The sequence below is a fragment of the Antechinus flavipes genome, chromosome 1, assembly GCF_016432865.1.
Source record: "Antechinus flavipes isolate AdamAnt ecotype Samford, QLD, Australia chromosome 1, AdamAnt_v2, whole genome shotgun sequence".
NCBI lineage: Eukaryota > Metazoa > Chordata > Mammalia > Dasyuromorphia > Dasyuridae > Antechinus > Antechinus flavipes.
This window is the reverse complement of record NC_067398.1, coordinates 320989882-321278239: the sequence shown is the minus strand read 5'-3', so window position 1 is coordinate 321278239 and position 288358 is coordinate 320989882. Positions and strand designations below refer to the sequence as shown.

At 34.6% G+C, this 288358-nt stretch overlaps 1 protein-coding gene across 7 annotated transcripts; it reads left to right on the top strand.

The window, feature by feature from the left end:
* The first annotated feature begins 124977 nt into the window (after positions 1-124977).
* On the top strand, positions 124978-281047 carry LOC127541280 (transducin-like enhancer protein 4). 7 transcript variants are annotated; one of them, XR_007948421.1, is made up of 21 exons: positions 124978-125318; positions 126401-126498; positions 127565-127628; positions 128794-128838; positions 164602-164664; positions 180163-180237; positions 198954-199155; positions 200721-200737; positions 262112-262231; positions 262879-262932; positions 263755-263907; positions 265164-265296; positions 265578-265771; positions 266091-266167; positions 273429-273678; positions 275028-275275; positions 277199-277346; positions 277809-277959; positions 278296-278372; positions 279259-279712; positions 280166-281047. XR_007948421.1 is itself a non-coding variant. In XM_051966548.1 (20 exons), exons 1-20 carry the CDS (start codon positions 125274-125276, stop codon positions 279364-279366), a joined length of 2325 nt encoding a protein of 774 aa, XP_051822508.1. In that variant the 5' UTR covers positions 124978-125273; the 3' UTR covers positions 279367-279935. The 7 variants fall into 7 exon arrangements, 1 of the variants encoding a protein (XP_051822508.1); XR_007948420.1 differs by having other exon boundaries at positions 198951-199155; XR_007948423.1 differs by lacking the exon at positions 180163-180237.
* The last annotated feature ends 7311 nt before the right edge of the window (positions 281048-288358 follow it).

Genomic DNA, 288358 nt, shown 5'->3' with positions numbered 1-288358 from the left:
CTGATTCTATGAAAGAGAATTTGTAAAATCTATTAGTCTTTATTATAATAGCCTATGTACACATTAAGAATTTCACTGGATAAATTGGAAAATAGAACAAATAAACACTAGTAGAGAATGTGATGTTCACAATCACATAACTAACTGAGGAGTAAGGAGATACAAAATGACTATGTGCTTGTTGCTTAAATTTATTAAGCATTTGATCCAGTAAAGCAAAATGTAGCTCTAAAGAGTCTTCTCCAGTTCTGTTGCCTTTCATGAATATAATTAGTCAAGATTTTTTAATAGATAAATCCACTCTGAGATAATTTTTTTCAACAATCTGCTAATTAGCAAAATTGAGCAAGGAGGTTAAAGAGGGAAATGAGGAACTTTGTCAGAGATTGCTTCAATTTCTTAAGTGAAATGTGAGATGAGGTCTTCTGATGAATGGTTGGGCAAAGTGGACTCTGAGCAAGTAACTTGAAGAGAACTGAGTTTTGGAACACAATCTGTGGAGAATGGGATAGATTGTCAAACACAAAAGAATAAAAGTATTGATTGCAGCTATGAGGCATTATTTTGATTACATCACAGAAATTTGTGAATATTTGAATGGAGGTGAATCTTTTTTTTTCTTTTTTTTTAACAAATGTATGTGTTAATTATTTATTTACTTATTTTAGTTTGCTCTAGGGTAACTAGAAAATGATGTCAACAGTAAGAACTTTTAGTTCCCTGTGCTAATTAAGTCTCCACTGTGCTTTCAACACTTTTTAAGGAAAAACTGACCTAATTTCACTAATTCATTGTTGGTGGAATCGTGAACTGTGTCGATCATTACTGGAGAGCAACCTGGCATTATGCTCAAAGAGTTATTAAACTAAGTCCTTATGCCCTTAAACATAGTGATATCACTACTTGGGCTACTTCCAAATATGATTGGGGCAAAAGAAAAAGAGTTCATATGTTCTAAAATGTTTATAGCATCTCTCTCTGTGGTAGCAAAAAACTGGAAATTACAGGGAGACCCATCAATTTGGAAATGGATGATCAAGTTGTAGAATGTGGTTGTAATGAAATACTGTCTGATAAGAGATGAGCTCAGTGATTTTAGGAAAAAATGGGAAGACTTGCATGAAATAATAAAGAATGAAATGTACCAAGAACCAAGAGAAATTTCTTATTGTAATAGCAATATTGTTTTAAGAAAGACTTTGAACAAATAAGTCATTTAAAAATACCCAAATTGACTATAATGGACATACATAGAAAGATGGTATCTGCATCCAAAGAAAGCAACAATAAAAACATTATGGAACACTTTTACACACACACATCTATTTGTGTCTAATGATGTCCATCTCTAGGGCCAGGAGAGAATTGGGAAGAGTGTGGGAAGAAAAAAAGAAAAAATAATAATAAACCTATTGTATATTTGAAAGGAATAGCCAGTTATGCATAGAAAATCTGCAATTTTGTGAGCAACCATGGCTTTTATTGTACCATGTTATGGAAATGCTTATTATTTTATTCCATAAATTATATATATATATATATATCCCATCACAGTTTCCATTAAAACTTTCTTTTTTTAAAGTAAAGTTGTGTATTTTCTGAGATTTGGAGTACAGACACACTCTTTCCAGTTCCTGGGATTTGGCCCCCTAACAGTTTTAGAGTCTAGTAAGCTCATTAATACATTGCAGAGTAGATTTCTCATATTCCAAATACAATGTCTTACTTAATGTGGTCTTTTTAAATTGGATGTTACTCTATTGATTCATATTGAACTTCCAGTATATTAAACTTTCGAGATAATTTTTTAAAGTGTAAATTTGTGGATGAGTTCTGGGGGTGGAGCCAAGATGGCAGAGAGGACAGATGCTTCATTCTGAGATTCCTTCTACCCTCACTTACTGATTACAAATTCAGCCTCTGAAATAGTGCTTGACTAGTAGAATCCATGAATATTGGGAGTACAACAAATTACCAGACTAAGATAACTTGGAAGATTGCCAGAAAAGGTCCATCTTGATCTGGCAGGAGGAACCCAGGACAAACAGGGAAACAGAACACGTAGGCTAGCACACACTGAGCAGGCTAGTGGGGGAGTGGGGGGAGGAGGGGGAAAGTCTCTGCAGGTGCAGAATTTGCAGGGAGGACTCTATCACAGGTTGGTTGCTCTGCTTTGGTTGCAAAGCAGTAGATCAGCAGAGAAGTTATACAGACACCAAAGGTAAAGTGTACCTCAAAATGCCAGAATTTAACAGGACCTGGCCATACTCACCCAGCACTGGGAGTCACTCAGGACAACCACAGTGCAGAGAGCACCCGCAGTCCACAGCATGGGGCTCTGCCCAGGGCAGTCACACTTTTGCTGCTCAGCCACTCATCCCAAGGCATCCACTGTTCTGCACAGTGGTTCTCTTCCCAGGGCAGTGACACACTACTGCAGTATGGCCAGTCTTCACAGCCTGTTGGCAGGACAGATACTGTCCATCTATCCCTGTTCTGTAAAGGAAGCTGAGAACCTTCTTGCTCTGAAGGCAGCCCCCAAGGAATTTTTTAAAATTAGTAAAAAGCCAAGCGAACTGTAATTATAGATAGCTTCTATACAGGAAGAGAGCAGATTTCCAACCTTGAGGAAACTAATAACAGACAGTCTCCAGACAAAACCCCAAAGGGGGTACAAATTGGTTCCCATCACACAAGGCTCTCCTAGAAGAAATTATAAAATATTTTTTTAAAGAGCTAGAAGAAAAATGGGGAAAGGAAAGAGAAGCTCTGCAAGAGAGTAAGAAACAGGCATAAAACTCATTAAAAGAAAGATTTGATAAAGTGGAAAAAGAAAAGACCTTCCTGAAATGTGAAGTGGAAAAGGTAAAGAACTCTCAGGGAAACAGAATTAGTGAATTGGAAAATGTAAAGAACTCCCAGGAAAGTAGGATTTGTGAATTGGAAAAAGAAAATAACTCATTAAAAAAAAATTGGTGAAATGGGGAAAAATTCCATAAAGCAAAACAACTCATTTAAAAACTCAATTAGACAAATACAAAAAGAAGTAAAATAAAAAAAGTAAATGAAAAAATAATTCATTAAAAAAAGAGAACTGAACAATAGAAATGAATGATTCATTGAGATATCAAGAATCACTCAAGCAAAACAAACAAAAAAATAGAAAAAATGTTAAATATCTCCTTGGGAAAACAACAGATCTGGAAAATAGATCTAGGAGAGATAATCTGAGGATTATGGAACTTCCTGAAAATTATGATGGAAAAAAAGAGCTTAGACACCATTTTACAGAAAATCTTCAAAGAGAACTGCCCAGATCTAATAGAATCAGAAGGTAAAATAGGCATTGAAAGAATTCATGGAACACCTTCTGAGACTCCAAAATAAAAACTCCAAAGAATATTGTGGCTAAATTTCAGTACTATCAGACTAAGGGGGAAAAAATCACAAGCAGCCAGAAAAAAACAATTCAAATACTAAGGAGCCACAATGAGGATCACACAGGATCTAGCAGCTTCTACATTAAAGGATTGAAGGGCCTGGACTTGGAATGCAGCCAAGAATAAATTACTGAGCTAAGCTGAGCATTTTCTTCCAGGGAAGAAGATGGACATTCAGTGAAACAGGTGATTTCCATTTATTCCTAATGAAAAAGCCAGGCTAAACAAAAAAATTGACCTGCAAATATAGGACTCAAGAGAAGCATAAAAGTTAAAAAGAACTCTTGAAAACTATATTTCTGTTATGGGCATACATAAAGAGTGCATGTATAATTTGATTTTACTGTTATAATATTTTAAAAATGGAAGTAGACGTGGAAAGGGGATTGTATCAGAAAAAGGGAAAAAGGGGAGATAAAAAGAGGGAAATTACATCCCAAAGAGGCAAAGGAAACCTATCATATCTGAGGGAATCAAGGGAGGGAGAGGAACATTGTGTGAATCTTACTCTCATCAGAATTGGCTCAAAGAGAAAATATTAGACATATTTGGTTTACAAAGAAACTTCTCTCACCTCATTAAACAGTGGAAGAGGAAAAGGGAAAAGGAAAAGAGTAGGCTAAATAGAAGGGAATACAGAAAAAATAAGGGAAAGGTATAAGAAAGGGGGAGGGACTCAAAAGGAGTGGGAGAGATCTAAAGGGGGAAAGCTGCATGAGGCAAGTCACACCCATAAGTTCAATACTGGGAAGGAGGATAAGGGAGGAAAGAAAAAGAAAAGTATAATCTGGGGATAATAAGATGGCAGGAAATGCAGAATTAGTAGTTTTAACCGAAATTGTGAATGGGATGAACTCTCCTATAAAGTGAAGACAGATAGCAGACTGGATCAAAAGCCAGAATCCTATAATATGTTGTTTACATGAAATACATTTAGAGCAGGGAGATGCATACAGAGTAAAAATAAAAAGCTGAATCAGAATCTATTATGCTTCAGGTGAAGTGAAAAAAGCAGATGTAGCCATCCTTATCGCAGATCAAGCAAAAGCAAAAACTGATCTAATTGAAAGAAATAAGGAAGGAAATTATATCTTGCTAAAGGGTAGCATAGACAATGAAGCAATATCAATACTAAACATATATGCACCAAATGGTATAACATCTAAATTCCTAAAGAAGAAGTTAAGACAGTTGCAAGAAGAAATAAACAGCAAAACTATAATAGTGGGAGATCTCAATCTTGCACTCTCAGATTTAGATAAATCAAATCACAAAAAAAAAAAAAAATAAGAAAGAAATTAAAGAGGTAAATAGAATATTAGAAAAATTAGGTATGATAGAACTCTGGAGAAAACTGAATGGTGACAGAAAGGAGTATACTTTCTTCTCAGCAGTACTTAGAACCTATAGAAAAATTGACCATACATTAGGACATAAAGACCTCAAAATTAAATGCAGAAAGGCAGAAATAGTAAATGCATTCTTTTCAGATCACGATGCAATAAAAACTACATTCAAGAAAAAACTAAGAGTAAATAGTTCAAAAAGTAATTGGAAACTGAATAATCTCATACTAAAGAATGATTGGGTAAAACAGCAAATTATAGACACAATTAATAATTTCACTCAAGATAATTACAATGATGAGACATCATATCAAAATTTGTGGAATGCAGCCAAAGCAATTTAATAAGGGGAAATTTTATATCTCTAGAGGCTTACTTGAATAAAATAGAGAAAGAGAAGATCAATGGATTGGTCTTGCAACTTACAAAGCTAGAAAAAGACCAAATTAAAAACATCCAATCAAATACTAACAATTCTAAATTCTAAATTTAAAAGGAGAAATTAATAAAATTGAAAGTAAAAAAAAAAACTGTTGAATTAATAAATAAAACTAAAAGTTGGTTTTGTGATAAAACTAACAAAATAGATAAATCTTTGGTAAATTTGATTAGAAAAAGGAAAGAGGAAAATCAAATTGTTAGTTTTAAAAATGAAAAGGGAGACTTTTCCACCAATGAAGAGGAAATTTCAGCAATAATAATAAAGAAAACTTTATGCCAATAAATTTGATAACCTAAGTGAAATGGATGACTACCTTCAAAAATATAGGCTGCCCAGATTAACAAAGGAGTAAGTAAATTGCTCCCATTTTAGAAAAAAAAAAATAGAGCAAGCTATTAATCAACTCCCTAAGAAAAAAATCCCCAAGACCAGACGGATTTACATGTGAATTCTACCAAACATATAAAGAATAATTAACTCCAATGTTATATAAACTATTTGAAAAAATAGGGATTGAAGGATTCCTATTAAATTCCTTTTATGACACAGACATGGTATTGATACCTAAACCAGGTAAAATGAAAACAGAGAAAGAAAATTATAGACCAATCTCCCTAATGAATATTGATGCAAAAATCTTAAATAAAATATTAGCAAAAAGATTACAAAAAATCATCTCCAGGATAATACACCACAACCAAGTAATATTTATACCAAGAATGCAGGGCTGGTTCAATATTAGGAAAATTATTAACATAATTGACTATATCAATAATTAAATTAACAAAAACCATATGATCATCTCAATAGATGCAGAAAAAGCATTTGATAAAATCCAACATCCATTCCTATTAAAAACACTTGAGAGTATAGGAATAAATGGACTTTTCCTTAAAATAGTCAAGAGCATCTATTTAAAACTGTCAGTAAGCATCATATGTAATGGGGATAAACTGGAACCATTTCCAGTAAGATCAGGAGTGAAACAAGGTTGCTCACTATCACTATTACTATTCAATATTGTATTAGAAATGCTAGCTTTGGCAATAAGAGTTGAGAAAGAGATTAAAGGAATTAGAGTAGGTGATGAGGAAACCAAATTATCACTCTTTGCAGATGATATGATGGTATACTTAGAGAAAGCCCAGAAAATCTACTAAAAAAGCTATCAGAAATAATCCACAACTTTAAGAAAGTTGCACGATATAAAATAAACCCACATAAATCATCAGCATTCTTATATATCACTAACAAAATCCAAAAGTTAGAGTTACAAAGAGAAATTCTATTTAAAGTAATTGCTGATAGTATAAAATATTTAGGAATCTATCTACCAAGAGAAAGTCAGGAACTATATGAGCAAAACTATAAAATGCTTTCCACACAAATAAAGTCAGAGCTAACCAATTGGGAAAATATTAAGTGTTCTTGGATAAGTTGAGCAAAAATAAAAAATAAAATAAAATAAATACATAAAATAAAAATAAAAAAATAAAAAATAAACTAATATATTTATTTAGTGCTATACCAATCAGACTCCCAAAAATTATTTTAATGACCTAGAAAAAATAACAACAAAATTCATCTGGAAGAGCAAAAGGTCAAGTCTCTCAAGGGAACTAATGAAAAGAAAAATCAAATGAAGCTGGCTTAGCCATACCAGATCTAAAACTATATTATAAAGCAGCAGTCAACAAAACCATTTGATATTGGCTAAGAAAAAGACTAGTGAAATAGGTTAGGTTCACAGGACAAAATAGTCAATAACTTTAATAATCTAATGTTTGTCAAACCCAAAGACTCCAGCTTTTGGGATAAGAATTCAATGTTTGACAAAAACTGCTGGGAAAATTGGAAATTTAGTATGGCAGAAACCAGGCACTGACCCACACTTAATACTGTATATCAAGATAAGGTCAAAATGGGTTCATGATCTAGGCATAAAGAATAAGATTATGAATAAATTAGGAGAACATAGGATAGTTTACCTCTCAGACCTGTGGAAGAGGAAGGAATTTATGACCAAAGAAGAACTAGAGATCACTATTGTCCACAAAATAGAAAATTTTGATTATATCAAATTGAAAGTTTTTGTTCAAACAAAACTAATCCAAACAAGATTAGAAGGGAAGCAATAAAATGGGAAAACATTTTTACAGTCAATGGTTCTGATAAAGGCCTCATTTCCAAAATATATAGAGAATTGACTCTATAAGAAATCAAGCCATTCTCCAATTGATAAAGGGTCAAAGGATATGATAGACAATTCTCAGACGAAGAAATTGAAACTATATCTAGCCATATGAAAAGATAATCCAAATCATTATGAATCAGAGAAATACAAATTAAGACAACTCTGGATACCACTACACACCTGTCAGATTGGCTAGAATGACAGGGAAAGATAATGCAGAATATTGGAGGGGATGTGGGAAAACTGGGACACTGATACATTGTTGGTGGAATTGTGAATACATCCAGCCATTCTGGAGAGCAATTTGGAACTATGCTCAAAAAGTTATTAAACTGTGCATAACCTTTGACCCAGCAGTGTTATTACTGGGCTTATATCCCAAAGAAATTTTAAAGAAGGGAAAGAGACATGTATGTGCAAGAATGTTTATGGCAGCCTTCTTTGTAGTGGCCAGAAACTGGAGATTGAGTGGATGCCCATCAATTGGAGAATGGCTGAATAAATTGTGGCATATGAATATTATGGAATATTATTGTTCTGTAAGAAATGACCAACAGGATGATTTCAGAAAGGGCTGAAGAGACTTACACGAACTGAGGCTGAGTGAAATGAGCAGGACCAGGAGATCATACTTCAACATGATCTTCATCATATATTTCAACAACAATACTGTATGATCATCAATTCTGATGGATGTGGCCCTCTTCAACAATGAGATAAACCAAATCAGTTCCAATAGAGCAGTAATGAGTTGAACCAGCTACACCCAGTGAAAGAACTCTGGGAGATGACTATGAACCAGTGCATAGAATTCCCAATCCCTCTATTTTTATCCACCTGCACTTTTGATTTCCTTCACAGGCTAATTGTACACTATTTCAAAGTCCAATTCTTTTTGTACAATAAAATAACTGTTTGGACATGTATACGTATATGGTATTTAACTTATAGTTTAACATATATAACATGTATTGATCAACCTACCATCTGGGGGAAGGGGTGGGGAGAAGGAGGAGAAAAGTTGGAACAAAATGTTTTGCAATTATCAATGCTGAAAAATTACCCATGCATATATTTTGTAAACAAAAAGATATAATAATAAAAAAATGAGATTATAAATAAATTAGAAGAATATAGAATAGTTTACCTCTCAGACCTCTGGAGGAGGAGGGAATTTATAACCAAAGAAGAACTAGAGATCATTATTGATCACAAAATATAAAATTTTGATTATATCAAGTTAAAAAGCTTTTGTACAAACAAAATGAATGCAGACAAGATTAGAAGGAAAGCAATAAACTGGGAAAACAGTTCTTATAAGGTCCTAATAAAGGCCTCATTTCCAAAATATATAAAGAATTGACTGTAATTTATAAGAAATCAAACCATTCTCCAATTGATAAATGGTCAAAGGATATGAACAGGAAATTTTCAGATGAAGAAATTGAAACTATTTCTAGCCATATGAAAAGATGCTCCAAATCATTATGAATCAGAGAAATGCAACTTAAGACAACTCTGAGATACCAGTAAACACCTCTCAGATTGGCTAAGATGACAGGAAAAGATAATGCTGAATGATGGAGGGGATGTGGGAAAACTGGGACACTGATACATTGTTGGTGGAATTGTGAATGCATCCAATCATTCTGGAGAACAATTTGGAGCTATGCTCAAAACGTTATCAAACTATACATAGCCTTTGATCCAGCAGTGTTACTACTGGTTCTATATCCCAGAGAGATCTTAAAGAAGGGAAAGAGACATGTATGTGGCAAAATGTTTGTGGCAGCCCTTTTTGTAGTGGCTAGAAACTGGAAATTGAATGGATATCTATCAATTGGAGAATGGCTGAATAAATTGTGCTATATGAATATTATGGAATATTGTTGTTCTGTAAGAAATGACCATCAGGATGATTTCAGAAAGGCCTGGAGAGACTTACATGAACTAATACTGATCATTATATATTTCAACAATACTATATGATGATCAATTCTGATGGATGTGGCATCTCTTCAATGAGATGAATCAGATAAGTTCCATTTGTTCAATAATGAAGAGAAGCAGCTACACCCAGGGAAAGAACTATGGGAAATAAGTGTGAACCACAACATAGCATTTCCACTCCCTCTGTTTTTGTCTGCTTGCATTTTTTTATTTCTTTCTCGGGTTATTTTTACCTTATTTTTAAGTCCGATTTTTCTTGTGAAGCAAAATAACTATATGTATTTGTATACATAAATTGTATTTACTATATACCTTAATAGATTTGAAAAAACAAAATAAAACCTAAATTTGTTTAAGTTTATATGGCTGACATTTTATTTTTATATCAATGAATAAATCAGTCAATAAACATGTATTAAAAGAATGGGTCAAGTACTGTTCTCAAGGCACTTATGGTACACAACCTTCCCCTTTTCTGCTACCCAGCAAAACCTTAAAACAAAGAATAAAATGATAAAAAAACAAAAGGAGGAGGAACAATTCACCACCAACCAACACCTGACATCTGATAGTACTTGTAATAGTTCATACTCAAAAGCCCCTATTTAGAAAAAGAGAAGATATATACATTTTCTCTACTCTATTCAGGAGCCAAGCTTGACTATCATAATTACAAAGCAATGCTATTCTTTTCATTTAAATTATTATAGTTATTGTGCTTTTTCTGATTGTGCTTCCTTTATTCAGAATCAGTTCATGTAATTCTCCTGTGCTCCTTTGAATCTTCATATTTGTCATTTCTTATGGAACTATAATATTCCATAACAGTCATATACCACAATTTATCAATTCTCTTAATTAATAGATATCTAGTGTTTCCAGTTATTTGTAACCACAAGTAGTGTTTGGATATATGTACATATATACAAATAATGTGTGTGTGTGTGTGTGTGTGTGTGTGTGTGTGTGTGTATTGCTTATATATGAGACTTTTCTTTCTATGTTCAATCCCTTTAGAATATATGTTTAGTTGTAGAATCTCTACATTAAAGAACATGGATATTTTAGCTATTTTTTTTCTCTTATTTCCAAATTGAGCTCTAGAATGGTTGGGACACAACAGGATATTTCTGTGACTTTTCTACAGTCTCTCAAACACTATGTCCACTTGTGCCAATTTGCTAGTTATGAGCAAAACTTCATAGATATTTTGATTTGCATTATTTGTATTATGCTTATCTGTACTGCTTTATATTAATGATTTATATAGTTGTTAATAATTTTTATGATGTTTTTGAAAACTACCATTGAGAAATGGCTCTTGGCTTTATATAATTCATGAACTTACTATGTATCTTAGATATCAGGTCCTAATCAGAGATATTTTATTTGAATTTGTTTTTATGCCATTTGACAGCTCCCTTTTAAATCCCTACTACCTTTGTTTTGAATAAGTTTTTTTCAGTTTTATTTAATTGAAATTATTTTATAATTTGTTATTCTTTCTATCCCTGTTTGACTAAGAATTCTCTTCACAGCCAGAGCAGTGAAAGACATCTGATCTTATTCTTTTTTACTACTCTGTGGTATTCAGATCATGTATCTATTTTGTATAAGATGTTCATTTAAACTGAATTTCTCCCAAACTGCTTTCCATTTTTTCCAGAATTTTTTTTGTCAAATAGGGCATTCTTCCCCAAAGGAATTTATGTTCTGATTTTATTGAATGCTAAGCTGTTGATTTAAAATTTCTGACTCTTCCTCATCTAGACTGCCCCAATGATCGCTTTTTCTATTGCTTTTTTAGAGTAGTACAAAACACTTTTGATGATTACTGCTTTAAAAGATAAAATTTGACATTGGCAAGTGCTTCATTCCTATTTTTTTCATTATTTTGCTTAACTTTTAGAATTTTTGGAACTGCTAGGTAGCACTGGCCCTGGAGTCAGGAGGACTTGAGTTTAAATATGGCCTTTAGAAATGTATACTTACTAGATATGTGACTCTGAGTAAATCATTTAATGCCAATTGCCTTGTTAAAAAAAAAGTTTTTATTGTATATTGTATATTGTTAGTATAGCTCAAACACCAGCAATGAATATCTCTTCAATTATTTAAGTTGTTATTTATTTCTTGAAAATAATTGTAACATATTTTTGTCTTAAAGATACCTTGAGAGACTGACTCTCAGATATATTTTGTATTTTTAGTTATTTTAAGTGAGATTTCCCTTTCTATTACTTTTACCTAAACAGTATTTTATTTTTATTGAATAGAAACGTTATTGATAGATTATATTCTGTTATTTTACAGAAGTTATTACTAGTTGCTTTGTTGAGTCTCTGGGGCTAAATCATTTTCAGATGATTATTTACTTAACTATTCCATATGTCTTCTTGAAGCTCATTTTCTATCCAAAAACTTTATTTTTACCTCTATTAAATGTGTTCTTATTTAGTTCATTACTTCGGCCTTTTAATTCTTTTGGGATCCTGGCTATATCTTCCTAAAAATTAGCTCTTCCTCCTAGATTTGCATCATGTACAATTTGACATGCATGTTATTTGTGTCTTTTTCCAAATCACTGACAAAAATATTAAGTATTTCAGGACCAAGGACAGTTACCTGAGGCATGCCACTATATACCTCGTTATAAAGATTTTGAGCCTCCCACTAGTTTGTAATAATCCACCTTCAATCTATCTTATCCCTCTCAACCTTGTCTACAAGGATAGCTTATATGACTTTGTCAAATTCTGTACTAAAAATTTAAACATAACTCCATCATTCTCTTATATACTGGTTTATTATCTTTATTTAAAACAAATGCAGTAAGGTCAGTCTGGTGTGATCTGTTTTTGAAGAAGCAATTTTGAATGTTTATGATTTCTTTCCTAGTTATCCTTTAATCATATCCTTAATAATTGTACTAGAATTTTGCCAGGAATGGAATTCAAGCTCATCTGTCTAAAATCTGCAGGTTTTGCTCTCTTCACCTTTTTGAAAATTGCCACATTTGCCTTTCTTCAGTTCTCTGGCATCTCTCCCAGACTCTATTATCTTTTTAAAATCACTAAGGATAGTTCAGTAATCACAAGTACGAGTTCTTTCAGAACCCTAGGAGGTAGTTCATCCCAGCCAGGTGTCTTTGGTGACTTGAACTCATCAAGGGCAGATAGGTTCTCTCTTCTTATCTCCTTATTTCTCTTACATTTTACTAAGCTATTAACCATTTTTACTATATTCCTAAAAAACAAATATAATTGTCCTTATCTGAAAAAAAAGCAAAAATCACAATACATTATCATGATTCCTCCTACTCCAAGCAACAATCTTTTTCCTTCATTTATTCCTTTTCCTTTTTCACAAATTTCAATAAGTCTGTGTAGCATTTCCATTTTTACACTGTATTACCAATGCACAAAACATAGCACATATTTAGTAAATGTTTTTTTTTTTAATTGACTGTAGGTATTCCTACCAAAAGTTTAGATATTAACTCATTGAAACCTTGTTGTCTTCTGTGGCTTATATCAGTGTTCTTCATTAAATGTTCCATTAAAAAAAATCTATCAAATAGACTAATAGTTTCCTCTTTGGTTTTTAGATCTGGGGAGTTTCCATTGTAGCATTTTATATTTAACACCAGTCCTGAAATCAGGAGGACCTGAGTTCAAATCTGACCTCAGATACTTAACATTTCCTTGGCTATGTGAGCCTGGGCAAGTCATTTAACCCCAATTGTCTCAGGGGAAAAAAAAAGATTATGTTGTGACATATTTTGTTTTTATTTGGCATGACTAGAAAAGGATTAGTATTAGAAATCTGAATTTCACTGAAAGAAGCTGCTTACAAGCTGAAAGTACTACACAATTTCCAAAAACAATTTAGCCACTTTCATCTTCCTATTCATTTCTTGGTGGAGCTCATTATCTATCTGTAGTGCATTCAAAATTTTTAAAATATATGTTACTATAGGGCCAACTAAATAATATTTTTTCATCCATTTGGTTTCTCCTCTGTAGATTGTTAGACTGACCTTTATTTAGTACTTGTGGATCAGATTATGAAAACTATATTTTACATGTAGTCAGAATAATGTCACATTCATTAAAGATCATATTGATCAACACATTCTATGTTCACTTCTTTTCTTCTGTTTTTTTTTTTTGTCTCTCCCAAGGTTTTTCCCTTTTTCTCTGATTTTTCTCTCCCAACATGATTCATAAAGTAAAGTGTATTAAAAATAAATTTACTAGGAAAAATGGATGACATATAGCAAAAAAAAAAAAAAAAAGGATAATATTGATAGTCTTAACCTCTATAGACATCCTTCTATTTGGATTCAACACTAGACATGCTTCAAAATAGTGTTGAACACCTTCAACAAGCACACCTGTTTTAGTACTTGGTATCAATAATCAGATATCAGATGTTGATAATCATTGAACAAATTATTTTCAGTTGTATCTATTAAGGAATAGTACATGATCTTAAAATGTGCATAAAAGTACATTTTAGGAGGATAATCTTTAAAGTTTTTTATATTATCTCTAATATGCATCGCCAATATAGCAATATGAGCTTTAGCCCTACTAACACCATTTTAACATATTTTTTACACTCATCTTTCATTATCTGCCTTACCTCCATTGTCTAAATATGCTTTTATACATTTTTACCAGACTTTGCATTCACATTGGTTTCCTTAGGCATCTCCCCTTTCTCTTCCTCAGTAGAATTCTTTCTGTTTGTGACTGTCTTCTTGAGAACTTCGTCCTGCACTGATTTGTACCTGGCATAATAGATCTGTGACTTGGAAATCAGGAAGATGAGTTCAAATCCTTTTCTAAACACTTATTTTTTGTATGACCCTGGGCAAGTTACTTGTATCTATAAAATGGGAATAAAAATAATAATAACTCTTACATCACAGAGTTGTTGTGAGGATGAAAGGAGATAATGTGTAAAATGCTTTACAAACTGAAAAGGTTATATTAAATTCTAGCTTTTGTAATTATTATCTATCTTTTCCCAGTGATATTAAATTTGCTCTCTGTAAATTTAAGATGCATTAAAATTAAATCCAACTTTCTTCTCCTCTACCATGAATTCTGAGACTGAGTGGTAACTTTGTCCCATAGTTCCCATCCTTTCCATTTAAGCTATCAGTTCCCCATTGTTGGTCCAACTCCATTCCAGAATAATTCTCCTCCTCAATTTTATCACTAGCATTATACTTTCCTCTCAAAAAATTTAGGATGCTTTGTGTACTTTTTTCTCAATTCATTTCCTTCTTTCAATTTGATTCAACAGATATGCATTAAGAATAATACTATGCCAGGCACTATCTACTTCCCCATCTGATCTTCATTTTGGCCAGCACATTATAGCAGTGCCTTTCTTTATGGATGCAAAAGAAAAATAAATAAATAGATAAATAGATAGAGAGATAGATAAATTAACTAATTAATGAATCAATCAATTAATAAAAATATCTTGAACGCAAATGCTTCTTTTCCATTCCCCTTTATATTTTAGATCATTCAGAGACAGCACCATTGCCTTAAACACTTTCCTTAGAAAATGGACAATCTTGAGGGTTTTCCCCCCCAAGACTGAGTTAAGATTGACTCAGCCTGTGTCGGCTTTGGAGTCTGCTGCTGACCAGTCTGTTTCTTTAAGGGAAAAGGACTAGGGAAGTGGAGCCTTTTCTACTTGTCAGTTAATCCCAATCATATGAATTACACTGTTACCTTATTGCTGAAGCTGTCTGACAGATGGGAAGACATTGATAGGCACTAGTTTCCTACTGCTGAATGAAATGAAGGTGCTTATGTTCTCTTCATTCCAGTTCAGGCCTACCATAACTTAGAATTTATTTTTTGATGGATGTCACTTTTTTATTCTGAATTTTTTATTTTTTATTTTTATTTATCTATTTATTGTTTTTACTTATTTTGAAGATCACTGGTAAAGGGACTAACATGTAAATCTAAAATGTCATTGTCAACAAGCATTTACGTAATACCCATCATGTACCAGACATTGTGCTGAGTGCTTAGCACAGTATCTGCCACAAAACAAGCATTTTGTAAATGCATGTTCTCTTATTCTCTTCATAAGTATTGGGAATGAAAATAGATGTCATAATAAAGGTAACTGGAATTTAGAAGTTATAAAGTCCAATTCATTTATTTTACAGTTGAAGAAACTAAAACCCAAGATAACCAAAATTCACACAGTAGTCAGTAGAAAAAGCAGGATATGAACTTGGGTCTTACAGATCCACTTTCTACTGTACCACATTACTTCTCTGTAAGCTAGCAGCAATATCATGCCCTAAACACTGTTGTAGCTCAGACGCCCATTCTTTTGCTGTATTGTCTAATTGGAGAAGATTATCTACACTAAGCTCTTACTAGATTAGAATTTTTACCCTTTCTATCAAGAATATTTAACCTGGAGTCCATAAACTTGTGGGGATTTTCAAATATATATATTGATAATTGTATTTCAGCAAATGGTTTCATTTGTAATCCAAGTATTTTGTGCATTTCAAAACATTGTTCTGAGAATGAGTCTATAGGATTCACCGGATTAATAAAGAGGTCTAGGATACAACAAAAGTTTAGAAACTCCACTTTAAATTAAAATAGATATTTTAAAGCCAATGTTTCTGATAAAGGCCCCATTTCTAAGATAAAGAACTGTGTCAAATTTATTAGAATTCATGTCATTTCCCAAATGATAAATGGCCAAAGAATACAAAAAGAATTTTCAGATGATGAAATTAGTCATCTATAGTTAAATGGAAAAAAAATGCTCTAAATCACTATTGATTAGATTATGCAAATTATAACAACTTTGAGGTATAACATCACATCTCTCAGATTGGCTAAGATGACAGAAAAAGATAATGATAAATTTTGAAAGGGATATGGGAAAAGTGGGATACTAATGCATTGTTGGTAGAATTGTGAAATGATCTACCATTCTGGAGAGCAATCTGGAACTATGCCCAAAAGGCTATCAAATGTGCATATTCTTTGACCTTGGGATTCTGGGTCTATATCCCAAGGAAATCATAAAGGAGGTAAACTCTTTTTTGTGATGGCAAAGAATTGGAAACTGAGTATATAGCCATCAATTGGGGAATGGCTGAATAAGTTATGGTATATGAAGGTTATGGAATATTAATGTTGTATAAAAAATGAAGCTGATATTAGAAAGGCCTGGAAAGACTTACACAAACTGGGATGCCAAGCGAAACAAGCAGAACCAGGAATACATTGTACACAGTAACAGAAAGATTGTGTGAGATCAACTATGAAAGACTTGGTTTTTCTCAGCAATTTAGTGATCTAAGGTAATCCCAATAAACTGTAGATAGAAAATGTCTTCTGCATCCAAAAAGAGAGCTATGGAGATCGAATGTAAATCAACACATTCAATCTTCAATTTTTTCTCTTTTTTTTCCTCTTGTAGCTTTTCCCTTGTGTTCTAATTTTTCTCTCTCAACATGATTCACAAGAAATGTATATTTAAAAAGTTAATATACATATATAATCAAAAAAGTAAAACAATTTAAATTAATCCCCCCAAATTAAAATTGGTACATAGCAATTAGGGATCCAGAAAATGCTTTACAATTTGATCCTCCATTTAATAACAATGTACTTTTTCCCCCAGGATTCCACTTTTAGCCTTTTAAGCTACTCTTCTCTTATTTTATCTATTTCAAAATTTTTGGTGTTTGCATAAAAAATAAATATAGCTTTAGAAGTTTTGATCTGTGTCTATATATACTCCCTGGTAAGATAACTTTTGCTGAATCATTTAGTTCAGATAAAAATAATCCAGAAGACCACTTTACCTCTCTGGACTTCAATTTCCTCTTCTGTAAAAATGAAGGACTTGATTTTCTAGTTAAGATAACATGAAAGTGCCTAGAGAGCCCAGGTCTCTTACAAACATGCCCTCAGAGTTTTACAATGTGCTAAAAGGAACAATGGAAAGCACAAACAAACAAATAAGGACAGAAAGAGTGAGAATGATCTATAAACTACCCCATCCAGTCCAAGACCTCATAAGAAAAGTGAAAGAAGCTTGCTGATGCTCTAACGGGAGATACTCCAGAGGAGATGGACACCACAGTGCCTGGGTATACTGCTCTAAAATCACAGCAAGAGACAGGGCCTGCATAATAAATAAAATAGGATCTTATAGTAGGCCTGATAGTCATGCAATCAATAATATCCATATAGGATTATCAAGACCATAGAAAGGAATGGATCCAATTTTTGGTTGTATACTCATTATCACATCCATAACAGAAAAGTAACATTGATACTAGAGAGAAAATACCACCACCCACAACCTGACTACCCCATTCAAGTGTCCAGAGGAAGAGGAGTCTGGCCCAAGCACAAAGTTTAATTTCTGAAACTGAATCTAGAGATATAAGTAAATAAATACTATTGGTTGAAAAAAGCCCATGAGGTAAACCCATAAGTAGAGAGTAATTCCACAACAAATTCAAGTAAAGCCTCAGAGAAAAAAAAAAAAAAGCTTGGCTATAATGATTACAAGAACTGTGAAGAAAAAAAATGAAGCAAAATTTTTAAAAATAGATTTAGAATTTAGTTAACAGCTTTCAAGGATTAAGTAACATGTAATAAAGAGTAGGAAACATTAGCCAAGTAGTAATGAAAACAGAATCAGAAGTCATTAGTGGTACAAGATAATATTAAAAGATAGTATGAGGGATCTGCAAATACAACAGATGTGACAAACAAAATTTTAAACTAATTGAAATTCATGATACCACAAAAAATCTGGATAACATATTTTGAGAAGTAAAACTGCCCAGATCAATTAGAACCAGAGGGCAAAGTAAAAATATAAGATATCAACCAGTTACCTGAAAGAAACTCTAAATTAAAAACGCCCAGGAGTGCTGTAGCAAAAAAATCCAGAGCTCCTAGATCAAAGAAAAAAATATTGCATGTAATTAGGGGCAAAAAGAGTTTAGGTATCAAGGAACTACAATCAGGCACACAAAAGATTATGCTGCAAGTTCTTGGAATAAGATGTTCTAAAAGGCAAAAGACAAAGTCTTCCATCAGAAATGATTTAACCTACAAGTCTTAAATATAATTCTATAGGATCAAAATGGACCTTTTGCAGAATAAAGAATATTTGAATAGCCTTGAAAAAAGGCTACAGTTGGGTAGATTCTTTGAAATAAAAACAATTGAGACAAGGAAATTTTTAAAAGGTAAATACATTTGAGCAATGGGAAAAAACTAAATGATATTGATGTTCTTGCATGGTAATGGAGGGAGTGTAGGGGGATCATGGAAGAAATGGAGAAGACAAATTTCTCTTTGGAATCTAACTGGTTTCTAGCAATAGAGAGGACTTATAGAAAGACAAACACAAAGCCTTGGTTTAGTTCTAGATATTGCTTCTAAAAGAGGAAAAATGAGGAAGTAAAAAGGGAAGAAATGAGAAAGAAGGAACAACTTTTTAATTCTCATAGAGTAATTGAGAAGTAAAAGATATAAATAAAGAGAAGGTTAAAAGGGGAGAGTTCATGAAACTCATTCTATTAGCCTTGGACCAAGAAGGGTTAAATACACAAACAAATAGTTTGTAGTGAAAATATTTTAAATTTGGCATAAAAACAGGGAAAAGCAAGAGATGAGAAGTAGAAGTGGGGAGAAGATAGTAATATGCAAAATAAACTTTAACTTTGGATCATGAAGGGGAGGGGTGATCAAAATGGAAAAAAATAAAAGAACCCAGCAATCAAAATCTGTATTATATAAAGAAAAAAAGTGCTTCAATTCTAGATTACTAAGGCTGATCAGTCCCTCTTCCTACATTACCTTCTTCATTGCAAAGAGAAGGTATTGGGAACAAAGAAGAAGAAAACCTAAAAAGGTTATAATGGATGGAGAAATTATAATTATCAATCATTGGTTTCAGTTAATAAGCATTTATTGACTATCTACTATATACCAAGCACTGGGTCAAGCAACAAGCAAATAAATATGTGAAAAATATATAAAAGGTAAATAGGAACTAATTAATAGAGGAAAGCTCCCAAAATTAAGAGGGTTTGGGAAAAATCTTTTTATAGAAAGTGGGATTTGGACTGTAACTTGAAGGAAGCTAGGGAAGTTAAGAGGTAGAGGTGTAGAAAAAAGGAATTAAAAGTATGAGGGAATATCAGAAAAAATTGACTGGAACTGAGGGATGAATACTTTGTTCATGAAACAGCAATGAGGCAGTGGTATTTAGGATAGAGAGGCACAAGGTATAAAAAGACTAGAAAGTTTTTGGGGGGAGCATTAAATTATGAAAGATTTTTAACACCAAACAGATTTTTTTATTTGATCCTAGAGATAATAGGGAGACAACAAATTTTATAAAATATAGAGGTGACATAGAAAGAATAGCACTTTAGAAAAATCATTTTGGTAGCTAAGCTGGTGATGAACTGGAGGAGAGTTCATCAGTAAATTTGTGGCAGAAGTTTATTTCAGTAGTCAAAGTAATAAAGTGATAAGGGTCTGTACCAAGATGGTGGCAATATCCAAAAAATAAAGAGTATATTTGAGAGATGTTGCTATGGTGAAATCAATAAATCTGGCAATACATTGGATATGTAGGATAGGATTTGAGGGGGTGAACAGACGGGAGGGGTATGGGGCTAATGTGAAACACTGAGGAGTAGAAGATAATACTTAGGGTGTGAGCCTAGAAGATTAAGAAAATAGCAATACTTTTAATGGTGAAAAAGAAAGTTGGAAGATGAGCATGTTAAAGGAGAAAGATAAGTAGGCAGCTAGATGATGCAGTAGAGAGAGCACCAGCCCTGAAGTCAGGAGAACCTGAGTTCAAATCTGGTCTCAGACACCTAACACTTCCTAGTTGTGTGACCCTGGCCAAGTCACTTGACCCCAATTGCCTCTATGAGAAAGAGAGAGACAGAGAGAGAGAGAGAGAGAGAGAGAGAGAGAGAGAGAGAGAGAGAGAGAGAGAGAGAGAAAGAGAATGAGCTTAGTTTTGGACATGCTGAATTTAAGATACATATTAGGAATCTAGTTTGAGATATATAAAAACCATTTGGAGATGTAAGACTGGAGATCATCAAAGAGTTTAAGACTAAAAAATTAAATATGAGAAATGGGGAAAGAAGAGACAAACTCATTTAAACTCACTTTCAAAAGTGAAGTTTTTTTCAGGTAGGTACATTTCTAATATATAGAGAGAGGACTGACTCAAATATATAAGTATACAAGCAATTCCCCAATTGATAAATGGTCAAACAATATGAATAGACAATTTTCAGACAAAGAAAGTCATTTCAAGTCATATGAAAAAATTCTCTAACTCACTATTTTTTCAAGAAATGCAAATTAAGACAACCTTGAGATAGCACTTCAGATTAGCCCTCTGATTGGCTAAGATGAAAGAAAAAGATATGTTGGAGGGGCTGTGGGAAAACTGGGACACTAATACAGTGTGGGGTAGTTGTGAACTGATCCAACCGTTCTGGAGAGCAATTTGGAACTATGCCCAAAGGGCTATCAAGCTGTACGTGTCCTCTGGTCCAGCAGTGACTCTACTGGGCCTGTATTCCAAAGAGATCATAAAAAAGGAAAAAGAACCCACATGTGTAAAAATGTTGGTGGCAGCCTTTTTTGTAGTGGCAAGGTATTGGAAAGTAAGTGAATGTCCATTCAGTTGAGGAATGGCTGATTAAATTATGGTATAGGAATATTATTGGAATATTATTATAGAATATTACTGTTCTATAAGAAACAATCAGCAGGATGATTTCAGAAAGGCCTGGAGAGACTTACATGAATTGATGTTAAGTGAAGTGAGTAGAACCAAGAAAACATTGTATACAACACCAAAAAGATTATGTTATAATCCACTATGATGAACTTGGCTCTATTCAAAAATGAGGTGATTCGGGGCAATTTCGATAGACTTGCAATAGAGACATCTGCATCCAGAAAGAGGACTATGAGGACTGAATATGAATCACAACATATTATTTTCATTTTGTTATTGTTGTTTGCTTGGTTGTTTTTTTATTTCTCATTTTTTCCTTTTGATCTGATTTTTCTTGTACAGCATGATAATTGTGGAAATACATTTAGAAGAATTGCATGTGTTTAACCTATATTGGATTACTTGCTGTCTAGGGAATGGGAAAGGAAGGAAAGGAGGGAGAAAAATTTGGAGCACAAGGTTTTGCAAGGATGAATGTTGAAAACTATCTTTGCTTGTATTTTGAAAAATAAAAAACTAATATTATTTTAAAAATCTTTGCATAAACAAAAATAATGGAGGCAGATAGCAAAACAGATTAGAAAGCAGAATCCAACAATATGCTATTTGTAGGAAACACTTTTATCATAAAGATTTGAAATGTGGTATCAGAGCAGAATTTTTTGTGCATCAAGGGAATTCAAAAAAAGCAGATGTGGCAATCATAGTATTGGCAAGGCAATGATAAAAATAGAATTGATTAAAAGAAATGATCAGAGAAGCTACATTATGTTTAAAGGCAACATAGCTAATTAAATGGCATCAATATCTAACCTATATGCCCTGAGGAGTTTGGCATTAAAGTACATAAAAGGAAAATAAATGAAATCACAGTTAAGAAATAGTAAAATTGTATCACTGATTGAGCCCTTTTTTAGACTTACATAAAATTAACAAAAAAGATAAACAATAATGAATTTTAGGATAGCTTTTTAAAAGAAAAAAACATTTAGGTATGACAGCTATCTGGAAATTGTTGAATATGACAAAAAGGAGTGTACATATTCCTCATTTATGTAGGACACTTTTATTATAATTGACTATGTGCTAGGGCAGAAAATCCTAATGAATAATCCAGAAAAACAGAAATATTAGCAAAAGTTTGAAAAAATTAACAGAAAATTAATCCTTTACTGACTACAATACATTGTTGTTGTTGTTTGTCTTTCATTCTTGAAGAGGATCATGACATCAGGGAGGTGACACCATGACATGCAAGTTTATTGAATTTAAATGAAAGAGGGCTATGCAAGGTCACCTGTCTAACTTTCTCCTCCAGAACTATCTAGATCCAGTGGCAAGACATAGATTGACAATTGGACATGAACAAGATGATCATACAGAAATGTATATCTTTAGATGTATGTAAAAAAACTTGGAATAAAAAATTTGAAACAAATGTAATCTAAATAATTCAGTCCAAGGAACTGATGGGTCAAAAAAGTCATTGAAATAAAACTAGGAATAGCTTTTAAAAATGAAATAGAAAAAACAAAGATAAAAAGCCAAATTAAAAATCAAAAAGAAATAAGAAAAATGCAGAATGAAGACAATTATTACATACAATTTCAACTTATTGTGTACTAACAATACTGATAATTTAGAGAAAGTAGGTAAATATTTACAAAAATCTTAAATACCCAGATTAACAAAATAAAAATGGACAATTCTGATTACATAAAGCCTAAAAGATTTTACACAAACAAGATTAATACAAATAGAATTAGAAGAGAAAAGAAGGTTTGGTTTAATTTGATTTTGCTTTTACAAAAAACACTAGTTCTAGAGAATTATAGCAACTAAAATAAACAATTTTGATTACTTAAAATCTAAAAGATTTTACATAAATGAGATTAATACAAATGAAAGTAGAAGGGAAATAGAAATCACTGAGAAAAGTCTTTGTTGCAAATTACCTGATAAAGAACTGATATACAAGATATATAAGAAATTGACACAAATATATTAAAGCAAGAACATTCCCCCACAGATAATGATCAAAGAATATGCATAGGCAATTCCCGAAAGAAGTAAAAGGCATCAAAAAATGAAAAAAAAATTCAAAATAGCTAAAATAACACCATGTTTCTAGTTCGTATCCATCAGATTGGTATAGATGAACAAAAAAGGAAAATAATAATTGTGGGAGAGACTGTGAGAGGACGTATAACTATGAAGCAGTGCAATCATTTAGAGAACAAATTGAAATTATGTCCCCAAAGTCACTAAATCATGCATACTCTTTGATCCAAATAATATTATGTGAGAGTCAAGTTGCTATTGTGTAATCAATTTTTGTTGAACCCAGTTATCAGGGTTTTGTAGTTTTCTCCAGCTTTATTCAGCAACATGTGAATAGAAGCAAAGGTAGCTTAGGGTGCCAGTCAGGGTTGAGGCTTGGCAGGGCAAATTTTGCAATAGGATAAGTGAGGGAAAGATTCAATAAAAAAAGATGGTATAGAGTAAAATTAAGTCACCTACAGGTCAAGTAAGGACAGAAATCAGTCTAGGGTTGATGGCCTGGGGAAAAATTGATGTGCTGATGAATTAGAGGTCATGCTAGAATGAAGAACAGAAAGATGGAGCCAAGATAGTGGAATAAAGGCAGCATCTTTAACTCTCCCCCAAACTCCTCCATATATCCTTAAATAATGACGCTAAACAAATTTTAGAAATCAGAGCCCACAAAAAGACAAAGTGGAACAATTTTTCAGCTGAAGACAACTTTGAAGGTTGGCAATAAATGTCTATTGCACCATGGTGTGACTGGAGAGCAATTATATCACAGGTCATGTCAGCACAATTCTCAGCAAAGCAGAAATAGACCTTGGGGCCTCTGAATGAGTGATAGCAGCAGAAGTTTCCAGGTCTCTTAGCCCATGGATAAAGGAGCTGAACAGCTGGTCAGAAGGAGATTGCAAGAGTCTCTTTGCTAGCACTAAGGCAGGACTCTGTGGTTTTGCCCATAATCAGGAAAGGGACATCATGAGGGACTTAATAGAAATTATTCTGTTTACATTCCTACAAGGGAGAAACTTCATAAGAAATTTTTCATTATTAGAGCAGTTAGGAGTATATAAAGGCATAAAATAAGTTGTGAGTTGAACATGAAGGGATAATATTTTTTAAAATTAAATTAAGGGGTGAGAAAAGAATATAATGGGAGAAAGAGAAAGAGAGAGGTAGAATGGCAAAAATAATCTGCTACAAAAGAGGCAAGAAAAATTTTTACAGTGGAGGAATGGAAGGGGCTTGATAGATCTACTCTCATCAGAATTGGCTCACAGGAAATAACAAATACTCAGTATGGATATAGAAATTTACCTTACTCTTCAGGAAAGAAGGAGGAGAAGGGAGTAAGAGAAGAGTATAATAGAAGAGAGAACACACTGGGAGAGGGAATGCTTTTGAGAAGTGACAGTAAAAGGAAAGAGAACATAGAATAAATTGGCAGGAAATAGTTAGCAATAATAAATGTGAAAATAATTTTGAAACAAGTTTCTCAGATGAAGACATCATTTCTCAAATTATAGGGAACAAAATATAGGAATCAAAATATAGGGAAAAATTCAAAAAATTTTTAAAAGAGCTATTCCCCAATTGATAAATGATCAGAGATATGAATTAACATTGTTGGTGGAGTTGTGAACAGATCCAGCCATTCTGGAGAGCAGTATGGAACTATATTCAAAAAGTTATCAAACTATGCATACCCTTTGACCTAGCAGTGATTCTATTGGGCCTATATCCCAAAAAGATCTTAAAAGAAAGAAAGGAACTCACATGTGCAAAAATGTTTATGGCAGCCCTTTTTGTAGTGGCTAGAAATTGAAAACAGAGTGGATGCCCATCAGTTGAAGAATGGCTGAATAAATTGTGGTATATGAATGTTATAGATTATTATTGTTCTATAAGAAATGATCAGGAGGATAATTTTAGAGAGGTCTGGAGAGACTTACATGAACTGATGCTGAGTAAAATGAGCAGAACCAGGAGATCATTGTTCATGACAACATCAATATTATACGACTATCAATTCTGATTAACATGACTCTTTCCAACAATGAGATGACTGATGCCAGTTCCAATGATCTTGTGTTGAAGAGAACCATCTATACCCAGAGAAAGGACTGTAGGAACTGAATGTGGATCACAACATAACATTCTCACTCTTTTTGCTGTTGTTCGCTTGCATTTTGTTTTCTTATGCATTTACTTTCTTTTTTTGATCTGATTTCTTTTATGCAGAGAATTGTATAAATATGTTTTACATATTGGATTTAACATATATTTTAACATGTTTAACATATATTGAATTGCTTGCCATCTAGGGAAGGGGTGAGGGAAGGAAGAGAAAATCTGAAACACAAGGCTATGCAAGGGTCAATGTTGTCAAATTATCTGTGCATGTTTTGAAAATAAAAAACTTTATAAATAAATAAAAATAAAAATGTGAAATGGTTGATCAGGATGACCTCTAAACTGCCTTCCAGCTTTCATGTTTTGTGTTACTGGAGAGTATATGATCTCTAGAGTTTTTCTCAAGAGCTCTATGATACCATGGTTATTAATGAGGTGTGATGAGTTAACTCTGATCTAACTCAGACAGCTTCGGTTCCCTCTTATCTTAGATCTTACATCTTCTTTAGTCATTCTTGTTAGCCCTGAGTTGCATCATATAGCTCTGCTAATAGTTCTTAGAATGGGTGTCAAATAACAAGAAAGAAACAAAAAGAAAGAAGGGGGAGAGGGAGAGGGAGAGAGAGAGAAGGAGAGAGAGAGGAAAGAAGAAGAAGAAGGAGGAGAAGGAGGAGGAGGAACAGGAGGAGGAGGAGGAGGAAGAGGAGAAGGAGGAGGAGAAAGGAAGGAAGGAAGGAAGGAAGGAAGGAAGGAAGGAAGGAAGGAAGGAAGGAAGGAAGGAAGGAAGGAAGGAAGGAAGCAACAAAGGAAGGAGAAAAAATATGCTTAATATGAGAAGTTATTGTATGTATTCTTTATCTATTAGGTGTTTTCCCTCTTGTTCTTTCCTTCCCCCAAAAAATAATGTTGTTTACCTAAAGAGTATATTGATAAATATTTAACAACTAGATCCCCAGGAAAAAAATAACAACTATATATATATATATATATATATATATATATATATATATATATATATATATATATATATATATATATTGCTTAATTTGCATTTCTCTAATCAATAGTGATTTAAAGCATTTTTTTCATATGACTAGAAATGGTTTTAACTTCTTCATCTGAAAATTATCTGATATCCTTTGACCATTTATTGATTGGAGAACGACTTGTATTTTCATAAATTTGAGTCACTTCTCTATATATTTTAGAAATGAGACCTTTATCAAAACCCTCGGATGTAAATTTTTTTCCAGTTTTCTGCTTCCCTTCTAATCTTGTCTGCATTGGTTTTGTTTGTACAAAAACTTTTAAACTAATATAGTCAAAATTATTCATTTTGCATTTCATTGTACTTTAGTTCCTCTTTGGCCACAAATTCCTTCCTTCTCCACAGATCTGAGAGGTAGACTATACTTTGTTCTTCTAATTTGATTAGAGTATACACTCTTGAGTAATTACTCATTTTGACCTTATCTTGGTATAGGGTGTGAAGTGTTGGTCAGTGTCTAGTTTCTGCCAAATTATTTTCCAGATTCCCCAATAACTTTTATCAATTCATGAGTTCTTATCCCAGAAGCTGGGATCTCTGGGTTTATCAAACACATATGACACATTTTTAAACTTAATCTGCATTATTACCAATAAACAAAACAACAAATTAAGTGATGGTTTATAGAATCTGTCAGTTCTAAGGTACAACTGCTTGCCCTGAAAATCTAATCATTGGCACAATTTGGCTTATAAATTGGTATAAAACACACCTCTGTATCTTCCCCAATAGAACAACTAGATAAAGTTTCTATTTTTAATGTTGTTTGTTCTAGAAGTACATTAAGTATTAATGAGGATTGTTTTCATATTTTAATTAATGGTCTATTTTATTCTCTGAACATAATCTGAGCATACTGAGTTTAAATGGATGATAGTATTTTTTAAATGTTTTTAATCAAATATAAATAAATGGACTAGTAGAATCAATGAAACAAATGTTCTTGGGTGAGGGGTAGAGGTGAGAGAACACTTTTGTATTGCCAGTGGTTCAATTTTCTGCCAGATATTTAAAATTTAATTTTCAAATCTGCATAAAATTCAGCTTTGTAATAAGAGAGATGAAAGATATGTTTGTCAATATATAAATAAATAAATGACAGAATGAGTAGGATTATGGATATATATATATATGTTATATGTATATATTATAGCAATTAAGTCATTTGCTTTTTACTAAGAAAACTAAACCTCCCAGAATAGAGACATTATATAAATTGTACTGTTTAGTAATAGCAATGTTCATTATGAGAGGCTTAATTATGGCTATCATTTACTTAAAAAAAAAATCAAAGCCTTGTCACACAAAACATAATAACGAATGTGTCTTGTTTAAAAATTAATGAACCATTTTTTCTGATGGTATACTCTTCTAGTCTGTAGGGTGTCATCATTTTATTCTTTTATTTAAAAGAATTAATATTCATGCACGTTATAATACAATCACTGTATGGGGCATACTATTCAGAATTATAGTTTATGAATAGCATCCTTTTATTTACATAAAGAGCAATATAAAAGCCAAAAGGAAGACACTTGGGGAAGAAACTATGCTAATTTCAGCTGTACTAGGGCTATCTGGTTAATGTTAAGGGAAGGGCATAATATTCTGGAATAAAAGCAAAATGAACTATTCATCTGTAAATTTGTTTGTTTTTAAAAGTAGCTCCTAGTTCTCTTTTTATTTATAAGTATGACTCTTTTGATATTAGAATAATTGCCTGCTATTAAAAAAATACTTTTAAACTCCAGCAAATAAGACATTTGGTAAGACCTATATCTCTAAGGAAACAGAGGAAATCATTTCTTCTTGAAAAAAACATTTTTGATAATTAAATTTCTATATACTCGGTCCCTTTTGTAATCTTATATATCTTAATTTTATGCATTAAAAAAAAAAAAAAAAACATGATTCTGAGAAAAGTTGTATGGGCTTCACCAGATCCAAATAGGTCCAGAATACAAAGGTTTAAAAAAAAAAAAAAAAAAAGATAAAAAGCTTGGATCTAGTGTGAGAAAAAGATAAAACAACATTCATCAGATTGATACCTTGTTTTGTTAAAGTCAAAAGCAAAAGCCTCTCCCAATCAGGTTTAACCAGGCTCTAAGGGAGAGCTGGGGGGTTCTGATGTCTTGTTTGAGAGCACACATAAACCTGCTTGCAAATTCCTCCTCATTTCCATTATAAAATAGCAAATAACTGAAGGACTAAGTTAATTAAATGCATATTTTAACAGCATTTATCTGGCATTGATTGGCTGAGGCCACTTACAGTGAAGGGTTGAATAGTTAATTCAAGTGTTAGCCATCTCCTGATGGAGATGACCTGAAGGTCATATAATTGTAGCCGTAATTTATTTAGTTAAAAATGAATGTGTTCTCAATTAGCTTGGCAGGCTTTATAATAACACAAGTGGGATTTATATTTGCTTATGTCTCAGCTGTAAGGGTATAGTTATTGGATTTGTTTGCCTATATTTAGTCCTCCAATCCATGATTCCTTGCAATAAAGGTCTGAAGGTTTGTTCATTCTGATTAATAGGGGTCTAGTCCAAATGTTGTAGATATTGGAATAATCACACCAATGGGACCAGGAGGACACACACACACACACACACACACACACACACACACACACACTGCACACAGCAAAAGGCAATATTGCCTATTTGATCTTACTCATGATTTTTTCTCTTATTTTACAAGATTCCCAGACATCTTTAAGTTTGCCCCATAAATTGATGCCTGATGTGAGAATATACCACTACTGATGTACTTGAAGATTTATCACCAATACTATTCAGCAAAAATTTGCATTTTTCACACACACACACACACATTCACATCCCCTTTATAATCTGCTGTCATTATAAAACAAAGAGGCAACAATTTGTTATATTCTGCTGTGGCCCAGCATGGGGGCGAATCTCTGATTTTTTTTTTAAATCCATGTCTCTAACAATGCCCCTATATCTGTAGACACACAGTATTTGTTTTTTAGCCTAGGCTTAATCACTGCTTAAGCGTTAGGAAACCCATGAAAGACCTTAGTTTAGAAAGACCAAGACCTCTCACTGTATCCAGGGCCACCTTCAGTAATCTTGATCTATATGTTGCCGCTGGACCCAGAAAGTTCTGGAGGAGAGTGTGAGGTTGGTGACTTTGCACAGCCCTCCCTCACTTAAACCAATTAATTTGTAAACCATAGCATCACTTCCCAGATTTCATACTCCTCTTCCAGAATGAAGGGCAAACAGAAATCTTTTTTTTTTTTTTTTTTTTGCCATTCATTGGTCAGATGTTCTCTCTCCCAGAATGTAATGGTTGAACCCTATTAACCACCTAGAACTATGATTTACTCAAACCACTCAAGAATTATTTTAGAACTAAAGATGAAAGGAACCTAGGAAATCATCTAGCCCAAACTCCTCATTAGAAGTATCAGAGGCAGCCTTAGTATAATGGACAGAGTGCTGGGCCTGAGATCAGGAAAACATGACTTCAAACCCAGTCACAGATATTTATACTCTGTATGACTAGGTAAAAAGGGATAACAACAGCATCTATCTCAGGATCAAATAAGATAATATTTGTAAAAAGTTCTTAGCACAGTAGGTACTATATAAATCCTTATCTTCTTCCCTTCCCTTTATTTTACAGATGAGAAAAATGGCTCAGGGAAGACAAATGACTTGCTTCAAATAATAGCAAAGATAGGATTCGAATGCTTGTTCTTTGATTTTGGAACCATTACTTTTTATACTGTTTGACACTGTCCCCAAACAATTTTGCTCTGAATTAAGGAGGGAAGTTATGGGAAAGAGGGATTTCCTGAGTCATTATTTATTTATTAGGAAGTGATATCTTTCCACAGATTTTTTTTTTCCCCAGCATGGAATTTGCTTAAGATCTGGACAAGATCAGAAAGGTCTGGAGAGATGTACATGAACTAATGCTAAGTGAAGTGAGTAGAAGTGAGTAGAACCAAGACAACATTGTGCCCAGGAACAACAAGATTATGTGATGATCGACTCTGATGGACTTGGATCTTTTCAATAATGAGGTGATTCAGGCTAATTCCAATAGACTTGTGATGGAGAGAACCATCTGCATCCAGAGAGAAGACAATAGGGCCTGGATGTGGATCAAAGCATAGTATTTTCACCTTTTTGTTGTTGTTTGCTTGTTTTTTTTCTTTCTCATTTTTTTTTTCTTTTTTGATCTGATTTTTCTTGTATAGCAAGATAATTATGGACATATGTATAGAAAAATTGCACATTTAACATATTTTGGATTATTTGTCTAGGAGAGGGGGTAGGGGTAAAGTAGGAAGAAAAATTTGGAACACAAAGTTTTGCAGGGGTGAATGTTGAAAACTATCTTTGTATATATTTTGAAAATAAAAAGCTATTATTTAAAAAAAAAAAAAAAAAAAAAAGTCTGGGCAGGGTAGGAAGAGCCTATCACTGCTGACTTGGAGAATTAGATTGGAAGCACAGATTTCAGCCAGTAGATGTCTCTGTTACATTCACGACAGTGAGGTGCTCTCACCCCTTGGGAAGGAGCCAAAGCTTTGAGTCTTCAGTCTGTTGGATGCTTGCTAGAAATGATGCATATTCCTGGCATTTAAGAAAATCTGGCACTAGTTAGTTCATGTGCTCCAATTTATGCAGTCAGCCTCACAGCATTCAGGTGACAACATTTAATGGGAACACTGATTCTTATGGTGAAGGGATATTGTTGTGCTATGGATTTGTTTTATTTTAAATCTTTACATAGACTGTGACAGCACCCCAACATGCATTAGTTTTCCTCCAGGGAAAGAGAAGCTAACACAGATTCATTGTTTTCTCTTAGGCCATCTGCTTTGCTATACAGCCTTTCACTAGCACAAATTTATGTTCCTCTAATAATAAGAAGGCTCTTTTTTTTTCCTTTATTCAGTTAGATCAAGAAGTCATCCAATCTACATAACATGCTGTCAATGGGAATAGCCATCAGAACAAGTAAGAAACTGTGTAGATTTTTTTTTTTTACTCATGATTATGGAGCATGTCTTTTTACAGTAAGGTAGCTTTTCTTTCTATCTTGACAAAAACTATTAGGCTTTGCAGTAAAGATTAAACAGTTCTTTTTTGTTTTATATATATATATATATATATATCTTTTGAGGGTAAGTCACTACATTTATCCAAGACAGAATACTCTAAAATCTCAAGAGCTAGAATAATATTTATGCTTTCTTCCAGCTCTGACCCACAAGGATTATATCTAGATTATGGATTGGCTAGAACATTTTTTCTTCTTTTTTCCCTTTGTCAGCATATGTTTTGATTATTTCTATATGAACCACAAGAAGAACTAAAAATGGCTTTTAAAAAGAAGGAAAGTTGAGAGCGAAAAATTCAGAATCAGTTATGAAATTAAAATTTTAAAATAAAGCTTAGATATTGGTAAATTTCTATGATTTCCATCATTACTACTTCCACTCCTCAGTTCCAAAGACATGTGGAAAATGATGGAAGTCAACTGAATAGAATTCATACTTTCTTTATGTGAAATAGTTTGGATGCTACTCTTTCATTAACAGTATTGATAGGGAGGTTTTCAGATTCCTTTCTCTCTTCTCTAATTCATCCTCCATACAGCCGCTGCAGTATTTTCCTTAAAGTTCAGGGCTAACAGTATCTTGTCTCTTCTCAATAAATTCTAATACCTCTTTATTATATCTGGGATGAAGCATAAACTCCTTGGCTTGGTTTTTAAAATCTTTCACAACCTAGTCTCAACCGAGCTTTTTAGGTTATAATACATTAGTCCCCTTCTTATTATCTACAATCCTACTCATATGATCTTCTTATTGTTATTTATATATGACACTTTATATCCTGTTTCTTTTGCTTTCCTATTTTCCATGCCCAGAATGTAACCTATCATCACTTGTGCCTCTTAGAATCTTTGGTTTCTTTCAAGATTCAGCTCAAACACAGCCATCTATATGAAACTTTTTCTGATCATCTAGTGCTATTACTTTATTCCCCCCATTGGCACATATTTTGTATGGATGCTATGCAAGTGTCAATATATATATATATATATAACTTGTGTATCTATCTTATATTGACCTATATTGACATATATATATACTATATATATACTATATATATATATACTATTTGTGTATATATCTATAATAAAAAGTATATGTATACATGCATAATATATGTATATGTCCACAATATATTATATACATGTTATTGTATGTAGAAATATGTAATAGATATAAATGTTTCTTATGTGTATATATACACACATTCTATAGGGAGACATATATGTATTTGTATGTGTGTAGACATATACATGTCTTTTCCCATAGAATTTAAGCTCTTTGAAAGCAGGTTCTATTTCATTTTTGTATTTCTATCACCAGAATTTAGTACAATTCCTGGTGCATAAAGAGCACTTATTAAATTCTTGTTGTCTTGATACAACTTTCTGGTTCTCAAATGCAAACGGTGGGAAGGAAAGATGAATATTGTATTGCAACTGTATTGTCATACCAAGTATCTATGACAAGTACAGATAACTTTTTAACAATTCCCATATCTTGCTTTAGGAAAGTATCTGTAACCTAAAAGCTTGCTCTGACACTTGGATAGATATGCGAAGTTACTAATGTGTATATTTCCCTCTGTGTTACCTGTGTATTCCTGCCCATCTCATGTGACCCCTGATCCAAGTCTAAAAGCAATTTTTAAAAAATCACTCATTTCAAGATTTTAATATGAGATTATTTCAAGTCACTGTCTATATATCTCATTGCTCCGAGTAAAATTCTCTTGTTGTCATTTTATCAAGACTCCAAGATTATTAATTGGTAAATTTTAAAATATCTTTATCCTTTGACATCCATAATAATTCTGTGTGACATTTGCATCTCATATAATTAAAATGGCACTAAATATTTTCATTTTTTTGAAGCTGCTTTCTAATATACAATTTTTAGCACTTTCAAAATAACTGAAATAGAAACGTTGTCTATGAGACTACAGCTGTAATCTTGAAAGTTCCTTGGAAAGTATATTTCTTGGAAGGGGGAGAGGGGGGAATTAAATTGGATCAAATACTGCCTCTCAAATATTTGTACCATTACCCTGCAATCACTACAATTCTATGGGTCAATTTCGAGAATTTCACTCCACAAAAGGCAGGTGGAGTAGTAATTTGGTCTTTGAAAAGCTGAGGGCAGAGTAGTTATATTATGAGAGCCTAAGATGAATTTCAATTACAATTTTAATAACGTTATTGGCATGACAAGGTAGCTGTGTTTTGGGAAAGTCAATATTAACAGTGTTTGTATCTAGGGACTGGCCCCCTATCATACCTTTCCTTTTGCCATTATTTTCCACGGTGTAATATCCTCTTCCTCCATTCTCTCTTACCTTGCAACCAATTCTAATATTTCCAGGTTTGGGTTTGGGTTTTCATTTGACTGAGAGACAGAAGACACTACTAAGGAAATGCCCAATTTTCAATTTTGGGCGTTTGCTAAATATATTTTCCAGTCTGCCATCAGTAATTCTATAAATTTTCCTTTGAAAATTGATCTGTCACAAAGCAAATCATCTTTGATTGTGAAGCATATCTTTTCAAGTGAGTGCAACATGAAATACTTTTACAAAGGCAGATTTGGTGGTGCTCTAAGAATGGCTCTGAAAAGACATTGCTAGAAGGTTAGTACTGGCTGTAACAATAAGAATTTAATCAAGAAGTATTTATTGTCATGAAATCACAGGATCATAAATTTAAAGCTGGTATCTACCTAAAATCTAGTCTAACCCCCTCATTTTTATGGAGGAGATAATTGAAGTGCAGGAATTCATACCTGCCCAAAATGACATAGTTTGTAAGTACTAAGGGAGAATTCAAAGCCCAAAGTCGGGGTTTGTTTTTTATTTTGTTTTGTTTTTTTCACTTCAGCATGGTGGGCTCTGTACCATGTGTAGTGCCAAAGATGCATTCTGGGTCTAAGTCTGCTTTATTAGACCATTTGATTTAACCAAGAGATTTACACATCAGGAGTGAATGGCTCACTCCTTTATTTCACTTGTGAAAGAAGTGCAACCTATGGACTGATAATAAAGAACGAGCCATTAAAAAAAAAAAAAAAGTCCAGTGCTCTTTGGTATTTTGAGGCATATTCTGCTCAATTGTCGTCTCTTCATAGGACAGCTAGAAGGTGTCTGCCAAAAAAACATCCCTTACTTTGTATATTTCTTGACATTAAAGGCACAAATATTTCCATTTCTTTTGCTTGTTCCAAGAATATCTCTTGAAATAAAAGCAATTCCAACTCATATGGATATGTTTTAGAGCTTTATAAAAGCTCTTTAAAGCTTATAAAGTCCTTTTTTTTTTTCAATAATTCAGTAAAATGATTTCATCAATAGAAGAAATCCCCATTGTAAAAACTTCTTATATCAATACAGATTAGGAACCTCTCCTTTATAGTCTTACAGTATTGCTTGGAGTGGCTGAGAGATGAGGAAACTTGTGGCCCACAGTCAAACAAGTTATTTGTCAATGACAAGACTTGAATCTAGGGCTTCCAGACTCCAAGGCTGGCTCTCTGGTTATATCACAACTGCCTTGGTCTTTTTGTGGTGGCAAGGAATTGGAATTTTAAGGGATGTCCATTAATTAGGAAATAGCTGGATAAGTTATAGTATATGAATGTGATAGAATACTATTGTTCTATAAAAAAAAAAAAAATGATGAACAGACTCATTTAAGAAAAGACTGAAAAGACTTAAATGAACCAATGTGGATAGAAGTGAGCAGAACCAGAATATTGTACACATAACAGCAAGACTGTGTGATGATCAGCTATGATAGACTTAGCTACTAACTCTTCTCAGCAATGTGATGATCCAAGATAATCCCAATAGACTTGGAATGGAAAATGCCATCTGCATCCAGAGAGAGAACTATGGAGAATGAATGTGGATTGAAGCATACTATTGAATGTGGATATTTTTGCTTTTTCTTTCTCATGGTCTTCCTCTTTTTTCTGATTTTTTTATTTCACAACATGACTAATAGGGAAATACATTTAAAATGATTGTTCATGTATAACCTATATCAGATTGTTTGCTGTCTTGAAGAGGGTGGTGATAAAGATGGAAAAGAGAAAAAAATTGAAACTCAAAATCTTACAAAAATGAATGTTGAAAACTATCTTTTCATGTAATTGGAAAAATTGAAAAATAAAAACAAACAAATAAATAAATAAACAATTGCCTCCCATAGGTTTTGACTTACCCTGACCCTATGTATAACATTAAAAATAGCAATAACAACAAACCCTCTGGGGTAACCAGTGAAAGTTTTATAGAAATAGAAACTGAGACTTCCCCATTGTCAAACATCCAAGAAAAAAGAAAGACTAAATTGAATCCAGCTTTCCTTACTCAAAATTAAACACTATTTCTACTACATCATGCTACCCTGAATAAAGTGAAACTTAATCAGTGCTTATTAATGAACTGGCAATCTGTGGCTAGGCCTAGCATTAATGAGAAATGCACAAATGACAAAGAATTTCTCTTTCTCTCTCTCTGTCTCTATTTCTGTCTCTATCTCTTTCATTCTCTCTTTTTCTCTTTGTCTTATCTCTCTCAGGTTTTATAGAATAATTTCAATGGATTTCAGTTTTTAAATGTAGCTATTTCCTTTTAAAGAATATTAACAATTGAATTTTACCATGAAAAAGTAGCATGTGTATATTATATAATTATGTGTGTTTGTGTTTATATATAATATATACATATATGTATATAACTTTTATGCTTTGTGAGTTCTTTTAATATCCTGCAAAGGAACAAAGGGCATATGTTTTTGACTCACATGGCATCAGAAACAAACTTCTCTATATTAAGAGAGGAAAAAGTCCTAGCTCTATTCCATAACCTATTTTAGAATAGCTCCTATATCATTTTAGTGTGTGCTTGTGATGTTTCTAGTATAATCTATAGTTATTTTTGAATCCCAGATTCCCCTATGATAAAATAGATTGAATTATGCAATTGAATAACTTTAGCAATATCTTTATTGTGGTATTGAATGTGTCCAGTGGCTTTTACATGGAACAGAACTCTTGTAGATTGTTTTTCTGACACCATTTCTATCCCCTTATAAAACTGCTTATGTATTTGACCCAAAAATATGAAACTCAGATGAGATGAAAGCCCCAAGGTTGCTAAGGTGACCTTCCTTTCCCTCTAATCAAGACCTTATGTTCATATACATCTTAAAGACAAAACATAATTTTATTTTTTTACTCAGAAAATATACAAGAAATATAAGAGGTTAGCACAAAGCTAGGAAATGTATTCTAAAGGTATCCAAAAACAAAATTAAAATGTGCAGGAAACTGAATAGTTTTTAAAGTCTGGATAACATTTAGGCCACCCATTGATTTATAGTATTATTTTTTGGTCCAGATTTCATCAGTGAAAGAAAACTTCACTCATGCCTATTAATAACGTATTGGTAACTTGTAGACTTAAGAACTTGCCTGGGGCTGATCATAGTGATTCATGTATGTAATACCTGATACCGAAGAGATTGAAGCTAGTGGATTTCTTTGAGCTCAAGAATTCTGGGCTATAGCGAATTAAGTCAATCATCCATGATAACTACAGCACCAATATGATGAGTTCCCTTGAGCAATCAGCCTCCAAACTGCCTTAGGAGGAGTAAACCAGCCCAGGAGCATGTCAAAGCTGATCAAGATTGGTATTAGAAAGGTATTAGGCCTTTAAGTACGCGATATACTTCTAAAATGGAACAAGAGAGGAAAAACCAGTCTCCAAAAACAAACAAACAAAAAGTTGTCTGGGATATTGAGAGATTTGCTGATGTTCACATTGTATGTGCATCAGAGACAAAGTTTGAATCCAGCAGGCTTGACTTTAAGGTCAGCCTACTATCCACTAGCCCATGCTGCTACTTCCTACTATCGTATACTAACCTTAAAGTGTATGTCCATGAGAAAAAGTGGGCCTTATGAATCTTACAGATTAATTCAAAAGGCAGTTTTAGACTATTATGAGTAGAGTCTTTATCTTTTAAAACAACCAAGAAAAGAATGAGCATACTGTATGTACCTAGGAGGAAAAAAAAATTACTGCATATGTGTTGACAATTCACTTTTCACTGGACCTTAGTTTCCTTCTTTGTAAATTGAGGTAGTTGGATTAGATTATCTCTAAGAGTCCTTTCAGCTTTAAATCTGTGGACTGGACCCACTCTTTACTTTCAGAAGGCAAACCTTATCTGAAGGAATTCTACAAAGCAGCCTGGTTGGAATGAACGTGTCACAGATGACAGCGCCTTTTTAATAAAATTCTCCTACCTTGATCAATCCATGCCCTTCCATTTAAAGCTGAGATTAATTCTCCTAGACACACCACAGTACAGTATTAACACTCGAAATCATCTTATAAATGCTTCCTTTCGTATCTGGCATGACTATTGTAGCACTTTAGAAACTGCTTCTATTGACCTTTAGATTAAAAATATGTTGGATTATCATGATTGACACATGGAAAATGATTCATTCTTGCCAAACACAGCCTAACAACTTTTTAACATTCCCTTTTCTTTACAACTGCCTCCACTTTCATTATATGAAATATGGCTGTATTATATACCACTTCTCATTGCCTAACATGCTTTTTTTCCCCTGAGTTCAAGAAGATTTACATTTGGAGCTAAATGTTTCAGTGATTGCTCTGTTGGATTTCATTATACCAGTGTAGTTAATCAAAGCAAGTCTGGCCTTGCAACCATGATTCATTGTATGGTTTTTTGAACTTAGTCATTTACACAGAATGAATATACACATTATCACCAGAGTGCTGGATTTACTTTAATAGCTTGCATGACATGGTACTGTAATGCCTCTGTAAACTACTTGGGCCAGGGAGTTCTACAAATGCTAGATTTGCCATTAAAAGAAAAAAAAAAAGAAATACATATATAATGTGTGTGTGTATATATATATATACATATATGGGAAAATGTGCATATGTACATAGCAAATATATGTGTGTATATATACAGATATGAGTATGATAGATACATGTATACATATGTGTGTGTGAACATGTAATTCATTAATAGTCTTCTTTTTAGGAGGGCAAAAGGAAGTTACTTGGTGGTGGAGTTGAAGAAAGAGGAAGGGGTGGATATGTTTTGAAGAACAGGCTTATTGGCCTGTCACTCTAAAGGGGAGTGTTTTCAATTTTACATAATTTTTCTTTTCAGGATATGTGGTCTTCACAATAGCAATTAACAAATAACTATCACAGTCTGCTGGCCTCTGAGTGGGACTTGGTGAATTTGGATTTTAAGCATAGCTTGAGGGAAGAGTTGTTTAGGTTGAGTTTATTTTTCTTTTAAACTGGAGAAGTTAATTGCATTGATTTTAGCCATTTCTGAGTAGGAAAAACAGTGATGTTTGCTTTTATACCATTTCATTTAATCATATTAATTCAGAGTACAGAATAAGATCTGATTCCTTACTTAATCTATCCTATGTGGATGATTCTAAGGCAGTTATGGTCATTCCAGGGACATGTAACAGTAGATGAAGGTAGTGGGAAAAGCACAAGTTGTGGAAGTCAAAAAACCTGGATTCAAGTCCCACATCTTCTGTTTATTACTTATGTGACCTTGGGCAAAATACTTAAATTTCCTGGGCCTCAGTTTCTTCATGTATAAAAATATGACCGAGTTGGATAAGATAAATCCTGAGTTTTCTTACAAAACTGAATCTGGACCATCTTCCTAAATTCAAATCTAATCTCAGACACTTAGCTGTGTAACCCTGGGCAAGTCACTTAATCCTGTTTGCCTCTGCTTCCCCATCTGTAAAATTAACTGGAGAAATAAATGGCAAACAACTCCTGTATTTTTGCCAAGAAAACCCCAAACAAGGTCAGGAAGAGTCAATCATGACTGAAAAAAATATGACACAAAATGGGGACAACACTTCCTATAGAATCTTACCTCACCTGGTTTTTATAAGATTCAAGTGAGATAATATAGGTAAAGGATTTGACAAACTTAAAAGTACTATATAAATGTAAGCTGTTATACTACCATGAGAATTTTCTATCCATATTAATATTCCTATATAACATATACTGACTAACCTACTATATAGTTAACAATAGGGACTTTATTTATTTTAAACTTGCTGTAATATTAAACTATTTCTGTTCTTAGAGAGAGACTTATTAGAATTAGTATATTGATAAAATGGTCACTACTAACTTTCTATATGCTTTAATACATATTTACATACACACAGAGAGATTTTTGTCTGGCCACTGCAAAGAATATTTCAATTTGTAAGTGATGTGTTTTCTTTTTTATATCACAATCATTTCCAATTATATATTTCCTACCTCTATTACCAAGAGAACCATTTCTAATAAGAAACAAAGAGAAAATAAAGCAATTCAGTAAAACAAATCAAGTGAATCTAACAGTACATGCAATGTTCTACACCCATAGTCCCCTACTACTGTAAAGAAGAGGAAGAGGTAGATTTTTCTTACCTCTTTGAGGGAAATGAAATTTTGTCATTTTGTTATATAGTCTTCAGTTTTGTATTGTTTCACTTTTGGCCATTTGCATTGCTGTATTTGTGTATATTGTTTGGGTTTGCTCACCTCACTGCATCAGTTTATGAATGTTTTCCTAAGCTTCTCTAAATTTTCATATTCGTTCATTCTTACATTGCAATCATATTTCCATTATCTTCATGTGCCACAATCTTAACCATTAATAAATTGAATAGTGCCTACTGTTTCCAGTTCTCTGCTTCAACCAAAAAAAAAAAAAAAGTGCCCATTATGAATATTTTGTCATATCTGGAACTTTTCTTCCTGTCTTTTTTTCTCCTTTGAGTATATGCTTCACAGTAGGATCTTTGGCTTAAAAGATATGGGCATTTTACTCTTTTTTAAAGCATAATTCCAAATTGCTTGGATCAGTTCACAGCTCCACCAACTGTTTATTTCTGTGGCTCTTTCCACAGTCCCAGTAACTACTTCTTTGCCAATTTACCAGAAATGTGGTAAAAAAAAAAAAAAAATCTTAGAACTTTTTTGATTTTTATTTCTCTTATTAGAAATGTGCAACAGCAATCTTTCAATATGCTCTTGTTGTTTTCAATGAGATTACCATGAGACTGCAAAGTAAATTGTTTGAAAGAAAAAATTGGGCTTGATACAGATTCAAACCAAGGGATCCATGATCTAAATGAAACTAGAGTAAATATAAGGCAACTTAGGAACTACTGAGAAATGTAATAACCTGTCTCACACCTTTCTTTCCCATTTCTTCTTGGTCTTCATGGGAAAGATAATGTGTTTATGGTAAAATCCCGAGTCTTCCCTATTTGACCTAATAACTGTTAGAGAAAAATTCAATGGGAGTTCACTAGGCAGATTGAGTAGTTGCTGTGATAAATGAGAGAAAAAAATACAGTTATAATGTAATTTTGGTAGGTTTGTTGATATTTAAAACTCTTCAAAATTTATGGATATCATCAAACAAGGAATATTGAAGTGTTGATTATTTAAACTTATTACCATCTGCTGGGAATTCAAACTTTAGTTAGAAAGATGCAAGCATCATGTTCAATAGCTTAGTAACTTGCTTTATGTAATCCTTCCCCTTCAAACACACCACTCCTATAACCTGCACGATAATAAAAACACTTGACTTCCTGATACATTTTGACCTTTATGTCCAGTCATTGGTACCATATGTATCAATAATTGCCTTCAGATTTTATACTGACCCTGCAAGTCATAGCTTTCAAACATCTTTATCTATTATGGCATGAAGATTTTTTTCTCCTAAACCATTAGTTATAACTAATAATTTCCTAATGTGAAGCTTCAACTTTATATATATATACATATAATTTTATTTTATTTGCTAACTCCTGATAGAACAGAGAAAAACTTTCAACTGTTGAGTCTTTGGAGGGCACAGCATTTAACTTGTAGTAGAATTATCTAGTCTTTTGCTTTCAATGGACAGTCATCATATAACTTTTTTAAGGAATAGAATCAGAAAGAATTAATAAATACTCTGAGAAAGGAGTGCTCTGAGTAGTTATAACATAGCTATGCAAATGAATAACAAAGCTTCATAGGGGAAAGAAGGTAACAGAATTAATCAAACTGTAAAACCTAAAATGAGAAGCAAAAGCAGCAAATCACAGTGTTGTTTTTAATTTTTCTTTTTTATTGGTTTAAAAAAATGTAACTCTCATATATAAATACTTATCTATCTATCTATATGTGAAATAGAACATTCATATCTATATGTTTACTTGCTTATATAACAAAATCATATAGTACTGTATTTTATGGTTTGTTGTTGATATATAGTTTGCCAATCATGTTCTATTTGTAATAACCCCATTTGGGGTTTCCTTGGCAGAGATGCTAAAGTGATTTGCCATTTCTTTCTCCAGGTCATTTTACAGATGAGGCACACAGGGTTAAGTTACTTGTTTATGGTCACACAGCTAACAAGTGTCTGAAGTCAAATTTGAACTCATGAAAATGACTATTCCTGACTTCAGACTCAGTATCCTATCTATTATGCTACTAGTTGCATTTTTAGTACATATTTATATATGAACGTTTGTATAGATGTGTGTTGTTACACATATTTATTTTATATAAGTGTATATAAATACATAAATCAATATATATTTGGTAGATATACATATTAAAATATATCACATCTACATAGATTATTTTTGTTCCAAATGTGAACATATAGCTATACAGGTGATTTATATTACATTTTAATATATATCATGTAAATATTTCCTTGCATTTTCTCTCCTCCATTAGATTAGGAATAAAGTGCTTTGCAAACAGCAGGTGCCCAATAATGCATGTGATAGATTGGCTTCAGAACCTGTAAGCATCTGCAAATTAACCCATCAAACAGCTATTTCTAGCCTAAAGTCAGTCATTTCAACACTAAAATTCAAGGTTAGACCCCTTATAGGTGCAGCCATAACAATTTCACCTACTGTTTAAATTTTGTATGTCAAAGTGCCAGATGGGCAGCAGGAGACTGAGCAGAGAAGTGGTGAGGTTACTATAGATTTGACCTTCTTACCCACTTTAAGAAAAGTTTCTGGCTCACTGACCTTAGAGGTGAATTGGTGGAAAATGAGCCCTGGTTACACATAGCAGTAGAATGTTTAGGAGGGAAAATAAACAAACAACAACAAAACTAGAGGAAGCCTTTACTGTGATATAATTTGGTCCGATGAACAATTTCTCTTCTGCAGTTCATAAACTCTGTAGTGCTCTGGACCCCCTTGACCTTGGTCAAGTCACTTAAAGGTGTGAAATGAGAGAAATAATATCTATTCCAAAGGAGTTTGAAGTGGTCACTCAATCTTGAAATTCTCTCAGGTAGTTACAAAGGAGAGATTCAACTTATTGTATTCACAGAGTACCCAGAGAGCCTGGGATGGAAGGGTGCTACATGTGTTTTCAGCAGTATAATAGATAGAAGCTAAGCAGGTCAGGGCTCAGTTCGTTTGGCACAGTGGCAGGGGAACCTTGCCCACTTGCTCCTAGCAGGTCTCCTGCCCACTTCTCGCTTCTAAACAGTAACATTTACTGTATATTATAGTGGAGGAGGGAGAAATATTGATCTGCATGCTGGGGCTTAAATATGGGCCATTAAGTGCCACTTTCTTTGCACTAATCCATCTACTAGTGTGTTTTTCTGCTGTGTAAATCCTATTTTTGATATAGACAGAGGAATTTGGAAGAAAGAAAGAAAGAATGAAAGAAAAAGAAAGAAAGAATGAAAGAATGAAAGAAAAAGAAAGAAGAAAAAGAAAGAAAGAAAAAAGAAAGAAAGAAGAAAGAAAGAAAGAAAGAAAGAAAGAAAGAAAGAAAGAAAGAAAGAAAAAGAAAGAAAGAAAAGAAAGAAAGGAAGGAAGGAAGGAAGAAGGAAGGAAGGAGGAAGGAAGGAAGGAAGGAAGGAAGGAAGGAGGAAGGAAGGAAGGAAGGAAGGAAGGAAGGAAGAAAAGAAGGAAGAAAGAAAGGAAGAAAGGTGATTTTTAAGCAAGAAAAAAAATCAGTGAGACATAGTTAACGTCATCTACCCTAAGAAAGATTCCAGGTGCTATTTGTCAAATATTAGATGTGTACCTCATGGCCAAGGTGAATGTTTTCAAAGTTTATTTGTTTAAGTTTTAGAGCCAAAGAGAGGGAAAAAAAGGTAACATTTTCTTCTGATAATAGTGACTGTCATTCAACCTGTGGGGAAGGAAAATGTATCTTGTTAACTATTTGAAATCATTTCCTTTGGACTATCACTTAGCTGATTTTGATTACTTTGAGCAAGTATTTCAACCTCTCTGAGAATAAGTTTTCTCATCTTTAAAATGGGGGTTAAACTATATTAAGAGTTTTATCCTTTTTTTATATCTATACCCCTTTATGGACCACTTCTCAAAATAATATTGTGAATTTTTTTTGATTGCTAAATTTCGATTGTAGATAAGTAAAAATAAGGATAACTTTTCCCCCCTCATCTAAATTCATGTGTCTCCTGAGATCCACCACTAAAATTAAGAATTCTTGGACTGGATGATTTCTAAGGTCTCTTAAAGCTCAGCTCTTGATCTATGACTTTATGTAAAGGGCCAAATATGGGATTTGCCCTTCATCCATACTATAAATTAGGGAAAAATGATTCTCATTTTGTTTTCTTTCATCCCTACCTTTACTAGCCTACTCTCTTTCCTACATAAAACATCTGAGTTGACTTCATCTCTTTTCCCAAATCAGAATTGAACATGTGCATAGGAAAGAACAAAGGCTACACAATTCCAAGAACTGATCATTTCCTACAAAAAAAAATTCTTAAAAAAAAAAAAAAAACAGTGTTAGGGCATTCCAGAATAAATACTTCTTGACTCTGAAAGAAGAGAGAGAGAGAGAGAGAGAGAGAGAGAGAGAGAGAGAGAGAGAGAGAGAGAGAGAGAAGAGAGAGAGAGAGAGAGAGAGAGAGAGAGAGAGAGAGAGAGAGAGAGAGAGAGAGAGAGAGAGAGAGGAGAGAGAGAAAGAGAGAGAGAGAGAAAGAGAGAGAGAGACAGAGAGAGAGAGAGAGAAGAAAAAAGGGAGATAAAGACAGAAAGAGACAGACACAAAGACAGAGTAAAAGAGAAGCAGAGAATACCTTTTGTTTAGGATTGAACATGAAGTAATTCAGACAACCCAAGCTAGTCCATAAACTATGTACAAGTCTGGGAGTGCTAAAACAAACCTAACGAATTGGTTAATGTCTATCAAGGACCAGGAAATTAGTAGACTATTGCCTGTAGGGATACTTCTGTTCTCCAGCTAGTGGTTTGTTTATTTAACTTCAGGCAGAAACATTCATTAGGGACCATTAGTACATCAAAACAGCATGCCTAGAGTTTGGCAAGGTGATACCAGTGTTTCCGTTTACTTTTATTCCAAAAGCTAATTGAGGTATTTCTCTTTAGTGCTTTTAGACAAATATGTTATCTTTCTGGGTAGGCTGGGCATTGCTGCCCATGTTCTGGGGATATGACTGAAAACACCAAATCCTTCTTTCCCCCTTATTCCTGCAAGCATCTCAGGACTATTCAGTTCCTTCTACTTTTTATGACATATAATAAGTCTCTTATTTATCCTACTGCTGTTCAAAATTTGTTACCCCATTTCTTACAGCTAAAGGCTGTATATATGTAAAGTGTGTATGTTCTAATGAATACAATGTCAAAATAGCACAACACAACACAATTCAATATAACAAACATTCATTAAATTTATCGTGTTCTGAAAGCCCAGTGCCAGTCACACTGGAAAAAAAATTATGAAGTTTAAGTAAGACATCACTCTTATCCTTGAGAAGTTTACAATCCAAAAATATTTGAAAAATATTTGACTGACTACTTAAAATTTTTCCTTCTCACTATCCCAACTATAGTTGTCCCTTTTCAGCTTTAATATACATTTACAGTTTCCTCTTTGAGTTCCCTCTTATCAGATATTTTTCCAAAGTGTTAATGCCAGTGTGATAGTGCCATACCAAGAAGGTCTTCTGCATTGCTTTGATATTATTGTTGCAAGCTTTAACGTATTTTTGAACCTAACCTCTGGTAAAATACTGATTGCCATTTAAGTTTAACTGTGACAGGTTGGGGAAGGCAATCAAAAAATCTTTTCCTGGTATTAACTTCCTCTGCTTGTAAGTTGTTAATGAACGCAATACCTGCTTGTTAAATTAAAAAAAAAGAAAATAAGAAAATAAGAAACATACTTACTATCTGAGCAAATCACTTAACTCCATGGTTCTAATCTATAAACTAAGTGGGGTTAGATTACATGGACTCGGAAGGAAGGAAGGAAGGAAGGAAGGAAGGAAGGAAGGAAGGAAGGAAGGAAGGAAGGAAGGAAGGAAGGAAAGAAGGAAGGAAGGAAGGAAGAGGGGGAGGAAGGAAAGCTTATTGTAAAACTCAAATGAATTTGAAAATATTAAAAGGTTAAAAAAAACCCTGAATTAATAGGAAGATGTAACTGTTATATCTGGCAGAGGCAATTCTGCCTCTGCAGAAGCAGGCACATCTGTAATTGAAAACAGATGCAGAGAAGAAGGCTAGGAGTCAGTAGACTTGAGAATATTAGCAGCAGCCATCAGGATTTTCATGTTCCTTCAGAAGTTGGGGCTCAGAGATAATACCTAGATTTTTACTTTAAAAATGACAAAGTGGGAGGTGAGTACATACCTCTCTGCTGGTACTGCTGTAAGCTCAAAAATTGGTTTGGAGAAGAAAAAGCAGTCTTTAAATCAAATTTACAGACTTAAAAAATGTATTGATTTAACTTGTGTAGTATCTCTTTTAAATTCGACTTCCTTCTGATTTTATTTCTAATGGATTTTGGTCAGAAAGAATCTTGGGAAATTCTTTGAACCTTGATTAAAATGCATCATATATAATAATAAGGTTGAAGAAGGAACAGCAGAGATGTCAAAGTGAATAAAGAATAAACAAAAACCCAGAATAATTAAATGTAATTATAACTCAGAGAGCTGACTGGTAGAGAAAATAAAATTCTGTCAGAATGACACAAATGTCTGCTCACCTATTCAGAGAAGAGGGAGCTATGAGGTAAAATAACACAGTAGGTGGAAAGCAGATCTCCAAGTCAAGATGACCTGGGTTCAAATACAGTTATTGATATATACTGGCTGTGAAACTTTGGACAAGTCATTCAATTTCTTAATGTTTTGGGAAACTACCAAAGAGTGTAATTAATAGTTGTTGTGCCTTAGTTTCTTCGCCAAAATTTCCCTAAATCAAAGGCAAATACAAAAAAAAAAAAAAAAAAAAAAAAAAAATGGGGATAGTAATGGGAAATCTTGTTCAAAAAGAGGAAAAAAGAAGCTCAATTCTTATCTTAGGAAACTCTTTTTAGAGCAGTCCCCTCAACCCACTCCTATTTCCTCACACTAACTCCCCATAATTACCATCATGCTCTTTTCCCTATTTCAGGCTCCATTCATACACACTTCTGAGTTTTTACCTTATTGCATTTTACATTCTTTAAAAAAAAAAAAATTGGAAATACCATTTCATGGAAATCACAGCATTCTGGAAATGGAGTACTGAATTATAATAAATACATTTCAGGATGCTACTACCCTGGTTGGAACTTTAATTCTTTCATCTAGAGTTGCCTCCATGAGACTAGATCACCTTATAATTAAAAAAAAAATAGTTTACAATTCTATAGTATTTTTAAGGTTTACAAAATATTTGCCTTACAATAACTCTGTAGGATAGGAATTAGACTTATGATTTCACTAATATAGAAAACTCCCTCTACCAGATCAGTACCTTCTCTGTAACTAATACTCTTAGAGTTACCTAGAATATTAAGAAGTTATTACTTTTCCACAATTACACAGACAGTGTGTCAAAGGCACTTATCTAAAAAATATAATTATATATAGCTAAATATATGTTATATAAGCATAGAACTCTCTCTCTCTGTATATATATATATATAAAACTAAAATAATAATTAATATTTCAATAGCACTTTAATACCCTCAAAGTACTTAACTTATGTAAGTGTGTACCCCTTTCAGATGTGGACAGTTTTACTATTAGAAAGGGAAAGAAACAAAAGCAGTTTTTAGAAAAACAATAAAAAAAACAGCCTCACAGAGAAAAGGCACTTACCCAAGATAAAGATAGTAGAAATATGTCTTGTTTCCCAGCATATAATTTGCATATGATTCATTTGAGAATTTTGAAATAAATAACTAAGGAACCTGTTCCCTGGAAGTGTTTGTTGAGTATTGGACAAATATATATTATCTAATTATGGCATAAGTGGAAATTAAATGTGGATTTTGGTTTATCACCATCAGTTAAAAGTGAGACATCTCACTGAAGAGACCCTGCTTTGGTTCAGAATGCTTAGATTTCCCAACAGTTCCAAATAATTGAATATAAAAGTAGATTTGATCCCCCAAAAACCTCTAATTAGCTCTATGAAGAGATCTCAGAACTTGCATTGTCATTGGCTGCTTGGAAGACTGGAAGGCAGGAGAACAATAGGTTTAACTTGTATGGCTTACTTCTTAAGAGCAAACCTTGAAAAACTGCAGATTTCAAGTTTCATGTCTGCTTTTTTCCTAAAAAGAACTTAATACAACCTCATTAGCCCAGGAGAAGAGGCAGAGGAAAAGGAGAATAGATCAACAAGAGAGGAAAGAGGTTCAGAAAATATGGAGCATCCAGAAACAAGCAGAAGAGTACCCTTGATCAATGGGAGATTTTAGTAGTCAATAAAAATAATGGTTCCTCCCACCAGGGAATTGTTGTACAGGATGTTCCTAATGACAACAAAAGATATCCTTGCCCACAGTCTAGAGTTGTCAGTTGACTTACCTTATGTATTCCCTATGCATATTCTTCTCTGATGTGGTTCTGTAAATTTGTACTCACTACCACCCATAGACACTATGTATAGTGATGAGAATGTCCCGAGTTTAAGGGTAGAATGCCATGTTATTTTTGCTATCACTTTGCCTTATACTTAATTAATATTTCTCATTAAGAATTAATAGAAAGGGCAGCTGGATGGTACAGTGGACCTATCACTAGCCCTGAGATCAAATCAGACATTTAGCCCATTACTAGCTGTGCGATTTCCCTGCCAAAAAAAAAAAAAAAAGTTGATGGGACTAATAGAGATTTGGTTCATATATACTCCTCTACTCTGTTCTCTTTTATATGTGGAAATATTCAGTTTGGTTTTGATCAAAGTTTTAAAAATAGAATAAAATTATTTTGGCTGATTTTTGAAATGTGAAGCACAGCAAGGTGATTTCAGGATCTAGAGCCTATGCTGGTAGGAGAGTAGTCCTTTTATCAATACTGCCTCTAGAACCCTGTGACTATTAGTGACTATATACAAGTATCCTCTTTGGGGATCACCAAAGTGTTAGAATGTCAAGACTATCTAGAGAGAAAGGTGGATGTGTGCTTCGAGATCTGGGGATGCCCTTTCTGATCCCTAACGCCATCCCTTATCTCCAGTGATTAACACTCTCTTTTAATAATTACTTTGGGTTCTTTTGTGCATAATTTACATTTATTTTCCTGTGATTCTGTTGTATCTCCCATGAGAATGTTAGCTCTTTGAGGACAGGGCCTGATTTATTTGATATTGTACCTCCTATGCTTTCTACAATAAAGCTTAAAAAATGTTTACCACACGGAATTAAAACATTCAGAGTTGTAGTTGGTCACTAAAGCTGTGATATTATTATACAAAGCAAACAAGATAGCCCCATGGAAAATTAACTTCTCCTTAGGCCTCTTTATGGGGCAGCCTCATTTGCACCCAAGGGGAAAAAAAAAAACAAAAACTACACACTGGTCCCATTATTCTTGTTCTCTAGGAATAACAAATGCATTTGGTTTGACTAAGAAACAAAATGCTTGGAGCTGAACTATTGTGTGGACTACTTAACCTTTTGACAATGTTCTATTGACATGCTAACACCAAAATGAAAATAGGAGAATCAGCAGAACTTAGTTAATATGCAAAAAGTTTCCTACAATGACCTAGAAGGTCCCTATGCTACAAAGAAAACTAAAGTCCACAGTGGTAAGCCGCCCTCGGGGAAATGAAAAGGAAATTTGGAAAGGGGAAAGAGGAAAGTAAAAGAAGGGAGGAGACAAATTAATTTCCACCCCCTCATAACTAAAACAAGAACCATAAATGACTACTGGCTCCTTTAGTTTTCAAACTGGTTTCTCATCTCTCTATTTGTTTTTCTTTAAATATCCTGGGACTTGCACATCATTATCTTCTGTGAACATCTTTAGTAAACAGGGAGCTTAAGCATGTTTGAATTGTTCTGGCTTGTTGTAGTTGTTGACCTGATTGGATCACGTGCTGCTTTGATCACTTAAAAATGAAAGTAGTTTTTGTTTTGTTTTGGTTTTAAACTGCAAATTGTGTTGGAATGATTTGGAAAATAAACAAACTAGAGGGGCATGTTTTATTTTTTTCTTTATTAGATACATACTTAGAGGAACATTCAGACCTCCCTTCTTATCCACCCACCCCTTGGCCAAAAAGAAAAAAGAAATAGATTTAAATCATTCTGGTTTCAAACAAGACCCTCCTCTTTCACATCCTGGATAGTTCTAACCTTCCTGCTGCTTCTTTAAAAAAAAAAAAAAAAAAAAAGCTAGGCAGAACTTCTGGTTGGGTGTTTGGGTGTTTGGGATCTATACTAAAAGAAGAGAAAAATAAGGCAGAAATAATACAGGAAAGCTTGTAGAGACAGCTACAAAGCTGATTGTTGCCAATAGGACTTCACTCAGGTTTATATAGCAAGCAATCTTTATAGAGGATCAGACTATTGATTGATCTATTAAACAATGCTGGCAACCTTGGACTTACATGACTTTTATCTAGTATGAATAAGAACTAGACGTGAGGCCTTATGTGCAGGCATTTTATCAGGGACCCACAGATTTCATCTTCTGGTGTTTTTAACTACAATTCTAGTTCCTAATAATGCCTTCAAAATATAAGTATTTTCACTTGTTTCTGTAAAATTGCAGATGACTTTGAAAAAAAAAAAAAAAAAACTAACCTTTTCATTTTAATGTTTCTCTGTAACCTCCCCAAAATAGCTTTCCCAAAGACCTAATCAGAACCACCACTACCACCACCACCACCCCCCCCCCAAAAAAAAAAAAAAAAAAAAAGAGCAAAGAAAAGCTATGAGAAAGTGGGAATGAGAGGTCAAAAACTTCTGAGTCAATATCCTGATAGTAGACATTTCTGGATAGTATTATTTCTGGAGTCACAGAACTTTAGAAAGTCTGTTTTGGGGTCCGCTGCCCAAGTATTGTTCACCTAGGCTTGAATCCTGATTGCTGTGTGATCTCAGGCAAATCACTTAACTTTGCAAGCCATAGTTTCCTTACTTCTAATTTTAGGGCACAGGACTTCTAAGATTCCTTTCATATCTAAGCTTACAATGATCTTATAATCAAAATGGTGCTTGGTCTCTGTGGTATTTAACTAACTTAAATACAATCTAGAAGTTATCTCCAGAGGAAACAAAAGCAATATTTTTTTTCCCCTTCAATAATATTTTATTTTTCCAAATACATGTAAAGATAGTTTTCAACATTCATTTTGGTAAGATTTTGTATTCCAAATTCTTGTTTCCTCCTTTTTACCACCCCCCTCTTCAAAATAGTAAGCAATGTGGTTATATATCTATAATCCTTTTAAACATATTTCCATATTTGTCATGTTGTGCAAAAGAAATCACAACTAAAGGGGGAAAACCACAACAAAGAACAAGAACAAGAAGATATGAAGAAGATTGGAATTGTCTTGAATTACCATACTGCTGAGAAGAGCTAAATCTATCATAGCTGATCATCACATAATTTTACTGTCATTGTGTATAATGTTCTCTTGGTTCTGCTTGCTCTACTCAGCATCAATTCTTGTAAGTCTTTCCAAGTTTTCTTGAAATGAACTTGCTTATCATTTCTTATGGAATAATAATATTCCATTCCATTTATATGTCATAACTTAGCCATTCCCCAATTGATGGGCACCCACTCAATAGCCAATTCCTTGGCACTAAAAAAAGATCCTGCTACAAGCATTTTTCCATATGTGAGTCCTTTTTCCTCTTTTATGATTTCATAAAAGCAGTATCTTAAGGCAAGTAATGACATGATTTGAAAATTACAGGAAAAAGTTGAACTGTTTAGCAAGGTGTCAGGCACATAGTAGGTACATAATAAATATATGTTGATTTGACTTTCAGTCATGGCATTGACTGAATATAATTTCATCCTCGCATAGTGAATAAATTTTGTTGAAAGACATAGCAACAAATATTTGACTGATTAAGGAAAATAAACTGTGGAAAAGTGGATCTTTAGGAGAAATCCAGTGAATTTTCCCAAAATTAGATTAACTGTCTTTGCTAAAAGGCAATAGATCTGAAGAGTGAGTTTGCTGCTTTGTATAATTGTAATTATTTTTTAAGGTTGAGAAATTCTATATGATATAATACAGCTCACCAAGTTTCCATAATCTTTGGTCCTCCTTGGAAAACACAAAGCTATTGGAGACATGGTAAAGTAGGTTTCATTCACTTCTTTCCTGGAGGATCTTTAGGAATATTAACAATCACAGTCTTGCTTGAAGATGAGGAACTGGACTAGAAATTGTCAATAAGCTTTTATTTCTCTGTGATCTGGCTTCTTCTCTAAATCTTAAGTATATTTTCCTATGGGTTTTGTTTTTTTTTTATATAGAGACTTTATATAATGTTTTTGTGGTTTAAAAAATGGCTCACCCAAGATCAGAAGAGTAATTAGGAATTTTAATAGCTGAGATAAATTCATTTAGGAAGAAAATAGGGAGGGAGATAGAGGGTAGCCCACCTGAATTGGATGTTGTGACACCAGGACAATGACTCATTCATTCCCCCCACAATCTACTTAATTCTTAAAATGCAGTTGAATACTCTAATCTTGCAAAGGACATAGAAGGCAAAGCAGTTGACATGGTGCATGTATCTATGGGAAAGGTGGCCTTGGGACAATGGCAGGATCTTGGAGGATAGCACTACATTGTGCTGCTGGCAGAGGACAGCATTGTTTTCTAACATGAAATATGGCCTTTTCTCTATACATTATTACCCTAGAGACAAAGCCCCAATTGTCCTGCCTTGATTATACTTCTAATTTTAATTTTATATCATATCATTTAGAATGAAATCTTCCATACCATTTCTCCCTATATCTACCACCATTTTGTGGGTTTCTACTTACATATCACCATCTGATTTCAAAGATGTGTAGACTTTTGATAACACTACATTCTCCACACATTTTAGTATGAAATAGAACTTTATCAATCCTGACTTCAGCAATACAAAATTTTAATTCTTTTCTTAATTTATTTCTTATCTTATTTCTGAGTGTATCAGATCTACAATGCATGTGTTTTGATTATTTCCACATGTGAGAATTTTGGAAAGACCATAACAGGATAAGAAGAGATTAAATTACTTTCTATGCCTCAAAAAGAATATTTTCCTTTGTGTTAATGAAGATGGATCTTCCATGGAGGGGAGGGAGAGGAGGGAAGATTTGCCTTTACAAAAATAATATTAAGTTAGCATTAATATAATACTTTAAGATTTATAAAGTACTTTACCAGTATTATCTCATATCCTAAAGATATGAGAGAAGATATCTCATATCACAATCCTAAAAAGTAGGTACTATCCCCATTTTATAACTGAGAAACCGAGGCAGCTAAAGGTTAAGTGACTTGCCAGTTGTTACATAACTAGTAAGTAACTGAGTCCAAATTTGAACTTAGCTTTTCCTGAGTGCACCTCCAGGATGCTATCTTGTAGTACCTCCCTGCTTCCTAGAATCTCCTAAAGAAAGAAAGGAAGCTCAGAAATCTTCTAAACACAGAAGGGGAAAACTGTTACAAGACAGATTTTTTTCAGATATATTAATTATGATCTTCCAAATACAGAAATAAAAATAGTAAAAATCAAACCTAACAGAGTCTATCCAACAGATTCTGGCCTAACCCCTGAGAACAGGGGTTTCAACTGTAGCAAAGTCATTCTACTTCGAAATATCAGAAATTGTAATATTCACTATTATCCTTTGGTGTTTAGATTTACAAATCCAACTAATGGAGGCAGAGTAGTACTGTGGAAAACAGGCCAGAAACCAGGGAGATATTACTCTTGTCACTAGTCAAATGACCGTGGACAAGTGAAGCCATCTCTCTAAATTTCTGGATCAACAAGGAGGTCATACAGTGGATGAAATATTGTACTTTATGAGGTTCAGAAAGACGAGCTCAAATTCTATTTTGCAAACTTTAAAAAGGTTATTAAATGTAAGCTGTGATTTTGGCTACATCATTTTCTTCATCCATCAAGTGAAGATGAGAATATTTGAGGAGAAGACCTGAGTTCAAGTTCAGCCTCAGAAGAAATGAATTAACCCCTGAACAAGTCATTTTATTTCTGCCAGCCTTGGATACTTTTTCTGTACAATGGAGATAAGAATAACATCTACCTTGTAGAGTTGTGAGTTTCAAATTATATAATATTTGTAAAGCTTTTTGCAAACCTTAAAGTACAATGTGAATAATCATTCATTTTTTTAAGAAGAATTTTGAAAATTTTAAAGCAGGTTATAAATGTGTTTTTTTCCTCACTTCTAATATAAAACAGCAAGATGAACTTTCAACTCTCTCTCAGCTTGCTCTAGATTTAATGATTCTATGATTTAAGTGGATTTTACAGGGATTTGTATAATTAAGGTACAGTGAGAAAGCACTGTAGTAGTGCTTCTAGGATCTTGATCATGGAGTCAAACTAGCAAATCTTATGATATATATGGCATAAGTAATAGAAATAAACAATCTTGGGGTAAGGACTAGAACTGTGATTTTATTGATGTGGGTACTCCCAGATATGGAAATTCCCTCCACACAAGCAGATAAGCACATTCTTTGCAAATGATAGTCTTGGGAAATTTTCAAGAACACTGAGATGTTAAATGACTTCTTCCACAGCTATTGTATGTCAACAGTAAGGCTTCAATGAATGCTTTCTAAGTTCTGAGACTGGCTCTCTAACTATAATGCCATACTACCTCTGTATCTTCCAATAGAAAGTATAAATTAATATATTTGTAAATAAATTTTTCTCCCTTCCCTTTTAGGTAATGAACACACACACACATACAAACATATATATATATATATATAAAATGTCATAGTCAATCAATGCACAGAGTTACCATTACAGTGTACAATGTTCTCCTGGCTCTTTAAATGTACCATTTCTTAATGAAAATATATCCATTTATACCAATAATTGATACCATTTATACCAACTCTGTGTGTTGATTAACTATGATAGACTTAGCTCTTCTCAGCAACACAATGATGCAAGACAATTCTAAAAGATTCATAATGGAAAATATCCGCATCCAGAGAAACAAGAATGGAGTCTGAAGTCAAATTGAAGCATACTATTTTCACTTTTTTTTTTGTTTCTCAGTTTTTTCTTTCTTGTGGTTTTTCATTTTGTTCTGATTCTTCTCTCACAACATGACTAATGTGAAAATAGGATTAATATGATTCCATACATATAACCCATATCAGATTGCTTGCTTGTTTTGGGTAGGGGGGGAGTGGTGGGTAGAAGAGAGAAAAATTTGGAATTCAAAATAGTATGAAAGTGTTGAAAACTATCTTTACATGTGATTGGAAAAAATAAAATATTATTAAGTAGAGGGAAGTGGTACATTTAATTAAGTACTAGTTTCAAACACACACACACACACACACACACACACACACACATACACTAGGTTGCTCCCAGAAAATCTCTCAATGCTCCAGGTAATTGTTTCTTAAACTGTGCTTCAAGATAGCCTGAAATACCCTATTTATGATTATGTATGCATGCACATGTGTATACATGTATATGTACATTTAAAGGACCTATATATTATTTATGTGAATTTAAAAATAATAATGTTAAAGGATATTACTTAAAGGGTTCTGCCGCTTAAACTGAAGGGTTTCAAAACCATTGTGCTAAGCAATTTGTTTAAGACAATAAATTGCAGAGAAAATGCAACCTATCCTTATCTAGGAGTTCCCTACACTATTAAAATTGAAAGTCTAATCTCTAACTTTAAATTTTAAAAATATGCTTAGATGGCTAGAGTGCTGGACCTGAAGTGAGGAGGATCTAAGTTCAAATCTGGTCTTAGACACTTAATACTTTCTAGCTGTGTGATCCTGGGCAAGTCAATTGCCTGTGAAAACAAAAATAAATAAACTTGTAAAGACCCTTAAAAACTTTGGTAATCATTTCAATGAATTTGTTTCCTTTGTACACTTTTTTTTTTTATTTTATACTTTTAAAAGCATTATTCTGAAAAGGAACTGATAGGATTTAGTAGACTGCCCCAGAGGTTTGTGATACCAAAACAAAACAAAACAAAACAAAAAGTTAAAACCCTCCGATAAAAAGGAATGTTTTAAAGAAAGAAATGCCTAGGGAACAATTGCCTCTGGTGTGATTTGCTGGATAAGTTGAAGCCCTCATGAACCACAATAGACTGTTATAATTGCCTCTTGCTTAGTCCCTGTACCTCTTGTCTCAGTTTTCAATCCATCCTTCCCAGAGTTGTGAAAATAACTTTTCAGAGAAATGTCTGGCCATGTTTATCTTCTGCTCAAAAACCATACAAGGCTCCCTCTTCCTTTCTAGATTTAAATACAACCTCCTCACTCAATGGCCTTTGAAACCTGACTCTTATCTACTCATCAAGTCGCATTTCACATTATGCCCCTTCCTGCCATCTACATTACAGTCAGACTGAGCTAATAGGTGATTTTTAAGCTCAATACAACATCTCATATTTTGGGGCATTCACACAAATTCACTCCCCATGTCCAGAATGCGTTATCTCCTCATCTCTATCTCTTTTTCAAAGTCTTTATCTCTTCTCAAAATGCAGCTCAAGTGTCACCTATTTCATGCAATCTTCTCTCATGGTAATACCCCCTCATCCAGTTGCTAGTGACTTTGCCCTTCTCATTAATCTTGTAACCTTCCACTGACTCACTGAGTGACTTCCTAGCTTTACAGTAGAGAGGTCACAGTAGTAACTCTATCTATCACCTTCCAAATCCTGAGGAAGAGAAGAAAGGGGAAGAGGAAGAGGTGGAGTAGAAAAGAAGAAAAGATTTGAGAGGGGAAGGAAAGAGGAAGAATCCCAAGTCCTGGGTGATGGGACCTAGAGGTCCATCTATCTGGGGAAATGTTCAATGTGCCATGATTTCTCAAGGCAAATAATACTGTCCTGTGAGCAAAAAAGTATGAGAAGCACTATTTTGGATTTATAAAGAAAAGGAACAAAATATTTCAAATAGAAGAAATGACATAAAGAAAAACATAGGAAAGGGATTATCATATATATATATATATATATATACTTATATGTATGTATATGTATGTGTATGTGTGTGTGTGTGTGCATAGATATATGTATGTGTCAATTTTAGAGAAACTTACCTAAAAGTCTTATAAAAATGATTGAAAAAAAAACAGAACATGGAGTCAGGAAGACCAGTGATGGCTACATGATGAGAACTTGAATAGGATTTTCACTATGAGAAGGGAAAAGAAAGAATGAAAAAAATGGAGCAAGTTCAGAGTTTCAAAAGGGCGAAATCCCCTTGTATTTTAAATGTTTTAGCACTTTTTTTTTTTTTTTTTTTACTGAGGCAATTGGGGTTAAGTGACTTTCCCAGGGTCACACAGTTCAGAAGTGTTAAGTGTCTGAGGCCCTTCACAGTTCTTTTAACATCAAAGATTCAGAACTGGAAAATTATTTAAATTCATCCTTTTTTTTTTTTTTTTTAACATGAGGAAAATGAGACCCAGTGCCTTGACTTAGGTCATACCAGTTATAAATGATAGACTTGGGATTTGAACCTCTGTCCTCTGACTAAAATCCATCACTTTGTCTACCTAAGAGCACAGTAAAGAGACAGAATTCAGTAAGCTAACCAAAGATGAAAAGACAGATTCAAGAGTTGTATCATTTCTTAGTTATGTGAAAATGAGGACTGTCTCTCTAATCCTTCTTTATTTGTAAAATGTGTGGTCATTCAGTCATTTTTAGTCATGCCCAACTCTTCATGACCCTGTTTGGGGTTTTCTTGGCAAGGATACTGGACTGGTTTTCCCTTTTCTTTTCTGGCTCAGTTTTATGGATAAAGAAACTGAGGCAAACAGGGTTAAGTGACTTTCCTTGGGGGTCATACAGCTAAGAAATGTCTGAGACTGGATTTGAATTTAGGATGATGGGTCTTCCTAACTCCATGCCCAATTCTCTAACCACTGTTCCATTGAGCTGCCTCATCTGTAAAATAGAGATAATGAAATTTTTCAGTAATGCTATAAAATAAGTGCTTTATAAATTAAGTGCTATACAAATGTGAGTGATTATTATTCTTGGCTTTAGAAAAGCGTGACTGCCTATAGCACTAATGTCTCTTCTATCTTCCCATTCCTAATTTACAGTATGGCAGTGGTCTCTCACTTTCCTGCTCAAATAGAATAGGGTAGATTCAATCATTTTTATTCCTAGTGAAATGATTCTAAAAATGAATAACTTCTAACTATACAGAAACTAATAAAAAAATTAGACAAAATTCATCAGAAATGTCAATAAAAGTGGGGAGCATGATCCCCTTTTCCAGCAAGGGTAATGATAATAGGTTGCCAATCTTCTAGACTAGGCAGCTGGATTACCAATTGCCAGCTAGGGGAAATGAGCTCTTGAGTTCTCTCCCCTAAATTGTTTAAATTGTAAGAAGAGGATAATGTTGTAAGAGCATAATGTCTATGAATTTGGAGGATATGTGGACAAAGTTGGTTGATTTGAAAAACCAGTGGGTTGAATTGGATAGAATTCAAGGTCTCTTTTAGCTCCAACATTCTATAAAACCATATACTTGACAAGATTAGTGTTATAATCAAATAAAACTTACAACAAAACTAATCTAGCATTTTTAATAATATGTTTCACAGTTTTCATGCTATATGGCATTAAGCATAGATGATGAGTGATCCATGTAAATTATTGTAATTGTTGTTGTTGAATCATTTCAGTTGTGTCCAGTTCTTTGAGATCCCATTTAGGGTTTTCTTGGCAAAGATACTGACACATACCTGTCTGGGTCACCAGAATTATTTCTGCTCTGGAGCGCCAATCTTTTTCTGTGTGCAAAAATATTTGTCTTCTGCTTGGATGACCATACACACACAAAAAGAGAGAGAGAGAGAGAGAGAGAGAGAAGAGAGAGAGAGAGAGAGAGAGAGAGAGAGAGAAGAATGAATGAGCATTGCTTACAACAGGGAAGAGACAGAAAAAGGAAGATTTCTGAAGGAAACTGGGGAGGTAGGGTAAGATCAATCAGCCTCCTGATCTCTCTGTAATAGTCTACTCTTCTAAGTAGATGACTTAGGGCCAGTTGCTTTGACCATTGTTTTTCCTGACACACTATTCTGGTTTATATAGACTCACTTTTGTTTCTGTGAGAAGTGGCTACTACTGAAGGGAGGAAAATTCAGGAAGGTTTGCTATTTCCTTTTTCAGTTCATTTTACAAATGAGGAAACTGAGGCAAACAGGATTAAGTGACTCATCCATGGTCACATGGCAAGTGTCTGAGGTCATATTTGAACTTAAGTTCTCTTCATTTCAGGGCCAGAACTCTATCCATTGCATCACTTAGCTGCTCCTAAACAATTGTAATTAGAATTATTTGCTACAATGCCAATCTAAACTTTCTTTATTCTTTAATTTTATAGTTAAATGTAACATTTTAGATATAGAAGAGACTTTTAAAGGTCTTTTTAGTGAAACTAATTCATTTTATAGATGAGGAAACAGGATTAGTATATAGTGTTTCCTGTCCCTTATCCCTGTTCCCCCCATAGGAAATAAATGTAAGGAAAGATGATATTGGTTTTTGTCTTTGCATCTTCACTGCCTAGCACTGTGCCTGGAACATAGTAAACCCTGAATAAATGCTTATTGAATGAATGACTATCCAAAGTCAGGAAATATATTTAGTCAGTGTCAGTGTTAACAGTCTTCTCTAATCCCATGTTCAGTTTAATCTTCATCAAACATTCATATTGACATTGACACTCATTAAAAGCAAAGGTCATGGATCCAATTCTCCAACAGCAAGCATTCCCTTCATCGTCTTCCCCATTCCGTGGCAAAGGCTCTTTGTGCTCTCTGCCTTTCCACCTCCATTTCTCCAATTTAACCCTTCCCCCACCAGATGGGGGTCTGTGTCTGTGTCAGGAGCTCTGGGGTTCCAAGATTTTCTGCATCTTGTTTTCTCCATAGTATATTCTCTTCTGCTAGTAGATGATCAATTGCTTGGACCATTTGTTTTTCCTTATATACTGTACTGGTTTATCCAAACTCACTTTCATTTCTAGACCAAGTGGCCACCATTGAAGAGGAAAGAGGATGCAGAAAAAAGACAAATTTTTCCAGCTTTGCAATTTTACCCAAATTAGCCTTGTATACCTTCAATGCTAAGGTGACAGATAAAATCTGTGTGCAAAAATATTTGTCCTCTGCTTGGATGACCATACACACACAAAGAGAGAGAGAGAGAGAGAGAGAGAGAGAAAGAGTAAAATGAATGAACATTGCTTACAACAAGACAGAGACAGAGAGAGGAAGATTTCTGAAGGGAACTGGGGAGGTAGGGTAAGGTAGAACTGAGGGGAAAGGGTCTCAGGCACTTTTAAAAAAAATTGATGCCTCTTGCTTTTTCATCCAGTAATTTTCAGATAAATGTTCCCCAAAAAAACCTTCCCTTGTTTAAAAACAATCAAACAACATTAAACAAATCCAAGTAACACAATGACTATTGAAGAGTATATAAGATTTTCTATATCTCTAATTCTGTAACTCTTTACTGCAAAGAGGCAAATATTTCTTCTTGAACAGCTTAAAGACAATTGACAGTTATAAGCAGCATTTTTTTTTAATTGAGGAAATCATTCTTCAAGAATTCATTAAAGTTTTTATTCTTAGGCAGTCTGTCCTTTGTTCTTCTTGGCAAGATTGAAATTAAATGCATCAGAATACATGGTATAATTGCAAGGGAAATTCAACAATTCAAGTAAACATTTATTAAGCACCTACTATGTATGTAACATTCCGTTTGTGTTGAGAAGTAATCTATACAGCTTAGATAAAATGCAAATTTATAAATTTATTGTCTAGTAGGAAGAATAACTTACAATGATTTTTTTAAAGTTGCAAATTTGGCAGATATTCCTTTGTCCCATGAAGTACTTTCTCATCTTAAAGCCAACATGGTATGTTGGAAGAAGCACTGGACTTGAGGCTAAAACTGAGTTGAAGTTTCTGTTCTACCAATTGCTAACTATATGAATTAAGGGAATTGTCTTAATCTGTCTTAATCTCAGATATACTATAAGGGAGCTGGATAATATGCAGGGCTGTACTGCAGCCAGTTCTAATAAGATTCATTAAATTTTCAGAAGGAGCATATATATCTACAAAATCATCTTCCCTTCAATCACAGCTTGAATGACCATCTTATTGATTGTCTAGACCTAAGAAAATGTTATTAATGTAGATTAAAATTAGATGTCTATGTGTATGCATTGTTTCTTTTTTCCCAGAGAGCCTGGTTGTAAAGATTTATTAGCACACCTTTGTTTTGTTCTATAAGCATTGCTTGAAGTCAACAGGAGTTTCATAGAAGACTTAGGGAATTTAATTATCACTGAACTAGAGGCCTAGTGGCTACTGGCTAATAATAATAATAATAATAATAGGCATATATGTAGCACTATAAGATCTTCAAGATACTTTACACTCATCATTTCATTTGAGCCTTACAATGTCTCTGAGTATGTACTTTCTATGATCTCTTCCAGCTTGAAAATATAATTCTCTAATTCATTGATGCCTGAAATTAAGATGCAAACAGCCCAAGAAGTTGTATCTTGACTTAAGCTCAGAATAAGATATCATATCCTAATAACTAGTTTTGATAGAAGGAAGAGGAGACCTTATAAGAGTACTTGCTGTGTAAGGGAGAAGGGAGAAAGGAAGCCATCAGTATAAGAGAAGACACAGAAAATACAATCTAAAAATGCCAAGGATAAATTTTACCTCCTCATAATTATAAGAAGGACTTCTTTTGTCTCTATATAACAAAAGTAAGTCAAAAGATGTTGCTCCTGTTAAGTGCATAAAGGTGAGAAGAGAAGCAAGGTGTTTTGTCCGAAGGAAAAGGTGATCTTATTGTTTTAGCTGAGTTTCTTATTTCTTATTTGTTTCTTTGTGGGAAGGGGCGGTGCTGGAGGTAGGGAGGACCCAACTTGAAATTTCAAGGTCTAGGGACACTTGTACATAGAAACTCATTCATGCAGATTCAAGCATCTCCTGTTTATAGTCTTGAAGACTCTTCCCCAAAACTAAAAAGTTAAATGAGTTTCCCAGGACCCCACAGGCTCATCATACATTTAGCATTAGAAAGAATCCCAGAAGTCATGAAGTCTAATACATTAATTTTACAGATGAGAAAACTGAGGGCTAAAAAGTGAAATAGTTCAATGGGAGGTGCAATAGTTCAAAAGGAAAAGAACTGGATATATAGTCAAAGGCCACATAATATCCCTAGTTCAAATCCCAATTCTGTTATTTATTAGCTGTGTGACTTTAAGCAAGTTATTAAACCTCTCTGGGTCTTAGGTTCCTCACCTGTAAAATCAGCTGTACTCTAATTCTATGTTTTTAGAAACCTGTGAGACTGAAACCATTGTGCTAGGAGGCACAATGAGTAGAGTGTTAAGTCTGAAGTCAGGAAGACACCTTCCTGAGTTCAAATATGGCTCAGATACTCCCTGGCTGAGTGATCCTGGGCAAGTCATTTAACCTTCTTTATTTCAATTTCCTCATCTATAAAATGAACTGAAGAAGGAAATGGCAAACCACTTGAGTATCTCTGCCAAGAAAACTCCAAATGGAGATATAAGGAATCAAATATGACTGAAATAAAAACAGCTCTAACAAAATCAGTTCCAGCTCAATTCCTTTGAAATCATCAGCTCTTCAGATTTCACAGCCAATTAGAAAACTTGTTATCACAAAATACCAATACCTGAGTCATCATGGTCAAAAAACTAGGCCACCAAAGTTTCCATGAAGTCAGATTGGACATAGACAAGAGTATATGTGCATGCTCTAAAAACTGGAACCAAGCAGGCAATATCTATAAATGTTTTAGGGACTAGCACTCTCTTGCAAGCCAACCTATCCAATTATACATTGTTTAAGTGCAAGGTTTGATAATAAAGTAGAACTATAAAAATAAAACAACAAAAATCAGCATTTGCCAAGAAGGAGCTTACTTAACGGAAGATAATTGAGGTAAAAAGAAAAAATGAGCAATGAAGGAAAGTTTCACACACAAAAAAAAGGTGGCATTTTACCTGAATTTTGAAAGGAAGATAAGGATTTTAAGAAACAAAGATGAGGAGAATACAAATTCCAAGCATTGTGCATATTTTTTGGGGAATATATGAAGACAAAATAAAGCATGATGAATTTAAAGAAAAAGTAATTCCTTTGAGAAATTATTTAAAAAGAATATAAAGAAGGAAAGGAAGATATCTTAGAGTCAAACAAAAGTCCTGAAGTGCTAGACTTAGGAGCCTGTATTTTATCTTAGAGTCTATAGTGAGAGCTTAAAAGTATTTTAGTAAGAAAGTATTTTAATATAGTTAGAGCTGAGCCTTAGGAAAATTTTATTTTTAAGTAAAAGTTAAGGGCCATCTAGATGACACAATGTATAGAATACTGGCCTTGGAGTCAGAAGAACCTGAGTTTGGGCTAAGACACTTAATACTTACTAAATTGTGTGACCCTGGACAAGTCACTTAATCCTAATTGCCTAAACAATCAAAAAAACAAAAGTTCCACTGACACATAAAAGCATTCAAATATATATAAATAAGAATGGAAGAAAGATGGTTTAAGTAAAATCATAAACAAGAACAGAAGGAAGGAAGGAAGAAAAAAGGAAGGAAGGAAGAAAAAATACGAAGGGAAGGAAGGAGGGAGGGAGAAAGGGAAGAAAAGAGAGAGAGAAGGAAGAAGGGAGGGGGGGAGGAGGGAAGGAGAGAAGGAAGGAAAGAGGGAAGAGAGAAACAAATTACAAACTTGTAAACAAAGCCCTCAGAGGAAAAGAATAAAAGCAAAAGAAACAAACAAATCAAAGTAGATATACATTTAGGGCTCAAACCTATCATTATATATATCGTTCTGTTACTTAGTAATTTATGTAAGAAATAAATGCACATAAACTAATTTTCACAAACCATGTTTTCCACTGAATTTATGATCAGTTTTGTTGTTTGATGTTATCCTCAATCAGCAAGCATTTATTAAATACCTACTGTGTGCCAGGTATTGTGTTATTCTCTGGGAATATAAATATAAACGAGAAATAGTTCTCACTCGCAAGAAGGTCATCTTAGGAATGTTATTTTGGCAGATTTGTAGATTGTCAAGGAGAGGCACTAGAGGAAGAAATGCTAACTAGGAGCTTATTAATATAATTAAGATGACAAGTAATGAAAGCCTCAATTAGGGTGGTGACCCCAACAATGAAGAGAAAAGAATGAATATGAGGTATGTTATAAATGGAGAATATAAACAGGGCTTGATCAGAGAAGGAGAATGAAAGTCAAAGATGCTTTCAGAGTGATGAAGCAGGCTGCATTAGTAGATGATTTTGCAATCAAAGTAGAGAAGCTTGAAGAAATCCTGGACTTAGAAGAAAGGTCACAAGTATGTTTGTCTGTGGGATTTTTTGACATGTTGAATTTGAGATTTATGACATGTCTTAAGAATATATACAAACAGGTTGTTGGTGACCCAGAATTGGGGTTTAGAAAAGAATTTAGGGCTGGATAGTCATCTATGTGATAATAATCATTGAACTCACAGAGCCTAATGAGATAACTAAGGTAGAATATAAAGAGAGAAGAAAAAAGGTCATTGGAAAGAGCTTCTGGGGACATCAGTATTAAAAGATCAAAAAAGCAAAGAAAGATAGAGGTTAAGACAGTTTGCTCCCACAAAAAAAAAAGTCTTGTACTTTTCCAAAACCATTGTTTTGTTCATGCCAGTTCCTCTTGTGTGGATTGTCCTGATCTCCTTCTATTAAAATCCTTCTTGGCCTTCAAGCTTTCCTTTAAGTCAACTCAGAAAATACATTGTCTAGAGTCCTTCTATGGTATTAGCTATTCAGTGACTTCTCTCTTCGCCTGTTTTTTTCATATGCTTATATTTTATTTCTCCAACTAGATTGTAAACTCTTGGAAAGGAGGGACAATACACCCAGGAGCTCAATAAATATTTCCTGATTGATTGATTTATCTTTTTAATTAAAACACCGTGCTTGGGAATTACACATAACCACATATTACATTTCATGGAAGTTGATTATCAAATGTCTGGATTTAGTTCTGAAAATGAATACTGTAAGGGCTCAGATATTAACTTTGGTACCATTGCACCACCCAGGTCTCCACCTCTGCCCCTCTCCTCACCCCCCCCCCCCAATTTTCTTCTTTCCCTCTGTAGACCGGGAACTCCTTGTGGGTAGGGGATATATGTCATTTCCCATCTTTGTATCGTTGTCACCTAGTACAGTGTCCAGCACATAGTACACATGCTAATCCCTGGGTCTTGAATTTAATTCATCTAGTGATTTCTCTTCCTTATTCTGCACATGATTTAAAATTATGCATTGCCAAATTGCGAGTCAAGGCAACAGCACTACATCTTCCCATTGCATACACAGAGGGTTTTGTATGTTATCTTTAATGCTTACTAAGATAAATCTATTGTCAGGCTTATTTCATTTTGTTAAGCGGATTTTGGTTTTTAAAAATTGAGTTGGTGGGGGAGGGGTGGGGAGAACCCTTAATTGAACTGATGTGAGACCCACAAAATGTGAGATAAAAATCCTCCCCTAACCTTCTTGTGAAGGCTGTACCTCTGCATTACTAGCCATTATGGAATGACATGGTGCAGAAAGACTGTTAGTGAAGCCTAATGCCTATACAGCTGGTGTAATGAAGAAATGGGAGGTTTAGGCACGGGAAACCACAGTTCCAACAGAAGGAGCTGAAAAGATATAGATAAGATTAGTGACATATGTAAAGGCACAGATACTGTGTGACAAAGTCTACCCAGCTGAATAGGCTGAAGCCAGAAGTAATAGGAAGCCCATGTTCTCCCTAATCCTCCAAGATAAGCTGTTCCATCCAGAATTATCAGCCAACAATCTTCAGGGTATCAGGCTGAAAATGAAGTTTCAGACTGCTTTGATTCCTCATCCATAAATGAGAAAGTGCCTGAAGGATCTTTATTTATTCTCGCTCCCACCGAAACACTCTTCAAAAAGTGCCAATATACTAGCAACAGATGCATAAAGCCTCCCTCCCTTTGATTGACAGAACATGATATAAAGCAACCCTCACTTGACATTTCAGTTTCATAAGGCTTCTAGCAGGGGGAGGGGGGAAAAAACCTTAAAAAAAAAAAAAAAAACCACTAGAAAATAAAGGAGATTTATGCAAACTCACAGGAATGTTTTCAGAATCAAATTTAACAGTTTTCTCCTTTCAGGTCCTTACCTTGTGTTGCTGATGAATAATTTCAGCAGGGGCAATTTCAGTCATGCGCTTATTAATGTTTATGGCTTATTAAAAGAAAGTATTTACATGTTAATGTTTGTTGATTACTAGTTGTTTAAGTTGTTCAGTTATAAAATGATTGGTATATTCACTCTGGGGAGGAGGCATTTAATTTGAAGAAAGGAGCATTGATACAGTATGTGTATGTGTCAGATTTTTTTTCTTATATTTCAACTTCAAAATAAGTAATTGAATGAGGAAAATGTCACTCATACCAATGCATTTCAATTTTGAAAGGTCGATTCTTTGTATATTTTTGTACTCATGTTGGATCCATATACAACGGATCATATAAGAAATTAAAAAGTGCCCCACACACCTTTATTTTAACCTCTCTATATAAATACAACTTATAGGTTGCACTTACAGAATGCTTTCTAATTTACAAAGCACTCTCATATAAAATATTATTTTGATCCACATAATAACTCTGTGGGATTGGCAGAGTAAGCTTTATATTCTCTGATTTATGAATGAGAAAACAGGCCAGGAGTGGTTAAGTGATCTCCCCAAAGTCTAGAAGCTAGTAGGTATGGAGTGTGACTTCAGTCACACTTATAATCATACTCTTAGAGCAAGAAGGGACCTTAGAGCTTAAACAATTAGAGGATGAAATTTAGGTCTAGAGAGGTGAGTTTGTATGTGATGTTATACATACACAAACAATTGCATACATAGACATATAATATATATATATATATACATATATACAAATATATAAATGTTTAATGATTATGTAGATTACATTGAAATAAAGCTGACTAACATCAAAGACTCTTCAAAAATCGATGTATTCTCATATCTTCCCTTCCATACCCCTAGCTTTCTATTTATCCTGATTTCTAATCTATCTGAATTAGAAATACATATAAATACATAAATAATAATAACTAAACTTTATTTTGTACTCACTATATATGAAGCATCGTGTTAAGCATTTTACAATTATCCCATTTGATGCTCACAATGCTGCTATTGTGGCAGCTAGGTGACAAAATGGATAGAACACTAGTCCCAGAGTCCGGAGGATCTGATCAAATCCAGCTTAGACATTTGATGCATAGTAGCTATGTGATGCTGGACAAGTCATTTAACCCCAGTTGCCTCTAAAGACCTCTAACTTCCCTTCCCAACTCTGAGTTTCTGTGCTTCTTTTAATCTATGGCCAACATTCTTGTCTCTTGTTGCTGAGTACCCAGGAACCTTCCCTCTTGACATAAGAACAAATCCAATGCTGATGAGAAAACAGAGCTTAAAAAAATAGTGCAACTGGGGCAACTAGTTGGTGCAGTGGATGGAACACCAGCTCTGAAGTCAGGAGGACTTGAGTTCAAATCTGATCTCAGACACTTAACACTTCCTAGCTGTGTGACCCTGGGCAAGTCATTTAACCCCAATTGCCTCAGGCCAAAAAAAAAAAAAAGTATTTCAACTGAGACTTGAAAGCACTTGTACCTCTGCTTAATTTTACATTTACATTTCTTTTTCAATGGGTTTTTCTTGGATCAGATTACCATTGTTGGACATTGTTCCTATCATGTAAAAGATACAGCATCCTATAACTATAGCATCTCACTATCCTTTTGTTCAACATGAAATAGAATATCAATATATAGTATCACCCAGCTATTGTATTACAGAATGTGAACTAGGACAGAGTACATGATCAGATGAATTAGAAATTAGGATAAATAGAAAGTTAGAGGTATGGAAGAAGAGGTATAAGAATACATTAATTTTTAAATCTTTGTTGTTAGCTTTATTTCAATATAATCTGCTTAATATCTTTGTTTTCTACTTTTCTATAACTTGGACACAAAAAGTTTTGCTAGAGTTTATCATAGTGATTTGCAAATAGTAAGTACTTAATAGATATTTTTTCATTCATTCATAAGTATGTATAGTAGAGAGGAAAACTTTTGTTGTTCCTCCTCCCACCCCAGTTCATGTAATCACAGAAATGAAGGAGCAAATTGTAAAATATTGATGTTCACAGGATATAAATATGTGTTGATAAGTGAAGGACTATTCCCTGATAGAATTATAAGGGGAGCTATCACTAGGAAAAAAGATTGCCCACACGATTGGATGTCTTTAAAATGGCTAAGCCTGCTAAGCCCTGCAGACAATCTAACATTCAGGGAACAGCTTTGTGGAATGTGACCCCTGCACCTTTACCTAGGAACTGCACAGGGAGTGGGGGATGTCTCTTTCCACCATTAACTGCATATTGCAAAACAACTACATCTCCAATAGGAATAGAGAGAGAGACAGAGAGACAGAGAGAGGCAGAGATAGAGACAGAGACAGACAGAGACAGAGAGACAGACAGAGACAGAGGGATAGAGACAGAGACACAGAGACACAGAGAGAGAGACAAAGAGAGACAGACAGAGACAGACAGAGAGACAGAGAGAGTTTTAGGGACAGAAAGCATCTTCAAGAAATAAGATCTTTGGAAGCATAGGACAAAAATAATTATGGATTCAGGAGAGAGCTGACCCTGACAGTCAAGAGTTAAATGTTAAGCTTTGGAAAGAAGTCCCCAGATGCCTAGCTGAATAGTTAGCCAATCAGAGAAATTGTCCCCAGAGAGAAGCAGTGTGTTATTCCAAGAAGAAGGAAATGATATTAAGAATTTGCAGATTAGTGTTTCCTATAGTGAGCCTCACTGTGAATGTATATTAAGTTTGTGCTCTCTCCACTAATTCTATGGGAATTTGTAGGAAAGAATATCCCAGATTTATGGAGGTATAATTTATAACTGCTTCTTATATTACCTTACTGTTCTTACTGCCATTTTGGCAAATTTCTTTGCTTTGTGCTAATTGTGTCTAATATGACTATTAAAAGCATTATCACTAGTGGGGGCTCATGAGCTATAGTTTTGTGTATGCTACATCCCTTGTCAGTGGTCATCCTCACAAAAATTATGAATGTTTAATTGAATGAGCCAGGGTGAGAGTTCCTGGAAGAAGTGAAAGAGACAGATTTAAATGAGAGAGACAGAGACAGAGACAGAGACAGAGACACAGAGACAGAGAGAGAGACAGAGAGAGAGACAGAGACAGTCAGAGACAGAGTGAGAGAGAGAGGGGAGGGAGGGAGTCAGAGATAGAGACAGACATAGAGAGAGACAGAGAGATAAACAGAGAGAAAAAGAGAGATGAATATGGATATGGATGTATACACATATACATACTGGAATATATGTGTATATACAAACATATCAAAAGGGGAATGGTGTAATTTGAGAGGAACTAGGAAGTTCAGAAATGCCTTTTCTGGAGGAAAAGAAACATGAACTTAAAAATTTCAAGAGGTGGAAATGAAATGATAGTACATTTCAAGCACAAAAGACTACTAATACTATGCATTAAGGATGTGGATAGAATGGCCAGTTTAGATAATAGAAGGGTACCAACCTAGATGTTGTGTGGGGTATATTAAGAAGACTAATGTACATTAAGTCCAAAAAGGTAGAGAGTCAAATTATGAAGGATTTTGACAAAAACAAAAATTTATATTAAAGCAATTAGAAATTTAAGTTGTAACATATTTTTAATGATAGGTTTGCTATTATGGACTTGATTATGAGTATATAAAATGAATAGAGACTCCAATGTAGAGAATAAAGACCACAAAATCAATTTTTAAAAAAGAAATACTTTATGTTGAAAAAATGAAGTAAATTATGAAGCAATTAAAGATATTCATCCAGTCATCCTTTCAACCTTATAATTTGGCATTTGGAGGTCTTTAATCAGTTCATGGAATTATCTTATGGGTCTATAGAGTGACAAACATTTGAATAAGAGATGAAAAATTCCATTAAAACATATTTCAAATAACTAAATATTTGGTCATATATACATACAAAATGTGGATAATTGTTGGAATTAACTTAATTTTCATTTGTTGTTTAGCTGTTGTGCAGCCTGATTAGATATAATTTAAGTTGCCACCTTCTGCTTCTTGTTTATTTTAAGTCAACTGATGCAGTGCATAGAGCTCTAGGCTTGAATTCAGGAAGGTCTGAATCCAGCTTCAGATACTTATTAACTATGTGATTCTGACCAAGTCACTTAATTTTTAGTTACTCCAATTTTCTAACCTGTAAAATGGGATAGTAATAGCACAGTGCCTGGTGCATAGTAAGCACTATACATAAATTTTAGCTAGTAGGAAGAAACCAAAGACATGAAATAGAAATTGTTTCATTATATAAATAAACAAATAGAGTTTGTATTCAGATACAATTTGGAATCTTCAAGCTCCAAATAAGATTCATAAGAAGCTCAAAAATTTGAGTTGCCCTCTAATTGCTAGGTACACTCGATATTTGTATTATTTATTTATGATTTTTACATCATCATCATTATAATTATTAATATTATGCATTATTTGTGGGGATAAAGAAGATCATCAAGACTAAGAAAGCTGTTAGAGTAAGTGATTTCTTCCAATGCTTCCTTTTTATTGAATTGCCATAGATAAATAAGCAGACTCTGAATTTGTTTTTTCTGTCATTCTGAGAAATAAAATTGATGGTTCTCTTTGTGTAATATAGGCATTCCTTGTTCTAAGTCGGAAATGACCTCCTCCAATCAGTCCTCCATGCCTCAAGCTCAAGCCAAAAAAAAAGTATGAGGTAGAATAGAATAGATTATACAAATAGATATTAGCATCATGAATTATAATATCATTTTAGTTAGGATTCAGTCAGCATTTCCTATTTTCAATGGCTACTATTACAGCTTTGTGCAAAGTGTCGTGCACTAAGAAAAATTTATGTTTTCCCTGGGTTTGCAAAGGGAAACTATTTTACTACCTGTGAGTAACATGCTTTTTCCCCCCAAAAAAAATTCCTTTCTAGAGAATATCATTATGCAAGATTCCATCTTAACAGATAGTATTGCACATATTCTTAATACAGATTTAGAAAAAAAGAAAACAAAATTAAATTATTCCCTCCTCAATCCCTTAATCCTTGACATTGGTGTCCTTTTCTAATACCTTTTTTACTAATCCCATATTTGGTTTGTCTGGTTGCCTTGCCAAATTCTAAATCTTATGTTGCTTAAACAATGGTATATCAGTCTACTAATGTTTTGGAGTCTGTTAGGCATTTTCTTGTTATTTGATCAGTTCTGTGATTTAATTGGTTTAGGGAAATTGCAATGAAGAAACTCCCTCAATCCATGCAGATGGATTCCTGCTATGTGCAATTTGCAGTCTTAGAGACTTCCAAAGGACACTAAGAAGTTAAGCATATTGTCCAGGATCACAAATATGTGTCAGAACATATCTCCCTTACTCTAAAGACAGTTCTCTCATGTTGCTTCTTTGGAATATGTTGCTATACTGAACTAGTGATGATCTACTTCATTCTTTGTTGGGACTTTCTCACACCAGTGATGCTATTCCAGGACAGCTATCTCATAGCAAAAGATTTAAAACAACATTTTCAAACTGACTGACCAGAGAATTTGTGTAGTGCTTTTGAAGATTTTCACACATACACACACACACACACACACACACACACAAAACACACACACACACATACACACAACACTCTAGGATTTTATACCCTTGACAAAGATATTATCTAAATTTCACTGGTATTTGCATGGCTATTTTCATTAAGATTTTCAATTATGATTTTCTGTCAGTCAGTCAAGAAGCATTTATAAACACCTACTCTGTGCCAAACACTGTGTTAAATGCAGGAGATGCAAAGAAAGGGGAGAACAGTCCTGCTTCCAAGTAATTCACAGTATAGTGGTGATGACACAATTATACACATATAATATTTAATCAGAATAAAATACAGATGACCACAGAGGTAATTAAAATGAGGTAAAAAAATATGAGGAGGTAATGAACAGATGTTCATAGGTGACCACAATTGCTGAGAACTACAGAAACTATAAGATACTGCCATGCTAGTTTTTAAAAATGCATCTGATATGGTAGAGAAAAATACAACTTTAAGCATTTAAGGGAGACGGGAAAAGGCTTATTGTTGAAGGTAGCATTTTAGCTGGAACTTGAAGGAATCTAGAGAGGTCAGAAGAGAGAGAATCTCAATTATGAGAGACTTCCAGTGAAAATGCAAAGAGCAGCAAGGAGACCAATGTTACTAGATCATAGATATTTAGTAGGGAATAAGGTATAAAAAGACTGGGAGGGTAGGAGAGGGCCAGGTTGTGAAGAATTTTAAATACTGAATAAATAATTTTCTGCTTGTTTTGGAAGTTATAGGAAGCCATTGATGTTTATTAAATATGTGGGGTGACATAGTCAGACCTTTGCTTTAGGAAGATCAATTTGATAGCTGAGTGGAAGATAGATGCAAATGGGGGAGATTTAAGCAGAAGGCTATGAATAGTCTAGGTGTGGAATGATGAGAAATAGAATTACAATACAGAAATCCAATGGACTTTTCAATATATATATAGGAAAACACATAAAAAGTCAACTAGTATAATAATAATCTCACAACAGTTTTCACTTCTATTCTGCAGACTCAATGCATTCATAGATTTTGTTGGGGAAAAAATAGTATCCAAGGCAAGTGTATACAAACACAATTATAATAGCTTGGTGGAGGAACCCAAGTCAATAGGTCTATAAAGACCCCCAAGGTGAAAAGGAAACACTGGACCTTGTGATTCCATTGTCAAGAATAACAAAATTGGAATGGCACAAACATACAAAAATTATGAAAACATGTTCTGTAAGAAGAAATATTATGTATACCATGATGTCTATATATAGCCTTATTGTGTTGAGATACTCTACTGCAGTATGACCCTGACTTAGTAAGTCAGGAAAGTAAAGAATATTTACTACTTAGAATTGCCTGTGTACCATATAATGATTTACTTAGATAAGGTCGGTCCTTGTTTTGCTCATGATGTTCACTCTAAATCTTAAAAATAAATCAGAAATGTTATGTGTATATATTGTAGATGATATTTGCTTTAAGAAAAGCTTGAAACGGCATTAGACATAGGATTAAACATCATAAAAAATTAAATTGTATATATCATGATGAAGAGACAGTATGACATAATGACTTCACCATATTAAGAACTTGCTATGTGCCCAACTGTTAATCACTTAACCTCAATAAACCTCAGTTTCCTCATTTGTAAAATTGGATAATAAGATTTTTTTATTCTTTACCTCACAGAGTGCTTGTGAATCCCAAATGATATAGGCATGTAAAGCCTTTTGCAAATTTTAAATGTAGGAAAATTATAGAAATCTACTAGTTACTAATCTCGATATCTCCTCAGAATTAGCTTTGTCTATGTGTACAGGTTAATTTGAATAAACATCAAAACCAATATGAAATTAGAAAAAAAATAAGATATTGCCTGCAAGTACAACAGTTTCCATAGCTTATTTAAACAAGCAGTTGTTTCTGAAAATACTAAGAAATGGTTAAAAGTTAAGACATTGACTCTGATTATCAATATTTCTTATGGAAGTTTAATCATATAAAAATCACAGCTATGAAATAGCAAAAAGCAAATACTTCTCTCGTTGATTAGCAGATAGACATAGGCAGCAAATAATGGTACAAGTTCATTTATAAAAAAATTGCAAGGAAAGATAATAATGAACAATTATAAGAAATATTGCCTTGCAAGAGAATAAAATACAGTAGAAATTAACAAAACAAGCTTTTAAAGAAATTATAAGGAAGATAATAAATAGAAATAAAATTGAGAAAGAGATTTCTTTAGCAATATATTATCATCATTAATGATAGTGGAATGACTATAATTTGGACTCCATCAATATTGGAAATAGAAATGGGACTCAAGATGAAATAAACAATTGTGATTGGGTCCAACCAAGTTCATACACACGAAATATCTGATGGAAATAGCACAATATTAAAAGCGCTTAGAGGGTAATTTTAATAAATTTTAAGAATGGATGATTTTAAAAGAATGCAAATAAACATAGTACTATTGGCCACATAAAGGTAACTGAGAAAATGTCAGCAACCATTGATCCTTGTACCTAATCCCTCATTTTTATAAAATATTTATGAAAATGGTTTGCACATACATTGAAGGCATTCCTGGTGAAAATATGAGGAGGTAATGAACAGATGTTCATAGATGACCACAATTGCTGAGAACTACAGAGACCATAAGATACTGCCATGCTAATTTTTAAAAATGCATCTGATAATGGTAGAGAAAAATATAATTTTAAGGATTTTCAACAAAGCAACTACCCTATATATATTAAAATACCACTTTTTTTTTTGATGGAGTGTAACCACCAAGATAATTTTTTTGAATTTTTCTTTGATTATTAACTACATCAAAAATAGGCAGATATATATTCAACAAATTCACTATGGTCAGAGATTATGTCCTATTCAAGGTTCAAGTGAAAAAGGATTCCTTATAGATAATAATGTTCCCAGATAAATTTCTTTTCAAATAGCATTTTTATTTGCCTCAATCCTTTAATACCAAAAGGCCTCCTTGATATCAATGGTCACTCAAAAAAAAAAAAAAAAAAAAAAGGATTAATCTAACAATCTACTCTCCCTCCAGTATAAAATACTCAGATTAAATTTCATAATCTGCACCCTTACTATATTTCTAGTCTTCTTACACCTTACTTCCCTCCACATAATTTGTGAACTATGACATTGGCTTTCTTGTTGTTCTGAGCATACAACATTTTTTCTCCTTCTTCAACTCTATCTCCTGTCTTCCTCGGCTTCCTTCAGATCTCAATTAAAGTCTCACTTTCTTCGAGAAGTCTTTCCTAGACCTCCTTAACCCTAATGCCTTTCCTTTAAAATTATCTCTCATTTATTTCCCTCATTACCCTGTGAGCTCCTTGAGAACAGGACTTTACTTTCTTTCTTTTTATTTTTCCTTTCTTTGTATCTCTACTGGTTGGTATAGTAGTACCTGCCACAAAGCAGGTGCTTAATAAAAGCTTGTTGACTTGAGAGAAAAAAATGAAGTGGATGAAGAATGCACATTTCCCTATCCGTGAAAGGCAGTGCAATGGACAATCCATCAAGTTATGAATAGATGCTATGAATGAACAATGAAATGGACAAAGAATTGAACAGGAGGAAAGATGACTGGATACATTTTTTAAATTGTGCAAGGTTTTCAATTATCCTAACCAGCAACATGTTTCAAAACCCTATCATTTGAACACTAAAATTCTCCCATTGATGCTGTGCAGAAAAGTATTTGGGAAATGGGTAATAATAGTCATAAAACTCAATGTGTCACCTCTATGAATGAACTATTTAAAGACCAAGAACATCTCTCATGTATTAGGAAGAGTCTCTATGAAGAGTTTATAGAAGTTCAACCACCAACTAGCATCAATATATTATTCCAATTCTGATCAATAGGAAGAAGGGGGTTTTTGATGGTCTCACTTCTACCCAATTGTTATGTCTCCCAGGCAGGCAGACAAATTGAGGAAATGAGCAGAAAGTAAAAAACTTGCTATCCCTCAATTCCTTCTCTCCATTCCAGAGAGCATCATCTCACTATCTTGGGAAGTGTGAAATACTTTAGATTTATTGAATCAGATGTAGTTTTAAGACTCCTTCCTCCCCTAAACCTGATAAACTCTGATTCTTCTGTCTTTGTCACATGACTTTGGCAATAATGTTAGTGTCTCACAACAAAATAAAAAAAAAATTGCTTAACTGTATACATATTTTTTCTTGGCCTGAAATCAATAAAATAATTAAAGAAAATGTAGAAGATAATACAACATATAATAAAACACCTTCTGTACAACTAGATGTCTTCAGCCTGTCCCAGATTCAGGAACTTCTTAACTTCCTAACAATATATAAAGCATTTCAAACTTAAGAATTAAAAAAATGTACAATTTAATTGGGAGGTCTTCTATGACCCTACTTCCCTTAAACAGGCAAATGAGTATAAAATAGACTATATATGTAGTAAAGATCATTTTGACACTGATGTTCAACTCACACATTCAGCTGGACCATTATAGACTAATATAATAGAAATAGAAGAGATTTTAGAGATTATCTAGCCCAATTCTTTTGTATGAGGCATAAGAGGTTATATAACCTTTAGTATATTAAAAACCTGTGACTTTCTCAAAATCACATAAGTGTTAAATGACAAAGTCAAGATTCAAACCCAAGTCCTCTGGGTTTATTCTAGACCAATGTTTATTCTACAACTCCACTCTGCCCCAGTAACAATTTCAATAATCTCAAAGCCAATCGGGGCTAGAATATGCTTTCAATAACTGGTACAGATGTTCAAACAATTCTCACCTATTAATTCACAGACAACAAAAAGTCTTTGCAAGGACATGCTATCCAATCAGTCCCTTTCTGTCCTTAACCTTGAGTCTTCCAATTCCCCTTTCCACTGATTAACAACTATGTCACATCCATCTCTGCCTTAAGCTCTTTAACCTTCCAGCTTTTTGAGTAGAGAGAATTCAAATCAAAGAACTTCAGTCATTAGAGGGCCTAAAATATTTAACTCTTTCTGTAGAGGGCTGAAACTCTTGAGTCGCTGCACTGAGGTTGGTTCAAGCACTTACGGCTAATTACCAATTGGGCAATACTCTATGGGCATGTGCTTGGGGAATGGCCCTTCCCAGTATCCTGTGCTGGTTCGATAATTGGTGTATATAGAGAATTGTAGACGGGACTAGGGGGTGGATTAAGAGTAGTCAGGGTCAATCTCTGGGTGGGAGATGAAGAAGAAAGATTGCAGAGATTCTGCTTCATCCAATTTAATCCTACCCCTAAAAACCAAGAATAAAGACTAAGGACTTTTGCTTATCCTGACTCTGGCTGATTCTAAGGTAACCAGGGCGTTGACACAGGCATCACATCTTTCCACCACCACTGTGTTACAAAAGGATATGAACAAGAATTATATATAACAAAAAGGCATTGATGGATAATAATCTCTGACAATTTCTGATGGAGGGAGTGCCCACCTTGAGATCACAGATCTCTCAAAACAAGCATATACAAATACTAAAAAGTGGGAGGAGGAAAGAGGATACATGAGTATCCGCGGTCTGCTTTATAGGAATTTCAGTAAATTGCATTCATCTTTGATGTTTTCAGCCTATTTATTCAAAGTTAGGTGGTAATCAATGGCAAATTTATTTGGAATCTAAATCTTTTGACATCTCTTACATGGTTCAGCAATTCTTATGCTTGGAGTTAAAAAGTGTCTTTTGAGGAAGATAGAGATGCTTTTCAGATAACTGAAGCATGCTTTTGAATTTAGAACTTCCTTTCCTTTCAAGTTTTAGATGTGTGATAAATTTTTGGATGAAAGAAAAAAGAATAAGGCTGTTAAAATCTCAAGTGTTGGGGTGAGGTAGAGATGCACTGGGAAGAAATATCTCTATAACTATCAACATTGGGGAGCTAGAGAGAGAAATGGAATTGGAACTCAGTGAAAGAACATTGGTAAGGATAGAAAGAAAGTGTTCTTTAGTGACAACCTTCCACTTCACTCCATCTGGTAGCACAAATCTAACTTTCCTTTCCTTTATGTTAACCTGCATTTTTTCCTGACAAATACAAAATAAACTCTATTTCAAATATGAATAAAGGAGAGAAAAGAGAAAGGAAGGTGAGAACTAATCAGGGGAATTTTTTTTCACCTCCCTTGTGACCCACCCCTCTCAAAATGGGGCAGAGGAGAAAGAAATATAGAAAGGGGAAAAGATGAAGACAACTATCATAGTTGGCATGCCAAAATTTTCACAGAATTACATTTCTTGTTCTTTTTTTGTTTTCACTTTGAATTATAATTTGCTCCTGTTGAAATAAACTAATTGTTTTACTTTGTTTGCAAATAATACATATAAGTAGTGCTTCAATAATCACAAGGGTGTCCCATCATGCATGTTGACATTTTAATGCAAAGTTCTTTCAATTTATTTCTAAATTGATATATTATGACAGTTAGTTCTTAATTATTTAAAGCAAAAGAATATTCAAGCTGACCAACTGTCAATCAATTAGAACATTGAGCAGGATAATCACAGGAATATTTCCAATTTTATTGATTATGAAATGTTATGGAGAAGAAAAAGAACTTGACTTGCAATTGAAGAATTCAACTTTATTGCAGAATTCAAGTGAACTACCTGACCTTGAACAAATGACTTCACTTCTGTAATTCAATTTCTTCATCTATAAAATGAGGACAGCACTATTACAGTCTCCATGTCCCCTTATATAGAGTAAGGGAAGTGTACTTGATAACCTTCAAAATCCCTCCTAGAGATATATTTATGAAACTATAAAATTTGAACTACTAGGGCTAGATAAAGATGAGCTAATGGAATTATTATTACTCTTCAATATATATAAATAATTCAATAGGTGTATAATCTAGTCAATATTGACACTTTCTCTCCCACTGAAAAACTGTTTTCTTATTCTGTGACAGTCTTGTCTATGCCCTTTTATAAATCCTCCATGAAAGGCCTACCCAACATGCTAGAAGCCTTGTTCTAGGTCTTTAAGTATTTTGTGGATATCAGTATAGCATTCATGTTATTTCTCTATTTTCCCTTACCCTTGGGACATAAATTGTCCTCTTCATTATCTTGTCATGTATGTCCTTAGTGATATATTTTATGACATTTCATATATACAAATCACTAGCAGCAGATAGGGCCTAATTATGTCCAGCATGTATTTTCTATTGCTCTTTGGATCATCTGTAATTTTAACTCTTCTGAAAATCACGGTGGCCCATAATGTATCACTACATAACATCATTAAGAACATATTCACAAGAAAAAACTTGGCTTTTGTGTCAAGAAGTCACTTGTGGAAACACTATGAAGTTTCCCAAATAGAATTCAACTACTTCTTTCTCTTCTATAATTATTGACATAGTTCAATGAACAACTGAACCATCTCTCCAAGATATAGGTATTGATGAATTAATTCAATAAATTAATAGCATCATTGATAGATCATAGATCTGGGAGTGACCTTAGGGATCTTCTAAAATGACCTCTCATTTATCAATAAAGAAACTGAGTCCCTCCAAATGTTATGTAACTTTCCTCAGGATACAGAGGTGGTGAACATCCATCCAACTCCCTTTTATAATCCGAATAATGTACATTTCTCATCTATTAGAATTTTCCTGTTTAGATCCTAGGCTAATCTTTTTGGAACATATCTGAGTCTCACTGAGAAATTCCTGTATCAATAGTTCTGGGGCTTAATGTAACCAGCATTATATCATCTATAGAAAAGAACCTTTAAAACATCTTATCACCTTTTACCAACCATTCAGTCACTAGTGCCTTCTCCTTTCAGATGATTTCCCATCTCTTCTGTTTATATCTTATGTTACCTAGTTATTTATCTCTTGTTCCCTCCACTAGAATGTGAACACTTGAAGGCAGTGACCATCTTTGTCATTCTTTGTATTTTCAGTGCTTAACACGGTGTTTGACACATGCAGATTGGCAGATAGCACAGTGAAAAGTATCCTGAATTCAAATCCTTTCTCAGACACTCAGCAGTTGGGTGAACTTAGGAAAGAGACTCAATCATTCCTTTCTCATTTTCATCTGAAAAATCAGAATGTTAAGAGTTAGGGAGCACCATAGTGCATAGAACGCTGGGTCTGGAATCAGAAAGACATTTTCCTGAGCTCAAATCTGACTTCAGATACTTATTAATTATATGACCCTGGGCAAGTCATTTAACTCTGCCTCAGTTTCCTTATCTGTAAAATAAGCTGGAGAAGGAAATGACAAATAACTTCAATATCTTTGCCAAGAAAACCCCAAATGGGGTTATAAAGATTCAGAAGACATGACTGAAATGATCCAATACATACATACCTTATAGCATTACTGTGAGGATCAAATAAGATCTCTGATTGCTATATAAATGCGTTATTGTTATTATGTAAGCACTTAATAAACATTTGTTGATGAGTAGAATCTGAGGCCAGTCAAGTTAAATGACTTGCCTAAGATCCTACTAATTCCAGCAAAAGATGATATCTGGTTTTTGAGAATCAACCTACTTAAATCTGGAGAGGATCACCCAAACTAGGCTGGCCAATAGGTGATGCTTATATTAAACAAAGAAATAATGGGAAGTAATCTTTAATTCTGTGCATCCCCTTCTGTTTCTGCAGTGACAGTAGCATAAAAGAGATAGCGAGTGCTAAGAATAACATAGTTTTTAGGTATTAGTTTAGTTGTCCATAGCCCACATATGAGATCCTTGCCCAGTAAAGCATTCTTTACTGGAGCAACTGAATTGCATTGCTATTGCACATAGTGCAAACAAAACCAGAAGAGAAAAAGTTGTAGATAAGAGGAAGGATGGCTCATAAGTCCCTTTGGAGAGGCAAAATAAAGGAGCAGGTGGAGTTGGTTTTATCATATACACAGAAGCAATAAGTAACAATCATTTCATGGGACATTTGGTCATCTCACACTGCTGTGCTCATAAAAAAGTAGTTGCAAAAATATCACCATGAAAATAAATGCAGCTTATACACCACCAATATCTGATGCAGAGGATGAGGAGGCAGAGAAATTTTAGGTAGAACTCAATAAAACCTCCCAGCTTAAATCAAACATATACTTTGCTACTGAGGGACTTCAATACAAAGGTGAACATAGGGAAGGATGGCAAAAAATATGTTGGAAAATATACTCTGGGAGTGAGAAATGAGAGGCCAAGGGCTTATCTGCTACACAGAACAAACATACCTATAAATTATAAATACTTTCTCCAAGAAAAGAGTTACACACACACACACACACACACACACACACACACACACACACACACATACACTCTCTCTCTCTCTCTCTCTCTCTCTCTCTCTCTCTCTCTCTCTCTCTCAACAGTAATTACTTTCTAGCCAACAGGAAACTACTCATAACTAATGTGGGAGTCATTCCTGAATTAATTCCTATGTACAGTCAGTCCACTGACAATGAAATCCATGGTCATTTCAAAAAGATTGGCCTATAATCTAAACAGGAAAATTCCAATGGAAAAATGCACATTGCCCAGATAATGAAAGGCAGTTCAAGTAAAAACCAAAGTGTTCAAAATTAGAAGAAAAAATAAAAAAAGTTGGAGAGGGAGGTATTTAATTATTATTAATTAAAATGCAAATTTTATAGTATTGTATTAGAATAGAATCAAGGTATAGGCACAATAGTTGAAAACCCACACTATGTAGATGAACTACATAAAAGAAAATGTTATTTGGGGCATTTTAGGTCTGATATAAGAAGTCAGGAATCAGCACAGAAAATGATAAATTAGCATTTTGTCTATCTTCCATGTTCTTAAGAATGCTAATGAAGATGCTAATGAATAATGAAATGGTCACGAGAATGAGAGAAAGAAAAATGACAAACAAAAAAAGCAAAAAAGGTTCAGGGTACTCATAAATTAGATAGTGCCCCAAGAATAAGCAAGAGTTTATACTATATCACATTAACTTATAGAAATATGACAAACAGAAAAAAATCAATTTTTTTCATCCATTTCTGACTTCTAGGAAGAAAATCTCAAAGTTTAGTTTTCAAATAAAAGTCCATTTTTTTTCTCTTATTTATTTACTTAAAATTTCTTATAGAAATCACATGGCATTTTCCCATTCTGATATTTATCTGACAGCTTTTCAAGTATTCAGCCTAAAGTTTTCTTTCTGAATTTTGTCAATATGAGCATGCATCATCCAACTGTCTTGTAGATTAAACAGATTGATTTTTTTTCTATACTTAGACAATATATTCATTTTAGGTACTATACCTGAAATCTATCATATGGTCATTTCTTAATTGTTTCCTTGGGGAGTTGTATAAAGGAATAGAGGTTGGACTGGGGAAGAAAAAGACTTCTTTGTATGACATAATTTCAATAGCACAAATCAATCTTATTTCCTTTCTCTAATGTTCTCTTTTGAGTTAAAGCATTAAAATTTTAAAATGTATTACAGATGTGTCTTTTTAAAAGGTGAATGTTGTTGAATTTACTTCTGCTAAACATTGAAATCTTTTTTCCTTAGAGTCACTTTCTTCTAACTGATTTAACTTAATGTCAGGTAATAGTTGCTTTACTATGGGAAAGGAAAGGAAGCAGAAATTTCAATTACAAATTGATTTTGCATTTTTCTAACATTTGGATAGTTGAGCATATAAAAGGCAGAATGTTTATTGATATCTAATTTAACCCATGATCCAGAATCCCTCAAGCATTGGACTCACTCATTTATTATTTAGGAGAGACTGACCCAAAGAACAATTTTTCTCCTTACTTCATTGCCACCACACAGAGTTTTGTACATGAAAATGTTCAATTAGAGATTATAATCTAGGTTTCCATGAACATAGGCAAATCAATCACTCAATAAGTATTTAATCCCAAATAGTACTAATTATAAATGCCAGGAAGGGGATGAATTGTTCTAATTCACACTATATGTTTCCATTTTATTAAAACAGTTTACCATACTTTACATATTTATAATATTGAATTGTATGAATTTGAATACATGCAACCATATCACAGAATTCATTATTAGCATTAATTAGAATTTAGCTATATTATACCCTAGTAATTGTACAAGGAATGGAGATTCAATGATATAAATGAAATTGTCCCTGTCCTCAAAGAGTTTTATTCTGTTGGGGTAAATGACCAATTAAAAAATGTTGTTCAGTTGTTTGACTCTTTGTGACTCCATTTGGGACTTTCTTGACAAAGAAAGTGGAGTATCATTTTCTTCTCTAACTTATTTTACAGTTGAGAAACTCAGGTAAACAGAGGTTGGGTGACTTTATATCAAGTGTCTGAGGTCAGATTTGAACTCAGGAAGATGAGTTTTCTTGACTTTAAGCACAGCACTCTATCCACAGGGCCAACTAGTTGCCTAGGGACAGACTTAAGACAAGAAGCACAATTAGGAGGTTATTGAAATAGCACCCCAAACTAGGGTGGTAGCCATGTGAATAAAGGAAAGGAGAAGGATTTGAGAAAAATTGATGGGTACAAATAAAGAGATCTGAAAAATTATTGGTTTTATGAGGTGTGAGAAAGTAAGGAAATCTAAACAGGTTACAAACCTAGAAAACTAGAAGGATGGAAGTATTCTTGATAGATATAGGGAGTTTTGAAAAAGGAATTTGGGGATAAAAGATGAATTATTTTGAACATATTGAATTTAAGTTTGAAATATCCAAAAGACAGTTGAAGATATATGATTGGTGGATAAATAAGAAATATTAAGAAAGAACAATCAGGTAAAAGATGAAGCAAAAGAGAGCAGCAGCATGAAAACCCAGAAAAGTTGGAATATCCTAAAGGACAGAGTGATCAACAAGCATAAAATTTTAAAGAGTTAAAAATTAAAGACTAAGATAACCATCAACTTTGGAAATTAAGAAGTCATTGGTAACTTTGAATAACTAATTTCAGTTGAATGAAGTTAGTTACCAGATAAGAAAGAGTTAAGATATATATATATATAAAGACAATGGATATGGCCATGAGAGGAGAGGAAAAAAAACAGGGTCCCTTGATCCCCTATAAGTGCTTAAAATAGGAAATGTATATTGTGTATAGGACAGCCTTTATGTTGCCCCACAGAAAATGCAGAAGATACAAAAGGCCCACAAGAGCCATAAACCTATACAGAAAGTGCAGAGGACACAAAGGAGCTCATAAATAGATTCAGAAAACATATAAAGCACTCAGAGCAGTTATTTTCAAAAGATACTGAATTCAGAGTTGCCATTGGTACAAGAGACGTTCCATTGAGTCCCTGGCTCTCTCATGTGGTCTTAAACAATCCTTCCCAGCTTCCTCTTTGTCTTTCCCAGAAGACAAACACATTTTGGAACTGTTATATGGGCAACCTGATTTTATATCAGACTTGCACTGTCCAAATAACAACTGTGGAAAGGTCCAGTTCCTTGTTCCCCCATATTATTGTTCCTTTGACTACAGAGACCATATGTGTTATCTGCATTTCCCTCCAAGAAGCATTCTACAAGAAGCAAAAAAAAAAAAAAAAAAAATTACTTCACAAATCTTTCAAGGATTTCTGATCTTGAGCTGTGAGCTCTTCCACAATGCATGCATTTACCTCCCCCTCCCCAATCCCAGCCTTCTCTGTCTTAAGGATTTAAACTTGCCACTTCAAAGTGTGCCATGGATGATGATATTGCTGCACTTTTTGACAATGGCTCTAGAATATGCAAAGCTGGTTTTGCAGGAAATGATGGCCTTCAAGCTGCTTTCCTTTTCATTATTAAATACCCAAACATCAGGGTGTGATACTGTGATACACCAATATCATATTATCTTGCATTACCAAGCATTGCTGACAAAATACAGAAGGAGATTAAACCTTTACCACCAGCACAATGAAAATCAAGGTCTTGTTTCACCTGAGACAAAGACTCTGGATTAGAAGGCTCCATCCTGATCTTTCTCTCCACCTTCCAGCAGATGTCAATCAGCAAACAGGAGTATGATAAAACTGGGTCCTCCACTGTCCACTATAAATGGACTATTTGTGGGGTTTCTTATTTTGATTTGATTCAATGGAACAGGGATTTTTTGGGGGAAAGGGAATATTGGGGATTGAACAAGATGACTACTGAGTTCTCTTGCAGCTCTGAACTTCCAGTATTATGAAATATGCATTATATGTGAATAACATAGAATTAATGGATTATTTTGTTTTTAATAGTCATTCCAAATATCCTATAAATGCATTGCTACAGAGAGTTACTTGCCTCTATGAAGGCTGTCTTTCTTGACAAAGGGTGTTTCTTAACACAAATCCAGACTAGGGAGAGGTCAGAAGGAGAAAGGCTGTGGTATGACTTTATATGAAAATTATATAATCCTTTAAAAAAATTCAATTTTTTTTTTTTTTTTTTTTGTGGTTAGAGCATCAGCCCTGAAGCCAAATCTGGCCTCAGACACTTAACATTTCCTAGCTGTGTCACCCTGGGCAAGTCACTTAACCCCAAGCCTCAAAGAAAAAGAAAAAAATATTAATTCCTTTTTTTTTGGCAGATCCCATAATGACCTCCTCATTTACTCATTTGCTCCCTCTCGCCCCCAAAATAGATGTAAATGAAGAACATTATACAGTCTTCTTGGTTGCTCCATCAGATTTTTTTTTAATTATAATAACTTTTTATTAACAGAAACCATGCCAGGGTAATTTTTTAGAACATTATCCCTTGCACTCACTTCTGTTCCGATTTTTCCCCTCCATCCCTCCACTCCCTCCCCTAGATGGCAAGCAGTCCTATACATGTTAAATATGTCGCAGTATATCCTAGATACAATATATGTGTGCAGAACCAAACAGTTCTCTTGTTGCACAGGGAGAAGTGGATTTATAAGGTAGAAATAACCCAGGAAGAAAAACAAAAATGCAAACAGTTTACATTCATTTCCCAGTGTTCTTTCTTTGGGTGTAGCTGCTTCTGTCCATCACTGATCATTTGAAACTCAGTTAGGTCTCTTTGTCAAAGAAATCCACTTCCATCAGAATACATCCTCATACAGTATCATTGTTGAGGTATATAATCATCTCCTGGTTCTGCTCATTTCACTTAGCATCAGTTCGTGTAAGTCTCTCCAGACCTGTTTGTGATAAATTTGTTAACTTATTCATGGGTAGTATACTCAAAAGGTGCCTGGGTCTCTTTACACTAGGCTGGTGCCTTTGAAAAAGACTACAGTTCTTTCTGGGGGCTGGATGTGCAGTGGATAACATCAGGAAGACTCATTGTCCTGAGTTCAAATTTGACTTCAGACACTTTCAAGTTGTATGATCCTGGACAAGTCACTTTATCCTGTTTGACTTAATTTCCTCATCTGTAAAATGAGCTGGACAAAAAAAGTCTTTGCCAAAAAAAAAAATCCCAAATAAGGTTACAATGAGTTGAATGTAATTGGAAATCAAATAACAATAGCATTTTATCGTCTTAGCAAAGATTTTTTTTTTTTTTTAAGTTTTTATTGACAGACCATAGGCCTGGGTAATTTTTCACAACATTATCCCTTGCACTCAGTTCTGTTCTGACTTTTCCCTTCCCTCCCTCCACCCTCTCCCCTAGATGGCAAGCAGTCTTATGCATGTTAAATATGTTATAGTATATCCTAAATACAATATATGTGTGCAGAACCGTATACTTCTCTTGTTGCACAGGGAGAATTGGATTCAGAAGGTAAAAATAGCCCGGGAAGAAAAAAAAAAAAAACCAAACAGTTTACCTTCATTTCCCAGTGTTCCTTGGGGTGTAGCTGCTTCTGTCCATCATTGATCAATTGGAACTGAGTTAGATCTTCTCTTTGTCGAAGAAATCCATTTCCATCAGAATACATCCTCATACAGTATAGTTGTTGAAGTATATAATGATCTCCTAGTTCTTCTCATTTCACTCAGCATCAGTTTATGTAAGTCTCTCCAAGCCTCTCGTATTCATTCTGCTGGTCATTTCTTACAGAACAATAATATTCCATAACATTCATATACCACAATTTACCCAGCCATTCTCCAATTGATGGGTATCCATTCATTTTCCAATTTCTAGCCACTACAAACAGGGCTGCCACAAACATTTTGGCACATACATTTGGCCCTTTCTCTTCTTTAGTGTCTCTTTGGGATATAAGCCCAGTAGTAGCATTACTGGATCAAAGGATATGCACAGTTTGATAACTTTTGGGGGAGGCATAATTCCAGATTTTTCTCCAGAATGGTTGGATTCGTTCACAACTCCACGAACAATGCATTAATGTCCCACTTTTCCCGCATCCCCTCCAACATTTGTCATTATCTTTTCTTGTTATCTTAGCCAATCTGACAGGTGTGTAATAGTGGTATCTCAGAGTTTTTTTAATTTGTATTTCTCTGATCAATAGTGATTTGGAACACTCTTTCATATGAGTGGAAATAGTTTCAATTTCCATCATCTGAAAATAGTCTGTTCATATCCTTTGACCATTTATCAACTGGAGAATAGCTTGATTTCTTATAAATTAGAGTCAATTCTCTATATATTTTGGAAATGAGGCCTTTATCAGAACCTTTAACTGTGAAGATGTTTTCCCAGTTTGTTGCTTCCCTTCTAATTTTTTTTTTTTTGCATTAGTTTTGTTTATATAAAGGCTTTTTAATTTGATGTAATCAAAATTTTCTATTTTGTGATCAACAATGATCTCTAGTTTTTCTTTGGTCACAAATTCCTTCCTCCTCCACAAGTATGAGAAGTAAACTATCCTATGTTCCTCTAATTTATTTATAATTTCGTTCTTTATACCTAAATCATGGACCCATTTTGATCTTATCTTGGTATATGGTATTGTGTGGGTCCATGCCTAGTTTCTGCCATACTAATTTCCAATTTTCCCAGCAGTTTTTGTCAAATAATGAATTCTTATCCCAAAAGTTGGGATCTTTGGGTTTGTCAAACACTAGATTGCTATAGTTATTGACTACCTGTGAACCTAACCTATTCCATTGATCAACTAATCTATTTCTTAGCCAGTACCAAATGGTTTTGGTGACTGCTGCTTTATAATATAGTTTTAGATGAGGTACATCTAGGCCACTTTCATTTGATTTTTTTTTTCATTAATTCCCTTGAAATTCTCGACCTCTTGTTCTTCCATATGAATTTTGTTGTTATTTTTTCTAGGTCATTAAAATAGTTTCTTGGGAGTCTGATTGGTATGGCACTAAATAAATAGGTTAGTTTAGGGAGTATTGTCATCTTTATTTTCACTCGGCCTATCCAAGAGCACTTAATATTTTCCCAATTATTTAAATCTGACTTTATTTGTGTGGAAAGTGTTTTGTAATTTTGCTCATATAGTTCCTGACTTTCCTTTGGTAGATAGATTCCCAAATATTTTATGCTATCGACAGTTATTTTGAATGGAATTTCTCTTTGTATCTCTTGCTGTTGGATTTTGTTGGTGATGTATAAAAATGCTGAGAATTTACGTGGATTTATTTTGTATCCTGCAACTTTGCTAAAGTTATGAATTATTTCTAATAGCTTTTTAGTAGAATGTCAGGGGTTCTGTAAGTATAACATCATATCATCAGCAAAGGGTGATAGTTTGGTTTCCTCATTACCTACTCAAATTCCTTTAATCTCTTTCTCGACTCTTACTGCCAAGGCTAGTGTTTCTAATACAATATTGAATAGTAATGGTGATATTGGGCAACCTTGTTTCACTCCTGATTTTACTGGGAAAAGTTCTGTTTTTCCCCATTACATATGATGCTTACTAACGGTTTTAAATAGATGCTCCTGACTATTTTAAGGAAAAGTCCATTTATTCCTATCCTCTCAAGTGTTTTTATTAGGAATGGATATCAGATTTTATCAAATGCTTTTTCTGTATCTATTGAGATGATCACATGGTTTTTGTTAATTTGATTATTGACATAGTAAATTATGCTAATAGTTTTCCTAATATTGAACCAGCCTTGCATTCCTGGTATAAATCCTACTTGGTCATAGTGTATTATCCTGGGGATGATTTTCTGTAACTTAGCAAAGAATTTTTTAAAAAATAGTGACAGACATTAGTTCTGGGAGGGTCTGATTCAGTAAGACAAACAATCATATAGTTTTGCCTCTCAGAGATCAGAACATGCATATATATATATATATATATATATATATATATATATATGCGACTGGTGATTCATATATCATTAATAAATCCTCTATTTATAATTAAAGCAATACTTTCTGCTTCTTGAAGTCAAAAACTTTCCAAACTGAAGTAGATTTCTATGGTATCTAATATTAGAATAGATACTTGGTCAACCTGCCATCTGGGGGAGGGGGTGGGGGGAAGGAGGGGAAAAATTGGAACAAAAGGTTTGTCAATTGTCAATGCTGTAATTTTACATGCATGCATATAACTTGTAAATAAAAAGCTATAATTTAAAAAATCACAGAAAATTGCAAAAAAAAAAAAAAAGAATAGATACTCATAGTATTTTGTACATATCTAGGAAAGCTCTCTACAACTGTGCTCTTAGATCTTCAGGCTTTAAGATGTGATCAGTAGAAACTATATCATACTCTGTATTTCCTTGATAAACTTTCTAGTCATTTAAATGTTAAAATTGATTTTTTTTATGAATAGATAGGATATATTTTAAAAAAACAATCAAAAATGTTTATTCCTAGCTATATTTATAGTAGCCCATTTCTAGATTTCCAAAATGGCTCTGACAAGAAATTTTAATTTGACTCATCATTCATTTATTCATTCATACTTTCATTCAATAAATATTTGTTAAGGAGTTGCTAAGTACAAGGCAAATGTGCTCAGAGATGAGAATACAAAGATATAATAAAATAGAGTAATAATCTTGGAACAGGGCTTTTTTGGGGGAAAGGGAATATTGGGAATTGAACTAGATGACTACTGAGTTCTCTTCCAATTACGAAATTCTAGGATTATGGAATATGCATCGCATGTGAATAACATAGAATTAATGGATTATTTAAGTCACCTCAATTCAGTTCTTGATTATTTTAAAGATTGAATATTATATTTTTAACACTCACAAAATTTGAATTTCTATGTTTCTTGTGGCTAAAATCAACATCTTCATCATGCATGAACAAAAAGTTAAGTTAATCATTAACTTTTATCTCTCAAAATATATATACATACATTGCATGAGTGAAATTAATTTTTTTTCAAAATACTCAGCAATTTGAACCAAGAGAATAAGAAGTAAATGATAAAACTCAGATATGATTCAATGCTAAAAATAGAGTTTGTCAGCTCACATATTGTATTCCCCCCATATTGTATGGGGGGAAAGGGAGAAATAAGCAGAAAGGTTTCCCATATAAAATCAACTGAGAGTGCTGTGGAGAAATAATGCAAGTATCAGGGGAGGCTCTAACTCATTGGAAAAATCCTCAAAACAAGATGAACATGGTCAAATCATAGATTCCTTGGCACTATGTTATACACATGTTGAAAAGCTGGACAGTCATTTTCTCCATTAATCAGAAAAAATAAAATATATGAACCAATGTATACGTAGCATAAAAATATTGAATTGGGGCATGGCAAGAAGCCACCACCAAATAGATGACAAGTTTATTGGAAAAACAAACATTCATAAATGAATTATATACTTTAAAACTCTACTTGACTACATGTGGACAGCTGTGAATTCCAAAAGTAAGAAAATGGAAGGCAGGTTAGGTCTTAATTTTTCACAGAGGATGATCTCAAGGTCATTATGTCTCTTTTTTTCAGCTTTCATCTTACTTAACCTGTTTCTTCAAAAGCCACGTCCTACTTTGTCATTATTAGGACACTACCTGCTTTTAAGGAGGGAGGAGACCTTGGAAAGATGCTAGGTTGCAGTAATTAAGTTTGTGCCTTTAGACGTATGGACTCTCCCAAAGAGTGTTTTGTGACATTTCCTGGGGTTCCAGTAAAACTCCACACCCACACTGGGCTCCTAGATCCTTGATGATAAGGAAAAGGAAGGCAACTTTGGTCTGTTTCACAATCAGACTAGGTGTGGAGGGAAAGAAAAAGGAAGCTAATTTTAAATGAGAAGACATGCATGCAGTGAGACTGAATTGCTCAGATATGAAAGTTCAACAATAAAGATGAGAGGACTTAAAAAAAATAAATGCAATAGTAAGCTGGTTTTATTTTCATAAATACACAGCCTTACTATCTGTCCAGGCCAGACTTTCAGGAGTGACTAAACATTCTCAAATTTGTCTCTTTTCAACCTAAATTACATCATATTTCTTTTCCTAGTACATTCTTAATACAATATACCAGGTACTGACCTGAGTGGCACACATGTGCATGGGAAAGATATGTGCTTAAATTTAATTTCCAGAAAAGTAGAATCATTTGGTGATTGGTCACATATTTACAACTAAATTTTTAACAGTATTACCAACCAAATATTTTATCTCAAAATAGATCTCTTCATGTCAATATTCTTATCTCACCTATTGTTTTTTTAATTTAATTTGTAAGTTATTTTGTTTTTGTCAAAAGGGAACAATGATAAAATATTTCTAGTACTAATAGTTTTATTACAATTATAATAAGAAATAAGGGGGAAGGGGACTACCCAATATTTTAAAGCATTTGTATAAATTTTTGATAATCATATGTTACTTTACAAAATAATTCCATCCCTCAAGTTGCCTGTAGAGCAAATATTTGTGAATCAAAAGTTTTCTCATTGATTAAATATGTAGACCAAGAAATAAATAATATAAATTATGCTTATAAATACTATATACTTTGGGGGCTTACATGTTTAGAGGAATAAATGCGCGCTATTGATTAAACAATAAACATCAGGATATCACAAAACACAAATATTGTATTGAAATTGTTAATATTTATGTTGTTGTTGTTGTTCACTCATTTCAGTCCTATCTAGCACTTCATGACTCCATTAAGTTTTCTTGTCAACATACTAGAATAGTTTGCCATTTTCTTCTCTTGCTCATTTTTACAGATGAGAAAACCAAGTCAAGCAGGGTTAAGGGATTTGCCCAGGATGACACAGCTAACAAATGTCCAATGCCAGATTTGAATTCAGGAAGATGAGTCTTGACGTTAGACCTAACACTCATAAATATTTAAATTCGAGATAAAAATTCTTTGGGGGTTGGAGGTTGCTCCTATCAGCAATATCAATTAAATTTATTGATTGGCTTTAAATTGGGGGCTAAGGGATCCCATGAAAAAGTAGACAGAATTAATTTGGAGACAGAAGACCTGGATTTAAAATCAAGGTCTACTCTTATGTGATCTTCTGTAATTCATTTCACTTCTCAGTGGATTTTTCATCATCTGTCAAAAGGGGATTCTGATACATACACTTGCTACCTTACATGGTTCTTATAAGAAAAAAAGGTTTTATAAACATAAAGTATTATAAAAATCACTACTGATCAGATTCACTGAGGCCTAGTTTCTTCATCTATAGAATGGGGATAATAACACTTGCATTATCTAGCCCCCCAGAGTTGTTATAAGGAAAAAATCATATAAACATGAAGCATAATTATTTAAATTTAATCTATAACTTTAATTCTGTGCCAAGGTAAAATGATTTCCAAGGACAGAAAAGACTTGCTCCTCTGGAGCAATCCAAATCCCCTCTGGGGAATTATCATATTTCCAAATGGTTAGAGAGGTTATGTCATGCAAATGTTATATATTGTATATAAAGCTTATTGCTTAATTCATCCATATATATGGAAGTGTTTTTTTGATTTGTTTGAAACAATTCTTTTCAGTGAACCTCCTGCTCAGCTGACTTCAGATACTTATTTGAGCCTCTTTTTGTAATTAATTATTTCTTTAAGTGTATATTTTCAGGAGCTAATTTCATTACCATATCATACACTTACAAAAATATATAAAATAATAACAATGAACATTCCTCTAAGAGGCAACATTATTATGTTCTATATCTCCTGAAAGTTATCGACAAATGTCGACCCCAGAGAAACTCTAAAATGCATAGATAAACCTAAGAAATTATGTCAAGAAGAAAACTGGCCTGATTCTTTTGGGGAAATCATCCTTCAGAAATAAGTAACTAAATATAACATAAAGGAGCAAAGGGTCCCAGGCTTTAGAACTAAAATGGATGCTAGTGATCATCTAGTTTCTCTAATCTAATACAAACCAAGATAAAAGATTTCGATAAAAGATAGGAAAGGTTTTGAAAGCTAAGTTCAAAATAAAATAAATAAGATTTAAATTTTTTTTTAACATGTTCTTAGAAGGAAAACAAAATGAGGTTTACTCAAAATGAAGTTCAACATCAATATTTTTGACATTTTGGATCAAAGGCTTTTTACAGAATATTTCAATCTGTAAAAACTATATATACCTTTCAAACATAAACAACAAAATGACACAAAGATATTTTAGAAGGTATTTTAATATTGATAGTGTATTAATATATAACACAACATTATTCAATGATGATACCTGAACATATAAAATAGTTTGAATATAAAATATAGTAGGTTCCATTTAAAATCTGTCCAATTTAATTTACTGTCTCTTGAAATGGAATGTGTTTAAAATAGACTGACTTCTGTGCATGTGTTTATAAACAATGTTTTTGTGTATATGCTACTGTATATCTTTTCCATTGCATTTTCATAATACATATGTACAATATAACATAAACTGTTGTTTTTTTTTTTTTTTTTAAGAGCAAGAAGGCTTCAGTAGTTTTTCTTGAATTTTATTCTGTCATTTGACTACATTATTTTTCTGATGTTCAATTTTCACAGAACACATTATGGACTTCTCTAGGGAGCAGAAAATGTGTGCTTTTTTAAAGTAAATATAAAATGCTTTGATAAATCAAAACATTTGAATGAGTTTTCCATTTTAAAAATGTTCCATTCTGTTTTGAGTCTTGAAGTAAAGCTCTGTCTTTAACATGACAATAATAAAAACTGGTTTCCCAAAAGGAAAAAGATAATGCTCATTTGTTGAAGTAGTTTGTACATATGTTTTGTTAAAAAAAATGTAAGTCATTAAAGAAAATGTTAATAATGCTTTTCCTTAAGCTAAAGAAAAAGAACTTGAAAAGCGAGTAGGGCAAATTATTGCTTCCCCTCCTTCCCTGTCTTTGACATATCAATATGCCTATTAAGAAGTGTGGGCTGCTTGGATATCTAAAAATAAGTCCTTTCACTAAAGATAAAATAATAATGTATCCTCCATAGAAAACTCAATTGAATCTGTAATAGCCCAAGATTGTCCCGATTAGAGACAACCCAATATAAAATAATCCAAATGTACAAAAATAAAAAATTAGGGAATAATTATTTGCAATGAAAAACAAACAAAAAACAAATTCTTTAATTTGACTATCTAGCTTTCCTGAGGACATTTATGTTACTTTACTGACCTGTCTGAGAGTCTTGACTGCAGAAGCCAGAAGTCAGTCATAAAGCTAAAATAATACTATCATATGACAAAAGTTATGGAATTTTAGATGTAGGAGGGAATTTAGAAATTATTTATTTGTAATTGAGAATAGAACATACATGGAAATAGACCTGTAGGGGACATACTAAGAAGGAGGCAACAAGAAACCTGGAAAATTCTAGGAACATGCATTTCTATACTGAATGTCTCATCCTTTGGGATCGATTTGTTTTGTCAAAGTATAGTCTTCAGCACTGAGCCTGGTGGCAATTTCCAAGGACTTGGGAAGGTACTTGTTACTGGAAATACTTGATATAATAGAATGGAAAGCCCTGCCAGCCACTTCAGAGAATGCACAGGTAGTCTGTGACTATTTTCCAGTTGACTAATTATATGATGGCATTTTAATTGGCTATTGAAGTGAAATGAAGTATACATACTAGAGTAATCAACAAGCCAAGTCTCTTTATTTCCTACCTGTTGACTACAAGGTATAAGGATAATTCTCAGAGGGGTAGTGAAGGGTCCCTTTTCTTCTCCTTCTCCTACCAAGTTAATTCCTGAGCAAATGGCCTCCATGGCCCCTAGGAGGGGGCTACCTTTTATTTCTTTCTTCTTTCTTTTGGTACAGAAGCTTGGGAGATATCAAAATTTCAAAAGAACCACAACATGCTGAATCCCATTATTATATCTTTTTTAGTTTTATAGTTACTATTAATAATAGTGTTATTATTAATAGCTGGCATTTATAGAGTGATTTAAGATATATAAAACAATTTACATATATTATCTCATTTGAGCTTTACAACAATCCTTTGAAGTATAATATAGACATTATTATTCCTGTTTTGCAAAGGAGCAAATTAAGTCTTAGATTGTTTCCCATGTTTGTTGATTTGTTACCCACGGCCATATGGTTAGTAAGTGTCATATTTGAATTTCGGTTTTCCTGACTCTAAGTCCAGTAATTTGTTACTATTTCTGGAATTTGTCCTTGGATCCAACCATTCTAAAGCAAAGAATGTTTTAGTTCCCATTAAGACTAATATGTATTGGTTATATTTCAACTATAGAATATTTTTTTATTTGTATAATGATTTGAAAAACAAAAGTAATGCTTTTAGATTTTACATATCAGTGTTCAGGAAGATCTTTTTTCCCTTCTAGAAATATATAAAAAGATGGTAGAGAATTTTTTAATGTATTTTTTTCTTTGTGATATCGAAAAGCCATAATCTTTGAAGAATCAAATCAGTTACCCAAAGGACAATAGGTAAAAATTGGTTATAGCAAATTTCCAATGATGACTTATTTGCAAGAAGTGCTAGATGGAATATCATTGAACAAGATCAAGTAGGATAATCAGATAAGATCTGAAAAAAGGTAAACCAATCATATGATAAAAGCCAGGAAAATGAACAGTTTGACTGTACTGCTATTACACATTGAAAAAAAATTTAATAAGCATCTTCAGGACATTGGGCAGTCTTCTAGGGTAGAGATACAACAGAATGTGGGTTTAAATGGCTAGATATTTTTTGATTGAAACCAGATTTATTTTTTTTTTTTTTACCAATTCGAGATTTTCTTTGTTTCTTTGGGACTGAATTTGTATTTTATGCTGAATTCACTTCATACCTTGGACTATTATAAAAGTTTATTTTTCCTTATTATTATTTTCCTTATATTATTTTTTCCTTATGGTGACTTTTCTTGTGGATATTTTAATTCATAATATTTTCTTACCATATTGGAATATTTTTTAATGTTTGCTCTTTCCTTTGTTCTTTCATTTTCCCTACTGGAGAGATTGTTCTATTTTCAGACTCTTTGATTAGACCTGTTCTCTTCTCTCCTTTTTCTTGTTTATTTCTTTATATTTTTATTTATGTTAATTTGGGTTTGAGAATTGGAGAGCTATTTTTTTTTGTGATCTTTCTTCTATCTTGCATTAATAATCTCCTGAATTCATTTTGTTGAGTTTCATTTCTATATCTTCAGAGAGTATATCATGTACTATGGCAGTGTACTGTCATTTACTGTAATATTCTCTGTAAAATGTAATGTTCTCTTGTTGGGGTTTACTTGGGGTCTCTGGAGCAGCCTTCCTTTCAGTTCAGTAATCACCACACGAGTAGCCAAGGGTTAAAGTCCAAATCCTTTATTGTCTCTTTCCAAGTCTTTTCTCCTTTCCTATGCTCCCGTTAGCTTTCTTATAGTCCAGATCCTTTATTCTCTCCTTCCTGGGGTTAGGCAGCTTTCTGAAGAGCCTTTCAGTTTGGCCTTGGTTCTGAGAACTTGAGCTCCCGCCTGCCTTCTCTGGCTTCTGAATCTCCCTGACTGAATCTCTTATCAAAGGTATGAATCTTGTAGAACTATAGTAAATAATAAGTACATGTATTGAACTAGAGAACTGTTAAGCACCATGCTAAACTAGATAACCATTGTCTCTATCAATTCCACTGATTTAACACCTTGTTTCAAGTTCTGGCCCATAACATTTCCTACTTTCTTTTGTTTTTAGAACATAGGTGGTCATGACCTCCCTGACTTCTCAAGGAGATGAGAACCCCAAAAAAGGTGATCACACCTTCCCTGACTGCTCAAAAAAGGGGTGAAGACACCATAAAAAGGAGGTGGTCACGCCCTCCATGAAGTCTCAGGAAGGGAAATGAAAATACCAAAGGAAATGGGAAATCAAATCAGATCAGCGTGTTTCTGAAGGGGCTCACTCTTTAAACAGGTATACGCAAATCCACCAATATGGGAGGTATTACACATAATTACATAAATTGCATAGACATATAATAACATAACACAGGCTGGTAGTGATGTAACAAATAACATGAATCAACATGAGAACTTATACATGTCCATAAGTCCTAGAAATAGTTCAAAAGGAATCTATTGTCCATTACTTCATGTGCCAGGAATCCAATAATTCCTGTAAGTTTTCAAGTCTTGCAACAGTCTTTATCAACAATTTTTCATCTCAGGGAATCCAATGATTCCTGCAAGTTTTGAATTTCTTCAACAATCTCATTGTCAGCCATGCTCTTTCAGTGCCAGATGTTTTTTAGGTCTTCTCCTTTCTTTTGAGGTTTTTCTCTTTTTTCTGTCTCTCTTTGATGGACAAGATGAATATGGCTCATTGGCACCCAACTGATTCCTTCTCCATCTGCAAAAATACAAGCAAACCCTTTTCCCCAAGCAGTTAAACTATCTAATCCCTTCCATTCACTACTTTCTGAATCTTTCCACATCACCTGGCAATTATCTAAAGATAGTGTTGTTGCTCGCACTGGACACTGCCCTTCTATTGGGTGAAAAAACCTGTCTGCTAGAGCCAATGCATCTTTATCAAAAATTTTAAAATGTAATATTCTCTGTAAAATGTAATGTTCTCTTGTTGGGGTTTTCTTGGGTCTCTGGAGGCAGCCTTTGTTTCAGTTCAGTAATCACCACACGAGTAGCCAGGGGTTAAAGTACAAATCATTTATTGTCTCTTTCCAAGTCTTGTCTCCTTTCCTGTGGTCTGGTTAGCTTTCTTATAGTCCAGGTTCTTTATTATCTCCTTCCTGGGGCTGGGCAGCTTTCTGGAGAGCCTTTCAGCCTGGCCTTGGTTCCAAGAGCTTGAGCTCCCACCTGCCTTCTCTGGCTTCTGAATCTCCCCAATTGAATCCTGGCTGAGGCACCTAGCTTATATAGGCTCTCTTATCAAACGTGTGAATCTTGTAGAACTATAGTAAGTACTTAGTACATGTACTGAACTAGAGAACTGTTAAGCACCATGCTAAATAAGCATTGTCTCCATCAATTCCACTGACTTAGTACCTTGTTTCAAGTTCTGGCCCATAACAATTGACAATCAAATAGATCACTATTTTTAAAATGGCAAATATTTTACATTTCACATCTATTTTTTTTTTTTTTTTGCCCTTTTATTTTAATCTAAAAGTGATTTAAGTTTCATCTGGATGAGTTAGCTTCATGATGACCTTTCTGTGGACTTTTTTCTCCTCCATTACTTTTTTCTCTTTTATAAAACAATACAATTCCACATTTCCATCATTTTCTTTCATAGTCATATATCTGTGTGGCAAGAATATCAGTTGTTTATTAAACAAGGCAGTTGCTGAACTCTCTTGTTTCATGGTGCCCACTGTTTTACTGATGTAAAACTTTTCTAAGAAAGGGAACTAAGCAGATCAATGTGTTTCCTTTTGTCCATTTTCCATTTTTCAGCATCAAGATATTTAAATATATTAGGTAAAAGCTCTCACAATTTTCTTCATCTTCTAATTTTCATTCTTTCTTTTAGTTTAATGTTAATTTTTGTCATTGCTCTTACAAGTCAATAATCTAGCTGCACATAGACAGCTGATTGTGAAAATGATTTCCAGATTAATAATCAATCGTTTCCTCTCTGACAATATATAATAGGAGGCAGAGCTAAGATGGTGAAGTAACAGAAGGAATTCACCAAGTTCTCCTACAAATCCTTCCAAATTCCTTTAAATAATGACTCTAAACAAATTTTAAAGCACACAAAAAGATTAAGTGAATTATTTTCCAGCCGAAGGTAACTTAGAAGGTCAGCAGGAAAGGTATGTGGCACCAGGGTGGGAGTCAGTGTGCAGTCCTGGTGCAGGTCTCACCAGCACAGCCTTGGCCCTGGCTCCCACCTGATACAGGCCCCAGAAAAGCAGGAATTGGCTTTGGGACATTTTCTAGACCTCTCAGGCTAGAGACACCAAAGACAATTTATAAGGTCAGCAGGAAATATTTGTCAGTAGGGAGAGAGGGCCTTTGGAAACCAGAAAAACAGGAGTGGATGTGGGTGGTGGTGGCTGTGGCAGCTTCCAGAATCCTCACTCCACAGATCTCTTTATGAATGCTGAGGAAAGATTCTTTTGCTTTAGTATAGTAGAACATACAGCTATAGTGGAGCCAGGACACTCCTCACAGTTCCAAGGTAGGAAAGAGTGCTTGTGGTCAAGTCCTTAGAGAAATTTCTGAAAATTGTTGCACCATCCAAATCACTCTTGATCAGAGAAATGCAAATTAAGACAACTCTGAGATACTACTACACACCTGTCAGATTGGCTAAGAAGACAGGAAAAGATAATGATAAATGTTAGAAGGGATGTGAAAAAACTGGGACACTGATACATTGTTGGTGGAATTATGAACGTATCTGTTCTGGAGAGCAATCTGGAATTATGCCCCCAAAATTATCAATCTGTGCATACCCTTTGATCCAGCAGTGCTACTACTGGGCTTATATCCCAGAGATCTTTAAAGAGGGAAAGGGACCACATGCGTAAAAATGTTTGTGGCAGTTCTCTTTGTAGTGGCCAGAAACTGGAAACTGAGTGGATGCTCATCAGTTGGAGATTGGCTGGGTAAATTGTGGTATATGAATGTTATGGGATATTATTGTTCGGTAAGAAATGACCAGCAGGATGATTTCAGAAAGGCCTGGAGAGACTTACATGAACTGATGCTGAGTGAAATGAGCAGGACCAGGAGATTATACAAGGCAACAAGAAGACTATACGATGATCAACTCTGATGGATGTGGCCTTCTTCAGCAATGAGATGACTCAAGCCAGTTCCAATTGTTTAGTAATGAAAAGAGTCAACTACACCCAGAGAGAGGATTTTGGGGACTGAATGTGGACCACAACATAGCATTTCCACTATTTCTGTTATTGTTTGCTTGCATTTTTGTTTTCCCCTTCTCAGGTTTTTTTCTTTCTTTCTAGATCCTTTTTTTTTTGTGTGTGTATGTGTACAGCAAGGTAACTGTATAAATATGTATACATATATCAGATTTAACATATACTTTAACATATTTAACATGTATTGGACTACCCCTGCTATCTAGGGGAGGGGATGGAGGAAATGAGGGGGAAAATGGGAAAAGAAAGTTTTACAAGGGTCAATGTTGAAAAAGTACTGGTGCATGTGTTTTGTAAATAAAAGGCTATAATAATAAACAAACAAACAAATGAATGAATAAATAAATAAATAAATAATAACAAAGAAAACAGTTGCACCAAACCCTGGAAGCCTGGAACAAGGCACCCTTCACCCTAGGAATGGAACCCTATTTTTACAAAGACTTAACAGTCAAGTAATAAGTTGGGGAAATAATAATAAGTTAAGAGATCAAGAAACAATAAAACAGAACCAAAAGAATGAAAAAATAGAAAACAATGTGAAATATCTCATTGGAAAAACAACTGACCTGGATCCAGAAGTCATTCAAAAATAATTGGTCTACCTCAAAGAAATAATCAAAATAAGAGCCTACATATCATCTTTCTTTTTTTTATTATTATTATAGTTTTTTATTTACAAGTTATATGCATGGTTAATTTTATAGCATTGACAATTGTCAAACCTTTTGTTCCAATTTTCCGCCTCCTTCCTCCCACTCCCTCCCCCAGATGGCAAGTTGATCAATACATGTTAAATATGTTAAAGTATAAATTAAATACAAAATAAGTATACATGTCCAAACAGTTATTTTGCTGTACAAAAAGAATCGGACTCTGAAAGAGTGTACAATTAGGCTGTGAAGGAAATAAAAAATGCAGGCAGACAAAAATAAAGGGATTGGGAATTCTATGTAATGGTTCATAATCACTTCCCAGAGTTCTTTCCCTGGGTGTAGCTGATCCAATTCATTACTGCTCCATTGGAATTGATTTGGTTCATCTCATTGCTGAAGATGGCCAGGTCCATCAGAATTGATCATCATATAGCATTGTTGTTGAAGTATAATGATCTCCTGGCCCTGCTTGCTTCACTCAGCATCAGTTCATGTAAGTCTCTCCAGGCCTTTCTGAAATCATTCTGTTGGTCATTTCTTACTGAACAATGATATTCCATAACATTCATATACCACAATTTATTCAGCCATTCTCCATTTGATGGGTATCCATTCCGTTTCCAGTTTCTGGCCACTACAAAGAGGGCTGCCACAAACATCTAGATATCATCTTTCAAGAAATTATCACAGACACTATCCTGATATTCTTTTACCAGAGGGTAAAATAGAAATAGAAAGAATTCACTAATTACCTCCTGAAAAAGAGCCTAAAATAAAAACCTTCAGGAATATTATAGCCAAATTCTGGCACTCCCAGAAAAAGGAGTCAAGGAGAAAATTATTTGTGCATATGTTTTAAAAATAAAAAACTTCAAAAAAAACTATTCTATGTTCACCTTGAGGCAAAAATGTATTCTGTTTGTGAGGGAAATCTGGAGAGCTTGAAATTTATTGACCTACTTCACCATCTTCCCAGGATCCTCTCTAATTATTTTCCCAATTATTATTGCTAACTGTACCCCCCCCCCCATTCTTTTTTCTCTTTTCACACTGCCCCTCCCTCAAGTATTTTGCTACTGACCACCTCCTCTCCCAATGTGCCCTCTCTTCTATCACCTTCTCCCCTTCTCATTTCTTTCCTTCTTACTTTTCTGCAGGGTAAGATAGATTTCTATATCTATACTAAGTGTGTATGTTATTTTCTCTTTGAGTCAAAACAAAAATGAATATAATCCTTCAGGGAAAAAGGTGGATATTTAATGAAACAGAGGACTTTCAAGCATTCGTGATTAAAAGATCAGAATTGAATAGAAAAATTGATTTTCAAATATAAGACTCAGGAGAAGCAATAAGGAGTAATCAGGAAAGGGATATCATAAGGGACTTAATAAGGTTTATCTGTTTATATTCCTACATGGGAAAATGATACTTGTAATATATAAGAACTTTCTCATTATCATGGCAATTAGAAAGAGTATATATAGACAGAGGACACAAGTGTAAATTGAATATGAAGGGATATTATTTTAAAAATTAAAATTAAGAGGTGAAAGAGAAATGTACTGGGATAATAGGAAAAGGAGAGGTGAAATGGCATAAATTAGCTACCATTTTAAAAGAGGCAAGGAAAAGCTTTTATAATGGAAGGAAAGGAAGGGGGAAAAGTGGGAGAATGAATTAATCTTATCCTCATCAGAATTGTCTCAAAGAGGAAAATAACATGCACACTTAATATAAATATATACATCTGTCTCACCCTGTAGAATGTAGGAAGGGAAGGGATATGAGAAAGGATGAGGATGATAGAAGAGAGGACACATTGGGAAAGAAAGTGGTCAGTAGCAAAACACTTTTGAGGATTGTCAGAGTGAAAAAGAAAGAGAATAGAATAAATGGGGTGAGGGGTGTGTGTGTGGGGAAAGGATACAGTTAGTAATAGTAATTGGGTAAAGAATTAGGGAGGATTCTGGTGGAATAGATCAATAAATTTCAAGCTCTCCAGTTTTCCTTCATAAACAGAACAAATTTGTGCCTTAGGGTGAACATAGAGTAATGAAAAATCTGGAAGACTTGGGGCAAAACAGGGGTCCTCAGGGCACAACCCAAGAAGATCTGAAGAAAGCCTCCAGGCTGGAAATTAACCCAAGTGAAGTGAAAACATCTTTAGGCTATCTCTGCAGAAACAAAAAGTAGGCACCCCTGGGGCTAGTTGGGTGAAGCTGGAGCCTCAGTCCCAACGGTGGAAGCTTTCACCTCCCAGACATCTTGAGGAATCAGGGGTCTGAGTCTAGGAAGACTGAGGGAACCTCAGCTATTAGGAATGCCAGGCCTAGCTATGCTTCTGAGACACAGCCCTGGATGAGAAGGAACCAGCACACCCAGTGACTGTAGAAGCAGTGGGATGGGGACACTGTTGGCTTTGGGCACTTGCAGAAGGTGGGGAGCTTTTGGTTTGGGGTTTCAGGTTCAGAGGGTTCCAGTACCACTTAGATAATCTGTAATTTTGATTTTTTTTTTTTTTTGTGAGGGTGATAATCATGGCCTTCTATGATTTTCAACTATGTAGAATCACTAGGAAACTTGATTTCTTCAGAAGGAAGCAGTTTGTGATCACTGAAAACACTGGAATTTTAAAAATGCAATCCAACTTGTACATCATCAATTCAATTTTTATAAGGGCCAATCCAAGATATAAGTACTGATGGATTAACTTAATGGGTTGTGCATCAAAGGACATGTCATAATCTGGAAAATATGAATGCATTCTCTATCTTTTTAGTTTTTCCTATATAGATTTTTAAGATAACTTCCTTTGAATGGATATCATCGAACAGGCCTTGTAGAATTCTAAGATTTGATACAATCAGCTTGACACCTGCAGATAGGATCATTTGGTAAACTTTATCATTTATATGAAATTCTTTCATTTTGACTGTGCCTAGAAAATTCTCATGACACTGCTGAACACCAGTGGTGAGCACATATCTCTGTTTTATGTCTTGCTTGATAATGATAATCAGAGGAGCACCAAATTATCTCTGCTTGCATGCATCCAGGAATTTTATATGATCTTAACATATGCATAGAGGCTGCTTTGTTGGAGGATTGCCTTTAAGGATGCATTTTGTTCTACTGAGGCAAATGGATTTTTTAATAGTCAATGAAAAATAAACACAGCAGGGATCTTTTTTGAAAAATTTATCTCAGTCAGTTGTGAGACAGTGATGTGTTCTACCTGTGAACTTTTACCTGTGAAATTACCTATGAAAGTCTGCCTGTTCTCTTCTCATATTTGCATCAAAGATATCTTCAATACATGCATAGACCATCTCCATAAATATTTTATAGAGATGAGATAGTAGACATGTGGTTTGCTACTTGCTAATGTCCTATCTGGCATCTTGTTTATATAATATCATCTGTGATCTTTCCCACTCTCTTGGAATCTTCACTACTTTGAAAAATCTTGAACATATATAAATTGCTGTTCTTAAAATTGCATCACCTGCAACACAGATTTCTTCAATGTTTATTCATTCAAATCCAGAAGTTCTTCCTCACTTCACCTTCTTAAATGCCATTTCCAAGTTCAAAGAGCATAAAGAAAACATTTGGATTAAAGTCATAGAAATGCAGGGGACATCAGAGGCATCTAGCTACTTCCCTCATTTTATAGATAAGGAAATTGGGACCCAGAAAAGTTAAATAATTTATCCCAGATAACACAGGTAATAAATTGCAAAACTGAGGTTTCATGTTAAGTGTTATGATCAAAAGTTGGCTTCTTTAGCATAATGAGGTAAAAGAACAGTGAAGTACAAATAACCCAGTTAAATGGTCATAATAGAGATGAGAATGGATCACTGAAAGAATGCATTCAAATTAACTCTATTTCCATATCTATTTGTTGCTCTAATTTTAACCAAGTCCTCTCCAAATGTCCCATTAGCTGCATTTTATGCTAAGCTTTCTTCAGGTTTGTTCTGTTCTCTCATGCTTTTTGCTGTCTGGGGGGCAATATCTTTTACCAGCTATATGCTTGCAAGTGAGCTTGTATTAGGAAACCACGGTTGACCTTGGCTGCCATTATCTCTCCAGTTGGAATATAGATCAAATGTTCGCTGCCTCCAGTGGTTTCTGGATATTTGGAGCTTCCTTCTTGTGGTGACCATTTGACACAGAGTAAATTTTCTAAGAAATTATGATAGAGTCAATGTCTTTCCTTAGCTCTCATTTTTAAAAGTCTCTTTCAAAGACACTTAGCACAATGTCTGACAAATAGTAGGTACTTAATATATGTTTACTGATTTTTTCAAAAGGTTAAGGTACAGTTTAATTTCACATAATCTTTTTTTTTCAATTTTTTTCTTCTAATTTGATTAACTTTAACTTTGCTTTGAACTAATCTGTGATATGATTCTACACAGAGAATTTATTATAAAATAGCTATCCTGTCAGTAATCAGTTTCCTTTCTGATCAGTTATAGTCAGGGGACATAGTATAGTATAGTGAATAGAGAAATGGCAGAGAAGACAGGAAGACCTGAGTTCAAGTCTTGCCTCAGTCATATCTTAATTATAATCTGAGCAAATCACTTGATTTATAGGAGTATCAGGCAACTATATATCATTCGCAAAAAGGGGATGACCTGGGTTGATATAGGGAGTTTCCTAAATCAATGAAATCAGTTATATACTTATGTCTACACATATGTATATAACACATGAGAACAGCTAGATGGCTCAGTGGTTAGAGTGTGGACCAGTTAAGAAGATCTGAGTTCAAATTTGAGCTCAAACATTAACTAGCTGTGACCCTGAGCAGTTTACATCAGTTTCCTTATCTATAAAATGAGTTGGAGAAGGAAACAGCAAACCATTCGTATATTTTTGCCAAGAAAACCCCATGAATAATATGGTCCAGGGGTAACAAAAAGTCAAACATCACTGAACAACAAATATAACACATGTATACATATATATGCATATACATCACATAAACACACACACACACATATATATATGTATATATATATATGCTATGTCTAGCACATTTTGACTCTCTTCTTATAGAAGCCAATGAGATACAGGGACTCTCAAAAATCAGTGCAAGTTTAAGCTTTTAAGGGACTTTTGGATGCTGTACAATGCCTCAGGCTTCTGAGTAATTCACAAGCTTTGGTTGATTTTAGTTCTTAATCCATATTTTTCAACATATCTTCTGCCATTTTATCAACCCAAATAACATTTGCACTGAAATCTCTGAGAATCAAGATATATGATGATTTGGTTTGGGGCATCTTTTTCAAGTCCTTGGCAGAATTTCTCTTCTTTCTTCTCCTCCTGTGCAATTGATATTGACACATGAGCTGCCATTGCTGGATCTTCGTAATTTTTTTTTTTTCTGTATCCTTATCACAAATGCTGCAAGATAAAATGATAATGTGTACCAAAGGGTGGTGGTTCTTTTAACCTTTGAATGAATAATGAAATGAATTCTGTCAACTTCCTCATTTGCCTATCTGAGGAGGTCCAATGAGCCATCCTCCCATTTAGCTGCAACTTATTACTTTTGATTTTATTTGCTGTGGGAAATTTTAACATTGTTCTAATAGTATATCAACCCTTTGGCTATTTGGAACAAAATTTCACATTTAAAGTAACAAAAGAGTAATTGATGGTCTAAAAATACAATTCTTAGTGCTTTCTGCTCCCTTTACTATCATTTTGCACCATGTAAGCATATAGTGGCCACAAAGAACTGAATTTAATTTGCAATTAAAAAAAAATACATTGCCATGGTCAAATAATTCATGATGTGTTGGTCAATCTTTTGGTAAGCCTCTCTATATTTGACTGAGTTTCAGAGAGAAGACACAACTTATTGCCAGGACACTGGCAATATACTGGCTATATATATATATATATATATATATATATTATATATATATATATGACTTTTGAAGAAGATGCCTGGATGGCCTCATATCCATCTCTTTATTTTCTTAGACTACACATATCATGTTCATAAACAATGTCCAGGAATTATCAGAAAATTAAATAAAATTTGCCTTGGTTGATATTTTTGCTTTTAAGCATTATGGTCTGTATAAGAATTGTTATCAATAAAATATCGTTCTGTATCTTAAAAACTGTTTCTCACTTTAAGATACTAAACATTTCATTTCAGAAAAGCAAATTTTATTGTAACTTTCATTGACAAGTCCAGATATGAAAACATACTAACAATTAAAAGGAAAAATGAACAAAATGTTATTTGTGGGGAATTTGAAGGGATTGTGGGTAGAAAGAGAGAGAGAAGAGAGAGAGAGAGAGAGAGAGAGAGAGAAGAGAGAGAGAGAGAAGGAGAGAAGGAAAAGGGGAGGGAAAGAGGGAGGGAAGGAGAGAGGAAAAAAAAAGGAGAGAAGAGAGATTATATCTATAAATTGACAAATTTCCTGACTTTAAAAAAAAAAGTGCATATTGATTTTAACATGGTAGTGACCAAATCATTCTACTTGTTTCTGTTACTCAGAGTATGACCCTGAGTTTTAGGAGTTTCTACGAGCCTCTACACATTTAAAATGAATTCACTGTGGTACACTGTAGTCTTTTACTGCAGGATTGCAATCAATATTAGTATTTTTCTTTTGATTCTACTTTCTTTATTCTGTATCAATTTAATATGTATAACTCTATTTCTTTAATTCTGTACATTTCTCATTTCCTTGTTGTTACTCTTGTTGCCGTTGTTTGTTATTGTCTGTCATACAGGCTTTGTGATCTCATCAGCTGAAACAGTGAGGAAATTATCTTATTAATTTAGATTTGTACCCTCTGGGCTATTTAAAGCATAAGAGACTACAAGTCTTCCTTATTTCTAATGCAGCTCTCTATCCATTATGTCACACTGTTTCTACATCTCTTTAAAAAATGTTCCAACAACATTTAATTTGACACTATGATTTATTTAGGCTTTCCTTCATAGTTTGTTAATGAATGCTATATGTTAATGATCATATGCCAATGACCCCTAATGAAGATAGTTAGACATTGGCTAAATAAATATTAAATACTATAGTAATTTGAAATGTTTCACCACAAATATAATCTGTTTCTCAATCTCTCAAATGCAATCAACTTATAGGTAATTGATGGTCAATAGCTGGTTGATGAACTAAAGACTACTTATTACTTGAGTATTATTATTTAATATACTTATATATAATGCTTATAGTTTGTACATACAATATATTCCTACTCCACTTTTAGGGAAGTAACTCTATATCTAATTCTACTTATAAAGATTTCCTCTACCTCTAGTCCAACATCATATCTTAAAGATAGAACTCATTTCAATGGCAACTACCATCTCTGCCATTACAATACTGATGCTATCTCTCCTGCTAAAAATAATCTTGGAACAAGCGCTCTTGTTGTATTGGTCTTTTGATGAATGGTACAGCTGAGCACCTATCTCTTTATTTTGCTTTTAATATCTCTTGGGAAAAGTAGAGGCTGTCCCAGAGCATATAGGCTTTATAATCTCATTTATCTTTGATTATTTCTCTCACTCATCTCCATATGCAATCAGGATCCAAATCTTATCGATTCAGACTCATCAATATCTCTTAAATCTTTCCCTTCCCTTCTTTATTTTCACTGCAACCACTCTAGTTTAGATTCTCATCTCTTCTTGCCTGGACAATTGTGGCAGCCTTTTAATTGATATTTCTGGTTTTGGTCTATTTTTATTTCAATCCATTCCTTATATCATGATTGAGTAATCTTATTGATTACCACTTTAATCATGGCACTGCTCTCATCAAAAATTTTCAGTGATTTCCTCAATCTCTACCAGAAAAAAAAAAAAAAAAAGTTTAAGTTCCTGATATTGGAACTAAAGTTCCTCTCCTTAACAATTTATTGACTACCTCCCTTTTTACCTTTATTTTATATTATTTCTCTATGCTCTAGGTTCTCATTTCCTCTTACCTAAACTATTGCAAGAGTCTCCTATTTGAATCCTACTATATAGTTTCTGCTTTTTCTATATAACTTCTTGCATAGCTGCCAAAATAATTTCCTTGAAGTATAAATCTGACTAGGTTACTCTCATGCTCAAGAATCTTCAGAGGTTCCCTATTACCTGTAAGATAAGAGTATAAATCCTTCAGTTTGACAGTCTTCCATCTGGTTCTAACTTGCTTTTCTAGGCTTACTGTACTTGGCTCACCCTTACTTGGTCTATTTTAGTAAATTTGGCCAATTCTATTTCTGTTCTTTCTCTGTTCATCAAATTTAGCATACCATACACCACCTATATAAATTTACACATGCACATCCTTATCATCTCTATTTTTTAGTTCATGTGTTACCTCCTGTAGAAAGTTTTTTGCTGACTTCCTTATTCTAGCACTCTTTCTCTCCCCTTCAAATTATGTTATTCTTCTACATTCATGTGTTGTATAAAGAAGAGGGAAAAGGAAAATTTTGGGGTTTTTGTTGTCTTCATAAAGTCTAGTAAAGTATATTACAGAAGACAATATATTTTAAAAATCCTATAGTATTTTATTTTTCCAATTACATGTAAAGATAGTGTTCAACATTCATTTTTGTAAGATTTTTAATGCCAGGTATTTTTCTTTCTCTTCCCTCCCCAAGACAGCAAGAAATATGATATAACTTATGCATGTACAATCATTTTAAACATATTTTCCTACTAGTCATTTTGTGAAAGAAAAATCAGAACAAAAGGGAAAACCTATGAGAAAAGAAAAATCAAACAAGAAAAAAAGATGAAAATTGTATACTTTGATCAATATTGAGTCTTTATAGTTCTCTTTCTGCATGCAGATGTCATTTTCCATCTTAAGTCTATTGAAATTGTCTTGGATCTATTGTTGAGAAAAGCAGAATCTATCATAGTTGATTATCACATAATCTTGCTGTTACTGTGTGGAATGTTCTCTTAGTTTTGCTCACTTTACTCAGCATCAGTTCATGTATGTCTTTCCAGGCTTTTCTGAAATGATCCTGCTTATTATTTTTTTGTAGAACAATTACATTCCATAACATTCCAGTTCCTGGCCGCTACAAACAGGGCTGCCACAAACATTTTTTGCACATGTGGATCCCTTTCCCTTCTTTAGTATCTCTTTGGGATATAAGCCCAGTAGTAGCACTGCTGGTATACACAGTTTGATAACTTTTTGAGTACGGTTCCAAATTGCTCTCCAGAATGGTTGGATTCATTGACAACTCCACCAACAATGCATCAGTGTCCCAGTTTTCCCTGCATCCCCTCCAACATTCAGCATTATCTTTTCCTGTCATCCTAGCCAATCTGACAGGTATGTAGTGGTATCCCAGAGTTGTCTTAATTTTGTGCATACCTTTTGTTCTATTATTGTAACACTACTGGTGCTATATCCCCAAAAAATCATAAGGACCCACATGTACAAAAATGTAGGAGCCTTTTTTGTCAAGGAACTGGAAACTGAGTGGATGCCCATCAGTTGGAGAATGGCTGAATAAGTTGTGGTTTAGGAATGTAATATAGTAGTATGATTCTATAAGAAAATTCTATTTTCAGCAGGATGATCTCAGAAAGGCCTGGAGAGACTTACATGAACTGATGCTGAGTGAAGTAAGCAGAACCAGGAGAAAATTGTTCACAGAAACAACAAGATTATTTGATGATCAGTTCTAATGGATGTGGCTCTTTTAAACAGCAAGGTGATTCAGGCCAGTTTCAGTGATCTTGTGATGCAAAGAGTCATCTGCACCAGAGAGAGGACTGTGGGAAGTAAATATGCATCATAACATATTATTTTCACTTTTTTATTGTTGTTTGCTTGCATTTTAATTTCTTTCTCATTTTCTTTCCTTTTTGATTTTATTCTTCTTATGTAGCATGATAATTGTGGAAGTACATATAGAAGAATTGTACATATTTAACATATATTGGATTACTTGCCATGTAGGGGAGGAAGGGGAAAAAAACTTGTAACACAAAGTTTTCCTAGGATGAATGCTGAAAATTATGTTTTGAAAATAAAAAGCTTTAATTAAAAAAAAAAAAACAAAACAAAACAGTATGCACCATTTTATGGCTCTTTGGGCATAGTTCCAAATTGTTCTCCAAAATGGCTAGATCAGTTCAGAACTCCACCAACAATGCTTAGTAAGGCAATTTTTTTTTAATTGAAGTTGTGCTTTCAGTGTTATAGGGAACAGTCAGTGAGTTTTAACATTGCTTAGCTGATACCTCTGTGATTTATAATTTGAGAAAGTAGCCTGAGATTATTGACAAGTTAAATGATCTCCCCAAGATCACCCAGAGAGAGGCAACATTTGAACCCAGGTCTTCATGTGTTGGAGGCCAGGATTCTATCATGTCTTTCTTGAAATATATTTGCTTTTGAAGAATGGGACAGATTTCTAATCAGAGCATGTAGAATGGTTATCCTGATGAAAGATTACACAATTATTTAGTTTAACGACCTTGCTAAAATTATGGAGATTAAAATCTGAAAACTGTCAGGAATAGTCAGACACTGGAGATACATATGCAATATAAAACATTAAGGCTTGCTTTTTCTATGTAAGTTGCTTACTGTTATATCTATAGTTTATATCTATATTTCATTAATTGAAGTATAATGGTTTCAAACTTTTTCAGTTTTAATATTCTTAACCTGTGACTTTCATATTGAATATTATTATTTAGTCAGTTAATAAATATTTATTAAGTGCTTTCTGTGTGCCAGCTAGGTGGTACAGTTTTGAAAGTACCCAGCCTGGAGTCAGGAAGATCTGAATTCAAATATAGCTTCACATGCTTTCGAGCTGTGTGACTCTAGGCACATTACTTACCCCTATTTTCTTCAATTTTCTCATCTGTAAAATAAACTGGAGAAAGAAATTGCAAACCACATCAGTGTCTTAGCCAAGAAAACAACAAAGGTGTCAGGAAGAGTAAAAGGCAACTGACAATAACTACACTCTCCAGTGCTAGTCACTCTGCTAAGCCTGGGGATATAAATGCAAGCAGAAAGAAAATCCTTGTCCTCTAAAAGATTACATTCTAATGGGAAGATAACACATTAAAAAGTCACTAAATATCTAGGTAGCACAAGGGATAGGGGAGCAAGGAAGATACTCTACAAGGAGGAATGGTGGATAAAGTTTGAAAATTGATTGTTCAACCTAGAGAAAAATGAGATCTGCCTGACTTGAGTATCTTCCCTACATTGAGGTTCATCTTCTCAGGGGGAGAAGCCATGGGACAGAGGGTGTGGTAGAATACAGTCACTTAAGTCCTCTTCTAGCCTCTACTTGAAGATCCCTAAGGAGGAAGAAAGCTCCATCACTACCAAGAGTTAGGATGTTTCATTCTGGAACACCACTAATTGCTAGAAATTTTTTCATTTCCTTGCAGCAATATGCAATATGAAGACAGATTTGCTATGTTTTCATATGTGATTTTTTTCATGTCCTAGGAACAAATCATTTCTCTTCCATGATTGTTGTTCAATTGTGTCTGACTCTTGGTGACCCTATTTGAGGTTTTCTTGGCAAAGACGCTGGAGTGGTTTCCATTTCCTTCTCCTGCTAATTTTACAGATGAGGAAACCAGGGTTAAGTGACTTGCCCAGAGTCACACAGTTAATAAGTGTCTGAGGCTGGATTTGAATTCAGGAAGATGATTCTTCCAGATTACAGGACCCAAACTCTATCCACTGTACCACCTAGCTGGCAACAATATCTTATTTGCTACATACAATACTCTTCTCTCATTTATTTTTTCTCATTCTCTTGGCAGTGGTCTGCCTGTCCCTTTCTTTTAGATACTCTCTTTGCTCAGTTTTTGTCATACTTTCCTAGCATTCCCACTCCTTCTCAGTCCTAGTTCCTGTATTATTATTCACAAATCCTAAGCATGGGTGTAACTCCAGAAAGTCTTGGTGTTTCTTCTCCAAGCTCTCTCACAAAGATCTTATCAGTTCCACACTTTAATCATCTTCTCAAAGCAGAAGACACCCAAATCTACATATCTGGCTCTTCTCTCAGGAGCTCTAGGCTCCCTTCGCCAAATTTTCTTGGCATTTCTTTCTCCAGCTCATTTTATAAATGAGGAAACTGAGTTAAATAGGACTAAATAATTTGCCCAATGTGTTTGAAACAGGATTCGAATGCAAGATGAATCTTCCTGACTTCAGACCAGGCACTGTGTACTGTTCTACCTGGATATCTATATATCTGGATTTCCCTTTCCCATTTCAAATCCAACCTGTCCAAAACCCCTGCTTTGAAGGCACTCAGGATTATCTTGGGAGTCATCTTCAATTCTTCATCTTTTCTCTCTTTTTTTCAAGTCTTTTTAAAATTCTGCCTCTATATCACTTGCACCAGTCCCCCTTTCTCTGAAATGGTTCAAATGCTCTCACCTCTCAACTAGACTACCACTACAGCTTATTATCTCTTTTTCTTTGGTCTCTCCATCTTCAGTCTATCCCTCACACAGCTAACAATGCAAAATTACTCAAGTACAAAATTGACCAAGTTGCTTCTTTGCTCAATAAACTCGCTAGTGAATTCCCATTACTTCTAGGATCAAATATATATTATTCTGTTGGGCATATAAATCCCTTCATACTTTAGCTTTAAAGTACCTTTCCAGCCATGCCCTTTATTGTCCTGTTAAACTGGCCTTCTTATTACTCTTCCCACATTTTCTCATTTCCATGCCTTTGCACAGATGGTGTCTCATATCTGGAATGTATTCCCCTCTTCACCCTGTTGCTGTTTATTCTTCATTCTTTCTTTCTTTTTTTTTTAAATTTTATTAAAGGTTTTTATTTGGGGCAGCTAAGTGGCATAGCAGATAGAGTACCAGCCCTGAAGTCAGGAGGATCCTAATTCAAATTTGGCCTCAGACACTTAACACTTCCTAGCTGTGTGACTCTGGCCAAGTCACTTAACCCCAATTGTCTCAGAAAAAAAAAAAAAAAAAGCACACAAATAAAGCTTTTTATTTACAAATCATACGCAAGGGTAATTTTTCAACACTGACTCTTACAAAACTTTCTGTTCCCAATTTTTCCCTCCTTCCCCCACCGCCTCCCCTAGATGGCAGGTAGTTACATATGTTAAATCCAATATATGTATATATAGTTATGTAGTTATCTTGCTGCCCAAGAAAAATCGGATCAAGAAGGAAAAAAAAAAATTCTTCATTCTTGAAGAGAACCAAAAACATCAGGAAGGTGATGTCTTGACTTGTAAATGAAATGGATTTAAGTGAAACAGGACTGTGCAGTTACCAGCTTTACTCTGTCCTTTCAAGCCATCCAGGTCCAGTGGCAAGACATAGATCAAGATGACTGGAAATGGTTATGGATATAGTGGGAGACTTTGACCATTTTAATCTAAAATCCTCCCCACGTCTCAGTTTGTCTGGGGCAACAACCATACAGTGATTAAGGTGGGGCAAGAAAAGAAGCAAAAAAATGGCCTCTTTTACCAGGTCAAGAACAAACTAACAAAAAACCCCAAACATATACTTCTTAGAATCCTGAGTTTGTTTCAAAGTTCTGCTCAACTGTCATCTTCTACCTGAGGCTTTTCCTTTCCCCCCTTAACTTCTAGAGCTCTCCTTCTCCTTGCATCTTGCATCTATTTTATATATATTTTATGCTTTCTATTTAAATGTACATATGGTCTCTGCTGACATAATATAACCATAAGAACTTTATATATTATTTTAAGGTCTGCAAAAAGCTTCATAAATATTATTTTACTTTATCCTTACAATTCTGGTAAAGTGGCATCATTATTATTATCCCCTTTTCGCAGATGAGGAAACTGAGGCAAATGGAAGCAGTGACTTGTCCAGTATCTCAAAACTAGTAAACATCTGAGGTTAGATTTGAACTCAGATTATCTTGACTGGTCTAACACACTATCCATTGCTGTATCCAGCTATATACAAAGCAAATTCCTTGAAGTCAGAAATAATTTGTCTTTATATCCCTAGTATCTGGCCTAGGGCTTGGGACATGGTAGGACCTTAACAATAAAATTACTGCTGAATCACTACAAGTGATTTTCTGAACACAATATTTCTTTTTCTGCTTCCCTCCATGGCTTTTCAAAGGCAAACCTCATGCCTGGAATGTCTACCTCACTTCCACATGTAAAAATCTCTAAGTTTTTCCAAAATTCAATCCATGGGCAATCTACTAAACAAGGATTTCATAATCTATTCCCACTGCCCCCCAGGCCAAAGTTATGTTTGATTTATTTTGTACATATTTTCTATTTATTTATTTGGTATATGATGTTTTTTCATCAATGGAATGGAACCTCTTTGAAGATAGAGATCGTTCAAAGTTTTGTTTTTTAGTCCCAGTTTCTGGCATATATAGCAGGTACTTAATAGATATTTAATGAGTTGAATAAAATTCTCCTGAAGAATATTATTTTATTCTTTTTTTGCTTTGCACACTTTACAAAATTTATTAATATTCATTTTTAAAACTGAGTTCCAAATTTTCTTCTTCCTGCCCCTCCTGCATGCACTGAAAATGCAAGCAATATGAAAATAATTATACCTGTAAAGTCATATCACCTTATTCTTAATGAAAATAAAGGGGTGGAGAGGTAAATAGGATTCAATACAAGGAAATTCGTTTAAACAACATACTTTTTCAGAAACTCATCTCTCAGTATTGAAGGGAGCTCATGCTTCTGTTATTAGTATTATCAGAGTAAATTATAGTCTGCTGTTTAAAATCCAGAAATTAACGAGAAGATGTGATATTGAAGAGATCTTTTTGGTAATGATTAATGCTAATGTCCTGAGAGTTTTCTCTGGCTTAGTTTAATATTTAGAATAACTTATGTGCCTCCATTACCTAAAGAGAATTTCCCACAGTTCAGTTAATCAGATGCAGAATCCAAAAAGGGCCAGTGAATCTGTTTGTTACACTCTACTTAGAGGAGCTGTGGCTACAATACTCCAATGCTGAAGTCAGTGAAAAGGCACCATCAAATACAATCCAAGGAAAATGCAAGCTGATACAGCACAAAGATGCTTTGTTTAAGAAGGGCAGAAATTTCCAGCAAGTATCTGGAAAAAAAAATGCAGGATGGGAGGGAATGTAATCAAATAACAAAACAAACCTCCATCTAAAAGAGAATCATTATAAACCAGTACAAGGACACTTTGTTTTTAAGTACACACAATGAATTTTAAAGATCTTTGTTCAGAAGGGAAATAAAGCATTATGAAGGACTGACACTTTTGATGGATGGGTGGTTTCTGAAAAACCACATTATCAATTACTTTTTCCTTGTTTGGCTCCAGTCCAGTAATTTTTATTTGAACAAGCCACATGCTAGCATGGTTTTGATTGCAGGAAGTGACTGGTTGTTAAAGGATACTATTTCACTGATGGGCTTATCTCTTCCTCTACCCCTCCTCTTTCTGATGGGAGGCTGATAGGAAAAGACCCAGTTTCAAGTTGTTACAAATAGAGTAAGAGGTTGTTTGGTAAACTGCCCCATGTTTTGCTTTGGCACAATCCATACCCTATGTTCCTTGTTGTTTCAGACAACAAACCCTTAGATGTGGCTTTTTCTAGCCCTTACTTTGTTAATCACATTTTAATCAGTTTCCTCATGTGTAAAGTGAAGGGACCCAACTTGATCCCTTTCTTTTATCACATGCAAGTGTACAAGAATATTTATAGATAGGCCATTACAAATAGCATACATGATGTCTTTCCCTTAAAATAGCAGCTCAAAAAGCGTTATGGAGAAAAGTAACTGAATAGGAATTATCATGAAATACCCAAACTGAAATGTGGCAAGAAAGATTGCAGTTTCTTTTTCTGGCTTCACTTACATGTCTCTCAGGAAAGGTAAAGTTGGAATAAAGTTTAAAAAATATAGCAAATTAATTGCTAGCTAAGAGACGTTTTGTCTGTAATTGGGGATAGCTGTCACCACGGATGTTATGTGATCAAAAGCCTGATACTCAGAAGAGATCTGTAACAGCCATGTTGTTTTTCTCACTACCAGCTGAATTCAGATATTCATTCTTGTTTAGGTTTTTGAATGCAGAGATATAACAGTTCTAAAATGTTACATATTCCTAGGGTAGTAGGTTAACATTTTGCTTTTAGATATCAAACTAGAAAAGCTTTTTCATTTCTACCTTTTTTAAAGAAAAAGAAAAGGTGATTATTCTACTGAAGATAAAAAAAAATGCTTTGAGAGAATAGGCCATTTATTGTTCATTTAAAAAATGAAAATAATTTGAGTGAATTAGAATTATATTTTTTTCAATGAAGGAAAAATAAATTCAACCTCCATTTGTTGAATCATTTTTTCATATTTAAATTCTTTTAAAGAAAATTTTGCTAATATGCTAAATCTATGTTAAATGTTAATCTCTGCAATTTATTCCTTGAGAATAAGATTTTTAAAAAAGGTACTCTTATTTTTTTGAACTATATATAAGTGATATGTCTAGATTTTCTCTTCCTTTCCAACTGATGGGCTTGTTATCTTGTAACAGATTAAATGTAATGTAAATTATTCTCTTAATGACTGTGAGATATGATTTCTATTTGGTTGGAAATCCAGAAATTCTTCAGCATCCTAAATCTTTATTGTTAAAACAACAAATGTTGAAATTATTACTATTTAAGTGGATAACTTAATGGAATATTGTATGTTATGGTAAATTATTAACTAACTTGTAATGTTTATAAACACAACTTTAATAATTAGTAAAATTCTACTTATTCATAGTCTCACAGATACTCAAAGTTTAACTAAAATAGGATATGTTGCTTGATTATGCATTCTTTTAGGCATAACATAAATAATTTTTTAAAATGTGACTAAAATAACTTATTTATCAAAATTTAAAATCCAATGCCACAAACAATGTCTAAGAACAGACAAAATGATTCCTGCCTTCAAGGAGCTTACAAATATAAACAATATATTTGTCTGTTTGTTCTAGAAAACAGCTGTAGGAATAACAGGAACAATGCAATTGACAGAAATCCTGTCTTAATCACTGGTGAGATTATTTTGTTTGTGTGTACCATCACTCCCCCTGGAACCTAAGGCAGCTTTTGAATTTGACTAATTTTCACAACATCTTTGTAAAGAGGAAAATCATTTATTCTCCATTCTCTTTCTCCCATGTTCCCAAAGTAGAACATCTTTTGTATTGCATCTAGACAGAATTTAAAGAAAAATTATGGTCTGGAGGAGGGAAATTGTGCTAGAAATAATATTATAATCATGAATATATTCTATCTATCAAGTATACAAACAAAGCAGACTTTTTTCCCTTTTGCAGGCACTAGAGACTTGTTTATATGCTTTTTTTTTTTTTTTAAAGGAAATGTTTTATCTTTAAACTGCTGGTGGACTTTAATCATTCCTTATAATTTACAAGGTAAGAACAAGGCCATTTGCAAATGGTGGGAAATGGTCTTTATTGAAGAAATGCTTAACTTGAAAAGTTAAAATAAAGAACTGCTGAATATTTGTGCTGTATTTTGAAACAGATTAATAACATCTAAATTATAATTAAGGATTATTTGTTCACATGGTCACAACGGTATCAAAATCAATTTTTCCACCTTAGCACTAAATGCCAAACTTTCTCATGATTATAGTAACTTAATTTATGAAGTTACTACTTCAATTTTTTTTTTTTTTGGTTGCTGTCACTGTAGTTTATAGAAAGTCTAACTTCAGGAATAGGAGATATCTCATACAAGTCACCAAAAGATGAATCCGGGTATAAGTCCAACATATCAGATTGTCAAATTCTTTCATTAAGAAAATCGATAAGTTTCAATAATGATACAGTAAACTCTCAATAATGTTTGTTAAACTGAATAGCTATTAATTCAGGAAGTTTAGGATATACCTAAGTTGGTTTTAAATCTGGAAGAATGGTGTGAAATTTATCTTAAGACCTTCTTCACTGATGAAAAGTTGCTACTTTTATGCTTTATATTACTAGACTAAGAAATAGGTGTCTTTCTTTAAAAAAAATGCATTAATTCCCATATAATATTATAGTGAAGGATCTAATTAAAAATTCTTATTCACTTGCCTAAGTTACCCCTTTCACATAAAATACATTTAATGATGAATATAAGTCCTGATTTTAAAAGTCTATCAAAATAAAATGATCAAAATAACTTTTGTCTATTTTAAGCTAATCTTGAAAAAAATTATTCCTAGTAAGTGAAAATCTTTCAGAATTTTCTGTTTATCTTGGTGGAAATTTGACAAGTACTATAATTGTTGAATAATAAGTTTGAATCCCTTTTAGTGTTTTCTAAAATTAGTGTAGTGGACAAGATGTTACATGATGGCTCATTCACAATGTCTTAAAAGAAATTTTAAGAGAATTATGTGATAGAGCCAGTTTTTTCTATAAGAAACTATAAAATATTGTAGACAAGTCTTGATATGAAATATAGTTATGAGAATTGTACATACTTATTAAGATTATAGGTCTTTGAAATTTGAGTCACACTTAATGATACTAGAAGAACCAGACATGCCAATTGAAACAAAAATTTGCTTGGTCCTTTGAGGTATTCTTAAACTTCACATGTTTTCACAAATCATATAGGATTTTGCTCCATGCTCCCCCTCACCCCAATGTATTAAGTATTTAAGTGACAGTGAAAAAGGAAAGGAACCTATATGTGCTAAAATATTTGTAGCAGCTCTCTTTGTGATGGCAAAGAATAGGAAACTGTTCCCATCAATGCAGGGAATGGAGGAATAAGCTGCAGTATACAGTTGTGATGGAATACTACTAAGCTGTAAGATGTGATGAGGTTGATTTTAGAAAAAAAACAAAACAAACTAGGACTTGAATATCTATATCAAATGTTGGTCTTCTGTAATGTGAGGTCAGTAGGGAGACAACACAGAATTCAAAATATAACAAAAATACTTAGGTATTTAACCCATTAAAATCATTGGAACACGATTTCAGAATTAGAATTCAAAAATAAATAGAAGTTTCTTTTGCTTAATTTTTGTCTGGGCAAGATTGTTACTTAAGGAGAACCTATTTGAGGGCTTGCCAAGGGCAGCTGAAGAAACAACTCTATTAGTAAAATGTATAATTGTCTAAGCACTATGCATACTTCTTTAGTTGCCCTTATCAAGTTTTAAGAGTCTCCAAAGAGTTTAAGTACAAGGGAGTAGAGAAGATGGGGAAAGTACAAGGGATTCTAGAAATCATTCTTTTTTGCAGTCAGCCACAATATACTACTATAATTCCCTCTATCTTTCCTGTCCTTAAGAATAATTGCTAAATAAGGAATGAATTTTTAAGTAAATATAGTTGGAAACATTTTGATTGGCTGAAACCAATTTTAGGAGAATAGAAAACATGACCTCGGTAGAAAGGGCCAGGAAACACAGATTTTCTTTCCTACCTCACTACTTACAGTTGTGAGATTGGGCAAATCACTTAATCATTTTGAGTGCTGGTGGCTTTTCTGCCAGAATAGCAGCTAGTGAGATTTGTAAAGCACTTTAAATGCTCATTAGAGCTTCCTAATTAACTTGTGACATAATATCATATGTATTATCCCCATTTTACTGAAGAGGAAACTGAATCTCAGAAAGGTTAAAAGGGATGTTGCCTAGGGTCATAGGACTAACAACTGAAATAGTCTTTGAATCTAGATTTCTTCTGATGACAGACTTTCATTCTGTTTATTGCACCCCAGGTGTCAGGACCAGTAACAAATTCCAGGCCCCTTCTGATTCTAGCCTGTATAATTCTTCAAAAATCAAATAATCTGGGGTAACTAGGGAAAATGATTTGGGGATAGATGTTGTCATTTTTCAAATAACTTATTATCCATTATCATCATTACAATTCTGTTAATGTTATAAGCCAAATATATATATATGTGTGTGTGTGTGTGTGTGTATTGCAATGAGATGAATACAACAATTAGATGAATAAATAACAATAGCTAGCATTTATAGGCTTTGCAAAGCACTTTATAAATATCTCATTTTATTCTTACATCAAACTTGTTCATAGATTATCTGGGGAACACTAAAGTCTGCCCTGACTGAAGAGCCCTGTTGATTTTATACAATAGTTTATTAAATTTTAATATTGATCAATATAGTATATATATATCCACTTTACTGAAATTTGACAAATTGTAATGATTATGACTGTAGATCAATGACGAAGCCATAATTATACCCTCAAATCAACTTGATTGTTTAGTTTAATGATAATTTTTCTACACTAAAAATCTTCTCTTATTTGAAGCACTTATATGATTATCACCAAGTGTGATATACATTCTTGCTCAGGGACAGTATTCAGGTCAGGTGATGGTTCACAGTATCTTGATTATATTTGAATACTCTTTCTTTCTCTTACAGTTACTTGCTGTAATGCTATTTCACAACTCAGAGATGAAACATTCCTAAGTACCTGGGCTTTTTCCTGTTTTTTTTTTTTTCCCCTAAAAAAAAAACACCCCACATTTTGATCCCTCTCTACCTAATCTCCTGTTGACACACTGTCAGGAGATATGAAAAAGTTTCCTATTACAAGCTATTTGATATTTCCTAATAGAGCAAAGGACACTCTTTGCTCATTGACCCTCTCAATACTCTTCAGGTTCTGATATTATAAGTCTCATTAAGTTTCCTGTGCTGGGGAAAGTGAGAGTGCTACAAAGAATTTCAATAAATATGGCCCATTTGATTTAGAGGTTTTCCATGATAATGTAGAAAACATATTGACACTGACTGAACATGAGCAAATCATTTCACTAAACTTGGATACTTATTGGTAAAATGACATACCTGAGACTGGCTTGTGACAATCACAAGAGATAATGTATATAAAGTGCCTTTAGAATCATGAATGATTCTGAAAATATAGCATACATATATACATCAGTCTTTCTCACTGCTGAGAAGACATTAATACTAACAGTCACTTGATTTTTAGTTTTGGGAGAGGTTCAAGATATGGCTATGAAGTACACCTCTCATTTTTTTCGGGGTGGTTGTGGTAGTGTAAAGAACAGTATGAGAGCTAGGCAGTCTCCAAGGAATCTACAATTTGCTTTTGTTCTCCATCATCATCAATATCACCATAATTATATACATCTCTGCAGTCCCTCTTCATAGTGGGTGCTCCATGTACAATGTAAAAAGGGAAAGCTGACTGCATCAAACAAGGCAGATTTTTGAAGATTCCTTAAACAATATTACCAACAATATTCTTATCTTCAAGTAATATTTATTAAACACTAACATGCATAGCTCCAATTAAGCTCAACTCTCAGGAAGCTTCCACTCTAAAATCTGGGCAGGCTCTCGAGGGCAGGATTTGCAAGTCCATCATTCCATTAACCCAGCTCCGCACCTCCCTTAGTTTGGATCCAGGCCACTGGCTTAACAGGGTAGCCCTTTTGAGCCCCAGGCTCTCCAAAAGCCCGGGGCCAGGCTGCATTTGCCAGCTTGCTTTCAAATCTTTTTTTTCCTCTTCCGGGAGGCTGGCGCTAATGGGGTCGGATTGAAGAGAGGGCAGGCTCCCTGGTGCTTGGCACACTTCATCATAGACACAGCGAGTCCTGCTGCTACTAGGTGACACGAAAGTCGGAAGAACCGGGCATTTGGGATGCAATCTCATCCCGGTGGGCATGCAACTGCCCCACAGTCCTAAGTTTTCCCTTCGGGAAGCCCAGAGAGCCCACTGTCTCCTGAGCTAAAATGGGGCGAGACATACGTATCCCTAGAGACCTTTCTCCACTCTTCAAACCCCACTCTTTTTGGCCTATATTTCTTGCTCAACAAAGGGATTCGAGAAGGAAAAGGCGTGCTTTTTTTTAAGTGTATAGAGCTAGAAATAAAGTTTGAAGATTTTGAGCACATGGGCAGCTCACTCTTTTTGTTTCTCGGGCTCAGGCCTGGAAAGAAGTTGGTTAAGTGGTTGGGGTTGGGGGAGGGAAGTGGGAGCCTTCCTTGGGTTCCCTCCATTCAAACCTCCACCCCACGCCCCTCATTCCCCGGGGAAAAGAAAAACCAAGCCAGAGCTCTAGGGTTAAATAGCAATCACATCTTATACCCTTTAAGAGGAGGTGCCTTCTCTCAATGTTTCTCCCTCTTCTCCTAACTCCCCTCTCCCTACTCTGTTGCAACGCTTTACAACACCTCCCTTCCATCCCCCAAGTAACTGGGCGGTGTTTTGTGTCTCTAAACAAGGGCAGGGGGACTCAGTCCCCGTTCACACGGAAAATTATGCCGGCTCCAGCGGTGCGTAAAATTGATGTGAACTGAAAGAAGTGGGATCAGCGTGATCCTCCCTCTCTTGTCTCAACAGGGGTTTCGGCACGTTACACAAGGCCGAGCTTGTCTCTTTAAGGAGACATTGGACCCTAATTAGTCCGCATTCCTGGCGCGGCTAATTCGGCCGTCGTTGAGGGCAGTGTCGTGTGCACGTTTGGGTTTGGAGTTGAGGGTTTTGTAGGGGAGAGAATGAGGAAGAGAAGTTGAAACCATTTACCGCCACCAAGCCTCCCTCCTTTAAATCCCCTCATACCTAACCTCCCTATTCACCCCACCTCTTTCCACTCTTCATATTTTGCCACTATCACCCAGTTCTGAAGGTGCAGGCTTGGAGGAGGCGGCGGCGGTGGCGACGGCGGTGGCAGCGGCAGCGGTGGCGGCAGCGGCAGCAGAGGAGGCGGCGGCAGCGGCAGCAGCAGCGGCAGCAGCAGCAGCAACAGCAACAGAGGTAGCAGCTCCAGCAAGCCCCACGTTACTTTGATTGACAGCTGAACAAATGTTTCCCCTGTTCGAACGCTCGCGCTAAGGAACGTCAGCAACCACGAAGCTCCACCTCGGGCGGGCCGCCTCTGCCCCGCCCCCGCTCACCTCATCCCATACTGTTCATTGGCTCAAGCCTCGGGCGACGCCCGGCCCCCACGTGGGAACTAGACTGTCCGGCTCCTCCCCACTGGCTTCCCATTTGTCAAAAATGAAATGATGGGCAGTAACACAGAACGGCGATTAATGTTCAGTAATTTCTGATTGGTTGCCTGTGTCGCCCGCTGCGCCGGGAGTAGGCGGGGCGTTGAAGGGGGACTTAGGAGTCGCCGTTTGGCCTGGCGGTGATTGTAGTTTGTCTGGTTAAATCCTGCAATTTGGAGTAGGGAAAGCGTCACCAGATCGGACTACATCTCCCGGGATGCTCCGCTTCATCTTCTTCTCTGATTGTGAATATGTATCAGAATGTTAATGATTTGCTGCTGCTAAATTTGGTCAAAGAAGTCACCTAGACAGAGCGTGTTGTTAGAGCTGTTCAGAGCGGTTGTTTAGGCTGCTTGCTGCTTTCTTCCCCCTCTCTCACACACTTGTATGTTATTTTGTGGCCGTGTTCGCGGAGTTTGAAAAGACAGAGAAATAAAGCCGCAAAGCATTTTTTTTTTTTAAACACCCCTACTCTTCAAAAAAAATTTTTTTTGGGGGGTGAAGTACAAGAAAAAGCAGGAAGGAAGAAAAATAAGGAAATGAGATGAGGTAAAAAGAAGCTAAAAGGTGTATGTTAAAAGATCGTTGGTGTGAACCGAATAATCTCCAGAGAATCACAGAAAGCATCGGGCAAGAACCACTTCCGAATCCAAGGAGTTTGCTTTTTTTTTTTTTTTTTTTTTTTAATGCAAGAGGAGAGGCATTGCATACGGAGGAATAATAACCAATTAAAAGACAAATAAAAGTTTGGAGTGGGGTGGCGAGAAAGAGAGAGAGATAAGAGAGAGACTGTGTACGGGTACACGGGGTGTTTCGTGGTTTCTACCACCACCATCACCACATTTGGAGGGCAGTGACTGGTGCGATCCGAGGAATATTACCCGCCAAAGGAACGTTCCAGGGGCTCCCGGGCAGCCGCTCCCTCGAAAGGAACGGACTCTCCGGAACGTGGGGACAGCAGCCTTCGAACGTTGCCGGGGAAGACGTTCCATTCTCCACAATGACCGCCTGCCAGTGACAAGCCCCCCGTGGAATGTTGGAGCGGTTCCGTTCTGCCGGGGACAGAGACGCCGCCGCCGCCGAGGGTTCCTCCTCTTGTGTCACGCGAGACCCGGGGGCGGGGAGGGGGGCGCTGGGACCGCCGCCGCCGCCGCCGCCGCTGCCTCTGCCGCCGCCGCCGGAGAGACGCTCCTCCGAGAGCCAGCCAACCCCGCCGCCCGCCCGCCGGGTGCCTTCTCCTCCTCCTCGTTGCCATTAAAACAAATGATCCGAGCTCCTCTGCCCAGCGCCGCCAACTAAATCGGTTTGGATGATTCGTGATCTGAGCAAGATGTACCCACAAACCAGACACCCGGTGAGTGCAAGCAAAGCCCGGCCCTCGGGGAGGGGGCACAGGGATACTACTACGCTGGGATTCCCCGCTCTCCCCTCAGTCACGCTCCCCCCCCCCCTTTCAATTTTATGAGGGCTTCTTGAAAAAAGGAGGAAAAAAAGCACAAACAAATAAATACGTGCCCCTACTCCCAGTCAACCCCTTTGCTACTGTTAGTTATTGGCAAGGAGGGAAGGGATGGGGGGGGGGGTCGCTTCGGGAAGGCAATTGAGTTGTAGCCATTTTCTTATTGTTGTCTTCTGGAAACCTTGAAAACCCGAAGATAACGATTTGCGATCTTGGCTCCTTCAGTTTTTCTAGAGATGTGAAGATGGGGGGGAGGGGGGGAGAAGGAAGTGTAGGGACGCGAAGAGAGACCGGGAGACTTGGGAGTAGGAGGGCTTTCTCTGAGCTCCCTCCATCCCTGCATTGATGGGGGTTCAAAGTGAGTGAGTGAGTAAGAGAGAGATAGAAAGAGGTGTGCGTGCTGGGAGGGGGTGATGTCTCCCCTTCTTCTCCCACTTGTCCCTGGAGAATGAAACGTGTCGTTTTCAGCTCCTTCTCCTCCCCCCCATCCCCTCATCCCGGTTTCACAATATGGCCAAAGTGTCCCTGACACAGACCGTGGCAGTTTGGCGGTTTCGATTCCGGGCTGGGAGAGTGCGTGTGTTCGAGACGCTGCCCCTTCTCACCCTTAATGAGAAAAGAGCTTTCGAACCTTGATGTTCGTGAGAAAGGCTTGGATGAGGAAAAAAACTGGTGTGTGTAATTTATACGTATGTCTGCGTCTGGGGGGTGGGGGAGAGAGAGGGAGGGTAGAGTACCGGGAAAGAAGGGAATGCTTATCTAGAGGGGAGAGACTTTTCTCTGAATTTGGTTATAAAGAGGAAAAGTGGGGAGTGGAGGGTGGGAAGGGGAGGAAGAAGGGAGAGAGTTTTAACAGCTCTGTGCCTTCATGTGCTGTACCCCTCCACCCCCCCTTTTAGCCCTGCGTGGTATGTTTTCTCAATCTCTTCTCTCGCCTGTGATCTGGGATAATTAAATATTTTATTGTTGTTCTTTAGGCACCGCATCAGCCTGCTCAACCCTTTAAATTTACAATTTCCGAGTCCTGCGATAGGATTAAGGAAGAGTTTCAGTTTTTACAGGCTCAATACCACAGGTAATGATGTTTACTTTCCTTGATCCTCCTATTTGTTTAGCTCTTGTCAGTTTTCCCCCCTATTACCCAGCCCCCCCCCCTTTTTTTTTTCATTTTTGACAAGGTGAATGTAAAGGTTTGGGGTGGCTTTTTTTTTTTTTTTTTTTCCGTTTCATAGAAAGGCTAACAGCACCATTCTGGGCAGGTGTAAAGAAAGTGTGAGCCTTTCTCCCCCCCAAAAAAATAAAAAAAGAAGGCAGAATATTTTGAGACTGTAGGAAATTTGAAAGATGGTTGCAAACTTTCAGTAATTATTTATTGGGAGAGAAGGAAAGAGAGATAAGATTTAGAGGACTTTTAGTTTTCATGCTTATTTGTTGCTTCGGATTTTCTTCCCCTTTCGTCTGACCATTTCACATTTCTGCTCAGCATTTCAAGGGGAGAATCTTGGCTTGCAAGTGAGCTATCTCATTGCATTTTTGCTGATAGATGTTTTATTCTCAGGGTGATAATTGACTCAATGTTGACATTTTAAAATAGTCTTACCATAATTCTCATTAATTCTCTCCTAATTTTCTTTGTATATGACTTTTTTTTTTAAACAAACTCCAATTTGAACAAAATCAACAATTTGCTTCCTGGGTAGTGGTATTAAACTTGTTTCTGCTTTTGGAGGGAAAGAGAGATGTCATTCATTAAAATATGCTTGATTCATATTTTCATTCATTTCTTAGTGGACCATTAAGAAAAACTCAAATGTAATATTTTGTGAAATTGGGCTTTATCTTTTGTGACCATATAGTTATCTCATTGATTTTTTTTTTTTTTGGTGAATATTCATTTCTGTGAAATTTAAAGAGAGATTCTCCATCTTCCCATCTTAAACTTTAAATAACACATTCTGTTAAAAAAGAAGAAATGAGACAATCTCTTTCATTTTGTGTATGTTTGTGTATGTTGGTATTTTAATTATTAATTTGAAATTTATGGATACTCAGTCTTGAGAGAGGTAATGAGTATACTTAGATTATAAAAGAATATAAATCAAATATTATGGAATACTTATGCTTCATTATGTCTTGAACAGTTTGAAACTGGAATGTGAAAAACTGGCCAGTGAGAAGACCGAGATGCAGCGGCATTATGTCATGGTAAGAAAACAGAATAACACATTCAAAATGTCTATTAGTTTGATCTGCCAAAAGCAGGAATTCATTCAGGTAGCTTAAGGCTACAAAAGAGATCACTACTGTGTTGCCATTGTAGTTGAGATTGTGGCATAATTTCTAGGATGTTAGAACTTACCTCTGAAAACCGGTTTTGATCTGAAATTTTCCTCAAAGTTTAACTGCTATGTCATTTTCTCTGTGTCTTGTTTTTTAAGAATTTTGAAAATCAACAGCCACAAAAAATAAAACAAAACAAAACAATTTCCGCTTTGCTTGCTTATAGTCATGATCAAAATAATAAGTGGGGTTTTTTCTTGTTTGCTTTGTTGTATTTTACTATAATTCCAAATAATATTAATGAATGATTTTTATATGATTTAGTTTTTAATGCTTTGTTTCTTTTTTTTAAGAGTGAGAAATTAAGATAAAGAACATCTCTCTTTTTAAAAAAATTCCATCTCACCTAAGTGTTAAATAAAAGAGCCTTTTTAAATTTCTGAGGGTCTATTCCATCAGGATTCACAAAGTACCAGTTATCAAGACATATAATCATACATGTTTGTATGATGGCTTTGAAAGTGTCTGAAGAATTATATCCTGGGCTTGCATCTAAGGCAATTTCCCTTTGAATTTGTGGTTATAAACACACTGTGCTTTAAAAAATGAGAAAGTTAATGCCAGAGATTATTTCTAAGTAACATTGCTTTTATGATCAATTCAGTCAAAGCACGAAAGATTAATTTGAGATGTATTTTTCCTTTTTATATGTTGGTCTTCCTTAGGATTGATATACTTTATCACTGAGTTCACCCACCAGGATTTTTCTTTCCTTATGATAAATACTAAGAACAGAACATGTTAAGATGCTATATTGTTGAATTTTGAATTTTCTTACTTTTGCACTGAGCATCTTTCTCTTCCTTTTTGACCCTTCCTCCCATCCTTGTAATTCAAAATGATTTTTTTGCATTTTATTAACTTAAATTAGTGGATACATATCTGAGTTTATCATATAGTTTATGGGAATGGGTATTATGGGTTGTGGGTATTTTGAAATTCTTGTTGGGGACATTTGGAATTTTAAACAGAAAATAGAAATATTGCTTGATAGTAGACATGAATTTAATTGATTTTCCTTCTTTGACAGTACTATGAAATGTCCTACGGGTTGAATATAGAAATGCATAAGCAGGTAAGGCCTGACTGATTTCCTATAATTATGAAATCATTCACTAATATATAATGCTTTTTAAAAACATAATTCTGTAGTCTCTTAATTTATTCTTTTGTACAATTGTGTGGCTGGATTCTAGAAATGATTTATGATGGATAAAATGCTATGATTTTTCTTTGTGTTTTCCCTTTTTTTAATTGTGTATTATTTTAAATTGCAGTTACAAAAACGATTTAAAAACTTGCATAAACCTACCAGATATATATAGTTTTGAATAACATATTTAAAAATCAAGCTCTTAAGTTCAACATACTACTGTTTTGTTTTTTGGAAAGATGTATGTTATATTGGGGATATAAGCAAGAATTTACACAGTGAGAAATACAGATTTTCATAGAAAATATTAAAAAGTAAAACTTTAAATTGCATGGGTTCTTGCTGTATGGAGAGGTAAGGGTTAGCTGCAAAGGACCAAAATGGACTCTGTAGCCCTACCAAATAAATTGCTATAAAATCCTCAAACTGGTCCCTTGAGGCTATTTAGTTGGGCCTTACTAGGAAACTGTCAGTTACTTTCAAAATTTGTGAAAAGTAAATGAGCCTGATAGCAGTATGTGATGGGGTTCATCACTGTGCCTTGAAGTCTAGCAATTAGTTCAGCCAAAGAAAAGTAGTGATTAGTAGGAAAGGTGAGTGGTGTGACTCACTGAGCAATGTATGGTTTTTTAACCTTTTTTGCTGGAGGATAAATTAAGTGGTTGGATTTGGGTTTCCTAGAGAGAAAAACAGCACTTTAAAAAAAATTGAATTGTTTGCCAATTCATTTTATGGGGTAGTTTTGGTTTTTTTTTTTTTAAATGCCCTTCTAGTAGTGTTGCTTGATATCTCACCAAGCAATAATGGAATGGGTGTCTTCTTGTCCCTCTGTGCAGAGGTTAGGGAGTGGCTTAATATGCTCTTTCTTTCTTATTCATATTAAAAGTATGTATCATTACTTTCTGAGTTTGGAGAAGATAATTTGCCTCCAAATTGTTAATTTTTTGCCATTTCATGGGCCTCTTATTTGGCATAGTTTTTAGCCCCACTAAGTACATTTGATTACATTAAACTTGTGAATTAGATAGTAAAAGACAGCAAATCGATGGTATCTGAAAGCATGAAAATTGGACAAAAACTTGCAAAGCTCTAAAGTCATCACTTATTTTGAGGGCTGAGAAAATTGGAATTTTTAATTCCAAATACTTTATTAGTTCCATGGTTTTGTTGAATGTAGCACTGAGAGTATATTGTGGATACTGTGCATTTAGATTAGTTAGAATATCATTTTGGCGTTACTGCCATTTCTGTTTAAATTAGGAACATAAATACTGCCTGCTTACAGAGCACTCATTCAAGCTTATGGCCTTTCATTCATTCCGCTTTACTTGAACAAATTACAGTAGAGATGTTGTTTGGTAATTATCATCGCTGTTAAATTTCATCTTAGGTCTGTGTCTTGTAAATGTCTTTTTGCTCTATGAAGATTAATTAGTATCTTTTAAAGATTGAACTTAGTGACTAATGTCCTTCTGTGTTTTTCTTTCTCTTTCCCTCCCTATGTCTCCATAACCTTCTAGGCTTAGATTTCTTTATACTGTGTAAGTGCTGGACAGATAGACACTCCATGTTCTGCCAGAAGTCTATAGGCTTTTATGATGTTTCTTAATTACATTTTATACTTACACCTTTAATTGTACCAGTCTTCTTATTCATAAGCCCTTAAATGCTGTCCATTTTAAATTGAGAGCAGAGTGTATTTTTTCCCTTTTTTTCCCCCTTGCTTTCTAAATTCAATCACATCAAGAATCCTGAGGGCAGTTTATCACATTATGAAATACAGACAGCCCTGCAAACCACCTACTTATTATATTTTCTTTCTTTTTCCCCTTAAGCACAGAGGCATATCTGTCTTTATTTGTTTTCCTAGGCAGACAGCCTTGGTTCCTCTTAGCTTCTTTTCCAGATGTACTCGCTGGATGCCCTTGTAATGGAAAGCAGGCAATAATGCAGTGAAGTTGCCCTGCGGCATAATTGGGCCTAGTTCTCGAGATCAGGTTAGGCTTATTCACTTATTAGATTTGCTTCTCTGAGGGTTCAAGAGTAGGAGTCCCCTGAGTCCTTGGAAGTACCCTAGTAATTGGTGGCCCTGATATTTGAAACCTTTGTGTATTTTTCAGTTAAAGCTCCTGTTCTTCTTGGCTGCTTCCAACTACACAGTATTTATTTTTAGAGAAATTTTTCATTGGAACAGAAAATGATGGCTGTGATGGAGGCATGACTCTGTGACTTAGCAAATTGATAAAAGGATAAAAGCATAGAGCAGAAACAATGTGGGGGTCGATATTGTCTTCTCCCACCCTCCTCCCCCCTCACTTGGTGCTCATCATCAGTCATCCTGTGTTGATTTTGATAGAAGACTATTAAAGTAAAACCTATGGGGAATTTGTCATTCTGAAATGAAAGCTAATGTAATTAGTACCAATTAAAGTACATTTAGTAAATTGGATTTAATCTTAATTAAGCCTGCATAATGTTGCCAATTTTTAACAATTATGTTTGAGAACATAATTAATTTAAATTTTGGTAACTGAGTAAATAGCATTAGATTGGTAGAATGAGTTGATTTTTTTTTTTTTAAGGGGAACTGAGGGTACACAGTAACATGACATCGAATTAAAGCATAAAATATGAGTCTAATTTTGGGGGATCTCTACTCAGATCAATGAAACTGAGCAGATAAAGCTAGAAGAAACAAAAGTTAGAGAGGATTATTATGGACTATAATAAGAGTCTGCAGTTCCTTATATCTCATTTTAATATGAAAGTGAGGATGACAAAAGGAATATATTTAAAAAATGTTTTATTGAGATGTGTCCGCATCATGAATTCTGGAAAATAATCAGAGAATAATTCTCTCACTCTGTGTCAGTTTGTTCTGTAAAGGAAATTGGCATAATGTTTAGTGGATGTTACTTGTGTGGCTAATTAATACCTTAATAAATACAATGTCATTTTTATTTATCTTAAAATGGGTCAGTCATTGTTGCAGAATTGGACTGTGCTTGGATTTGAGATCATCTTAATATGCCCTACTTTTTAAATGTATAATGTGCCCTTTGGACTTAAATGTACATCTTTATTTATTATTGAAGTTTGAATATAGGAATTTAACTAGTCAGTTGGCATTTCTGAATAAGAGAATAGAAATTTGAAATGTGGTGAAGATGGAAATAATTACATTTTGATCGAAAGAGAATAAGAAAATACTCTAGCTTTTTGCTACTTAATGTTCCTTACTCAGAAGTGCCCCTTATTTCCAAAAAGCAGTCGTTTTACTTGCTTGAGATAAATCTTGATTTTATAAAAGCAACAGTGTGTGAATCAAAACGAACATACACATGTAAATATTTTTTAAAAATCAAAGCAACAAAAATTTTCATTCCAAGCCATGTAAATTTTATTACAAGACTTGGGCAACAACCATTTGAGTGCTGTTAAAATATTAATTGAATAGAAATGAAAGGGCTTTGCCAGCTGATAGGATCTCATAATCATAGCTGCAGCAGTCGATGGTAAATGATGATAAATGGCATTAGGAACCTTTTAGCAAACTGTAATAACTACAAGGAGGGAAGCAGTATGGATTTGCATTATATCTGATACCCTCTAGTACCAAGTGGATTGCCAATACTGCTTGTTTAGCATTTTCTAAGGGCAATAGGATATTGATTTCTGACTTACAAGGAACAGCTCTATTTTCACCATTGAAAAGTATTGCAGGTTGTTAAGAAGAAATTGACTTGAAGAGGCCTGACTGCTGCCCATCATGGAGCAAATAAAGCAGAACTGCCGAAGCATGGTGGAGCAGCAAGATGGGCCCTCAGCAATTTGTTGCTATTAATTTACCGTGCTCGACAGCAAATCAATCGGCATCTACTGCATCTGCTGGAGAAAATGCTGTCCGGGGCAGATAAAAGGCCCTGCACAGCCCAGAGAATGGAGTGGATTGGCCAAAAGAGGGCTGCAGCTAATGTGTAAATAAGTGAAATCAAGGCCACTGTTGCAGAGGAAGCTGTTTTTAATTAGGTTGGGGCTTTTTAGTGAGCTATTTTAGAAGCAGCTCAGGATTTTGAGAGTAAGAAGAGATTTATTGAGGCTGAAGAAATATACAACTGGCATGACATGTCATTCAGCCTTGAGTGGGCTTGATTCTTGTGTCATCAGTTTATTTGTGGGAAAATGGTGAAGGTAGAAATCAGTTTGTTTAGTTTAAAGTTCAGTTTTGACCCTTGTACCTTTAAAAAAAATTCTCAAAAGTACCTGACTTCTTGAATGTTAATTATCTGTTTCATTGAATGCCTTATAGTTAGGAGGCATACTAGGGACACAGAGAGAAAATAAATATGAATGAATGTTTGCTTTTGCATATTTTTTTTAGTAGAAGTAAGCAGAATTGAACTTTTATATAATGATGAAAATATTCTGTATTTGAAGGCATTGTATTCTACTTGCACATAACTAGGATGCTAATCCAAGTGATACTGACAGAATTTGCTATCCTTTAGTAAACAGGAAATTTTAATGGAAAGATGAATGGAGGGTAGTCATTGAACTGGAAAACCTCAGAATGAGGGATTGCAAGGGGAGTTTTGAAGGCTGTGGAAAAACTCTGAATAGAATCGGAAAGTGTAAGATTCTTCTTGCACATGCATGCATTTTTGTGTTTTCCATCAGTTTCAAAGTAAGAAAAAAAGATAAACTGCCTACTTTTTAACTAGACAAAAAAACCAAACACTTGCTTAGTATAACAGCCATTTGTTTATATATAAAGCTTATCAGTAATTTATGACATTCCACAACTTAGTGTCCCCAGTAGTAGTAAAACTCCTTCCCCATTTCCTTGCCTTTTTCACAATTTGCATACTTTGGGATAGGAGATCCATTTGTTCTTGTTTAACTAGTCTAGTAAGCCACACTAAGTTATATCTTGATTTCAAAATACATTCTTTCAGCAACAGCCAGGAAGAAAGATTGGTAGGCCTAATGAGGAAGTGGAAAGGAATTTTTCACCAGGACAAGAGTCAGCTAACCTTTTCTTCGCTCATATGAGACAGAGACTTGCAGGAGAAGAAATGCCAAAACATTTTTCCTTTCTTGGGATGGCTATACCTACCAGGCAGCTTTGAAGTGAGAGAAAAAAATTTGTCATTAAAGGACTCCTTAATGTGTCTCTAGTTGTGTGAATCCCATTCTGTCCTCTTCCTCATTCTTCCTGTGGCTGAGCAGGTAAAGAACTGAAGATTGTGCCCACCTACCTTATTGACATTGCACATTCAGTACCTTTCACCTGGGAGAATTACTCTGTGAATGATTCTAAATAGATCTTTCCTCTTTCTTCTTGTAAGAGATTGGTCTTCTTGGGGACTAAGATCTTGGTTCCAGATCATTTCTTGATCAGAGAATGAGTTTTCGGGAGGCTTGAGGCATTTCTTTGGCTTGGTCCACAAATAAGCTAGACTGCCCTTTTTAGTATCTGTGGTTATCATAAACTACTGAAGTTTAATTCATGTCCTTGTACCTTTGGAGTTGTAGGTTGGAATCAGAGTAGCTTTGAGTAAGTGAGAAGGGTAGCTTTGCCCAGTTTTTTAGGGTTGAATATGACTCACTGTGAGGATGCCATTCTCACTATCCCCCAGGAGCACTTGCCTGCTTAATATGATGCAATTTGCTTCATCTCAGGTAACCTATTTCTCATTTTTTGTATGAGCTTGCTATCTTTTATTAGCTTTTATCTTTTCCTTGTGGCTTCTAAAAGTATGAAGAGATAAGAGTGTTTGTTAATCACCATCTTGTGGGTTTTTGAAGTGGGGGGCAGCTAGGAGGGGGGAAATGTGATGTTTGGTTATGTCTTTGTAGTTCAGAAAGATCCTTGAGATGCAGGAAATCATACAAAACTTAAACTTCTAAATGGAGGCGGATGTTTTTCTTTTATTGTTAAGACTATCTGTAGCATTTAAGGGAAGAAATATTTCTCATTGCCTCAAACCTTACCTTTTCTTTTCTTTATTTGAGGCTAGCATAGTTAATCTCTGTCCAAAGTCTTTTGGGCTGGGTTGAAAGAGAAAGCAGAGAAAGTTTTCTTTTAAAATATGCTATTGAAACCTTAATGGAGAGAGATTTGCAGACGTTAATTTGTTCATTTGTAGAAAAGAAATCTATGTCCCATTATCAATTAGAGTTGTTGTAAGGAGTCAATTCATTAATAATTTAATAAAAAATATGCCAGATGAGGAATTGTATTGGTTGCAAATACAATTTGGCAGTTAGTTTGGCTTTAAAAAAAAAAAAAAAAAGATTTCCTTTACCTCCTTTGAATTGATCAGATATTATTTATTTTACACAACGTGTAAGATGTCAGATAGAAACATAATGAAAGGGCCAGAATTATTAGAAAACTTTTTTCTTATCTCTCAGTCTGTCTCCCTTTTCAAAATCACTCAGTAGTCAAACTTAAGTTGATTTAATTATTACTATCTTTTGAATCTAGCTCTTACAAGAAGCTGTGTATGTACTGTATGTTGAATATTTTAGCTGGCAAAAATAGTGAAGTTTTTTTCCTTTTAAGCAAAAAATGTGTTTAGACACATTCAGATATTTTTCATTAGGTTATTCTTTCGAACATGTTCTAATTCAGAGTTAAATGTTCATTTGATATAAGAATATTTTTAATTTTAAAAAGTGTACCTTGACATTTTTTTGATTTTGTTATAAAAGCAGCTATCTAGTTGTTTCCTGATATATCTTGTATAAAAGGACTTGGCCAGAGTATATACCAACTTAATATAAAAACTAAACTCTATGATGATAATTGCTTATACTTATACAACTTTAAGGTACAGGTAGGCAGCATGAATATTGCTACTTTACAAATGATTAAACTGAGAATCATAAAGTTATTGACTTGACCTGGTACCTTGATAAAGCTATCTATTCACATTCTAGTTCTTCATCTCTGAGATCAGGGTTCTTTCCACTTACACTATCTTGTCTCTCTCTCTCTCTCTCTCTCTCTCTCTCTCTCTCTCACTCACACACACACACACACACACACACACACACACACACACACACAAAGATCAGGGTTCTTTCTGTTTACACTATCTTGTCATACACACACACAAAGATCAGGGTTCTTTCTGTTTACACTATCTTGTCATACACACACACACACCACACATATGTATATATGTATATCTAGGTATATTGGGGTATATCTTTTTTCACTGGAACTAGACCACTGTTTGTGTTAAAGAAGACTTGGGTCTCTTTTCTGTTGGGGCAAAACATTACCTTTTGAACTGTCAAGCAAAGAGACTGCTGCTAAGTCGTGTACAACAAGATATCAAAGCTTTGTATGTAAGCTTGCTTAACTGGAGTCACTGAGGTCACAGAATGCTGTTTATACTTTCAAGCTCATTGGTCACTAATGTAGACACTCATTTATAAGTTATTTACCCTTTTGATCCACAGTGGTCCAGTGGAAAAGAGCTTTGGCTCTAGAGACAGAAGCTTCTGTGCCTTACTATTAAGGTTAAATCTCAAGTCTGTGATCTTTTAGGATGTCTTTTTTTTTTTTTGAAACTACAATTTGTTTTGCTTCAGGGGAGCATAGATTTAGAGTGACAAAGGTCCTACATAGTCATGTTTATAGTCTAACTTCCTCATTTTACAGATGAGAAAACTGAGAAATAGAATGTGAGTGACTTAAGGTCATAGGCAGTAAGTGGTAAAATTAGCATTCACTCCAGGTCCTGACTCCAAATCAACCTTTTTTCTCACATGGCTTTTTTGCATTGATCTTTTTGATTCTGTCCACCTTCTATATTTGGTGCTTTTTGCTTTAGACCTGTAAGAATGTTTTTTACTTAATGGTAACAAAGGAACTTATCAAAATTTTTTTGACCCTATTTTTCTTTCTAAATGGCCACCTCTTCCATCCTGCCATGCAAAATTGGGTATGTGAGAGAAAAGGGGAAGGATAATTTTTTCTAATTTAAAGAACTTTAAAAATATAAAGTAATGTGAATATTATTGTCATAATTGTGAAAACGAGTGGTGGTACCATGGAAGAACTTCTGTTTACTAAGAACTTAAGATGTTTTTTTATGTGTTATTCATTATTTCAGTGTTCTTACAAAGCACGTAGCAAGACTTTCATTCATGTATTAAAAGAGCTTCTGTCAGTAGAGGACCCAGACAGTTTGCCAAATGTGCCATTCCACTATTCTTTCTTAACAGATGACACTGAGACACAAGGGGCTTTAAATGTCTTGTCTGGTGTCACAATAAGAAGATAAGAATGTAGACAGGGATGTCAAGATTGGATGAGGTTAACTAATATGCTGAAGGTCATCTAGACAGTCATGGCAGAGTATGGGATGGGCATTGTCTAGAATTTATTGCTTCCAAATAGTAAATAATGATTTCATTTCCATGATGGTCCTTGCATAATAGTATATGAAGAACAGAACATTTGGTGCATTGTAGGTGCTTAAATTCCAACTCAAGCTAAAGGTAATAAGCTGTTTCTTTATAGCACCTTTTAATCAAAGAAACTCCCCTTCCCCATTTTTCAACTATCTACCTTCCCCCATCCCATGGAATCCTGGATCAACAAATTAGATCTGCTTTTAGCAAAGGAATTAATAAAACACTTTGACTTGCATTCAGTTAGTGTCAACCAAGAATGTGGGTAATTTAACATTGAGGAGGGGGACCAAAACTGAGTGTGAAGGGCAATTATGGGCTAGTACTGCTGGGTAGATAGAGGTAGTTTATGAAAAAATAATGTGGGAGAGGTCCGGAGAGCTAGGAACAGAACTTAAGATCATGAAGTATTCACTCTCTTGCACCCTTTTGGGAATATGTTGACATATTAGAGAATAGTGTAAATTATAATATTTTAATTTGTCTATTCTGAATATTTGAGTCTGCCTTTGTATTTTCATTGTTACAAGCACTATTCACTCTAACACTTTTCTTGATAGAATATTTTAAATGAATCTCTAATCAGTATGTATCTGAGGAATTATTTGTCTACGAATACTGTCTGTATGCTATTTTGGTAGAATATGGGAAATGTGAAACTATATTTTTATTTCTCCTAAATTAATCTAGATATCAATTAGTTTCTGGTTCTTTTTCCTCAGTTGAATTTGAAAGTCTTCCCATTTTATTAATTCCTGCCAATTGGCTCATGTTCATGGTTAATAGTAATTCAGTAGCTAAGAATTCAGACTTAATGTTGCCTTTTTAGAAGTCTTCAGAAATTTTCTTTGATTCTTTGAACTATAAGGGATGTTTGTCAGCATCAGAGAATTACTCAATAATAATGATAAATCATAATCCTTGCCAGAACCACAGCAGTCACTATTTGGTACTTTCTAAGTCTTGTAGGCCATATACATTTTGTTAACTTTAGAGCCTTCCGATTGTAATTGCTATATTTTAATTAGATTATTTTTAAAAGATAAGAAATTTTGTCATCAAAAAATTTGTGTGTAGTTCATGAAGAGCATATCTTATAGTATAATCCAATCATCTTCCTTAGAGATGTAGTTTTGGGCAGGTTGTTTAATAAATAATCTTCTACAATTCTTCTCTTTTAAAGAGAAAATTTATAACATGTTATTTTCTTTATCAAAAGTTATGACCTCAGAGGTGAGGTGAATCAGTAAGATATCACCATAAATTTCATGCTAAAAGTATTCAATAGTTCCTTTTATCTATTGATCAGTTTTTATTTAGGAAAGGAATTAGTTTCAATAGGTTATTGACTGAATATGGATGAAAGGGGAAGGAGGCAGGAAGAAAGAGCTTAATCTTGGTTTACTGATCTGAAGAAAGGAAAAGAACAAGGAACAATTGGAGGAAATGAGTTAGTTTTCATTGCATTTCATTGCATTATCCTCATTTCACATGACAACTTCCTGGACCTAAAAAAAAAACACACTCAGAAATGGCTCTTTATTAGAGTGTTCAGGTTAAAAGTAACCTTCAATTCAAAAAACAAAAACAAAAACAAAACCAACAACAAAAACCCCCCAACCTCAGCTCTCTCTTCTCTAGTCATACACTCATTTATTCTTTTGCTCTTTTGTTATGAGAGTTAAGACAATGCAAGTGACTGTTGCCTAGTTATGTTTAGTATATGGGCCTATATTGTTATGGCAAGGGGTTATGTATATTGCTTCTATTTCTGTATTTTCCATTACCAAATGTTTTGAGTATGTGAGTGGAATGAAGCTATATTATAGTAATATGTTAAATATTACCCACAAGACAATATTAAATGTTGAGCATATTCTTCTCCATGAAGGCCTTACCTTGATTGGTGTATTGCTGAGGTTAGAGCTTCTTAACCTAATGTTTGTGAATTCATTTATTTTAAAAAAATTATTTTAGTAGTGGTTTTCTTTTAAATTCCATATTTTGTAATATCTATTAAAAAATCCCTGAGAAAAGACCAGACTTACAAAGGGGTCTATCACATAAAAAGGATTAAGAACAGCTGGCTTAGGTTTTCAGTCTGTTAGGTATCTCTTTGTATTGGAATATGTGGTATCTCTTTACTAGGAGCTTATACATTGCATTATTGGTTTTGTAAATGGAACTATCAGAATTCTTCTTTATAATCAATTTAATTTCTTGTTTGGTTTTAGCAGGGTTTTGTCCAATTGCGTTTCATGGAAACAGCTACTGAGATAGAGTATGCATTAATAGATTTAAGAGATTGAGACCTGGATTCTGTTCTTAGCTTTTCATCACTGATTCTGAAATTTTGGTCTCTATAATAATGTGGTTCATTAATTACTTAAACTGCCAAAAAGAGACTCTTGTTGATCAGGTAATCAAGACTCTGTAGATATGAAAACAAAAATGAATTAGTCCCTGCTGTTAAGGGGCCTATAGTCTTTTGGGAAGATAAAATATATATGTTATCAGAGGGGAGATACATGCAGCTGGAAAAAACTGTCAGTAAATGCTTCATAGAGAGTTGGCGATTGGAAGCATTTCAAGCATGAGAAGTTCTGTTCCTTTGCACAGAAATGGGAGATATAATGTTATGAGGGAGGAAATCAGAGATGTAATGTCATGTATAGAGGAAAAAAGGCTAACTTGCCTAGATCAGAGAGTATAGTAAGGTGGATAATATCTACTAAGATTGGAAAGGTACATTGGAGGTAAGTTGTAAAGGTCCTTAAATGACAAACAGATCAGATATTGATCTTAAATGTTTTGAGTTTATTGAACAAGCAGAATGACATAGATTTGTGCTTTAGTAATAAAACTCTATTTTACTTATTTTGTGGAATCATTGAAATGGGAAGATATGCTGAGCATAAAAAGACATTCGTATACTATTAACCAGCATATAGAAGACAATATTGTGGGTATATGATTGGGAAAGGATTGGGCTCATGTATCTTGGACAGCCCAAGTATTAAAATAATTGGTGATACATTAAGTAGATTTTTTTATAGATGATTTGTATAAGTCAGTTCAATCCTGTCCTTTCATTGATGTCTAACTCTTCGTGATCCCATTTAGGATTTTCTTGACAAATATACTGGAGTTGTTTGCCTTTTCCTTCTCCAGCTCATTTTATAGATGAGGAAACTGAGGCATTCAGGATTAAGTGAGACTTACTCAGGGTTACACAGCTAGTAAGTATCTAAAGCCAGATTTGAATTTAGGAAGATGACTCCAGCTCTGGCACTTTATCCACTTTGCTATTTAGTTAATCTTACTTGTGGAAAAAGATGAACAGAAATTGAATTCAATAATATATGGAGGTAGAACACATGCTCATGAAATCATGGACTCATCAAAGATTAAGAAACTGCGTTTGTGTATTTATTGTGTCAATTTTAGTGGGTCCAAACTAATCACATGATAAGTTTGTTGAGCTCCTTAAAAAATATTAATGAGTAATCTTGCTTTGAATTCAAATGGGTTGTAGTTATTAAAATTGCTTGTGGGACAGTTTTGTTGAGACCTTCACATATATGCTTGCTTCATGCTATGGAGATGTCTCTAGGTTAGTGAAAGCTTTTTCATTGTGATGAGGTTAGTGGCAGTGCAGAGAATTTTGGAAATCCCCTTTTGGTCAGAGGCTCGGGTTCTTCATGAAAGAATTTATGAATTTGAAGAGTTTTAGGTGGCAAAAATGGAAGTTTATTGTTGGATGAGAAGTCAGCTTTGTTAAGAGCCTGACTTCTTTAGTGGCAAAGTTCTATTAGGGAAATGGAGGCTGGCACTGAGAAGAGAATGTCTTCTCAGTCGGTGGGGTCCTGGCAGCTGTACCAAGGGACAAGGCATAGTCCTGCTTTGGACATTCTGCAAAGAAATGAGTAAACAGAAACCTATTATATGAGCAGATCTTGATGGGGGAAGAGGGTTAGGTCTGGGGCAGTCTGAGCTGATCAGACCAGGATCTCCCAAATGAAATTGCTTTGAAGGCTTTTTCAGCCTGAATTTGAATAGAGATCCATCTTGCCTCAGTAATGGCCCAGTTGGATGATGCCACTTGTCTGGAAAGATATGCTTCCCAGAAGGGCCTGAGACTTGAATCTCCCTTCTTTACAGGTCAAAGGGTACAAAATTTTAAGAGTGTTAATTTTACAGATTAAAGGGAACACATTCTCTCCTCCCCTCCCCCCCTATCAATTGTATCAGTCAATCAATCTGAAAGGCTTAAATCAGGGGTCTTAAAAATATTTTGATGACTATTTTAATATCCTTGGTTTCCTTCATAATTGTGTGCATTTTATTTTGTACATTTAAAAACATCATTCATAGACTTTCATCAAATTGCCAAAGGGGTCTGTGAGTCAATGAGTCAGCATATAGAGTTGACCCTTGAATTGAGTTTGGAAGAAAGTTTAGGATCATTCTAGGAAGAGGAGATGAGTAGAGAGAGTGCACTTCAGGCTTGAGAATATATAGTTCTTAATAACCGCAGTAAGTGCTGGGAGTACAGAAAGAGATAAAAGACAGTCTCTGGAGGACTCCCAATTGGAAAAATTTAAGAACTCTTGATTCTTGGCTTGGGGCTTGGTGGTTAGGGGCCATATTTCTCTTGAGACCTTGATTTTCCAGCAAGTCTCCAAAATGCAAATTTATTCTTGAACTTCAGGTTGTGTAGATATCAGCGAACTTAACCTTCTTGGTATTTGTCTACTTCTGTTCCAGCTCCAAACTGCCCCTCTGTAAAAGAAGGGACTTATTTGAGCAGCTGGGTTTATTTTCTCTGAGAGGAATAAAGAATTGATCTCAAGGAGGTAGATGTGGACTGTGGTTTATTGCGCCTACTACGGACCTTAGTTTACCTCAGAATAAATATAAATGTTAACTTTGGGCCAGTAACATATGGTATAAACCCGACAGAATCTGGGTGTTTGGAGTGAATTGGAGAGGGAGCAGTGAAGAGCTCCTTGAACCATGTGCTGGAGTTAGCTATAGCTCACCTGACTTGCCGATGGGGTCAACCACCTTCCCCTCTGGTTGGAGTATTTGTTGAAGAAAAGCATCTAGACAAAGGGCACTTAGTTACCAAAAGATAGAAGCTCAGCTCTCCCATGGCTGCTCATGTCTCTCAACTTGACATGGCTGTCCTTGCAAGGCAGTTTAACTAGTTGTAAACAGAGTGGAAAGAAAAGCCTTTAAGGTGATGTAAGGAAAGTTAGCTTGAACAAGGGCTACAAAAGTCTAGAAGAAATCATTGTTGGAGAAGCAGGGCACTTAGAGGAAATGATATGTAGATTCATATCATAGGATTGTAGACTTAATGCTAGAAGAACCCTCAAAGACTCAGTTGAAGAATCTTACTGTTGGGGAGGTTACTTGACTTGCCTATGGTCACACAACTAGTAAGTAATAAGTATGGAAGGCAAGATATGAAGCTAGGCTTTCCTGATCCTCCAGTCTAGGGTTTTATTTATCCCTTATTCCATGATTCCTTTCAAAGCTAGTCAGAGAGGTCTTGAAGTTCTGTGTTTTATTTTGACTCAAATTCATGGTTTTCCTTTCATTTTGGGGCGGAAGGGGGAAAGCCCACCAAGTGTGGTTTGAATGCTTTGTTCTAATCAGATTTTTCCTTTTATATTCTAGAGAACTTGGTAGGGGGGAAGGAGACTGGTAAAGATGGAGTTGAGGAAAAATTTTAAGTGATTTTTCCAAAAGAAATATAAATCTCATTTCCCATCTTTTAAAGGTTAATTTATTTAAGTGACAAAAGGCTCAAGACTTGACTTCGGGAAGCAAAAAAGCCAGCCAAGCCTTCATTCATCAGATATTTATTTAGTGTTTATTAAGTGTAAGGCAATGGACTAGTTCCTGAGAAGCAAAAAAGGAAGTCCAAGGTACGGTTCCTGAGCCTTCTTTGGCGGTCCAAAGTCAAAAAAGATTTTTAGAGATCATCTAACTATGTCATCTACATCTGAAATACATCCAAATGTAAATAAAGTAATTGTATGCTAAAATACAAACCACTTTCTGATGAAAGATGTCTAAGAGGTATGGGACTGTGTAGTTGAGCTTCCTTAGGAAGGAAGGAAAATACCGCTACTTACTAGGATAATCAGGGAAGAGGTGTCATTTAAGCTCTACATTGAAGGAAAGGTAGTCTTTAAACAGATTTCCATAGCCGTAAGAGAGTGTGGAGGACATTCTAAGTAGAGGGAGTGCTATATACAAAGACAAGATATGAAAGAAGTAGTGTATTTGAAGAAATGACATTCAGATTGACAGGATTGTAGAATTTGGGTAGAGGAAGATAGGAGGGAGGTAAAGCTGGAAAGGTAGATTAGAAACAAATTGTGGAGGACTTTAAATGGGGGCAGAGCAGTTAATAATTTGATTCTTTTGTGTGTTTAATAGGGATTCGTTGCATATGTTTAAAAAAGAGAATTGATGTACTCAAAGTAGCATTTTTTTAAAAGGAAGATTAAACTTGTTGGTGGAATGCAAAATTAATTTGAAGATAGTCTGTATCCTGAGATGGTAGTTAAGAGGCTATTGCAATAATCTAGCTGTTATATGACGAAGACCTAAACTACTTAAATAATAGTAATAATAGAAGGAAAAAGATGAATTCTAGAGATTTGAGGAAAGAATTAATAGAACTTTGCAATCAATGGGATGTGAGGAACAAAGGAGAGGAGAAGAGTCCAAGACAGATTTTCAGCCTGGTACTATTTATCAATTGAAAAAGGGAATTTAGAAGGAAGAGTTTTTTGGGGGGAATGATGATAACAAAAGTGATTCCAAATTGTTTTCTGAAGTTCCAAGAGCATTTATTCTCCATTCATTCAAAAATATTTGTAATTCACCAAGCATTTATTAATAGCTGGTCTTCGTATATTTAGTCCAACCCAGGTCCAATCTGTCCCTCATTTAGCTGTCTAAATTATCTTCTGACCATGTCACTAGCCTGTTCAAAAACCTTAATTTGACTCTTAAGACCAAAGATGAACTCCTTTAAAGCCATTTACAAACTAGTTCCAAACTTCCTTTTTTAGCTTTTATTGGGTTTTACTCCCATTCACACATGATACCTTCTAGCCAAATTGGAGCACTCCTAGCTGAATGCCGACATTCCATCTCCTCTCTTCTGTATCTGTCTCTTTATTTTTTTCTTTTTTTAAATTTTATTTTATTTAATAATAACTTTATATTGACAGAATCCATGCCAGGGTAATTTTTTTACAACATTATCCCTTGCACTCTCTTCTGTTCCGATTTTTCCCCTCCCTCCCTCCACCCCCTCCCCCAGATGGCAAGCAGTCCTATATATGTTGGATATGTTGCAGTATATCCTAGATACAATATATGTGTGCAGAGCCGAGCAGTTCTCTTGTTGCACAGGGAGAATTGGATTCAGAAGGTAAAAATAACTCGGGAAGAAAAACAAAAATGCAAACAGTTCACATTCGTTTCCCAGTGTTCTTTCTTTGGGTGCAGCTGCTTCTGTCCATCATTTATCAATTGAAGCTCAGGTCTCTTTGTCAAAGAAATCCACTTCCATCAGAATACATCCTCATACAATATCATTGTCGAAGTGTGTAATGATCTCCTGGTTCTGCTCACTTCACTTAGCATCAGTTCATGTAAGTCTCCCCAAACCTCTCTGTATTCATCCTGCTGGTCATTCCTTACAGAGCAATAATATTCCATAACATTCATATACCACAATTTACCCAGTCATTCTCCAATTGATGGGCATCCATTCATTTTCCAGTTTCTGGCCACTACAAACTGTATCTGTCTCTTTAGAGGTTTTGCTTTGGTGTCACCTGCTCATTGGTGTCATATACACACACACATACATATACATGTCATATTCTCCAGAAGAATATAAGCTTTTTGAGGACATGATCCATTTTGTCATTTTCTACTTTATGGTGCCTAGACTGAATTACACTGCTTATGCTACACTTAGGAACTAAGTTTCTACATGAAGTTTTTTTGTTTGTTTGTTTTTTTATTCAGTTGTTTCCTGTGCACAAAGCAGGAAGATGGAAATACAGGACTAGAACATGACTTAGAGATCATGCTCTGTACACTGTCTTGCACTTTAGGAACTGATCTTATTTTCAAAAACATTTTTGTTTTGGTGCAACCAAGTTAGTGTAGTTGGTGTAACCAAGAGTAATTTGATTAATTTGGCTGTGGTAGATTTGTTCAGGAATATCCAAACATAGAGAACTCCTACTGTCTTATAAAACCAGTCAGCTCTATTCCTACTTGGAAATGGACCCACATTCTCTTCATTAAGAAGGAAACACATCTTTGTCTTTTCTGCTGCAAGGGGCTTGAATTAATGAGGCAGCTCCTTTTAAATGAGTTTATCAGTTTTAAGTCCAGTGCAATGAAACCTGCCTGTTAGTAGTGGCTATTGGCCATGAATAATTTGACTTTTCATATCTATCTGTCTTTGTTCCCAAACCCATGGTTATTGTATATGATTATATTTTGGGAAACAGCCAAGCTAGTTTGAGTGGGCAGTTTGGATCTAATCTGGTCAACTAGATTATGTCTGGGTGGTGTGAATTTTTGTCTTGAAATTTAATTTTATGTTGACCTAGCTGATATTCTTATCTGCTGGCTCCCTCCACAATGCTTTCTGAAATCAGGGACAGAGAAAGCTCTTCTTCCTTTTATTTTGCTTTTGTTCTTAAGAAAGCTATTGTATAATCAGTCAGTCATACATCCTATGCAACATTTATGAATGTTATCACCTGAGACTTTTGGCAGGTGGCAGCTGGGAGGGGGGACTCAAAAGGAAGCCAGAAGTCAATCTTTGATTGGTCAGCCTCTTTGGGTAGATATTAGTAGATTTTTTTTAGAACTTGTGATTGTGTTGATAATGTGGATGAGTTATGTTTTTCTTCACAAAATGAGAGCAAAATAGTTTGTTGAAAAAGCAGTAATAAATAACAAAACCCTTCTCTACAGTGTATCTGACAAATGCTTATCTAGGCCTTTACAAAGTTATAATTAGTTACCCACCTGCTTTTATCAAAAAATTTTAAAATAGTTGCAGAATTCCAACATATGACTTGAAAAAAAAAATAAACCTCAAAATCAAAACTTGTTTGAAGGATTTATTTGTTTGTAAATACTACCTATTCTTCTTCCACATACTTATTTTAAATCTTTGCCACAATCTTTGAAGCTTCCTAGTAAGAGCAGTAGTGATAGTTTTTTTTTTTTAAAGAAGTTAAATAAACATGAAATTAAAAAGGCCATAGAGTACATTTTGGTAAACCAAAATATTGCTTGGTGGCATAAAGCCACAGATCCATTAAAAAAAAAAAGCATGCGGAAATGTGGTTTTGCTGTCTGTCATGCAGTCTGCTCAACTGTCAGAAACATACATTGTTTTATGGTGTGTTTTCACAGCTCTGACCATGGCTTTCTCTCTCTTGAATTTTTTTCCCCTTGTATGTCTAGATTAATTTGTGGAAGACTTGAATTTAATGATATCATCAACAACCAGAAAGAGGTAGAGATCTTGGGTAGAGCAGTTTGCATGGTAAAATTTTGTTTTAGGTACAGTAATCTTCAGTTCTACACAGAGGAGAGCTCTGGGTTATATCAAGAATATGTTAAATGTTCATATTGTAGAACTGACCAGTATAAGTAAAATAAATATTTGGGTTCTAGCTTGGCCAGGGAGAAACTAGAGATCCAGGCATCCTGATTCTTGATTGCATTATTTTGAGTGTCCAAACAAAACATAGTTGTCTTGTCTTGAAATAACTCTATATTTTCAGAATGAGAAGAAGCCATATAATTTGCTTTTGTGATTTTCTCCTTCCCCCTCTTTTTAAATTCTGGAAAGTAAAAATAAAAATGGAATATTTATTCTTCTATTCTTTCAGACATTTGGATATGATGAGTCTAAATATTTCAAGTTATAGTTTTAGCTGTGCACCACCATCTGTGACTTCATATAAGCCATCTAACTTTTTCTGGTCCTAGTTTGCTCATTTCTAAAATGATGAGTGAGTTGAAAGAGTTCAAAGAAATAGGCAAGAACTTTATATACAAGTATAGACTCATTTGTACTCATATTTACTTACATCAGGTCTTTTTGCAGGGGCAAAAACCTGGAAACTAAAGAAACCTTTTGGTTGGCTGAGCAAATTATGAAATACTGTTGTGCTATGCTAAGAAATCATGAAGGAGAAGGTGTCAGAGAAACCTGAGAAAGCTTACATGAACTAAGGCAGAGTGAAGTAAGCAGAATTAGGAGGACAAATCAATAACTGAGCAAATGGTGGTATGTAAATGTAGTGGGAGACTGCCTGCTAAAGTCAAAAATCATAAAGGAGAGTTTTAGAAAAATCTGGCAAATTTTATGTGAGCTGATTCAGAACAAAGTGGAGGAGGACAGGAAAACAATTTATATATTAACAACAGCATTATAAAGACAATTTAAACTTAAGAACAATGATCAAATGTAATGACCATCTATGATTTCAGGGGACCAATGATAATGTGTGTTACCCATTTTCTGATAGCAGATGAAATGACATCTTTTTGCACATGGTCAGGGAGAGAATTTGTTTTGCTTGACCATGAATATTTCTCTTGAGGGTTTTGTTTTTATCTTTTTCTTTTCCAGTGGGGGAATGGGAGAGTAAGATGTTGGGTGTATTAAAGGGGGAGAAGACAAATGTTTGTTAATTTAAAAAATTAAAAAAGGGGGTTGAATTAGATGATCTTTTAATGATTTTCTAGCTTTGTGATTATAAAGTTAACATGTAAAAATGCTTCAAAGAACCTTAAAATGCTAGATAAATGTAACTATTAATATTACTAATTATGTCTTCTCTTTATATCTCTCGCTTCCCCTTTTCCCAGAACAGTAAAGTTCTTCTTAATTATTTTTAGAAAGGCAATTGGGGTTGTGACTTGCCTAGGCTTACACAGCTAGGAAGTGTCAAGTGTCTGAAGCCAGATTTGAACTCGAGTCCTCCTAATTCTAGGGCCCGTGCTCTAAATACTTCACCACCTAGCTGCCCCAAAAGTTCTTAATAAAAGTTTACTGAGTGAATAACTATCTTCCATGATTGTGTTCTGAATACCCATTGCGCATTTTCTTTCTTTAAAATGCTTCATCTGTTTAAAGTAATTTTTATCAGATGGCCTGACTTGGGTACTAGCTTCTAGTTCTTGGGAGGCATGTTGTTTGAAAGAAGGAAGAGGATATTTTTTCTTCCCAATTTCCAACTCTCAGTATTCAGAAGTCAGCCCACTTTTTGCACTTACATTTTTATATTTGTTCTCTTTACTTCTTTAGTATACCTCCAGAGAAACACTTTTAAATCTCATGAGTAGTGTGCCATATTGGGAAGAAAAATAATCACAAGTTCATACTCACAGAAAGTTAGAGCTGAAAGATCCCTTTGTAAAGCATTTTTAAAGGCTTATAATGAGCTAGGCACTGTGCTGGGTTTTAATAAACCCAGGTTTATTAAAGCAAAAAATCAATTAGTCCCTATCTTCAAGAGTCTTAGATTTTTTCAGGGGAGGCAGCATGTAAATGCATAAATATGTACATGATAAATACAAAATAAGTTGAAGACAGGGAAGGTAGAACACAAGCAGTGGGAGGGGAGCAGTAGGTCAGAAAAGTCTTAATGTAGAATGTGGTGCTTGGAGTGAAGTTCCAAGCTTGGGATGGATGCCAGGGCAAAAGGAGAGAGATAAGCAATGAAAGGCAGGGTAGAGAAAAGGCCAGTTTGACCTCAATTCTAGTGTGATGTGGAAAAGGCTAAGGCTGAGAGGACTGACAAAACTTCCCTCTTGCCTCCACAGACAGTAAGAGTTGAAGTTTAAAACTGGGTTTTCTCACTCTGAAGTCTGTTGCTCTTTTCTTATAACGTGCCTCGTCGTTAGGGGAAAAAAGATATTCCTGTGTCTAATGTGAACACTTTGCACAGACCTTTATATGGAATACATAAAAATGCAAGCAAAAAAAATTCAGTATAGAAAATGTTTGATTTTTGCAGAAGTTCCTAACGTTCTTTAAGTTATGTTTTTTTGCAAAGTTTTTTTTTTTTTATTATGCTACTATTGTTAAGAGGTTTTTCCTTGAGAAAATCACATCCTTCACAATTAGTCTAGAAAGCAGTGCTTTCTAGAGGAAACAATATTATACTGACTTAGAAAACATGGGTTCTGGATCTGTCCCTTTCACTTCATATAGATGTAGGATTTTGAATAAAGTACTTCATTTTATTGCTTCACAGTCCTTCTTTTATAAAAATGAAGATAATCTATTTAAAAATTGGGATAAATGTAAAATAAGGTTTAATATGTTAACTTCTAATTTATAATAAACTCAGCAAGGAGTTCAGGTGTACCTTCTATGCTCCATTAAGTTTACAGATGTCAAGAAGTTCATCATGGTTTCTAAATACCTCAACTCAGGAACAGAATTCAAAGTGACCTTGCAAGTCATGTTGGATGAAGTGCAAAGTAAAACATTTAGGAAAAATAGTAGTAAATGTTAGAGAAACTTCAAATTTAGTGCTTTACTTAATATAAAATTGGTTTTAGGTTTTTTTCCCCCTTCCTCTGAAAAATACAAAAGCTTTTTCTTTAAAAAACTCAAACTTCTTATACCTCATTTCTCCCCCCTCCCCAATAGAAAAAAAGTAGGGTGATAGGGACCTGTAGATAATTTATACACTATGATCAGTATTTTGGCTAATTTTGCTTTGTTACAAAGATTGGAGGAAATGGTAAATTAAAAAAAAAAGATTTTATATAAAACTTTTTAAAGACGCATCTGATAGAACTTGTCATAACTAAAGGATTTTGGACAATTATTTTTTTCCTCTGTCTTCTTCCCCTGAATTTAGTGGGAATGTGATTTTGAGAGATTAAGTACAATTATGGAAATTATACCACTTAAGTCCATATTCTGTGCTTGTTTCTCTGCATACACATACATAGCTCTGCAACCTCTCCTTCTCCCCTTTCTGTCCCCCAATTGCTACCACATATCCTTGGCAAGAAACCACCAGCAGTAAAAAGAAAGTATTTTTTATTCATCATCTGATGTAAAATATATGTTTCCTATTGGCCAATATATATATATATATATATATATATATACATACTGAATGTCTTTTCTGGGTCATAGTACGTGAAAGTGGAGAAATAGCACATTTTCTGGGGTAGAACCTATGACCTTACACTTCCTTTTAATCAATCAAGAAGGTCTGGACTCCTTTATTGTGCCATCCAGGCTGGCAAGCAACTATCATCTGTCTTGGCTCCCTTCCATTCTGAATAACTTGTCTTGTGCCCTGTGGTCCTCATGTAGTATAAATTAGTGAAGTATGCCTTCCTAATTGAGATATAGCCCTAAGCTTGAATCAATACCTAACTGTAAATCTACTCAATTTATAGCATTATCTAATCTTGTTCATGTCTTAAAGAAAGCAGTGATACTGACCTTAGGAAATTATCTCATAAATCCTCGATCATCAGTCCTTGGAATAGGGAACAGGTAATGTTATTCCCACTTTATAGATGTAAAAGTGGAGTCCGTCCCAGAAGAGTAAGCTGGCTTGCCTGACATCTAAGGTCAAGTTGATAGGTGTGCAGTTATGGTTGGGACTTTGCCTCTGTACCCTTTGGAATGTTTAATCATCATAGAGCTGTAACTAGGATGGGCCTTCTGGGGTTTGGCTTTTGGTATTGACATCAACAATCTGATAGCTACCTTGGAAGTCCACTACAGGAGGGTTGGGAATGGGGAAGTGGGGGAGCAAGCACTGTTCAAGAGCATGAGGGAGTGGGATTGGGATCTGGGGGTCCAGATCTGCCTTTGGACTATCATTTTGGGCCCTGCTTCTGATTTTCTTAGTTTAAGAGTTTGTAAGAAAAATGAGATACTGATTTTGCAATTTCTGCTTTCCTACCCCCTTCCTTAAACCAAATCTTACCCTGATTTGTTTTTGTTAATGGTATTAGTATTACTGTTCTTCCAGATCTGACACTTGTATTATATTTGCTTTCTTTTTTTTTTCTTTTGAGTTTCATAATCACTTTCATAGATATTTTTATAACTATCTTTTTTTCCCCTTTCATGTTGTTCATCATTCCATTGCTGGCAATTCAGATGGCCATCAGTTGTGTTTAGGCCATTCATACCTGTCAACATTCCTCATCCCTGGACTTTATTTTTATTAGAATTTCCTTGTTTGACTTGTGTTTTATAGAGCTCCCCAACTCCCATTGATCTTAGAACTTCACTGGATAAATTATTTTAAAGCACCACTTGAAAAATATGATTCTCCTGTTCCAAGAACTTTGGTTCCTTGTAAAGTCCCACACTTCTAACTCAAGGGTCTTTGTAATCTGTCTATAACCTGTTTGTCTTGCTGTGTATTTTACTATATAAATCCTGTGTTTTAATAACGGGGATTTTTCACCTTTTTGTGTTTTCTGGATTCCTTGGGCAATCTATTGAAGCTTTTGGATTATGTATCTCAGGCTCAGAAGTGACCAGAGATGCTTTCCAGACACTCTGGATCTTTACTTTTATTTGTTCTCTTTGCCTAGAACACCTTGTATTCCAGCTCGACTTCTCAGAATACTGTTGATTATAAGACCCATTTTATATGACTTAATTTTGTGTGTCTTCTCTCTCCTGCTTTCTCTGATTCCTCTACAGAAACAATCTCTTTGGCCTCTGAACTTTTCTAGCTCTTTGGACCTCACTCCTGAGGCACTTATCACATACTTATGTGATTTGTGGACATGTCTTATCTCCTTTAGTCATGTGTAAACTCTTTGAGATAAAAGAGTTATATCTCTTCCTCTCTCTTATCCTACCACCTTCCAGTATTATTTAGTACACTGAAGTAAAAATAATAATGATATTTATGTAGTACCTATTCTGTGCCAAGCACTTTATAAATATCTCATTTTATCATCACAACAACTCAGTGTTGTAGGTGTTGTAATTATCCTCAATTTACAGTTGAGGAAACTGAAGCATACAGATGTTAAATGATTTGCACAGAGTAATACAGCTACTAAGTATTTGAGGCTGGGTTTGAACCCAGGTCTTTATTTACTCTGCCACAGCTGCTTCCACTATAATAGATATAAATAAGAATTAGTTATAGAAAGAATTCCTGAAATTTCTCCAACTGTGTTTAGTTTTGAAAACTTATCCTGATGAATACTCTGAAGTTGTTTTTTGCCTCTGGGATGATTTTATTACCTTATTCTTTATTGCCTGGTTGTTCTTCTTCCCCCCTTTCCCCAAATTCTGTTGTCAATGGAGGGAAAAAATAGCACTCTGATGTCTTGCAGTCCTCCTATGTACCTCGCGTTTCCCAGAATACCGATTCTGTTGTTACATGTTCTAAGACCAGTAGCAAAATTCTCATTCTGATCCACATTTTTATTTTCTTGATGACAAACAGTATTGGATTGTAGAATCATGAAGATAGTAATGGCATGCAGTGGTAAGAAAGAACACTTTATTTGGAATCAGAGGACCTGGATTCAAATCCAGATTTTGTTCTTTACTGCTAAGGTTAACCCCTGTATGTAAGCAGTTTCTGATATTCTTCTCATTCTCCCCAGAGAATAACAAACTCAGTCATATTGAACTTCCCATTTTGTATCTCTTCTCTTTCTCAGCTAGATTTCTAGAAAATATTGTTTGTAGTTTTCTCCTCCCTTTTTATTCCACAACTTTTTGCAGGCTGGTGTCTGGTTTCATCACTTACCAAAGCTGCTTTCTCCAGAGCATCAAAGACTGTTTTTGTGCCACATCTGAACTGTGATGCATTTTTTTTTTCAGTGTCTGTTCTCTATATTTGCCTCATTTGATGTTTCAAACCATCATCTTTCCTGGAGATGCATTGCTCTTTTTTCATTTTCCTCCCAAGTCTCCTTTTCTAGTTCATCAATCAGATTCTGCTCCCCAAGTGTTGTGGATGTTTGCCAAGACAGAGTCTCAGGCTCCCATTAACCTCTCTATATTCTCTTTCTTGATCACCTTGTTATTATCTCCTTAAGTCTAACTTTTTTTTTTTTTGCCATTTATTCATAGGCCTGTATCCAGCCCTAGTCTTTTCCTTGAGATTGCTGCTGACTTCTACTTGGTCTTAAACGAGTGCCAAACCTTCTCTTTGGTCTCTCTTCCTCCAGGCCACCCACCACCCTGTTGCCCAAGGGATTTTCCTCAGATGCCAATCCTCAAGGTCTTCCTCTCCCAGATTCACTCATTCCTTATTTAGGTTTTTTTGATTTACATACAACCCCTTAATACTCAAATCCTGCACTCTTTCCATAGTACCATACTTGTAATATTTTTTATGTAAACTGTTTCTTCATAGTTTTCCATTCCTTGTGTTCCTTGTTCTTTTTGTATCTTTATTGACTGTAACTATTATTAAGACTTTTAAAGCTTTTTTTTTTTAAGCTACTAAATATGTGAAAAAGTGAATTTCTATAGTAAAATGATAATCTCCCATCTAATTCCATTTTTCAAATTCATCCTTGGTGTCTGGAAAACTAGTTATTCAAATCTATTCCTTCAGTCCATATTTTTGCTTGATTTAGAAAGTATAGACATTTTATCAAAATTAATTCAAAAGTTTGGACTACAATTTAAAACAGAAAAGCCTTTCCTCTCCTAGGTGTTAAGCTTTTCTTGACTCTTAGAGAAGTAGCTGATTGCTGAAAATGTATACTAGAGCCATCCCTGTCTTGTGCTATGGAGCCATAAAATAATTCTTTAAGGTGAGAGCTATTAACTTCTTTCTAACTAGCACGGTCCTTTGACAATAGGGTTTTCTCATATCCTTTTTCTGGTGTGGTTCTTCACTATGACTTTTTCCAATTTCAGGTTTTTCCTGAATTCAAGCAAAGAAACAATAATAGTTATCATGGTGCTTTAATGTTTGCAAATGGTCTCTGTCTCTGTCTCTTATAAAGGTATAAATGGACCAAAAATTAGACTTTATAGATAATGACAGTAGAAAAAGACATGTTCAGAGAGGAATTATAAACTCCTAGTCCTGGGTAGTGTCTTTCTCTCAAAGCAGCCTAAGATGGCAATAGTTTGTTCTTGATTCACATTGAGCTTGCAGTCCACTTACCCTCATCACTTTTAAGTGACCTGCTTTCTAATTTCTTTCTCCCCCCACCACCTCCCAGTCTTCTAATTTGGAAACTGACACTTTGATATCCTTATTAAATTTAATCCTACTAGATTTGGCTCAGTGACCTAAAATATTGAGATTTTTTTTTAATATATTGATGTTATATTGTAATATGTTCTCTAACTAATCCATCCAACTTTGTATTAACTGTAAATTTGAAAACCTAAACACAGTAAAACACAGATACTTGGGAAACTCTACTAGTATTTTGCTTCTAAATAAACTTATGAGCATCTCTATAAGTCTGATCACTTAAATGCTACTTCTGTTTGAGGCATTAAAAGCTATTAGTGATTGAAGGGATGATAAAGGAAATTCTGCTAGATGTTTATGTAGGATTATGTAGGATATGGCATATTATCAATCAGTAGATTCAAGATGGAAAACTATCTTTGAAGTCATCTAGTCCAGCTTAATTTTATCAATAATGAAATTGAAGTGATTTGCCTGAGGTTGCACTGGCCCTTCATTAAGTGGTTGAGTTGAGATTGGAACACAAGTCCTCTGATCCTAAAATCCAGTGCTTTTTTTTTTTTTTTTTTTTTTTAAATAACTTTTTATTGATAGAACACATGCCAGGGTAATTTTTTACAGCATTATCCCTTGCACTCACTTCTGTTCTGATTTTTTTCCCTCCCTTCCTCCACCCCCTCCCCCAGATGGCAAGCAGTCCTTTACATGTTGAATAGGTTACAGTATATCCTAGATACAATATATGTGTGCAGAACTGAACAATTTTCTTGTTGCACGGGGAGAATTGAATTCAGAAGGTATAAATAACCCGGGAAGAAAAACAAAAATGCAAGCAGTTTATATTCATTTCCCAGTATTCTTTCTTTGGGTGCAGCTGCTTCAGTCCATCTTTGATCAATTAAAGCTCTCTTTATCGAAGAGATCCACTTCCATCAGAATACATCCTCAAACAGTATCATTATTGAGGTATATAATGATCTCCTGGTTCTGCTCATTTCACTTAGCATCAGTTCATGTAAGTCTCGCCAGTCCTCTCTGTATTCATCCTGCTGGTCATTCCTTACAGAACAATAATATTCCATAACATTCATATGCCACAATTTACTCAATCATTCTCCAATTGATGGACATCCTTTCATTTTCCAGCTTCTAGCCACTACAAACAGGGCTGCCACAAACATTTTGGCACATACAGGTCCCTTTCCTTTCTTTAGTATCTCTTTGGGGTATAAGCCCAGTAGAAACACTGCTGGATCAAAGGGTATGCACAGTTTGATAACTTTTTGAGCATAGTTCCAAATTGCTCTCCAGAATGGCTGAAATCCAGTGCTTTTTAACATTGTTCTTTGTTGCTTTGATTTATTACATTTTTGCATATTGGGGACAAGAAAGGGGGAAGATGGTTTTACTAGAAACCAGATAACTATGAAAAAGAAGCATTAATAGTTGCTTGGAACACAGGGAAGTTAGGCAAGGTACAGAGCTGGAAGGATTATGGTATAAAGATGAGAATTTGCTTAAATGTAGAATGAACTTTGGAGAGAAAAAAATGAATAAACCTTAGAACAGGTATCTTGTTGAGAATTTGAAATAATAGGTTAATGGAATTTTAAGTGATGAGGAATATAGGGAGTGGGAGATTTTAGAAGAAAGGAAATTCAGAGGATAGTTATTAGGACACATTATTTTGAAGTTCTTAATACATCTCCCTTGATGATTTATAGACTTTAAGATTTTTTAAAAAAATTATACCTCCTGCAAAAAATTTTAGCATATAGAATAAATCATTTCTGTGCTCTGTACCCCTCAAATTATACCACTTATCATCCCTTCCCTCTGGCCCTATCATAAGGGCAGTTTGTTTAGTTTGCCAAATGGGGTGCAGGGAAGAGGAAAAAAATATTTGCTAAGTGCTTGCTCTGTGTCAGGCATTATGCTAATCAATTTACAGATAATCTCTCCTTTAATCTCAACTCAGCATTCTTCAAATGTAAAACAGATAATAGCACCCATATCATAGGTTGAAGATCAAATGAGTGACTTGCTCAGGATCATATGACTATTAAGAACTTGAGGCCAAATTTGAATTCAGTTTTCTTATGTGGTGCTTCTCCAGTAATCTCAGGTCAGCATTGAAGAATTTTGAAGCAAGCAGCTAGGAAAAATCTCATTCATTTTCTCCACTTCTTCAAGAGAAGCTAGACACAACAAGCATTTATTTATTAAATATCTACTAAATGAGAATCACTTTGGAAGTATATGTACTTGACAGAGAATCATTGCATTCTACTCTAATTTAACAAGAGTTTATAAACACCTACTATGTATGATGACCTACTTTAAAAATTGGGAATACGAAGAAAAAAAACAAACCCAGTCCCCAGTCATTAGAAGCTTACATTGTTTTGAGAGAATGTGCCATGTAAATTATAGAATGAAAGAGTTTTGAGGAATCTAATAGATCCCCTCATCCCATTCCTTCATTTTATCTGTTCAGGAATCTAAGACTTGATAAAGATCCCTTGGGAGTCAGCTACTGCAGAGGACATAGAATTTGGACATCTTATTCCCAGTTCTAACATCTTCAACTATATCATTTCTTGTGCTCTTTTCACAATTAACTGTATTAAAAATAGTATAAGCCCCAAAGCTATGAATATCTATAGTCTGAACGCATCAACATTGTATGGATAATTTGAATAAAATCAAGTCTTTTAGGCTCAGGCCTTTGTTTATTTTGTTTTAGCTTTTGGCCAAGTTAGATCCCAAGAAGAGAACCTGCCAAAATATGCTCTTATATAAGTACAGAAATTGTGTGTGTGTGTGTGTGTGTGTGTGTGTGTGTGTGTGTGTGTATGTGTTTTATGATTAATCTTGCATGGTTTTTAAACAGTGTTTCATGTGGTGTGAATTGTGTTTATTGGAGCCCTATCAGTATTGAATCTACATCTACCAAGCTTGGGGAGTTTTTATTTATCTTTTTATTCTGATATTATTGTCATTACTGTAAAAACTGACAATTTTATCACAGGCTAAACTTTATGAACAATATCTAAAATCTAACCTAGGCAGGCAACTTGTTCTTCTGTGGGACCTTGATGATCATTAAGATCTAACGTTTGATTTCATTTTGACTATTGGTTACATAATTTTGAACAATGACTTATTTGACACAAAAAAGCCAGGTGGCTTAAAAAAATTAAGAATTCAACTTTATATAACAAAAATAGCCACATTCCAAGTGATGTTTCAATAGAGGAAAAATGACTTAAGTTTAGGGTATAAGAATTGGAAGACATGGATTCAAATGTACCTTCTACTTAGCTTTACTAGATGAATGACAAGCAAATCGTGTAATCTCTCTCAACTAAAGTTTCTTCATCCATAGAAGGAAGATACTAATATCTGTGGTACATCCTTTATAAAGCTATTATAACTTTCAAAGGAGATAATGGATGTACAGTCTTTGTATAATTTAAAATGCTCTACAAGTGCCACCCAGTACTATTACTTTGCTGCTGCAGCTGTTGCTACTACTACTATTTACTGCGTGATTAAGTTAAAAAGTAAAAGATAGTTTTACTTGTATGGAAGATCTTAATTGCTTTCATTTTATGGAAAGGAAGTTGAGCTGAGATGGTGTTTTTAAGGAAAGAAGACCCTTTGCTTGTTTTGCTCTTAAATTATTTTCTACCCATCCTGTAACTGATCACTTTGAAGAATCCAAACAACTTATAGGGTTAGACTTCTAGTCAAATAAGGTTATATGGTAAGGAGATTTAAGGTTTTTTGGTGTCTTGAAAACTCAACTCTAACACTTAATTTTAAAATGACACTAAAAGATAAAATCTGAATGCCAGCCTTCAGTATTAAGGCCTTAGTCTTACTTTTTAAGAGCCTAATCATTATTTGAATTGAAAAAAATTAGCCAACATGAAGTTGATGGTATTGCTTTTGAAAAGTTAGCTCATAAACTGCGAAGAAAAAGAATATATTTGCCAGATTTCTTCCAGGCTTTTAGCAAATAAGGTTCACAGCCCAATCACACCTCCATGGAGGAAGGCACGAGTTAAGCCTACCAAAATAATTTTCTTTTTCTCCACTCACTGCTGTCCCTTTTTTATTCCTCCACCTTCTTTCCCAACTTCTACCTCCATCCTGCAAATGAAACAGAACAGTTTGATAACATGGGTTACAATGTTTATCAGACTTGAGGACTGAAATGATTTGACCTTGCACAAGTAATTGGAAATCTGTCACAAGGCTCATCATTCTTAGTCATTCTTAACATTTGGAACAGTATTTAAACACAAGAACCATAGCACAGAAGATGTATTTAAGATACCAAGTATTTATCTAAGCAAGAATTTCTTTCAAAGAAGTTTTTTTAAAAAAGCTCAGAGATAGGAGGGAGATAGTCTTTATTTAAATTAAAAAAAAAAAAAACCTATTGCAGAGAGTTTTAGTAAAACAGTACACCATCTTTGAAAAATCTGAACTAGTTTTTATAAAGTATAGTGATGTCATGGCTATCTTCAGGTGAGAGAAATCATTCAGATTTTTATCACTTTATGTGCTGTTCCCCTTAGCAAAACCCCTTACCAAATCGTCTTCAAAAGTAGACTATAAAGTGTTAAGATCAAAGAATGGAGTTCTTTAATGTATCCAATAACTGAGCACTGTGTACTTTATGGCACACTTACTGTGCAGTAAAAATACCATAAATACATGTTTTAAAAAGAAAGTTGAGTGACATTGCTTAAGAAATTCCCATTAGGGGTGAGTGCCATAGTCAGTTAAATTCTTGTCTTGAGAGGAGGCAGTTATAATGGAGACTGACCCTTCCAGACTTGGCAAGTCTTTCTAGGTTTAGATATTTATCTGAAGATTAAAATAGGGGACATGACAATATATGCTATATTTTAGAAAATTAATCAAAAAGTTTAACAATCAGTAAGTTAAATAGCAGCAGAAATTAGCTTTAAAATGTGATCTGTCTAGATATGTTATATTTAGCTCCTTTTCCATATTCACTATTTCTAATTAAAGAGAGGAGCATTATTCTGGAGCATACTAAGGTGAACAAGTATTCAGATTCATTTATGCTTGACAGTTGCTCCTTTCTCTTTTTGTTGTCTTATTTTTAAACAATTGTACATATAAATCCATTATTTTAATTTTAATTGACCAACCTGGAGGTGTTATTTTCTTAGGGAGGATTTTTTTGTTAAAGACTCAATAGTTGACTCTTGCAGTCTAGAAAGCTAATGACTACATGAATAAGTTGATTCTGAAAATATTATTACTTCATATTATTTTATATTAGGTTCTGTACAGCATGTTGTGCAAAATGAGCATTTAAATGAAATAAATTGACAAATTGGAAGCATCAGAATTAGTATTCACTAGAGACACTTGTATTGTCTATTCAAAAATTGAGCCATCCTCACTCTTTTACTATATGGAATAATCATACTTAACACTTTGGTTCAAAATGTTTATGACTCTTCTGTAAAGTTGAGTTTATTGAACATAAAGATAGAACTAACTCATTAGCCCATTGAGAGAATAATTCTTACCTTTAGACTGTCTTATGAATAAACCACTCAAAAGTTTCATTATTTCCCCCAAATGCTTTAAATCTACATGTATGCAATTAATATATTCAGTGATTCTACTTTTAAAATTCCATAATGAGCTGCTTCAGATAAATTATTTTGAGATTTAAAATAAGACATATATTGCAATCTTTGTGTTAATTAGTTCACATATAAAATTAGGTATATATAAAATAAATACCTAATAAACCAGATCCACCTTTTTCTTTTTGCAAAGATTATACTGTATCAGAAAAATTAATTCTGAAATAAATGTTCTTTTAGAACATTTTTTTCTGAAACTATATAGACGCGCGCACACACACATATGTAAATAAAATTTCCTTTTGGCTGATGAAAATGGATTTCCTGATAATGTTTTGCTTTCTATCTAGTATACATATGTAGTAGTGTTATTTCCATTTATGTGACAGATCAAAGCCCCCAATAGCAATTCATTAACAACAAATGTTTTAAAATCCGAATACCTGTTATTTATAAAGAAATGAGAATGTTGTAAGCAAAACTGAGTTACAACTTTTATACATTTTAGAATCATTTATGGTGGGAGGGATATTTTAAAAATCAAGCTTGTTCTCAACAATACTAATACTAAATAGCTACTTTTGTTCATTTTGGTGATAAGGAAAGAATTGATTTAAATGGTACTAAATTCTATATAGATGTTATTCTTTTGACAGTGATTTGATTGTTGTTCAGATGTGTAATAATAGCCATCTTTCCAGGATTGTAAATGCAATAGATAGACCCTTCCTTCTTTCCTTCCTTCCTTGGCAGAAAAATAAAAAGAAACTCAATTGTATTCTTTGTCATTCTTTTTTAAATTTATGACAGGTCATACTGTTCCATTTATTCTTTTATCACTGTTTTGAGATAGCACATAGTGCCTTTGGTGTTCCTATATACACAGTGTTTAATGTACAGTTAAAACATTGTTTCTCTGAAATTCTTTTCTATTTTAAAAATTTCTTGCCTAAATTTTGTTTTTGTTTTTTCTTTTTAAATGGAAATTATACAAGGAAGAGAGGAATGGAAAGGAAGAGAGGCAAAAAGTATGCTAAGTAGAAGGTGAAACATTTTGAGTGTATTTTATTCCTACACAAGTGTCTTTGGTGTATTGGGAGAGAAATAATAGAAGTGTCAGAATTTGTTAACATATTTGACAAACTATGGCAGCAAAAATTCCTTTTTCTATTTTGGCATGAGCAATCACCCTTTTATTGGACCATTAATGCTATTTTGGAACATCATGCTGTATCCAAAGGCAATAATTTAGCAGCTGTTTATCAGGAGCTTTCATAAAACATTGAATACTATTATAACATCCAGTAACCCTAACAACAGCATTTCAGAATCTGGGCCGGTTTAAATGGGATATCCGTGAATGTACTTGTTCAGGGATGCATGACCCACATCACCTATAAATTTGATTGGAAGTTACAGTGCTGGCATAAACTGATGGATAGCAGATTAGAACCCTGATTAACCATGTGATTTGAAGGCTGGGAATATATTGTCTAAGCAAGATTCATCAGACGCAATCAGAATTTCAAGTGGTCAGATGAAATTCAAATGTGTATTGTGGATCTCCCCCTAACCCCCTCCTGCGCTTTTCCTCTTAGGTTGCCTTTTTATTTTTATTTCCAAAGCTGAAAAATACTTCTTTGATGAATCTGCTCCTCACCCTAAAGCTGTCTGTCTGTTATTCATCAGAAAGCAGGTCGCAGTTCAGTGAGCAGAAGAAAAGATTTTAATAGAAGCTGTGCCAAGGGCTGTAATGCATCATTTTAGGACCCTAATTACATTACAATGACAAATATCAATGGTGACAACAGCAATAACCTACATCCTTTAATGGCTATGCTGGAAAAAGAGTTTGGGCCCTGCGCCATTAGATTAGACTCAGTTTCAAAACATAGGCCATTAGAAGTGTGTGTCCACAGTATTATTGGCCGATAACTGAAGCCCAGTGGAAAGGCCTGTAAATAAATGATGCCTCCCTAAAGCTTGCTCCTGTGGGACAAAAGAGGCAAAATTAGATGACCGTGGAAGCTGCGCTGTTTCCGAGGCAACTTTAGCTTTCAAAGTGAAGAATTGCCTGCTTAATTTTATGAAATCACACTTCCCCCCTCCTGCTGCCAATTAGACTCACCGTAAAAATCCATTGGTGTGACAACTAAAATAAATTGTGAAATTCTTTAAACAAAAGAAGACTTTTAATAGGTGGAAAGGTTTTCCCTATTTTCTATTATGTCTAGTGTATATGAACTTGAATATAATAATAAAAAACTCTTTTTCCTTTTGGAGGATGTGGGTGGGAAGTCTTTAGGGCTAACATTTGGATAGATTTGAAATAGGTAAATTCCCATTTAGGGAAATAAATTCTTTCTCATCAATTTGTATTTCAGCAGTAGCTATCTCTATAATGTTATCCTACTTAGAATAGAGCTCATTCTCTGGATTGTGTAGGCAAATGAAAGAACTCAGTTTTCTTATGTGCCCACATATTTTTCAGCTCTCCTAGCAAGGGACTATTTTATTTATGTAAACAACATAATGAGGAAAATATGCCTGGCAGATGGTTCTGAGTATCAGAATCATCAGTTTGGTCTGCCCCAAAGTGTCTCATTATCTTTTTCCTCTCTCCCCTTCCACCTCTCCCTACGAAAACTTAACAACTGAATGCCTTTGAGATGCATTTTCACTAGCTTGGTAAATGTCCCTCCATTTTCTTAGCCCGCCTCTGGAATTTCACCCCATAGCCATCATGGTGTGTTTCATCTGTGTGGGGAGTGGTTTGGTGATTTCCCTTGCAACTTTGGGTGATTTTTAAAAATCCTGGTGGATTAAGAAGTATTCTATAGAGTCAGTGGACTAAATTGCCTCTTGGTGATACTAAGAAGTCTATATTCATCAGTGCCTTCCTATATTTTTTCACGAAAACAAGGTTAGCATGGTGTTAGAGCTTCATGGTGAGTTTGTGTTCTTGGTTGGCAGACTAAATTTTTAAGGTTCTGGCATTTAAAAGATTGCATAGCTACAAGGTCAAAAAGGTTTGTGATGAAATAAGGAAAAACTAAATTGGACAAGTATGAGTATCTCTGTCATTTGGATAATAACTTTGCAAGAAAAAGCACTGTGTCCTTTCATATAATGAGGAACTGACCCTGGGCAAAATTTATTTTGAAGAATGCCTTAGGAATTATAACTTTTATAAAAGTTATAACTTTTTCTACCTCTCAACACCTTCCTTCAGCCTGGCTCTTTCTAATCATATAAAACCATATGCTATTCCATGTCTGTGTATGTATTGTGTACTGAAGTATGTTGTAGCATACTGTGTTTAAATACAAATTAAGTCCTGTATGGCTTTTCAGAAAATATGCTGGGTGTTTTTGTTTTGTTGTTGTTTGTTTTTTAGTCTCATTGTAATACTACTGGGTTGGCTTAAGATATCCTAAACTCTAGTTTATTACATTAAACTCTTGAGTTGTCTCATAATCTGTCCACTGAAGCTTACTGTTAACCAGAATTTCCATAAACAGTACTTTAATGAATGATTTCAATGCATCTAAAGTTCTTAAAAAATACTTGCTAAATGCTCAAGGATAGATGAATCTGAATTCAAGATAGTATGGAAAAACAATGGCAGGATGGTTAATCTGCCCTGATGGAAGTGTTCTCTGTGCTGATAGAATCAGGAATCCATTTAAGTATTAATATAGACTTTTAGTATTACATAGATATAAAATTTTTGCTGAAAATTGGTTCTCTCTTTGTTATTGGTGATAGTTCTTAGTTCAACTGTAAATAAGCCCATCTTATTTCCTACCAGTGTCCAATAACAGTGTTTACTCTTAAGAGTTACTGATTCAAGATGGCATAGTACTTTCTTTCCTGTAGCTTGCAGGATGGCATAGATCACCTAGGAAATCCTTAGTTAGCTTTATGATACTCAAAGGCTTTTGAAAGCAATGGCTATAAATAGAAACATAATAAATAACAAATTGAGAGGAAGTTCTATGTCTTTACTTTCTGAAAACTCAGTGTCCTGTTAAAAATCCAAATTAGAATGGACCTGGGCTGTTTTCTTTGGAAACTTTGAATTCCAGGAATGAAAATTAATCTTCTGTTGCACTATATGGATCCTTGAAGGTTGGCTTTTCAAGATTAATACTTGCTAATAAATTGCTATATTCTTAATGTGACACTATTGCTACTCTGCATGCTGTTAATAGGGCTTCTCTGTTCCCCTACCTTACAAAGCACCCCAGTTACAGTCCCATTCTACAGTAAATTGTACCTTAATATTATCATATTAATATTTAAGGAATCTGCAACTAACTGTTCTTTGTTTTCCTCTTCCCTCTTCTCTTCTGCAGGCAGAAATTGTCAAGAGGCTGAATGCTATCTGTGCCCAAGTCATTCCCTTCCTGTCCCAAGAGGTAAGACAGTTCATTGCAGTCCCTGGCTCTAAAGTTGCCATTTCTGTAGTACTATATTGTAGAAAGGGGACTGGGAGCTGATTTTTCAGGCTTCATGAATCTCTTGGTGCCTATATTTCATTTTTTTAAGGTTCTGTTCTCATTCCAACTCCACCACCTTATTAAAATTCAGGGGAATATAATTTAAATGCGTTTATATAATGGAAAATGTTCTAATGTGCTAAGCGAAATTCAATTGTTAAAATGTTTTGCTGTCATGTACAATGTAGTGTTGCTAAGAATCATGGCTGTTTGTCAAAATGGCATCTAATAGGGTGGATTGAAAAATTACCAAAAAGACAGTTTTTCTACACTTCTGATAATGGGCATTAATAGTTAGAAGAAGGAATATCAAATGGAGATGTTTTACCTAGAATAGAAAGCAAAGTAATGTCACTTTTGGCTCACTGCTTTTAAAAAATTAGTACTTTATTAAGTTTTTTTTTTTTAATGTTTCTATTTATTTGGGAAAATCCATAAAAGATTGCTTCATTATGGATTTATTTCCATGTTTCAGTTTCCTAAAAATTTTGCATTTCTGACAGGTACTATAGTGCATTGCAAAGGCCCTAAGAAGGTCAGAAGGACCTGAGGATATTTTTTACTGGAATTTACTCTTAGGCCACACTAATGGAAGAGTCTTGCTATCTTTCCTGCCTTTCCTCTCTTAATAGTTTTGAGACAACAAATGAAAAGTGTAGATAGCAGTTAGCATTATTTGTGCTTCCTCATTTTTTAGTTCTTAATTTGGTAAAATTAGGCTATCTTGATATTAACAATGCTTTGTCTCATGGGCTGAGAATGTTCAACAATGTTGTTTCCCTTCTTTCTCCTCCCCTTTGGTTGTTCTACAGAGTATCATTTCTTTTCAAGAAAGCTGTCCATCCTACTGATTGTTAAAAGTCATATGCTTTGGTATGAGCACCCCAGCCAATTCGTGGATGTTAACATTTGCATATCTCCTCTGAGTATGTGGGAGAGGGTGTGCATACACAGGTAGCTCACTAATTAATGTGTAGGACTGAATACTATGGCAGGATTGTCTATAAAGAGTTACCCATTGATAAGGATTATAAAACTGAACTTTGGACAAGTAAAATGTCTTATCATAAGGAAGCATAACAAAGAATGATTCTGTATCCAAACTTTTAAACCTATTTGTGATCCTAAATTCAGATACTAACCCGAATCACACATGGAAAAAGCTATCCAAGATCCCTTCTTTTTTACGATCACAAAACTGCCAGAAAACTATCCTAATTAGCCCTTTCTGTTCAATATTTGCTTGTGACTATCTTAGCTATTGCACTACTATATGGAAGTGTGGAGAGGTGCCTTTGCATATCTGTGAGGAAGCCTGCACAGTGCCTGGCTGCTTGCACCTTGCCTGATCCAGGCCACTGTTGTCTCTCATTTAAAATGCTCTACTACCTTGAGGCGCAGGGGAGAGGAAGGCTCTGAACTAGGAGAGATGTGGCCCAGATAGAGCCTTGCCCAGGGCCAGAGGGAAAACCAGACTCATCCCTAGTGAATCCAGGTCCGTGTTATTGCAGGTAGAAGTCATGCAGCTTGAAGTTGGACAGGATTCCCTTGTGCGGATGAATGGTTAGCTTTATGCCCAGAAATCGTTTTTAGTTTCTTTTCTTGTTGACTTTGTGGCCTTAAATGCACTGATCATTTTGTACAATTCACTCCTCCATCCCTACTCCCAATCGTGGTGCTTTACAATCCAAGATCATTTTGTCATTATAGGAGAATGTCAATGATGAAGCTATCAGTTGTTTAAAGCCTGTTCAACTATCTAGACTGTCTGTGCAAAGCGTCCCTGAACATCAGACAGATCAGGTGGCACTAAAGAGCAGGCTTGATGTTAATTGGTTGATGAAGTTCCCCTCAGGATGAAATGAGTCTTTGCAGGTGTTGAGACCTCCTGTTTCACCGCTGCTGTGGATAGAGAGAAATGATACATTTTTAAAAAATAGTTGTCTCTCTTCTCATTGTGTGTTTGAAAACCTTGTAGGCAAAGTTCTTAATTTGAATCATGTCTGTCCTATCAGTTTAATAACTTGGTTTTTTCTTCTTTTTTTTTTAACCTATGTTGTCATGCATACTTTTGCTCTTCTCAAATCAGGGTGTTTCTTTGGTTGGTGAACATTTTCTACCTTATGTTTCTCTTTTTCTGCTTTGTGTGTGCATTTTACTCCCACTTCTTCCCTGAGGCCAGATGGACCATAATCTGGAAGGAGGGGAGGAGGCAGGTTATTAGAGAAAGATGAATTCTATTTCCTGTCTCTTCAGAGGCATGGAAAATCACTCTTGCATGGCTGCTATCCTCACTCAATGCCAGGGCTGAGGTCCTTAATCTGATCTTTTAACACAGTCTCTGTGTGATATTCTTAACTGCCAAATGGCAGGAGCATCATTATAAATTATTTAAAATGTTTTCATTGAGAAATTAAACCAATAACAACATTATTGAAAAAAAGACAGATTTTGTCATCCTGTAAATATGTGCATTAGTCTTCAGTCATCATATGCTATTCAGAGTTCATTGATAGGGAGGAAGAAACTAAGTAACCAAAGGTGTGTTTTGGGGGGTAATGTCTATTTTTGTGCACTCATGTACATATATGACATGTGTATATGAAGAAATAACATAGCTCTGTCTATAAGTTCCTGTTTGGGACTAATTAGCTACATTTTCCTTCTCAACTTAAAAAAAAACAACTTTGGATAATCTATAATTGTCTTTTCAATCACTTAACTATATGTTAAAAAAATAGATTTTTAACTGTGGAATAAAAGCCTTTCATTTTATATGTGTACATGTGACTGTGAATATATATTAATGAGAAGAGTAATTCTTTATTTGTTACATTTTGCTAAACAATCCCTAACATAGTTGATGTTAATATTACATTTTAAGGTTTGTGGTATGTTTTTCTTATAGCAATAATGGCAGGGTTCATGTTTTCTAAAAGTAATAGCAATACAAATAGTGTGTGTGGGGGGGTGTGTGTGTTTATATTTTAAAGTAAGTGACTTTTAGAATATCAAAAAGCCATTGTTTTCTCATAAGTTCATGAGAGTTTTGATTCTCAGGATTCATAAAGCTCTACTCCCCTTTACCTCCCTAGTATCTCGACTTTTTAGTTTAAAACATCTTATTAAGATATTATTAAGGAAAGTTTTGACCATCCTAACCCAGGAAATTTCTGCTATTTTCCAAATGAAACTCCAAGATATGAAAGAGAATTATCTAAAAGTAACCTCAGCCCACCCCAACCCTTCTTTATTCTCTTTTTTGCTGGTTTGCTTCAGAGGGAGAGAGTGAGTCTATGGTGTTTCAAGAAACCCAGCTTACTAACCTCTTTCTGCCTGGGTTTCTGCTCAGTCTCCTCAGGGACTCCTTTAGGTGTTATACTCCACTGGTCCAGCCTAGAATTTCAGACGACAGAGGGAGATACAGTCCCATACTGTTTGTCTGTTATAGTTTTTTGATAATAAACAGACTAGATAAATGCAAAAAGATATAAGAAGACATATATCCATTCATATCACTACCACCTGGGGGTCTCGGGTTTATTCTGAATTTGAAAGATGTAACTATATGCATTTGTCCCCCCAATAGAGGCCATCCCTACCCAGAACTGCAGGCTTAGTCCAAATAACCTGAAAAGGTCAGAGTTAACATTTTTTAATACTGAGAGGTGGACAAAGAAAAGTTGGCAGACATCCAAAAGTATCCTAAATCTGAGGCAAAAAGATTTGTTATGCATGTATTAATATTCCAGTTACATGGAAGGAAGAAATATCTTTGGGCTGATAGAAAATATTGAGTGCTGTGTGACTGCATTATGTGAATTTAATAGCCATCTTTTGTTACTGCTTCTGAATCCTGTCTCTGGTATGTTGCTGCTGCTGCCCTGCCCTGCCCTTCAAGGAGGAGAGGATTGAATTCAACCAGCCTATATTAAAGCTCCTCCTACTTAATACATACCAGGATTCCTAAAGCACTGTCTTTTACAAAGAGAAGAAAATTTCACCTAATCCCTTACCCTCTTAACTGATAGTAACACATTCAAATCTTAGTATTAAAATGGCATTTTTGCTGCAAAGCTTTGTATCATAGAGGAAACTCATTTTGATACATTGCCACTCAGAAAACATTGACCTCTTCCCCGAGTTCCTTCTTCCAAAAATTTCTGGATTTGTTCTGAGATGTTTCAGGGCTAGTTTCATGGCTGTGTAATTGCTTGTCCAGAGAAACTCTATTATCATAGAGATTCTGCTTCCCTGGACTTCAATATCGCCTCTAGTGTTTTGGGCCTAGACAGAGAATTCACATCTCCAATTACTCCCAGCTCACTTAGCTCAGTTCATTTCAATTTCCTTTCTCTTTTTGTCCACAAACAAAAATAACCCTCCCAGACATGGAAGTAATTATTCTTTATTCTTTTTGGACCTTGATGCAAACCTCTCTTCTTTCAGGTCTTTTAAGATCTGTGTTCTCTTGACATCATTGGAAATCACTCAGCTTTTGGCCTAATCTATATTATTGTCCTTCTTCCTTTTCTATTGTTTGGATTACAGACAATGGGTATGGTATTGCTTTGTGGATGCTTTCTGTAGACCAGGGATTCTTAACCTTATTTTTGTATCATGAACCCTTTGGCAGGTTAGTGAAACCTATGAATCCTTCTCAGAATAATGTTTTTAAGTGTGTAAGATAAAATACAGAGCATCACAAAAGAAACACATTAAATTACACTTGGCAAAATATTAGCTCCCCTCCCAAAACAAAACACAAAAACCAAGATCATGGATTTCAAATTGAGAGGCCCTGCTCTATACTAACTTGCCATTTAATACTTTGGTGGGTCTTATCATTGTTTGATGACCCCAGGTAATTAACATGATACTTAAAGTCTATTAGAACTTGGACATTTTTATCATATCCATAGCGAGAGATTGATTTGATTACTTCACCTGTGGAGTACAAATATTTGATTACTTGTGCTTCTTCTCCTTGGGAGTGATTTACTGGAACTATAGCTTTTTACTATAATTACTAATAAGAATTCATAGGGTTATTAAAATCTAAACACAAAGACCATTTCACAGTATAATTTAAAACCATAGGAAGTAAGTGGGTAGACCTCAGTAAGAGGAGCCTTAGTACTAATGAAAAACTCTTTGCCAACAGGTTCCTTTTGTGTCATGGACACCTTTGGTATTTTGGAGAAGCTAATGGATAACTTTTTAGAATAAAGTTTTTAAGTACAGAAAATATAAGATGGGATTATTTTTAAAAAATTATATCAGAGTTTACAGATCTCCAGTTTAAGCAATTTCTCAATTCTATGCTCTCTTCTTTGGGGAACCTAAAACTGACCCTTCCTTTTAATCTCTCTTTGGGAGAATATTTCTTGCTTGTGTTGTATATTCTCTTCCCAGATATTAAACTCAAATAGAAAACTATACAGAATTCCCATGAGCCAAATTGATTTAATTTTAAAATATATTAGTTTTGCTTTATTGCATTTTTATTTATTTTGTTAAGTATTTCCCAATTGCATATTAATTTGGCTTGGACTGTACCCTTAAGTATTGTGGGCCATGTGTTTGACACCTCTGTTCTTCACTATTCCAAATGGAAGCAAAAAGATGTAGCTTGAAAGTCGACCTGTTTATGGCATAGAAAAAAATTATTTGGCAGACTCTGCTTTCTGCTCTCAACCACTGCTAATTCACTCCCATAATAACCAGGAATCCAGTCTTATGGGACATAGAGGAATTCAAGATTTTTGACTGATAAAACCTGCTTCACAAAGAACAGTAAACTTGAGAACAATTTATTTATTTTTTAAATCCATAAACTGCATTGCAAAAATAATTGATTTGCATCAAGTAGCCTATTATTAGCTTGTTCTTATCTAAGTTAAGTGGTTGCTTAATGGAATTTAGCTATATTATTTATTATTTATAGTATTTATACATGCAGGTATCGGTTTGTTTGTTTTTTTTTTTTTAATGAAATCAGGATACTTGTCTAGAAATCTTCTGATACAGGCCATTTGCCAGTATTTGCTGGAGTGACCTTTAAACACTTCCAATTTGTATGTTCTTAGCACAAGCCAACTATGCTGTCAATGAAAGATCATGCCTTTGTTCACACTATGATTCTCTTGAGAACATTAGTCAACCTTCTAGATATTTAGAAAACACTGTAACATCTAATATGATTTGGAAAAATAACAGATATTTGAACATGCATATGGCCTCAAACACTTAACTAGCTGTGTGACCATGAGCACATGAGGACCCTGTTTGCTTCAGTTTCCTCATCTGTAAAATGAGGTGAAGAAGGAAAATAGCAAACTAATCACGTATCTTTGTCCAAACAGGATCATGAAGAGTCAGGCACAACTGATTTGAATGAATAAAAGCTTTAAAGTGTAAAACTGTACTAAGACTTATAGGTATCCTTATATAATACCATTGTTCCTTCTAGGAAATAGATTTTCTTCTGAATCATTTCCAGCCCATAGAAATCTGGAAAACTAAAACTAATAGGCAAACAGTCATCAAGCATTTATTTGACATTTTAAAATTTTTCAAGCATTTTATCTAAACTCATTAAAACTTAACAATTGTGTAAGGTTTACTTATGAGGAAACGGAGTTTCATGGAGGTAATGTGATTTGTCTGTAGTTGCATTGTGAGTAATTGTTGGCAGACACAACATGAATCCAGGTCTTCCTGACACCAAGTATACTGCTCATTCTATATAGAATGGAATAATACAGGTCAGAATTGACAAAGGACAGAAAGTGGTTTTGAAATTCTGTAATGTCTCTGCATTTCAGGCCAATGTTGTACAAGTTTATTCTAGATCTAAGTTAGCCATAATATATTAGAGGTTTAGGAAGTGATCATATAATGCTGCATATTATAATTTTTTTTCATTGGTGTCTGAGATTTTTTATTTTGTTTTGTTTTTTAATAAGAAAAGATCAATTTTTTTTCTTTCTTTCACTTCCACCACGGAGAAACAAAACAAAACACACACACATGCACACAAAAATATGATCAAGCAAAGTAATTTTCACATGTTGGCTATGTTTTACAAAAGCAGTGCTTTGTTATTCATCCTCCAGAATTGTAGCTAGACAGTTTGTTGATCAGAGTTTCTAAGTCATTTAGAATTATCTTTGTTGTGTTGTTGTTCTTGTATAAATTGTTCTCCTGGTTCTTCTTACTTCATTCTGCATTAGTACATATAGATTGTCTTATGGCATGCTAATATTCCATCAGAATGAGGTGAGTGTGGAAAGTATTCCAGGTATCGGGGTCAGTCAATGAAAAGGCACAGAGTAGGGAGATGTAGTGTTTGTGGGAGGAACATCTGTAGCTACATAAAACGGGAGGGACTAAGATAGAGCCCTGGAAAGAGAAGGGCTTCCAAAGCCAAACAAAGGATTTTATATTTGATTCAGAGGTACTAGGGAGCTACAGGAATTAATTGAGTGTGAGTGGAGTTTGGGTTGGAATGCAAAGTGACTTGAACCAAGGGACTGACCAGAAGACTATTTCAGTAGTATACATGTGAGGTAATGGGAGCCTGCCTCAGAGTGGCAGTTGTAAGTGTAGAGAAGAGAACCTATGTAAGAGATGTTCTGGCGGTAGAAATGACAAAAGTGAGATGGGGGAAAAAACCCAAGCTAGCCATATCAAATAGGCAGATTTAGTCTTGGCTAGAAATAGGGCTTTTAGAGTGGCATCATTTTTTCCTTTTTTTTCCTAATAACTAATCATGTCTTTCTTTAAAATTCTTTCAGTTGGTAATGTGGCCATTCCTATGTTGAAATGGGGGGGAGGAGAGAAATAGTTTGCTGTGTAATAGCTAACTGATTGTATGTATTTAATTGCATGGTAGTATGTTGAAAGAAAGTATTAGTGGATGGAATCCTGGACTTGAATCATCTTTATCTAGGTTCATACTTGGCTTCTAGCTGTGTGACTATGAGCAAATCATTTAACTTTAATAAACCTCAATTTCTTTGCTTGTAAAATGGGATTAATATCTACTTCCAGAGATTGTTTTGAGACAAGCTTTATATAATTCTCGGCTATTTTTCTTAGTGCAAATACTTGGAAGTATTTACATATATGAGACCTTTTGGACATCACAAATTAGTTTCCTCCTTAATATAACAGACAACAATTTTTTTTTGTGGTTTGTGAAATACCATTGCCTCCTAAGACTATTAATTTGAGAATCTAGGTTAATACGGTGTCAAATTGTTCTGTACTATATTTTGCTTGTATAGTATAATTTTAAGATGGAAGTTAAAAAATGCTATCAGTTAACTTTCACATTGTGCCTTAGGGGAAAAATGAACAAAACACAACAGTTCCAGGCACTGATAGCAAGACAGTGGCCTTTAAATAACACTACGCTAACTCTTAATGCTTGTTAATTTTGTAAGGGATCAGTGACTTGGAACACATTTTGATAAAGGAGATGTTGGTTGAAATCATAAAGATTCCTCTTGGTGGGTATGTTGTGTGACCCACACCAGTGATCTTCATATAACATGAGGACTAGTGTCCTTTATTGAGCATCATATGGTACACAGATGTTTGACATTTTATAGGCAGCACAGTGTGTCTCATATTATGATCATGTACTTAAGAGCAGTCTTAAAGTGTATAATGCAGAAATACACATATAGGACTTTCTGTGGGTTTGCCCCTTCTTTCCATCTCCAACATTTTTTTAAAGAAAGTTTTGAAATCTAATTTGTGCTGACAACTTTTGAATGAACAGCTAGTCTTAAAAAGTGTCTTCCCCTCTTTTACTCCCTTCTCCCTGCCATCATTGGTGATGTCCTTTTACTGTCATTGAATTGATACATTAGTAGTACATTTTAGTTTAACTTGGATATTTGGTCCTGAGCTATGTGGTAACATCCTTGAGTGTAGCAGTTGAAGGATTTCTGAATGGTCAAATCAACCAATCAAGAAACATTTATTAAGTTCTTACTATGTGTTGGATTCCAGTCTTTTGATTGTCGCAGAATAGAGGTAATGGTGCTTTTTGGGGTATTGTGATAACTTTTCTTGTGAAAGACAGATAGCCTTGTGTCTGTCTTAACAGGTGTATGACACAGATTGATCAAAGATACTGCTTATTAGGAAATTGGCTGATCTCTTCTCCTATTTTGATTTGGAAAATGGAAATTAGATTATTATTAATAAAGATAAGTATTTACAGTTCTTTCACTTTTGAAGAAATCATGAGGAAAGAATGAAGAGATTTGTGTCATCCTTTGGCAAATTCAGACTGAGTAGGTAGAAATTAGTCAACAAAGCTCCTTTTGAACAGCTTGTATGCTTGTATACTTAATATGCATGCTCGGCCATGTGCGTAGGAGGCTTATAAAGAAAATGAAGGCACAAATGAATTGAACCACATTTACATTTATGGAGTTTCCTCATTATTTGAATAAACCAAATTTTCAAAAAATACCCTACCTTTCAATATACATACTTTATGAAAATTAATTTCTCATGGGGTAACTTGGAGAAAAGTCATCTTTTAATTCTGGATTATTTTTCTTAAAAAATTCAGTGGAATGACCTATTATCTTAAATGCTGGATTACTTATTATTTTACAAACATTAAAAAGCTTTAAATAGAGCATTTCAGATATTTTCTCCACATAAAACCTGTTTACTAATATTAAATACAATATCACAGCTAAACTTCCTTTTCTTGATACCTTGAAACAAGGCAAGGTTTCTTGTTGGTCCCTAGAAAAGACTATTCTGACTTGTTTTGTCTTGGTAGAAACTGTATAGGCCAAACTTATCTGTGAGTGAGCAGTTTGCACCTCTGTTATTGGCTTCTGTGACATTTTCCCAGGCACAGGCTTCAGTGGAATTCTTTGTTATCTTTTCTTTACCTATAATACTTTACTAGTTTTTGTTTTCATTTTTGTAGTAAGCTGAGTATCACAGTTTATTTCTTTCTATTGGTACTAATGTGTATACATATTATCTATAAAAAGAAATATATGATTTTAAAGAATATATGTATATATTAGATTTTGAGGGAAAATAAGTTCAAAGTTTTTCCTTGCAGTGTTGAGCTATCTTACATTATAAATTAACATAATAGACTTAATTTTTTTGCTTTTGAATTGAATAAATTGGAACCACCATGTTGCAAAGTAATTTATGAGCTCTTCTAATTAGGAACTTTTAATGTTTTCTTGGCCAGTATTGGCTTTTTAGGAAAGGAGGAAGTATGTTATTCATTTTACTTTTGGGTTGTTTTTTTTTTTTTTTTGTGTGTGTGTGTGTGTGTGTGTGTGTGTGTGTGTGTGTGTATGTGTATGTGTGTGTGTGTGTGTAAGTTTTCATATTGCAATTTTAACTAATAGCAGGTTTTAACTAACTTTTTATTTACTCAAACAGCAACAGTTCTATCAACAATTAATCAGCAGGTGTTTGTTAAGTGCCTACTATGTGCCAAGCACTAAATGGAGTATAGATGTGTTTATGGAGGGAACCAATATTGGAAAAAATATCTCCTTTACCAGAAAAGTAATTATTGGATCAGGATCACTAACAAATATTTATTGAGTACCTGCTCTGCAGAATATTTCTGACTGGGTCAGGTTTGTAACTTTTAAGAGGAATAGCCTGTCTGTAATGGGCTTGCTTCCTCTCAGAGAGAAAATCAGTTGGGTAACTTTTCTGGATTACTATACACATTTTATAATGAAGGTCTCCTTCTCTCACATTTACTACATCTGATTCAGTTATAAGAGTCTGTTGATTTTAGTCTGGTAATATTTCATCCTCCTCCCTAAATGTACAATCATCTCTTTAAGTCCTTATTATTCCTCACCTTGATGATTATTATAGCTTATGAGTGTTTCTGCCTCAAAACTCTTTCCTCTGGTATAAAGTCTCTTCTTTACACCATTGCAGCAATTTGACCATACCACTCTCCTGCTCAGAAATCTTCAACAGCTATCTTTGTTATAGAATAGGCCCTGCAACTTAAGGCCCTATAGTCTGACTCCAACCTACCTTTTCTATATTTTTTTATTCAACTCTTTCATGAAGTTCACATTGCAACTAAGCTATATGACTAGCTGTTCACCAATTTCTTTTTTTCTTTTTCAATATTTGCATGGCTATATACCAAACTTGGGTTGCAATGTGTCTACATTGTTTATTGAACTATCCTCCAAGTCTAGCGCCAACACTACTTCTTCCCCTGAGTCTTCTCTCAGTTTCTTAGCTCAAAGCTTTATCTCTTCTCTCCTCATTTGTTTCTTAGAATACTTTATTTAGATCCCTTTCTGTATTATACTTATTCCGATACATGTCTTATGCCCCTTTTACATTGTAAGTTCCTTGAAGATAAGGACTTGAAGCATCTAGGTCATTAGTGCTTACCACTATTTGCATCTAATAGATGCTTAAGAATTCCTGAATTTTATATTGTGTTTCATGCATGATTCTCTTGCATGAAGAATCCAGCACTTTTTCTATCATACTAAATGTAAACCTCATTTGTCCTGCAGTAATGATGGAGGAATTGAGCGAAGAGAGGAAACAAATCCTAAACTTTGTTTCTCTCTTTGCTATTTGCTTTATTATTACATTTCATAACAGTGTAATAAATTCCTTGCACAGTGCTGTACATAGTAGGAGTTTTAAGTGCTCCTTGAATTGCATTAGGCTATCACTTTTTTGGCTACTTAACCATGCATTTCTAATTCCTTTATGCTGGAAGATGTATATTTCATGGTTTTATTCAGAAAAGGAGAAAAAAACCCAACAAATGGGCATATTTGATTCTCTGATAAGATCCTTTTAGAGGTCACCCTTTTCACTTTGATTTTATTTGGGCTATGACTATCATCCCTTTACTGGTTTGCTTGGTAGAAGTACAGAGTTCCTATCTGACAGGGTATTAAGAAATAGTGGCTAATGCCATCCTCAAACTTTTTAAATAGGGGGCCAGTTCATTGTCGCTCAGACTGTTGGAGGGCCGGACTATAGTAAAAACAAAAACTTTGTTTTGTGCGCCTTTAAATAAAGAAACTTCATAGTCCTGGGTGAGGGGGATAATTATCCTCAGCTGCCCCACGCATCTGGCCTGCGGGCCGTAGTTTGTGGACTCCTGGTAGGCCATCAGCCACTTTTGATGTGGGTAAACTGGGTAAAGAAGGCTATGGAAGAGAAAATAAGACATATGGTAAAATAGAAGGAGTGAAATATTTAGAGGAGAAATAAATGTGAAAGGACCCACCAATGTATTAGAAAATAATACTAGTTTTAAAGAAAAAGAAAAAAAAAGAATTGTTAATTGTGCATTAGAGAATTATTTTTAACTTAAAAGAAAGCTCAGTTAACTAAGGGCAATCCATGAAAAGTGGAGAAAATATTTCAATGTACCAATTTCTGCAAACCTCTTAAAGTTCTTATTTAACTATGGTTTTTCAAATTTAGAATATAAAGAAAACATACCTTGAGAGCTTATAGTCGGAACTCCAGTGTTAAAACAAATTTTACAGATGAGCGTTCATAGTAAAATACAATTGCATAAAGATTGATGTTTTGGTAGAGGTTGGGTCAGATTTCTTCTAAGATCCCTTCCAACAATAGCATACAATGATACTATGTTCAGTGAATAGTAGTTTTTTTCGTTTAAAATTCTCAATAGTATTGAAGATAATTCTCAACTTTCAATTTTATAATACTTTGTGTTCCAGATTTTTCTCCCTCTCTCTCTTACTTCCTCAAAACAATAAGTAATTTGATAAAGGTTAAATATATGCAAGTCTTTTAAATATTTCCATATTATACTGTACAAGTAAAGTCATACCAAAAGGGAAAAAAACCAGGAAAAAGAAAAAAGCAAACAACAAAAAAAGTGAAAATACTATGCTTCAATCCATTCTCCATCATTTTTTCTCTGAATGTGGATGATATTTTCCATCCCAAGATTGGAATTTCCTTGACACTCACCACATTGTTGAGAAGAGCCAAGTCCATCACAGTTGATCAACTTAATAATGGTAGTTGTGAATAGTCAATGAGAAAGCAAATTTTCCACTAGAGGAACAGTTTAGGTTATATTACATTATTAACCTATAGGTCATTGCCTTCAGCAGGAAGTTGAACTTAAGAATTCCATTGTTAATTTAAATTTCTTGCAAACTTATTTTCACAACATCTGACTGCCACGTTTTGATTTGACCCTTTGTTCTTCCTTTGTCACCACACAATTACCATCCCAGAATAAAGTCCAAGGAGGCTGAGGCATTGTTATTTGCCTTGGTTTTGGGAAACAGTATGAGCTCTCTGTGTATGTTTATTAATGGAGGGTTCTCTGTTGATGTGCTTTCATGCCATCTAGTCTCAAAGCACCTTTCATGAATATTTGGTGTAAAATGGGAGTGGTATGTGTACAATGGTACTTTTTTTTTAATAAGTAGGTTGGACTTTTTTTAGTTTTTAGTTCTCTGTGTTTTCAGTGGTCCGTTGTTTCAAGATAGAAAATTGAATCTTCAGCACTACTGACCTCTATGTTTATGATTTTCTGTTTCTTAGCTGTTTTAATTATGTGGTGTTTTTTTTTTTGTTGTTGTTGGACAGGTTTCATTAAGAAATGTGGGAATTGTGGAAAGTGTTTACTTTAGCCTTCAGAATTGCTTTCTTAAAGCCTTAATTCCTACATTAAGATACACATGTGTCAAAAACAGATTCAAGATTAAGATTTTAGAATTTACTCTGATGCCTAGTCATTGACTTGAACAACTTGAAAGTGCTGGCCTGGCCTGTCAAACAGGAGATACTTTGACTATGGAGCTAGCTAGTAATGGCTTAGGGTTAACGAACAAAGTTTGGAAAGCCTTTATCACCAGATAATTGGCTACCAGGTGATAACAGTTTTTGACCATAACAATTCTTAAAGCTATCTAATTGTGTGTGGGGTGTGTAACCTTCATAAATTGAGAGAATGCTGGTGAAAATAGATAATTAAAGCTGAAGAATGAGTACTGGAACTTCATGTTTCCATCCAGTAGTTGTGGATGTGCATTTACCATTCTTTTAACAAAGGAGGAGTGGGACTGGTAGTTTCTGTGCTTGAGTTGAATGAATATATATTTAATATAGTGAAATTATATCTAGGAATCTAGAAGGGGCAATTTTATATACTAGGGTAATTGATGAACTATGTATGTTGTCCAATTTAAGTTTATATGCTACTTATTCAACTTGAAATTAATAATTGAAGTTAGCTACTCATCTAATTGAGTTCTAAGAAGAGTTCAGCACAGAATTCTTTATAACTTGTCTGTTAGCAAGAAAATGCCCACTTTTTCATGATGATGACAGTATAGTAAACTATAGTTAGGACTTCAGTTAGAAAATAAACCAGAACCTTGTTAATTCTGTTTTGAGGATACATGAGATTACCATATAGGTAAAACTAAATATAATAAAATATAATTGTTAATTAAACTTCCTTGAATGGTCTCCATATATCTTATTTCAAGTAACACTCTATATGTACTTAAAGAGCAATATTTCATTGTACATATTAATTTGAAAATGTATTTTATAATTTAGAGCAATTGTTGACTCAGATATAGCTATATATACATATGCAACCATCTCCCTCGCTATTACAGACTTTCATACCACTGGATTTGACCACCTCTATCTCACCATCTATAAAATTTTTGACTTGAGTTCTTGTGTGTGTGTGTGTGTGTGTGTGTGTGTTGTTGTTGTTGTTGTTACTGGACAAAGAAATCTTCCTATATTAGCATTAATTTGCTCTTTGGGCAATTTTTTTTTAATGAAAAAATTACTCTAGTATTTGTAGATTTTAAATCATAGTTAAATAAAATATAGCACTACTCTAAAATATATAAGCTACACTGCCACAAAACATACATATGTCTTAAATATGAAAGACTACATAATAATAAAATGAACATTTTTCAAAAGCAATGTGACTTTTCATTTCTGTGCATCTTTGGCAATATTTGCTCATACAGACATTGAGAAGGACATCTCAAAAATACCTCTAGAAAATGTTTTCAGAAAAAAATTTTTTAATGGAATTAGAATTCTGAGTTTTTTGGGAGAGTATGTAACAAATTAATTGGTTTGGGGGAAGGAAGAATATATAACAGTTCTTGTAAGAAAAATACTCAAAATATTTTTTTAACTTTGTGAACATCTCGACACTTACAAACATAAACATACTCCTCCATGTGTGTATATTTTGGAAACCGGGGGTCTTCTGATTTCGATCCCTGTATGTAATTGAAATTAGAAAACATGATAGGAAGAAAAGCTGTACTTGATTGACTAGAAAACAAATAATTGTATTCTGTTTCTGATCTTCATTTATAGCACCAGCAACAAGTGGTGCAGGCTGTGGAACGTGCCAAGCAAGTGACCATGGCAGAACTGAACGCAATCATTGGGGTATGTGGTCTTTCTGTTTTAGCTCTAATAGTGTTTGTAATTAGCTCTTATTTTCAATTTGATTCCTTTAGATGAGCAAAAGTGGTGAACAGTAAAATGAAATTAAGTAGTTTGGCTTAAACCTTATAAATTTGATTGCTATATCAGAAAATTTTTGATCACATTCTCACCAATGAAGTGAAGAAATGTATATTTTTATACTTTTCCTCCCCAAGAATAGATTCTTACTCTTAGGAACTTTAACTTCATGTGTAAAATAAGCTTCTGTAACCAACATACAGGAAGAGTATGGATTATAATCTTGTTAAATTGACATGCAGATATGTATGTGTATATATTCATACGTATATGTATTTATAGATCAATATAGTCTATATATGTGTGTATGTGTATATTTATACGCATACACATATATTTTAAAGATATTGTTTCACTTAGAGAATTTTTCAAATAAATATTAACACTCTTCTCCTCCCAAGACATCAAAAAATCTCTCCACCTGTTTGATAAATTATTCACTGAATTATTCAAATGCTTACTTTCAGTATTGGTATTAGTGTTCATAAAAGTCTTGTAAGACACTATGAACTTGGATAGTGCCTGCAGGAAAAGTGAAAACAATCATTTAATCAGTAAAAATTTATTAAGAAGCTCCTCTGTACCAGGCACTGTGCTAAGCACTGGGGATGCAAAAAGAGGCAAAAGACAATTCAAAGTGTTCAGACTCCCTAAGACAGAAATGAGTTATAGATTAATAACACTTTATTCACATTTATAATTATGCAGCTGATGTTAGCAGTTTTTTAAGTTATTCTAATGAAGACACAACAAGTGTACTTTCCTTATTCTGCTCCCTCCCCATTACTTTTTCTTTTGTGTATAGATTATACACAAAAGTCTTTTCCTTTTTTTATTCAGTGTATCAAACACACTTTGAAATGCTAATTATTCCATTTACTTTCATTAAAATTCAAATTGCTGAGTGAAGATGTGGATAAGGGTTGCAGAATAATCAATCTGAAGTGAAGATACTGCTTCAATTATGCCTCTGTCTTTTAACAAGGAAATCAGAACTCTCTGATCATTGCTGACAGCAGTGGAGCAGTAGGATGATTGTAGCTCGTTTTTAATAGGCTATTTCTAACTCTATTTTCTGTTCCTCTGACCACAAGGAAATACTAGTAGTCAATTAGAAGATATAAATGGAAAAGAATAACCTTTATTTCCTCTGAAGTGCCCCTTAGAAAAAGAAGGGGATGAATCCGAGCGAATCGTGTAGAGCCATGAATCACATTTGTTGTCTTTTCTGCTCTAGTGAGGAAAAGTGGGAGATGAATACATTTCTCATCATTACCTAACTCCAACTACAGTCTTCTATTAGCATTGTTGCAATAAAATAAGTGGTTAAAAGTCACATTTAAAAAAATATATTTATATATATATATATATATATATATATATATATATATATATATGTATGTGTGTGTATATAAAATCTATAGATAAGTAGCATGTTTGACTCTGTGTTGGCATTGTTTAGATTTTAATTACTAAAAGTCACATGGATCAGAAAGGATATAGCGAGCCTACTATAATGTTAGCTATTGATTTATGATTGCACATGTGGGAGGTTACTGGATTACTTTGAACTTTGGGTTCACTCTTTGTTGAACCGATAACATGTAGAACCTATATGGGTTAGGCGCAATAATGGTTGCCTTTTATTGGGGGACACCTGAGTTTGTTTCTGTTTCTTTTTCTTTTTTTTTTTTTGGGGGGGAGGGGCAGAGGTATAATTTATGCAGTATTTTTCTGGATAATTTATTGCTTGTTTACCAAAGTGTATGTGGTTTATTTTCATGTTGTCTTTTGCTTTAAAAAATAAATAAAAGTAGGAATAAAAAATGAGATATAATTCCCTTCTGTTTATCACTTCACACACATTCTCTCTCTCCCTCTCCATATATGTATATGTATATGTATATGTGTGTGTGTGTGTGTGTGTCCCTCTCCATATATGTATGTGTGTGTATTTAATATTTATCCCGTTTTCCAATATTTTAGTTTTGCACAAAGTAGCAGTTTTATCTTGTTTAGGTAAGGAATTCTTGGATGTGTGTCATTTATAACAGCATTTCTGGAGAACATATTGTGTATGGATTATCTTTTTAAATGGAGCTAATTTTATTTGCCTCTTCCCCAATTTTATTTGTAAAATGACCCAGTTGAGTAACAGGTTATCAGAGCAGCATGTGTTGTAGTTATGGACCTGGTGGGAAATTTGAGGTGTTTGCACACAAACAGAAAATGGAATGCAAATCATGGAGTCAGACCATTTTGGAGGAAAAAGAATGGAAACAAATAAATCTAGATTAGTGTACAACAAATGGAGGCTTAATTAAAATGAACTTGTGAGTTTATTGAGGTGGTTATTAATTGTGCTGTTTGTGTCTTAAAGCTTGATTATTTCTAGTGAGCAATATACTTTCTTTTCTAACACTGGAATTTTAAATGCACCCCCTACTCTAGTGGTGGCTGTACTTGTCTTTTTGATTATTAAATTTCTTTTTTTGGGGGGTAGTATTTGATCTTCTGCTAGAAAGTATGTAGGGATAACTTGATTTTCATTTCCCTAACAAGAATATAATATGTAGCATTTAGTAAATAAAAGAAATGGCAAAGGTTAATCCAGGATGGGAGGACATATGTACTTAGAGGTAAGACATATCTTTTCACCTATGTCTGCACACTACCCCATATAAGTATAAATGTACTCAGATTTAATGAAATCTGATGAAGCACCGTTTTTTTGCTCTGCAATATTATTCTACCTTCATTGGTAAATGAACCCAGTCAGTGATCCATGCAGTTTAAATGCCGAATACTGGAGTGAGCCTGGAACCTGGAGAGACTGCTTGTCCTCTTGACAATACGCTAGTTGTGTTTAATGGAACGAGACACTAGTTATAATGATTTCTTTCACAGGTCATGTTCAGTTTAAAACTGTTGATAGATTGAAACAAGCCAAATATCTTCCAGCTTTTATTTATAAGGGGAAAAAACCCACAGGAAATATCTATTTAGATTCTTTCCAATGACAAATATTTTTGCTTTATTTTGAATTGACCTTATTCCATTTTTATGGTGATGTTTCCTCCACTCTTGCCTCTTAAATTTTTCGTATTAGGGAAGAAAATATACAAGTGTCTGTATTGGTCTGTCCTGTGTCCTACTAGCTACTGTGTTTTAAAATTAGAGTCTCTGCAAGATCACTCTGTTGGAACACACAAATTGTAGTTTTAAATCAGTAATATGATCTAATTAGGAATGATGTTTTCATTTCCTGTATTATTAAATTGAGTCATCTAACTATCTTAAAAATTTTTTTTTAATCCATTACACTATATAATCAGCACGTGCTGTTGTGAATACAATTTTGTTTAATATGAGAGACAGCTTAAAACCTGATAAGAATTTCACCAGAGGACCTACCATTTTAAAAACCATGTTACTTTAGCTGAACATTGACAAAGAAGATGTTTGACTTATGGCAGAGAAAAATATGGGTTCCTTTTTTTTTTTTTTTTTTTTTTTTTGCTCATTTATCTCTGAGATGAGGGAGAAATATGCCCTTCCCCCTCAAAAGAGAAAGAAACCCAACTCTTAAAAACAGGTATGTGATGGTGTTCAGGGGAAATGCAGTTTAGCACAAGAAATGCTGAACCTCAATTTTTAGCAGTGACATTTTAATGATAGGAAGTCTGCAAAATTATTTGCCATCAATTGTGAAGGCAATAACAAGCCTTGGTGGTTTTTCACACTCTCTGTGTTAAGTGCTTTCAGAATGACAGCGTAAACTGTGTTAGAGAACTCCAAGGAAGTAAAACTGATTAAAATGTTCATGCTTGAATGGTGCTGATGGAATAGTTCATTTGGACTTTCTCTACCTCCTGCAGCTCAAGCTGAAATATTAAAATTCAGTGGATTTAAATCTCTCTCCCCTCAGCTCAGGAAAAAAACATTACATTTTAATAGGTTTTAAACTCATAATTCATTGGTTTGGAGCAGCACTATTAAATCTATTTAAATATTACTTGTATTACTAAGGAAATGATTTAAATGACTTTGCCTTTACTGTCCTAGAGGTTTGAGTTAGAGAGGAAAAAAGAAACAATATCCTCAGTTAATTTTTTTAACATTTTTTTTTTATTGTTTGTTGTCTTCTTAGTCTTTTAAAAAGAAATAAATAAAAACAATCTGTTCTGTTAAAAGGCAGTGACATTCAGAACAAGGGGTTCTTTTTGCATTGTGCCAAGGAATTTTCAAGTTAAAGTACCCTACTTTATGCTACTTTTTAAAATTATCATTTGGAGTTTCCTTTGGACTTGTCCTCTTTATTCATTTTTTTATGGTGAACAATCATCCAGAAGACTAATTTTCATAACAAGATGGGGCAAAAAATAGTATACTATACCTCCTCCCTTCCCCCTCCAAATTTATCTGAGGTACTTCACCACCCTGCCCCACATCATTTGGCACATACTCCAGGGTGTAGTCATATTTATGCTTTTGTAGATTCCCAGAAAAACATTATGGATAGATTTCCAGAAGTTCTAACTGAATCTTTGCTTTGTTATAGACTTTAATTTTATCCCCGTGGCACCACTGGTCCCAAGTTCCTGCCCATAAGTACTAGTGTAAATTTTCACTGCTTGTGTGACACTTTGGAATCCAAATTCACCTAGGAGGGACCATTAACATAGATTTATTCTGTTGGGCAATTTGTCTTGAAAAAAAAAAACAACAAACTTTTTTTTAAATTTTTTTTTCTGCAGAAACTTCATTACTTAAATATACCACAAATGATTATCCTTAACTGTTTTAAAAACTGATTTAAAAAAAAAAATACAGCTAGAACAAAAAACAAACTGTTTTTACCAAAGAGTGTGCTGGGAGCTTAAAGGCTATAAAACAGATTGGCCACCTGCTGTATATTGTACACAGATTGCTTTGGTGGGAAGAAGAGAGGTTGGCTTAAAGGTATGTGCTAATTGTTTCATGTAGCATTGATTTGCATATATACCAACTTAAAAAGTATTATAAAGCTCTGATTGTGCTAAGTACAAGCCGGTTTTACAGCCAGTTGTACAGATCTCTAGATCTTTTCTTCTCTGGGATGTTATATTGATATTTGTTAGATATTTCTTTAAATTAAAAAAAAAAAAGTTTACTTTCCCTAGAGTAAGAGGCTACATTTATTGAACATTTTATTTAAAATAAAATCATTCAGTTGAAATTTGATGAGATCGTAAGAAGCCATGATTTTAATCCCATTTTTGTTATGTAGCAATAACATTTTTGTCAATAACTGCACTTAAGGAACTTTTCCCTACCCCTATCTTCTTGCAGGTCCTCTTATAATCCTGAAGAGGGGAAAGGCTACGTAAAGGGTATTGTGGTCAGCGATATTTATTTTAAAAATTTAAGACTTATTTTAAGACTCTTAAGAGATCTTTCTAACATTTTTTCATAATCAAATTTGCTGTTTATGATGGCATGGAATGTTACTGTTTTTTGGTGGCCAAATGTTAATTCATTTGGACTGAAGAATAATCCATATATGCATTATGACAGTGCTGTACAGAATTTGGGGCACTGGGCATGGATGGCTCTTCCCTAATTGTTGTAGGATAATAATTGTTTTTTAATGTATTCAGGTAAGTGCATTTAACATCACCAGTGTGATTATGGAACTTATTAAGGCATGCAAGAAGCTGATTTCCAGGTTTTACTACCCTTATTAAGAGGAAGAGAGAAAGTTATCTAGGTCTGTATTATGTTAGTGCCATACTACATTAAAATGAACAAATGTGAGTGAGTATTTTGTTGGAAGCCTTAGGTAGAACTGATCCTGGTGAGTTAAAAGCACCTTTTATTGGATATAACTTGAAAATCTTTAATATTATTTTGTCATTTCTAACTTGACATTTTGCTTTTAATGTCATATTTCATTTTTTCTTTATATTAATATTTTCTTGTCAAAAGATTGAACTTTAATAGTTGGCAGCAAGATTATTCCTCTTAAATGACTTTCTGTACTACTTGTTTTAGTCTTTTAGTATTTATTTAGAAATGCCTACATATAAATTCTACTTTGATGTCTCATCAAGTTATAGGAGTAATGTAAGGCTATACCAGTACAATATTTGGCATAATGTTCCAAAGTTTCAGGTATGATTTCAGGGACAGATTATGTCTGCTAAGAACCACCCTAGTGAAGTACAAAGTAGCTCCTTACAATAAAGTCACCTTTAGGTGATTAATTCTTTGGTCATGGCAACTCACTAAACAAAATGATGAAAACAAAAATGGACCTCAGAGTTGCGCAGTCTACTTCTGTTTCCAACAGTGATAATAGCAGGAAAAGAATTGTAAGGGATGAGTTTACTAGGTGATCATTCCCTCTGAACCATATAATTTGGAATGTTTTGGCCAGACATAAGAACGAGACAAAAAAGAAGAATAACATATAGGCTCATCTTGAGACCAGTAAAGGAGTGTTTTCATCATGTGTGAAAAGGTCAAGAAGAGAATATTTTGGAATGTGTGGTTTTGGTTATTTGGCATCTAACTCTCCTGGGTATAAGCCTTAAGCTGAATATGAAAATGAGAATTATGTGCCACTTTATAAAGAGGTAGAATCAATCCCTATAAGCATTCATCTGATACCTAGGCTGAATGGGCTAGATACTATTTGAGGTTTTACGAATATAAATACAAAAGTGAGAGAGTCCCTCCAAAAAGCTTTTATTCTGAGTTGAAGAAATACAATGTTCACAGGAAAGTAAATATAGGAGACATAGATAACATACACACTAAAATAAACAGTGATTGAGGCAATTAGCAAGTAGGAGAATCAGGAAGTAGAAATAGATACCTTTCTAGCCTGAGAAATTTCTTCTAAAAAGGCATGAAAGCAGGGGATGGAATATTATATAAGGTCCTTTGGCTGGAGAATAGAGAATGCAGTGGGGTTCGGAGAAAGACTGGAGTGAGGTTAATAAGACTTTTAAGTTCTAAACATTTTCTCTTAGACGCAATGAGACTTCTTGATCTGGGGGTGTGACATGACCAGAGTTGTACTTTAGAACTATGAGGTTAGCAGCTGGGGAGAGGATAAACTGGAGAAGGGAGACTGGAAGCTGAGGCAATTAAATTAATTCGGGTAAGAGGTGCTGTGGGTCTTAGCTGGATGGTGGGCCATGCACTCTCAGGCCAGTTTGTTTCCTGCAGTGGGTTTTGATTTCTTAATTGTTAAATGAGGATACTGCACTTGAGGGAAAGTGAAATATTAAAGATGATTTTGCAATGGGAACTTGAGTGACTTTGAGCTGTTGATGCTTTGAATCCTTTGTATTACTTTGGGAAATACTGCTCTTATTTATAACCTTTTTTATAGATAAACTAGGCAAGCATTTTATAAACTTAAAAGTACTATATACTTTGTATTTGGAACAAACTGTCATTAATTCTGAAATGCACTCTCCTGACGCCCCAGTTCTTTGGTGTTATCTACTAGTGGAAGGGCAAGAAGAATTTTAAAGAAAGAATAGGGCTCCAGGATGGGAAGATAGACATTGGAGAGAAAGTACAACCATTTGTCTTATCTTCCTTCTTATTTTTCTCAAGGAGAATAATCTTTTTAGCTTTAAGGATAGAATAAAATGGTTAATGGGAATTTGATATTTGAAAAATTATAGATAATGCAATGCCATAAAGATGATAGATACATTTTTCCTTTTTTTTTTTTTTAAAAGGAAAAAAGTGAAATCTATAGGCAGTGACCTTAATGTTAATTCCTCCCAGTATTCTAGTATGTGTTATTTTAAATATGGCTTGTAAGTATTTAGAGATAATAATTTGAAATGACCTGATTTTAATTAGTTAATATTTCCTTTTTCGACAGTGTTTTTGGACTCATAGATAAAATAAAATAGACAGTGTATCTGGATTTCTACTACAAACCATTTGGCAGAGTTTCTCATGCTGTCATTGTTAGCAACATGAATATAAGGCTCAATGTTAGACTATTTAGATGGATTAGAAACTAGTTGAATAATTGAGTGTCAAGAGATTGCTGTCAACCTGGAGCAGAGTCTCTAGTGGATTGCTGCAGGGATCTATGGCCCATGCTATTTTTTTGTCAGCTACTTGGATAAAGGTATAAATGGCATGTTTAACAATTTTTTTGAAGACAGTTGTAAGAACATTTTGGATAACACAATCCGAAAAGATGTTTTGTTTTGTTTTTTTTTAATTAATGTATAAGTATAGGAGGAAGAATGACTAGACACCAGCTTTTATGGGAAAAGAACTGATACAAATTAACTAATTAAACTAACTAAAAAAGCTAATGCTTTCTTTCCTAAGCTGCATTAATAGAAGCACAGTACCCTTAATGAGAAAAATGAGAGTTATGCTTTGCTCTGCTCTGATAAGATCAAATCTAGATTTATATTTTCTAGACATTCAATTCTAGACATTATATTTTAAGAAGGACGTTGAGACATTGTAGGGAGATGACAGGAAGGCAACCAAGATGATGAGAAGCCAGGGTATGAAAGAATAAATTGGAGAAACTGAGAATGTTTGACTTGTGCAAGAGAATATTTTGAGAGGACATAATGGCTATTTTCATTGACATGATGGCTGTCTTGTGGAACAAGGACTTAGACAATCTACTCAGTTTTAAGACCAAGGGACAAAGTCTAAATTTGGGAGAAATGTACAGTGAGGGTTCTGATTTAAAACAACAGTTTTATTAAATCAAGATAATCTAGAGGCATTTAATAAGCATATTAGTAAGTACTAGGCACTTGAGATACAAAAATGAAAAAGGAGACATGCTTTAATCTTGAGGAGCTCACATTCATTTGAGGGAGACAGTTTTTTTTTTTTTTTTTAACCTCTTGCATACATAGAAGCAATTGTGAACAAACCATTTCTAGTAAATCTGTGTTCTGAGCAGTATATATAAAACATCATTGCTCACTTAACTTATAATGTTCCAATACAGACTTAAGAAATATGGGGGTGGAAAATTACAAAAATTACAACTCAATCTCTCAGAGAGCATGCATTGGAGAAGAGGACATGTAAATAAGTGGCTCGATGGGGACAAGTTATAGGCTGAGTTAATCTCAGAGAAGATACCAAGCATTGTGTAAAACCAAGGAAGGCCTTTTGAGCTTATTATATGCTTACTCACGTGAATATATTTCAGTAGAATGTGATGGGGCATGAGTTAGCAGTGTTTCTCAGAGTGTGATCCAGAGTAGCCTAGGGGTCTTTGAAAGCCTATCTGAAGGTCTACAAATTCGTTTTATTTTATTTTATTTTAATTTTTTTTTCAATTGTAACTTTTTATTGACAGACCCCATGCCTGGGAATTTTTTTTTTTACAACATTATTCCTTGCACTCACTTCTGTTCCAACTTTTCCCCTCCCTCCCTCCACCCCCTCCCCCAGATGGCAAGCAGTCCTATACAAGTTAAATATGTCACAGTGTATCCTAGATACAATATATGTGTGCAGAACCGAACAGTTCTCTTGTTGCACAGGGAGAATTGGATTCAGAAGTTATAAATAACCTGGGAAGAAAAACAAAAATGCAAACAATTTACATTCATTTACCAGTGTTCTTTTTCTGGATGTAGCTGCTTCTGTCCATCCTTGATCAATTGAAACTGAATTAGCTCTCTTTGTCGAAAAGATCCATTTCCATCAGTATACATCCTCATACAGTATCGTTTGAAGTATGTAATAATCTCCTGGTTCTGCTCATTTCACTCAGCATCAGTTCATGTACGTCTCTCCAAGTCTCTCTGTATTCATCCTGCTGGTTATTCCTTACAGAACAATAATATTGCATAACGTTCATATACCACAATTTACCCAGCCATTCTCCAACTGATGGGCATCCATTTGTTTTCCAGTTTTTAGCCACTACAAACAGGGCTGCTGAAGGTCTACAAATTCAAAATTAGTTTTCATTTCTAGTATGATAAATATCTATAAATATAATCCATGTAAACAAAAACTCTTGGGACAGATACTTAATAATTTTTAATAGTATAAAGATATTGCGAATAAAAGTTTGAGAACCACTGAGTTAAGGTAAGCAGTTTGGCTTGAATGCAAGGTACATGGAATAAATCAAAAGACTGAAAGGTAATTTGGAATCTATATAGACATCCTTCAGTGAGTACTAGGTTAAGGAATTTACAATATATTTAAAAGGCAAAAGGAGCCACTTATAGTTTATTTTTAATTTAACAAAGAATTTTTAAAAGTTATTATGTGCTAAACACTGTGCTAATCCCTGGTATTCAAATAGAAAAGCAATGGCCACTGTATTCTAAACTATATTCTAATGGGGGAGACATCACCCATAGCAGAGTGGTGGCTTGGGAAAGGCAGCTCTGGTCTAAAAAGTTATGGGAATAGTAATAGGGTCATAATGAAATAGATCAATATATCCTTTCTGAGAACAATGACAGATTTGATGTTATCATTATTCCATAACTAGAGAGGGATAGGGCTGGTATAATTTATGTGTGACTCTCATCTTCACCTATCTTTCAGATGACTTGAATTGGGATATCCAGTAGACAGCTTAAGTTCTGTATGTCTAAAACAAAACTCCTTTATGGTTCCCCATAATCCCACTTCCCTTTCTCCTTTCCATTTTATTGTAAAAGGCAACAACAAGTTCTTCAGGCTCACAGTCTAGGAGGCATCTGGGCTTCTTACTGTTCCTTATCTTTTGTCTTCAATCTGTCTCCAAGGCTTGTCAATTCCTTCTTTAAAGCATCTCTTTCTTAGGCATGTTATCACTGGTGCAGGCCTTCATCACTACACACTGAATTACTATCACCTTAGAATCTGCCTCTCAAGTCCCTCCTCACTTCAGTCCGTTATCCATTCAGCCACTGAAGTGAGCTTCTTAAAGGGCCTGTCCAATGATCTTGTCTCACTCCCTGCCTTCTCCCCAATCTGTAAACCTCAGTGGCTTCCTATTGCCTCCAAAACTAAGTTCAAAAAGCTCTGTCATTCTAGCCCTTCATAATTTAGCCTCCTCCTATTTCTCCATTCTTGCTCTTAGTTCTTAATATATATTTTTCAGTACATTGACATTGACCTGGCATTTCCATGAACAAGACACTTCCTGACTCCTGGCATTTTCTGTGTCTCCCATATCTGGAATATTCTCCCTCTTCTACTTGGCCTAGTCACTTTTGTTGCTTTCTTTAATTCTCAATTAAAACCCCATATTTATAAGAAAGGCTCTTCCAACACCTTTTCAGTACCTTCCTTCTGTTATTATTTATCATATACAGCTTGCTTTGTATTTATTTGTTTACATGTTTTTCTCTTCCATTAGATTTAAATTTCTTAGGACAGAGGGACTATCTTATGCTTTTTTTTTTTTTTTTTTTTTTTTAATCTGCAGCTCTTAGTATAGTGCCTGGCACATAGTTAAGTGTTTAAGTGTTTAATAAAGGTGATTGTAGGGAACTTGGCCAAGATCTGCCTGAAATTTATCACATTGTTCAAAATAAACATGTTGCATTTCTTTATAATGAATTTATATAGCTTATTAAGGGAAAATAGAGTAATTGAATATCTTTTTCTTTCTAAATCTGCATAGATTAAAAAATCTGTTTTCTGGTCATTTAAGAGTGATTGTTTACAAATAGAATTTTTTTTTGTAATTAACAGTATTCTATTCTCACAACAAAATTAAGGTGTCAGAATCCTTTAAAATATATTAAGTAGTATAAACTCTTCAGGTTTAATTTATACTTTTACTTGGAAAACCCTTTATACGTGAGTGCATATATGTTTGTATTATATATAGCAAAGATTAAATTTTTAATTATCTAGATGTTATCGCTACAGATTCTGAATTGGTAGAATTTAAATTTTTTTTGTATTTTCTGAACCTCTTAAAAACTATAATGTTATTTAGATGTTTGTTTTCTTTTCCTTTGTTGCCATTGTGAAAGGTTAACTGGATGACATTTGGTGGGCCAATTCAATTCCATTTCACTTCTGTAGGCTTCAGTTTCCTCCATTTCTTCATAGGCTTCTAGATTTAGAACTCTAAAGGTCATGGAGTCCAATCCTCCAAATTAATATGTTATAGTTAAAGAAAGACTTCATAGAGAGGTTAAGCAACTGCCCTGAGGTCACATAGGTAATAAATATCAGAGTCATCATTCGTACTTGGGTCCTTTGGATCCAAATTGTTTTCTCTACTGCACCACTCGATGACATTTCTTGGTGATGGAAATCCAGCATCTCACAAGACACCATTTATAATATCTTTTTGCCCTTTCTCTCAAATTTGAAACAACTTCAAGGAAGTAATTCTTAGTTAAAAGAGAATCCAGCAAGAGATTTTAAACTAGGTTTTGCTCCCAATCAGCTATCTGCCACCTTTAACTTCACTGTATTGGACTTTGGAAAAATAATTACAGACTCCTTATCAGTATTAGATTAATCATTTTAATTGAGCACCTGTTATACATTTTAGTACAGATCTTTTTTACATGAATTAGCTGACTAAATAGTAAATAGAGATTATAAGGCAAAAAAAGAAGAAGAAGAAGAAGAAAAGAAAGGGAATGTTTTATGGTGTGGTTTGGGGTAGAAGAGTTTAATGAAATCATTCATCTAAAGAAGAAACGAATAGGCTGGTAATTGTGCCAGTTTGGTTTAGGCAGTCCTGTGAATGAAAGTAGATATCATTCGTGATAACTATTTTCCTAGACAAAACAGCTTGTTTGTCTTAACATTAAGTTGTTTTTCTTTTTGGTAATTGAAGTTGACCATTCCCATGTGTCCTTTATTGTACTTTTTTTATGCTTTCTTTTTGCTTTGATTTCTTCCTTTCATTGTCTTTATATTCCTTCTGTTATCTCTTTCCTCAATGTTATTGTTTACAATTATCTTGGGTGCTATTTTATCTTAAATTATTATATTGGCCTTTTGAATTACTCTTTCTATTTATATGTGTTTCTTTTCTTCTCAATAAAATGCTGTTAGTTTTACTTTTTTTGTGTGTAGATAAAGGCTAAAGATTTGATAAAGTAGTAGACCTCTGAAGGTTAATTGGTTAAATTAACATTTGAAATGGCAGTAGGTTAGAGAAGGAAGGATGTTAAGGCTATTTGGATGGTGGCCTTGGGCTTTCACTTTAGTGTGGTGAAAAGCTATGAGTTGCTTTGATTCCAAGCGGATTGTAAAACATCTTGGAGAAATTTGAGATTCTTCCCTAATAAAATAGATCTTAAAGTGGAACGCTTTTGACTAGGAAAGAGTTGAAGGGTTTTCTTTCAAGTCATTTTTATTTTTAAATTAATTTCTTTTAATTATCAAGCACTTTAATTATTCCTTTCTGGAAAAGCAAAACAAATATGCCCTAATTACCCTTGTACCAAAAAGCATATACCATTTTGCATATCACCTCTGTGTCTTGAGGTGAATTGCCTGCTTCTTGAGGATCTTATGGATTTGTGGTTTATCATCCTATATTGCTCATTGTTCTGTTCTGTTCTGGTTTTTTGTTTGTTTTACTGAATTTGTTTTTGAATGTTTTAAAATTGATTACTCTAAATACTTTTAAAAAGTAGGTCTTGGGTATGGTTAGCTGCTTTTATATGCCAATTAGCAATATATTGTCTCTGCAAAAGTTGTCTTTTAACCAACTGTTAGAACTTATCAGGAATCATTCATTTGTTGTAGGTGAAAACATCTAATGATGACATTCATGACTTTTAACATATCCAAAAAATATATAGCATTTTCTCTTATGTTAAAATCGTAAATGTATCTTACTTAAAAGCTGGCATTATACTTTTATTTTCTAGTTTTTAGATTCCTAAATTATCTCTTTATTATAGAAAATCCTTTATGAAACTTAAATTCCATATGGTAATTATCTACTTTATTTTCGAGGGTAGATTTTTTTTTGGGGGGGGTGAGGAATACTCAAAATAGATTTTAGGGAGAATGGCTTGGTTTTCACATGCCTATGGTTCATATTACATATCATGATTAATATTTTTAAAACAAAAACCTATTTGAAATGACATTTGTCTCGCTCTTTTTTCAAGATGTTCTTGAGAGGTAGGGGTATATATGAATGTATAAATCTATAGTGTAGCTACTGGTTCATTAGATAAAATACCAGGCCTGGTGGGGATCTGGAAGACTTGAGTTCAACTGTAATTGGAGATACTTACTAGAAGCGCAGCCTTGGACAAGTCACTTAACCCTGTTACCTCAGTTTTCTCATATGTAAAATGAGCTGAAGAAGGAAATGGTAAACCCCTCTGTATCTTTGTCAAGCCCAAATGGGTCCATGAAGAATAGAACACAACTAATAGGACTGAACAGCAATAATACACATGTAAAGAAATGCATGCATTGTGTATATATGACCACATATGGACTTGTTTAAATCCATCTAATATATGTATGTGATACACACACGCATATATATATATATATATATATATACATACACATATACATATATAAACACACATACATTTATAAATATACATATATATGTTGATAGTCACACATGAGTATATTATATAGGCCATATGTATAATGGCTCGCTGGCATTTTTGAAGCACATTATCTTAGTCAATCAACTTAGTATAGTGATTTGTGAAAAATTCGTTTAATGAAATTTTAAGTCAATAAAATTGAATTCTATAATGTCAATTTTTGTAAGGACTCTTAAAAGACTTATCTGTCTAGTTCAACATTCCTATGCAGGAATCCCCTTAACAGTATCACTCAAATGAAATGATCCAGCCTGAAGACATCTAGGGAAGGTGGGAAACCTGCCTGGATAATGCATTCTACTTTTGGATATCTCTAAGCATTAAGAAGTTTTTCTTCTATCATAAGCCTGCATTTTTCTGTCTGCTCCAAGTACACAAACATTCGTGTACACTCATAGGAGTCAGGGAAAAAAATGCATAAACAGAAACACCTGGGGTTTCAAATTTGAATGGCTGGAAGAAGAATAATGGACTCTTCAATTATAATGGAAGCAGTGGTAGGAATTCTTAGAGGGAGAACTTCTAAACCAATCTTTTCATTTTATGTGAAAGGGACAACTAGGTGGTGCAAGTGGATAGAGCACTAGCCCTGAAGTCAGGAGGACCCTAGTTCAAATATGGCCTCAGACACTTAACATTTCCTAGCTGTGTGACCTGGGCAAGTCACTTAACCCTAATTGCCTCTGAAAAAAACAACTCTCCCCCCCCAAAAAAAAAAAAATCAAAAAAACATTTTATATGAAGGATCAGATTAACCAGCTAATTAGAAGCAGAGTTAGGAGTGAGTCTAGGACCTGGAATCAAGAAGATAGAGTTGGAATCTTACTGCACTCCTGTGAATCTCCCATATTTGTGAACTCTAATGAGTACTTTTAATACTTATTGATTATATGAGCTTTCTAAAGGTGTGAACACAAGCATTGTATCAATTAGTTCTACTTAGTATCTTGTTTCAGGTTTTGGCCCCAAACATCTCCAGATGTAAGATCAGATCAATGACACTGAGCCATGCTAAATTAGATAATTGTCTCTATCAACTCTAATGACTTAATAGTTTGTAAAGATTCCAACACACTCCAGCATTTGATTATTGGCAAAGTATTTAATATCTCTGAGCTTCAGTTTCTTCATGTGTTCTGAGCATAACAATAACTTACGGAATCATACCATTAAAGATCTTGGGGGAGGGAGGAGATTAAATGGGCACGTTATTCCAATCCCTTCTTTTTACTGACCAGAAAACAAAGGCTCAGAGAGGTTAAGTGAAATGCCTACAGTCATACAGTACTAGGTAGAATCTGAATTGAGGTCCTATGATTTCTAGTTAAGGAACCTTTGAGGGTCAAATGAGCTAATGTATGTAAACTGTTTTACAGACTTGAAAAGATTATATAAATGTCTTTTAATCATTTAGCCTTTTTTTTTTTTATTTGCTGTGTTTGATAAGTGTTACTGGATTGTGATGAAAAGGGCATTCCAGGGCAAATATTTGTCTATCATTTGAGAATACTGAGATTAGAGATGGGACCTAGAGTTGTCTTCAGAGTGGTAAGGAAGGGGATGGCCATTGCTGGCTGAGGAAAGGCCTGAGAATGGTAGAATGCTTTTGGAAGCTGGAAAAAGAGATCTCTTTAGTTAAAGAAGGTCTTAATATTTGGGTTCAGAGAAGTCAAAGAGAATTAGGACTGAGAAAAGGTCATCAGATTTGGAAATTATGAAGTTCTCTATGATATAGGATTGTTATGAATTAGTGAGGGAAGTTTGTAAAGGATTAGAAAGAAATTGGATAGTAGATTGCTTCCCCTCCCTCTCCTCTCTACTCCTCACTTAGAAGGAGGGAAATAGGATGATGGAAACTTGAAGAGGTACAAATAGGCTCGAATGGATTTTTATTTCAGGATACAGAAATGCAGCTTTAAGCCTTTTCTGAATGGGTCAATTATAAATTTTGAATAAAATAAATGCTTGGGAAACTGGAGAGGGGAGGAAGAGGAGGAGAAGATGAATGAAGCAATAATATTTAAGAGAAAGAGCAAGGGATAGGAAGCAAATGCACAGGTCAAGGTATTTTATAGCCTTTAGCAGAGACAGCAATTTCGAAGAGCAAAAATAAGAAGAGTGAATTCCAGGAGATATCCCTTGGCATTGGAAAGATTAGAGATATCTTTTCAGTCTTTTCAGAAGGCACTAGCTGAATGGATAGATGAGACACAATGGGAAAAATGTCAAGCAGTGTGAGAATATGATGAATTTTTGCTATATTTTCACTTTTCAAGGCAACCATATTCAACTGTAGATTGGTTTTGACAGATATATTCCATAATAGACTTAATTTTAGGGTTTTTTTTTTTTTTTTTTTTTAGAAAATATCTGTATTAGTGCATTTTTAAACATGTGGCAAGCAACTCTATTTTCAAAATATATATAAGACTTTTAGGTTTATTCTATATGAAATATAAATAATTGACAGTTATATAGATAATTGGGACCACAATTCAGTTAGTTGAAATACCCTTTTAATTAACATAAAGAGAGTAGAAGAGAGTAATGAGGGATTTAAGTATTTGGGTAATTGCCTTATTTTTTCAAGTGAATGTATCCTTTAAAATAGTTGTCCTTACTTAATATTTTTGTTAGTGCCCGATATTCAAATACTCAACAAACATATAAGAAGATGACCTAAGAAGAAATAATGTTATCTTTTGACTTTTATGATCAAAATTAGTATATAATAGAGAATGGGAAGAAACAAAGAAATATTTGTGTGAGAAGTGAATTGCATTTTGGGATTTTTATGAAAGATAGGGAAAAGAGGACACATTTTTCTCAAAATTCTTAAATTTTTTGCCTCAATCTAAAAAAAGAGCATTTAGAGACATTTCTTACCAGAACCAATTTTTGCCAAAACTGGTTCTTTACAGCCAATTTTATAAAATCATATTTGGAAAGAGAAAATAATAGTAATCTTTTTGACCATTACAAGCCAGACTTAAAAAGTGTTTTATTTAAAAAGGAATGGCTGCTTAAAAAGTTAATCTGACAACTACTGAACACTTGTTCATAGAATATTGTTCCATAAGTTTTTAAGTTGAATGAATCCATGTTGAGAGAGATTTAACAAAACATCCTTCTCCCCACTTCCTTTCCCATTCAATAACACAACAAACCGTCCACCTCACAATGGTTGGTATTGCAGAGCTTGATGCAGCCTTGGTTGAGGTCAAGCACTCCAATTCGAACCTCTCAAGGGCTTTCTCTATGTGTTGCCAGTGTACTGGTAAAAATGACTTTAGACTCTTGTCAGCGCAGTTACTGGTGCATGCATCACAGTCCCACTCAAATAAACCTGTCACAACACAGAGTCAGCAGCTAGAGACGAATACAAGGGCAGGCCTCTCGCTTTTCATTCGAGCATCACTAAACGTGCATAGAGTGCCCAATTATTTCAGCATTATTGAGCAAGCCTACAGGAGGACCCAAGCCTTGCTACATTAGATTTTCTTTAGTAATTTGCTCAAGTACCGCTGAGGACACTTAAAGGGCTTAAAACGGTTGCTGCAACCAGTTTCCTTTTCTGGGTTGTTAATTCAGGTTTTCTCTTTCAAATTAACTCTCTCTGCATGCTGTGCAGTGGTTTGGGGAGAACTGTTTAACACTAATTTTCTCAATTTTCAGCTTTTTTTGTTCAACATAACTGCTTTAATAGTTAGTCACGTATATGTTTTGATTAGAAATGTATGATACCAAGGTTTTGTTTTTAAGTACAAAATGTAAACACTTTCTGAAAGAAATTTTTCTGAACTTAGGTTGCTAGAAGCTGTTCAGTTAATTCTTTTTTTTTTTTTTTTAAATCTAATTGTGCCTTGCAAGACCATGTGTGTGACACCCTAAACCTATGTAAGATAGTGCTGACTAGTTCTGTTTTCCATTTTTGTGCAAATGGGTATAAGTGATTTTATCAGTAAGCTGCCCCTTCTCCATCCTGGATGTTAGGTTCGGGTCTATTCCTTTTCCCCTTCCCGGATGCCAATTTTTAGAACAAATTCAATATCTATGTTTAATTTTTCACAGCAGCAACAACTCCAGGCCCAGCATTTATCACATGGACATGGTCTGCCGGTGCCTCTCACTCCACACCCATCAGGTCTTCAGCCACCTGCCATCCCTCCAATTGGTAGCAGTGCTGGGCTCTTGGCCCTCTCCAGTGCCCTGGGAGGGCAGTCTCACCTTCCAATTAAAGATGAAAAGAAGCACCATGACAACGATCACCAAAGAGGTCAGAAATCTTGTAGGAATGTCAAGTTTAGTTATCATGATTATGGGTATAGATTTTGGATGCCAGCATTTACTCTGTTCTGGAGTTAGAGTATATTCCAAAGAAACGGTAGCCCATTGTTGGGAGGTACATTCATAAGATGATAACTTTGTGCTGTGAAAGAGTTAATCTATCCATCCCTCAGTGGCAAGGAATTCATTTTCTTTTTATTAATGATAGTGTGGTAATCATAATTTATTAGTTTTACTGTTGTGTGATCCTGGGGCAACTCATTTGACCCACTACTATCTTTAGGTACTCTTAAAACAACAAAGTGAGATGCTTACCAAATGATTAAGATCAGATCAGCAGTTTACCTCCTACAGATGAGTTGCTGATAGGCCTTGGAGGAGAGAGAAGGAGAGGGAAGGAAAGAGAGGGAGAGAGGGAGGGAAAGAGGAGGAGGAGAAGGAGAGAGACAAAGAGAGAGAGAGAGAGAGAGAGAGAGAGAGAGAGAGAGAGAGAGAGAGAGAGAGAGAGAGAGAGAGAGAGAGAGAGTGTGTGTGTGTGTGTGTGTGTGTAGTTTTCCTCATTGGTGAAAACTCAGACACAGGATCCCCCTCACATTGCCCCCTGGGGAAAAAAGTCTCCAAAGCACTAATTATACTGTGCTAAGTTTCTTTAAACCTTCAATGAAAGTAAGCTATAATTAGTAGGCATTTTTATAGTAATTTGTATTTGCAACATGCTTTAAAATCATTTTTATTAGTTAATGGCAGGGAGATAGATGGAAGTCTCGTTGGTAACATCCCATATATGTTTAATTGTGGGAATTTACTTCACCAGCAGTGTGGCTCTTTTACTTCTTTTTTTAAGAAGTATATTTTGTAATTAAAAAGCTCATAATATCTAGACCTGTATCTAAAGCAGCATGGCTTAGTCAGTAGAGTGCTGGACTTGAAGTTAGGTGAATCTGGGTTCAAATTCAGCTTCAGACATTTACTACCCTTGTGATTTGTGGGCCAGATAACATTACTTCTCTTGGAGCCTCAGTTTCCTCATCTGTAAAAATGGAGATAAAAATACTTGTGCCACCTACTTTACAAGATTGTTGTGAATAAGGTTTTTGGAAAAAGTTAGAGTGCTATAAAAATGTGAATTGTTGCTTTTATGTCTATCTTTTGTGAGAGTTATAACCTTGGGTAAAAGATTTTCTTCACTTTGAGCTTCAGTTTCCTAGCTCTAAAGCTGAAAATTTTTTATCAGACTATCTTAATGATATAGTCACAGCAGAAAGGATTATGAACCATTTTATAAGTAGAAAGTTCTATGGGGATAGCAAGTAATACTAATCTACAGTTTTAGTCATTCTGAAAAAGTAAGGAAGGTTAACTTAGGCTTTATAAATGGTTGAGCAATGTTAATTATTAACTTCACAGCAAAGTTAACATCTCTGCAATTTATTATTTAACAGAGATCAAGTATGATAAATGTATGATTTTGTGTAAACCAACGAATACATTTCTTTTTTTTTTTTCTTCTTTCCACCACTTACTGTTCTCGGGTGACTGCCGTTTTGCCCATAGACAGAGACTCCATAAAGGTAAGACTTTGTTTCATAAAAGGAATAAATTTCTTTAACAATGTTCTGAATGCTTTTTGTTGTAGTTGAAATCACAGTCATTATAGAAAAAGCCATATTAAAATCAGTTTGAAGAAAAATCTCATTTAATAATTTTGATAGTTTCATTAATTTTTAAAATTTTAATGCAAGAATGAATCTTAAGTTTGGAGAATATTTTGAAAGTTGATAATACTTTTAAAAATGGAATCATTGGAGTAATTTTAGGGTTTGATAATTGAGATTTGTGAGTTTTTGTTTATTTCTCTTTCAGGATAAATTTATCAAATAGGAGTAAGGAATGTATATTGCATCAGGACAGCTGTATTCTCTCCCTTATGGTGTTAACTTGCGATGTAAAAGTTGGCTAGCAGAATTCTTGATTTAGAAAGCATCTATAAATGAAAATAATTTGAAGTAATTAGTATGTATGGAAATGAATATTATTTTCATAATGTGGGAACTAGTTTGATTTCAAAAAAATTTTTTTCTCTTTTATAGATGTTTTCTATACAAAAATTTCATGACTGTTCAGAGAGTTAATGTGGGCGGAATCTAAGGCAGTTAATTTTATTATTATTATTATTATAGCTTTTTACTTACAAGATATATGCATAGGTAATTTTTCAGCATTGACAGTTGCAAATCCTTTTGTTCCAACTTTTTCCCTCCTTCCCCCCACTCCTTCCACCAGATGGCAGATTGACTAATACATATTAAATATGTTAAAGTGTAAGTTAAATACAATATATGTATATATGTCTAAACAGTTATAAGGCATTTAATTTAAGGATCTTTGTAGATAAAGCATAGAAGAGGAAAAGATATATGTTGGACTTTTCTTATGTGGGGGAATGTTTCCCTGTGATATCTTTAAAAAGTATTTTGAAAATTGTTTGAATCTGAAACACACGTGTGCACACAAACACACACACACATATATCCCAGTACAGGATATCAGTAAAATGTGAAAGCTCTTTAGGTCTTATTGAAGGTCAATACTAACCAACATCAAGAGGAAAGAATCTTTTTGAGTCTTCAGCATGATGCAGATACTATCACTTGATTTGTTCAGACTTTTTCTTTGTTTCCCTTCCCTCCATCTCGCAAAACAATTTAAGGTTTCAGAGCAATCTTTATGAAAATGCCATATTCTGCTCAGACCACCCATTATGTACACCAATTTGAACACCAATTTAATTTTTGCCCTTTCTCTTGAAAAAGAAATTCAGTTTTTTCCTAAGTCTTCAACAATATATAAAAAAGTCAACTCTAAACCATTTCAATTCTGTAAAAATTTTTGTAATTTTAATTTGCATTTGTATACCTATCTCAATGTGATTGTTTATCATTAGACATGAATTCTTCAAGTATTGCTTTTTATGGATTTTACAAACCAATATTCTAAACTATTTTTGATCAAAATATATGAAATATAACATATCCATGTTTATCAAATAATGAATATTTGCAGCTACAGAATCAGAATAAATCAAAAAAAGACCCTGAAAAAAATTCCTGTCCAATTATTCTGAAATTATGATAAAAACCTACCCTGTTTTCATATGATAAATATATACCTTTAGGCAAGTGAATGAACTAAACACCAGATTCTTATCCTACTCTACTCCCAGAAGGCCATAGAAATGGCTTTACTCCAGTGCACATATTATGTGTCAATTACATTTTATATTTCCTCACAGAGAAGTAGTGGCTATTTTGAAATCATCTATAATCATTTAGGGGTGAGTCTGGGAGTGACTATCTATAGCTAGAGGCAAGGAAAAAAAAGAAAGAAAGGTATGAAGATTTTGTACTTATTTATTATAGAACGATAGTTATGAATAGATTTTTTTTAATCTTATTATCAAATCCTCAGTTGGATTGTGTCAGCATTTAGGGCTAGCTGCCAGCTTTGCAAGGTGAAATAGTTTGCTAATTTCCTTAAATGTTTTCAGTGATGCCCAGGGTAGCAGTTAGTCACTTGTTCTATCGATCTGTCCTCCCTTAAGTGGCTCCTGGTTAAGAGGGGCTTTTTATGATTGTCTGCAGTGTGACTTGAGATGGTTTTTATCAGCCAGAATGTGCCAGTTGCCAGCAGCTGGAGTCTGTGTGCTTGTATGAAATAATTTATTCATGCAGGATAATGCTCCTTAACATTTAACAGGTAATGAACGTGACATAAATTTCCTTCTTGCTTTTAATTTTTCCCTTTCCTCTTCTAATGTGCAAACAGGCAGCTCTGGTACTCTAAATAATAAGTAATTTTTGGCCATCTGTCAAAAGGAAATTTCAATACAAATTTAAATTAATGGTGCCTGAAATTTTTTATAGCTCCTCTAAAAGCCTCTAATGTGCAGAAAATTCTGAATCTGCTGGTAGTAATTAGTGTAGCATGTAATGAGGATGTGGGCAATGTTATACAGCCCCAGTGTAACATTTTGATATGGTAGCAAAATTTTGATTTATATAAGGTTATGGATGGGTTTAATTGTGAGAGACACTTTAAAGTGTTTTCTTGATGACACAGATTATTAAACAGGGCAGATTTCAGAATAGCTCATAAAATGTAACTGTAGACATACTGTAAAATTCAGGTAATTAAGGTGCTTTCTCCTATTGGTATAAGGTAAAGAAAAAAAGAAAAGAAATTTACTTGCATCCTAGTTTTTCTTCTTTCTTTCTTCATAGAAATTGGATAGTTACTAAACCAGATATAATTCGTCATGTGTGTTGCTCAGTTGCTTTTTATCAGTCTCCCTTTTGTATAGCTTTTCTAGCTCATTTCTTACTTTAACTTGCCTGGTCCTTAAAGCCCCCTTGTTTAACTTAAGTGTTTTAACTTAAGTTTGATAGAGTCAGGAAAGAGCATATCAACAAGAACCCAATTCTAGAATGCTATACTGTGGGGGCATGAGAATAATTGTACATGGCTATAAGAAAGAAGAACAGTGTGTGATTAGGATGGTGAGAGTTTAAGGCGGAGAGAGTTAGAACAAGAGTTCATGGCATCAGTCTTTGTCACTGTGGGCCACTCTGAGACAAAAGCTGTCCATCAATCTAGGCCCTGCTCCCCATTTCTTAGCCTTAAAGAAGCTACTTTATGGTTGCTACTTTGTGGTAAACTATCTCAGAGAGTCTTAGTTCCTACTCCTTGGATGTATGAAATCTTATTGAACACATTCTTCTCAGAGAGCCTGTAAAGCAAAAGTACTACAGGAAGTGATGAGGGAAATCTTTTGCTCTCGCCTCTCTCTCCCTTCTATCCATCCAGTTTTTGGAACTGTGTTTGCCAAAGCATTAGAGAAATGACAGGGAAAGACCGAGAGTCCCCCAATTTCTAGAAGGCAATAATCAGGAAATTCTCGCCAGTATCATGTATTCTCTTGGTGGAAAAAAGGCTGCTGATCTTGAAAGTCAACAAGGGTCACTTGTTCTTTGTTATTTTGGTAACAGTTTTGGAATATGAGACAAAACTTTTTCTCATAGCTGATACAGCCAAGCAACAAGAACAAAGATAAAAAAGCACAAAAATCCAGAGTGTCTATTAAAGACAATAACACAAACTAGTGTCAGGAACACAGGCTGTTATTGTCAGGGGCACAGTGCCCCTCAGCATGGATTGCATACTGCGTAAAAATTAAAATGCTCAGACCTTTACTCCTTTTGGATAGTGTCGTTTCTCAAATGATACTGAACTTATCGAAGGTAGAGAAATTTCCAGGAATTTTCCTTCTAGGCAATTACTGAGAAATATCAGAAAAAAATATTTCTTTGGGGAAGCATATATCCCTCATAATAACTTGAGAACCTTCAAGAGACAACCTTACCTGAGAAGTGGAAGTTTTTCAGTCATGTCCAACTCTCCATGACCCCATTTGGGATTTTCTTGGCAAATCTGCTGGAATGGTTTGCCTTTTCCTCCTTAGCAACATTTTACAGATGAGCAAACTAAGGCAAATAGTGCTAAGTGACTTGCCCAGGGTTACATAATTAGTAGGAGTCTGAGGACTGATTTGGACTTAGGAAGATGAATCTTGCTGGCTTCAGTGCCTATACTCTGCCCACTGCACCTCCTATGTGCCCTATATGGATATAGCTGAATGTATAAAAGACCAGATCATAAATCATCTATGTAAAAGTCTGTGTAATTTCATCAAAGATAAATGAGGGATAACTATAGAGATCAAACTATCGCAGTGTCATAGAAATTCTGAAATAGGATTTTAGAGTTGCAAAGTTAATAAGAGATCATGTTGGGTCACTGTCCTCATTTCCTAAAGAAACTGAGATGAGATAAGTATGTATGTAAAAGTGACTTGGAAATATATGATATGTGATGTGTTTGGTAACTAAACAGTTAATATCATTTACATAAAAAATAACATAATACTTTTTCAATTAATGTGCTTTTTTTTTTTTTTTTTTTAAGTGGGGAGATATCTACCAGATGTATAAACATTAATATTTAGAGTGGTAAAATTGGGAGTTTCATAATGATTAAAATTTAGTTAAACCATTAAAAAGTGTTTACTGTTCACTCAAAGTAAAGCTTGAGTTAGGGTTTTGAATACTGATTCTAAGCTTGGGTCTGAAGAATTTTTGCATTTACTGTATGTAAACAAGTAAACCTCCCTCCCTCCCAAAAGAGAGAGAGAGAGAGAGAGAGAGAGAGAGAGAGAGAGAGAGAGAGAGTGTGTTTTCTTTCCTCCCTCTCCTTAAAAAGGATTTAGCTTTCCTAAAGTTCCAGATTTAACTTCCTTAGAAGAGGACAGGACTAAAGCTCTGTTTAGGTACATTTGCTTGATTTTGTGGCTACTTCAAGTGATACTAGAGTTTTAATTTGAATCAACAAGGCAGATAGCCATTTCCCCATAGTCCTTTGCTAAGTTTTCTTTGTTTCTCTTGCTATTGTGATTTTTTGGGGGAAGAGGGTGGAATTCCAGGAATGTTCTTCTACAAGATCATTGAAAAATAAGAGAAAAATAATACTTTGGGGAAGCATCCATCCAGTTTTTCAAGTTAGCCTATTGTCCAGATTCTATTCCTGGATTTTAAAAATAAGTTTCTGGGAATATTTAGTGATTACATTTAGGGTTGTGGCAGTAGAGTGAGGGAAGACTAATTAAATTTGGATTATTGTAGATTGAGAAAAGAATGACATAAAAGTGGAATCTGCATGGTATTAGAGAGGAAAGCAGTGGTTTTGAGAAGAGTGGAAACAAAGGATTAGTACAAGAGAACCAGTTAGGTGAGAGTGTACAAGACTTAAAGACTATTCAAACAAATATACCCAAGTTCTGATAGCTGTAAAATGGACTCTTCTCTCTATTCCAAGTTTCTTAAATTGTGGATCACAACTCCATATAAGGATCCCATATGGGGACATGAATGTGGAGGGCTTATGAAAAATTTGACAATAGTAAATAATTACAAAAATTCTGCCAAGATTTAATTCTTTATGTAATATGTTGTATTTAACATGTACTTTAACCTATTTAACATGTATGAGACTACCTGCCATTTTAGGGGAGTGGGGGAAGGAGGGAAAAAATTGGAACAGACGGTTTTGCAAGGGTCAATGTTGAAAAATTACTCATGCATATGTTTTGTATATAAAAAGCTATAATAAAAAAATAAAATTAAAAAATTATTTATGTAAAAATAAACAGGCACATCCATCTCATTAGTATGCAAATTTACTTTTGTCTTTAATAAATGGTAAAATGTATATGTATATCAAAGAATTGGTTTAAAATAACTTTGATATATTATCTGTAAATGTTTGATTTCTATTTTATATACCTGTGTGCCTGAGGTCATGCAAAAATTTTTCAGGCAAAAAGGGGTCGAAGTGGAAAAAGTTTAAAATGAAGGAGTTGTTTTGGGGAACTAACTCCTCCATCTACTGAGGCTAATTTGTAATTTTGGAGTCTTGAGAGTTAGCTGAAGGTATTGAAAGGGATGTATAACTGCTGGGCAGGAATTGACCTTAGTTCTTACTGATTTCAAGGCCTGCCTTTCATTATACAGTTAGTTATTAATTACTGCTTTTAAGCCCATTATTCCATAATGGGGGTAAAAGGGCTTGTTCTATTAGATGTTTTTTATGGTGGTGATATTTTATTGACCCATACTTAGCTCTTAAGGTATTTATAAATAATTACTTAAAATGAATTACTTTAGATCTCTTCCTCTTCTCATCTTTCCCCCCCTCCCCATCCTATTTAAACTCAGCATATCCTTTTTCTTTTTAAAAGCTTGGCACTAATTTCTACTTTTCAAGCTATTAGGCACACTTATTAGTGCTTTAAACATTCTCCAAAATAAATAACAATGACTTTGGTCTAGTTTTAAATTATTTTTGGTGTGGATAAATAGGTTATGTATACTCATAAATAAATAAATAAATATAATCTATGCATCTACTTATATATCATATGTGTATAATTTACACATATATAGGCTCCTTATATAAATATACAAAATGTATGTCATAGGTTCCTTTTTTCTTTGCTTTCTTGTCTCTCCCTCTCCCTTTCTCTTTCCATGTTTATGTAATATAAGCAATTTATTAAAATATTTGCTTTTATTATTTTTATTTAATATTTATAAATTTTTATAATATTCCATTATTCTTGTCTTTTTACCTTTTTATCTTTCATATTAGGAATTGTATTATTTAGCTCCCATGTTGGCCAAGTAATTTCAGATACCTTTTCACATATTTCTAGTTTTAGTTTATGTCCTTCAGTGTTTTCCTGCAGACATATCTTCCAAACTTCTCTTCCTCTTAAATTGTGTTCTCATTAAACATTTTCATGTCACTTAATCCAAATTCTTGAAATTGATTGCATTTATATTTCTGCATTTCTTCTTTCCTTACTTAAAATCTGACATTTCAGCATTACAAAGTCATTTTCACTGAAGTCATTTTTGTTGTCTTGCAGTTTAAAATCTTTATCTTTCCTTTCTTTATATAAGGATTAAATGAGGAATAACAGAACTCTAATTGGAGAGGGAGGACAGCAATCTCCTTTGTTGATAGTGTTACCAATAGGATTAAAGCAGTGTCTTTGGGTACCATGGAAAGGAAGTGGGCAAGAAAGAAGGAATTATTGGATGATGGGTGAGGTAGAAGATAAAATGTTGTGTTGATGACATAGAGAAGAACTCTATGTATGATATACTTTTAATACATAATTTTTCATCTTGATATTGTTATATAAAATTCTTTGTAAACTGAAATGTGTTAAATATAAATGTCATGTGTTTTTATCATACTTTGGAAAGTAGTAATTATGCCATCAGCAGTTGCCTTGGGATCCCAAAGATAGAACTGAATGGGAATTGTAAAGGTTTTAAATCCTTTCTCTAATAATTTCTTCTATGTTACACGAGGAGAAAGAATACAATACTTCACACTGATAAAGCTTCAGGAACTTATTTGGTAGAGCATAGCCTGTTGTTTTACTTTCTGTTTAGATTTAGAGGCAGTGTGGTATAATGGGTAGGATGTTAGACCTTGCTTTGTTTGCCTTCTTGGATACTTGTTTGCCAGCAGCATGACCACGATCAAACCAGTTAATCTCCATTAGTTTCAAATTGTGAAGATAAAATTGAAAGATATATGTAAAGTGTTTTGTAAACTTTAAATATATTATATAAATTCCAGTTATATAAAGGACCTGGGTTCAAGTTTCAATTCTGATAGTTAACTGTCCTTTTGATTTTTGGCAAGTTACTTTTTTCCAAGGGGAGGGGGCTTGCTTAGCTCTTTTCTGAATTTCTTCCCATCTAAATCTATGATCCTAAAGTTACTTTTATTATTGTATATAATTATAATTTTATATATTTTTATTACCATTATTGTTATTGTAGCTACTCATTGTTAACATCCATTTTTGCTGTTCAGTTCTATCTTTTATGTTTTTATTAAGCTACTAAATGATTGTGTGTCTTGTGTAGATTTGGGTGAGCTGTAACATAAGAGCCCCAAATCTCTATTCACTTAAATCATTTAGGCTTAACCTATGGAGGACAGATTCATTGATTATTTTTATAACACATGGCTTGTAATTAGACCTTATTTAGCATATTAAGGTAGACATAGCAAATGAAAGACTTTGTATAAGTTGATTATTTTACACATGTATACAAACAGATCCTGTATCTCTGATGTGGAAACTCACTTATCTGTAAACTCAAGAATTTGAGAGAATTTTTTGGAGTGAGTTCACTAATTTTCCTATGATCTCAGAGACAGGATTTCTTATCTATAATGTAATATTACTTCTTAGAAATAGTCAAAAATTAAATAAAATCAAAACACATTTTTATTGAGTTTTCCTACTAAGTGTAAAAGGACCAGCATTTTCCTTGACTTATTCCCCATATAGCCCTTGGTTGACTTCAGCTTCCTTGATTCAGATTATGCCCTGCAACCATAGTTATCCTTCCCTCAGATTCTGTCTAGGGCCCTCTACTCTTCTCTCTCTGTATATACTATTTCACTTGGTAGTTTTATCAGCTCTGTGGACTTAAAGACCATCTCTAGGCTCGTGATTCTCAAATTTACATCTCCTATCCCAGTTTCTTTGCTGATCTTTGATTTTGCATTACTAGCTGCCTTCAGACACCTCAAACTGAATGTCTGTCTGGGAGACATCTAAAACTCAGTGTATCCCAAACAGAATTCATTTTATTTATCCCTACATCTTTCCTCCACCCAACACTCTTCCCAGCCGCCTTGTCTTTTACAGTTCCTCGTGCTAGTCTTTCAGGTTCATGACCTAGGCGTCTCCCTGGCTCTCACTCCCCCATGTCCAGCCTCTTGCCATGGTCTATTGCTTTCTCCCTTGCAGTACCCCTTGTGTTTGCCAGCTTAGCTCCCCTGTCCCTACTGCTACTAGTGCAGAGCCCTCTTCGCCTCACACCTGGACTAGGACCGGTAACCTGCTGGTGGGTCTGCTTGTCCAAAGTCTCTTCTCACTCAAGTCTATCCTCCATTCAGCCATGAAAATGATTTTCCTAATGTACAGATGGGAACATATCACATGCAGCATGGCTGCCACCCTTATTTAAGAAATTCTGGCATCCCTCTAACACCTCCCCCGCTTCCTCCCCCACCCCTCCCCTGAACAAATACAAAGTGCTTGGTTTGTTATTGAGTCCTTCATAATCAGCACCTTCTTACCATTCCAGTCTTTTTATACTTAACTCCCTGACAGATACTCTTTGATCCAGTGACATCCATCTTCCTGAATGTTCCATAAACAAGACTTTTCATCCCTCAGCTCTAGGCATTTTCTGGATGCCCTCCTCCTCTCTGCCTACTGACCTCTCTGGCTTTCTTTAAACCCCAAGTCTCCCTATCTCCCCCACACCCTTAAAATTTTTTTTTAATAGAAGCCTTGTATAATCCCTTTTTAATTTTTGTGCCTTCTCTTTATTTCTTATTTATTGTGTGTGTGGCTCGCTTTTTCTATATAGGCTACATCTCCTGCCTTTCACCCTCCTCTTCCTCTTTCACAATTGGATTGTATACTCCTTGAGGATAAGACTTTTTCCTCATTGTTTATTTATTTTTTTATTTGCAGTGCTTTGGACAGGGTCCTGTATATAGCAAGACCTTAATAAATATTTATTGATTGGTCTGATAGAACTTCCTGGCCTGGGGACATACAAAATCCCCTGCTTTGTGTATTTGGAATCTCTTAGATTTGGTGAGTGCCTGAGACCAAAAAAGTCATGGTATCCTGATGATGTACTTAGCACATGTAAAGACAAGTTGCGGCTCCAAGGCCAAAGAAGCTAAGTACCATTATATTCTGGCTATGCGTCTTTTTGTTTTCTAAATTTTTTGATAATATTCTGTTTTTCTAAATACATGTAAAGACAGTTTACAATATTCATTTTTGTAAGGTTTTGTTACAAATTTTTCTCCCTTCTTCCCTTACTTTCCCCCTCCCCAAGACAACAAGCGATATGATAAAGGTTAAATATGTACAAATCTTTTAAACAAATTACTTGTATTTGTCATGTTGTGTAAGAAAAATCAGACCAAAAGGGGGAAAAAAAAAACATGAGAAAGAAAGAAAAAACAAAGGTAAAAATGCTATGCTTTGATCCACATTCAGTCTTCCATAGTTCTCATTCTGTATTGGATGGCATTTTCCATCCTAAATCAATTAGAATTGCTTTGAGTCTTTACTGAAAAGAGCCAAGTCCATTATAATAGATCATCACATGATCTTATTATTACTATATACTATGTTCTCTTGTTTCTACTTGCTTCATTCAGCATTAGTTTATATAGGTCTCGCCAGTCTTTTCTGAAATCAATCTGCTCATCATTTCTTATAGAACAATAAGATTAATTAATTTGATATTAACTAATATCCAACTCTGCTTTTGCTGGTGACTGACTGCTTTTGTAATTAGTCCTTTCCTCTTCTTTGCTGCTTAGCTGACGATTAAAGAAGTTTGTACTAGATAACTTTTATGTCTAATTTCAATGAATTTTATAAATCTTTATAATTAGGTCTTGTTAATCTGGAGACCAGCTTCCTAGTACCTCAAAGATCTGCAATATTTTAGCCTGGAAATTAAAGGACTGAAAGTGTCTGGTGGCAAGAGAGAGAGAAAGGGAGAAGGAGAAGAAGAAAGGGAGAGTATTAAATATTTCTAGATGATCTAGATAGATAGATCTGCTCTAGAAACATGGGCTTTTAACAACAATGGCAGAGACCTTAGACACCATGGTCCAAATTCTGTTTTGTAGAGGGGCAAACTGAAGTCCAGTGAATTGACTTATTTAAGGTCTTATACCTTCTGATTGATAAGAGAATGGAGACAAAAGAGATAAGAAAGAACCAAAGGCAAAGAAATAGAGAGAGTGGAAGATGGCAGAGATATTGTTACCAAATAGCTGCAATAAAGGCAAGAGATTTGAAGGCCATGACACCATTGTTGTAAGAGAGAAGATGGAACATTAGAGTCTGGAATAAAGGAGAAACAGTGATGGGGAGATTAAGTAGTAGATGCTTTGAGAATGGAGAAATAAAATATATTAATAACCCCCTAAGTCATCTGCCCCTTGATTCTATATAACTTGAATAGAAGTAATCTCTGTGTGCATTTTAAAAATTTTCAGTTTTTTTTCTTTTTCCAAATACATGTATAAACAGTTTTCAACATTCACTTTTGTAAGAATTTGTGTTCCAAATTTTTCTCTTCCCTTCCCACCAAAGACAGCATATCATCTAATATAGGCTAAATGTTTACAATTTTAAATATATTTCCATATTTGTCATGTTGCGCAAGAAATAGCAAGATCAAAGAGGGAAAAAAACTATAAGAAGGCAAAAACAACAACAACAACAACAAAGATGAAAATGCTATACTTTGATCCTTATTCAATATTTGTAATTCTCTTTGGATGTGAATGGCATTCTTTCCACTAGAGGTTTATTGGAATTGCCTTGAATCACTGCATTGTTGAAAAGAGCCAAATCCATCACAGCTGATCATTGCGCGGTCTTGCTGTTACTGTGTGCAGTGTTCTCTTGGTTCTGCTCACTTCACTCAGCATCAGTTCATCTAAGTCTTCCAAGCCTTTCTGAAATCATCATGCTGATCATTTCTTATAGACAATAATATTCTATAACTTTCATACACCATAACTTATTCAGCCATTCTCCAACTGGTGGGCATTCTCTGTCTTTGATTTCCTGCGTATAGTGAAAAGATTGCTAGCCTGAGAATAAACTGAAATGGACTTCTTCAGACTTAACTGTAGTCTGTATAATTTGGGACAATTCAGTTAATCTCTCTGGGAATGAGTTTAGGGTGGTGCAAGTACTATAATGGGGAAGGGAAAGGAATAATGTTTATAAATGCTATCTCATTCCTCATCCCAATCTTTTGAGATATGTAAAAGTTATTATTCCCTTTTTATATAAACTGAGGACGATAAAGGTTAAGTGACTCGCCAAAGGCCACACATCTAGATTAAGCTCAGATCTCATTGACTCTGAGTACTTTTTACCACTCTGAGACCTGTACCATACACCCAAAAAGAAAAGAAAAAAAAAGGAAAGTAGACAAAAGAGATGTATATGCCAAACCAGACTATGTTCCCCTAAATGGTACGAGAAAATCTGGCTAAGGGGGAAGAACATTATAATGTGTGCATAATACCAAATGAGACACCCTCACACATTCTGTGCCACTGCCATCGTTGTTTCAGTAACTAATACTGGAAGACATGATAGAATATTAAATCATATAGCAAAGGCTTTCAGGGTATCTGACACTGAAATCTGGGTCAGTCAAAACATTTCTAGGATGGTGCTGGTTATTTTAGAGCCTAAATAGCTATGATTATTGATGTTGTGCCCTTTGAGAATCTGCCAGAAATGATTTTTATTTAAATAATCTCAAAACCAAATAGTAACTCAGCATCCAACATACAAGAGTTCTAAGATATATTGCAATCTTGTGGTAGTTGAGACTCTGGGAAATTAGGATCTTTACTATAAAGATTAAAACTTAGACAACAGTATATATATATATATATATATATATGAGGGGGAAAATGAGATATTTATCAAATGTTTTACAAGTATTAAACTATTATTAATGCTTATACATAATGATAATGGTATAATAATTTATAGAATCAGAATGAGGTTTTTTGGTTTGTTTTTTTCAGGCATGCCCTAAGGACCCCTTTGGGGGGGGGGGGGTTTCTTGGCAAAGATAGTGGAGCGATATGCACTTCTTTTCTCCAGCTCATTTTACAGATGAGGAAATTGAGGCAAATAAATAACTTGTCCAGGGTCACACAGCTAGTGAGTGTCTGAGGTTGCAGGCTCAGTGCTTGGTGCACTCTGCCACCTAGCATTTGCCTGACTGCCATGAGGCAATATGACAATTGAATGACTTTTCTAACTCCTTTCTTCCCATGGCTGTGATTCACAGAGTCTTTTTTTTCTAAGGGACATCTAGAAATAGGCAAGCAGAAGCCATAAGGTGATCAAGGAATGGGGATGTTGTGCAGACAACTGGTGTTTGGCTTGGGCAGCAGCTGCGGCTGCCGGGTCCAGAGTGGATTATCCTCTCCTGAAGCCACAACAGGAAGGCCAGCTGCCAGAGATGGAGTATCGAGCTATAATGGCTATAGGGAGGCTGTAATGGGGTTAGACTTGTTTACAATTGGCTATACTGGGAAGGATTTTGTGACCCATCTTCTTTCTCTTTAGCTTGTTTATCACACACTCCTTATGGGGGTGGGCAGCCTGGGGCCCACACTTGGGAGACTTGTGATTGTCTTACTATCACAAATATCTGTGAGGCCCTGAAGCCTAAGTTCTCCAAGGTACTCTGTATGGACTTTCAGAGGTTATTAAAGAAACAACCATCCTTGCAACAGAGTTGGAACTTAGATAAATGGAAAAAGTAAAGGTGATGCAGAAAAAAACAAAACTAAGTGCCATTAGATTCTAAGATTGTCAAGAGCAGGGATTGTCTTTGCTCTTATTTGTATTTGTTTCCTCAATGCTTAATCTGGAACCTATAACATGTCTAGGTACTTAATAAATATTTTTTGATTTAGAAATAGAAGGGATTTTGAAGTTCATGTAGTGTGTACTTAGCTTGTCTCATGTCATAATAGAGTACTGGGAAGGGATGGGGATTCTTGGAATCAGAAGACTTAAGATTGATTTCTGTATGATTTTGGACAAGTGACTTAAATTCTTTAAAGCTCACTTTTCTCACATCTTCTTGGTAGGGTTAAATTGTCGAGAGAATTCAGTGAAAATTAAGCTATTTTTTTCTTTTGTTATATTTGTAAGGGCAGGAATCATGCCTTGTGGATTTACACTAGGTCTTGAAGAACAGGCAGTCATTAGTGGTTAAGTAAAAACAATTAACAAAAGACAGATAGAAATGGTTGCCTAGTATGAAATTTTGCTCATATCTGTTTAGTCTGCAACAATCCAGTGCATTACTCTGTGTGTGTGTGTGTGTGTGTGTGTGTGTGTGTGTACACAGACACTTTTTTTTTACTACCAACGAAAGGATTATAAAGCAATAAAAATTACTTTTAAAAGCACATATCTCAAATGAAGAAGTTTTAATGAGTAAATAAATTAATATTGTATGCCTGGCTGCCAGATGTAATTAAATAATGTAAAGAAGTCTATAGGCAGTAATAGATGCAGAGTAGTGCTTATCCTATATAACCTTTCTTACGGTGACCTTACAGGTTCAAATTTATATATTAAAAAAATCATTCACACTCATATTCTTTAAAATTAATTCACTAAAATTAAAAAAATTATTGTGTGTATATATGTATGTATATATATATAATATAAATCTATTAAAAAATTTCACCTTGAAGGGAGCATTAGACCTAAAAAAAAAAGTTACAGGATTCAAGAGAGATACTAGCAATACTAAGCAGAGTTATTTATTAAAATTATATATGCAATATTTAACCCACCACTACAACAAATTTGTTTTACTTAAAATCCAAGTACAGCAAATTTTAGATATGGCATACACTTAAAAAAAATATTTGGTACATCTGTTTCCTTACAATAAGAACACATTAGAATCTTTAAAAAAAAAAAAATGTGTAAAAGTAATCACTTGCCAAAGAAACAAGCCAACCCCAACCTTGCCATTAATCTGTGGGATCTTTGGAAAGCATAACAACTTCTGTGAATTTGAACAAGTCATATAAACTCTACCTAATTTTTTTCATTTCTAAAATGAAGGGATTGGATTTGATGACTTTTGTAGGATTCCTTGTAATTCTTAAGAATTCGATGTTAGTTGTTCGATTTTATTATATAAATATTTTATCTAATCCACACAATACTGGAAAGGACATTTAAGGTGGGTTGGAGTGGGTGGGTGGGTATTTTAAGTTAAAAACTTTTCTAGTTAGGATATTGCAAAGATTTATATTATCAGCAATTAAACTGTCCAGTCATGGGCTTGATAAATTTAATATTTGGGGCAATACTTCCACGTCTAAATTACATTTTTTATGCATTTAATTATTATCTCTGCCTCCTTTCAGAGTGATGACATTATAATTAAAACAAAGTATATAACACTATATTTTGCTTTAAAGAGATTTGTTTACATTTCATGATTTGATATTTTGGGGAGTCTTATCAAAGTATAATTAGGAACTTTTGTTTTGTAGGTTTATGATATAGTAATTTATTTAGTAGTAATTGATAACTGCCTCCGGGCATGTAAACTGTGTGGGATGTAACAGGTGCCCTAATTCTAGAAAATGTGTTGTAATTGTTTGTTTGTGGAACAGATGAATAAATATCTTTGGGGCATAGCTGGTCCTCAGGTGGTAAACGTGAATGGATTAATGATGTGATTGGGGGAGACATGCTTGCTTGTTGCAGTCTCGTCCAGTGGCTGGCTGCTGAAGCAGAACAAATATTAATTAGCAGGGCCTTGCTTGTTGGTCTGCCTGGCCAAGCTGACTTGGGCAAGATTCCCTGCTCTTTAAGATAATCTGTTGAATTGTTGGATAAATGTTCAATTCAGGTGATAGAGCTTTCTAATTTCTTAGTTTGATGCATTTAATTTTTGTGAAAACATGAAATTTACATGTCAGTGTCTTTATGTTCTCAACATTCCTCCCCTATTCTGTCTATGAGATGGTCATTTTAAGTGCACAAAGAATTTATATAACTATGATTATTGAGATTTGGATTTCAAAAGCTTTCACCTCTTACAATTCAGAAAGTTTCCTTCCATAATTTTTTTTTTTTTTGGTCTAAGAATTGTTTATAAATTTTATCTGAACCAGATAAACCAGAGTTTTCCATAACACAGTTTTATCTCTTCCCTCAGAGTACAACTTTCCTAGAGTATAGTTCATCCTTCTGTCCTTGCCTTCCTGGCAAATTTCTGCCAGTCCTTTAGTACTGTCCAACTCCTATTTGGCTACATGAAGTTTTTGAGTAATTCAAAAAAAAAAAATTTTTTTTTTTCAGATTTTTTTTCACTCAAGGGGCAGCCACGTACATAGGTTGTAATTTCAAACCTGAGCAGTCATATCTAATTATTACCATAGAAAGAGGCTGTGATGTTAATTGTATAGGGTTATGACTTCACACTACAGAATACAGGAAGTTCAGTAAGGGTTAAGGACAGCTTGCCCAAACAAAGTTCAAAGGGGAAAGAGGCTAGATTAGAATGATGGTCCACTTACTTGAGATTGAGGTCACTTCCATGAGCTATATGAGAACATTTTGTAAAAGCATGCTAATGCAGTTTTTTTTTTTAAAGACACATTGCTTCTTATGCTAATGACTTCATACAGTGCATTCATTCATTGAATCAAGAAAGAATTAAAAACCTGTTGTTGAGTTCCGTAACAGTACCTTTGCTTTTAGTCTAACTATGGAACAAACATGTTATTGCTATAGCATTGGCAAAGCAGTTTCACAAATTAAGCCAATTCTTATCTTGCACAGAACATATTGTGATTTTTATGTTTTATGCTGATGTACCCATATGTCACATTAGAATTTTCTGTTGACCTGTGACAATTATAATTTGAGGTGAAGTAATGTACTATTGTAATGTGGTACAATGGATGGAGTGCTGATGCTGAAGTTAGGAAGACCTGATTTCAAATCCTGCTTCAGACATTTATTAACTGGATGATCCTAGACAGGCTTCATGTTTGTTCGCTCATTTCCGTCTTTTGTGAAATAAAGGTAATAATAGCACTTACTTCTCAGGGTTGTGATGATCAAATGAAATAATATTTGTAAAGTGCTTAGCACAATGTTGAGCATATAGTTAAGTACTATATAAATGTTATTATAATTAATAATAATAGTAATGGTAATAGACCTTTATTTTTACTCCAAATCATTATGATTATTATTTTAAATAACATTTTCTTGCCAAATTTTAGCCATTGAGTGCTTTATGGTAGGGTAACACTTTCCTTTTAAAATTACTAAATAGCTGCCAATTAAATGAAAGTTAAAATGCCTAAAGTATTCTACAAAGTAAACTTTCTGAGACTTTGGATTTTAGGTAAATAGAGCACTCTTTTTTCCTCTTCTTATTGGTTCATTTTTAAAATCTGATTCTCCTTTTAATGTGTGAGTAATGAGGAAGACTGATAAAGCCTTTGCAAATTGGTGATTGTTCAGATTTTATAGGAAAACCAAGATATTACAAGTCATTAGATTGCTCCATAATGAGAAGCCCCCAATCATGGAGAAGGGAAGGACAGTAATAATCTACTAATTTTTCCTTATGATCATCTTAATTATTCTAAAGGATTTTGAGAATGCCATTTCTATAACACTTTTTTAAACTTCTGTGTTTTCTTGAAGACATTTGGCCTTTTGAAAAACAAAATAAAATGGGAAATGCTAATGTTTTGAATCAGCTAAAGGAGGAAAATAAAAATGTCACCATGGCGACAAAGCTTCTTTCTAGATGGTTTCCTAAGATATGCCTGAACTAGAAGCAGATGTCTGATTTGAGAATCTTGCCTCCTTCAATGTAAACAAATAACTTCTGGGCAGGTGTTGGAAATAATATGGAAATCCTATTAAGGGGCCCTGGGTTCCTGTCAGTCAGGAAGCCCCTACCACAAAAGAGCTGGTTGTCTGAATAAAAGAGACAGAGTAAATTCTCATTAGGCTTTTGCTTTTCCCAGGAAATGATTGTGTCTGTGTGTTCTTTCTCCTGTGAATCTGAATGTAAGCTGTTTCTTCTATTGATCTATTCACTGGCTCTCTCTTTTTCATTTTTTTTCTCTCTGTACCTTTTCTGCTTACCCCCCTGCCCCCACCTCCCCCCACCTCCCACTTTAGATTAACACTTGATCTATGCTACTGCCCTAAGAGTTGTGACATTTGTGATTTTAACCTTCCAACCCACCACCCTGGGGGAAAAAGAAGGGGGAAAAATTGATGTTTATCAGCACAGGCTCCATTTGAAAAAGAACAAGGCCAAATTAAATAGAGAACTGAAGAGTAAGCTGGGGGTCTGTAGAGTGACAGCCATAGAACTGATCTGCAAGGTTTGGGTCAATTAATTGGCATGTGCAATCCTAGCACAAAGCATTTTATGAAATATTTTTAAAAATTGTATAAATAAATAAAACTCGAATTTGAGGAGTTTCTTTGGCCTTTTGGAATGTTCTTCTACTCCCTATGTTTGTTTCAATTCTTTAGCTTGCTTACTGCTAGTACATGATGTCTGTTGTGTTAATGTGATTTTTAAGTGGTTGTGTGCTTGCTGTCTCTTGTCTCTGTGTCTCTGTCTCTTTCTCCCTCTCTTTCCCCCTTCCCTCCTTCTCTTTTTTTCTTCCTTTACCCTGCCCTTGGATGTACATTTGAGTGCCTTAATATAGGCCTACTCCAAATGTACCCCAAGGATTTCCTCCTTAATGTTCTTAGATTGCAAGTTGAGACAGTTTTTTGGAAAAGGGGGTGCAAAAGATGTGCATAGCAGTGCTCTTCATTATACTCAAAGGGTTAAATGTAGATAAATACAAAACAAGGCTTCGGGAAAGCCTTGCTATTATCATGCAGCATTTCTCGGACTATAGTCCCCGAGCCGCACTTCATAAAGCCAATAAAGCGCGCGCTGGTGGTCTCCGGTTGCCCTAGCAACGGACCATAGGGCACAGTGTATGTGAAATGCATGAACATCTGTGAATTAATCTTTTTTAGTTTGTTCTTTTCTTGGCACTGATTGGGCCACTCTGGCTTGTGCCTGTGACATTGCGTGAGGAGGGTTGATGTGGAGAGCTCCCCTGGGCCCTGCCCTAAGTGGATGGTGGAATGGAGAGTGAAGTGAGATTTATCCAGGCACTGCTTTCAGTGGTTGAGGGATTTAGCCTGACAGCACTCTCTTTGGGACGTTATTAGCTTACTTTCTGGTGCGTGGGGAAATGAATAAAAAATTTTCTAGTAATTCTGGCCATTGTTGGTTGTTTTTTTTTTTTTTTTTTTTGGCGGGGAGGGGAGGCTGCCCTGAAAAGAAAAATAATAATTTAGAGAGAAAATTGAAATAATCACTTGTGTTTATACCACAGTTTTCTGGATTTTAGTGATATATGTTATTTTGGCCCTTCACCTCAACTGAATTGGATCCCTAAACAGAAGCTTCTTAATTGTTCCTAAAAGAGGAGTATAGTAGTGTTTTTAGTTTATTTTGGGAGAGTTAAAAAATAGACTGCTGACTTTTTTTTAAAGGTATAGCAAAAACTGATAAATATTATGACATATTAGATTTACATAATTGCCATCATATGGATGTAAGATGGGTGTGTGTGTGTGTGTGTGTGTGTGTGTGTGTGTGTGTGTGTGTGTGTTCCCTCCCTATTTCTTCAAACCACTGCCCCTATCTCCAAGCATGCTGTACCACCAACTCTTATGGTAGTTCCTTATGTCAATACCAGATGGTCACTTGTAAAATGCTCTGCTTACCCTTATCATTTTCGTCTTTTTATCTCTTCTTTTTTTCCCTCCACTCTCTTTATTTTCCTCTTTTGCCCCCTTCCATCTTTTATCTCTAAGAACTACAGGGCAACACTGTGTATGTTATAGAAAGATAAATAGATAGATATTTAGATAAAATCTGTTGATGCTGAGGGTAGTCAATGAGCTACTTGACTGCATTTAAGACAACAATTTACTCTCTAGGACACCATTTGAGTTATTTGGTAAATAATGTTCACATTCTTAGATGTGAGCGGGAAATACAATTTTCTATGTAGAAAGACAGATATACAAGGTTCTCAATTTCTGCAGAAACACTAATGATATATATAGTGAAAGTGACTTTTACAAATACAGGGAAAATAAAATTTTAAAAGAAGCTAAAACATAACTTTGTTGTCTATTGATGTTAAATAAATTTAAATGGTGAATTATGTATCCCCACTGAAAAACACTTTTTGAAAAAGCTTTTTTTATTTTCAAAATACATGGAAAGGTAGTTTTCAACAACATGGGTGAACTCTTGTAAAACCTTGTGTTCTACATTTATCTTTCTCCTTATCTCCCCCTTTCCCTAGACAAGTAATCTTAATATATATATTAAACATGCATAAACATATTTAACATGTATAGGACTGCTTGCCATCTAGGGGAAGGGATGGAGAGAGGGAGGGGAAAAATTGGAACAGAAGTGAGTGCAAAGGATAATGTTGTAAAAAAAAAATTACCAGGCATAGGTTCTATCAATAAAAAGTTATTATAAAATTAAAAAAAAATGTATAATTCTTCTATACATATTTCCTGCTGAAGAGTTCAAAATTGTTGGATCCTTAGTTACTGAGGAATCTCAAATTTAAATCATATACTACTCTAAGTTCTTGAAATTAGGGCTGTAGTTCTTTAAATAATTTTTCTAGGTCAAGATTCAAAAAATTGAGATATTGTTTTTAAAATAAAATAGTAAAAGTATGTGCCTGAGTCTTTGCAGTTTCATGAGCAATTTTCCTGTAGTTCAAGAGATTTGTGAAAAATTCACAAGTGAGTTTATGAAAACATTTTGAAGCACATATCATGAGAAAATGACTGAGAGGTCCAAAGGTAGTTCTCCTAGGAATTGGCCTTCATGGACTTGCAAATATATGCAAACCATATAGTCATCAAATACAACATGCAGTTTCAGAGTTGGTAATAGTAGCCACATCCTGTACATTCTGAGTCGAGGGTGGATTCTGATTACTTTCATGGCCATCTTTTCTAAGGATTCAAGCAAAAGAAATTGTTGTGGAGTAGATTCTTAAATGTCTCTCTTTTATGGTATTTCTTTTGCTTTCAAATTAGTTTCCTATTCTCTTGTTGCAGCTAATATCAGTTTAACTCAGCTATTTTTATTCTGTTAAGAAAGTCTCTCTTTATTGATATTTTCCACCAAAAAAAAAAAAAAGCAAAGTTTGTAACATGCAAAATCATCCAACTTTTAAATTAAGAAATAAGAATGAGGTAGCAGTAAGCTTTAGAAAGAAGTTGAATTTTTTTTTACATGGGTTCATCTTACTAGATTAAAGCGGGGGAAAGGTTTTTTAAAAATAAGATTTCTTTGTATCAGAATCTGGATCTTTTTAGGGGTGACATTACTTAGTGTTAAAATAAGAAAGAGGAAGAGTACTGGAGGTGGAAGGATCAGGTTTCTTCAAGAGAATTAAGGTCCTCTGTCTTTGATTTATTTGTGTTTGACAAAATGGATAGAATACCAGACCTGAAATTATGAAGATGTTCAAATATGGCCTCAGATACTTGTCCAGCTATGTGATCCTTGAAAAGTCACTGAACTTCTGTACATCAATTTCCTCATCTATAAAATGGGGATAATATTAGCACCTACTTCACAAGGTTTTTGTGAGGATCAAATGATTTTTCATTTTATTTATTTATTTATTTTTTTGCTGAGGCAATTGGGGTTAAGTGACTTGCCCAGGGTCACACAACCAAGAAGTGTTAAGTGTCTGAGGTCACATTTGAACTCAGGTCTTTCTGACTTAAGGGCTGGTACTCTATCCACTGCGCCATCTACTGCCCCCAAATGAAATATCTTTTTAAATGGTTAGCACAGTGCATCACAGTATTAGTCATTATATAAAATTTTATTTCCTCCTTGATCTGACCCCTATTCATAGCAGTTATTTTGCAATCTAGAAATTTGAACTGTGAAAGAGGACAGCACATGGAAATACACAGTAGTTAAATATGCCTTCCATTTTCCATATACATAAACATATGCAAATTTTATATACCTTTTTACATTAAGGTATAGGTATATAAGCTGAGCCTAAGTGGATAAATAAAAAAGCATTTATTTGTTGTGTTTTGTTATGTGCTAGATACTTCACTAATACAAGCAAGATCCAGGGTTTGTGGTTTTTGTTTGTTTTTACTTTTTAGATCTCTAATATTCTTTATAATTTTGAAAAAGTTAAAATGATGGGACCTTTCATAATGTAAGTAAATGAACAAGTATTTATTTAAGCTTCCTGGCGTCTGGCACTATGCTAGATACAAAGTATTATAAAGACCCTGCCTTCAAGCCACTAATCTGGGTGTGAACTCCAATAGAGGTAAAGGGACTTAAGTTTTTTTCTTATGCTGGAGGTTTGACATTGTGATAAGTGTCACGTGAAAGGAAATGGCTTCTGTGAAATTACATTTGTTTCTTTTGAATTAGTATATAACTTTTGAGGCCAGACATTCCAAAGGAAGCCAAGGGAAAGGTAGAGTGTTAGGGTTTTGCATCTCAAAGTATTCTTGGAATTCTTTTATGAAGAAAAAATGAGAGTAGAATCTGAGGGCATCTGAAAAGAGTTCAACATTTTTTAGAACAAAAAATTGAAAATACAAGGAGCATATGTACCTGAGTTGGTAAGAGTTTCTTAATAAGGCTTTGACTAATACCATATAACCAAATATTTCAATTTTTTAAAATCTCAGCTGTGTATCATGCCTGCTGAAAATGTTGAAAAATATTGAAAATGTGGAGTGAATGAATATGTAAAAAGTTGTCAAGTAAAGTACCCTTGAAATATTTAAAAGAACATATTAATCATTTACCAAAAGGATGCCCTTTTCCACCATCCAGGCCAGCCCTGAAGTGTTATGCCTACATTCAAAATGTCAGTGACTTTGATCTATCAAGGATTAGCCCAGTATCCCAAGCTTTCTTAGACTAGAGATTATCATTGGGAACTACTTGGTTCAGAATTTCTGATTTAATCTGCCTTTGTTCTTTCTTGCTCTTCTGCAGTTGGACAGCTGGAAGTGCCTCAGAAATATTTGAAGAGCCCTCATTTAATAGTTTACGTGGAAAGCCGTTGAATAATTCACATAACAAATGATTAGACAAGCACTTGTCCATCTGACTGAATTATTCTGCATGTTTACTGAAGCAGTAAAGCAGGAGACCAGCATTTCCTTCTCTAGAGGGTTTACAGTGGCAGTATTGACCCACCTAGTTATTGGGTTTCAGCCTTTTGTTGACATTGTTGTAAATGAAAGCAGCCTGGACAGGCGCTGAGCAGCTGGGTTGGATAATTGTGAAGGATTCATGCTTGTTGCTGTTACCCCCAGTGTTTGTAGTGCGTTGTTTGCTTTGACTTTTGTTGAACTGTTGACAAAAGCATTAGATACAAATGGGAACAAATAAAGTGGTGAGATGCCAGGAGGGCTTGGCAGTAGTGGTGGTTTCTGTCTTAAAAGGGGGATGTCTGCACTTATCTAGATTGGAAAGATGAAAGATGCATTTAATGTGAGCATGTGTATTATCCTGTCTTCTTTAAGCTATCAATACTTTTTTTTTTTAAATGATAATACTCACACCCATTATTGACACATTTTATGAAATGCACATGAAGGAAACAGCTGGCCCCATTTCTTTGGAGTTATCTTGCCTCTCTCCACAAACATCTAGGAACTTCATATAGATGTGCTATACTTGTAGAATATTTGCTGCTGACCATGAATGCCGCCCCCATACTCTACAAAATCAGTTCTGCTCTGAAAAAAATATCCCCTCCTTTATTTTCTATAAGGGCGGCTTTGTGGTGGAGATAGAGTTGAGGTAAGGAGGATTAAGGAGCACAGTATATGCTGAAATAGTATAGCTGGCAAAATTGAAGTCATTTACTGGAACGCTTTTAATTTGGTTTAAACAAAATACTCTTTTGTATATTCAAATGGGGAGTAGCTCAGCTGTTATGAAGCCAGAAAATTAATGGTATTTTTAGTGAAATAGCAAGAGCATGTCAACAACCTAGCTGCAGATGATAATGTTGGCATTTTATTCATGAGGAATTATCAATGCAGGTTACTGGACAACTTAGTGTGACTGAAAGTGATTGAGCGTTTGGGAAGTTACTGTCCTTTTATGTGATGGATTCATTTTGCATTTGGTCTTCCTTAGGCTATATTGGTTCATTTATTTTCCTTCTCACGAACTCAGATATGAAATATTCTTGGCTGGAAATTGTGTATTTCTCCTTGTTTTAAAATTGGGGAGTAATCTAGTGAATTAATAAAAAAAAGAAGAGTTTCAATTACCTTCTGGTACATAAAAGGTCTTTTTGCAAAAGTGGGAGTTTTTTTGAAGTATACAAAAGGTATTTCTGAGCAATATAGAAGTGTTAACTAACTCATACTAATATTCAGGTAACAGGAAAGGAAGAAATGAGTATTCCCTTAACTTTTCTAAAATTTGCCTTCAGTGAGTAAGTACAGAGTTAAGGGAAGGAATCAAGCTTACTAATGCTCAGTTGTCAGAGGTTGGAGCAGAAAATGCCTTGGGATGTTTCCTGTGCTTTCTTAAAAAACAAAACAAAAAACAAACCACCAAACATTTTTTGAACATGTCTTTCAGCATTATGTGGCTGATGTTGATTTCTCCATTCACTAAAACTTCCTTGGATGAGCAGGAAAATTGAGTAATATCTTTGCTTTTAGCGTTCATGGAAGTTCAGGAACTACTCAGAAAAGTTTGTGATAACTAAGGTTTCTCCTTATATCATCATTAATTTTATCTCAAATGATCTTAAGAGGCAAAATTCTGCTTCCTTCTCTTTATATCTTCAATCTTATTGAATGACGTCATAGCATTAAGCTTATTCTCCAAAGATGGATTATAATTTTTTTTTGGGGGGGGGGATATCCCCTCCATGATTCAGAATCATGTCCAGTTTTGGCTTAATTTTGACTTAAATTAGTCTAGGATATTTGAACCTAAGTAGAAAAAAGGAATAGGTGAATGGAGACCTTAAAGATAATCTAGTTTAACTGTTTCATTTTACAACAGGGAAAAACTGAGACATGAAAGATTGTCTTGTCCAAGACCGCAAAGGTAGTAGTGAGAGAGAGAAGATTAAGATCAAGTAAAATAGCAGTAGCAGTGATTTTTGAAGACTTTCAGTCCCTTCATTCTTTAGAGATGGAGGATAATTGTTGAGCTCTCTTTAGGTATTTCCAGAATCTGATTTATTTAATATAGGTACTGCTTCCATCAACAGCTGGTTCTTAACCTTTTCTTGTTCTGTGGACCTCCCTGGTAGTCTGGTGAAGCCTGTAAGACACGTTCTTGGAATTATCTTTAAACCATTGTTGGAAATTCTAGCTGTGATAGAGTAGTCTATCCAAGAATCCTTGGACTGCCAGATTATAGTTGCTCCGTGCCTTAGTAGATACTTTTTATGGGGGTGATATAGCTGAAGTGATTCATTATTAGGGGCTTAACCTTTTTGGGGATGAGCCATTGTACTTTAGCATGCTAGCCCTTCAGTTACAGTCCATCCCTATACTGTTATGGCTTTGTATATAGGACCTTTCAGAACACTTACCATTTGTTGACGTAGCTTTAAAGAATGACTGCTACTTCTGTGTCACATGAGGCATCAAAAATGGGCCTCATTATAAGAGGGGGGCCTTTTGAATGAGTAAATGGACTTGATGAAATACAGGCAAGATTGTGCATTTGGTTCATTCCATTTATTCCACTAAAAATGAAAAATCAGTGAAATTTGAGTTGAAAATAGTGGGTGAGATTATGTTTGGAGTACTTTTTTTTTTACAGTGATCAAGTTTAGGAAAGGTTTAAATAAAGGAGAGTATTGGTTATCCGCAAAGATGTAATATAGTAAGTGTTATGGTAGGAAGGGGTCAGTAAGAGCCTAAGAAGTTGTGAACTAAAAGGAACCAAATCATTATAGTAATTGAAGGACCACTGAGACCTCATCTATAGCTTTGTACTCATTTAGAGAAGTATTTATGTACCCATCTTTAGCAGGGGCTCTGCATATTACAAACATTGAAAAGAAGCTAAAATAATAAATGTATCATTTTTGGTAAATTAGGGGAAAAGGCAAAGTTTTATTGTTGTTCATGATCTTTTTAATCCTGTCTTGTCCTGGAATTTGGGGTTTTCTTAATAAAAATTCTGGAGTGGCTTATAATTTCCTTCTTCAGCTCATTTTGGAGTTAAGGAAAGTAAGGCAAATAGAGTTTAGTGACTTGACCAGAGTTACACAGCTAGTAAGTATCTGAGGTCAGATTTGAATTCAGATCTTCTTGACTCCAGTCCTGGTGCTCTACCAACTGAACAACCCTGCTGTTCCCTTTCCCACGGCTGTCCCATCTTAGCTGAAATTCTACTTTAACTCTTCTAACAAAATTTCTTTGTTGCACTCACCCTAATTTTTGGGTTGATGAGTCTTTTCCACTGGATCAGGATCAGAGGCTTTTCCACTTGAATCAGGATCGGAGCTTTTCCACTGAAATCCACTGGGGGGGGGGGGGGTGTGTGTCTATTAGCCCCACGTTGGGCGCCAAATTGTTGTGATCTAGTTCAGATGGATCTGAATCGGTCCCTGTTCGGGCGCCAAAATGTGGTGAGCTTTTTCTTCTCAAAACGCCGCCAGGTGATAAAAGTTCAGATCTTTTATTATCTCCAATATAGCCCGGTTAGCTTAGAGGCCTATCTCTCTGCTTGGTTCTAAGAGCTCTCTCCGAATGTCTTTAAATCCAAAGGTCTGGTCCTTCAGCCTCTGCCTCTGCTTTCTTCAGCCTCCAGCCAGCTCTACTCTTCATGTCATTCCAGTGAAATCCCGACTTGTAGCTTCTTCACTCTAAAGAACTTCCTCTACTGGCCCATTGAAGCTCTATTTATGCTCAAGAGAGGGATTGTGGGTTTTCTCCCATAGTACTCTCTGGCCCAATGAGCTTTAAGGGAGGTGTGAACTCCCTGAAAGTAGAAAGTCTACTTTGTGAAGCTAGCATACTTGTGGACTCCAATGAGTAAAGGTGGGAACACAAGCCTTGTCTTGATTAGTTCTACTTAGTACCTTGTTTCAGGTTCTGGCCAAAACATCTTCTTGTAAGATTAGATCAACTCTAATTAGTTAGTAGTTAGTAAGGATTCCAACAGCAAAGAATCAGTTGAATGGACAGAATGTGACCAGGATCATTTCATGGAGTAAGCACCTTGAAACAAAAGATCACAAACTGAAACAAAATTTCACAAGCCTAAGAATGAGTTCAAAAGACATTTGCTAAAGCCAAGACTGATAAATCTATATATAGATTTCTCTCCTTCAGGCAATAATACAGGATACAGTGGGATCATATTCTTCAGAAGATTCATTTTACAGGGAAAAGAGTGTTAAGTAAACTTTAGGTACACTTCAGTCTTATAGACCATGAAAAGTTTCATAGTCATCTCTTCCTCCTCCTCCTTTCCCACTACTAATAGGATCAATAATGTTTGCTTTGCTACTAAATTAAAGTAATAGACTTGTAAAGGGAGATTTAAGAAAGCTCTTAATAAACACTCTTTGACCTAAGTTTCTTAATGTTGGGAGTCCCATGTTAGGAAATTATACATGTGTTAAAACAGGCCAAATTAAAATGTTGCGTGAATGTATGAGACATGATGAATTCATCAACTCTCAATTAGCTGAGTTGATCATGAGATATGTTTATAATTAAAAGTCAAATTAAAGATCACTCATAGTTAAAAATCTTAGTATTTAGGGTTTTGGTTTCAGTTTCGGTCCAGAATTCTGATTTCATTGGTATAGAAAGCTCCCAGTGAAGGAAAAAACAAACAAACAAAACCTCTCTAGAATGCAGATTGAAGCTCTTCTACCACAGATTCTGAGAGCATTTTCTGGGGCATTGAGAACTTAAGTGATTTGCCCAGGATCATAAAACCGGCAAGTTTTTTAGGCTAGTGTTAAAATATATTTGGCTTCTGTGCATTTATAATCATCCCTTGACATTCATAGACTTCACATTCTCAGTTCTTGTTCTTCAAGAGTTGGCCTTCAATAATTAAATGAGAATTTTTGGAGATTTGTAGCATTCTGCAGAAAATTGCAGATGAAGTGCTTATATGAAGAAAAAAAAAGTCAAATACTGTATACTAATTATCCATTTTATCATTTATTACTATAAATATGCATGAATTAAATTTGTTTAAAATCTCATTCTAAAAACTGTAAGCTACTACAGTCTTTTAAGCAATGCCTCCTCTTTGCCTGCTATCCAGATATACTCATTAGATTTTCTCCAGTGGTGATAGTTGTATCTTGTACTTTTTGTAGAAGAAGGAAATCTAGGAAGCAGTTGCTGTAGCTACCCCTGTGGTTACAAAGAGTGCAGGGTATGCAAACTAATTAATCTCTCAAACTTTCAAATGGCAAGCTTTTTATGGACTTTGTGTGTACGTGTGTCTTTTTTTTTTTTTAACTTGTTTTTTGTGTTAGATAAATATGATGGGAATTATTAATAATAAAAGTCTAGGGTAGAATCTAGAGTTATTCCACTGTTTTTCACATTAATGGGGGTCTTATTCCCTTAACCACGCTGAATTTCGAGTGACAAATGTACACCACTTGACACTGGGGAAAAAAGCGAAATGTGCTGATTCACACTATAGGACCAGACCAAAATTTGCTATATATAAAATCCAGGAAATGGATAGTGTTTATACAAATAATCAAGATTTGCTTGTACCTGATTATGTAAATTCATTTAATTCAGTTGATTTCTTCAGATCATTTTAAATGTCCATTAAGGTGATTTCATTTATTTTACAGCCAAAACCAAATGCCACTTGTATTGCACTGGGATCATTTAAGAACAAACAATGATGACCTAAGGGTTATAATCATTATATTAACTGCTGAACTTATACAATACTCAGCTTTTGTCAAATGCTGATAACTAAGCATAGAAGTGTAACATGAAAAGCTTAAAGTGGATGCATGGTTTACCTTGTAATATACAGAAAAGCTTTTTTTATTTTTCTGTCAGATTATCTATAAAATGGACTTCTCCCCCTAGTGCTATAAACCATAACAATCCTGGCATTCCTGTAATTGTATAGGGAGAAGGGAGTATACCCACAAGATGTTAGTTGTACAAGATAAGCTCTTGCTTGCTTTTCATTATTTTACTGCTCATACACCTAATCCCTGTCAATAAGGTTGGCTGTTTGGGAAAAGTACAAACATTTCTGTACTAGATTTATTTACACCTCCCTCCTTGTGATGACATCTGATCTCACTGGGAAAAGCAAGTTAGACTTACTATGCTCTTTGGTGGAAGACAGGGAGGGTGTGTGTGTATGTGTGTGTGTGTGGCAGAGGAGGTCATATTTCATGTAAATATATTCCTCACTTTCCATCTCTACACTTTTGGAAGTGTCATAGTAAGGATGAACTTAGTAAGGAAATGATGTTTCTGTTTTTTTTTTAATTTTCAAAGATCAAATATCTTTGTTTTTATAAAACCAGTCTAGTTCAAGATACACTTGAGTGTATCAAGTGCTACCCACAGAATTGTTAGTTTTGGGATCACGGGTGAGTCAACATAACTATTCCTAGCTTCAGTTTCCTCACCTGTGTAATGGGAATATAGCGGCCAATGTCACAGAATCTTCATAGGCCATACAATCTAATACAACTTAAGTGCTATAGAAATAAGATCAGGTTTCAGTACGAAGAGAGATGACATTGTTTCAAATGCAAACATTACTTAGAAGGAATTTTGCACTTGTTAAAAAATAACACTATATTGAGGGTGAGAAGACATGATAATAATTTATATTTAAAAATGTTAATCCTTACTGTATTTCACCAGAAACTTTGTGGTAAAATCCCTACTTTACCAAAATATCCCCAGTGAAACTGGCTATGTATGATTGTGATGATATCTTTAAGATGAACAAATCTATATTATTTTGTTCAGAATCATTTCACATTTTTTTTTTTTAAGTGAGAGAAAAGAAATATTGATTCTTCTTGTCATATGCTTCCAGTTAAGTCCTAGGAGGAACTGCTGGGTTAAGAGAAATGTTAAATTTGGTTGTAGAAAGTTGTCAGGCAACAAGTACATAATGACAGCAGGTGGGAGCAGAGTATCAGTTAGGCTTGGTGACTCAGTTAATAGTACTTTTAAAATATAGTACTGACCAATTTTGTTAAGTGTTAGAACTTTGTAAGATGTGTGCAAAATATTTCTTAAATGCCAGACCAACCAAAAGGGCATGGATTCAAAAACCCTTATGATAAATTACAGAAGGTGGGCCACTTGAATTATTCAGAATAAAAAGATCAGGATTCAAATTATAAGGAATGCTCCTGTTCCACCGCTCCTTAGGAAACCGATGTCTGGAGAATTTTTCTTAAGTAGCTTTCTTTGGCCTAAGATTTTCTAGAGGTTTTACATATATTTGTCACATTTTGGGGTGGAGATCTATGTACAAGTCAAATGTCATTATAGATGATATAATGCACCAGAAAGTATGGATGATTCAGTTCAATAAACAAAAATGCCAATTTGGGTAAGATTTTAGTATTCAGTCCTTGGGAAGCAAAGGTGAAAAATCATAGCTCTTTAAACCCTAATATGCCAATTGGGGGATATGATAGCAACATTGTTTTGGATGATTACAAGGTAAAATGTGGCACCTGGAGAAAGCGTAATCTCTAAGGACATTTGAAATGAGATAATCCATTTTCACCTGGTGGGATCTGGGTTGGATGACAGAGAGAAGATAGCAATAGAACAGGACCTTAAAGTAAAAGCATTTCAGCAAGCAAAAGATTTGAAAAGGATACATAGATGTGTGGACTTCGGTGAAGAAAACAGAACCCCCTTTAATAGTCTATACTTTTTTTTTTTTTTTTTTTACTTTCCCAAATCTTTATTTCTCTCCATCCTCCTTGGTAGTATTGGTTGCAAATGTGCAGATTTTCTTACAGTTCAGCTGTCAAGGCTGCCTGCTGAGACCTCTTACTTGATATATATCTGACTGAAATGGAAGATTTATGAAGAGATTAGTTGTGTCAAGTAAGGCTATAAAGCTAGGTTGAATTCAGATTGGGAGTGAGGGAGTTCTCAATTAAATGCTAGACCAAGAAGTTTGTAATATAAATAGGGAGCCTCTGTCTTGTGCTTTAGAAAGGTTATTTTTTATATTTGTGAGGGACGGATTAAAGAGAACACAGACTGGAAGCAGAAAAGCCAGTTAGAAGGCTGGTTACAGTCGTCAAAGACAGGAGAAATTAGTATAGGGACATTGTGAATGAAGAAAGAGATTAAGCTCCACCTAATTTTTTAAACAGAATTTGTTATAATGTACTTCAACAAGTCACTGACTGAATTGGAACAGTTCCTCATTGACAGCCAAGGGCTCTCAAAGATTTGTGAAATTTTTGAACTGTATTTCACTCTGATTGGTTTCCTTTGTGATCTGATATGTTTTATACACTTAAACATTATTCTGAGGAGATCCATGACAAAAAAATACTCAAACTTTTGATCTAGTCTAATCTATACCTTAAAGGAGCCCCACTTAAATATATCTAAGAAGTTTTCATCCAGCCTCTGTTTGTGGACTCATGCCAACTCATCTGATTTTTAGATCACACTAATTGTTGAGAAATTTTCCTGACATTAACCTAAAGTGGTTTCTTTGCAATTTTTCTCATTGTTCTTGGTTCTGTCTTCTGGAAACTAATAGAAGAAACCTAGTAATCTATCTTCCAGATATGTTTTAAGACAGCTGTCATGTGCCTCCCCAAATCTTCCTTTTTCCACATTATTTCCACTCCCTTCAACCAATTGTATTCATGGCCGGTGGTTTTTCTCCTCTGTATGCCTTCCAGTTTTATTCACTGCTCTTCTTAAACTATGACAGCCAGAGCCAAATGCTGTACTCTAGATGTGCGATGACCAGGACAGAGTCTAGTAGGACTTGGTACTCCTTATTCTTAGAAGCTGTTTGTTTGTTTTGGACTGCCTCAATAACTTGCAGAGTCAGTTAGTGTGCAATCAACTGGAATTTTTTCCAAGTCCTGTCTTAAGTATACCTTTATTATCTTGTACCTCTGAATGAATTTTTTTAAACTCATATTTGCGATTTTACATTTATCCCTATAGACTTTCTATAATATAGATTGTGACGAAGGTGAACAAAAATGTGTTTTACTTGTAGTGTAGATAACACAATTGCACATAAATACACTTACAGTTGAGAAACTTGGAGACTGGAGACCAGAATCTAATACCTCTAGTGATAGACAATCACAAGCCTTTGAACCTCAGTTTTCTCATCTGTGAAGTAGGAATAATATTTGTATCACAGGGTTATTGTGAGAAAAGTGATTTCTAAATTGTAAAGTACAACATAAATGTGAGCAATTATCATAAAGAATTCTAAATGTGAGCTATCTATACCCCTGCTACTTAATGTGACACCTTGTATACAAAGCAATTATTTATTGAGTGTTGGATTGAATTCAAGTTTTTCTAGGAGGATCATGAATAGTCCAAAACTCATTTTAGAATATATTCATATCCATAAGTGTAGCATTCTAAATATGTTTTTCAAAGGTTAATGCTAAAAATTGGTTTGCATTTGTGATGTACCAGAGGGAAACAGTCCTAGATAAAGTGTAGTATCAGATGTGTACATAGAAAATTGTTTAGGTAATTTATTTCATAAATATCCACACATTTATCTTCCTACATGTGTTTGTACACATGTGTGTATACATAAATGAATACATTTGTATTCCTACACATATGATTTTCATATGTATATAATAATAATTTGGTAGAGTTAAATAATACTGTCACTCCCTTAAACCCAAACCTAAAACTATTACTTGCTCATTCTAATTATGACAGGCCATAATTCAGAGGTGTTATGCCTAGTCTGAATCCCACTAGAGACTAAATTACATTAAACCATTGAGACCTTCCACAATCTGGCTCTGACCTACTTTTCCAGCCTTATTTCACTTTATTGCCCTTCTTTTCCCTTGCCCTGTATCTAAAATACCCTTTTCATTTTTTGCCTGCTAGTATCCAATTTTTTCCTTTTAGCTTCTGCTCAGGTCTTCATTCCTTTGTGAATAGAACACTTACACTGTAACTATTATAGCGTACTTGCTATCATACTACACATATATGGCAACTTCTCTAGTACACTATAAGCTTATGAGAGGCAATGAGGTTCTTTTTTTCATCTTTGTATAATCAACTTGTAATACAATGTCCTACCAAGTATGTAATAAAGTTGTAACCAGCTTTAAAACATTACCATAGCATTGCATAAATCTTATGTAATTCCCTAAATTTTACGAAGTACTTTTCTTAAAACAGCCTCATGAATTAATAGTACAAATATCTTCATTTTATAGGTGAGAGAACAGGTTGATAGAGTTGTGATTTGTCCGTGCTCACTTAAGTAGTTAATAAGGTTCAGAGCTAGAATTCAGAATCAGGCGTTATGACTCAAGTCTAGTGTTAGTTACATCTACACCTTGCTTCTATTATTTAGAAATCATGATGGCCATGCATTTGGAAAACTATAATGACACATGTATTTTTTAACCCATATCCAATGTAGTGTTTAAAAAAGTCTGAAAGTAGAATGATTTTGTCTCACTTCAGTGGATTCATAATCTGTCATTGTGTAGATATTATGTGTGCTGATTGAGATTGAATCTCTATATAACTTAAGAAGTTCCTCAACCTCTAGCACACATAATGATGAACTTTTTATTAGCTGAGATGACAAACACTACATCATTAAGCACCTACTTGAGACCTTTTTGGCTTAGTGTAATCTGCCAGTGATTTTACCCAATAGCTATATAGCCTTTGAGAAATCTGGGTAAGATTAAGCCATGGGTATCAAAGGAAAATGTTATAGGAGAGATCTTAATCTAATAATTTTTGGGGGAAGCGTGACAAAAAAGAACAGAATCTCTTCGTTTATAAAGCTATTTTTCCTAAAATTTGATTTTTGTTCACCTTACTTAGTATTATTGGTTACTTGTTAAAAGCTGCCATCTTTCCCCTCTCATTTGAAATAGAAATAAATAGATCCTATCTCCTATAGAAAGTTTTTCTGGATTAGTAATGATGGCAAATAACATTTATTAAAGTACTTTTAGGTTGTGAAGGGTTTTGTTTAGATTATCTGGTTTTATTCTTAATGATATTGACCTTTTTGAGAGGTAGGCATTCTTTTCTCCATTTTTTACATGAATCAATTAAAGCTAAGTGACTCATCCAAAATTGCATATCTAGCTTTTGAAGAAGGATTTGTGTATCAGGTTGTTCTAGAATGTAAGGTCAGAGGAAAGCAAGAGCCATGTCATATGTTCTGTAGGACACTTCATATTCAGAATCCTTCCAACAATGTTGGTAAGATTTCCATTTTACTGTACTATTAACATCTTAGAGTGAACATTTAGACTTTTTAGGGACCATATTATCCAGTGTAGTCTGTATGTTCAATTACACATATCTAACAGATGCCTTTTTCTTGCATTACAGTTTAAAAGTCTGTTATCTAATTAACTCAGATGTATGCAGAATGAAAAATTGACAAAAGAACTTGTAGTCTTGTCATTTGTCTAGAGGTTAATGGAAGTACTCTTATAGTAATTGTATTACCCTAATTTGGGTTTTATAGCTTGATGGCAATTTGTGGACAACCTGGGTGGATTTGGGGTTTAGTGGGGGTTTTTTTTGGCCACTTATTATATTTAGTGGTAATGTTTCATAGCTCAAATGCCCATTAGTAATTGATAGATTGATAATCTGTTCATAGCCTTTGTCCTTCCTTCAGAAACGAACAGCTTCCCACTTAGTGTTAGAGATCAATTACTTATTTGAGTTGATTTTTTTTTTTTTTTTTTTTTTTTTTGGCAACTGAAATTCACAACTTTAGGATTGGTATAGTGGAGAGCAGATGACATTGGAGTCAAAATTCAGTAAACATTTATTAGGTACCTATAGTGTTAACAGGCACAGTGAATAGAAAACAAGGATAGACTAGGAGGAAGACTCATCCTCCTGAGTTCAAATCTGGCCCTAGATACTTACTAGCTGGGTGATCTTGGACAAATCACTTAATCCTGTTTGCCTCAGTTTCCTCATCTGTAAAATGAGCTGGAGAAGGAAAAGGCAAATGACTAGTATCTTTGCCAAAAAAATCCCAAATAGGGTCATGAAGAATCCAACATGACTGAAACAACTGGAGGACAGCAGAAGTGTCAGAGGCACTGTGCTAAGCATGGAGGGAAAGGATGAGGTTATCCTGGGAGAGGTCTCTTGTTGGATGGAGTTAAAAGCAGACAGTAGAATCCCAAAAGGCTGGGTTCAAGCTGGACTTATGGATGATTGTCTGTACCACTCACTCACCTTCCTCTTCCTTGAGATATTCCTCTATAAAATAAGATGATTGGACTGGATAGTTTCCTTTGAGCTCAGTCTGTGATCTTCTGACTGTCTGAGGACATGGCTGGGTAAGAGCTAAATTAAAGGTACTTGGCCTTTTTTCCATCTTGATATAACAAAGACACTATAACTATGACACTATTAATCTGTGAGGTTAATGACCTCAGTAGGGTTAAGACGGGGCTTATAAGAAATACTCTTTTAGAAATGACCAGCAGGATGAATACAGAGAGGCTTGGAGAGACTTACATGAACTGATGCTAAGTGAAATGAGCAGAACCAGGAGATCATTATATACTTCAACAACGATACTGTATGAGGATGTATTCTGATGGAAGTGGACTTCTTTGACAAAGAGACCTAACTGAGCTTCAATTGATAAATGATGGACAGAAGCAGCTACACCCAAAGAAAGAAAACTGGGAAACGAATGCGATCTATCCGCATTTTTGTTTTTCTTCCTGGGTTATTTTTACCTTCTGAATCCAATTCTCCCTGTGCAACAAGAGAACTGTTCGGTTCTGCAAACATATATTGTGTCTAGGATATACTGCAACATATCTAACATGTAAAGGCCTCTTGCCATCTAGGGGAGGGGAAAAATCGGAACAGAAGCGAGTGCAAGGGATAATGCTGTATCCTGGCATGGGTTCTGTCAATAAAAAGTTATTATAAAATAAAATAAAATAAAATATATAATAAAAAAAAGAAGAGAGAAAAAAAGAAATACTCTTATTATATTATTATTATTTAAAGAAACAAATATAGGTCTGTTTCTTAAAGTCTTGGTCTAGTGGCAAGAGCCCTGGATCTGAGGTCAAGAGGCCTGGTTCTGAATTCAGGCTTTACCACTTTGCCTCCCAGAGGGCTTTCTAAGCTCCAGTTCTACAATTCTCTGAACCTGTGTGACATACTCAGATCTACTAGCCCCAGCAACATCACTGTTGCTCTCTGGGCCTCTATTTTTTCATCTGTTAATTTGAGTGGGTTTCTGTACATGAACAGAACATTAGAGAATTTGGGTGAGAGTCATTGAGTACCATCAGCCTGCCAGAAATTTGACTGGCCTACTAGTTTGTCTACAGCACTAGGTACAGGAATAGTTTTTTTTTTTTTTTTTTAATTAAAATGGTATGTATTTTGTTACCTTTGAGAACCCCTCTTTTGAGGATCTCTAAAAAACCAAATCTGCTTAATTTTTCCATTTGTGGCCCCTTTTTGCTCAGGAAATTTTTGTGCAACTCCAAGTATTTTGGTATATAAAATAGGCATACAAATCAAACATTCACTGATAATAAATCATAAAGAAATTTATTTTAAAACAATTTTTTGTTAGACAAATAATTTTACCAGAATTTGGATAGTTTGTTATTGTTCACTACTGTCTGTTTCAAATATTGTAATTAATGGCATACTCATTTAATAGACTTTACTCTTTAAAGTTCTCCTGACAAAAAGCACAGTAAATGAAGTTGATATTTAAAGAAAATTTTTTCTTCGCTTGGCTTACTTCTGGAGTATACTTTTTAAAATAAAAATTCACTGAGTTTAAGAATCTCTATTTTAGTGATATAGTAAATAGAGCCACTGAACTTGGAATTAGGAGATCAGATTCTTGTGTGCCATTTTAGACAAGTTATTTTTATTTTCTCTGAGGATGAAAATGTGTTTCCTCTCTTTGCAGATGATACCACAAAATTATTTAATGTTAGGAGCTGAGATTAAGTTTTTTGGGAGAGGAAGAGAAAGTTCAGGTTTGAACATGTTGAATTTGAAGTAACAATAAAACATCTAAGTGGAGATGTCCAGGCAATTAGAATGTGGAACTTACCTCTATTTTGTATTTATATGTTGCATTCTGTAAATTGGGTAAGAACATATGATATTTCCATTTTAGTATATAACTGCATTTGATGTTTCTCAACTTAGAAAACATATTAGTCCAAGGATGGTTACCCATTTTTCCTAAAATTTGGATTGTTTTCATACCTAAGTGCATTCTACAATTAGTATTTGTGTATTCAGCTCTTTTTTAAAGACAACTTTGGGGAAAGTTTTGTATTATAGTACTCCAAAAAAATGCCTTACTGACTAGATGTCTTTAACAAGTAATTCAATTAGAGCATTTAAGTTTTACTGTTTTAAAAGAAAAAGCCTCCTCAATGTATCCATACCCACTTAAGTTTTTCTAAGCCACATAAAAAGCATCAGAACATTATAAAACTTATCTATAGAAAATCTTTATACCCTGTCTTAAAAGGTTGTTGGCTGATCACCTTTTTATAATATTCTTTTTTTCCCTACAGCATTGACCCTCCCGCCCTGATAGCAATTCATGTAATATGTTTTCATGATATGTAGGTCAAAGGATGCTTCCTCTCTCCTTTTAAGGTATTCCTTTTAGCCAGTCCCAAGTTAAATATAGTTTTTTGACCTAGACTAGTATTAACAGCAAAACAAGATGCTACAAGACAAGAATGTTGGGTGAGAATTATAATTATGAGGACTCTGGTAATGTATATAAAATATTTTCACTATGGAAGAAAATTTTGTAGCTACTTCCCTTATTTTGAGCTTGTTCATTATTGTTGCTCCCTTCTAAGGTTCAGATTTCATAAACTTATAAACATGGTGAATATTAGGATGGGATAAGAAACTAGATCTTTTGATTTTTAGCTCAGTGTTCTTCCCATCAGACCAGTAATTTTCAAGCAATAGAGCTTTAGTCCCCTGTTGGATCAGAGTGAGATAATGGAAATTTGTTTAATTTGTTTCTGTTATACTGTATTAATGTTTATAATGGGACCATACTAATGATTAACAATGACAGATACTTGAAAATGATCCATTAGCTTCCAAAAAGTTTGGTATACACCATGACCCATGAACTTGGGGCTTAGTTATTAATTTGATAAGTTTTCATCTTAGTTTTGTGCAAGTATCATTTCCTTTGTAGAACCTGATGTTTTTATAATATGCTGAGTTTGAATTTCTAAAATTCACAGGAACATAGAGTATTTTGTCATATGTGCTTATTGCTCTTGCTTTTCTCTTTCTGAGGTTCCAGTAGAAGTTTGTGTGTGTGTGTGTTTTGCAAAGATGCGGGTGAATGATTGGTATCAGTGAGATGTTATCAAGAATTCCACAACTAATAAGCACAGCGCACAGATCAGTGCTGCTAGATGAAAGTTGCATTTGATTTGATTTGATTTTTCTGCATTGTAGAACCAGAACAACCAGAGAGTTTGGCCAGTTGTTGTGAATGGTTATATTTTTCATACTAAAACTAGAGAATTCTGCCAGATTACCCTACAGTTATATAGACCATGAGTGTAGCTCATAAAATCCAGGCATCCCACTATCTGATGTTTCACTCCTATTCAGTTTTTAAATGCTAGTTAGAAACATAGCTATTCTCATGGCACTTTGGGGGGTACTTTTTCTCCGGTCAAATGGTAGTCCTCAAAGATTCTTTTCTTTCCTCTTCTGTTCTCATCAAGGAGAAACTTAAATGAAGTTGAGATGTATAATTAAGCCAAGCATGAAAACATAGTTGAGAGTTATCATTTTAATAGTCAAATGCAAAAAAAAAAAAAAAAAACCTCACTTCAGGGCTTTCATTATTCTTTTCCTGAGTAAATTCTGGAAGGTGGCATTTAGGCTAATTCTTTGCCTTGGCCGGTTTATCCCTGTAATTCTTTTGACTCACCAAAATGTTGTATATAACCTGAAATGCCTTCAAAAGATTTCAAGGGTGAGAGGATTTGAATAAAATACTTTTTAAAGACATGGCATTTAAAAATGATTTACACATATCTATAATTTGTAATTTCAAAATGTTAGCTTAATTCTGGGGTCACCCTGTAAACTATTCTGCTTTTAGTTTCCATTTATAGTTTATTTCCAACAATCTCGATAAAAGCATGAACTTAATGGAAGCAGAAAAATACTATATTACAAATTAGGATTTCTTCAGTTTCCATTTTGATGGTTTAATTTGATGGCTTATGGGGCCATTCGTCAACTAAAGTTAGTGTTGTAAATATTAGGAGATCAGGAATAAATTTCTTTTTTAGGACAGTGTTTACATAATATGTATCTTCAAATTCATCAAAAGCCATAGTTTCAAAAGAAGTATCAAAACCCAGAAAAGGTTCAAGGTTGCTTACCATTTTATATCTCTATCTATTGCTAATGTGGATCCTTTGAAGAAAGGCACTGGTTCCCTTGCTAATATTTTCTCAATTATGTGGTCCTGTAGGTAAGAAAAAAGAAATTCTTCTGGCCCAAGTGGGAATCAGGCTGTGCCTTGAAGCATGAAATATGGTTGTTCCATGTTCATGCATAAGATTGCATAATTTTAAAGCTTATACATCTACCATGCCTGTTATTATCCTAGTATGTTGGCACTATGATGCAACAACCCCATTATCTTCTGGCTTCTCAGGAAGCATCCCAAATTCAAATAACTACCTCTCATTTAAAAAAAAAATTTTTTTAATATTGTTTCCAAGACAACCTTGATGAAATATCAGCCTTTGCTAGGTTCCAAGTCCAAATGAGAAACATTGTTATCTTTACCCCGCTGGGTAATTTGTACAGTGCAATAGTTTGTTTGGAAACATGCCTGTTGTTCTTTAAAATGTGCTTAATGCTAGATTAAAGAACAGAAGTTTTGGAGGATTTCCTCTCCACTCTTCCCCCTATTTCTGTTTATACAAGCTCATTTCTACGCCATTTAAAATAAAGAGCTTGGGCATGTATAGTATTTAAAAACCCTTCACATGATGTTTTTAAAACAGATCAATTTTAGCATTAAAATGTTAGGAATTCAGCCAAGGAAAATTCAACTTCGATTGTATAGCTATAATGATAATGTATTATAACTGTCTTCTTTGAAAGTGATTGTACCAGCAGAGCTGAACCTGGTGAATTACATAATTTAGGAGTGTTTGCCAGAACACTGTTTTAGGGGGGATTATTCAAAAATCTTTCCTTTATAAAAGCAAAATGAAAGATAGGTTATATTATGAGGTACTTATACCATAAGAATAGTAGTCACAAAGTATCTAAAGATAACTCATTTAAATAGAACAAACAGAGGGTCATATGCCTAAATGCCATTTAACTACTTGGCAAAATGTAAAGAATGTAGGAGACTGTGATTTCTGATTTTCAGCTGCTTTGGCATGAATTAAAAAAAATGCCTTGGGTCTGCTTGTTACTTGCTTAGCATATTTCTAAAATAGTCTGAGGTGATTTCCTAAACTCATCTTCCTTTTTTGTGTGTGTGTCAGTTGTTGAAATTAAATAAAAGGCTCCCTACACAATACCAGTTAATGTGGAGAATATAGTACATTAATGATTACTGTTACAATAAAATAATTGCTTGACTGTGTGACTACAAGCTATTTAAGAAGAATAGTTGTTAGCCTATTGGTTTATCTTCCAATCACTATCTGTTGTGTTCTGAGTAGTATTAACTTTGACCCTATGTTTTAAAGGTCACTGATCATATCAGTTGCATTTGTACCCAGTTAGACTTCTTGGTAAGAGGTTGGCCAGGATGAAATTGAAATGGAATGGGGTGCTTTGAAAGATCCCATTGAGATGATATAGAGAGAGGGGATTTTTCTTAGATTAGGTTGTTGGATTAGATGGTCACCAGTTGGCCTTTTTTTGCTCTCTAAGATTCTACAAGGTAAACTGGAGAAATCACAGGATTTGGAACCCGAAGTCCTAGCTTTGAATTTTGTTGGAACTCTAATGATAAGCTTTAAGCAATCACTTCGCCTTTCAGGTCCTTAATCTCTTACCTGAAAATGAGGGAGACCCAGACCCTTTCCAACTTAAAAACTTAGTGATTCTATGATTGTTAAGTTCCTCTTGAAAAAAGCAGGTACTTTCTGAAGTAAACTATATTCCTTTGGAGAAGAAATAGCCAATGTTGTTAATGTATAGATCTAGAGTAGGATTTAGGAAGTATAGAACGCAAAAGTCCCCTTTCCCCCATTTTTCTTTACTTAAAAAAAATAAAAGATTTTTAATGAAAATTAATTTTTTTTAAAAAATAATATAACATCTCCACTCTAACATTGAATCTGAGGGTATGGGTGAGTATGATGACAAAATTATTCAAATTGGGTAATCTTGAAGGCTTGTTAAAATACTGCAGTTGTCATTGAGGCTTTTTTTTTTTTTTTTTTTTTTTTAGTATGTTGTAAAGTAAATATAAGAAAATAACTCCCCCTTTCCTTCTCTCTTGTCCTCTCCTTCTCCTCCTTTTCTTTCTTCTCCTTCTCCCTATCATTCCTCCCTTTCTCCCTTCCTTCCCTCTTTGTTATTATCCTCTTAACTTCTACTTATATTATACCCACAGTAAGTTATATAGTTTTTTTTTTCTCTTTTCTCTGACAACCCTTGAAAAATTTGATGATGGCAATCATTACTTGCTCCCTAACCCTTGCCTTCCAAGTCTTCTCTTCTTATTAATTTTAGATTATCAGGCCACATTAATCCACTTTCAAACACTGTTAAAATATTATAACAAGCTTGTAATCCATCTTCAGGAAAATAAGAATCTACTAAGCCCCAAGGATCCTAGTTTAAATTTGATCCATCCATTGTACTTTTTAAGCTTTATAACAGTACCCTTACAAAGGCAAATTTTAAATTCTTTTTCTTATGAACCACAAATGTAGAAATACTAGCTAGGGTTATTTTTTCAGGGGGAAAAGGTATTAAATGATTGACTAATTCTTTACAAGTAGTAGGGATTAATCTTCTGTTCTGTGAATGTGGAAACAGCTGATACCCGTCTGAGTTGGTCAAAATAGCATTTTTGGAGTATTTTTTTTTTTTAAGTATTCTAGTTCCTGCTTTTTAAAATAAATTGAAGGGGGGTTTAATTTAGCATTAATGCCTTTTGAATCACACATGACCCATTTTGTTTCCTTTTGTCTTAGTTCAGCAGCGCTGGAGACTAAAAATAAAGTGCTTATGCATCCTGCCCTGTTTTGTTGTCTCAATTCCATTGATATCAACTGATAACCATCATTGGGCCACTCTTTTAAATTGAATTCCCCTTCCAAGGTAGCAGGACCACAGCTGTGATGCTTTCTGCTCTACATGCCAGTCATTTCAGTGATGGACTTCTTTTGTAATATTGTCCTGCCTTTGATTTCACTTCTACTCTAATTCCTTTCTCCCTTCTTGTTGAATTCCCAATGAATTCTCAGTTGGAGGGCCCAGCTTTACAATGCATGACTTAACATCTTGGAATTCTGTATTTTACAAAAAGTCATATTTCTTTCTATTAGTTTAGTTTTGTATAGCTGTGATAGTTAACCCTTCCTTTGTGTTTGAGTGCCCCAACACAGTTGGTACAAAATAAAAAAACAATAGTGAGGCTTTTGAGTCACTTTTTTACTGTTAGCTTTGACATTTGAATATATTTTTCTCCTTTCTGTCATCTCAAAATATGTTATAGATACTTCATAAATTTTGGTAGATTTTCTCTCTGCTTCCTCAAATCTATACCTATCAGTATAGAATAATAGTCATTACTAATAGCATTAAGGGACCCTATATTCAATTTTTTCCTGCATTCCCTCATCTGTGTTCTTTGGATCATTTCTTAGACGAAAAGTCTTGTTCCTTCCCAAGTTACTTGACAGTTCAGACTTATAGTCAGATTTGGCGTATAATGAAAGCTTTCCTGGAAATAGAAAGGGTAAGCCAAGCATTCATTATCTCTTTTGGGTTGGAATCAACAGGTTTTTACAGATTATATAAGGTAGACAAGAAAGGCCAAGAATCACAATACTGATTTGATTTCTTACTGACTTAATTAATTTTATCTGTTTATAACTTTTTAAATTTTCCTTTGTGTATATATTTGGAATTTCCTATTTGCATATACTTAGCATTCCCAAAATCATGGATAGATCAAATAACCAGTATTCCCTTTATTTGCAATATAGGATTATAGAATATTAGAGCTTTTTAAAAGTCTTTTAGACTAGTTTCCCCTGGTTTAAAGTCATCTCATCTAAGTCACCACCCAGTATAGGAATCTCTTCTTCAGGTTTGTGCTGGTGAATATTAACAACCAGCTTTCAAGTGGACAAGACTCTTTATATGACATCTTTTTAAGTTTAATCTGTATTATTTTCTAAATTTTTACTTTTTAAAGTCTCTAGACACTCAATAAACAGTAAACCAAGCCTTGATTTGTAGCATTTGCTGATTTTTCTGCCGTGTAAATGCACACACTGAAAATTTTCTAACCTTTTGAGCTGCACCAAACACATTCCTGCTCTTTCCCATCACTCTTGACACATGTTGACAGAATTTTTCTCAGCATTCAGCATCTTTTGAATATTTCCTGTCCTTTATGGCTCCATCATGTAGCAGTCAGTTTCATTGTTATCTTTACTTTAAGAAACCTTCTCCTTTTTCTTCATGTTGTTCCTAATTCTTCTTCCTTTGAACTATCCAAAAGAAAATAGAATCTCTTACCTATGAAAGTCTTTGAGAAATTTGAAAGCAATTTTCATTTCTTTAGCACTTTCCCCAATTTAGAATATCTTCTCCTTCTCAGAATAAAAGTCCTCTGTTCTTTAAAGTCATTTTTTACTGTTGGTAATGTTTAAAAAAAAAAACCCAAACAAAACTAAAATGTCACATTTCTTTATATGGGCTCCTTGAAGGCAGGTGGTGTATTCCTTAGTGCCTGGCATGGTACCTAGCACATTAATAATTATTTTGTTTAGTATAATTGTTAAAGTGTGGGGAATAAGCTAGATGTTCTAATTAAATTAATTTCACCATTAATACTTTAAGACATTTTTTCATTCTTTGAGGAATGTTTTATGATTCCTTTCTGTCTTGTTACCTAAGAGGAGTTTATTGGTTTTAATCTTAGAAAGTAACTACTTAGGAGAGTCTTCTTAATATCTATTACTCAACAGTAATTTTTTCCTAAAATGTGTAGCCGAAGAAGAGCTACAGCCATCGTATTCATTGCTGACAAATCAATGCTTTGAAATTAGTGCTGTGTCTTAGTTCATTAAAATCAGAAATACAGAATTTAAAAAAGAACTTGGAGATTATCTCATCCATTCTAATGTGGTCAGTCTTCTCCTTCTGGCTTCCTTTAGGTCTCAGCTAAAATCTCACCTTCTGTACAAAGCCTTTTTTTTAATCTCTCCTTTATTTTCATACTTTCCGCCTTTATTCTATACTTTTTATATAGTTGTTTGCATAGCATCTCCCTCATTTTATGGTGAGTTCCTTGAGAGCAGGACTGTTTTTTGCTTTTCTTTGTGTCTTTAAATTAGCAGAGTGCCTGGCATTTAGTGGGTGTCTGATAAATCTTGGGTGATTGGTTAAATAATCCCTTCATTGTATACACTGAGAAATCAAGGCCTAGAGAGTTGAAGGGATGTAACCAGGGCGGATTTTAAGATAGAACTCTTGACACTGAAAATCAGATAATGAGGAAATTTTATTAAAGAAGAATCTTAAGGAATTTAACATTTTTGCTCTTCTGGAAAAGGGAGCCTCAAGCACAGAAGTGGAAGAAGCTTTATACTTGCTAGTTTGGCACAATCCCTTCCTTCAGAGACCGGATTGATTCATTCCTTCCAAGTTAGAATCTTTCTGATTTGCCCACTCCATGTTTCCCCATAAATAAACATATTCCCCCTCCCTTATAATATATTCCATGATCGGAAATGGTGGAAAACTCTTCTTAGGGGTATGTTGGTTAATATTTAATTAGCCTATTAAGCAGGTGCAATAGTGATTTGGTCAAGTCAGGTCATTGACCCCAACTACTTTGGGCTGGATCATCTTAAATTTGTGGTTTTCTCAAAGCCACAAGACTTTCTGATTGGCTGAACCCACCTGTCCCTTCCTAGCTCTCCAATTCCTTGTTTACTCAAGACTTCTATTGATTATTTAATTGTTCTGTAGAATCTTAACCTTACTTAACCTCTGATATTCTGAAAAACTCTTGGTCAGTGGTACTCATTATCCCACAATACCAGGATGCGTGCAATACTTTGGAAATCCAGCTTTTCAGTATTTCTCACAGATTTCTCACCTGAGTCCTCTCGACTTCAAATCCTTTATTGTTTACTATGTAAAAAGATGCTTTTGATACCTCTGAAATCGCCTCTACGTTGTAGATTCTCCTTATGGTCCTGTGGCCTTTTCATTTCCCCTTTCCATCATCTCACATTAATGGCAAATTTATAATCATTCTCATAACTATGATTAAATGTCTGAACTCTTTCCTTTATATAGCATCCCTGACCACTTAATTGCTGCACATCAAGTAAATGGTTTGCTTTTGCTGTTATTGTAGTTAGTTCATGTTGTGTAGAGAGAATCTTTGCATATTTTGAAAAATGCTCCTAGTCTTGTAAATAAATGTAAATGCTGAGTATGCAGAAAATATACTTTTAAGATATTTTTATGACTACTGAGTTGAACTGATGGTGAAATTGAACATCAAGACTTTGATGTTTTTATATGGCATTCTTTCCCACTAATTAACTGTACTAATGAAGTTAATTAGTAGAGGAGAATGCCTTATAAAACATCAAAGTCTTAATGTTTAATCACAGCTTAGAAGAAATTTTATACCCTTCGATTGGCAAATACAGTCCAATTAGTTTTGAAGCAGGGTCAACAATTCCAATTTTACTCCCTTTGTGGTCTTCTTCAGAATTATTCTAAACTTAGTCCATTGGTTGGAAAGATGTCAGATGAGTAGCGTTGGTATTTACTCTAGAAGTGTTGCATTTCAGTGGAATTGAAAGAGTTATACATTTAAGGCAAAATCCTCTTGAAAAAACTATATATGCAAGCATAGCAGAGAAACTTAATTTCTCTAGACTGATTTAAATCCCATGCCCTTCTAGAGTTAAGGCCTTCAAGGGACTTTCGAGAGATCTAGATCACCCCTTACCCTTCATTTTGCAGATGAGAAAAATGAGGCCTAGAAAGGTAAAATGATTTGCTAATGGATCACAAATAGTAGGTATTACAATCTGGGTAATTACTTTTTAAATAAATTCACTTAAGAAATTCAAAAGCATTTTTTGAATAAAAATTAGTGTTTTTAATTGTTTAATTAGTAACCACTATTCAACTAACAACAACAAAAAAAGCAATTCCTTCCCCAAGATAGATAAAGCCTTGGAGGTCACTCTGCTGTGATGTATTATGTATCAATTTTTACTGGTTCTTTTATACTTCAAATAGAGTTTATAATAGCAATAATATAATTCAGATAAGCAATTATTGTAATTGACCTTGGCAGTGAGCATCCTTGGCTTTTACTACAGTTTGCTTAATACTTGAAGAAGGCCAATTATCTCATAATGCCCACTTTGTTAGGAATTATTGTTTTAATTATGGCACTCAAAATACATCACTTTGTCAGCATTATAATGCCACACAAGGGAATAACCATATCCACACATTCAGAGATATTTCTGGAGTAACTAGCTTTTTATCTTGTGGTGGTGGTGGTGGTGGTGGTGGTGGTGGTGATGGTGGTGGTATTAATTTCCTTCTCCCTTCCCCCATTTCTAAAATGAAATTAATGGGTTTGGAATTATTTTATTCATTCTTGCACAGATGAGTCATAGTGAGAAAAGCTAGAGAATATGTTGTAATTCTTATTGAATGTACTACTCTAATTAAATGAGAGTAATAAGTGCCAGTAATCTGAGTGATTTTTAAGATAACCAAAATATGTCCTACATCTTGAATTATATATACACATTACCATTCATACTAGTTTTGCAATGCAGCTTGCCTCTTCAGGTTTAGAAAGGTGGGTTTTCTTGTATTTTTCCTTTTTCTGTCCTTTCTCTTCACAGGCTCCTGCTTTGGTTCTGTGAAAAGGTCTGACTTGCCTTGCTTGCTTCCAATTCTTCATGTTGCAAGCCAAACCTAATTCTTTCATCCCTTCTTTAACCCTTCAATATGATTCCTGTCTAATCCTCTCTGCTATAAGTGGTCTAGCTTCTTACATCTTTTGAATCAGCCAATTAATCAACAAACATTTTTAAATTATCTGTTGTAAGGCAAATGCAGAGGAAACAGCCAAAATTAACTCTTCCTTATCTTTAAGGATCTTACATTCTATCCAGGAAGAAAATGTGGACATATCTTTTATTTGTAATCTTTCTCTTAAATATTTAGTATAAATTGAATTGCAATCATCTGAGTATTTGCTTTATCTCTTCACCAAAGATCCTAAATTCTTTGAGAGCAGAAACTATTATTTCTTCATGTTCTTTGCCTCTAACACAATATCGTGGGCAAGTTGATACTTTAATAATTTTTGTTCGATTGGATTGAACTTCATGGTATACCTCTAAGATTATATATTTCTGCTGTTTTCAGACCTTATCTGTTATTTGTTTTATTATGTATCCTTAAGTATTCCTTCATTTATTCAAAAAATTTATTGTATACTTGTTGAATATAAGGCACTTTGCTGTAAGCTATGGATGTGGTATCAAAAAAGAATAATCAATCAACCAACAAGCATATAAGTGCTTTCTATGGGCCAGACACTGTACTAAGCACTAAGGATGCCAAGAAAAAGCAAAAACAGCCTGAAGCCTCAAGGAGCTTCTATTCTAATAATAATAAGAATAAGGCAAAATCTCACTCCCTTAATTGAACTTAGTTCAGTAAAGGAGCTTAGATGCTCTATTATGCAAATAAATAATTCAGAAAATCTTATGAAAGAATAATAATAAAAATAATAACAGCAACAGCATCTTACCTTTATGTGATAATTTATGTTTATAAAGAGCTTTATATATCTTTGTTCGCTACTTTGTGAGTTGGAAAGAAGATAATATTTCCAGGAAGCAAAATCAGAACTTTGTTTTATAAAAGGGATGGCATCTGAGCTGGGCCTTAAAAGCTCCTTGGCAATTGTATAAAGAGACAACTAGATTTGATATTCCACATGCTTTGTAGAATGGTTAACTCAGTTGATTAGATCATAGTATTGATGAAGTGCAGGTTACTCATTCAGATGTGAGAGATCAAGTTTTTGGAGGGTGAAACTACTGAAGTCTGGATCATGAAGAATATTCAACGTCTAGAACTGGCTGAGATATTCAAGTGGGGGTGGGGGTGGGGTGGAGGTTAGAGAAGGGAAGAGTTTTCATCTTTACATGGATGCCAAAATAATACTTTGAGGGCATAGCTCTACCACTTTTGCTACCCAAGAAACCTTAGTATCTCTAGAACTTAAGACAGGTAAATTTTTAGATCTTGGGAAGATCTGTTTTTGCTGAAAATATTTCTGTCTTATAGAATTTCAATTAACATTGTAGCTACATTTAATTTTTAATCCTTTTTGCACTTTGCTTTTTTTAAACATTATTTTATGTTTTATATTGTCTTTCATGTGAAAATTTTATATTAAAATGTATAAAATGCTATTTATTTAAAATTGGCAAAACTTTATTTTTGAGGTTGTATTTCTGTTGAGCTTTCATGATTTCTAACTATACAGCATCAAGGGATGAATGCTGTCATTTTAGAAGATAAGATTTTTGTGATGGGGCGTAGCCAGGAGTTACTGTGCTGTGTGGCTTCTCAAAGATAATCCAGTCTGTTCTTTTCCTTTCCCATTTGGGCCCAGCTCATTGTTTAATTGTGCTAGTAGACTGATGCAATAGGTTGTCCATCTAATTGCATGTCATACCTTGGATAGCATTCAGCTTTCATTCATTTTATTTTTCGTTATGTGAATTGTGTTAGACTGATCTCTCTTGTGTGTGGTTACAGGTCTCATTTAAGAGGCTCAGCAGTATTCTGGGCTTTGATATGATCATCTTTGTGACTGCAAATCATGAAATCTTCCATAGAGTCCACATTTCAGGTGACTTTAAAGGGCAATGGAGAAAAAAGTTATCAAACTGTGCATACCCTTTGATCCAGCAGTGTTTCTATTGGGCTTATACCCCAAAGAGATACTAAAAAAGGGAAAGGGACCGGTATGTGCCAAAATGTTTGTAGCAGCCCTGTTTGTAGTGGCTAGAAACTGGAAAATGAATGGATGCCCATCAATTGGAGAATGGCTGGGTAAATTGTGGTATATGAACGTTACGGAATATTATTGTTCTGTAAGGAATGACCAGCAGGATGAATACAGAGAGGCTTGGAGAGACCTACATGGACTGATGCTAAGTGAGATGAGCAGAACCAGGAGATCATTATATACTTCGACAACGATATTGTATGAGGATGTATTCTGATGGAAGTGGATTTCTCTGACAAAGAGACTTAACTGAGTTTCATTGGATAAATGATGGACAGAAACAGCTACACCCAAAGAAGGAATACTGGGAAATGAATGTGAACTATTTGATTTTTGATTTTCTTCCCGAGTTATTTTTACCTTCTGAATTCAACTCTCTCTGTGCAGTGGGAGAACTGTTCGGTTCTGCAAATATGTATTGTATCTAGGATATACTGCAACATATTTAACATATATAGGACTGCTTGCCATCTTGGGGGGGGGGAGGGAGGGAGGGGAAAAAACGAAACATAAGTGATTGCAAGGGATAATGCTGTGTAAAAATTATCCTGGCATGGATTCTGTCAATACAAAGTTATTATTAAAAAAAAAAAAAAAAAAAAAAAGGGCAATGGAGAGAGACTGGGTGTTCATAAGTAAACAAAGTTGTTGCTACATGTCATCAACAGTAAACATTGAATATTATTCACCAGATACTCAATGCTAAAAGTCTTTGACCCAGTCACATATCAAGAGCCAGCAATTTTACATAGATGGAGATTGTATTTGAATGCATTTTTATCTATAGACTATTAAAAGACTGAGAGGAAGGCCTCTAATATATCAGACAGCATGAACCCACATGATAAAGAGGCAAGGCAGGAATATGACATGTAGTTAGAGGAAGTCCCTGCTTTCTTGGGGACACAGTTCAGTTTGTTTAACTCTAAGCATTTTTTAAGAGTCTTCTAGGTTCATAATGTCATGTTGAATACTAAGATACACTGACAGACATGAAAAAATCCTGCCTTCAAGGAGCATTCTATTATTAAATTGTTTCAAGCAACCTGGCACTTTGCTATTCATCTGCTATGAGTAATGATAGTTTTTTTCAATCCCTTAGGGAGGGAACCAGGATCAGGAATTTTTGGCTTTTGTATATATCAATTCACAGAAAAGGTAGAGAGTTCATGGAGGTACAAGATCAACTATTTCCTGTCTGTCATAGATTGGTAACCTTAGTAAATTGTCTTGCCTGCCTACTGCATACTTCAGATGGTAGGTCTGGGGATCACTCTTTTAAAATTTTCTCTTAAATCTTCATTCAGAATTAGTATTCCCAATCATGACTCCTCAGCTAATGTCCAAGTCCCTATTAGAGAAAGAGTAGTCTGAAAGTTTTATCATTTTTAAAAAGAAACAAAAGTGACTTTTGACATAGTGCCAAAAATGTGTAGACAAGTGACACTTTTGTGTGTGAGTGCTTATGTGTATATGTGAAGTATAGTTCTTTAAAGTATTAGACAAATTTGGGGTCCTAAATTCATCCCTTATACTAATGAAGAAATTTGAGATGAAGTTGGCTAAGTAACCTACTCAGGATCATACTGCAAATCTGTAGTTAATATGAAGATTGCAACTAAGAGTTTCTGATTGGCAATCCTGAAACTGTAATACTTTCTCTATAAATTAATATACTGTGTTTTCTTTATGTGTCCTGGCTAAATTACACTCAAATTTCTATGGAGTATATTTGCATACATAATATATAAGGAAATATATATACATAGCTCTATCGAATTAACACTCAGTGGCAGGAAAATGTTTAGCCTTTCAAATAGATTAAAACAGTTTATTGGAAAAAAAAAAAAGCCAGTTAGTGTGAAAAGACTTTCCAATAAACTTTATTAGTTTTATAAATGAAGATTCTGATCTATTAAGTTATAGTTTGCCAAGTATTAACAATGAATCACTTAAGTTCTATAAACATCTACCTTAAGTTTTTTTTTTTTTAAGGCATTTATTGGAAATATGTTTACATTGTGATCTAAGAACAAAATATAGGTTACATGTGTGTATGTGTAATTTCATTTGTGCATATCCATTAAGTGGTAAGCTCCCTAAGGACAGACTTGTCTTTGAGAAGGAGAGAGCGTAACTTGAGTGCTTAGCACATGGGAGGCATTTAACATATTTACTGGCTATATAGCCAGTTAGATATCATAGAAGCTTTAGGGGATGATATTCTATCCTTTTTCTTTTTGAAGACTTGTGCTTGTGTATGTACAGCATTGTTTTTGTGAACAAGATATGACATCAAATGATAAATGATGGTAATTGAATGTATCTAGAAAATTTATTTATTTAAAAGAAAATTGATCGAAGTTAAAATTTTCCAAAGAGCCATGTTATATAGCGTGTTAGAGAGGTGTATTTGTCTATACTTTACATAGCATTTGTTTTTGTGTTCATAGGCTGTGCAGTATTGTCTCAGATTATTTTGAGGTTAAATGTCATCATTGTTGCCCTTTAGATTATCATTTCATGGTGTTCTTTCTACCATTTTCTGACTCCTTTTTTGACATATGATTCTTAAAATCAAATGTATAAGAGAAGAGAGGCAGAATCAGGGTGGTATCACTATCGGCAGCTTTGCCACATTTTAGGGAGCAATTATGTGAAAAGGAGTATTTTACTGAATTGAGAAGTTTGGTGCTATACCTTTCCTAGTACTGCTGCAGCTATACATGCCTACACTGTATTCTTAGTAAAACTGTGTGACTTGTTGATAGATCACTTAGATACTTATTAAACAGCTGAGAGGCTAATCAGTTTTTCCATTTATACCTTAACATTCCTTCAATGTTGGTTCTTTTTTTCATAACCTCAGTATTTTACATTGTAGGAAAAAGAGTGTTTCAATAAGTAGAGTTACCCTCGTTATTTTCAGAGCACATTTGGGATTATTTTATATCAAAGCCCTGGCATAATGAAATAATGGAAATATAATTATGTAGGTTTCTGATGGTTATCATGTGGTGGAGAGCCAAGTGGTTACAATGTGTGTTATTTTATAAGAAAGTCCTGATTTAGTAATTTTTTTTAATCTTTTAAATTCAGTAGCATAATTGGTGTTGAGGATCTTTTTCTGAGTTAACTAAAAGTTGTAAGTAAATTGGATGAAACTGAGATTATACACTTAATATCTGTTGATTTTGGTGTCTCTGAAAGAAGGAGGAGAGGAATGAAGGGGAAATAGCATTTATGGAGCACCTGATAAGTACAGGGCGCTTGCTATATGCTATGCTTTTTACTTATATCCTCTCCTTTGATCATTTGAAAGATATGATATTGTCCTGCTCACAGAGGTTGTGCTACCTAACATTCATCAGTAAAATTGCTTGTCCTGTAGTAGAGATAGAAAGATGAATTTGTGTTTTTCTATTCCCATTGTTTAGTCTCGTTCTTTTTGTGACCTACAGCATATGTTACTACATAGCCTAGTGGTCTTGGAAAATAACAGAATTAACCAGCCTGCTTGAATTAAGGTTATGATCTTAGCTTCATCAGCACATTACCAATTAAACTTAACCACTGTTACTGTATTTAATGATTGCCCTTGGGATGATGCTAATGGTTTTATTTCAGAAAGGGGAAAATAAAAGTAAGAAACCTCAAAAGGACATTAAAATAGCATTTTAATTTGAAAAACTTTATTAATATTTTGCAGATTATTGCTAAATCTTTTCAAACAAATAATAAGGTAGAAGACAAAACCAAAAAAATTCATTGAATATTATAATATATATGTAACATATTTCTCTGTTTCCATATACATATATGGAAACAGAGAAATTTATCTGGGATTTTATGTGTTCTCTGTATTGTGACTCATGGGATTATGCTAACCTTATACTATGCCTATATTAGAAAATATTTCTTTTTGATTCTCAGATTTCATGGTTTGGCTTATATGCAATCAAAAGTTTCCCTAATCTGAATAAGTGAGGGAAACACTATAGCTGAAGTTTGGAATTTAAAGTATATGTTATGCAAATCATATTCTATAGAATAGTACATTTAATAGAACAAGCCCCTCATCTTTGCAAAGGGAATATTTTGAAAGGCTCTTCCAGTAGCTATTAATTAACACGTGAAAAAGTTGCTGTTTTTTAGAGACCCAAACTTACCTGTGAAGGTGAAATCAGATTTATGTTAATTTGAGAATTCTTGAGGTTGTTTATAGCTTTCATGTGTTCATTATTTCCTTAATCAGGTAGACCTAAAAAAAAATTCCTTTTCCTGTTGTGAACAATAGACTAACACAAGAAGTAGTTTGTTTAGAACTTCTGCCTTTTTTTTTTTTTTTTTTTTTTTTTGGCTTTCTCTTCACCTTCTAATCCCAGACTCTGTTCATTTACATGCTAATTTACATCAAGCTACACATTTTCTTTGTCAATTTGCCCTTCAATTAAATTTTTTTTTGTTTTAGTTATATTAATCTGTCCCTTATCCACCACTGCTTTTTCATTTTTTCCCCTCGTTCTTATTAATTTGAAATTTTTATCTCCTGGATTATACTTTAATGAGAAAGGGGACACTCTGACATCCCTATATATTTCAACAAAATTTTAATTGGAATAACTATCAATGAATTACTCTGGCTAAATAAGAATTGCTGAGCAAACCCTTTATTTAAACAGTTACTGAAAATGTTGGCGCAGCTAGATGCTGCAGTGGATAGAGCACCAGCCTTGGAATCAAGAGTTCCTGAGTTCAATTGTCCTCAGACATTTAAGACTTATTGGCTTTGTGACTCTGGGCAAGTAACTTAATTCCAGTTGCCTACTTCTTCCCACCCCCCCTCAAAAAAAAAAAAAAGTTTCTTCTCCACAAGTCCTGGTATGGCTTCAATTCTGGTGCAATGGATCTCTCAGCATGATAGTTAAATAAACAATAAACAATTCAAATATTCCCAAGTAAAAGCAATCCAAGAGACAATAAAAGTAGTTCAAAGTCCTAAGAATAGATAAAAGAAAACAGTAAAGATGTAAGAGCAAGTGACCTGGAAGTTCTTTGCAATTGCACATGCTCCTTGATAAAGTTCTAAAACTATTTTTATGTCTTTCATGCTCAAAGGGCCCATAGCTGAAGACCAATCAATCCACCTGTGGTCAAAGTTAAATCAAACTATTGTAGATTGGCTTTGTTACTGGCTTCCAAGTGTTATTTGCTGGTATAGAAATGTGGGGGTTATCACAGTCTTCCCCTCCCCAACAGTACCATCAACATCCTGATCCACAGCAGGTTTGTTCCCTCTGTGTTTCTCTTGTTATCAAGATCCTACTCCTGTCTTTTGTAGGTTTCATTTTTAAAGAAAGAATTTCTAATTTTTGACTGTGATAGTTCCCTTGATAGCACTCACAGGTTAAGAAAAGTTCCAAGATGGGAACTTTTGATTTGCTTTTGATTTTTTTGGGTATATCATTGTCCTGGGAAAAAGACTTCTAGAGATAGTCACAGCTCCTAGCCATTCGTGTTCAATGAGCAGAAATTGATTCCTGTTCTTATTCAGCATTTATCTTGGCCATGTATAGAACTCTCTCCTTCCTCATCTTTTCCTCCAGAGCTTCTTAGCTTCCTCTGGGGCCCAGATAAAATCCAGCTTCCCACAAAAAGCTTTTCCCATCTTCCTTAGTTCTAGCACCTTTCTTCTGCTGATCATCTCCAGATGTTTTCACATAGAGTGTGTTTGTACATAGCTGTTTGTATATTGTCTGTCCTATCAGATTAGACTGTAAGCGTTTTGAGGTCAGGGACTATCTGACCTCCTTTTCTTGGGCCAATATTTTCTTTACTTATTAGCATCACATTTTAGCAAGGATGTTAATAAATTGAAATGTGTTCAGAAGAGGAAAACCAAGATGGTTAGAAGATTGGGGATCAAGCCACACTAGAATAGAATCAATTGGGAATAAATGTGAAAACAGCCTAGAAAAGAGTAGATTTGAGATAGGGAGACTTGATAGCAGATCTACAGGGCTAACAAATGCAAAAGAGAATAGATTTGATCTGCTTGGCCCCAGAGAGCAAAACTAGGAGAATGAATAAATAGATGTTGTAAAAGCAGTTTGGGTCTTGGTTTGATTTAAGAGGAGAGAATGGACCCTTTTTTAAACCCATTTAGAGATATGCTGAAGTTGAATGGATAGTTGGATAGTCATTTCCTTGTACCTGGAGGATTGTCCACATATATTATCAAATTAGGTAGTCTTTAATTTCCTTCTGGCTCTCAGGATTTAATTTGGAAGATGCTTATGTAATTAAATTTTAATAATAACTTAATTTTGATCATTTGCCTTTTTTTCTTTAAAGCTGATTTTTAGTTAAGATATTAGTTTTTAATAAACCAATATTATTACCTGGTCTTTAGTACTCTTCTTACCTCCCTGACCCTCTGAAATGACTAAACTTTTTATTTTATTTTTTTGGCTAATATTAATTGAAATAACAGTTTGACAGTGCTAGATATATGTGAGTCATGGGTGCCTCTATTTGCACACAGTATAGTTGAATAATCTCTTCTTCCTTGTCTTTCTTTGCCTGCTTTACCTTTTGAGAATAAGAGGACAGTTTTAAAGGACTAGATTCTTCTGATGACGGTATATTACTGTAAGTGATGAACTACTGTAGCCTTTGAAGAATTAAAATTGAGAATTACTCAGTATATGGGAACAGCTGGAGGTTCATTACAAATGAGGAATTGTTCAGGAAAAAAAGCAATGTTAAGTATGTAATCAGAGAAATATTTGATCAGAAAAAAGACAGACTGTTCATATGGCCAAAGTGATGGATAATGGATGAACAGTCTGTGTGATACACTGATTTTAAAAAAAAAAGTCAAGAAGACATGAGGAAGGCCTTCAGGTCACCCCTACATTGTTAATGGATAGAGATTGTAGACAAGAGTCAAGGGTTCTGATAGGTTGGGGGAGTGAGTTCTCATATCAGTGAAATCTCAGCTCTATCAGAATGTTTATAGATTGCTTCCATCAGTAGCACCATGTTGTACCTCTGTCATGACTTGCTGAATATTTAAGTTGAGGGGAAAAGTTATCTTTATAAATTCTTAATCTTTTTTAGATTGTCTAATCTAGATAGAAGGTAGAAGATTCTACTTCACTAGATTTCATTTATGGCTACTATATAAGATAAAATGCTTAAAAAGAGAATTTCATCTTTAAGGGCCATATGATTATTAAAAAATCATCCATTTCTGGTTTTGTTTACCATAGTCAAAATGAGTCCTCTATTTTAGTCTATGAGTATTTTCCATCATTTCTCAGTGTAGTCAAAAGCTTCAGAAAAATCTTGATCAGGTCAATTGCATTTCAGTTTTCTCCCTAAGATCTAAACTTTGTTCATTTATAGAATCTGCTGTTTCATGAATAGAAAAACCTCTCTAGGGGAGCTCTGTGTAGGAGGTGATATGTGCCAGACAGGTCTAACCACCACTACTACCTTGAACACAACCTCCCCTTGGACTTGAATGGATGATAGCCCAGAACTACAGCTGCTGAAGGATTCCAGAAAGAAAATTCTTACCACCAAAGTCTTTGGCACCATCAAGTGGTTCAGCATTACAAAGGGATATACTGAAATAATGTTACAGAAGATGCACTACCATCTGCTTTTCCATTGCACCCTAAGGAGTCCATGGCATCTCTGTCTTATAACTGAAATCTCTTTTTATGCATTTGCTCCTTGACAGCAAAGATCCTCTTGTTTCTGTTATATCCTCAGTGCTTATTATATTGAGTTGTACATAGTAAGCAATTAATGCTTTTTCACTAATTCATTCATTGAATTACCAAAGCAATTGAGTTTCATAATACAACTAAACACTGTGATCATTCTTAGGGATTTCCCTCCCAATTTTATAGTTTTATCTTTTGTTAAAAATATATTTTCTACTTTTCTTTCTACTTCTGTGGTATAGATACTCTATTTTTTTTTTTTTTTTCTAAACATACAGCATGATAATATACCTTTTTCACTGGCCATTTCTATACTCTGAGTTTGTTCATGCTAGTTATATAGGTTACTGTTTATTATGTCTGCCTTATTAAAAAAAAAAAAACTTCAAGTTTCTCGATAAAACTTGAATGGGAAAAGGTGCCCATTTATTATTCTTAAGTCTTTGTAGAGTAATAGTCCAACTACAGTAAGTTCCTTATTTGCTGTGTAAGAGGGAGGGAAATCTTAAGAGTAAGACTTGGGGGAAAGGGAGAGAAAATGATTTTAAATGTTTTTTTTTTTCCTGATAAAAACCTTAACTTTGATTTAATTGGTGGTTTAAAAAAAAAAAACTTACTATTAATACACTTCAGAACAGATCGAAGTGTCCTTTCATTTGCAGAATGTAGGATTTGTAAGATTTGTGATGTGAGTCTGTGCCAAGTCTAATTTGACTCAAAAGCAATTATGTTATTAAGCATTGCACATTGCCCAGGTATCCATTGTGGAGATCATCCTTTAAATTCTATTGATAATTAACTACTTTATCTTTCTACTGGGGACCTCTAACATGTCACTTTATTAAGCCGTAAAATCCAAGAATAAAGTATCTCTACTACCAAAACTAGATAGAGAAAAATGAAACTCCAGAGTATCACATGCATTAAAAAATGGAATAAATGCTGAAGTTTCAATAAATACCACCATTTAGTCTCTTTATTTTAGGTGCTATTTCATCATTACTTAGAAATATTTTTACTTCCTTTAACTTCTTACATAATATATCAAAGGCATCCATCCCAACTCCGTGCATTATGTTTGCATTCACTCTTCCTATTTCTTTGAAAACTATATAGTTGGAGTTGAACACTAAGACAAGAATAGAGAAGTTGTGGAGGTAGAATGTGAAGTTGTTCTTGCTTTGGAATTAGAAGTGAATGCTGAAGAGTATGTCAAACTTTTTTTTTTTTTTTTTTTTTGATAAATAAAGGAGGAAGGGAAGGAAGTGGGGAGGGAGGGGAGACAGAGAGAGAAAGTATTCTAAAAAATCATTTAGGCCTTACCTTAGAGGCAGAAGTGATTGTATCTTCTCTGCCTTTTTAAAACTCCCTCCTCACTCAAGTATCTGATACTTGTTGCTGCCTTTTTGTCTTTTTATATAAACTACAAAGTATTTAGAGAATGTGCTTTCTTTATGAAAGAGGTAAATCTCTTTAAAATTTTTTTCAATTAACAAGCTTTATTTTTCATAACCATCCCCTAATCAAAAAACAAAAAACCCTTCTAACAAATATGTACAGTGAAGTAAAACAAATTCTTATATTGACCACATCCAGAAATGTGTTTTTTTGGTCTCATTCTGGATCGTGGGTTTGTCACTTTTCTGTTAGGAAGTTGGGAATATTCTTTATCTTGGACTTTATCTGGTTTCTAACCAACTATTGGTTATTGCATTGATCAGAATTCTCAAGTTTTTCACATATATTTATCTTTACAAAATGTTGTTGTAAACTTAAAAACAAGCAAAAAGAGGGGACAGAGTTTAACTCAAAAGATTGAATCTTGAACAGAATTTCAGTCACTGTTTTGCCCACATCATGAAGATGTTATTTACAAAAACAGGATGAGGAGGGCAAGCTTCTTAGTGTCCTTCAAATCATTTCTTATAGGCAGTTCCTTAGTCCACTTATGTGTAATACAGACTCTGCAGAAAATAATAAGGCTTAGAATGCTGAGGTTTTGAAAGTAGTCACAGTTGGTTTGTTTCATTTTTTTCTCCTTGTGGGTAGTTGTTCTGATATATTAAGCCTATTCTCCATGGCAGGAATGTCTTTATTTCACATGTAAATCCAACGTAGTGTAGTGGAAAACACTCTGAGCTGGGAATCCTGAAGCCTATGTCTGAGTCTGCCTGCCATGAAGCCAGTTTGACCTTGAGCCAGGCGAGTGCCCCTCTCTCTTAGTCTCAGTTTCCATATCTGTAAAATGAGAGGGCTGGATTAGATGATCTCTCCAAGATCTTGTCCTGCTCTAGTCACCTGGCTATCATTGTAGTCACCTGGCTCTTGTGTATCAAACCACGATGGAAATCAGACATTTGTTTTTAACAATTTGAGGGCGGAAATGAGGCTTTGTTCATTTTCTCAGTGTTAGCAACTTAAATTTGCATGGATTGGTATTTATTTTCAAGTTTCCATTTTTAGCCAGCTTTAACTATAAAAGTAGTTAACCTTGGAATGTTTTCTAATGAATTTGTTGGAATATAGAACACAAACATTACCACTAAAATCTCTGAAGTCCCCCTCTCAGCAATAATGTTGCTAAGAATTATGCTGTTTGGAATATATTTTATACTTAAATATATGTTCATATAGAATATCTCCATACATAAAATTTCAATTAATTCCAATAAAAGCTAAACTCTTAACTATTAATGCCCAAATTAAAATCATCTCCTTAGAGAATATTCTGTACACACACACACACACACACACACACACACACACAACATTGGCTGCCACCCTTCCATGCCTACCAAGTAACACATATTAGTAAAACATATACACTAGCCCTAACAGGGTATATTCCCTGTAACCTTTTGAGGCCCCAGGAGGAAGAGTTTAGTTATTTCTAAGAAGAATATGACCTTTTTCTCATGGTCACTTAGCAGTTCCCTTCCACTTTCCCATGTGAAAGTTGGTTTCTTTGTTGCCCTCACCACCATCCACTTGTGCAGAAAAAAATCTAGTTGTATTAAAGTGTTCTTTCTTGGACAAACACCTTGAAGGTTTAAAGAGAAAATAAATTTTTTAAACAGGGATAGGGATGGAGAGTATACCTTTGATTTCACTGGTAATTCCCACCACCAGTGCAGGTTTTATGGCAACTAATGGTCCTGGAATCAGGAAAACCTGAGTTGCAACACTGATAGCTATATGACACAGGGAATGTCACTTCACCTGTTTGCCTTGGTTTCCTCAACCTTAAAATAAGGAGTATAATAGTACTCAGGATTTTTATTAGAACGAAATGAGATAGTATGTATAAAAAACACTTAGCATAGTGCCTGACACATAGAAGGAACTACAGAAATGCTTAGCCCCCTTCCTTCTCTAGAGAGTTGCCTAAAATACTGAGATTAAGTGATTTGTTTAGAATCAATAAGGGATAGTACATGAAGGTCTTAACTGATGTGTTCTCTTTTGGGGGGGAGGGGAGTGAGGAGAGGAATCTTCTCAATCTACTGGGTCCTAATCAATTACCCCAATTGCCTTCCTAAAGATAGTTCTCAGCCAGTTCTCAGGCTGAGGCCTATATTGAGTCATAAGATGAACTTTTTAGAAATAAAAATTTATTAAACATTGTTCTTTTTCTAGAGACACTTGAAATATTTGCATTTTTATAGTAGTACTAAAGCTATTATCAATTTTTTTCTCTCTTTTTTTCCCCCTGAGACAATTGGGGTTAAGCGACTTGCCCAGGATCACATAACCAGGAAGTATTAAGTGTCTTGAGGACAGATTTGAGCTCAGGTCTTCCTGACTTTGAAGCTGGTGCACTATCCACTGATCCACCTAGCTGCCCCTTTCTTCATTCTTGTAATTGTAGTTAAACTATATCATTAAATATTTTTAAAAACATTCTTTGATTAGATTATATTTTGTGGTGATTTACTCTGTTATCATTCTCTCTCTTCCTCTCCCTTCTATTTTCCTGTACCTTTCTTTTGCTTCTTTTCTCCTTCTTCCTTTCCTTTTCCCCTTCCTACTCTTTTCTCTGCTTTCCCTTCTCTTTCTTTACTCTTCAGACTTCCTCTTCTCTTCTTCTCCCCTTTCTTTTACCTCTTCTCCTAATAGTTTATTCTAAAATTTAAAAAAAGGAAATTAAACTCTCCATTGAATCGAAAAATAGTGGCATTAAATACATAGTAACTATAACCCCTCTTCACCTTTCTAATTTCAGAGTTCTTCAGTGTCCCCATCTGCCAGTTTCAGAACTGCAGAGAAGCACAGAAACTCAACAGACTATTCATCAGACAGTAAAAAACAGAAAACTGAAGAAAAGGAAATAACAACTCGTTATGTAAGCTCATAGCATCATAATTGATGCTAGTCTTATTTTTCAGTGCTATATAATAATAGCCACTTTTCCTTTAACCATTTCTGCCTAAAACTAGGATTTAGGGAACAATAAGTCTTTTTTCAAAACATGAAATGCTAAGTACTTGCTATAATTTTTAGTACCATATCTAAATCCCTACTTTTTGAAGTGGCGAGTGGTTTTTTTTTTTTTTTTTTTATTATTTGTTTCTTTTGTTTATTGGGTATTTGGGTTTTGTTTTTGTTATTGCTGCTATCGATTTGGGTAAACAGTGTAAGTCTTTTCAGATGATCTAAATAAGCTTGGTTTTCTTTTTTCCATGCTAGAAATATTAGCAATCTATGAGTTTTTCTGCCCAGCTACAAATGGCAAGGGAAGCTAGCAGTATTGCAGTAAGTGATGTCTATAGGTAGCCAGGCTGCATTTTAGATATTCAGTAAAATGTAAATGAGGCTATCCTTGAGAATAATTTCAGATTTTCCAAGAACTATTCAATTCCTAGTAAGCTTTACCTCACCTCTGTGGGGTTACAGTGCTTGGAAAGGGTTTATTTAGCTTAACTGTCTAAAAATATATTTCTCTTCTGAAAACAACAACAACAACAACAAATCTTCCCATTGTCAATGCAGGACAGTGATGGCGAGAAGAGCGATGACAACTTGGTGGTTGATGTTTCCAATGAGGTATGCGTGCCTTTCTGATGACAAGAGTGGAGCCTCTCTTGTTTTCTGTTGTATGCCAGATATGCTCATGAAATAATGGGACAAATGTTTCCTTCATTTCTGCTGGGACTCAATTGTTTTTACTTTCGGGCCCTTTTTAACATAATTCTTATCTTTCAGGGGGCTGTGTGGGAGCTCCCTCAAACATTGTAGATCATAACCCCTTCCTGCCTCGGGAAATAGCAGAATGAATGAACCTGCCCCCTCCCGGCCCCCAAGTCATCACCTAATAACCGGCCTCTTAGTGATGAGTTTTTCCAGACTCAGCCAGGCAGGCTCTCTGTTGACAGATATAGCATTCTGTTGCCAGTACATTTTGAGAAGTTTCCAGCCTGGGAAGGACTTGTCAGAACTTGTACTGTAAAGCTACAGTGCCAAGAACCAAACACCAAGCTTCACCTCCAGGCTTTGGTGTCAAAGAGTAGGACTTCAATAGAGGATTTATGGTTGTTACTGTCAAGAGCACTTCAGCTTATTTTTTCTCTTTGCTGTGAATTGTCTTGAGTAAAACATGTAGCTTATGGTCATCTTACAGAACTATTAGTAGGATCATAGAATTTGGGGTTGATTTTTGTTTTTAAAGAACTATCACACTTTGCTTTTGGTGCAAGTCTAGAATCTTTTATTTGAGCATTTGAATGGACTGGAAATGTTTTGTACATAACCTATTAAATTCTCTCAGATAAACACTTTTATCTCTTCCCTTCCTTCCCCTCCATCTCCCTGGACTTGTAGCTTTGTGACTTCAGGTGCTGCATTAATGTGCATGTTGTTTATTTGTAGGATCCCTCTTCCCCTCGAGGGAGCCCAGCACATTCTCCAAGAGAGAATGGCCTGGACAAGACCCGCCTGCTCAAGAAAGATGCCCCAATTAGTCCAGCCTCTATTGCATCTTCCAGCAGTACTCCTTCCTCAAAATCCAAAGAACTTAGCCTTGTAAGCAGCACTTTTTTGTTAAACTATCTTTTTCTAGGATAACTTATTTCAAGATGGTTGGGTTCATTCTTCCTTCCCCTTTTCCCCAGCATGGTATTCAGGAAAGGAGTATGGCCTGCTGCCTACTGAAAACTCCTTTTGTTTCTATCCAATATATGGTTGATAAGACTGTAAGACCAGGGTCTTTTTGGAAGGGGGAGGATTTGTTCACTTGTAGATAAGGTGTATATTTCTGTCATGTGTCTTTTTTTGCAAGGATAGGAATAGAGAGATGGGGAAATGGAGTGGAATGTGCTGTTCTGAAGATGAATAAGTATACCCTGGTGTTCCAGAGAGATTTTTGTGCTTGTGGTTTATGGTAAATTCACTTTTCAGCTTGGATGTGATTTTGTTGCTCGCTTTGTTTGAATTACAAAGCCATATTCAACTGCAATAATTTTCACTTCCTATCTAAAAAGTAATCTGTCACTTACAAGAGTCTACTTTGACTCCTACTACAAATCACAATGCAAAAAAGCTGCTAGAAGTCAGAATCATTCCCCTTTTCGTCTTCTCTTTCTTTGTGGTTTCAGCTAATAACATATACCATGACCAATTAAGTCTCTGAAACCTACTCTTGAAGAAAATTTAAGATACATTTTTTTATAAGATAACTCTTAGAAATGAAAATCCCTGTATTTGTGTACAAATTGGAGAATATATCTGGTACTGGAGTATTAGGAGTTTCCTCCCCCTTTTCCCCCGCTTTAATCCATCATTGCTCTGCCCTTGTGTTGTAACCCTGTTTTAATGGAAGCTCCTCTGGACTGAATCTTTATGACTATATAGCCTTGGTCCCTTTCTAATGAAATCTGCTAACCAGGAAGCCTATTATGACTTGGGTATATCCACCGGGAGCCAGGCTTAAACCACTTACTCTTTAAACATAAGCCACCAGCAAGGAGTCAGTCACAGTCAGGTAGCAATGATTTTTGAGTCACAGTCAGCCGCTACCCGATTCAGACCTGTTGCCTAGATAGGAATGATTCTGCCCTGCTGCTAATTCTAGCCTTTCAATCATCCTCTTCCATCCTTTCCTACATGCTGATTCCTTTGCCTTGAGAAACTTTTTTTTTTTTTAATGAGCAAGGCATGTTTTTTTTTTAATCCAATATAATTTTGATTGTTCTATACTATATTCATTAACACAGTAATTCTAAATCTTCTTAGGTAGTTTTAGAAGGAATATAAATGCCTTTGATTTTTGTCTCTGCTAGAATGAAAAATCTACTACTCCTGTTTCAAAATCCAACACTCCTACTCCACGAACTGATGCTCCGACCCCAGGCAGTAATTCCACTCCAGGATTAAGGCCTGTGCCTGGAAAACCACCAGGTGTTGACCCATTAGGTTTGTACACAAAATCAAGAAAAAACTCTGAATTATGCAGTGTCTACTTTCTGAATATATTTGTCTTTTGTCTCTTACAACTTTCTTTTTAAGAGTATTGATGAATTTGTATGTGATATTTTGCTAGACAAAAGGGATTGTTATAAAACAATTTGAATGGAACTTATTCAATTTGGTTTCTAGAATGGATGTTATTATCATTATTAGTGTCTTTGTGATTCTGTTTGAGACGATAGTCTTATGTCTGTTTTGGTTTCCCTTTTTTCCATCTTTTCCTCTAGCTTCCGGCCTGAGAACTCCCATGGCAGTCCCATGTCCATATCCAGCACCATTTGGCATTGTTCCACATGCTGGGATGAATGGGGAGCTGACCAGTCCAGGAGCTGCTTATGCTGGTCTACATAACATCTCTCCTCAGATGAGTGCAGCAGCAGCTGCTGCAGCTGCCGCCGCCGCTTATGGGAGATCTCCTGTGGTATGTTCCTGGGACTTTGATCTCTAGAAAAGTTATGATAGCATATAGAGAATCCTCACATTGTCTCTTCTGGATGAGGTGGTGTGAAAAGTTTATGCAGCATTAGGAGGATTAATAAAGGGACTTGTATATCTTCACAAAATGCAATTACAAATAAAGGAAACTTTTTTTTTTTTTGGCTAAACATATATGTGAAGGGGTATACTTCCTTTCCAGTTTGAAAATCAAATCCAGAATAAGCTTTACCATATTGAGCTCAATAAGCAGTGTCCACATGCCTTATGTTTGTTTTTGTTATTCTGCTTCGGGAAAACTGTAGGTTGGTTTTGATCCACACCATCACATGCGTGTGCCGGCAATCCCACCAAACCTGACTGGCATCCCTGGAGGAAAACCGTGAGTGTTGCTCTGCCGTTGCATTAAACTAATTACTTGCTGAAGTTATTTTTCTTTGTTGTTTAGTTCTACTTTTAGCCACTGAGTGTTACTACATCATAGCAGCTCCTTCTGATTTAGGGGATAATTGGTAGGACTTACAGCACTTGAATTTCATTCCTGTGGCATGTCTCATTTTCTCCAAGTACAGAAAGGATGTATTGGGGCAAGGTTTTATATTTTCAATTTGAAATCTTGAACTTCCAGTATCAAAATGCAAATTGCAAAGGGATTTCTAGCAATCATGTCTTCTCCACTCCAGTTGCTGACTTAAAGGCAGTCCCTTTGTTCACAAAAGTCCAGCTCTATCTTGCCAACACACTTAGTTCTTATAGCTTGAACGTGTTGAAAAAAAGTACATTGAAATGTTTGGTCAGCTTTGAACTCAAGCATTCTATTTCCATCTCTTCCCAATGTAATTGACCAAATATAATAATGAGCTCTCAGGACCTCTATTATGACTATCGACTTGATACTTAGGAGTCATTTTTTTCCTGGCCCTCCTGAATTACAAAAGGCTAAACATAGTTCAGGTCATGGTGCTAGCCTTCATTTTCCACTACTCTACATGCAATCCACACCTTTCATTTCAGTGTAGGGTGCTTTATTGCTTCTTCCTGATCTCAATATTCTTTGTCTACTCTTTGACTAGACTATCCTAGATATATTCAATAAGTAGGCATGGACCTCTTCTTTCACAGTTAATGATAAAAATTATAGCAGCTCACATACAGCCCTTGAGAGGTCCACAAAGCACTTTATATAAGTAGATATTGCTATTATTTATGTTTCACATTTTTTTATTTGCTTATTGTGTACAAAGCATTATGTTTGACACTAAGGGAAATGTGAGGATAAATATGAAACATGTCTCAGGCCTCAAAGATTCTGCAATTTAAGTAAAAAAATACTAATGATGTTCTTCCTAGTAGAATCTACTCTGTACCACATCTCTGACCTTCCTTAGATATTTAAAAAACATGATTCCAACATCTTCCCAATTTATTTTCCTCATATTATCCATTGATATAAGATGTCATGGTTCATAGTTGAATGGGGTTGAGTAATTTTGATTCCAGACTTTTTGGTGGATCTATTTTAGCTGTTGGGTATCAAGTTTGGGCCCTAAATGTTCTGTTCTCATTCTTTTTTTTTTTTTTTTTTTAATGATTTCGTTACACTCTCCATGACTTTACCACCATCATCTCTGTTTAGATGACTCCTAAAGTCTGCCTCTAGCCCTTTTCTGATTCTGGACCTCTCATTGACTTTTAGGACAAGTCTATTTTTCCTATTAGCATTTCAAACTCTGTTCAAATAAAACCAATCTTATTGTCTCTGGCCTTCCCATCCCCCATCCCAAATCCATCCTTCCTTTTGATTTTGCTATTTTTATCATGGCTAGCATTGACCTAGACCATCAAGTTCAAAACTTTGGTGTTTTTACTTGGAATCATCCTTCTATATCCTCTCTTCTCTATCCTTCTCTCTATATATCCTCACTTATATTCCAGAAATATACCTCTTAAAAATCTTTTATGTCTGGTCCTTTCATTATCATCCTGTTGTCATCAACATATGTTATTGTTTCTACGTAATGTGTGGCCATGTCATTTCTGTGCTCTCTACGGATCTTTAGCAGCTTCCTATTTCCTAATTTCAGATTCCTTTGAATGACTTTCAAAGCTTTCCATAGTTTGGTATCGCCTTACATTTCCAACTTCTTCTCATATCACTGTTGTTCATGTGCTCTGTATTTTAGACAAACATTTATTTCTTCACATTCTTTTTGCTGACATCTCTTCCAATAAAAGGAAAGTGAAAAAAAAAATGCTGTGGGCATTCCTTTTTCTATGCTTTGGTCACACTGTTATTTATGTCAGTGCTTCTCCCATCTTTACTTCTTGAATATCTACCTAGTTCAAATTCCACTTCCTTGATGGAGTCCTCAATTATCCTTTTTGATAATGACTTTTCTCTTTAGATCTTTTATAGCACTTTATAGTTTTGTTTTATTTTTAATGTTTTAAAATTTCAACATAAATTATTTTATTTTGTTTGTGTGTGTGTATATGTCTGTGTATGTGTGTGCCTTTTAAACAATTTTTGTGCTCCATGAAGTCTGAGCCTTTTTCTTAACTGAACTTAATCTTCTCCAGGATCTAGTAGTACATTATATTCTGCATACAGAATATGCTTAACAAGTTTATTGAATTGAGCATTTTCATGTTAGCCTTACACTATTGTGCACATATTTATCTTAAGTATATTTGACTTTTTAGAGTACAAATTTTATTTCTTTGATTATAAGACAGTAGTAAATGTTGAAACTCTAAAATCTTTTTCTCTTGTTGTTATCGTATGACCTGAATTACATTAAATATGTTACAATAAATATACAACTCACCAAGTCATAAATCTTACATATCTTACCAGAAAGCATCTCCCTCTGCCAAGTACTGTCTTTCTCAATAAAGTTGTATAATTGTTGTACATCTCTGACCTAATTACTTTTATAAAATGAACTGCCAGATATTATCTGGAATTATAATTAAATACATGTACCAAACTAATGAACAAAGTAGCATTTATTTGATAATCCACATTGGGGCAGCTTGTCTATTTGGTAGAATTAGCAAAGTTCTACTCAATTTATAATTGGAATGACAATATAGTTTAATTTCTATATAAAGAAAAATGAACTTTCCCTCTATTTTACTGGCAAGATTTCTGTGTAGTGCTACCATATTTGATTTAAAAAATTGTGAAGACTTAAAATATGACCAAGTTCTGATCCAAAAGAGAAAAAAATTACTATTTTAATTTAGAAAGTGACTAAAGAGGAATGAACATATAACAAATAAATTAAAGATCTTGGAGTCATAGTTGAGAGCTATTCATAGTACAGTAAAAAAAAGTTTGATTTTTTTTTTTTAAGCAAGATTTTAGGACAAATAGGGATATATGAGGTAATCCTCCCATGACACTTTCATAGAGAAAAAATATATCTAAATTGGGGATCCACAATTTAAAATGGGACATAGAGAGCTAAGGGTAGAAATAGAGAAGACTGTAAAGATGATTTGTCAGAATAGTTAGGAAGATTTCAAAGAATTGGAAAGAAAGGCTATTTTTAATAATGGCCTTGATGTATAAGTATGTACAGGGTCAGAATACAGGAGGTGGTGAGAATATTAAAGTAACATATTCGTAGTACTTTAGCCATTTTGGCACATAGAATTTCTTTCTTTCTTTACTTTAAATCCTGGGAAAAAGATTAGATCCATTTTGTGGGCAAAAGAAAATTGAGACATAGAGAAGTTAGTTGACTTTACCATAGCTTACAAGTCTCCATCCATATAGCTATGTCTTTTGTCTCTGAGCTGCTGCTTTCCACTGTTTCTTAATCATTTCTGTTAAGGCAAAAAGTAAAATTAAACTTAAGATAGAGTAAGAACAGTTGATGGTTAATGATCATCAAATCTACTTAACAGTTATAGTTTGGTTGGGGTGTTTTTGTTTTTGTTTTGCTCTGGCTGTCTCTGAATACAATCCTGTCAGTGAACTCTGCTTATCTGTCCCTTGAGATTGAGCCAGCATTCGGAAATACTCATTACCATTAGCATTCAAGTAATATGTTAGTATGGCCTAAGCCAGTTGTGAAGATGTTACTCAAAGACCTTGAGGGTTTTCATTCTTAATGAATAGAAGGAAGATCCTCAAAGGTAAAATTGGAGATTTTTAAGTTTTCCAGGGTGATTGTTATACATATTTAAAGAGCTATTTTAAAAGGTTATAGAATCTCATTTTGGGAAATACTGAAAAACAAAATAGATTCGTAATGAATAGGGTACTATTATTTTATTAAAATTAATGACATTTTGTTTTGACACAATATTCACTCCCAGATAAAATCTTTATCACATGAATATTCCAAAAATGTAGAGCATCTGACCGTTTTTAAAAAGTTAAGCAAAACCATCTAACACAGTGACTGTAATTAACAAGTGAATGTGGCTTTCCACTCACACAATTTACTATACTTCTTAACAGCAGGGAAAGAAGTGTATATTAACCTTCATCAGAAACAAAAATTAGTCATTGTATGTATGAAGTCAGGCAGACACATTTAAGGTCTCCAAGTTTCCATATGTTTTGATACTAATCTGGATTCATGAACTACTCCTCTATTGTCTATACATACAGAGTATAGCTCACATTTGCTTCTTATCATATACAGTTCTTGTCCTCCCCTTTTTTCAAGTTGTCCCTACAACTTTTACATATATATATGTATATATGTATGTGTGTGTGTATATATATATATATATATATATATATGTATACATATACACATATATACATATATATATATGAGAGATATCTGTGCAGGTTCCATTCAGGGCCATTCACTGACTTACCATTTCTCACATCCATCACTTTCTCTGATTTTTCAGAAAGGTTGGCTTACCTCGAAGTACATTAGAAATTTAGTGCCCATAGTCTGGGAATCAGGAAGACCTGTATTCAACTTACACCTCAGACATTGTTTCTTCATATGTCAAATGTGTATAAGAATAGCACCTACCTTACAGCATTGTTATAAGTAACAAATGAAATAATTATATAAAATATTTTATATTCCTTAGAGGGCTTCATAAATGTTAAATAGTCGTCATTGTCGTCATCATCCTCCTCCTCCTCCTCTTACTCCTACTCCTACTACATGTTACATAAAGTTCATTGAAATCTGAAGATTCATTTTATTAATGTTTAAAATATAAATAGTCTTGAGTAATCCTTAAGTATGCTTGAAGTTATCAGGAAGGGATTTTATGTTATTAAGCCTGGCAAGTAAGTAGAAAACGGGGTATGATTTGGTTATAAGATGAACCCTGAAATTGATTGCTAGATTTGTTGCGTCACACACATACTATATTTAACAGATATTTTATCCACAATGATTTAACTACTCAAATATTAAAGTAATGTTTTAGTGGATGAGAGATCTGTAAATCTGTTCAAATAAATTCTTATTAAAATTTAAATAAACACATCCTAAACTTTTCCTCCCCTGTTTTTTAAAATTTAGCCTAAAGTTTATCTTTTTGAAGAAAGACTTTTCTGTATATAACCTCTGTCTAGTAAATAACACAGAAACTAGTTAATTTCTTTTCTAAAGAAAGAGATATGAGTATCCAGGAATATACTCTGGATATTCTTCAACTTTGTCAAATATTAGAAAGAGGTCAATAAGAATGGCCATTGGAAAAAAAAGTCCATTCGATTTTGAAGTTAAGAGATCCATGGGTAGCATTGGAGAAAGAAGTTTCATTTGAATGAAGCCACATTGTAGAGATTTGAGAACTGAATGAGAGGAGAGTAGTAGGGATTTTTAAGTTGGGGAAATTTGGGACATTTTTGCAGGCCTCAGGGGAAAATCTGTAGATGGAAAACTAAAAGGAAAAGGTATAACTTGATTTTCCTTTAGTTTTCAATTTGCTGAGGAAGTTAGAAAGAGAGGGGATAAAGGAGTACATATCGGAGAATATTGTCATTTGTTCAGAAAAGGATCATTTCTTTATCAGAGACTGAGGAAAGGAAGACAGAATGAGGGATGATATTATGGATTTTGAGATATTGAAAAGGGGAGAAGGGAGAGCTCACAGCAAATGATCCCAATTTTCTCAGTAAAGTAATAAGGTGAAATGAATTTCCTCACTGTCCCTTATTGAGGGAGGATCATTCACCTGTTCTTCCTGGATCTTTTGCTTTTCAAAGATTGAGTCTTAACTACCAGAGCTAATTCTCTCTTGATTTCATAATCACCTCTTTTCTCTGCTGCCAGAGTTTTTGCTCTTTGAAGCTACTTCCTGCTTTGAATCTTAACTGCCTTTTTGTATTTGTCCGTTTGGAAAGTGTGTATGTTTTTGTTCCTCCTTAAACTAACTATTTGACCTTCCAAAATGCTTCTTGCTGGATATAGTGTCTCCCCCTTGGGTATGTTATTAGATGCTTTGACTAATGGGGAGAGTAGAGAAAATTCCCTCTCCCACTGACTCTGGCATAGGCCCAAGGGTAACAGTCCACAGAGTACTTCTTGCCTCAAATCCTCACTCTAATAAAAACAGGGAATGTACCTTCAAGACAAGATATAATAAGGAAAAGAGAAGTAAGAGATCCATCCTGAGAGCACACAGAATGAAGTCCTGGAAGAATTAAGAGCTGCCTTTTAAAACACAAATTAAGAGCCTATGATCTGTGAATAGCATAAATGACAATTAATGTTAAAGAACAGTCTAAATCTTAACCTTAACCAATGGGGTCATACCTTAAATAAGCTAAAATTACCAATGGACTTGAGCCCATAGGGGAGGCAGGGAGGGTACTTTCCCTCATCAACTAGTTGATAATAGATGGCTGTATTCTCTGATATTCTGGATCATTGAGCCTTTCATCCAGCAAGGGTTTAACAGCTTTATAAACAAAGTGCACTCCATTGATTGACCTACCCAGGTGCCTTCATTCCCATGCTCTTTTCTACCATCTTGCTTCAATCTTCCCCCATTTTCCCCCAATCATTTGCTTACTTGCCCTTTGAGTTTTCCTTCTGCCCTCCAGGAATGTGAAATTAGTCACAGTCATTTTTCCTACTACCTTTGCTTTGCTGATGCTTGTCTCTGCCTTTAGCAACCTAAAAATAGATATAGATTCTATTGCAGATGCTCTATGTTAAGTCACATATTAGAGCCAAACACTTTCCCAACCTGAGGGTTTCCCCTGGAAATGAATTTGAGATGAAGCTGTTGATAGGTTATTCACAGGTGGGCCTTCCTGGCAGTCATGCAGTGAGTGCATTTTTTCTGAGAGCTCAGATTCCATTTGATATTACTGGGATTTGTGATTGTCATGTCAGGTCAGAGTGGGGTGGGGGGAGTCCCATTTTTTACTTATTTTACCAGGGATTCTAAAGAATCTTAACTCTTTAGTTTCTAATCATTTTGTGCCTATAATTCTTTAATTGCCAATTACTTGGAAATACATATGATTGGTGTGATGAGATATTAACAGAAAAATCTGAGCATTTGGGCACACAGCTTGGCACACACAGCTCTTTGGTTTGTAGATGATGCTGAACATCTCATTTCTCATTTTAATTCAGCACAGGGAACAAACAGTTCAGTAATTTTTTTTTTTTCATTTCCACTCTTCTTTTCTTTAGCGCATACTCCTTTCATGTTAGTGCAGATGGTCAGATGCAGCCTGTACCTTTTCCCCCTGATGCTCTCATCGGACCCGGAATCCCTCGACATGCTCGTCAGATCAACACTCTTAATCATGGAGAAGTCGTGTGTGCAGTTACTATCAGCAACCCCACAAGACACGTGTATACTGGGGGGAAGGGATGCGTCAAAGTCTGGGACATCAGCCACCCAGGAAATAAGAGTCCAGTCTCTCAGCTGGATTGTCTGGTAAACAGTTAATGATGCATAAAACTAATCCCTTTGAAAATAAATGACTTTGCCCCCTCCCTCCCCCCCCAAAAAAGTTAGTGAATGTTAAAAAATCATCTTATAATTGGGGAAAAATATTTTAAAAAGCAATAATTGAGCTTAAAGAAGTGATTTGAGTTGAATACATTATATGTATAATTGAAGGAACATGATGGTCATCCAAAGTAAACTACTGTGAGTTTGGAGTCATTATTACTCCGTAATTTTTACTTTTCCAGAAATGGAAAAACTAAATATTGGCTTTGTTTTTTACCTTTTTTTTTGGCAAAAAGTTCCTTCACTTTGTTTTTGTTCCATGCATTTGCATAGTTCCACCAGTTCTGTGTGCATATACATATGCAAATGTATCCCCAACTATATACAAACCTAAGCCTGAACTCAGAAATCTAAACCCCTTGCACCCTTTCATTTTTAGAGACAAGGTTAAATAGAAGAGGGTTTAACAAACTGAAGTAATGCTTCAAATATCCAGATTTGGGGGGGTGGAGAAGGGAGTGCTTTGAAACACTAAGCCCATCACCTGGGTACAGTAGCCCTGTATTCTAGTCTTTCCATTTGACAATAAGTTTTAACTCATAATTGAAACCCCATTGGTTTTTCTCTCATTGACATTTGATTGAAACTTGTCCGAAAGTTATTTGGGAGCAAGTTTTTTTTTTTTTTTTTTTTTTAATTTTTCTCTTTCAACAAGCATACATCATTCTAGGGAAACTTTTCCCTCCTATCTTAGCAGTCCTTGATATAAGGTCTTACCTCCATTGATATAAATACTGCTTAATCAAAACCAGTGCAGCATATTTAGGCAGGTATCAGTTCTTTGGAAATGAAAATTTCCAAATGTCTGTAACCTCTGATACATTTGATTACTTTTCAGATACTTTTCTGAAAGAAATCAGAAAAAAAAAATTTAAATACAGATGTGATAGAATATGATTTTTCTCTTTTCCCTTTTTAAAAACATATGTATATGTCTGTACATGTACATGTTAGTATGCATGAAAACTTACATGAGTTTGTTACTTGTTGAATATGTAAAGCTTTTAATTGTTCAGGGTTTAGTCTAGAGTTTGGCTTTTTGATGCTAATTAAGATTAAATATCTCTCAGTACTAAATTCTGTAGATCAAGTTTAAGTACTTCCCTAATGTCATGTAATTTTCTGGCATTAATCCACTTTATCATTGTCATAAGTATAAATGGCTCATTAAAACCAGGAGGGAATACAATACTTTTATGGATCTCTGCTCTCATGTTAATGCTGTTTTCCTTTCCTCATGAGTAATCTCTTGATGGTTTCTGTCTCCATAGAACAGAGATAACTACATCCGTTCCTGCAGATTGCTCCCTGACGGCCGCACCCTGATTGTTGGAGGGGAAGCTAGTACATTATCCATTTGGGACCTGGCAGCTCCGACCCCACGCATCAAAGCTGAGCTGACATCCTCGGCTCCTGCCTGCTATGCCCTGGCGATCAGCCCCGATTCCAAGGTCTGCTTCTCCTGCTGCAGCGACGGGAACATCGCAGTGTGGGATCTGCACAACCAGACACTGGTCAGGTAGGTCATTGGGATCTGATTACCAACAAGGGAAGAGCTCAATTAGCCACTTTGGCCCACCATTCTTTTTTAATGGGTGTGTGTGTGTGTGTGTGTGTGTGTGTGTGTATGTGTGTGTGTGTGTGTATGTATGTATCTATAAATGGATGGATAATGGTTATAATAGCAATGTCCTATTTACAGAGTACTTTAGTTTATAAAACTCTTTTCTCATAATAACCCTGTGAGGGTAAGAAGTTATAAGTATTGTTTTTTGCATTTTGCATATGCAAAAACTGAAAGTGAGTGACTTGTCCAAGATCACTGGGCTAGGAAATGGCAAAACAGGGACTTGATTCCAGATCTCCAAATCAAGTGTATTTCCTTTTTCTACCATGCTATCCCTCCCCTTCAACTAAAAGTGGTCTCAGGTGTAACAAGCCAAAAGAAAAGAAGCATCTGATTCTATCAACTCTTTGTGCTTTACAAACTGTATAATGAAAAGTGAGATCACATTGATACTAATACTTTAATAAGTTTCTCATGACTTGTGGTCTCTCTGGAATTGGCCAAGTAGTTAGTGCATTGGACTTGGACTCAGAAGTATCTGGCTTCTGTTAATATCTTAGATAATTTCTGGGGCATGATCCTCTATTAACTGATGGGAACTAATATCACCATGACTATCATCCCCATCTATTTAATGAGAACCCACAGGATATATGGCACTATGTTGGGTGCCGTTGTGTTTCATTTTGACTTGTTTTGATCATGTCATGAAATAGCTTCTGATCTAGTGGAGTTAGCAGTGGAGGGGAAGGAACATCACCCATCTCCAACTACAACTTTAAAATAAATGAAGAATAAGTTCCTAAATTTAGAGGCAGAGAACATCTTGGAGATCATTTAATTTAGCTTCCTAGTTTTTCTAGATGAGAAAACTGAGACCCAAAGATGTATGTTGAATGACATGACCCAATGTTGTGTTAACTGAGTCAAGAAAAGAGGGTAAGAGTGATGGTGAAAGGAAAGATGGGTGACAAGGGAAACAATTATTGTCATGAACTCAGATAAAAGGTCTGAGTGGAAGCCTTTGGAGGTGGCCTTGAGGAGCTTATTTAGAACCAGTATGATATGTAATGTTGTGAACTATAGCAAAATAATTCCAAGTGCGTGGTATTACTTTCATTTTCCCTTGGAGCATTGTACTCAGGGTAGCTGTGCAGTTGAACTATCTGCCACTGTTCTTCTTATTCTACTGGTATTCTCTGTACTTTGCCTATTGGAAGGAAGGCGAAAGAGAATAATGCATCAGGCTTTAGCATGCTTTGTGCTGGCCTTTGCCAGGAATGATGGCCTGTGCTCACTTTAAATGGGCATGACTTTTCTGGGTAAATCAGAATTTCTCTGCTTAATTCTTATACCACCAACTTTTGTGTTTTTTCAGAGTTACACAATTAGACAACAGAGAGCACAGTATCTTTCCTTGGCAGACTGTCCATTTCTGGAGGGGAAAATTAGCCTTGCATCCCCTCTCACACCCACTTGTGCCAAGTTATGAGGAGAGAATAGGGTTTATTGTGTTTTAATATTTGTACAGATCATCTGAATGTAGATGTGAGTTTTCTTTTGTTTTTTGTTCCATTTAAAGATAATTTTCTCTTTGTTAGTTGATTTCAAAAGCCACCTAGGTCTTGGAAAATAACCAAGTGAAATAGGAAATTCAACACCTATTCTTTGCCATTTATTGAAGTTTGGAGCAAACTCCTTATGTTCCTAAAATATATAATTATTATTAAATATTAATACTTAACTGTGTCTAAGGAAGGAAAGCTAGTTTTTGACAGGGCTTACACAGAAATAAAACACTACATTGAGTTCATCTTAAAACTGCCTCATTGTCAAAGACTCTTTCTTCCTACCCTTTCTTTTTGACATTTTCAGGCAATTCCAGGGCCACACAGATGGAGCCAGCTGTATTGACATTTCAAATGATGGCACCAAGCTCTGGACGGGAGGTTTGGACAACACAGTCAGGTCCTGGGACCTGAGAGAAGGGCGGCAGTTACAGCAACATGACTTCACATCACAGGTGCTGTCTCAAGGCCTTTGATATTTAGAAGTTGTGATTTTTATATAAATTGTGTGAAAATTTGGAAGGCAGAAATTAAGATGAGTTCCAGAGTTACCATTCACTGTGCCTGGTTTGTTAATTTGGTATTGCAAATTAACGAGTTACTAATAGGGGCTCACTTTTAAAAAGTTAAATTTACTCATTCAAGATTTATTAAAAGTTCTTAACCAAAAGTATTAGGCAGCTTTTGGTAGTTGTTGGTTTTGAAGAATGTTACTGCATAATTTTTTCTATCAGATAAATAAACTAGACTGATGGATGTTCCAAACATACTCATTTGGGGATGTTTTTCTCTCTCTTATTTACTTAATCTTGATTTTTATCATAATTGGAGTGGTTTACTTGGAAGAGATCTTTTTAGGTTAAAATTAAATTCAGTCCCTTTATTTTTCTTTATTCTATGTACTCTTTTAATATTAGATCTTCTCTCTGGGATATTGTCCTACTGGAGAGTGGCTTGCAGTTGGCATGGAGAACAGTAATGTCGAGGTGCTACACGTTACCAAACCAGACAAATACCAGTTACATCTTCACGAGAGCTGTGTGTTGTCACTTAAGTTTGCTCACTGTGGTAAGCAGACTTGCATACTTTGTCATTTCTTTTCTGGCCTTATGGGGAGGTGGGGGTGGGGTATTTCTTTGTTCACTTTTTTGAAGCTTAACCTTTGAATGAGATGGGTTCACTTATTTGAATTTGAATTTGACTGTATTCACATTTTTCTGGTTTTAATTTTATGAGTTTTCTGTTTGAGGTTAAAAGAATTTTCATTTAGTTACTTTTAAATTAGATGACTTTTCTTTGAAAAATCCTTATTGCTTTGTGACTGAATTTTTCTGATCTTTTTTGGGGAACTTTAATTTTGATTCTGAGGCATTAACTTTGATGTTTTAAATGATCTAATTGTAGGAAAATGGTTTGTAAGCACTGGAAAGGATAATCTGCTCAATGCATGGAGAACCCCTTATGGGGCCAGTATATTCCAGGTATTTCATGGTGTTTCACACCTACATTTTTTTTAAAGCACATTAGGGTTGGAATTGTATGAAGATATCTAATTTGGTTTTTCAGTTAATCACTAAGTTCATTAATTTTTCAGATTGTCTTTAAAAGTCATCTAGTCCAACTACTATATGAAGTTAGCATGATATTGTTCCACTTAAAACATTAGTAATTGGTGTAAAGAATTACAATGGTACAATTATATTTGTTTTATGCAGTGCATATTATAGGAGGTACTTATTAAATATTTACTTTTTTATTGCTGAAATATCTATATCTTCTTTGACCATGATGCTGGGCAAGTCATTTAATCTCTCAGTATTCTGTTTAAAACAACTGTTTAAAACTATAATCTATCTTTGTCTTGAGGAATTATCATCATCATAATTAGTCTAGAGAATAGGGACTAGACAATGAGTTACCAATGTAGAGAACTCTCCAGTGGAGAAACTCTCTTTCAGATCAGATTACCGTCTTCTCTGCAGTTTATAATTTTAGACTCTCGCCTTACAGCACTGACCAAGGCCAAGCTACTTTCCCAGGGCTCATCCAAACATGAGTTGAAGGCAAGATTTAAACTTGGGGCAACCTGACTTTGAGGCTGGCTCTTAATCACTTAATCACTCTGCAGAACTTAGAATATAGAGAAGACTCAAGTAGTCAGGTGTACATGCACGTGTGTGTGTATGTGTGTGTGAGAGAGAGAGAGAGAGAGAGCAAATTTTGAGGTTTAAAAAAATTGTATTTGTTCATTATAATTTTTGGTTGTCCTTTAAAATGAGAGTTGATAATGTATTACTTTTACTTATTTTAAAGCTTATGACTTCATTTTTTCTTGTACTTAAATTTCTTTTTATGTTTCTTTCCTAGTCCAAAGAATCCTCATCGGTGCTTAGTTGTGACATCTCTGTGGATGATAAGTATATTGTCACTGGCTCTGGGGACAAGAAGGCAACAGTCTATGAAGTTATTTATTGAGGACAAATTTTAATGCAAAAAGGACTCCTCCTTGTAGCACTTTGCTGTATAATCCTTTTTTTTTTTCTTCCCAAGCCAAGGATTTAAAATGTTCCTCACAGTTGTGGAGTTGATTCCCTTCCCTCCTCCCACTTCCTCCTTGCTATTGAATTGTGAATGCTCATTAAGAACCTGTGATACCAAATCTTGAAATATCTACTTGGAAGAACTCGGAATAAGCATACTTAACAGTGAACTGAATCTTTAATTATGTATTATATCTGTAATATATTTATTTTGTTTAAAGAAGGCTTTCTAACAATGAACTGACTAAATAAAGCTGTCTGCTCCCGCCTTGGTAATAAAGGTGCGTTGTACTTTGAATATCCCCTTTTTTGTTTTGGCAGGGGAGGGCAAAAGAACGTTTAAAATGACCATTTAGGAATTATTGTAAGCATAAACTGGTAGCTATACAAAGACATTGAATGTTTATTATCAACAGGAGGCAATATGCTTCTTCTCTTTTTTTTTTTTTTTTTTTTTTAAACAAATTTTGGAAATCTGACTAAATAAAGAGAACTTTCTGACCATGTCCATTTTGGTTAATTTGGAAAGTTTAGTTTTCTAGCTATCTCAGTTAAATATACTCAAAGAACGCTACCCTCTTAAATATCTAAAATTTTAGGAACCACTTCAGAATTGGTTGCTATTTTTAGAATTTTACTTTTATTAGTTTTATTGACCAGGCAAGTGGTCACTATATAACTTTATTTTTATTTTTTTATTTTTATTTTTTTTTTTTTATTTTTTTTTATTATAGAAAGATGAACAGTAAATTGGCCTCAAAGAGACAACTTAATCCCTCCTGGATATTTTTGCCACATTTCTTTGAAAAGGGGAGATGTACATCTTTGGGCAATTTTGTGGTTACAAGAGATTATGGAAACCATTTCGCATGTTGTTTGGGAACTGCACAGGTGCACAGCTGTAGGAAAGGAATTCCTACCACTGTGTAAGCCAAGCCTTTGACAAAGAGAGGACAGCAGAGGAAGAAGGATTTGCAAGAAGCCCTCCTCCCGAAGAACAGGAAGAATGGGCTCTCACTTGAGATGAGGACTTGCTCTTTTGGCCATCGGTTCTTTCCATGTCTTAGTTGGATGTCCCTGGAGTAGACACAAGGCTGTGTTGTGCCATCATACCAGAGACGTGTTATCTTTTTATGTTGTTGTTGTTGTTGCTGTTAAACCATGATCTGTGACTCCTTTTTTTTTAATTATTATTAATTATTATTATTATTATTATTTGTTTGAATGCTTTATAAATCTTTTAAGTCTGTGGATCTGCTGATGTACAGTGCCTTTGCTGCTATGGATCAAAATCAAAAGAACCGTGTAGATAAACTTTATCGTATAGGTAGAAAATTACTTAATTTCATACTAGAAATGGGTTGATGCTGCAAATTGAAATGGACTATTCATTGAAGTTCCAAATGTGGTAGCAGAAAAAAAATGGTGTCTTAAGTGCATTGTGTTTGATGTCATTGACAGTTTCGTAATACTCTACAGTGTAGAAAGATTTTGATACTAAACTGTGCATTGTACATAGTTCTAATGCATTGTATTGACCACCAGTACTTCTATAATGGTAGAATATTGTTTGTGCATTCAGACTTTTAAGCATTAAACATAAATAACTTCTAGGATGTTTATTTTTCTAAATTCCTTTCTTGGGTTGCGAGGGAGGGAGTATGAGGGAAGGTACTTGTGTTTTAACATTTTTACTTTTGAAAGTTGTACAGCTGGTATCTAAAGTCAAGGCTTCTGTTGGGCACTAGGTGATTGGCTACAATTAAGCAAAAGTAGTACAGTTTTTAATTTCTTAATTATCATTAAGGAGTAGAAGAACTGTTTTCAACTATCCTCACCAATAAACATTTATTGAGCATCTTTAGATTTATTAAAAGCCTCACTACAAAATATCTAATAGTGTTTTAGCTATACAACTCCAGGCAAGTCATGCAATATCTGAGTCACTGTTTCTTCATCTGGAGAATAGGAACAATAGCACCTCTAAAAAGAGGTACTCGTGGATGGAGAGCCAGCCTTACCGAAAGACCCAGTTTCAAACACCAGGCATTTCTTTAAGTTCTCCCATCTCCCACCCAACTCTTAAGTGCAGAGAAGGTTGCTGATGTATGTTAAAAGGTTTTCCTCCTTAGGAGTTCCCTATGCTCATAAAGTCACAGGTCTTTTCAAAAGAACAAAAACAAACCTCTAGTTAGCTAGTTCACCAGGTTAGTCTGAGAATTTACATAAACATTGAAAACTAATTTAAAACACCATGTAAATGTCAGTTTTAAAAAATATCCTAAATGATCATCGCTCTCAGAAACACAATAATGCGATACATTTTCTTGTCAACAGGTTTCCACTCCTTTGAGAATAATACCCTTATCATAAGACTTGGATTTTCTAGAAACACTGAGCCCTTTTCCCTGAGCATCAAGTTTCAGCATAGGGAACTTCAATCAGCAAACAGATTATTAAATGCTTAGTCTGTGTCAGGTACTGAGTTAGGTGCTGGTATGCATAAAGTAGAATCATCCCTGTCCCCAAGCTTAAATTCTTTGAGGAGCATGGGAAAATGTACACTTAGAAATATAATCAGAATACACAGTGTGTCCAAAAGTCTTAGTAGCAAGACTCCTTTAGGATGCCCTAAAGAAAAATGTCTGATGAATCTGCAGAAGGAGGACTTGGAGGTGAGAAAAGAAGTGATAACAAGGAAAATTAGAAATGACCTTGTGTGAAAAATGGGGTTTGAGGGAGCCTGGGATCCTAAAAAGGCAAGAGATGAAGAAGGTCCTGGATTGGGGAATAGGCTGGGCAAAGGCAGAACCAAATGGTAAATTGTGTATGAGGAACTGCAGGCAAGTCACTGGGCCACAGAGGTCATGCAGGAGAGGTGTTTGCAAGGAGTCTTGAAAGGGAGACTACAGGTAATTCTGAAGAGCCTCTCTGTGCCAATCAAAGGAACTTGTACTTGATCCTGCAGACAATCAGGAGCCATTAGGGATGATGATGATGTCAGATTTCCGCTTTAGGAATGTTAAGAAAATAAGGTATAGGAAGACCAGAAAGGTAGGAGGGGGTTAAGTTACGAAGGACTTTTTGGCTGCCGAAAAGCATTTTGCATTTGATCCTAGAACCATAAGGGGCCACTGGAATTTTTGAGTAGAAACTAGTATGTTGGGACCTGTGATTTAGGAAAAAATGGATAAATGGAGGATGGACTGGAGTGGAGAGAGGCCTGAGGCAGGCAGATTCACCATCAAGTCACTGCAAAAACTTGGACACGAGAGCATACAGTCTAGCACTAGAATGGTGTTAGTGCCAGAAGAGAAGAGGACACTCCCACGGGCTTCGGTAGCCTATTGGGTATGGGCCTTGAGAAATAGTGAGAATCCTGAAGGACTGGGAGGATGCTGTTGCAATGGGGCAAGTGGGAAGTTTCTGAAAGAGTTCTGGATAGATTTAGTTTAGGATGTCCACAGGGCATCTCATTTGAGACAGGTCTGTGAGATTGGAAGTCAGCAAAGAGTTTGGGGTAGGACAAAGATATTTAGAAATTATTAACATAGTTAAATCCATGAGAACTGATGAGATCATCATGTGAAGTAGCATAAAGGGAAGTGAGATGAGGGCAGAGGACAGAGCTTGAGAAACAGCCGCATCTAGACAGGATAACCTGGATGAGGATGCTGCAAAGGAGACTGAGACCTAAGGTTTCTCTGTGTAGGAACAATAATTGAACTCCTAGTAGTTTATTAGATCACTCCAAGAGGGAGTGAACACAGAGAAAAGAGGGCTGATGACAAGTGCTTTTGAGGAGTACCCACTGTTGAGGGATGGGGTATGATTGTGATCCAACAAAGGGGACTCAGAAGCAGCCTCACAGGGAGAAGAACTGAAAAAGCATTATCAAGAAAACTCAGAATTCTCCCAAAGAGAGACTAATCGGCAGTGTTGCTGCAGTGCTTAAAGAAGGATGAAGTCTATTTGCCTCAACTAATAAGGGTATTATAATAATATTACATGCCATAAATATCAAATATATTATGATAATTATAAAAATATAAGAACACTAAGAGTGAATAGAGAGCTCTATTTTATCAAGGTGGAAACCATATTGCAAAGGAGTGATACGTGAGGAAGAGGGGGGGAAAAAGTGGAAGCATTGAGGGTTGACAACTTTTTAGCTCCCTTTGAAAGGGAGAGAAATATGAAGATGGGAAGGAGCTAATTGATAGGAAGAAATGAGAAAGAGGATGCTTAGGGGTGGGCTTGAGAAGACCAAGTCAATATACATTGCTAGTGGTCATATTTTTAGGTCTTATGCAGTGAAGTTTGATGAAATAAAATTCATAGTACAGATATACAAGGCTATGAAGATAAAAGAGTTGGCTATGTTGTAGTGGAAAAATACTTAAATGTTCCACTAACTTGGTCCAGCTGAAATTTTACAAAAATACTTGAAGTCCTTTTTAATAAATTTTATTGGAGATAAAATGGCAATCAATGAAAATTGGAATAGAAAAAGTACCTTATGCTGTAAAATTTGATGTATACACATTGGTCTAAAAACAGGAGGTACCCAGAGATCATTGTCAGATCTCATGAACTTGAACTTACTTTAGCTTGTCTTCTATGTCAACTCTAAATTCAAAGGTAAAAATCACATAAAAGACTCTTTTTATTTGTAAGTAACACATTTGAAGATGGGTCTGTTTAAATAAATGATCAGTTATGGCTTTCACTTTGGCAAAAATTGACCAAGTTGTGTTTCTAAGGGCTTTTGTTCTTAGATTCTAGTACTCTCCCCCCACTCCCTCATCAGATTAGAAAAGATTGCATTTCTTAAGAATTCCTTTCCCAAAATTTTTAAAAATAAATTTTAATTGATATTTCTGTTTCTTGCATCACCATAATTTGCCATGTATTCCTCCCTTTCCTTTCCTGAGTGTCATCCCATATAACAAATACTATGTTTTGGAGAGGAAAAAGAAGCAAGACAAGTGATACATTGGAAAAAACTCCAAAAACATGTAATGTGGGATACCTGTGGACCTCTCATTTCCATGAAGGTGAAGGGTTAGGTTGGGAGTGTTTTCTTATATCTTCAAGTCCTGCTGATTTTTATAATTTTGTTACATTTACTTGTGACTTTTTGATATTTTTTTCCATTTACATTGTTTTTTGACTCTGCTTATCTACATCAGTTCACATAACTGCATGCTTCTCTCTATTTATCACATGCATTATTTCTTATGATACAATAGTGCTCCATTACATTGATGTACCTTAATTTGTTTCGTGATTTCTCAGTTTGTTTCCAATTCTTAACTCTCACAAAAAAGTGCACATATAAATATATTGGAATATGTATAGTAACTTATTTCTTATTAGTGGCATCCTTGGGATATAGGACTAGTAATGGAGTCTCTGATTCAATTGGGATGGATATTTTATTCACTCTGTTTGCATAATTCCAAACCGCTTTCTAAAAGGGCTGTACCATCTCGAATTCCATCAACAATGTCTTAGTGTGCCTATCTTCTCACAATTTCTTCAACATTGAATGTTGCCAATTTTTGTCTTTTTTTTTTTTTTTTTTACAATTTTCTGCATGTGAAGTAAAAATTCGAGTTTATTTTCATTTATGTTTCTCTTATTAGAGATGGAAGCATTATTCATGCAGTTGTGAATATTTTGCAAATCTTTTGAGAACTGTTATTCATATCCTTTGTCCATTTGTCAATTGAGGAAAGGCTTTTAGTCTTATATGTATTTATTAATCATTTATCTTATGATACCCTTATCAGTAAAATTTGACCCCAATTTTTTTCTCATTTGATTGCTTTTCTTCTTATCCTACATAACATTAATGTTATCTGTGCAGAAACGCTTTTTTTTTCTTAATTTTTTTTTTATTATAGCTTTTTATTTACAAGACATATGCATGGGTAATTTTTCAGCATTGACCCTTGCAAAACCTTCTGTTCCAAGTTTTCCCCTTCTTCCCCACATCCCCTCCCCTAGCTAGCAGGTAGACCAATACATGTTAAATATTATGTTTAATAAATATAAATGTTAAAGTATATGTTAAATCCAATATATATATATATATATATATATATATATATACATATATATATATATATATATATATATATATACAGTTATCTTGCTGCACAAGAAAAATCGGATTTAGAAATAAGGTAAAAGTAACCTAAGAAGGAAAACAAAAATGCAAGCAGACAAAAACAGGGATTGGAAATGCTCTATTGTGGTCCATACTCATTTCCCATAGTTCTTTCTCTGGGTGTAGCTGGTTCTCTTCATTACTGAACAAATGGAACTGGTTTGAATCATCTCATTGTTGAAGAGAGCCAGGTCCATCAGAATTGATCATCATATAGTATTGTTGTTGAAGTATATAATGATCTGGTCCTGGTCTTTTCATTCAGCATCAATTCATGTAAGTTTCTCCAGGCCTTTCTGAAATTGTCCTGGTGGTCATTTCTTACAGAACAATAGTATTTTATAGCGTTCATAGACCACAATTTATTCAGCCATTCTCCAATTAATGGGCATCCACTTAGTTTCCAGTTTCTGGCCACTACAAATAGGGTGCCACAAACATTTTTGCACATGTAAGTTCCTTTCCCTTTAAGATCTCTTTGGGATATAAGCCCAGTAGTAACACTGCTGGATCAAAGGGTATGCACAGTTTGATAACTTTTTGAACATAGTTCCAGATTGCTCTCCAGAATGGCTGGATGTGTTCATAATTCCACCAACAATGTATCAGTCTCAGTTTTCCTGCATCCCCTCCAACATTCCGCATTATCTTTTCCTGTCATTCTAGCCAATCTGACAGGTGTGTAGTGGTCTCTCAGAGTTGTCTTAATTTGCATTTCTCTGATTAATAATGACTTGGAGCATCTTTTCATATGGCTAGAAATAGTTTCAATTTCTTCATCTGAGAATTGTCCATATCCTTTGACAATTTATCAATTGGAGAATGGCTTGATTTCTTATGAATTAGAGACAATTCTCTCTGTATTTTGGAAATGAGGCCTTTATCAGGACCTTTGACTGTAAAAATGTTTTCCCAGTTTATTGCTTCCCTTCTAATCTTGTTTGCATTTGTTTTGTTTGTACAAAAAAACTTTTTAACTTGATATAATCAAAATTTTCTATTTTGTGATCAATAATGATCTCTAGTTCTTTAGTCACAAATTTGACTTCCTCCACAGGTCTGAGAGGTAAACTGTCCTATGTTATTCTAATTTATTTATAATCTCATTCTTAATGCTTAGATCATGAACCCATTTTGACCTTATCTTGGTGTATGGTGTTAAGTGTGGGTCCATACCTAGTTTCTGCCACACTAATTTCCAATTTTCTCAGCAGTTTTTATCAAACAATGAATTCTTATCCCAAAAGCTGGGGTCTTTGGGTTTGTCAAACACTAGATTATTATAGTTATTGACTATTTTGTCCTGTAAACCTAACCTATTCCACTAATCAATTACTCTATTTCTTAGCCAGTATCAAATGGTTTTGATGACCACTGCTTTATAATAAAGTATTATATCTGGTACATCTAGGCCACCTTCATTTGTTCCCTTCAGAAACTTTCTTTTTAAAAATATTTTACTTTTCCAAATACATATAAAGGTAGTTTTCAACATTCATTTTTGTAAAACTTTGTTGCACATTTTTCTCCTTCCTTCCTTTATCTCCTCTCTCTCCAAGACGGCAAGCAATCTGATATTGATTAAATATGTGCAATTCTTTTAAACTTATTTCCATATTTGTCATGTTGTGCAAGAAAAATCAGATCAAAAGGGGAAAAATATACAAGAAAGAAAAAAAAAAGCAAATAAACAACAGCAACAAAAAATGCGAAAATACTATGCTTTGATCCACAGTCAGTCTCCATAATTCTCTCTCTGGATGCTGATGGCTTTTTCTATCCCAAGTCTATTGAAATTACATTGAATCACCACACTTGATTATCACATAATCTTCTTGTTGCTGTATACAGTATTCTCCTGGTTCTGCTCATTTCACTTAGCATCAATCATGTAAGCCTCTCTAGACCTGTCTGAAATCATGTTGATGGAACAATAATATTCTATAACATTCATGTATCATAACTTATTCAACCATTCTTCAACTGATGAGCATCCATTCAGTTTCCAGCTCCTTGTCATTCCAAAAACGGCCACTACAAGCATTTTTGTACATGTGAGACCTTTCCCCTTTATGATTTCCTTGACATACAGACCCAATAGAGATACTGCTGGATCAGAAGGTATGCAATGGTTTGATAGTCCTTTGGGCCTAGAGAAACTCTTTTTCAAGTAATCAAAGTTACTTATTCTATATTTTGTAATTGACTCTATCTCTTATTTGGCTAAGAATATATCTCTTACCCATAGCTATGGATGGAAAATGATCTGTTTCTCTTCCAAGTGTTTATAGGATGATCTTTAACATAAAGATCATATATCCGTTTGGACTGTAGTATGTAGTGTAAGGTGTTCTAAAGGCTAATTTCTACTATATTTTTATCTCATAAGGAGTTTTTCTCTGGGTAACAAACACTTTTCACTTTATTGAACACTGAATTATTGACTTTTATTGTTTCTAAAACCCCCTTGTTTACTTTGCCCTATTGGTCCAATTATTCTTTGACCAGTACTAGAGCGATTTAATGAATGAAGCTTTATTATATAGTTTGAAATCTAAAAATGCTATTCCCTCTTTGTCCTTACTTCTTTCCATCATTTCTTTGAATATTCCAGATACAGAATCTTTCTCTGCTTCTCCACCACATCTCCCATAGGCTCTTTCTCTTTATGAGATCTTGGTTTGGTCCTGGTGGATCACTCAGTTCTTTTTTATTTTTCTATTCCCCTCTTCCCTTTTCACGTACCTTTACA

Excerpts from the sequence above, each read along its gene's own strand:
- LOC127541280 (XM_051966548.1), top strand. The coding sequence starts at position 125,274 with ATGATTCGTGATCTGAGCAAGATGTACCCACAAACCAGACACCCG. Across the intron at positions 180,238-198,950 it reads AACTGAACGCAATCATTGGG|CAGCAACAACTCCAGGCCCA; the intron begins GTATGTGGTCTT and ends AATTTTTCACAG. Across the intron at positions 265,297-265,577 it reads ACCAGGTGTTGACCCATTAG|CTTCCGGCCTGAGAACTCCC; the intron begins GTTTGTACACAA and ends CTTTTCCTCTAG.